Source organism: Orcinus orca, chromosome 12, assembly GCF_937001465.1.
Source record: "Orcinus orca chromosome 12, mOrcOrc1.1, whole genome shotgun sequence".
Classification (NCBI taxonomy): Eukaryota; Metazoa; Chordata; class Mammalia; order Artiodactyla; family Delphinidae; genus Orcinus; species Orcinus orca.
Genome location: NC_064570.1, coordinates 63,173,631 through 63,461,988, shown reverse-complemented (window position 1 = coordinate 63,461,988; position 288,358 = coordinate 63,173,631). Strand labels below are relative to the sequence as shown.

Sequence of the window (288,358 nt, the reverse complement as noted above, 5' to 3'; positions counted from 1 at the left end):
TAGCTAGACCCAAGCTCTGCCTCCGCCAGCCCCTATGCTCTTGAGTTGATGCACTGGGTACACATCATGTACTGCATCATGATCTTGTAACCCTGCCCAGAGACAGCCGTGGATGAACTTCTTCCCTTTTACTAGTGTTTAAGGCTCCCCGGTGCTTAAACACCTACATTTTGCCAGGACACAACAGTAGGTGGAGAAAAGTCACAGAGGAAGGAGAGGAGCAGAGCAGTCTTAATAAAACCAGCTTAAGCAGAAAAAGAAGTAATGAAAGCAGAAAGTGGCATGGATAGAATTGGCAGCTCCCTACATGTACATTTACATAACACTTTATAGTTAAAAGGTATTATCTCAAACACTATCTCATTCTCATTTTTAATTTTTTTGCAAATATAGACATTGAGGCTCCTGTTTAGAAATATTGAATGATCAGGTGGTTCTTTTTTTTTTTTTTTTTTTTTCGGTACGTGGGCCTCTCACTGTTGTGGCCTCTCCCGTTGCGGAGCACAGGCTCCGGACGCGCAGGCTCAGCGGCCATGGCTCACGAGCCCAGCCGCTCCGCGGCATGTGGGATCTTCCCGGACCGGGGCACGAACCCGTGTCCCCTGTATCGGCAGGCGGACTCTCAACCACTGCGCCACCAAGAAAGCCCGACCAGGTGGTTCTTAAGTTGTAGAAATCTGGTCAGTGATCTAAGTTCAAGTCCAAGGTGCTTCCCCTTCTCCACCAGAGCCCTCTGACAACTAGCACTGAGTGAGAAGGAAGAAACTAAAAAACAACGCCCCTTCAACCTAAAGGAATTCTCGACAAAGTGGAAACTTAACCTCAAATGCATCAAGGCATTGAACTGTTAGAGACATGAAGCTATTCTGATTGTCTCTCTTAGGCATATGTTTCCGGGGGGGAAAAAATAAGAAAATGAATTTAAAAAGTGCTCAAAAACTTAAATCTGTATTCAAAAATTATTGTTATAACTTACATAATCGCACTAAGGGAGTAGAAGCTGGGATGTATTTGGGAAGCAGTGGGTTCTATAATCTGGTCTAAGCCTTTATATTTAGCCATTTTTTCCCTCCAACCTTAGTCAATTTTCATTAGTTGTTTAATCAATTTCTCCTTCACTAGAATATTATCTCTATAACTTTACCTCAAGATCTTTGCAGTCCACCTTGTTCACAATATTTGCTGAAGACAAATTTATTTATTGATGAATTAATTAGAGAAATCACTATGAGAAATCTCCTCTTCAGACAAATTATTTTCTCAGCTCCCAATGCCAATATACACTCTTTTTGCAATTCTTTTTAATTGCATGTGTTGACTCCAACTGAAATATACTCTCAATCCTTTTCCTGTCCACATCCTTCCCATCCTTCATAATCTAGCTGATTCCATCGGCTTTTTGAAACCCTCACTGATATTTTTAATGTACACTATTCACTCCTATTTCTAAACTTTCATGTCACTTATTGCATTTAGCATTTAATCATATACCATCTCCTTTTTTTTCCTTATCTTTTCAAGATTAATGATTCCTTGAAATCAGAACATCTGATTCATTCACTTCCATCTATCTCAAATTTCTTTTATCAAAGTACTTTGATTTATTGATGAGGTAACTGGAAATAATAGAAGCGAAAATCTACTAAATGAATGAGGAAGGACGGGACCAGTGAAGAGTACAGGAATTCAGAGAACAGTAATGAAGAATACTGACCCTATTGGATCAGTGTCAATCCTTGAATGTAATAGCAAGACAGAAAATAGTCCAGTGACTCTCTCTTGCGAGAACACCAAAATCATAGCTAACTGCTGAACAATCATCAACGGGAAGACACTGGAGCTCACCAAAAAAGATACCACCCACATCCAAAGACAAAGAAGAAGCCACAATGAGATGGTAAGAAGGGCGCAATCACAATAAAATCAAATCCCATAACTGCTAGGGGTGGGGACTCACAAACTTGAGAACAACTATACCTCAGAAGTCCACCCACTGGAGTGAAGGTTCTGAGCCCCACATCAGGCTTCCCAACCTGGGGGTCTGGAAACAGGAGGAAGAATTCCCAGAGAATCAGACTTTGAGGGCTAGCGGGATTTGATTACAGGACATCGACAGGACTTGGGGAAACAGAGACTCCACTCTTGGAGGGTGCACACTAAGTAGTGTGTGCATCAAGACCCAGAGGAAGGAGCAGTGACGCCATAGGAGACTGAACCAGACCTACCTGCTAGTGTTGGAGGGTCTCCTGCAGAGGCGGGGGGTGGCTATGGCTCACCATGGGGACAAGGACACTGGCAGCAGAAATTCTGAGAAGTACTCCTTGGCTTGAGCCCTCCTGGAATCTGCCATTAGCCCCACCAAAGAGCAAGGTAGGCTCCAGTGCTGGGTCGCCTCGGGCCAAGCAACCAACAGGGAGGGAACACAGCCCCACCCATCAGCAGACAAACGATTAAAGTATAGCTGATTCACTTTGTTATACAGCAGAAACTAACACAACATTGTAAAGCAATTATACTACAATAAAGATGTTAAAAAAAAAAAGACACATGCACCCCAATGTTCATTGCAGCACTGTTTACAATAGCCAGGTCATGGAAGCAACCTAAATGTCCAACAGATGAATGGATAAAGATGTGGTACATATATACAATGGAATGTTACTCAGCCATAAAGAGGAATGAAATTGGGTCGTTTGTAGAGACGTAGATGGACCTAGAGACTGTCATACAGAAAGTAAGTCAGAAAGAGAAAAACAAGTATAATATATTAACGCATATATGTGGAATCTAGAAAAATGGTACAGATGAACTGGTTTGCAAGACAGAAATAGAGACACAGGTGTAAAGAACAAACGTATGGACACCAAGAGGGGAAAGTGGGGTGGTGGGGGGGGTTGGTGGGATGAACTGGGAGATTGGGATTGACATATATATACTAATATGTATAAAATAGATAACTAGGGCTTCCCTGGTGGCGCAGTGGTTGAGAGTCTGCCTGCCAATGCAGGGGACGCGGGTTCGTGCCCTGGCCGGGAGGATCCCACGTGCCGTGGAGCGGCTGGGCCCGTGAGCCATGGCCGCTGAGCCTGCGTGTCTGGATCCTGTGCTCCGCAGCGGGAGGGGCCACAGCAGTGAGAGGCCCGTGTACCGCAGAAAAAAAAAAAGATAACTAGTAAGAACCTGCTGTATAAAAAAATAAAATAAAATTCAAAAAAACATAGCCCAGTGCTGTGCATATAGGAAGTATTCAGTAAATATTTGTGGGATGCATGTATTAATAAATTAAGCTCACACTTAATTAAGCCCATGGTCACTAACTCCAACAGCATTAATCTTACAGCCCTTGAGAAAATGAAATCACTAATTTTATTTTCCAGTGTCTTGTTTTGGCTGTATAAACAAGCTTCCTCTAGAGGACTTGAAAAATACATATGATCCCTGTTAGGTTTGGTATCATCACATCAAAAGCCATTAGTAGCAATAAAATTTTTTTAAGAAAAATTGCTGTTATATATTGGCAAAAGCTGAACTTGTGTGAAAATACGTAGCAGTAATAATTAAATGAAAATATTATGAGATGAGAACCAGAACACAGAATTAGTTGCACTTTAGAACAGCAACCATAACTTTGTATTATTTAATGAACACCAGGTCACCATGATCAATTATCACTATGTGCCAGAGATATAGTTTCAGATGTAAATAAAGATAATAAGAGATATGGGACTGAGAGGGAAATCTAGCAGTAACCACAGACATTTCATTAAGTCATTCATATTTGTTGGACTTTCGGTCATTTGCTTTTTTTTTTTTTTTTTCCCAGAAAGGTAGGGTAAAATGTTTTGCAGCTGCATTGTTTCCAGCAAACTAATATGGCTTTTTCAGAACTGGGGATACACAAGCTGAAATAATCTTCCAAATGGATCCCTCAATATCTGGAAAATCCTCCTAATCACATCGCTGTGTCCCTGAACTATTACATCACTATTCCAAGACTGACCCATCTTAATCTCCTTGACGGGTCTGCTTACTTATCTTTTTAAGTTATTTGCACAAATAATACACACAGAGTTATTCTTCATTTTCTACAATTTCATGCCAGCAGCTTTGATGAGAACTTATTCCACATCCTGAACATCTAGTGTCCACCACTAGAATGTGACATACCTGCTATTATAACACAGGTCACAATGTTCTCCAAGTTCTCTCTTTGGCTTTTTGAGTATTTCCCACCAGGCAATATTAAAAAAAGGAGTTTTAATGTTATAGCAAAATGTGAAGTATTAAAAAGTCTTTGTTTCCCCCGTATTTCATATTCCAGATAACAATCTAATTCCAGATAAGCTGGGTGTAGGAAATTGGAATATAAATATTTAAATAATATACAATTTTTACTTCTCTGATTGGCAGAGGTCAAAATGTTTGTTAACAAATTGTGTAGGTAGAGCTGTAGGAAAAGAGGCTCTCTTATTTATTTGGGAATGGAAGTGAAAATTGTTACTAACATAGAGGGCAATTTGTCACTAACTACCAAAACCCCATGCAAAAGACTCCTTATTTCAGCAGTTCTACTTTTAGGAATTTATGCCAGTAGTCATTACACACTAGTAAAATTATATTGGTTCAAGACTATTAATGGAAGCACTGTGTTGAACTAGCAAAAATATGGAAAAGATTTTGTATGTCCAACAACAGGGGACTGATAAAGTACATTTTGATAGATACTTAACAATGGAATAATATACATGGAGATTATTAAGTGACAAAAGTAGTAAGGTGTTGAACAGTTTTCATGCTGCAGTCTGTATGTCTGCATGTAGGATGCTACCACCTGTATACAAGAATGTTTGTATACATGAATGCATTTGTTTGTTATGAATAGAATATCTCTAGAAATAGGCACTATTTGCTTCTTGGGAGGGGTCCGGATGAATAGGAGACAAGAGTGTATCTTTTCTACTTTTTCAATTTTGTAAAATATTTTAAATTTAAGATGTACGTTAAGTCAAAATACGAATTCGAATCTGATTTTCCTTAGTACTGTATAATCATATTTTTGCAAATATTTTGCTGTTCCTCTCAAGTTTAGATAACAAGGGTCTTTATATCTGTAGCTTAGTTAACATAAGAAATCTGAATATAAAGATAAAATATAATTTAAAATCATCTCTTCAGTTAATTTCAGCTAGTTTCTAGTAAAGGGTCCCTGAGACTATTACCTTTGGAACTTAGGAACTTCCAGGCAAATGCGATTTTGTGAGGAGACTTTGTTTCTCTTTCCCAGATCTTCCTGTTAATAATTAAAACCTATGGGCATCAGATATAAAGATGATTAATGCAAACTTCTTATATTACTATTGTTGTATTTAGATACAAATGTTATATTTGTAATAATAGTGTAAGGTAAGTATTTTGCTATGATATCTTTTTGTTTAAGGTTGATACATAACTATATTTGCTTGAGGACCAGGCGTAAGAAAATACCTGGTCTCCCTACATGGGCTTAGGCAGCTGGAATACAAGGCACCTGGTCGTCATAGGTCCAGCCCATCCTTGTGTGGATGCTCTAATTAGGAGTCAGACTAAACTCAACTTGCCCTAAAAAGAACTGGGCTACCACAGGCAGGGGCAGTTTTGTGGATTCCCTGTGGATCAGAGTAGCACGCCTGGCTAAATACTCCTGCACACATGTTAGGGACCACTGATGGAATTTCTCTCTTTCCTGTGGCCTGAGAAGAAAGGGTTCCACTTCCTGAAGACCACCCACCACCCATTCCCAACTGTCTGAGTGAAGCCTAGCCTCCTTGAAGGGAGGAAAATCACTGACTTCTAATTCCTCTCTTCAGCCAGAAGTCTCCATTTTTTCCTTTCTACTGGTCTTGGGAGCAGCAGGAAGTGACCTGAAAGTTAATTTTGTTTTAATTCATGTACTGGATCTGTGACACTCTGTGAAAAGTGGCTTCATCTAATAAAAAGGAACCTATTTCGTTTTATGTCTAATTCTGAAAAATCAGTTTCTCATCAGACTAAAAGATGTTCACATCTTTCTTTTTATTTCGTCAACAGTGGAGGTACATTAACTATGCTGTGAGATAATAGAAAATATCTACTGGTCTCTGCCCCCTGTTCCTAGCATAGAACTCCTAAACCCATGTAATTTCTTAAGTGATAAGAACACTAGGAACATCTCTCGTTCTAATAGTAGTCTTAGACCTCGATTCCTGACACAGGACTCCCGGAACCCTTGTGATTTCCTGGGTGGTAGGAGTGTCCTTTATTCTAATGAGGTGACTCTGAATGGGCTGTCGGATGGCTCCTGGATGAGGGTGAATCACTGGAAAGACCAAGCCATGTTAGAAACGTGGAACTTTTAGCCCCACTCTCCACACTCTTGAGCAGGGAGAGGGGCTGAAAATGGTGTTCATGATTGAACTTGCCTACGTGATGAAACCTCTAGAGTATCCCAATAGTATGGGGTTCAGAGAGCTTCCATGTTGGTGAACAGCTGGAGGTGTGGAGAGAGTGGTCCACCCAGAGAGAACATGCAAGTTCTGTGCCTCTCCCCACATACCTTGTCATACGCATCTCTTCCATCTGGTTGTTCATCTATCCTTTATCACACCCTTTAATAAACTGGTACATATAAGTGTTTCCCTATGTTCTGTGAGCTGCTCTAGCAAATTAATCAAACCTGAGGAGGGGGGTCATGGGAACCTCTGATTTTACAGCTGATAGGTCAGGAGCACAGGTGATAGATAACCTGGGCTTGTGGTTAACACCTGAAGTGGGGTCAGGGCTGTCTTGCAGGCCTGAGCCCTTAACCTGTGGAATCTGATGCTATCTCTGGGTAGACAGTGTCAGAATCGGGTTGAATTGTGGTGTCGGTGTCACAGAAGATTGCTTGGTGGGAAGAAAAACCTCCACACATTTGGTGACCAGAAGGGTCAGAAATGAAGTGTCTTCTGTGAGTAGTGAAGGAGACACATGGGATAAAGAACCACAGTAGGAGAGAACTGGGTTTTTCCCTACGTAGGAAGGAAAAACTGAGTCTTTCCTTCACAGTCACCAGGCTATGGAGCAGCAGCTGTGCTGCAATCAGTTACTAAATATAAAAGTTACTGATGGAATTTAGAGATGGATCCAACTTCAGGGGAGTTGGTTCACTTGATGCATAAGAAGATGCAAACTAATAATAAAAAGGCAAAATAATCCATCCCTTGGCTATTGTTGTCTATAATAGCTAACCTGAAAGTAAAAGCAAATGCTGAGTTGTATCTTGACGCTAGACTAAACTCAGACTTCAATGAGTCTGAGCTTCAACCGATAGCCTCAAAGCACCCCCCTCCCCCCAACCCAGGTAAAAACTGCAGGGAGAACAGAAAGTATTTCTGAGACCTCTGGTTACCAGGAAGATAATCAAAGTTAGGGGAGAACAAACCAAGAAACTATTGAAACCAGAGGATATAATATGAAGGAGTTATTTCATTTTGTAGATCAGTAAATCAGCTTCCTGAAGAACCTTTATGGAAATGGGCTGTGAGCATGACTAATTGGGGGCCGGGGTCTGCAGAGTGGAAGAGCATGTTTGGGTTGATACAAGTCCCACAGCTCAGTAATGAACAGATGGCTATTAAGTGACCCAGACACAGAGGAGATTGTTCCTGAGGGAATAACCAACCTGGTGGACTGGATAAAAGCTACTGTAAGGTGTATTCATTCCGAGAAGAGGGACTGTCCACCTCCCCCTATGAATACCAAGTGGATTACTCCAGAGGAAGCAGCTGGCTTTATGATGACCAGTTTATTTACCCACTGAATATGCCCAATACGCAGGTCATGGTAAATGCTGTGCTTAACGGAGCCCCTTTTACATGGGCATCCTCTATAACTTTATTATTGCAAAACTGAAGGACAGTTGGGGAAGTCTTATAGAATTTGCTGTCTCAGCTTCCCCTCATGGATCTTACAGATATTAATAAAGACATTAGGTTCATTAGTAAGATAATGGGGAAAGGCAGAGAAAAGAATCAAGAGACTGGTCTTAGCAGGGTGGATGTTTTTTAATGGTTATTAAGGAAAAAGGTGGATAAAGCAAATATTTATAGCAATGAAACAAGAGGAAGAAGAAAGAGTCGTGAGACTCATCCCAGCAGGGTGGAAATTTTTAAATGGCTATTAAGAAACGGGATAAATAAAAAAAAACATGGATGGGGTTAAAACACAAGCTTAAGCATAGCCCTACCAAAGGTTGAGTGGGTTGAAGAGACCCCCCAACTGGTCCCCCTACATTAAAGTGCCCCAGACAGGTCCAGTTCCTGGAGGCAGAGATTACAATTAAGAAATCTGACCAACAATCATTTGTGCTTGTGGCAATGGTTGAGTAGATGAATCAAGTTAAAGATTGACAAAAGGCCAAGGGTCCCCTGGCTTGACCCCTCACTGGGAACCCAAAGCCTTTTGCACACGAGTGGGTAAAATGGTCAGGAAGTACAAAAGAGAAGTGTCCAAGACTCCTTGACATAGGAGCCCCACACGTTACAGCACCAAAGCTCATTGGTGAAGGCCTGGCACAGGCTACAATTAGATTGAGAGAAGAGAAAAATGTGAGAGCCCATAAGACTATCCCAATAAATTAGAATGTGTGAACAGACTTTATGTGAAGTGGTTGTGTCTCCCTTACCTGAATGTTTTATGGGAATCGATATTATGTCTGGCTGGGAAACACTTCCTCTACCTAGTATTGTAAAACCAAACCCTGTTGATGAAATCCTAATAGAGGCGACAGTTAGGAATATGAGTTGATGGAATTATGGTCAAAGTTTACAGGAGAACTGATATGTTTGAACAGGCTTGAAGTAAAGTGGTGTGTCTTTCTTTTTACGTGATTGTATTCACGGATGAACCTTGTATATGACTGGGGAATGTTTCCCCTACTTATACTGAAAAGCAGAAGACATGTAAATCTGCCTTCCAAGCGATATTAATTGGATATTCTAGAACATGCTAAACAGAAATCAGTAAGATTGCCTGAGCTCACACAGTGTGGAATAGAAGCTGGATAGCTAGTGGGGACAAATTCTCATAAGTCACAGCCCTATCTCGAGCCTAGACTGGGGCTTATGGCAAAAGCCTGTGGGCACCTCCCAGCAACAACTACTGGGACTTTGGATTAGAGAATTTTTATTTGAGGGCTATTTACTACCTCACTATCAGATATTAATTGAAGCTACCCCGATGACTGAAAGACATAAAATGATCTTAAAACCTGAAGTACTCATAATGTCTAGGGTGATATCAGAAAAACACTCTAATAGGGATGGAAATGCCCCAAAGAGTTCCATAATAAAATGGAAATGACTTATACAGGGTCATGTTGCCTGGGGAATGCAAGGCAGAGATACTCATGAGCAGGGAGCCTCTTCCCCTAGGACTGACTCTGGGACTGTATGAAGAGCTGTGAAATTCTATTGTCACTTGAACAGTGCTCTTCAAACAGCTCTCTACTAACCAACAATGAGCCGCTTGGTTTGTGGATGGCAGTTCCACAGTGAATGGACATCTTGTTTGAAAGGCCACCACTCTGATGGAGGAAGGTGAAACAAATCTGCTCAGCTCGGTGGGCTGAATTGCATGCTGTTTTCCTAGCACTGATGGAAAAATTGAACAGTGGAAAGAGCCCCTATGTTTGGGTTTTCACTGACTCATGGGCGGTGATCAACAGCATGGCCATATGGTTCAGCAGGAGGGCAATGGAAATCCAGGCTTCCCTGGTGGCGCAGTGGTTGAGAGCCCGCCTGCCGATGCAGGAGACGCGGGTTTGTGCCCCGGTCTCGGAGGATCCCACATGCCGCGGAGCGGCTGGGCCCGTGAGCCATGGCCACTGAGCCTGCGCGTCCAGAGCCTGTGCTCCGCAACGGGAGAGGCCACAACAGTAAGAGGCCCGCGTACCGCGGAAAAAAAAAAAAAGGATTCCCATGTGGGGCACAGCCCTATGGAAACCACTGTGGGAATTTGAGGGGTAGGTTAAAGGAGGAAATGTCAATGCTCATCTAGATTTAGAAGATTGGAATTGATGGGGTTCAGGGCAGATCACCCCCAAATATGCCACTTAGGTAACTTTTTGAATGAAAGTTACCTAAGAAGCAACCAGTACAAAGACACTCTGACCCACCTTTGACCCCTGAAAGCAGGAAATAAATCTCTCATATGAAATGTACCCTCCCTTTACCAGAAGGTAGGAGGCATCCTTGTCACCACTGCTTTTGTCACTGCTTTGAGCCTTATATGTCTATGAGATCTCATACTTAGAAAATAAAAATTTGCTTTTTTCTCTTGTTACTCTGCCTTGTGCAGTTTAGTTATTAAGCCAGCCAAAGAACTGAGAGAAGAAGGGAAAAGGTTTTTTTTTTTTCCCCTGTACAGAATCAACAAGCAGATATCCCTGTGTGCTCATTTAAGGTAGCTACCTGGGTCCATGATTTGAGGGGAGCTGGGGATACTGCAGCCGGGCAGAGATGAGCTGAATCTAAACACAGTGCTTCTGCCCCCTCTTAGGCACAAGATTCTAATAAGAACTGTTCTGTCTTCCAGCCAAAGAGACAGAGCCTGCAGCTAGCTCTGTGGCAGATTCCCAAGGGGGAAGGCCCTGGTCATGGCTGGCAAATGAGACAGATGCTGGCGGTCCCGGGGGACTACAAATGGGTCCTGGCAGAAATACACTAACTCTGGGCCAGGCTTTGCTGACCCAGTGGTAGAAGCACATGCTCAGAATACTATAAAAGAATCTGAACAGAAAATGTTGCACCAATCTGGATGGCTGACCATCATTTCTTTAGACCAAGGAACATACTTACAAACCATAATGTCCAACAATGGGCAGTGAGATATCGTCCCCTGAGTACTAGTTCTATGGAGAATTAGAATGAGCAATGAAAACACTGGTTATCTAAAATGGGAGGAGATAAAGCAGGAAGGTCTGGCTTGCACACACCTTCATGAGCGTGTGCTCACACTCAATATGAACATGAGCAGGACTCAGGAATGTCCATACTGGAGAGATTTCTCTGTTTTTCCAGTGAATCTGGGGAAGAGGAGGTGGGGAAGGTGCTGGTATACTTTCTCTCCTATATCACCTCAACTTTTTTTTCCTTACCTGATCAGTGGTCTTAGGACTAGGGCAGCAACTACAAGGGCTGGAAACAAAGATGATTCCTAAGCAAGATACTGCAACTATATTTTAATCCTTCTGTCAGAATTCCTAAGGGCCTGATGGGGCAAGATGGGCCTTTACCCATTCTGGCAGAATTGGTGCAAGAGTGAAAGTAGCCAGATCTCCTGGTGGTAAAGACAGCCCACCAGTTCTGCCCCTGTGTAACCTTACCCTATGTGAACAGGAGTGGACCGAGGAGGAAACACTTACTGGACTAGTATTGCTACCAGCAAGCTACACCAGCACAGTGGTCGAGCCTAATGTCTCTTCCAAATGTGGAAGAGTTTGGGTATAAATGGTGAGAAGGAAGCATAGGAGCTATGGGTAAAGTAATGAATAAATAAGTTCTATGAAAAGGGAAATCCAAGGGCTTCCCTGGTGGCGCAGTGGTTGCGAGTCCGCCTGCCGATGCAGGGGACGCGGGTTCGTGTCCTGGTCCGGGAAGATCCCACATGCCGCGGAGCGGCTGGGCCCGTGAGCCATGGCCGCTGAGCCTGTGCAACCGGAGCCTGTGCTCCGCAATGGGAGAGGCCACAACAGACAGGCCTGCGTATCGCCAAAAAAAAAAAAAAAAAAAGGGAAATCCAATATTTAACCTCAAAAGAAGCTCAGAGCAAGAGATGATATTATCTCTTAGCTCAATTATATGGGTGCCTTGAAAGGGCAAAGCCATGGGGTTGCCAAGACCACTCCCGCTTTTGGAACTTTACAAGATGGAATGGAAGCCTACAAACCTGAGGGACCTCCCCAGGGAGACATTTTCCATATGCTACGAGGGAGAACTAGAACTAATGATCATTAATGACTGCATGGGATTCTAGAAATGTGCTGATATCTTTTGAGTTACGCATTGTTTTGTTATAAAGTACCCTTGGCCAGAGACCGGGGGCTGGGCTGTGAGATAATCAGAAATATATATTGGTCTCTGCTCCCAGTTCCTGGCACAGAGCTTGTAAAACTCCCGTAATTTCCTAAGTGATAAGAACACTAGAAGCATCTCTTGTTCTACTATTGGTCTTTGACCTCTGTTCCTGACACAGAGCTTCTGAAACGCTCGATAGTGTCAGAAATTGAGTTGAATTGTAGGACTTCCAGCTGGGGTCACAGAAAAGTGCTTGGTGTGGGGAAACCTCCACGTATTTGGTGACCAGAAGTGTTTTGTGTGAGTAGTAAAGGAGATTCACAGGGAAGAAGCACACAGTGAGGAAGAACTGGATTTTCCTTACATAGGGGAAAGCGGAGTTTTCATTTTTAGATTCCCTTGTCCAGAACAGGAATTAAATAAATATTTGTCGAACTGAACAGGATGTACTTGGGGCCAGGGAGGCGATGCTTGCATCATGACCGTCCTACTCAAACAGAAGACTGGCGGTACAAAACGTGAAACACCCTCTCTTCATTTTCAATCATTCTCCTTCATAAGGACAAAATAATCTCTAATTAAAGTGAAGTTTAATTATATTCATGTAGAAATAATACGCAATCCCCTCCTCCCCCAAAAAGACTAAGTTCTGTATGATTGCAATAGCATCTAATCAGTTACAGTTTGTGTGGTTTTTTGCTTTTTTTCGGGAAAGCTAACTGCATTTTCATGATCAGCATGGTACATATAAAAATGTGTTAATGTGAATTCAGTCTGAATGATACCAAGTGTTACAAGTTTTATGGAGCAGATTCACCAGGTGGGAGAGCTTGATATTTTTTTAGTTTTAAAAACCGTTTTGGAATCTACTAATAAGCTTAATTAAAGTAAAACAGAAAAGGAGTTATTTTAAGATTCCTAAATTTCAGTAAGTCATTATAACAAATAATTATGGGTGCTGAAGTAATTTTCAAACTTCTAATGTTCACTTGGTATCTCCACTCTTTTTTTTCCTTTGTCTGATTCCAGGATTTAAGTTCCTTTTGAAACCTGAAAGTAAACTATTGGATTTACTTTCTCTCCCACTTTGAGTTTTTTGAGCTGACACTTCTACGAGATTCTACCTCATGGAATAATATGTGAGTCAGACATTACTAACTGTCCCCGATATCTATACTCCTCTTTTTCCTTTTGGCAGTAGGATGTCCTGGACACATGTCTGTGCAGATTGAAACTCCATTTCTCATCACCTTTACCATGAGAGGTGGCCATGTGACTAAGTCCTGGACAATGAGATGTGGAAGCAATGGGTGCGGTGAAATACTTGGACTTCACCTTTTTCTCTTATGTGTCTGCATGGTGTTGGCCATGCAAAAGAAGGAAACACCTTAGGAAAAGCTGGATCAGCAAAACAGAAGAAATCTGGGTCCTTAAATGATCACAGGGAACATGGGACTCTGCTGAGCTGGATCAATCATCTTTAGATTGATGTATGAGAGAAGTAAGGTTTAATCATATTTAAGACACTGCATTTTTAAATCTCTTTGTTTAAGCAGCTGAGCCTTTGATCTATCTGATACAATTTATCACAGTTCATCATCTTAACATTAGGAATATGAATAGATGGCTTTTGCTTTTCTATGTCAGTTGACTCTTCTGGCCTAGGTCTTGAGCCCAAGATTCTGTTCTCACTATGCAAGCCCCAGTCATCTAATCCTGGCTTTCAAGGCAACTCTTGATTATGTATAACTCTTGATTATATATATATATGTCTTTTCTACATTTTAAATTCCTTTTATTATCATTTGTTTCTTATTTCAACAATATCCTAAATTAATTAATTGAAATCTCATGGGTACTATGTTTTTATATACTTAGAACTTCAGGATAAAGATTCTGAAATCCTTTCCTTCTTAAGAGATTTTGACTTTATTTGTCATATTAACACCAATTTTTAAAAATATTGTTGCAAGATAATTGTTCACAGGACTCACAAATAAGGCACATTGCATTAGGTGCCTCAGGTTTAGTACTCTCGTCTTTTTAGTAGTCTTCAAATGGAGCAGTTTTACAGATGTCTGGTAAGAGCTCCTTTTTCATAAGAATCTTGAGACTCATTTTGCTTAAGTATTGAGGTAAAGGGGATTCTTGAGTTTCTCCTGTGCTTAAATACCTGTTACAATTTACAACAGATCAATAATATTTGTTGAATGCATGAACAAATAGATAAAAAGTTTACATGGTTACCTTTATAGAATAAAGTTTTACTAAGTGGTTAGGAAAAAATAGTAAGAATGTTCCACTGTGACATGAGATGACAGGCACCTTCCAACTTCCCATTTGGCACCTAACAGCAAAATATTCCTTGTGCCATGGGATTTTACTCTCTGAGCATAGTTTTGTGAAGTTTAAGTTAAATCTTAACAAGAAAATCTCAGTTAACATAACAGGAAGGCACTGCACGAAAAAGCAGAGAAAAGCTATTAACATAGGTATTATTAACATAGGTATTATTGGCCCTGTTGAAAGAGGTGACTATATCACCTACATTAAACTCAAGCTTTACAGGAATTGAACATTGGTATAACTTTTAGCATCATATATATATTTTTTCTGAGCTTTATTTATTTTTTAATTTTATTTTGTTTATTTTTTTATACAGCAGATTCTTCTTAGCCATCCATTTTATACACATCAATGTATACATGTCAGTCCCAATCTCCCAATTCATCACACCGCCACCACCACCCGCCACTTTTCCCCCTTGGTGTCCACACGTTTGTTCTCTACATCTGTGCAAACTGCTTCATCTGTACCATTTTTCTAGGTTTCACATATATGAATTAATATACGATATTTGTTTTTCTCTTTCTGACATACTTCACTCTGTATGACAGTCTCTAGATTCATCCACGTCTCTACAAATGACCCAATTTCATTCCTTTTCATGGCTAAATAATATTCCATTGTATATATGTACTACATCTTCTTTATCCATTCATCTGTCAATGGGCATTTAGGTTGCTTCCATGACCTGGCTATTGTAAATAGTGCAGCAATATACATTGTGGTACATGTCTCTTTTAGAATTATGGTTTTCTCAGGGTATATGCACAGTAGTGGGATTGCTGGGTCGTATGGTAGTTCTATTTTTAGCTTTTTAAGGAAGCTCCATACTGTTCTCAATAGTGGCTGTATCAATTTACATTCCCACCAACAGTGCAAGAGGGCTCTCTTTTCTCCACACCCTCTCCAGCATTTGTTGTTTGTAGATTTTCTGATGATGCCCATTCTAACTGGTGTGAGGTGATACCTCATTGTAGTTTTGATTTGCATTCTTCTAATAATTAGTGATGTTGAGCAGCTTTTCATGTGCTTCTCAGCCAGCTGTACATCTTCTTTGGAGAGATGTCTATTTAGGTCTTCTGCCCGTTTTTTGATTGGGTTGTTTGTTTTTTTAACATTGAGCTGCATGAGCTGTTTATATATTTTAGAGATTAAACCTTTGTCCGTTGATTCGTTTGCAAATATTTTTTCCCATTCTGAGGGTTATCTTTTTGTCTTCTTTGTAGCTTCCTTTGCTTTGCAAAAGCTTTTAAGTTTCATTAGGCCCCATTTGTTTATTTTTGTTTTTATTTCCATTACTCTAAGAGGTGGACCAAAAAAGATCTTGCTGTGATTTATGTCAAAGAGTGTTCTTCCTATGTTTTCCTCTAAGAGTTTTATGGTGTCCGGTCTTACATTTAGGTCTCTAATCCATTTTGAGTTTATTTTTGTGTATGGTATTAGGGAGTGTTCTAATTTCATTCTTTTACATGTAGCTGTCCAGTTTTCTCAGCACCGCTATTGAAGGGACTGTCTTTTCTCCATTGTATATCCTTGCCTCCTTTGTCATAGATTACTTGATCATAGGTGCATGGGTTTATCTCTGGGCTTTTTATCCTGTTCCATTGATCTATATTTCTGTTTTTGTGCCAGTATCATATTGTCTTGATTACTGTAGCTTTGTAGTATAGTCTGAAGTCAGGAAGTCTGATTCCTCCACTTCTATCTTTTTCCCTCAAGACTGCTTTGGCTATTAGGGGTCTTTGTGTCTCCATACAAAATTTAAGATGTTTTGTTCTAGCTCTGTAGAAAATACCACTGGTAATTTGATACGGATTGCATTGAATCTGTAGATTGCTTTGGGTAATATAGTCATTTTCACAATATTGATTCTTCTAATCCAAGAACATGGTATATGTCTCCATCTGTTTATATCATCTTTGATTTCTTTCATCAGTGTCTTATATTCTGAGTACAGGTCTTTTATCTCCTTAGGTAGGTTTATTTCTAGATATTTTATTCTTTTTGTTGCAATGGTGAATGGGATTGTTTCCTTAATTTCTCTTTCTGATCTTTCATTGTTAGTGTATAGGAATGCAAGAGATTTCTGTGCATTAATTTTGTATCCTGAAACTTTACCAAATTCATTGGTTAGCTCTAATAGTTTTCTGGTGGCATCTTTAGAATTCTCTATGTGTAATATCATGTCATCTGCAAACAGTGACAGTTATAATTCTTCTTTTCCAGTTTGTATTCCTTTTATCTCTTTTCCTTCTCTGATTGCCATGGTTATGACTTCCAAAACTGTGTTGAATAATAGTGGCCAGAGTGGACATCCTTGTCTTTTTCCTGATCTTAGAGGAAATGCTTTCAGTTTTTCACCATTGAGAATGTTTGCTGTGGGTTTGTCGAATATGGCCTTTAATATGTTGAGGTGGGTTCCCTCTATGTCCACTTTCTGGAGAGTTTTTATCATAAATGGGTGTTAAATTTTGTCAAAAACTTTTTCTGCATCTATTGAGATGATCTATGATTTTTATTCTGTAATTTGTTAATATGGTGTATCACATTGATTGATTTGCACATATTGAAGAATCCTTGCATCCCTGGGATAAATCCCACTTGATCATGGAGTATGATCCTTTTAATGTGTTGTTGGAATCTGTTTGCTAGTATTTTGTTTTGAGGATTTTTGCATCTATATCCATCAGTGATATTGGTCTGTAATTTTCTTTTTTTGTAGTATTTTTGTCTGGTTTTGGTATCAGGGTGATGGTGGCCTCATAGAATGAGTTTGGGAGTGTTCCTTCCTCTGCAATTTTTTGGTAGAGTTTGAGAAGGATGGGTGTTAGCTCTTCTCTAAATGTTTGATAGAATTTGCCTGTGAAGCCATCTTGTCCTGGATTTTTGTTTGTTAGAAGTTTTTTTTTTTTTTTTTTTTTTTTGCGGTACACGGGCCTCTCACTGTTTTGGTCTCTCCCGATGTGGAGCACAGGCTCCGGACGTGCAGGCTCAGCGGCCATGGCTCACGGGCCCAGCCGCACCGCAGCATGTGGGATCCTCCCGGACTGGGACACGAACCCGTGTCCCCTGCATTGGCAGGCGGACTCTCAACCACTGTGCCACCAGGGAAGCCCTTGTTAGAAGGTTTTTAATCACAGTTTCAATTTCAGTGCTTGTGATTGGTCTGTTCATATTTTCTATATTTTCCTGGTTCAGTGGGTCTTGTTTTTGTATCCGTTCAGCAAGCCTGTGTCTTTTGGTTGGAGCATTTAATCCATTCATGTTTAAGGTAATTATCGATATGTATGTTCCTATTACCATTTTCTTAATTGTTCTGAGTTTCTTTTTGTAGGTCCTTTTCTTCTCTTGTGATTCCCACTTAGAGAAGTTCCTTTAGCATTTGTTGTAGAGCTGGTTTGGTGGTGCTGAATTCTCTTAGCTTTTGCTTGTCTGTAAAGTTTTTAATTTCTCCATCAAATCTGAATGAGATCCTTGCTGACTAGAGTAATCTTGGTTGAGAGTTCTGCCCTTTCATCCCTTTAAATATATCATGCCACTCTCTTCTGGCTTGTAGAGTTTCTGCTGAGAAATCAGCTGTTAACCTTATGGGAGTTCCCTTGTATGTTATTTTACCCTTGATGCTTTCAACAATTTTTCTTTGTCTTTAATTTTTGCCAATTTGATTACTATGTGTCTTGGTGTGTTTCTGGGTTTATCCTGTATGGGACTCTCTACACTTCCTGGACTTGGGTGACTGTTTCCTTTCCCATGTTAGGGAATTTTTCGACTATAATCTCTTCAAATATTTTCTTGGGTCATTTCTCTCTCTCTTCGCCTTCTGGGACCCCTATAATGCTAATGTTGTTGTGTTTAATGTTGGACCAGAGGTCTCTTAGGCTGTCTTCATTTCTTTTTATTCTTTTTTCTTTATTCTGTTCTGCAGCAGTGAATCCACCATTCTGTCTTCCAGGTCACTTATCCATTCTTCTGCCTCAGTTGTTCTGCTATTGACTCCTTCTAGTGTATTTTTCATTTCGGTTATTGTGTTGTTTATCTCTGTTTGTTTGTTCTTTAATTCTTCTAGGTCTTTGTTAAACATTTCTTGCATCTTCTCCATCTTTACCTCCATTCTTTTTCCGAGGCCCTGGATCATCTTCACTATCATTATTCTTAATTATTTTTCTGGAAGGTTGCCTATCTCCACTTCATTTAGTTGTTTTTCTGGGGTGTTATCATTCCTTCATCTGGTACATAGCTCTCTGCCTTTTCATCTTGTCTATCTTTTCTATATATTTTTATAAGTTATTTATTATTCAGTTTGAGTGATATTTCAAAGAAGGACACATATTTTGCTCAACCTCTTAGAAAATGTCTTCTGCTTGCTTTTTCTTTAATTCATATGAGGATATTAATTCTAACTTAAATGCTTAATTGCAGCCCAATGTTTAGGATCTTATTCTTTTGAGATAGGTTTAATGACATTAACATTCTTCACACTCTTTGATGTTTGAAAGATCACATGATGCCCCTTGAACCATAACGACTTCCATGTACATTTCATAAAGACAAAGATACTTTCCTAACTCTAAAACTACTCTAATGTTAACTTCCAATCAGAAAGCAGTACTGTTATGTAATGTAGGGATGTTATTCAAATTTTTCCAATCGTCACAATAATTGTTTTTTATAAAATTAAAAAAAAAATCTGGTCCAGAATCCAGTCCAATATCACACATTAGATTTAATTGTTCAGTCTTTAGTCTCCTTTAAAATGGAGCAGTTCCACAAATTTTCTTTGACAGTCATGACCTAGATATATTTGAACAACACAGAGCAATTATTTTGTAAATGTTCCTCAGTTTGAGCTTGTCTGATATTTCCTCATTCTTAGAGACAGATATGCCTATTTAATGGTAATACAGAAGTGGTGTGGCTTTCTTTCCACATTCTAGAAGGAGGTACATATGAATTTGGCTTCTTACTGAAGATGTTGATTTTGATCACTTGCTAAGGTGGTGTCTGCCACATTTCTTTTTTTTATATATATAAATTTATTTATTTTTGGCTACATTAGGTCTTTGCTGCTGTGCACGGGCTTTCTCTAAGTTGCAGCAAATGGGGGCTACTTTTTGTTGTGGTGCTCAGGCTTCTCATTGTGGTGGCTTCTCTTGTTGCAGAGCATGGGCTCTAGGCACGTGGGCTTCAGTAGTTGTAGCATGCGGGCTTCAGTAGTTGTGGCTTGCGGGCTCTAGAGCGCAGGCTCAGTAGTTGTGGCGCACAGGCTTAGTTGCTCTGTGGCATGTGGGATGTTCCTGGACCAGAGCTTGAACCTGTGTCCCCTGCATTGGCAGGTGGATTCTTAACCACTGCATCACCAGAGAAGTCCCTGCAACATTTCTTTACTATAAAGTTGCTACTTTTCCTTTTTCAAATAATAAGTATTTTGTGTGGAGATACTTTGAGGTATGTAAATATTCTATTCCTCATCAGGCTTTTACTAACTAGTTTGCACGGATGATTATTAGTATTAATGTAGGCTAAATGATGATTTTTTTCTAATCATTATTTCTCCTAAATTTTTTACTTGGTATTCTGCCATAAGGGAGAGCTTTTCTTTTTCCCCATTTATTCATTCGTTTATATCGGTATGAAGCTATGAATTTTTATCTTCTTTAATGGGTTATAATCCATTATTATCATTATTATTATTTTGAGATTCAAATTGTCCCAGATTTGGCTAGTAGAATTTCTTCAAGCAGGCCCTTGGGTCTTTTTGACATGCTCTTATCATTTTTTTAGTACATCTTTATATTCTAGGGTATTACAGGCCCTTCTTGTCCTTTTCCCATGCCAGTCTGGAATCAGCATTTCTCCAAATAGTCTTGGTTTCTTATAGTGAGAATGGTTTGGAAACCAAGATGTGAGCTGTAGGTATGCTTATTGCTACTGGAGAGACATTGATTACAGGCTCTCTCAGCAGACAGAGCTAATAATTCTATGCTGGTTTCTCCCTTTGTCTCTCTAACACATGTATATCTGTTATTTCTACTTGATCTATCTATCTATTTATCTATCTATCTATCTATCTATCTATGCCATGAGTACCTGCTGATACCTCCAATTCCAGCCTGACATTGAAGAGTTTATTCTAGCCTTCTCTGTCTTCATATTTATTTCTTCCATCTCTGACAGTGAAAACTGGCTCTCATTATCCTCGATATAATTACTTGTTTGCTCAATCCTAGAATACACTATAAGTAGTTTCAAAGCTGGCAAAATCAAACCTACTGACTAGAGTTGAATATTTGCTTATAATTCTTTCCATCCTTAGCCTACGTGTGTATAGTTAAAATACTTTTTCAACATTACTTGGCTTAGTTTCGGTTCTTTTCCCACTTCTTTAATGTGGTTATATTATTCTTTTGAAATGGAGTTAGATTTATTCTTTTCTGTTAGTATTTAATATTAGAGTTTCCCTCACCTTTATTGATGTATTACTGTTGGTGGTGGTGGTGGTTAGTATGTAAAACATTAAAATGGTTCCAGGAGCCATTACACTAAAAGGTGGACTTGGAGAAGTCCATCAACCCTTACTTCTACCCATTCTTACTCCCAGTTCCCTTCCACTCTGTTTTCACCCCCATTGCTTCTACCACATTTTAAACCACTAATATAATATAATGTAATGTAATATATAATATAAATTATATATATTTTATATTATATCACATTTTAAACCACACTATATATATGTGAAGATATATATATGTGTGTATAATGTAATATATAATATAAATTATATATATTTTATATTATATCACATTTTAAACCACATTATATATATGTGAAGAGATATATATGTGTGTGTGTGTGTATATATATATATATATATATATATACGTGATCACACATATATATACGTGATCTCCATTCTTACACAAAATTTGTTTACTATAGGTATTTTTTTTTTCACTTTGCTCTCTTCTACTTAATACCTCCTGGGAACTATTCTATATGTGTTCATAGATATTTTTCTCATTCTGTTAGACAGTGAAGTAGCCCTGCATTCTGTTATAACTTATTCCATCACTCTTCTATATATGGATATTTAGGTGGTTTTCCAAATTTTGCGATTCTAAATAAGGCTACAATAAACAACTGACTATATATATATTTAAATTGTTTGTTGAATGTTATTCTTCAGGACAAATTCCTAGAAGTTGAATTGCTGGCTTAAGGAAGCAAATGTACATACCATGTGTTACATATTGCTAAATTCCCCTCCATAAAGCTTGTACCAATTTTCTTTCCACCAGTAGACAATGAGAGTGCCTATTTTCTCATAGTTCGGCCAGCAGACTGTGTTGTCAAGTTCTTAATATTTTGTCATTCTGATAGGAGAAAAATTGTCACAAGGTAGTTGTATTTTCATAAACTTAAAGACATTTTTTATCATTTTTTGTGATTTGTAAATATTTTTGCCTATTTTATTATCAAGTTTTTATTTTGTTTCATTTTGCTCAAGTTTTAAGTGTTTTTTAAGTATAATATGGATATTATCCCAATGTTTGCATACATGATGCAAATATATTCTTTATCGTTTGTCTTTTGGTTTGTCTTTGTTTAGATTTGTTTTGTTTTGTTTTACAATGCAAAGGTTGGGTTTTGCATAGTTGAATATATCAATCTTTTATTGAATTTGAATTTTTAGTCATAGTTAGAAAGGCTTTCCTCGTACCCAGATTTTAGAGAAATTCACTCCTTTCTAATATGTGGACGGTTTAATTTTTTATGTTTATTAAATATCTGAACTATCTGCAATTTATTTTTTGTACGTTATAAAATTTGGGTCTAATTTAATATTTTTTCCAGAAGTTATTCGTTTGTCCTATTACCCTTTATTAAACAGCCCATCTTTTCCTCAGTGATTTTAGATGCCACCTTAATCACTGCAAAATTTCAATCACCTCAAAATTTCTCCAGGTACTTGGATCTATTTCTGCACTTAAAAAAAAGAATCCACTAAACTGTCTCCACTTATGCATCATTGTGACACTGTTACAATCATAGAGACTTCACAGTATGTTTAATACCAACCCAAACCAGTCCACCCTCACAGCTCTTCCTTCTCACTGTTTTCCTAGCTATCCTTGAATATTTATTTTCTATATGAACCTTAGTATCAACTATGGCTCCACAAGAAGCTAGGGGTTTTGTTGTTGTTGTTGTTTTTAACTGGAATTGTCAAATTTATAAATTAACTTAGGGAGATGTGACGTCTTTATGATGCTGAGTCATGGGGTCCAAAACAAGGGATATCTTTCAAGTTAACTTTTGTATCTTTCAAGAGCATACTATTATTTTTTTCTCATATTCTTAAACGGTCTCCAAAATTGCCTGTTCCTTTTATTTTACCTTCTTCATCAGAAGCATTATATTATCAAGACTAACTTATTGAATCCCAAGGAACTTTTAAGTCCCTTGCATATGGTCAGAGAGCTAATTTACCAGGACTCTTTTTCAGTATTTTCATACTTGAGACTGATTTCTTTTGTTTTTTTTAAAATAATTTTTAACTTTATTTTTTAATTAATTTTTATTAGAGTATAGTTGATTTACAATGTTGTGTTAGTTTCAGGTGCACAGCAAAGTGAATCAGTTATACATATACATATATCCACTCTTTTTTAGACTCTTTTCCCATATAGGTCATTACAGAGTACTGAGTAGAGTTCCCTGTGCTACACAGTAGGTTCTTATTGTTATCTATTTATATATAGCAGTGTGTATATGTCAGTCCAATCTCCCAATGTCTCCCTCCCCCACCCCTTCCCCCTTGGTCACCATAAGTTTGTTTTCTATACCTGTGACTTTGGAGGTGATTTTATTCAATGTCTTCTTTCTGCCACACAGCTTCTCCCTCCCACCTTAACAATCTGTAAAGTTTGCAGCAGCAGCTCCAGAGTTAGCCTTGCTGGAAAAAATTTTTAACTTAAGTAATTTGAAGTCTTTAGTTTTTTTGTATGTTGATTATGCCGAAGGCATTTCTGTTATTTTGTTTGTTCTTCTGTTGTTCTTTATAGTTTATTTATAAGATGCAAGGAGAGATTTGGATTTTGGCTACTGACATACCCTATCTACTCACACACAAAAATCACTTTTAATTGTCAAGTTAGACACGACTTACATACAGTCCTTACAAAGGATATATGTTACAAAATCCTCCCATGATTAAATAATTCAATCCAGCTCAAGCTTGTTCCTTCAGACAAACTTAGAGTCTCTTTTCATCAGTCAATGATTTGTAACATATTGTGTTCCCTCTCTTTCTGAGGGGACAGGTATGCCGGTAACCAACATTTGTTGTTTAATTTAGATTTAAATAATTTAACTCCAAGTTCTTCCCAGTGTAAATATTTATTTCTATCCTCCAAATCTGTGGTTTTAATTTGTGTTCTGTGGCGTCTTAGTGGTTCTGTGTAGAGGGAGGAGTGGCCCTGTGGGTAGGCTCCAGTATCACTTCATCAAAACAGGTCAACTTTTAATGTGTCTTTCTTTTGAGTTTAAGTTATCATAAGTATATATGGTTCAAAGCCTTTAAAAATACAAATAAAAAGAGAAAAAAAAACCTGCCTCTAAATGAATTTTATGTCTTTTTAAAAATCCTTCTGAAGACGCATTGCTTTTTGTTTGCATGCATTTTTTTAGTAAACCAACTCCGTTCCCACTTGAAAGCAGTTCAGCCGAAATAGAATATGTGGGAAAAAATTATATCTAATTAGCATGTCACTATTCTGACTCTGTTTCTTACAACGAAATGCTATTCTTTTAGTTATATTACCAAAAAAGGTACAACTCTAAAACTTAATATCTTAAAACAACAACATTGTTAACTTGTACAGTTCTGTGGGTTGCCTGGGTCCACCTAGGCAGTTTTCTGCTGTTCTACTTGGGGCCATATGGGTAGAATTCAGATGTCAGCTGAGGATGAAGTCCTCTGGCCATTTGCCTGGGCTGCTTAATGGACAAGCCTCTGTCCATCTCAACATTGTCTCAGGGACTCTCTCCATGTGGTCTTTTCACATAATCTCTCAACCAGGGTAGCCAGACTCCTTACGTGGTGGCTCAGAGCTCCCCAAAGTACAAAAGTGAAACTGACACGTTACTTTTTCCATATTCTATTGGTTAAAGCAAGTCACAGGCCCAGCCTAGATTAAAAGGGTGGGAACAATAAAATGCATAAATACCAGGAGGTATGGCTTCATGGGGTCTATCTTTGCAGTGCTCACCACCCTGTGTCACACTCAGAAGTATAAAACCAGGAGCACGTGTTTTCTCTTCAGTTCTGCTATTTTCACGGAACAGACCAAGCTCTGAATGATTTCCTCCTTTTTTACACGTGTCCTGGTTTACTCTGTGCTTCCACTCGCTGACTTCTTACTCTCTAGTTTACGTTTATTCAGATTCCCAGGACCGGTGGCCGAACCACGAACATTTACTAGGCAAGTTTTGTTTTCTGCCAAATGTCTTTTAATATAGATGCATTCCCCTAAATATGCTTTATTTCTGGCTTCCTTTCCTTTAATAAGAATCAAAATTATATGAGTCACAAGCCTTGGCAGCTGAGAATCTGTTTGTTTGTTATTATATCACTTGCCACGTACATAGTAAGGGATAAAACATACCTGTTGTATTGAAATGAATTCTACTGTGAAACCCTCATGTCCCATGCTTCTACTAAGTCCAGTGAGAAACTTGCTTGGCCTGGATAAGATACTCCTTTCTCAGTAATTTCATTCCCCCTACCCAGTGGCACAAAAGCTGTGTTTCTGTTATGAGCTCCCCAGTCCTAGGCACGTTGCAGTGAAAGCCCTGGAATGAGATCCTCCCTTCAGCTTGGAAGTCTATAGCTGAAAACTCACCCTTTGGTCCTTAGCAATCTTTATCAGGACTATTCCATTACTAAGCACACCAGGACTTCCACCAAAACATTCTGTACCTGAGCAAACTTTGTTAAATTTAATTTCCTGATGATTAATTAATTAATGTACCCAAAATCTCCAAAGAATAATCAGTTTAGATTTTATTTGACAGCGTTGCCAAACCTTCTTCTTTTAATCAACTAGGATATTAAAAAGAGACTTCTTGAACAGTTAATTTTACATCTCATTTTCAGTCTCACATTTCTGCCTGCCCACAGACTAAGAAGGTAGGTGTATATTCTGGTTACATTTCATCTGATAGCTAAATTTTCAGTATATTTCCTTCTAAATCTTGATCTGTGCTCTGTGGTTTCTATAACTCTATCCATGGGGTGCCTGCAGGAACCAAACTAGGAAATTCTCTGCTGAATTTATCTCAGTAAGATTTTTTGCTATTGAACATTTCACAGCAGCCTATCATTCGATGTGTGGGCATGTGTCTATTTCAGCAATTAGGAACCGGTGGTATTTAATAATATAAAAGATAATTTTGAAGTAATGCTAACTCAGACCCTAAGTTATATGTGAGTTTTCTTTCTAAGAACACTTTTCTATGAGTATAAGTAAGAGAAGGTAGCTGTCTTTTAACTAGGAGAAAGAATGCAGCTACATGGTTGATTTCTCTCCCACACCAGCTGTGCAAGGCCATAATCAATGCCACAGACCTGCATAAGCCTTCTCAATCCTCCTCTTTAACAAAGGCAACATAAACAGGGTAGGAGAAAGAGTTAAAATTTCACATTGGTGAGAGGATATGTACAGCATTTTTCACCATTTAGAATATAGTCATCTATAACTTTAAGGACTCATTTATGTAGCTGTGTATACTAAGCAGCAAGAATTACTTTAGGCAATTTAACTAGGTACCAACTATACAATGCAGAACCTGTATGTAATATGTACCAGTATCTGATACTTAGGAGGAAAGCTCCACAAGTCTGAAGAGAGTAGTTACATTGATCTATCTCTCTATCTATCTATATCTATCTACACACACATATGTATTTTCTCTCTCATTTTAATTTTATACATCTTGAACCTTATTCCTGTTAACTTTGCTGAGAGTTTGTTGCTCTTCATTTCTAAACTAATATGATCTTCAAAGCTTCCCCGAGAGCTTTATTTTGTGCTCTGACTCTGACTAGGCTCCCTGAAATTTTCCTTTTGTGTCAGCAAGATCCTGCTTCTCTCCAACATTTCTTTAGTTAACTTTCCCCCTGTTGGCTCAACTCTATTTCTTTGTCTTAATAAGTGAAAAAAGAAGAAAAGAAAGAAAACATGGAAAGATGGAATGAAACCTATTCCTAATCAATAACATCTATGCTGTTTGAATGCTTCAGATTCACTCATCAAACTAATTTATTCTGTATTAGTTTTATTGCATCACTACAGGCTAAGAATGTTGAAAAAATACTTGCATAAGTAACTGCAGTTAAAAGAGAAAATAGGTAAGTACGATACTGCAATGAGAATATAGGCACTTCTTATATAGTACTTTATATATGCTGAGCACAACCCATGGTTATACTTTCATTACATCATTTAATTCTCAGAACACTTCTCTAAGGCAGGTTCATTTACTATCCACATTTACAGGTGAGGAAACTGAGATGCAGAAAGGTTAAGTAACTTGGCCAGGATCGTACAAGAAGGGCTGAAACTTGAATCTGTGTCTGGGGAGAGATCACTACTAGAGTCAAGAGGGACCTAGCATATGTTCCATGACATCATGTGACCTGATGGGTACTTTACATGTATTATACCATTTACTACTCACAACAACTGTGTTAGGAAAACATTAATTTCCTCATTTTGAGATGAGGAAACAGATTCATAAACTTTAAGAAAACTTGACTAAATTCAAAAACTATTAAAATGTAGAACCGTATTTAAAACTTGGGTCTATGTCTCTCAGGAGTCTCTTTCTACTGGACTTTGTGATACTGGTGGTTTTTGAGCTGGGCATTAAAAATGAGCTGTACTCAGTGCACAAAACTGAATGTGTTTGGTAGAGGAAGCTTAAAGACACAGAGAATATTGTGCTGTGGTACAGAGGTGCAGATCAGCAAATGATACATCATCAGTAGTATCCTTTGTGTGCTTTTTCTGGTAGGTGGTGTGGTTACTGTGGGTTTTGAGCAGGGAGTAGCCTGAAGAAATAGGAACTTTTCAGGAAGACCAGTTTGGCATCAGTGTAGAGGACCAATGGGAAAGATGTGGTACTGGGTATGCTAATGATGTCATATCTTCAAGACCTGAAGGCTCATTAGATGTAGAGAGTAAACAAAAATAAATCATGTAGTCTGAGGCTCACTTTTCGAGTGGGTTACTGTAAAAAGTGGGGCTGTTGGCCAAGGTAGAGAATCCAGGCAGAGGAGCAGGTCTGGGACAAATGATGATGAGCTCAGTCTTATAAATGTATTAATGTGAGGCGCATGTGGAGCATAAAGACATCCACAACTAGTTGGATGTATAGGTCGGTCTCTGGAGATTAAAATGTTGGAATTATCAGTGTAAAGGGGATAGTTGAAATGGTGGGACTAGGTAAGTCTGCTCAGAAAAAGCATGCAAAATAAAAGGATCCTCTGGGTTATATGCAGCAAAGTAGTCTTAGGGAAGTCTAAGAGAAAGAAGCCAAAGTTTAACAGGTTTGAGGTTGCCCAGACAATGAGAATATGGATATAGGGAGATTAGACCATGGAGAGGTCAGAATAAGGGTCGGGATAAGGGTCAGGATAATGGTCAGAATTTTGTGGTCATCATTGTTCTTTTCAGTGGTGATGGTGAGGGTTCTTGCTTTCTTTGCTTAATGTTGTCATTTGAAGTTAAAAAAAAAAACCTTGAGATTATTAATAATGTTAGAGCAAGTAGCAAATGCAGAGTGAAATATTGAAAACTGGAAAGGAATAAATCATGAAAGAGAAAACATTTGGGAGACTGAGTCAAAATGCAGGTAGAGGTATTAGCCTTTAATGGGAAATTAACAATTTCTTCATCTGAAACTGGAAGAGAAAGAGGAACAAAATAGATTTTGAAGAATAGATAGCTATGGAAGTAAGAAATTGCTTTAGTTCAAATTACATATCCTTAATTTTCTTGGAAGAATTAGAGGTAAATTTATCTTTTGAAAGGGGCTAGAGTATGACTTATGATATAATAGAACATTAACTATAGTATTCAATATAAGCAGCAAGAGTAAGGAAGCCAGAGCCCCATGGCATAGGTACTTTGTGATTTCAAAGGAAATCGCAGCTTCCTACCTTCCAATGAAAGGATTAGAAGACCTCTTGAACTCAGAGGTACTCCAAATTCCCCACCACCTGAAAACTAGTTTTATTTATGTAGTGCATGGAATTTGGGACATTTGAGGACAGAACGTGAAAATGATTTTTTTTAATGTTAAAAAGCACTATATAAATGACTCAGGGCACCATCTCTTTATGGGGGGTACTTCACATTGGAAATTACACATGAACCTACCATAAGAAATTACACATGTACCTACCCTAAGAAATGACACATGAACCTACCGTATCTAATCTAAATCACATTTCACTCCAAATTTTTACTCTTTTTTACATACATCCTAGGTCTAAGACAGTTTTTTTTTCCCCTGTAAAATATATTCCAGAATGAGATTCACTTGAACACTGAGATAGAAATTTGAAATGGCTCTGAGTTATGAACAAATAATGACCAGCACCTACAATTCATTATATGGAATTTTCCACCAAAGAAAATTCTGACTTTTGTGTAAGTCTTTCTTTGACTTTCAGTAACTGTGTCACCTTTGGTGCTTAAAAATCCCTGAATGGCACTCCATAATACCTATCCCTGGACCCTTGAGAGATGGGTACATAACACAGCTATTCCTGGGCAGAGCTGATCCAGTCTGTGTGGGAGCAGGTTTGATAAATTATTTCTTCAAGGACTAGATTGAAAGCAAATTTCTAGGGCCTTTCTGATTTTCATCATAGCAACAAATTTATATGCTTGTGTTAATTTGTGAGAGTTTTGATCTGTACATCATCAATATGTAATTGAATTCTATTTGGTTGTGTTTTTATTTAATTTGCTACAAAATTTGAGGTAAACATCAAATTTGACTGGCATTTTCAGTAAATTAACAGTTGTTTTATTTACATGACTGGTTGTTTTGGCATTTGTTATAAGCAAAATCTCCCTAGTGAGTCCAAGATAATTTATGATAGCATTGTACTCCATGTGTCAAGCCAAATCTTATTTAACTAGCTATTTCACATCTAGTGACAACAGTAGACATTACTAAGTCATTAAAATTCAGCGTTGGGCCACACACAAAATCTCTTCATCCCTTAACTTTAAAATAACCATAACTATTGTATACAAATGAATATATGTATACTATTACAAGTGCTTTTGCAATGACTTTTCCAATTAACTAAACCACAGAGAGGCCAAAAAGAGCTTTTTTCTGGGATGATTTGGGGAATGTGCACAAAAGATGACATTCTTTACAAGCATGGAAACAAATTGGTTTTATGCTCTTTCAGCGTATACTGTGGAATAAAAAAATAACTGAATCAAACTTGGTCACTGATGGTACATATTATTTTTATTTTTACCATCTAATTATTTTAATCATGGCTAGTGATAGAAGTATGTGTTTTTACAGTTTAACTCTGGAATATATATACATTCTTTGTTCCCATCCTCTACAGATTTCATTACACCATTCTTACAAATAAAGAATTCTGTAAGCATCCAATTACTTTAGGCATAGCGTCTCAATCTCTTCAAAACAGACTGAGAATGAAAGACAACAGAACAATGGGCATCTTATATTCTTTATTTAGGGTCACTTTAAAGCAAATCATTTCCTTGTCAACCCTTCTCCCTAGCGCCTAAGTCATATCTGCAAATAGCTTCCACGATAACCATTTGCTTACGTGTCCACTTGAAGAAAGTGGAACATTTTCCAGTTGCTTATATGGAAACCCCAAAGTAGAAAGCAGAAGTTTTTCTGTTATCAGACTGTCTGGCTCCTATCTTGCCCCTTATAAAAGACCTTTTAAGTAAGCTTATTTTTGTCTATAATCAAATACTCAAGAAGAGGCCCTTCAATGATGTAAATGTACTTCCTTCCCCTTTTAGAATTATTTCCCTAAAGCCAAGAGTCCTTCGTTGACCTTTAGTTCAACAACCTTATGAAAACTGCAACTCCCATTCTGCTATTTTGGAATGATAGTAATCTCTGAGCATGTATGCTAATATACAGCGATATGGTCACCAGTGTTTCAGATGCCAGCGGAAATGCAATCCACTGCTATAAGGAAGCACTTATGAACTTGCAAAGAATAAATGGCTGCTGTCAGGCTGCTGCTTGTGGTATCGAAACTCCGGCAGACATATATGCTTAGAAAGCTTAGTCTAATGAATTTCATCCACACCTACCTATGTGATATCTAGAAATTTGCCAAGTGTTTGTGCAAATATATATTGCCCAGGAAATCGTAGGAAGAAATAGATTTAACTTCAAAATTTATTAAAACTTAATTTTGGTAAATAGGACTGTTTTAGAAAAATCTGAAAACATATTTATCCATGCTCACCATTGTATGTTTTTGCCAAGTCATTGAGATTTTAACCAAGAACACAATTCATTTGTAAGATATTTTATATTGGAAGTTTCCAGTATGTCTACAGCATAACAGTATTAAATACAAAATGAAGAAAGAGACAGATGAATGATTATACCCAGAAGCTGTCTGCTAACAAGCATTTTTTATTTTTATTTTTATCCTAGTAGTTTTAACTTTTTGACTGTTCTTTGAACTTTCATTTTTATGAAAGGTCAGGAGCTGCTTAAACGAGTATGCTCTTCCTCAATTTAAATGCTAAATAGGTTTCTTGGATGCAGCCTAACAATATATCTGATAATTAGAACAGGAAAGGGAAAGTAGACAATCTTTTTTAGGTGTTAACACCAGAGAAGTTTCATCATCCAACAAGGAACAAAATCTGTCTAGAAAAGACTTAGGTTGAATTACCTGTTGCCAACAGTTCAAAGAAATCAAAGCAGGATTAGTATTAATGACAAAACAAACATGTTGCATTGTCTTAAGCATAAATGAGGTACAGAATATCTGTACTCATTGAAGATCAAAGGATAATTTTCAATGAAAGTGCGGCATACTTTCCAAAAAGCATGAGAAATCTAAAAGGCGAAGGATTTCAAATTTCGTTTTTTTTCCTCATGTGATTCTTTAATAAAGACGGATTGAAATTCTTTTTGGAAGGTGTCATGTTTAGGTGTTGAAATATGTAATCTTATTATTATAGACTTTGCAGCAATGAAGTATCCTTTTTAGTGTATGCTCTGACTTGTTAGTATTGGAATAGAGACATTGTTGGAAAACAATATTTAAACTATCAAAATAGAGTTATAGGAAAACAAAAAAGGCCTGCAGACACTGTTGTAACTGGAATTTTATCCTCTCCAAAGTGAGTAGCTGTAAACAAGGGCATTTTCATACCACCCGTGTTGTAAGAAAGCCAAGACAGGAGTATCATTAAGAGGATGCCTTTGGTCTGCACCCAAAGGAGACTGTTCGAATCTGGAGTAGGTTGCTTGATCTTGAGACCTTATCTTGTGGAACCTTTTTTCCACCTTCTGTTATCGCCACATTCTCACCCATCAGTGAAAATTCACTTTTCCAAACATGTCCTGTTCTCCCAGGGACCATCTATTAGTTTGGTTTTCACTGGAATGCCTGCTCTTCCTTCTCTACTTCTCCTTTTCCTTTCCTTCATACTTTTATTTATTACTATTATCTCATTACAGAGACTTTCTTGACCTCAAGTTACCCTCCCCAGACTGGGTTAGATTCTCCTCTATCTTATATTCTACTTACTAAACCATATTACCATTGTACCTTTGCCAACCCCATTCCCTATTAGACTGGGAATTCTTCAAGGGCACTAGCTATGTCTTTAATCATTATAATTCTCAAATACTTTTGGTATTGTAGGTATGGGAAAAATTTGCCAAATGTCATAAGGTAAAACTTTCCTGGAAGTGTTCAATCCTAGTCTACAAATGGATTCACTTCCACCAAATCACTCCGTTTTGCTAATGGGTCTTTTAGAATCCCTTTGAGAGGTAGAGACTGGACATATTCAATGTTCAATATATCTTTTCCTTTCAAGACCACCAGTGACATGAAAAGACCACAAACTACAGTTACCATTCAATAAGGTGACACCAGATATGGTGAGGAATAGACAACCAAGCCTGTGGCTTTCATTTCACAGGGTCTTGTTGCCTTATGTTTCCTTCCAGTGTCTCAGAGTATTTGGTAATAGAGATGGAGGTAAAGACCGAAGGTCAGAAGTAGTTCCTCTCCCCCGGGAAAAACTAAAGTTATCCCAGTTTTACTTCAAAAATTCCCCTTTCAGTGTTCTTTTGTATCTAAGAACTCAAATGGAAAGGAAGGGAATTTTACAAATCAAATTTAAAATTACATCCCTAAATATGATACTATGTTATTAAATTTATGGCCAATCTGAAAATATTTGGAACAATCTTTGGCTTATTTCTTTATTATAAGACTTAACTGCTATATCAGAAAAATGTATTTCACCTTAGAGGTATTGATTATTTGTGTCCCCAAATCATTGAACTGTAAAAATAATTATTATAGAATATTTTATTTATAAACCAATCTACTGCCATTTGAGCTATTCTCAAGTTCAGAAATGAAAACTCTAGCTATGGCAAATGTTTTATATGGTTTAAGGAGATTATCAGACATTCATGAGGTTAAAGAGAAAAGAATATTATTTATTTCTATACTACCCTGTATTTGAATAATATACCACAAATTAAAGTCTTAGACATAAAATAAGTGCATTACTTCCACAAAATAGAACACGTATTACCTCAGAAAGAGCTAGAGTTTGAATTAATAAGTACTTGCTTTTCATGTATTCCTTCAACCCCTGCCTGGTGTAGTATACTTACAATATGGTATTCACTTTAATCTGACTAGTGATGCAGTAGTGAACGAGAGATGCTTCTTCTTACCATTAAGTCTTTTAAATGGTTAAATATGTGGCCAAATATTTGTGAAAACATCTTTCCTCCTAGATTTTACCTGCTGTAAATCATTACTATTGCTATAGAGTTACTATTTGTGTAAAAGTTGTTAAAAGAGCACTGTGGAAGGTGGAGCATGAGTGAGCTAATGGAGATGCACAAGAGATAGAACAGGAGACCAGATTGTGTGGAATCTTGTGAAACATGGCAAGTGGTTTTCATTGTATGGAAATACAGTGGGAAACTCTTGAAGGGTTTTAACTACAGAAAGATCTACTTTTAAGATTTGCATCTTAAAATGAATACTTGAGCTGCTACAAACAGCATGAACAGAAGTTGAGGGAAGAGTTAGAAGGTCAGTGCACTACAGGAGAAACCTGTGGCTTGGATAATAAAATGGCAGTAAAGATGGACAGAGGGATAGATTTGAGATCTCTATTCTGGACAGGAGTGACAGGACTTCTGATTAATTAGTCGTGAGGGATTAGGGAAGAAAAATAATCAAGGTTTCTAGCCTGAACAACTAAATGAATAGTGATGTCATTTTCTGAGAAAGGGGAGATGGAAGAGAAAAAATTGGGGAAAGAAAATCATTTACTAGGTTATTTATTGGACATGGATATTTGAAATACCTATGAGCAATGCAAATGAAGATGTCAAATAAGACCTGACATGTCTGGCTTGCAATGGACATCTACATGGGAACTGCCAGCTCTTAAATATCATCTCAGACCATGAGACTGGGGTAATATCATGTAGACATAGAGAAGAAAAGAAGTCTTGGAACCAAATACCAAGGTTTTTCAAAATATATGCCAAATACAACCACTTCTCTTCGCCTAAGCTTTGCTACCACAGTCATCACTCACCTGGCTTATTTCAAACCACCATCATCTCCCACCAAGTTTTACTCTTGCCTCCAGCAACCTATTACTTTTTTTAACACAGGTGAAAGATGCTCCTGAGGAAAATTAAGTCAGATGTGCTCTAAACTCTCCTCAAATGAAAAAATGACCAGGGAGCCCCTACTGGATCTGGCCCACAGTTAGATCTTGGGCTTCATCTCCCTCCAACCTCCCCTCCATCCGTTCTGCTCCAGCCGGCCATGCTGCTCACCTCTCTACTGCCTGAAGCCACCAGATGTGCTCCTGCTTCAGGGCCTTTCCTCTTAGTGTTCCTTCTGTCTGGAACACTCTTTTCCTGGAGTTGTATGTGCCTTCTTCAAGTTTTTACTCAAATATTAACTCAATGATTTCTGTAACCACTCAGGATCGTCTTTATGGGGGTGTGACCTCTGTAGTTACACAAGATCTCAATATTAAAAGGGCTTATCGTTTGGATTAATGTTCTGCTGCTATCTTGAAATACTTAACAATATTTGAACAAAGGCCCTGCATTTTTATTTTGCTCTTGGCCCAAGAAGTTCTGTGGCCAGTTCTGTAACCAACAGCTCTAATCCTCTCCATCTTCTTTACCCTGATTTCTTTTTCTCCACGGTACATGTCAACTTCTTCCATTATTTTTGAATTACTTCTGAGGGAGGAGATGAAAAAGTATAAACATTTTCTCAGTACTCAGGAGCTTTCAACATAATTATGAAAATAAGACAAACATCAAGTAAAAAAAAAAAAAAACCCTGAGTTTAAATAATATTCCAAGGCAAACATAGAAGAAATAACATGAGGTTACAGATAATGAGTGATTTGTAACCAGCAGTAATTGCATTTAAGATTTCAGAGGACAAAAAGATTATTCAGACTGTGGTGATTAAGCAAAGCTTTAAAATAAAGGTAGACTTTAAAAGTCACGTGAAAGAATGAATAACATATATGCAGATAGAAAAAGATTCAAAGGAATAAGGATTAGGAAAACTCAGGAGATCAGAAAGTATAAAATTGATTGAGGGCGGCAGATTTTGAACTAAGTTGGTCTGGAATGGAGGGCGTAGGAAGATAAGAAATTGGATAAAGTAGATTGGGAACATATATGTGACTGTAGGAGCAACGTGGTACAGTAAAAATACTATTTGCTTTGGAGTCATAGAGATGTATATTTTTATCCTGTTGCTTCTCCCAATTAACTAACTTCAGACTTGTAGGAACTCAGCATCTTCCACCTGAAATATGGCATAATGCTATTTAACTTGCAGGTTTGATGTAAGGGTTACATTCACTAAAGTAACCAATTTAGTGTAGCTTATATATAATTGGTTCCCAGTACATATTAGTTACTTCCCACACACATCCAGCATCGTGTTATACGTATTTTAAATGTTTAAGATTTGCAGTTTATTATCTAGGTGGAGGGAATTATTAAAGATTTCTAAATAGGCAAGCAATATATTCAAAAGTGAGCATTTTTAAAAGATTAATCTGCTTTTATTGTGTAGGAAAATTAGGAGATGCAAGACTGGTTAGCAAACTTATAGAAAGGTAGACAGATGAATAGAGATTATGCTGAACTAGTAGCTTGGTCCTAATACATATATCAATGATATTCTAATCTTTATATATGCCTGAGCTATTAGGTCCAGCAAGTATTTTCTTTATTAATAGTGATTGAAAGGGCAGATCTTGTATGTACAGCTTGATGCATTTTACCAAGTGTACATACCTGTGCACAGATCCAGATATAGGACACTTTCAGCCCCTCAGATATCGTCTTGGTGCCTCCTCCCAGCATTAACCTTCCCTTCTCCAAAAGATTTCCTTCTCCACTATTCAGTTATCAGTCACCATATTGCTTTCCTTGGTTTTTTGAATTTTATATAAATAAAATCACACAGCATTTATTCTTCTGTAACACGGCTTCAAAACCTTATATCTGTAAGATTATTCCTTCTCCTTGTTGTACACCATTCCCTTGCATGGATATATCACAGCCCATTTTATAACTGGTGAATAGGATTTCCAGTTTTTGGCTATTATGAATTATGTTGCTGTAAACATTCTTGTACATATTATTTGGTGCACAAGTGTATGCACTGCTACTGTGCATATCCCTTGAAATTGAATTACTGAATCAGAGTTTGTCTCAAGGAGCTTCAACTAGGAGTATCAGTCAAGATGGTTTATAGGTAAAGCTTCTAGAAGATAGCACATAGAAGATGCTTCTTTCTCAAAGGTCTTGTGAAGAAGGAGTATATTTTTATAACTTTAAGGGAAGCAAAAGTGTCTGTAAAATTTTAATAAACCACTAACTACAAAGGAAAAGTTTGAAAAGTTGACCTTCACTAAAAATTAAGAATTTCAGTTTATCAAAAGTCACCTTTAAGAGAGTGAAAAGAAAAGACACACAGAGAGAACATGCTTTGAATTCATTTATCCAACAAAAGACTCATATCCAGAATATCTAAAAACTCATTAACACATCAATAAGAAAAAACAGACAATCCAGCTTAAAAAAAGTCCCCCAAATCAAAAAGGTACCTCACCAAAGGAGCTATCCAAATGGCTGAGAATGAAAAATACTTCATTTTCTTAGTCACTAGGAAAATGCAGATTAAATCCATAATGAAATATAACTACAAACACCAAAATATCTAAAATGAGAAAGTCTGGCAGTATCATGTATTGGTAAGAATATAGAGCAACAGTTACTCATGTGCACTGCTGATGGGAGTGTAAGTTGATATAACCAATTTCATTCATTTTTTTTTAATACCATGCAGGTCAAGCAAAACATATCTGAGGGCTGAATGTAGCTAGAACTGCCGATTTGCAACCTCTGACAACTCCTTCATGTAACAGATATGGACCCTGAGGCACAGAAAAGTTAATTGAAGTTTAATTCAAGGTCAAATAGCTAGAACCCACGTCTCCTGACTCTTCAATCCGTGTTTTTCCTGCCACACCGTGTGGCTTTCTCTAAATGACTAGACAGGAAATGAAGAGTAAAGTGTAAGACGGCTTTGAAATTTAACATATTGCACATTGTGTAAGTAAAATCCATTTCATGCGATCTTAAATGAATAAAAGGAATTTAAATCAAATTGATTGCAATTCTACCAAGGAAGTTTCAGGCTTAAAATAATAATAATATTAAGCCTAGATCCACCTATTAGAGATCAGAAGTTAGAAAGTTCAAACACAAAAGACTTTCATAAAAAGATATCTGGGTATTAGTCATCATTGTTTTCATACATTTGAAAGAACTTAATAACCCACTTGATTATTTTTTTTTTCTGGAGTACAAATGAACTGTTCCAAAAAGATCAATTAAATAATAAGAATGAGACGCATCTTTTTATCATAGGGGTTTCTTGTGAATTTACTGCATTAAAGTTAATTTCCTTGCTATCATTGAGGAAATAGTATGGTCATGTTGGAGTTTTAAAATTCCTATTGATGCAGGAACAGAATTTCTTGGCAGATTAAACAATAGACTCTTGGGAAACACCAAAGTAGTCTTAAAAAAAAGATCATCTTTAAATTGGTACATCTTTAACCAGAAAGAGAAGTTTTGTCTCATTGCAGAAAAGCTTTTAATTTCACATCTAGTGAGATAAATTATTTTCTCTTACATAAGAATTATATATATATATAACCCTGAATAATAGTCATAATTTTAAATGCATAGATATAAAATTAAGTATAGTTAAAAACGACTATTTCTTCAGACTTTTTCTAGCTAAATGTCTCTCCCATCCATTGTGTTGAAGTTTCATCTGCCTTAAATTAAAATAAATTATCTGAAACTAGTAAATCAGGGAGACCATATAAAAGGCTTTAAAATGTCCAGTGAGCATCTCTAAATTTCTCAGAAAATGATACTGAAAATTTTCTGCTCACTGATGAAATTCTACCAATCACATAAACAATAAATGCAAATCATGTACAATTATCTGGATCCAAGATTTTGCAAAAAACAAACGACAATTAGACGACTCTTATTGTGGAACAACAAAAGAGCATGCACTTTTCCACAAATACTAGTTCACATATAAAATGATCTACTGTGCTTTCCCCAATGTGACAATACTAAATGTGTTAGCTGTATAAAGGGCAAGGAGCCAACACATCTGAGGCAGCAAAAAGAAGGAAATGAATTTTCACGGCACATTGTAGAAAACTTTGTAGAAGATTTTTATTCACTGCTATTAATCCTTCACTTTGATGAGAAATGTATTCAATTATTATTCCTTTTTTAAGAAAATGCTCTCAGCTTTTTTATACAGTAATTGAAAGACTTTTTTTAGACATTAAATATCTGCTTTAAAGTATTTAGAACAACTAGTTACATTCATTTGAATCCCTCTATTGCCAGAGAGTTGGAGGGGAAAAAAAAGTGGCCTGATAAAGTTAGGTTAAATAATTTATTTCCTCCTAATATGTAACAAAAAAAACAAGCATAAACAGGTACAGGCACAGACTAGATCTTTAATGCCTTGCCAGTATTTTCAGCATATTAATGTTTCTATAATATCATACACATCGTTTCAGATGTCCATAATTGGTCAACATACCAAAAGGAGCATTGCAATTTCATTGTGACCTAAGGCTCTGATCCTTTTATTTTTCTCCTTTTCTATTCTTCCTTTCACCCTCAAGAATTGCACAAATATACAGCCAAATACAGATAAAGTCACATACTAAAGAAGGAGTCAGCATGTTATCAATTCATTTCATTAAGATACCATATCATTTTACAGTATTTTCCACCCTAAGTGTTCTTTCATCAGTGGTTTCTTATGAGCTCATCCAGGCTTATAAACTGGTTTTCAGACAAAGCCTGGTGAGCAAAACTAAGACTGAAAATTATGTTGTCATTCTCTTCACTTGTTTGGTTTTTAAACCACAAGGATGTTTTAAATCATGAATCATATCTATAACAATAGAAATAAGCAGTCTCAATTGGGAATGACTTATTTAGGAGAGCCATAACTAAGAATGAAGAGGGAGAAGATAAAGTTTACTTACACAGAAAACCTGCCCTAATATTTTGAATTAACCCTTAGAGTTGGGGTTAAGGTCAAGTCAATTTATCATAGATTTTACCTGAAAACTTTTAGTCAAATTTATAGACTATAATAGTCAAACAATCCCAAAACATATTGTTTAGGTCTTAAATTAGTAACCTGGGATCTTATATTATTATTTTTTTTAATGTCAAGGGAATGTTCTCACTCAACCCCTTGGAAGTTCTGTAAGAAGCTTGATTGGATTCCCAGAAGAAACTTGGATTACCTCTGGCCTCCTGAAGACCTGCTAGGTTTCTAAAAGCAGGGAGATTCCTTGTAACCCAGCCTTCCCAATGACTCACTCCCCCTTCTGGGCTCTCTTTTATTTCAATTATTGATAAGCCTGTCTGATCCCCTCTAGAAGATAGAGAGCAGTCTGTGTTTTATCTATCCTCATGTACTCCACAGAGCTTCGGGCATCTGGGGAGTGACAGACACACAAGTTCTCATAGGCTTTTGGGTACTGTCATTGGCTGATATATTTTTCATTTAAGTTATATTCAACTCTTCCTACTTCTGCTGAAAATATTTTTGTTAAACTCGTTACATTCTTGATATTTCCATTGAGCAGCACATATAATAATGCTAGATGAGTGTTACATTAAAAAATACTTTAGTTACTCTCACCTTATACTAATAACAGTAGTAAATCTACCCTCCTAGCATTTTCTCGCTGCTTTTCAAGCTGTGAGTGTGGAAGGAAACATGATGTAGTAAAAACAGCTGGGGTTATTCTAGACCCTGCTCTGCCATGATTCAGGTCTGGGGCCTTAAGCCCATCGACTAAGATCGCAAAAAGTGTTTGCTCATAAAGGACAGAAACTATTTCACAGGGATTGCTATGGATTCCACTAAAGAATGTAATTGAAAATGAATAGTAAGGCATAAAACTCTACAACGATGTTAGGTATTAAAATTCCAGCTTGGTGGCTTTGGACAAACCCTCTGTTTTCCCATTTTCTTATCCATAAAATATGAACTCGTTGGTCTCTAAGTTACTTTTTAAATACCAACTCTAAATCTGTACTTGTTTAGGCTTAATAATTTGACTGACAACTAAATTGAGGGGCAGAGAATATAGCGTATGGTTAGTCATCATCATGGTTGACATGACTCAGGACCCTTGAACGGAAGTGGAGATTTAGGCATACTAGAAAAATAAGAGATGCCTGAGAGTCTGTCCAGACACCAGTCTGGGCTGACACTAACCAAGGATTAAGGGATGTCTCACCTTTGGATCTAGCCATCTACTCTTATTACCCACTCATCTCTTCCCGTTCTTTTAATATACAATGCATTTGCCCTGATCCCTTTGACAAAACATTTGTCCTCAACGGCTCAAGAATATTGCTTTCCACACCAGCTGGAAAATCATGGTTCTTTACATCAAATCCAAATTGTTTTTCAAGATCTGTTCTTCTACCTCTCCAAGCCCACAGCCTCTCATATTTTCCTTCTCTAGTCATTTTCCCATGTCTTCAGACAATTTTTTCCATAAACACTCAAAACTTATATTCATTTATCTCATATCCTTTCTCATATTTCCCCAGTACAACAACATATGTTATTATAGAAGAACCAGCAATTCCACATTTAATGTTGTATTAGTGAAAAAGTCAATGTGTCATCCATTGATAGATGAAAGTTGATAGAAGAGGCTACAAAAAAAGACACAGAGAAAATGCCGTTAACCTTCATTCTGTAAACAGAAAGTCAGGCCTGATCAGATAAACGAAGTATAAATCACCTGATGTAAGAAAGAGGTCAGTGCTTCCCTGGTGGCGCAGTGGTTGAGAGTCCGCCTGCCGATGAAGGGGACGCGGGTTCGTGCCCCGGTCCGGGAGGATCCCACATGCCGCGGAGCGGCTGGGCCCATGAGCCACGGCCTCTGAGCCTGCGCGTCTGGCTTATTCTACATGGAACGTTGCAGGGGTTTTTATTTGAAATTGTCTAGCATTGTGTCTATTAAGTGAGTCATAGCTTTTTATTATTCATTAGGTACCATAAATATACAAAACTAGGCATCTATTTTTAATGAAAGGCAATAGTTTGAAAGGTAATAATGGACCATACGTTTTAAATGCTTTTTAAAAAATAATAAATTAATTAATTAATTTATGGCTGTCTTGGGTCTTCGTTTCTGTGCGAGGGCTTTCTCTAGTTGTGGCAAGCAGGGCCACTCTTCATCGCGGTGCGCGGGCCTCTCACTATCACGGCCTCTGTTGTTGCGGAGCAGAGGCTCCAAATGCGCAGGCTCAGTAATTGTGGCTCACGGGCCCAGTTGCTCCGCGGCATGTGGGATCTTCCCAGACCAGGGCTCGAACCCGTGTTCCCTGCATTGGCAGGCAGATTCTCAACCACTGCGCCACCAGGGAAGCCCTAAATGCTTTTTTGAAAATCAAATTTTACATTTTTCTCCATTTGAAATATCTCCACCTTTCTCCAAGAGTTAGCATGTCAGTTAGGTGGGATGAAAGAAGGTAGAGGTGATGACAGAAAGAAATACATTTCCAGGCAGAAACCACTTAAAACCGAATTTATCAGGGGTTGGAGAATTCTCAACAATGTCACCCCTGCATTCATATTTACTTTATACAGAAGCAACATGTAAAGGAAGCGTCCATATTCATTATCCACCTACTTCATCAGAATAGTATCATTAACCTTAAAGCTAAATGTGCATTATATAATCTTTAAGTCATTAGATATATCCTTTAAAGTTAAATCAGAGTTGCCTTGCACATGGGACTAAGAATCAAGATTTGTGCTGTAGTCCTAAAGGATTTTTCTGGTTGCAACTTCAATGCTTTAGTTCCTTGCTGAAGAAAATTACAGAACTACATTTAAAATTAAGAGTTAAGGGCTTCCCTGGTGGCGCAGTGATTGAGAGTCTGCCTGCCAATGCAGGGGACACGGGTTCATGACCCGGTCTGGGAAGATCCCACATGCCGCGGAGCGGCTGGGCCCGTGAGCCATGGCCGCTGAGCCTGAGCGTCTGGAGCCTGTGCTCCGCAACGGGAGAGGCCACAACAGTGAGAGGCCCGCGTACTGCAAAAAAAAAAAAAAAAAAAAAAGAGTTAATATAAAAAAGTATTCCTTTTTGTTAGGACTCATTCCCTTCATAAATTTCTCTATGGTAATAACTGCATCCTATATAACTTTCTCGTTCCCACGGTATAAATACAGTCCTACAAGTTATGCAACAAATAGTAGATAATCAGTAACTGCTTTTATGAATGAAAGACTAAATGTAGTTCTTTTTTTAAGATGGACAACATGTTGATTTGATACATTTATACATTACACTATAATTACCACCTAAATATACTTCTTTTATCTTACAATCGTGATGTTTTAAGAGTAGGCAAACAAAATTAAGCCCATGAAAGGGAAAAAGAGCAAAGTAGATAAAGAGCATATTAATAGGTTTAAAATATTCTAATTTGTTAGTGGGTGATCGCATCTATATTTACATGCAAAATGCAAGGATTTAAATCACAACACTATGTTAGCACAGATCTTCGATCAATTTTTTCAACTGTTAGATAAAAATATTTTTAATTATATATATATTTGAGATTTGAAGTCACAAAGATTCTGCATCTCAATTGATTAGTCTTTTTTTTTTAGGTTAGAATTTTCTATTTAAAAGTCTGTGTGCTCTAAAATCTAAGAAGTATGCACAGGGAGAGATGCTGTGCTGGATAACAGAAATCCATTGCTGTGGTCTGCTTTCAGAAGTGTAATGATTCCTGACTGGCCCCATCCCTACGCTAGATGGTGGTGTGAGTCAGACACAGGAAAACCAGACAGACTTCCTTTCAACTCTTGGCTTCTTTCTCCTAATTAAATGTTAGGGGGTAATATAGGGAGAAATTCTCCCAAAAGTGTATTGGTAACATTTAATGGATGCTATTATTGAAATTAAATATAAACTCTCCTTCCTATTTTTAGGGAAGTATGGTTTTAGTAAAAGCTAACAGTATTTCCTAACAATGGAGACTGTAATCTCCAAACTTTACTACCTACCATAATTATAGGGTTTTAACTTTAAAGTTCTTTACAATTGTCAAAGGACTCCCATTAGATTACAAGAAAACTCTATTATAGAGTCACATGTTTACACAGAAATTAGATATAAATCTGAGTATAGGGACTACATAGTTACAAAAAAGAGATTTTACGTTTTTGTCTATGTCTATGTAAATGAGACTCTTTTAGTGTAAAAACAATACTTTAAGAATAATTAATTCATTTCTCCATAAAGAAAACCGTTGGTGTTCAAGTGTGACACTGAGCAAGTATCTCATTTCTTAAAAAAAAACATGAAAAATATTTCACAACTTTATTTATACCATTCAAGCATATCCCAAATTTTACATGAATCTCCTTACTGCCAAAATATGCATTCCAATATTTCAGTTAAGAGACTGAATGAAAACAGACAACAAATAAACAGCCATTCAATCCAATTGATGTTCTAAAGTGGATCTCTGGGAATCATATTGTCTAAAATATTTACACTAGTCAGCTGTTAATAGAGTCTCTTTTTTTTAACATCTTTATTGGAGTATAATCACTTTACAATGGTGTGTTAGTTTCTGCTGCATAACAAAGTGAATCAGCTATACATATACATACATCCCCATAACCCTTCCCTCTTGCATCTCCCTCCCACCCTCCCTATCTCACCCCTCTAGGTGGTCATAAAGCACCGAGCTGATCTCCCTGTGCGATGCAGCTGCTTCCCACTAGCTATCTATTTTACATTTGGTAGTGTATATATGTCCATGCCACTCTCTCACTTCGTCCCGGCTTACCTTCCCCCTCCCCGTGTCCTCAAGTCCATTCCCTACGTCTGCGTCTTTAGTCCTGTATTGCCCCTAGGTTCTTCAGAACCATTTTTTGTTTTAGATTCCATATATATGTGTTAGCATATGGTATTTGTTTCTCTCTTTCTGACTTACTGCACTCTGTATGACAGACTCTAAGTCCATCCACCTCATTACAAATAATTTCGTTTCTTTTTATGGCTGAGTAATATTCCATTGTATATATGTGTCACATCTTCTTTATCCATTCATCTGTCAATGGACACTTAGGTTGCTTCCATGTCCTGGCTATTGTAAATAGAGATGCAATGAACATTGTGGTACATGTCTCTTTTTGAATTATGGTTTTCTAGGGTATATGCCCAGTAGTGGGATTGCTGGGTCGTATGGTAGTTCTATTTTTAATTTTTTAAGGAACCTCTATACTGTTCTCCATAGTGGCTGTATCAATTTACATTCCAACCAAGAGTGCAAGAGGGTTCCCTTTTCTCCACACCCTCTCCAGCATTTATTATTTGTAGACTTTTTGATGATGGCCATTCTGACCAGTGTGAGGTGATACCTCATTGTAGTTTTGATTTGCATTTCTCTAATGATTAGTGATGTTGAGCATCCTTTCATGCGTTTGTTGGCAATCTGTATATCTTCTTTGGAGAAATGTCTATTTAGGTCTTCTGCCCATTTTTGGTTTGGGTTGTTTGATATTGAGCTGCACGAGCTGCTTGTATATTTTGGAGATTAATCCTTTGTCAGTTGTTTCGTTTGCAAATATTTCCTCCCATTCTGAGGGTTGCCTTTTTGTCCTGTTCAAGGTTTCCTTTGCTGTGCAAAAACTTTTAAGTTTCATTAGGTTCCATTTGTTTATTTCTGGTTTTATTTCCATTACTCTAGTAGGTGGGTCAAAAAGGATCTTGCTGTGATTTATGTCATAGAGTGTTCTGCCTATGTTTTCCTCTAAGAGTTTTATAGTGTCTGGCCTTACATTTAGGTCTTTAATCCATTTTGAGTTTATTTTTGTGTATGGTGTTAGGGAGTGTTCTAATTTCATTCTTTTACATGTAGCTGTCCAGTTTTCCAGCAACACCTATTGAAGAGTCTGTTTTTTCTCCATTGTATAGTCTTGCCTCCTTTATCAAAGATAAGGTGACCATATGTGCATGGGTTTATCTCTGGGCTTTCTATCCTGTTCCATTGATCTATATTTCTGTTTTTGTGCCAGCACCATACTGTCTTGACTGCTGTAGCTTTGTAGTATAGTCTGAAGTCAGGGAGCCTAATTCCTCCAGCTCCATTTTTCTTTCTCAAGATTGCTTTGGCTATTCGGGGTCTTTTGTGTCTCCATACAAATGGTGAAATTTTTTGTTCTAGTTCTGTGAAAAATGCCATTGGTAGTTTGACAGGGATTGCATTGAATCAGTAGATTGCTTTGGGTAGTATAGTCATTTTCACAATGTTGATTCTTCCAATCCAAGAACATGGTATATCTCTCCATCTGTTTGTATCATCTTTAATCTCTTTCATCAGTGTCTTATAGTTTTCTGCATACAGGTCTTTTGTCTCCTTAGGTAGGTTTATTCCTAGGTATTTCATTGTATTTGTTGCAATGGTAAATGAGAGTGTTTCCTTAATTTCTCTTCCAGGTTTTTCATCATTAGTGTATAAGAATGCAAGAGATTTCTGTGCATTTATTTTTTATCCCACTACTTTACCAAATTCATTGATTAGCTCTAGTAGTTTTCTGGTAGCATCTTTAGGATTCTCTATGTCATGTCATCTGCAAACAGTGACAGTTTTACTTCTTCTTTTCTGATTTGGATTCCTTTTATTTCTTTTTCTTCTCTGATTTCTGTGGCTAAAACTTCCAAAACTATGTTGAATAATAGTGGTGAGAGTGGACATCCTTGTCTTGTTCCTGATCTTAGTGGAAATGGTTTCAGTTTTTCACCATTGAGAATGATGTAGGCAGTGGGTTTGTCATATATGGCCTGTATTATGTTGAGGTAAGTTCCCTCTATGCCCACTTTCTGGAGGGATATTATCATAAATAGGTGTTGAATTTTTTGGAAAGGTTTTTCTGCATCTATTGAGATGATCATATGTTTTTTCTCCCTCAATTTGTTAATATGGTTTATCACATTGATTGATTTTCATATATTGAAGAATCCCTGCATTCCTGGGATAAACCCCACTTGATCATGGTATATGATCCTTTTAATGTGCTGTTGGATTCTGTTTGCTAGTATTTTGTTGAGGATTTTTACATCTTTGTTCATCAGTGATATTGGTCTGTAATTTTCTTTTTTTGACATCTTTGTTCTGTTTTGGTATCAGGGTGATGGTGGCCTCGTACAATGACTTTGGGAGTGTTCCTCCCTCTGCTATATTTTGGAAGAGCTTGAGAAGGATAAGTTTTAGCTCTTCTCTAAATGTTTGTTAGAATTCGTCTATGAAGCCATCTGGTCCTGGACTTTTGTTTGTTGGAAGATTTTTAATCACAGTTTCAATTTCAGTGCTTGTGATTGCTCTGTTTATATTTTCTATTTCTTCCTGGTTTATATTTTCTATTTCTTCCTTCCCTGCCGCATCCTCATCCGCACCCCATGCAGGGCTTGCCAGGTCCCTCCCAGTCACAGGGCAGTGTCCGCAAAGACAGCCCCAGTGCCGGACAGACCCACAGACCCGGTGAGGAGGGGGTGGGGCGGAGCAGGCCTGTTGATAGAATCCTAATTGCAATTTCCTTTAAAATTTTTATTTTATTTTATAATTCTATGGTTTGCTGAAAGAATTTTAACTAAAACAAACTGAGAACGCTCTTTCTATTTTCTCTTAGCAGTGATAATTTAGCATTTACTGTCTTCTCTGCAGGCTCAAAGTGAGAATGTTGCTGCTCTTGCCTTTGTGATCATTTCTACTTGTAGACAGTTCAGGGCTCAGACTTCTTTAACTTCATAACTTCATGACCAGGAGATGCTAAACATGGAGAAAGATAAGAAACAGAATTTGTAGATCAAAAGGGAGTTGAAACATTTGCAAATATTATACTTTTTAAAAAAAAGAAGTTATAAAGGATAAGGAACTAGGCTTGCCTGAAAAGTCTCAATATCATAAAGTAAAATTTGATGAATCTGGATGCTGAAGAAATGCTCTTCCATATATATTTAGTGGATCAAATATCTCCCAGGTTATTGGAAATCTATTGTTCTGCATATATAATTACCCGTTAGAAAATATATATGCACCCCTATGTTCACTGCGGCATTATTTACAATAGCCAAGATATGGAAACAACCTAAGTGCCCAACGGTAGTTGAATGGATAAAGAAGATGTGGTATACATACACAATGGAATATTACTTAGTCATACAAAAGAATGAAATCTTGTCATTTGCATCAACATGGATGGACCTAGAGGGCATTATGCTAAGTGAAATAAGTCAGACAGAGAAAGACAAATACTGCCTGATTTCCTTATATGGGAATCTAAAAAACAAAACAAATGAACAAACATAACACAAAATGGGTTATAGATACGGAGAACAAACAGGTGGTTGCCAAAGGGGAAGAGGGTTGGGATAGGAAATAAATAGGTGAAGGTGACTAACTCCCCCAGCCATGAGAAGTCCAAGGTGCCGTCCAAGGGCTTTGTGATGTATGACTCTCCGTGGAACACCAGCAGCAGTGAGAAGGCTCCCGATATGAGCATCTCTGAGGAGTTTCCCAGCTTTGGGACTCAGGCGGCCCCCAAGGTCCTCCCATGGGGCCCCAAACGATAATGATCAAAGAGCAGAACCCTCTCCAGCCTGCTGACCTGAACCCCGCCACACGATGGTTTGTCTCAATCTGACCCAGAGGCTGGACCCTCTGTAAATTGTTGATGATCCCCTTCCCTGAGGTCTCACAGCGAAGCCAGCGCCCCGCGCTGTGTGCGGCCGGGTCCCGGGCCTGGTGGCACCCAGCACAGCGTGGGACCTGCTCCCAGCCTTTGCTCTGGGCGGCTCTCTACTGTTGTGAACACTAAGGAGGTAAACTTTTGTTTACCTTTGTAAGAGTCAAGGGAATGAAATACACAGTGTGGGGAATATAGTCAATAACTATGCAATATTTTTGTATAGTGACATATCCTGACTAAACTTATCACAGTGATCATTTTGAAATGTATAGAAATATTGAATCACTATGTTGTGTAATAGGAACTGAAAGAGCATTATAGGTCAATTACACTTCAGAAACAAATAAACTCATAGAAAAAGAGATCTGATTTGTGATTACAAGAGGAGGGTGGTGGGAAGAAGAGGAAGTTGTTAAAATGTCCACTCAAAAGGTGTAAACTTCCAGTTATATGATAAATAATTACTAGGGATGTCTTAAGGACATGGGGAGGGGGAAGGGTAAGCTGGGACGAAGTGAGAGAGTGGCATGGACATATATACACTACCAGATGCAAAATAGCTAGTGGGAAGCAGCTGCATCACACAGGGAGATCAGCTCGGTGCTTTGTGTCCACCTAGAGGGGTGGGATAGGGAGTGTGGGAAGGAGATGCAAGAGGAAGGGGATCTGGGGATATATGTATATGTATAGCTGATTCACTTTGTTATACAGCAGAAACTAACACACCATTGTAAAGCAATTATACTCCATTGTTTAAAAAACAATGAAAAATATAATGAACACTGCTGTAGGTTATATATGAAAGTTGTTAAGAGAGGAAATTCTGCGTTCTCATTAGAAGGAAAAATTTGTTTCTTCTTCAATTTTATATCTATATGACAGTTGTTCACTAAACTTAGTGTGATCATCAGTCCATGATGTAAGTCAAATCATTATGCTTTAATCCTTAATTTTGTACAGTGCCATATGTCAGTATATCTCGATAAAACTGGAAAATTAATAAATAAATAAATAAATGCCTAAGTTAAAGTCCCAAACAACTATGTTCTATTTATACAGCAGTGAATTTCACAAGAGTGCTTTTGTGCAATTATAGAGGGCAAAAGATTTCTACTGGATAAGATATCATAATGACTATGTATCAACGTGGTAGAGAGACAAAACAAAGTCAATTAATTACTAAGGGAAAGGATAGAATGTAACATAAAATTGTACTAATTTCCTAGCTAACATCCTCCTGATCTGTAACCTTCACCTTCATTAACCAGACTCAGTAAACTTGTCTCTACATTTCTACAAAAGAAACACATGTGAAAACCTTTTAGTTATTACTTCCTTTTATTTTGAGGGTGGAGGGTGTGGAGAAAGAGAGTAGGTGTAATGGTATAATGCCAGCTAGCTCTAAACACCAGTAGGCACCTTACACAAGTAGGATTATCATTATTAACATATATTGTTGATTATTTGTCTTTACATGTATACTGTCTATATTAAATATAAACAATAAAGATTAAATAAAGCTTTGTAATAAAGCTTATTACAGATACTTTTCATCTATTATTGAGATTTTAGATATTTTCACACCTTAGTTTCTTAGCAGATAATCAAGATTTTCTGAGTCTAAGGTAGAGTGTAATAGCTATTAAATGATTGGGTTTCCCGTTCAATGTCCAACCTTCATTAACTTTTATCAAGTCATAGGTGTGTCTATCTGCTCACTCAAACTTCTCTTTATGCAGAGGCCCTTTTCCTACTAAGTAGCCAAAAAGCCGAAACAGAACATGTATATTTGGGGGATAAACAACTTATCTCTCAGCTTGGAATTTTTGCCACTGAGATCACCAGTGAGATGTGTCCACACAAATTAATCTCCCTGACCTCTTCTTTTAGGATTATATTCCACTAATCATGAATCTCAGTGGGGACTTTGTTAGCAGAAAGATTAAAACCACATAAAAGAAATGGTTACAGGAGGAATTAGCTTCATATCTAAAGCATCAAATAAATTTTTAAAAAGTCAAATTATCTTCTAATTATTGCCAATCATTTGTGCCACCACAGTTTCATGTACTGTATCAGGTTGTTGAAGGGCCAAAAATCAAAGTTGAAAATAAGTTCTACTCTGTAGATGATTTACTCATAATTCAAACACACAAGCAGCTTTTAGCTATATTAAGGCAAGAAAATAGTGAGTATCATTATTAAAATTGTTTCCAAGTTAGAATATTTAACATTGCCCATAACCACACTGCTGATTTTATTTCTATTATAAATGAACATGCAACATGTTTTCTGTAAGTTCGAATTTGGAGTTTTCTGAGCAGATAACATTGTACTTACCATACTACCTCCGTAGCCAACCTCCTATCTGAAATATTAGTCTCTTATAAGAGTGGCTTATTCCTGCTGTTGAGGTCTTCATGTTTTTATTTATTCTTTTTAATAACCTCATGAATAGTTCTACTTGGCCTTGGCTTAATATCGTTGTAACCTGGTTTTGGACTTTATTCTCTTATGCACTAAGAGAATAAGCATCTTTTTTCCCCCATTCCCTGTGTCCAAATGATGAAAACCATAAGAGAACTTGAAAGTTAAAAAAAATTAAGAGGAGAGAAATCATACATTAGCAAACATGCAAATTATACATTTAGGAATAATGTTCTAGTCAGTACATATATGATCTAGTCAGCACACATATATTTGAACTACTTGTATCCAGATGAAAATTTTGCTTTAGGACTTCATGCCCTGGTACTGCTGAAGTCTTAACACAGGATGCTATGCTGTGTTCTCGTTGCCTCCTTTGATCTCTATTGAAGTTACATATGGATCCCATCCAAAATTAATAACTGTACATCTGTTCATTAAATAGTGCAGTGAGTTTTTGATCAATGGACCTACACATGTATTTGAAATGACCAGTAAGTCTGAATGAAGCTAACCATGTAATTACAGAAAATGTCTTCTTTACAAGTCATCAATGTCTCTGTTTCAATGATGTTGACAGCTATTGTATTGAGATGGTTTGGAAATAAATGCAATGGGAAAATAAAAACTTCAATTCACATGATCTTCTTTAACCTCTAATTAAACTATAAAAATGGGAACACATTCTTGTTAATCAAACTGTGTTGTAAATAGAATATTTTACTAAGGGAGTCTTTTTTTAGGAAACTGTTCAAATTTCCTTCAGCCTCCAGGTAGGACCTTCAGATATTCCTAAAAATAAGGTAAAACTTACAAAACATCATAAGGGATTTATAAATAAAATATCAACTGTATCATCTGAAGAAATTTGGTCACAACTGATCCCCCCCCCCAAAAAAAAAAAGCTGTCAATCATCTCTCCCTAGCTTAGTTTAAATTCCCAGTAAAAAGCACAGGGAGTTTTTTTTGTTGTTGTTAGCTTTGTTTTTGTTTTGTTTGTTTTAATTGGTACTTATTATAATAGGAGCTTCAGTAAACTCATCTATAGAGAGTTCTCCCTGTTGAGCACAGTCTCATTGCATAAACATGTTAATTTTACTAATTTTCAGCCAAAGATTTCCTTAGCCATAGCTTCTACTTTTACCACATTTTTTGCAAACAGACAGTATAAAATAATTTTTAGTTAGTTCATAAAGAACGGATAAGAAACTACATGTGTATGTTTTGAAATACAGGTGTGTTTTGGTCAAAATAAACACAGTTCAATGCTAAGTTCCTTCTGTATTACTGAGTGTTTTTATACACACTAATGATTTTTATTGCTATCTTTAAACCAATGTCAGCAAAGTTTATTTCCACTTTTGCCCATATCTCTGGACTAAGAACTCATATATATATATACAATTACCTCCTGGCTATCCTAATTTCCCCAACACCTGGAGGCATCATCTTCCCACACCTAAGCTAGCTCCTGACCCATTAGATCTAGAATTCACAAATTAGATTCTTGTAATTTAATTATAACCGCTTGCTTTTTTTCTTTCTTTCTCTCTCTTTTTTTTTTACAATCAAGCAATCTATATATTAGGCTGGGTTATCTCTTTATTATGCTTTACAATTTGTGTTTATAACAACTGTTATCATTGTTATTCTGTGTAATTTCCCTTACACAGAAAGTCATTCCATGTCTCCGTGCAATTTTTGGAGTTACTTCCCCCAACTGAAACACTATTCCCAACTTTCTTCAACTAATTGTTAAAGAACCTAGGTTTGAAGTCAAAGCTAATTCCAACTCTGCCATTGATTTATATTATATACCTCTTGAAATTTTGTTCATTCTGTTTTAGCCTAGTAGCCACATCTGTTAAGTGGGTATTTAAAAAGAGGAAATAGAAGTTTTCATGGAATTTTTATGAGGATCAAATTATATAGTACATAGAACATTTAGCAAAATAATCAACATACAGAAAGCAGTCAGAAAGTTTATTTAATTAATATTATTGGCACAACTTGCTCTCATCTCCATCATAGATTGTTCAATAAATCCTCAATATCTGTTACACTGCTCCTATTATGGGCTCCCATACAACCTTATGCCCATTTCTTATATCACTTACTACAATATATTGAAATTTTCTCTTCACATGCCACTGTATCATAAATTACTCTGGAGCAGAGATTTCTGCTTAATCAACTATGCACACACTTAGCACAGCTCCTGGTACAAAGTGAGCATTTAATAAATATTTGTTAAACGTAATTGTAAAACCAGAAAATAATCAAGAGATTCTAAGCAATCTTATTAATTATCAAAAATGAATAAGTAAATGAACGAATGAGTAAATGAACAATTCATTAAATATTTTTGTGACAGGTGTTATGCTAGACACATACCTAAAGGAAATGCAGTAATCTTATAATTATTATCATCTCCAATTTACAAGTGAGATAATTGAGATCCAAAGGGTTTATATGCCTAGATTATATTGCCAGTAAGAGTTATAAATCAAATTGCAATTTTCAGCTCCAAATTGAAGTATCATTTTGTGAAAAATATAGTTATATATTAAAATCAAATTATTGGTAAAATTAGTAATTTCTGCTTTACTCTGGATCAGGATTTTTTAACCTACAGTCTGAAGATAGCCTTTGCAGGGTCTGTAAATCTTCTACGAGTCCATGTACAATTGCATGAATGTACAATTTGCTGGGAATAGCATCCATGGCTCTTATCATAGTCTCAAAATGATTTACGACCTGAAAAAGGTTATGAAACAATGTTCTAGATGATCATTTTTCATTTCTCAAAATATTTGATTAAACCAGTACACTTTATTTTTTACTACTATTTATTTGCCATCAGACCTGGAAGCAGAAGGAAGCCTGGGGAGCTTCTATAGCTCAAAAGAGGATTGAATCTTCTGGCGAGTACGGTGATGGAGTCATTTGGTTCTTCTTGGGGTTGCTGCGGTGGAGTGCTTTGGTCTCCACTTTGCAGGAGCATAGGTGTCATGCAGCTAATGGTAAAGGCAGTGATGCACCCATAAAACAGTGTTGCTTAATGTTCCCATCTCAGACAACAAGAGCTTACACCCAAATGTAAATTGACATGTTACTTCTCTATTGAGGAAATCTTACTATAAAAAAAATTATCAACTAAACTAAATAGTATGCCTAGTGACATGGTCCATTTGCAATCTGGTGCAAGCACTTTTCCTCACCCCATACTAGTAACAGTTATGTGGATCAGAGGCTGGTCCACAGGCCACACCTTGAGGAGCACTACCCTGGGTTATTGGGCATTTTCTCTACTTGTGTTTTTTCTGTGTAACTTCGAGTGTCTAAACTTGATTCTTTGAGTCTTCTGAAGATTCTGTGAACTACACAGCCCTTTTTTCTTATAGTAGCTACAATGAAGTCTGTGAATACAGTTCTTACATTACATGAAAATGTGTTCCTGATAATATTATCCAGTGGTCAGGGATTCATCAGACTTTCAGTCACACTATTATTTTAAATGCAAACTTCAGCGTGCATTTTGCTTGCACTCTTAGCTCTCAGTTTGCTTTTGAATGAATCCTACACTTCCTCCTATGGTTACCTCAGCTTAATATTCCTTTTGTTCATGCAAATAATCCTTTGAAGAATACTGAGTTCTCAAATTTCCCCCATGATTTTTTACCTTCAGCTGTCCTATCTGCCTGACTTTATACACATTTTTTAAAGCTTGGGAGTAGCAATTGTTTAATAATTATATTATACCTAATATAGCTGTGGTTATGTAGCACTTGTTAAGAATTACATTCATATGACACTATTCACATCTAAAGAAAATGTTTAAAAGAATAACAAATTATATACCTTCAAAGTGAGCTAGGGAAACATAAAAGCCCAGATAAGGTCACACACTCCTAAATTAGCTAAGCAAAGACAAACTGGGATTTCCCTGAAGCCCGTTTTCTAAGCAAATTCACCAAATAGCTTTCTCTTTCCTACTGTGAGCACTGAAAGCCTGGGGTAAAAGGCTTCCCAGGACTTTACCCAACTTATACAATTTTAGATTCTGAGTTTTTAAATCACACTAAATCTAAAATGTATCTGAAGTTTTTATCATTGGAAACATACCCCCATGGTTACAGGTCACTCTTTATCTGATGGAACTGCGCTGGAATCCATGGAGGCCTCACTAGATGAGTCGGTCCACCTTCTGATTATATTAAGGACTTAGGAGCAAATTGGATATTGAAAATCGTTGACCTACGATAACAAAGTTCAGAACATTTTAGTTATAGAAAGAGAATTGACAACATTACAAAAATGTTAAGTAGGAAAGAAAACTAAAAGGAGAATGATGAGTGAAGAGAGGTCTAAATGTCATACCAGATGCTGAACTAGTCACAGCCTTTCTACAAAAATTAAGCCAGAGGATTCCCCTGCTTCCTCAGTAGTGACTGTAAGAATTCATGAATTAAAATTTATTTTAATCAAACAAAACATAGTATTGTTGAAAAAACAAGGTATTTAGATTTGAAAAAATAAAAAGTAACCATCCTTTGCTACTTCTCTTCCACTCCCTAAACTTATCTATTCTCAACAATTAGGCTTGTCTCCTTTTAACCCTCTCCCATTGTGGAAATATGGGGTACCGAGCGTCTCATGGACTCCCCTACCTTTCTCAGCCTCCTTGTACTTAGACAAGTCTTTTTGACTAATTATGTCTATAAAATTCGAGTAGAAATAATGTATCCCTTTCAAGCAAAGACAGTGAATTGGAAGAATTGAAAGCCCTTTCAATTCTCTAGTACTTGTTTTTCTCCTGCTTAGATCAACCAATCAAGCCTATCGTTCCGATAGCAGAGAAGATTAAATGGTCAGGATCACCAAGTCACTGGGGAGGACAGCTACCCTGTAGATTTGGCCACAACCATAATAAACTCACAACAGTAAACCCTACATTCTTGTTGCTTTAAATCACTGAGATTTAAAGATTGCATATTACCACAGAAAAATCTTTCCTGTCTTGACTAATATACCTATGTCTATTACATACATATAAAGACAAAGACTATATAAAAATACTTTTATTTTTGTTTCTTCAAAATTGGGATGATAGTATGAATACTAATTTACAACTTGCTTTCACAAGCAACAATATCTATGGTTATCCCAAGAAGGATTTTACATCTTTCATGTTAACAAGGCATGTAATGAGCAGCTGACACTCAGAACAAATGTTTACTTTAGTAATGGATAGATATTTATAACTATCCTATAAAACCTGTTCAATCAAATGATGATCTGTCATAATATTGATAATCAAGGCTTATTTTATAAATTCTATAATAAATTATATTAAAATAAACACTGTAACTCACAATAAATTTCAAGTTTATTTCAAAGATTCGTTTTCCTCATTTAAGATTACCATTAAAATATCATTCTTCCTCACATACTTGTTTTATGCAGAAAAAGTAGAAGTTTCCAAAAATTATTTTTTCTGTTTATGCCAGGTGCTAGTCAGTGTGAGTTTTGTTCCCAGATCATCTAATAGATACGAGCATCCAAGAGTTAACAGGAGGAAGAAATAAGATGTCAGGACTTAGAGGCCCAAACAAAAGAAAACCCTGCCAGTTCCCAAATTTAAAAATATAATCACATATATTGAGATTAAGTCCTCATTGGTTTCTATTTTAGTTGATATGATCACAAGAAGAACACCAGTGACTATTTTTATTTCTAAATCTTGGGCTGTCAATATGGTAAGAATCTAGAGATTGTGTTCAATTAAATGTGAATGGATTTTGTTTAATTCTGTGAGAATGCTTGATGGGTTTATCTGCAGGTAACTGTTAGCTTTACGGTTAATTGGGCTATGCCGATAACTTGTTTTCCTTTCCACACAAGTGATTCTTTTAAAGCAAAAGTGAGGAGCGAAACTCACAAACAAAGTCACCCGATCAACCAGTTTGGTTAAATGGCAGCCTTTATACCTGCCATTCAAGTGACTTCAACAAACATTACTGTAATTGCTAGTGTGGACTTGACCTTGAAGAACAGGCAGCTTGAGGATTATCTGGTGTATTGTTCAATAAACTCTGCATCATCAAGCCACCCAGACTTGAAAAGCAGCAGGATGTTATGGTGTTGTTTTCAAATCCTGTTTTTAGGGTGATCAAACATTTCACAGAGCCTGCTCAGAGATTCCTCTTCTGCATATTACATCCCGAGAATGATTACTTCATTCCAGATGACCATATTTTATAGCTCTTGTCTGTTCCATAAGTTTGGAATAGGTTGCAGTTCTGCCAACACAAAACATTTACTTTCTCTACACGCATACAAAAGAAATTTGGCCAGCTCTGCCAACTGTCTATACTCTCTAAAAACTTCCTACGGGCTTCCCTGGTGGCACAGTGGTTGGGGGTCCGCCTGCCGATGCAGGGGACATGGGTTCGTGCCCCGGTCTGGGAGGATCCCACATGCCGCGGAGCGGCTGGGCTCGTGAGCCATGGCCGCTGAGCCTGCGCGTCTGGAGCCTGTGCTCCGCAACAGGAGAGGCCACAGCAGTGAGAGGCCCGTGTACCGCAAAAACAAAACAAAACAAAGAAAACTTCCTAAAGAGGCAAGCCTTATTCAAAGGGATAATGGAAATAAGGCACATGAAACACAAACTTTTTAATTTGTGGGAAGAAAAAGTGAGAACCAAAAATGTAAACCAACTATATTTATTAAAAGAGTGATTTTTCCACAGAGCTCATGGAGGAAATTTGCAGTTTCCAGTAGGAACCATCAATTAACTCAATTGACAGCTGCTCCAATCTGTTTCCCAGTTAGGACTTAGACTCCTTTGTTGGAAGAAAGCGTACACTTTCTCCATGACTTTCTAATCTTCAAGACTACCAGTTCAACCAAGCAAATTTGCAAAGAGAACTATAGACGGTCACACGGTATTGTACTTGATTTTCTTTGATATCCCCAGCATAGAATTTATTTGCCATTTTTAATAATGAGAGCTGCTTTGGAAGAATAGGGTGAGGATCAGTTTCAAGCAAAAGTGGCTAAACCTTCACAATTTAAATTACAGCCCAAGTTCAGGAACACTGGCATCACCTAAGAACTTGTTAGAAATGCAGAATCTCAGGCCTGGCCCCAGACCTACTAAGTCAGAATCTGCATTATAACAAGACCACCCAGTTATTTATAAATCATGACTAAACAACCCCGTGCTGATTTCTCCATAATGGGCCTGCCTTTGTGTTCATGGGTTCTGGGGCTTAGATTCTCGTTGGTGACTACTTCTAAGTGCATTTATTAACTCAATCAAGACATGAGTACTTACTATATGCCAGACACTCTTCAAGGCTCCTCTCAATACAGACAAAAATCTTTGCTTAAGTGGAGCTGTTGGGCTTAACCCCTAGTGTCTATAAACAAATAAAGCATATTATTTCTACAGGAAATTTTGATACATTATCTTTGTTAATTCTTTGGTGAAGCAGCATAATTTAAACAAATAGAGTAGCCTTGCAGCCAATAATTGCTTGATGATCTACATATTACATTAACTTTTTGCTCTTTGCCTGTTCAGAATGGGTGAAATGGCAGTATTACATAAGTAGCCATGAATAAGTCAGTATTTTAGTTAGAGTAATCTTTTTCTCTGGATATCTATTTCCAGGGTAATCCCTGGAGAAAACACATAAAAACATTTAATCAGCCGCAGAGCACTAAATAAGAAAATAATTGCAAAATTACACTTCATAGAGAAAATGATTAGCTCTACAGCAAAACATGTAGTTACAGAAATTATGAGTTAACATATTTGTCACCTTTAAACATTGGTCTTACATTTCTAAAAGTAAATCCCAGTACACAGTTAAACCCATAAGAAAAGCTAGAACAAATCAGTGCTGCCATTTATTGACCTTAACTACATGGTACACAGAATTTCTATGGCATTGTTGATATATCAGTTAGTATTTAAGTATTCAGTAATGAGCTAGTTCATTCATAAGTCTCAGTGTCTAACTTCAAGAAGAATAAAAATAACATAGGCTAAAAAAGATAAATTGTTCTCCATCATTTTATATATATATAAAATATATACACATATACACACGTATAAATATACATATGTTTATATACATACAGACACAGCATCTTCTGTTAAGTACATTGGTGATTATGTTGGTAATGCACAGAAGAATAAAAGTGTTTAAAATTATGCATTCCAGATATGGAATTATGAAATATATAAGTAAAAGCTTCCGGAAGAGCCTTCCTCTTCTCACATCTACTAAATATGGCCATGGGTGTTTCTTTCATTCCTGCCATTTGATTCTCAGGAATCCTACTTTGCTTCAGAAATTCTATCACATTTACGATTTCAAAAAGCATGCACTGAGCGTCTCCTAAGAATCCATGAGGAACTCTCTAAAAACAGACGGATAAATACTTTGTCATACAATTGGCTGTGCTCCCCTAGACTTGGTTATCAACTACATTTGCAAAACCCGGATACAGTGGCATGAAGAAGATCATGGTTGAATTTGGTAACAGTATATTTTTGACACACAAATATAGGTTTGGTGGTGAAAATAAAAAAGTTGCCACAGATTTGGGAAAAGACTGATTATTCTGTAGCCATGGTTACAAGTAACCACTAACTAAGCATCTAAGATGACGTCAGCCCACTTGCATTTGTGAATGTTTGTCAATGCCTGTACTCCATGCTTCTCCAAAAGTCATAGGAGATCAGTCTTCTGCTCTGCTCAGAGAGACTGTGCCTGACCAGCAAAGCTCTCCTGCAATATATTGTTTTGTGCTTTTTATTCGAGGTATTGTGTGATGGTCTCATTGCCCTTGACAATGGATAGCGTACCTGGTAAGAAGAGAAAGGCATCCCTGGCTGCTCAGTTTCTTTCTAGCAGAATATCCTGTAATGCTCTCTGACTGAACGATGGAATTCTTCCCAGTGTGTGATCATCAAGCATCTCCTGAGAGCTTGCTAGAAATGCAAATTCTTGAGCCTTCCCAGACTTTCTGGACTAAGGATCTCTTTAACAATGTCTGCTAAAATATAGAAACACTGTTAGGAGGTACAGAGCCTACATATTATTGAGCTAAAATTCAAATCCCTGGAATACCACCTCTTAGATATGGTAACCTTGGGTAATTTACTTAACTGTTCTGTGCTTTGGCTTCCTAAATAATTAGAGGATCATATAGTACTTAACTTCTAAGGTTATTGTGACAGTTAAAGAACATAATGATTTTAAGTGTTTAACCTGGCATGTCGTAAGTGCTGTATAATTGCTAGCTATTTTGTTATATTTATTATTCTTATTAGTCATTAAAACCATCCATGTGTAACTTCATAAATTCACTGATAACTACATTCAAGTATACACCAATTATTTACAAGGAAAATAGGCAGCATTTTGTATACCTACTTACTCATTGATAGCTGCAGTTTAGTTTAGAAAATCACTTAAACAAATGCTAATAACAAAAAATAAAAAGTAAACTGTCTCGACCTCAGATTACCATATACCTTATGGGATGAGCACCAGTGCTTCTCAAATTATTCATGGTAAAGAATCAGTTTTTATTTTATTTTTTTCCCCAGTCTGTCTTGGACTGAGCTAACCTGGGACTCTCACAGAGGTTAAACATAACAGAAACTAATTTATTCCTTGTTCAGTGAAACGAGTCCACTGATCTTGTGTTTGTATGTCATGAGCAATGCCAAACATGAAAGTTTCTAAACACTCTCAATTTTTGTAAATATGTTACCAGCAATTAGGCACAACAGTTCATAGACCACAATTTGAGTAGCACTGAAATGGACAATAAAGATAGCTGACCTCAGGACTTCCCTGGTGGCACAGTGGTTGAGCGTCCCCCTGCCGATGCAGGGGATACGGGTTCGTGCCCTGGTCCGGGAAAATCCCGCGTGCCGCGGAGCGGCTGGGCCCGTGAGCCATGGCCGCTGAGTCTGCGCGTCCCGAGCCTGTGATTCGCAACGGGAGGGGCCACAGCAGTGAGAGGCCCGTGTACCGCAAAAAAAAAAAAAAAAAAAAAAAAAAAAAAATGGGTTTGCCCAGGTGTCTTACCACTGACCTTGCCCCCAGGCTCCATCATCTTACGATGGTGACATTTAAACACGTTTCCACAATTGCCACGGCAGAGAAGAAAGAAAGAGAAATTCACACACACTAGCGATAAATGCTTCCTCCACGGTGACGCGTGTTACCAGTTGTCACATTTCACTGGCCTAAAAGAGCCAGTTGCCATGCCTAACTTCAAACTGCAATCTTTCCCAGTGGCCTGAACCAAATATCAGTAAATAATGGATATTTCAGTCATTACAAGAAAATGGCTGACTGAGTAGAGGATTCTTGGCACGCTGGGTTTTATTTCTCTTGAAATAGAAACCCTACTGCTTATTATCTTCCAATGTCAAATAATAAGGCCTATGCCAATGTGGTTATTTTTCCTTTTTGGTAACTTGTTCTCTTAAGTTGAAAACATACATTTTTTTTTTTCCCTTTATCCCTGGAGTTCACACGTTTTGCAAGGATTTACTTGGTTTTGTATGTCTTATTAAATCAGCCTGTAACTTTCTCAGCCCTTTTAATTTCTAGACTAGAATTTATTCTCAGTTCAGGAAAATTTATTTCTAGAAGTTGTTTCATAATTACCTCACTCCCATCCACTCCTTTTTCCTCCTCTAAATCATTTCTGGCTGTTCTTGTTCTTAAAGCTATTCTCACGCATTTTTTTTTTCTTTATCTTTCTTTTCCATGTTTTGAGATATTTCTTGTACTTAAATCATCCAGTCTCAATAGTAGCTATTCTCTTCTTTAATACACTTGATTTATTAGTTCCAAAATCAGGAATTTAGTTTCTGTGTGTGTGTGTGTGTGTGTGTGTGTGTGTGTTGCATCTGTATGTCTTTCAATGCATTTTCCCCTACCTTCTTCTCTCCCTCCCTCCTTCCCTCCCTCCCTTCCTTCCTTCCTTTCCCTTTTAAAAGAAATTCAGTTGCTCATTTGCTCATATGTCACTGGGCGTGTATTCTGAATTTCAACCTGACACTCTTCTCTCTGGCTGCTCTGGCCCTTTAAATGGGTAGTTATTTTCTCAAGCAGCTCATCGGAGCTCAGTTCTGGTGGCTGGAACTTATTTACGACAGGGATTCTCAAACGACAAAAGGCCAAAGGGTTATCGTTTTTATTTTTATCGTGTCATACCTTTAATGTCAGGCTATCAGCCTCTTCCTGAAATGCACAAAGTGGTCCCTCTGTTTTCTGTTTTCCCTGCATTCTCACAGGGGCTGGATCAGGAAAGAATCAGCCAAAACTCTACTTCTGGCCTTTAGGGGTCAAGGTGACCAGGGTCACTTAAAAGGAGTAATCACGTCACTTCCTTTGGTGACAGAGTCCACACATTCCCACACACCAAGGTCTTCTTAGGGCCCCCCACTCACCTGCCCATCCTCTGGGCTTTGCTGCCATTCTTCAGTCAATGCAGTAGCGCACAGGAGACGGACCCACACAGAGCCAGGGGTCCATTCAGCCCTGGTCGCCTACAAACCTCAGGAGTTACCAGGCTCAAAATGATAAACGGCTCACAACTGAGAGCATGAGGAAAGGGGGGATCTTTAGGCTGCTTCCTTGCTGTTATTATTGTTTAACTTAGGGACATATGAGCTAGTAAAAACTACCATGTAAAAGAAACCAAAAATATATGAAATATATAATAAACTAGAGTATCAGATTTCACATGAGCATGACACATACATGGCAGAATAAAACAGAACAGTGGGTACAGTTGGTGGCTTGCTTAACGGGCATTTCTTTTTCCTTCTCGGTGCCAAAGCCCCAATTTTTCTCAGATGGCCACCCTGGCATATGCTCGGTGTAGAGAACCCCTTCTCCTCCCAGGGTGACCATGACCTGTATGGGCTAGTCGAGGTTTGCCAGTGTCTGGTTGAGGCTTGCAAATGTGACTCCGGTCCTGGGAGACAAAGTTTGTTGAATGGCTTCTGGAAAAGTCTTCCTCATTGATAAAAGTAGATACAGGATGAGAAATGTCCCATCTTATTCGTTAGATATCATTATGCCTCCTGCAACTACTTCCTGAATTTACCAGTTTTGGTTCCCTTCTTCTTTTGTGAACTATCTCTTTATTATCTGAACATGTGTATGGCTCTTCCAACCCTTGCAGCTAAAAACAATCTCTCTAACACATGTTGTAAAAAAGAATATGGACGCTGGATCAGATCTAAATTTAAATGGAATCTCTTCAACTTATTTGATCACATTGTCTGCTCTTTCATCTACTTCGTTGGTTTGTGATAAAGGTTCCATTTGATAGTTTATATAAAACCCCATGGAGGCCTGCATGCATTAAATGTTACCTTTGTTGTTGCCCCATGGGGTGAGCGGCTCAACCTCTCACCCCAAATTTTGTTCAGTTATTGAAACAGATGACACCATGCATGCACCGAGAGGGGTCTGCCAAAGTTTATCGGTCACGTAAGGAGGGCTTCCAGGGAGGACTGGTGCTCCCAAGCGAGTCTGAAAAGGACTTAGGGAGCAAAGAGAGGCAACTGACTTGGTGGGTGGGTCTTGGTTGACGGGTCCCGGGCACAGGCAGGTAGTTTGCTAGTTTGAGATTCCCACTGGTACAAGACAGCAGCTCTAGAGCCTTCTTATTGATTTTCCCAGAAGTGAGGCAAGAAAGAAAAAGACAGGATTTTGAAAGCTATCAGCGGCCAATCAGAAATGGAGTCAAAATCCATTACAGATGCTCACTGAATATCTTTTCCTCCTCCCCAGCCCCCAGTGTCATTTTCAGTGACCCATGATGAAACAATGATTAGGGGTTCTTTTAAGAGAGAGAGAAGACATGTGCTTTTGAGAGGAAACATAACCTATGTCCCCATTATTTGACATTTGTGTTTGTTGCAAGGAACGGAAAACACAGGAACTCATTTTACATATTTATTAATACTGATGTGAGACACCTATCAGATCTCATTTTCGAATGAGATCTAACGTGTGGCTCATCAAATAGATAGTAACACAGATGAATAAATGAATGAGTGACTGAGGAAATACTTTCCTGTTGGTCCCATGTAGCTTCTATGTTTAATTTCCATCAGTCTGAAAATTTTTTTAGGCAGACACTAAAAGGGAACTTCCTTTTTTACATGCTGTTCTTTTGTTTGGGGTATGTTTAGGTTTCCTTCGTGTTGACAGTTAACCGAATTCTTTTGCAAACTTAAAACCAAAGTAAAACCACTATTTTAGCACTGTTTTATTTTTATTTAAAAATACAATATATGCAGATGTGTATACAGATATGTCAGTATCAGTATGATCAAAATCTGGAAGAATATTCTCCCAACTGTAATAGTATTTACTATCACAGCATAAGTGTGGGTGATCAGATGAGTGGAGAGCAGACTTTCACGTGATGTTTACCTGTTTTTTTTAACTTTTTTTTTTTAAAGAGTGGTGAAATTATGAGTAACTTTTTTCTTTTGGTTCTCAGTAGTATTTCAACCAATAAAAAGAGAAAAGAATAAAAAACAGTAAAGCAAATTGGTATGTATGGATCTAGAAAGATATCCATAATATTGCAAGGGAAAACATGTTACAAACAAAAGTTTATGTCTCACTTTTTGCTAACTATATAATAGTTAAAAGGCTAAATGTGTATATATCAAACAGTGATGTTTGGGGCAGGATTAGAAAAAGCGTTCATGATTTGTTATGTACATTTCACAATGTTTGAAATAAAAACTATAAAAAATAGTAAAACAAATAACCATGAACAACAATAACACAGCCACCAAAGTAAAGCAGCACGTTAAGAGCACTGGCGTTTCTTTCTCCTGTGGGTGGTTTGATCTGGTTACATCCCAGCGGCACTTGCAGGCACACAGCTAACATCAGGTGCAGCAGGACCCAGGGGCTCACTCCGGAGTGCTCACGAGGCTAGGAAAGGCAGAACATTCCTCTTCACTTGCTTTAAAGACCAAAAAGACGCATGCAGCATATCACGCATTAATGGCACAAAGATAAGTGATTATGAGCTTTGGGCTTTCTATTGCTTTTGAGACCACGCACCCAAGATAGTAAATGTTTAAAATATTAGTGACTCGGTCAGCTATCCCTCACTCAGTTCACAAGGGGATGAACACTCATTATAGCATCCCACCTCTTCAGAAATTGACTAGCCACGCTGTGCAAAGATTTGACTCTATGTCTCTTTCCAAGCTATCACACAACCTTGTCGGTGCAATGTTTTACACGTTCTCCTCACTGTTTATCTCAAAAACTTTCATCTTTCCTGTTCACTGCCATTTTTCGGAATACAAAAGCATGAGGAACTAGCTCATTCAACTCCCTGTGCCTTGATGTCAGTCAGGCTTGGCCGCAAGCACCACCCTCCCCTCCCGACACTGCCTTCTCTCAGCTGCCTCAAAACAGATCTAAACACCTGCTCACAGGTCCTGAACTGTTTACACAACACATCACAGTCTGTTTCCTATTTCACATGGGATGAGCAAACATAAGTTTACTTTCCAAACCCATCCGTAGTCGCTCCATCGGTTACAAATATTCCTTATTTAGCCTGTGGTCCAAACTTTCTTCAGGTTAGAGTCAATTATGGAGCTTGACCATCGGGCTGGAGGTTTGTTCTCAGCAGTGACAAGAAGAGGCAAAGCTCCGGTTTCTGAGAACAAACAGTTTAAAAACCTAGAAGATGCTCTAAACTGTGTAACATCAGTTACAACCAGAAAGATAATCTGATTTAGGGGGAAAAGCTTAGAAGTACGAGCTAGGAAAAGGAGATCCAGTTTCATATTGGCCACTAAATGACTGTGTGTGTGAGCATGTTTAAGTTACTTACAGACTCTGGACCTCAGATTCTTTCATTGTAGAGCCATGGTATCAGATTGCTAAAGTCTCTTCCAACTCCAGCCTTCCATCACGCTGGCTGCCTCTTCCTGTCCCCATTTCTCTCTGCTTGCCTTTTGAGCTTTGGTGTCTATTTTTTTTTTGTCCTTTCCTCCACTCAAGGTTGTTCTTTAAATTGATATCTCCCGGAAATAAACGTGGGAGAGATTGGAAAAGGGAAACACAGTCTCCAGAGAAACAGCCCTGTCTCCATACCAATGTACCAAACACTAACGTGAGAGGCACAGAAATGTCTTTGCCTTTGAGATTTCCCTGTTGAAAAACAGGGGAAAAAAAGAAACGCAAGTACTTTCACCTTTGCTCTAGAGTATTCTAATATTTTTCACAGATTTAGAGAGGCTGGTAGGATTTATAAAAGGTTTGGACTTCTTTCCTCTGAAAAAATAATCTCATAAAATCCTAAAGCCAATATTTTTTTCTCAGCAGTCTTTCATAAAACAGAGTCAACACCTCACATGAATGCACGTACATAAAACAGAGAACAAACTGCAAGCGGACACAGATATCTGGTGATTTCCATGTTTTCCTTACTTGTTTGCTTAACTCAAACCACAACATGTGGTCATTTGGTTTTGTTTGACTTTATGATCTTTGCAACTCTATAGACCTGGGAACAAACATGTATGACAAAAATCCTCACCCCCTGTGGCCAGTGCCAAAATTTGTGTTCCCATTACTCTTGGTTTAAATATAGTTTTCAAGGTCTCTACTCTCATAGTTTTGTATTTTTGCATAACACAGAACAGCTCTATTTTGAATGGCCAAAAATATCTAGGGGGAAATACTAAGGAAGTGTCCAAGTAGAATTCTTTGTATTATCTCAGGTACCTGCGGCTGTGAGTTTAAATTGTGCAGGCTGCAAAGGGAATTATGTATCCTAAACAATCCTCCAGTGGCTTTCCAACTCTCTGCTGTCTAGTCACTTGGTCTATCAGAAACGTCAAAATGTATGCTTTTTATTGCCATCTCCTTTAAACTCCTCTTGCAAAGACATGCATCATTCTTGAGCCCAAGACCTCAGAATACCCTGAGAACATCACCTTTGAGCAGCTGTCCACTGATCTTTAGCTCTGATCTCGCCATCTCGATCCATCCCCGTATATATATTGATAGCCTATGTCTATGGGCCAAGCGCTATTCTAAGTGCTAGGAAGGTATAGAAGAATAAGAAGGGCTTCCCTGGTGGCGCAATGGTTGAGAGTCCGCCTGCCGATGCAGGGGACACGGGTTCGTACCCCGGTCCGGGAAGATCCCACATGCGCAGAGCGGCTGGGCCCGTGAGCCATGGCCGCTGAGCCTGCGCGTCCGGAGCCTGTGCTCCGCAACGGGAGAGGCCACAACAGTGAGAGGCCCGTGTACCGGAAAAAAAAAAAAAAATCAAGAATAAGAAGATGCATTCCTACTCTCAAGGATAGCAGAAGCTTTGGGGGAAGAAAAAATTCACATATATGGAACAACTAAGGACTGCTACGAGACAGCATATAACCAATACTAAATCAGGTAGTTCAGACAATAAATATGCTAAAAATTTGAAATTGTGAGAGATCAATAAAGAGCCTTTAATAATCTTTTCCTTGATCCCAAGGGAGCCAAGCCTGAGGTAGAGAAAAGTTGCAATGTTGGTAGTTGTATGTATTATTTAAGGGTACATCCCTGTCTGACTTACTATCTAGGTCATGTGAAATAGAATATTCAAATTCCATGCTTTCCTCTTCACATCAATCTCACCTCTCTTTTCCTCCCAGCCCTTCTCCTCTCTCTCCCTGTCTCTCTCTTTCTCTCTGTCACTCTCAGCTTACAGAGATTTGCCTAGGGATATTTAAATGATGTGTGCTAGGTTGGGTCATAAGGATAGTACATCTTTTCAGAAACATAATTTTAAAAACTTGAATGCTTAACTCTTTTCATATTAAGGTCAGAATTTTTCTTTCATTTGCTTAAGGCTTTACTATCACATAGAGGACAACTTTCATAGTAAAACCACTTGAGGCATCACTACTGTGAGGTCCACATGTGACATGTGAGCCAAGCAGGGCTATTTGAAAAGCTAAATGGCTGGGAATAGAAAGGCAGGGAAAAGGTATCAGAGAGAGAGAAAAAAAATGTTTGAGATAAGAAGAAAATGTGTATCTTAAAAGATGAGCTCCTCCTGTAGAAGAGTTAAGAAAGTTTATGCCAAAAAAAGCTGAGCTTTTCTTAGAGAAAAGAGACAGAGGAGAGAAAAGGTGGTGATTGGGAGTAGAGGTGATATAGGCAAGCGATCCTTTAAAAACAAACAGACCAGTAAAAAACTCAGAACGGTCTCCTACGTTGTGCAAAATGGGACTTTATAGCTCCTTCATGCTTATTTTATTATATCACATTTGTTCTCCATTTTTGTAAAAATAATTATTATCACCAGCTAGAAAGCAAATTATTCTGTTTTCACGTGTTTTGTATTTTGTTTGTGTTGTGTTTTTATAGTCAGTGAGAAATCCTATCTTTCAGGACCCTGTGACACGTGAGCTTGCTAACTTTGTGTTGTAATGTTAGAGAAGAGTTGAATGGAGTGAGATGAATAAACACACACATACATTCCTTCATGCTACCTAATTTCTATTTTTTGCATCACAGCCAAATAAGGCAAAAGATATTGTTATTTCTAAAATCAAAGTAATACCAACTTTCCACTCACAGCATCATTACTTGTGCCACAAAATGGAGAGGGCTTTTGCTCTTGTCCTTGAACTTAATTTCAAGTATAGAGAAGCAAACGGTGTGGCAGCTCTGTTTAACTATTGTTATGTGTTTCCATAACGAGCAATGAGTTACAGGACCATAGATTCCAGTAAAATGTGTATGAAAGTTCATAGTGGAGTATGTTGGTACCTGAGGAATTTGAACTTGATATCCAAAAACATGGTTAAATAGGAGAGAAATAAACAAAATAAAACCCAAAAAATGACTATTTCAAAAGGAATGTGACAGCTGATAAATATAAAAAAGCAATGAAGTGTATTGTTTGGCTGGTGACTTTATCTTCAAGGTATATGCTAATAAATTAAATCTCACCTAAAATTTGATTTATTAAAGTCAAAACTACTAAGTTTCTGGAATGGCATGGATCTACTAGCCCAGATTTTTTTTTTTTAATTCTGATAATTTAGAAGAAAAAGGTAAGAAAGTTTCTAAATTAACATTTAGAATACCTTTCAGAAACAAGTCCTTTAAGAGAAGTAACTTTCATATATGAGAGAATATGAACATTTCATTTTTAACTTAAAATACAGACACCCACCTCACGTTTCTATAGAAGAATTGAGGAGCCATTTGAGAAGCCACCTACATACATGCTCTACACTGAAATCTACCCAGAGGAAAAAGAATTACAGAAGTTATAAAGTCAGATATTTTTCTTTTCTGTCATTTCTGCCGTCGGCAATAGCTTAGGGAGAAAGCCTTTAACTAGGATTAAAAATATCAAATGTTCTATTAGGCGACATTAAGTGTAATGGAATCTCAAGGTTGAATTAATTTTGTAGCTTCCCTTATCACTCCAAAGATTACTATCTCAATAACTGGTATCAATAGTCAACACAAGAAGACTTGAATAATTGGTGATCAATCAGGACAACTGGGTGACCTCGTCCTTCCCAAATCTTAAAACCTTAGAGAGCTTGTTTAGAAAAGAGTAAATAGAAAAACATAGCTATGTTAGGTATGAATTTAATTCGCCTGTTTGAAAGTACAGGCCTAACCTTGCATTTCACATTTTCATTATACTATGCTAATAAGCACATGATAATTTTATGGGCTTGGTAGTTACTCATTTAGGAATGTTTCATATCACTGAAAGTAATACATTTAACTACTAGTCAAACAACCTCATAAAATTCTCAGAGATAAGATTTCATAAAACTTGGACAGCAGTAAGGGATGAAAAAATTTCATCTTACTGCAATTCCAAGACAGGCATCAGATTTCTATATGAAATAGTTTCACATAGAAGACACTTTACATGGAAGAATCTAAATTAGGGTGAGTGCATCTTGGACCGGAAGCCCACCATCGAGAGGGGCTTCAAAAAATTCTCTTCTCAAGACCAGCCCTCTATGAAAATAAAAATATTTACACATCTCTTTAGTCAGTGACAAACAGAGAGGAAACCATCTGGCCATTTGAATCAGTGTAAATTGCCCAACCACTCTTGTGAAAAGAGGAAGCTAGACAAATTAAACGCTTGTTTTGGAGCTAAACAATTGTCCTAAACTGTAATCATAAAATCCACATTTGCAGTATCAAATAAACAAAAGCAAATCAGCAAAGAAAACTTGTTTTTGTGTAGCAGTTGGCAGGAGGATTAGTATTTTACTGGATCCGATTTCCTAAACCTCCTCATTCCTGATAACAGCTTCAGCAGTGAGGTGACACACCAAAAAACATAAATTATCTAAAGCTGCAGATAAGCAGAGGCCATGTGGGGGATCTGAGTACAATATAAATAGATGCAAAACAGTAGGAGAACCGGTCCATCCAAGCCCTCGAACGATTAGCTGTGTGAGCTCTGACTCCTTCACCGTTGTGAGCTGTGATTTATCATCAGACAGTAACAGAGACTCAGCCTTATCTGTGATAATTCAATGGCTTAATGGCAGTACCTTTATCTGGAGGTCATAATTAAGCTTGTTTGATCAGGCTGAGAACAAGCACCTATGCTGCGCTTTAGCCCTTACTTTTGGTGTCAGGGGTATAACATAATAAGAACATCACTGGGTATGGCATCAGTAATTTTGTTCAAGTGCTGTGACAAGTTATTACTTATCTATAAAACAGAATCCCCCAAATGGGAGGGAGAACAACACCTTCTAAATTTAGAAACTTCTGTATAATTTGGAGTTCAAGAATACTAGGTAACTTTGGTCTCAGGTGTTTGGACTTAAAACCAATTTGAATATAAAATGGAAAATGAAGAAATACTGTAACATTATCTTTAACTAATAAAAGCAAATGCTTATTAAAAGGAAAATGAACATTTACTGTATCCTACAATTGAAACATCCTAACAACTCCAGTATCTCTTCAAAAGTAATAGGCAGTCATTCAAATAGACAATAAAACCTCATTAATCTGAAATTACTGAATGGAACTTTCGTTTGATTTTGAAAAATGTCTGAACTATTAAATATTTTTGAATGAGTTATATATTTTTTTACTTTAAAGTACGTAGCCTAATTTGAACTAGTTGTTATATATTTCTAAAAGAAGATCATATCAGGCTTAAATTTAATAAGATGCGTTAAATTTAGCAGTGCCATTTAGTGGCAAATGAATATGTTAAAACACACAGGAAGAATTTATTCTTTAACTTGGTTTAAAATACCACTTATGGTTATTTTACATACAGTGCTCTTTTCTTAAAAATGTGCACAGGTAAATTTTTTCTAGCTTAGGTATAATTAATTACAAATTCTGAATTAAGGTATTAAAAATCTGTGATATCTTTCAGCATTTGAGTTCAGGTTTATGTCATTGCGGAGTATTTTATAAAATTCAATAAAAGTTCCTTTATAAAATATTTTCACATAAAACTGAATTGATTTGAAAAATACCTGGTTCTATCTCTTTTTATATGTAATATGGAGTTTTTTGGAAGTTCTCTCCTACCAGTGTTTAACAAGTTCCTACAGACTAATAGATTCACAGCAAAGTCAGATCTTTTGGATTCAAGCCACAGTTCTGTCACACCCCATGTGATCTTGGGCAAATTATTTAATCTCTCTAAACTTCATTTTCCTCATGTAAAAGGAAGATAATAGTAACACTTGACGGAGGAGTTGTGAGGCTCCAATAAAATATTGGTGGGAAGTTTTTTGCAAATGCCCACCACGCCATAATTCACACTGAATGCTAACTCTCCAATTAGTCCTTCTCTTCTTCTGCCTGCTTCACTTCTTCACCTAGCCAAGAACTTGAGGTTAATTTCTTTAAAAACAAGGACACTGGGAAATTTAGTAAAACTAGGTATTAAAAATGATCAAATAGATGAAGAAGTCAAGATGATAGTCAAAAGTCACAAATCAACTCAACTTCACTGTGTACCGATTCATAACCTATTTCAGAAGCTTGAGTACTTTTCTTTTGGTAGTCACAGATATCTTATTTTCTTTCTGCTGCCTGTAATTATATTTATAACCACCTGGAGTAAATTATCAGAAGGAAAGGTATGTGTACAGAGTATTATACATATGTTAATATACATGCACATATGTGGACCAAATGTAGTCTTTTTTTTCACTAAATATTATAAGGAATTTTCCATGTCCTTAGCAAGAAAATCATTATTTATATATTCATTGAAATATATATATACATATAATATATTATATATATAATACAAGGGGTTGTTTGAATGGTGGTATATGCTTATTTACCTTGAAACCTCTGTTCTTGCCAGACCCTAAGTAAAAGTTTCAGCATATAGCATCAGAGGATTTAGTCACCTTTGTTCTTAGTAAACAATTGAAGCATCAGAAATGCGGGGCTTTTTTAGCTTCATATTGCCAAACCTCATGTCTTGTATGAGGACGTGCCTCAGTGTTCCAAAGCATCTGAACAGCAGAGGAATCACTAAATGCCTGAGTTCTAAAGCAGAAGCTCTAAAGCATAATCTACAAAGTGGAGGAAAATCTTCACTCACTTCCAAGATGGGAAGTATTTTGTTAAATGTACCCTGAACGGTGTGATATTCCTATTCTCCATCTAACTCCATACTTGGAGAGACCAATAAAACCATGGAGGAACAAGAATTGAAATCACAGCCACGTTCTGGGTTATGCTTTTTTTTTTTTTTTCCCCAGGAGAAAACCTTGAGTCAGGAATTCTTGGAGGTAAAAAGGAAAAAAAAAAAAAAAGGTAAAAAGGAAGATTCAGGTTGGACTCTTACCAGCTTTTCTACTATCACATTTTATAGGTCATTTTAAGGTCACCTATTCCATCTACCAATCTAATAACCTGAATTTTTCTCTACAAACCCTACCAAGTTATTGTCCAACATGTGCTTTAATACTTCCACTGACATATAGCTTTCTATTTCATGAGGCAGATCCTTCATTCTTTGGACACTATTGCTAAAAGTTTTTCCTAATGTATTTCTGCAAACACCATTTATGAATAATTGTTCTTCCTATTAGACTCACATTAGGCAATCCAATCTTTTAACATCCCTTTGAATATTTGAAATTTTATAGCACATCCCACATGATATTTTTCTAAAATCATAGGCACGATTTTGAAAGTCTATTCAAATTAAATCAGAATACTGGGGTGGGAGCCAGGCATTAGAATGTTTCAAAGATCCACAGGTGATTACAATGTACAGCAATGTTTGAGAATTAGTGCCCTATAGCTTTGCCAACACATTAATAATGTCAGAATTTACAATTTTTAGTGATCTGATAGGTGAAAAAATCATAGGTGTTTTTAAAATTAGTATCTCTAATTATTAGTGAGGTTTACCATAGTTTCATGTTTATTGGCATTATAATGACTTCTGCAGTTGCCTCTTTGTATCACATGACCAGATTTCTAATGGGTTGCTTTCTTTTACTTATTTATTTATTAGAATTTTTATAGTTTATTGATATTGACTCTTTGTGTCATCTATGTTACAGATATTTTCTAGCTGTCACTTATCTTTAGATTTTTTTCTTTAAGTGGGGCATTTTGTTTGGTATTGTAGAATAAATGTAGATTTTTCATTGCTTGTACTCTTGGGACTTGTTTTAAAAAACTTCCCTACTTCCAAAAAAATTCACTTCTTCATGATGTTAAATTGGCCAGTTTACGAACATAATGTAATTCTCCATTTATTCAGGCCTTAATATGGTGTGTTTTAATAGAATTTTGTTTGATTAATCGCCACATGTTTATTGTACCTTTTCTATTATATTATCTTTGATTATTGCTGGTGTAGGGGGATACTGCTGACTTTGGGCTACTTTTTTGAATCCAACAATCTTGCTGACGTATTTTATTGGTTTTAATAGCTTTTCTGTTTATCCCCTTTGGTTTCTCGGTAAACTACCAAATTTTCTGGAAATAATGACAATACAATCTTTTCTATTCCATACTGGTTTTCATACTACCTTTGCCAGACCTTCCATAATACATTGTACAATAGTGGCAATACCAAGAATCCATGCCTTCTTCCAAACCTTAGATAATATTTCTAAAATTCCTTGTCATTTGCTTTGGGTTTTGTGGAGACAACATTTATTAAGTTAAAGAATTTCTTGTCTATTCCTGCTTTCTATAAGCCTAATTTCTATAAGCATAAACAAGTGCAGAAATGTTTCAAATGACTTTTCTGCATGTATGAAAAAGTATGTGATTTTTTTCCCATTAATGTGGTGAAAAATATTGGGAAATACTCAGCTATTTAAGTACCCTTGCATTTCCAAGAAAAAATATACTCAATTATAATGTAGATCAGCTAATGTTAATTTAGAACTTTTGATTCTATATTTTGAAATTTGTCTATAATTTTGTTTTCATAGATAGTTTAGTATCAAGGTTATACATACATAATTAAATGAATTGGACACTTTGCACAACTTAATATATGTATTTAATTTACAGGAGCATGTTGAGATAGAATCTGCTCATTGACATTTTTTAAATATTTATTTTTTTGGCTGCACTAGGTCTTAGTTGCAGCATGCGAGATCTAGTTCCCTGACCAGGGATCCAACCTGGGTCCCCTGCATTGGAAACGTGGAGTCTTAACCACTGGACCACCAGGGAAGTCCCTGCTCATTGATATTTTGACAATACTTACCTGTAATACTCTCTAGGCCTAGAACTATTTGAGGAGGATGCCTTTTTATTACATTCAAATTTCTTTATCAGTTATCAATCTATTCACGTTTATTATTTTTCCTTGCACCAACTTGAACATTTTATTATTTCTCCCAAATTTACCCATATTTTCAATTTTATTGACATGTAATTCTACATAATATTTTTGTGTTTTACCTAAGGTTATTTCTCCTTTTTATTCAATATTTGGTGAATTAGGTCTGTTTAATGAGGTGCTTAGCATATTAACTCTGCTTCATGGGGCATTCCATGGAATTGTTAATGTCTTTTTCATGATATTGATCTTCTTTGTGAGGTTGGTGATTCTTGGTTATGGGCTAATGTTCAGTCTAATCTTATCCTGGCCTTTGGCCAACACATACATGGCACATGAAGGAGCACACCCACTGCCTAGGATACTGGAATTCCTTTGCTATGGCAGCCAGTTCTCAGGAACCCTGCAAAAAAGTTCTATCTGGTTTCTCTAAAGCTTTGAAAAGTGCTTGCAACAGAGGAGACACTCAATAAATATTTGCTGAGCGCATAAAGCATCAGTCTATCTTCTCTAACTTCACTAAATTCTGATTTCAAATGAGATGGCTGAAAATTTAGCCTCCATCATGCTTAGCACTTCACTGCATTTGTGTCAAGGGGCTGGAATTCAGACAAATTCAAGGCATAAAGATCTATGCTGAGCCAAGGTATGGGTTTTTGGCTGAACTAACATAAGAACAATTTTTAGACATGCACGTGTTTACCGTGGAACTCAACTAAAGATGAATACATGTCAAGTTCAAATCTAGAATCTCTCTCCCTCCTCTCTACTTTTGGATTCATGGGAAAAGTGTTGCAAACAGATTAAGAACCTTGGTGGAGTCTTCACGGATGACATGTTGAAAATGGAGAAGCCTTGTTCCCACCCGTATTGAATGGGGCGGGGTGGCCTTCTCCATGTGGGCTGGCATGGATGGCTACACAATTACTGTACTATGCGCTTATCACACAGATGTTTACATATGATTTTACAAATATTTGTCTATTTCTTTATAATAGGCAGGACAAAGAAATCTATGTAGCAGTAACTGTTTCTTGAAGTTGAAGGACACAGTTCTTGCCCAGTGAAAGTCAAAGAAGGTGATTTATGACAGCTCTTTTTCTTCATGGCAAAATTTAGAAAGGAATAAGAACAAAGTTCTCTGACACCTCTGAGAGAATCAAACACTCACAATTTACAAAATAAGTGCTTTAAGTGACCTATGACCAAACTGACAGCCTCTTTAAAAGCAGATATAACTTGCCAAGATAGACAGAAAAGTTACGACCTGTTCAGAAGCATACAGGTCTCTAGCAGGAGGGGATGACGTTTTTGACACAAACAACATCAAAGAAAGGCATTGCCCTAAAAAAAGACCAATTAGTTTTAGTTCTCTGGAACATACCTAAGTACAAGCACAATGACTGATTGGCACCAGACCTCTTATTTTACATCTTATTTTACATCTCTGAAATTGTATGGGTCAAAAATGGAAAAAGTAAATGTTGGAATATGTGGTTGCGGTATTGCTGGGGACACTGGGCTTGAGGAAGGTCTCTCCAAAGCTTTCTTTGAAAGAATGTTTAGAAATGTTTTCATTGATGCTGACTCATTTAATACAGGTAACAGGCAAATCCATTCTACACGTTCTGATTTGGTAGCTAAATGAACGAAAGAAGTGCCACTTGAAAAGGAGGAAGGGGAAGAAAGAGAAGCAGGAGGAAGTGGAGGGGGAGGAAGAAAAGGTGGAGGACAAAGGGAAAAAGCAGAAGAGGGACTGGAGGTGGAGGAGGAGAGCATCTTGATCACAATCAATGTTAGAGCATCTGAATCCCTCTTGTGAATATCAAAAGTAGGAGATGAGCTCTTATGTTTTGGGGGTCAATCTAGACAAATTGATTAAAATGATAATATAGAATAAAATCAAGCTAATGAATCTCCCTCTTTTATATTGTAGGTTTAGATCTTTTATGTGAATAGTTGCAAAAAAAGAAAGTATGGTAATTATACTTGCTCTTAGTGTGTAAGGAAGACTAATTGCAAATGGTAAAATTGCTTTTCTGTACAGGCAAATTAGACTTTTAAAGAAAATTTTAATCATCAGAATATTATTTCATTATTCTCTTTAAACAAACAAATTGCAAATTGGATTTGAGTCCTTAATTTTTCTTCTGGTTATTATTGTGCTCTTTGAGACCTGGCTTAAAGAAAAATCCTTCTCTTGACCAATGACTGAGTGTTTGTCAATCTTTTACTTTAAATTCCCATAAATAATATCAGTGTTATTTTTTCATTATTTATTATTTTTATACTAGAAACATATTCATGCATTTTTGTTTAAAAGTCTTGATCAATACAGGAATAACGAGAATAAAATATAAATGTCCCATTCATTTCATTTGTACTGATTCCCTATTCCCTCATCAGAGATCGCTGCTATCAAAAGATTAAGTACTGAATGAACTAATTTACAAAACAGAAACAGACTCACAGACATAGAAGATAAATTTATGGTTACCAAAGGGGAAAGTGGGGAGACGGATAAATTAAGAGTTTGTGATTAGCAGATACAAACTACTGTATATAAAATAAACAACAGGGTACTTCTGTATAGCACAGGGAACTATATTCAATATCCTGTAATAAACCATAATGGAAAAGAATATATATATAATGTAATCACTTTGCTGTACACCAGAAGCTAACACAACATTGTAAATCAACTATACTTCAGTAAAAATTTTAAAAAGTAAAATAAAATTTTACAAAGATTAAGTACCATCTTCTAACCCTTATTCCTATGCACTCACACTCACACACACACTCACACACATCCATTGTCCTTTTGCTTACATTGTTGGAAGTATACTGTACTAAGGCTTTATTTATTTTCTTAGTTGTCTTGAGATCTCTCCAAGTCAATTTTTATAGGTCCACCTCCTTATTGTTTATCATTGCATATAATTAACGCGATGGTATAGATGTGTTATAACTTATATAACCACTCCCCTAAAAGGACAATTTTATTTTATTTTTCCAATTTCAAATAGTGCTGTAAAAAGCATTCTTGTACATTTAGCGTTATGGGGCCATCATTCTGCTGTTAACATTAACAGGAAAAGAAACCAAGGACATAGATTTTGATGAGAACATGGTCAAGTATGCTTTCTATTTTCATTTTATGAGAAAATGTAGGTACTTAAAAGAGTGAGTAGTTTATGTATTTTAACTCATCAAAAAGCCTAAATATTAATTATTAAAAGTTATTAAGTTATTTGTGTTTCAAAATAAGTTTATATCCAACATTCAAAATGTAAATAATATTATATAGTATAATATATGGAGAGTGGTTTTAGGTCATTTTTAAGGTAACAGAACACCAGATATTAACAAAGTTCGAATCATAGTATGCATATATTTTGTTTTAGAAATGGTGATATCTAAGCATATCTTCAGGAACAGGATGAAAAGTAAACACTACGTTTTGAGCCAGGGAGTGAGGGATCAGAGTGATATTTATGGAGTTCCTATTATGTGGCAAGACCATGAATTCTTAATCTTCATATAAACTTTTGAAGTAGATGTTTTTATTTCACTTCATACCTGTGCCCATGGTTCACAATTAAATATTCTAATATTCTTTTTATTTTTTTAATGTCAATAGTCCCTGTTGTATTACAGGAAAGTAAGTATATTTATATCAGCTGAAATTTTAAATCTCCTTCCAACTTTATATCAATCCATTAAATCTAGATTCTTAGAGAGTGTTTACTCAGCCAGTCCATACCCTTCTAACCAATCTGCAAAGTGATATGAAACAGCTAAGAAATGTCTTATGGAAATCAAGGTATACTTTGCACATAGAATTCTCCTGACTTACCCGTCTAAAAACTCAATGACAAAGTGAAGCAAGGCTCTTTCACATGACTTTGTATAACTGGGCACGTGGTAGTTCCTTTTTCTTGTCTTAGGGACTCAAATTTATTTTCTAATTTTACCTAAGGTTATCAGTGGCACAGTTTCTGAATTCTGCTTCTGCCGTTTCTTTGAAAATTAAGAAGGAATTTGGCATCTCCTCTCAACTGGCAGTTTCTTGTTCCCTATGACATTTCAAAGAGTGGAGGTAAGGTTTTTGCAATCACAGTTACAAATAAAAGCACTTAGAGGGCAGAATCTTTATCTCTTTTTCTCCCAGCTGCATGAACATATGCACAGAACAGGGCTGGTACTTGGTAGGCACTCAATAACTGTTTCCTGAATCAATGAATGAATTGTTACAACTAAACTGGAATTTAATTTGTTTCTGCCTAAAGACATGAATTTAAAATATTTAAGTGCTGTCTTACTATCATGCATAATAGTTTTCTTTCCCGTTCTGAATTTAAATTTACTCTTAACACTGTCTGTTTTACTCTTTCACGTTTGAAGATTCTCTTTTGTAGAAAAGACGTGACACAGACATTAAGACAAAAATGAAATCATGTGAGAGCTTTCAGGATGACAACCCTGTTTGCCTTCTTAGGTGTTCCTCCCAGGAAAGGTTTCTTGACTTCATAGCTGCATGTGACTGTTTATTCCAAGTAGGTTTTTCTCCCTGCTGAGTTCAGTGTCAGAGAACAGGCCAGGGCCATTTATTTCACAGACTGTCAGGAAAGTGCAAAGTTACACTTCCCCTGCTGACTCTTGCCTTACCTTTAAACTAGAGAGCTCTTGCGGCCATGAACACAGGTGCACCTCTCCCAGGTAAGGTGATTCTAGGGGAAAATATGCAGTGGTCTTTCAGGACTCCTGCCTTCCTGTCATGCCCCACAGAAATACTTCCTGTCACTCCAGATTTCCAGTCCTTGAAAAATGCCTTCAGAACCACACAGAAGGATTGGAAGACATCCAATGGGGGGAAAAAAAAGTTTAAATCTGGGAGAATCTTAGCAGTCAGGAAACTAGGACCAGACAGACCTTTTATTTGTTTAATTACAAGAGTGATTAATTAAGCCTATTACTCTTCCAAGCTTAAGTTATGTGATATATTAAAAAAAATTAGAGAAGATATATTAATAACATTTCTCTCACAAACTCATGAACATACAGACATAGACACACAGCACTTTATCAGGAGATTTCTGTTTTTACCTCTTCTGGAGGCAGGTCTTTTTAATCTATATCAATGAGGTGGTAGAGAGAATTTTGAAAGAAGACTGGAAAGTCTTCATTGATTTTACATTAGAAAGACAGATATATCAAACAGCTAGGTGGGGAGAGAAAGAGAAGATCCTGCTCAGGCTGGGTCTGCAGATGGTTCCAGGGCAGAACCAGTGCTGGGGGTGGTTGGGGTCCAGCCGAAGGGAGACTTCAAGGAGATAAGTCGGTCATGAATGGAATTCTTGTCTGGTACCTCCTACATCTCTCTGCAAAATGCTCAGAATGTTTCCAAACTCCTTTAAACATGGGATAATATTAAGGTTTATATAAATTTGTTTTCTTAATCTAAAACAATACATGACAATCTGCCTGGGCTGGATAGAGGTGGGGGTTGTTGTCTAACTTATAAAAGAAAAAGCGAAGACTTCCACTCCAGCCGAAATAGAACAGCAGGGAACAGATTTATATTTCTACTGAAGCAAACCCCCAAAATGGAAAATATATGAAACAATGGATCTCGAGACACTGGACATCAGGCTACAAAGGAACAGTGATCTCTGAGAGCTGGAAATAAGTGAGGTGAACCCTACAATTACCCCAGTTTTCTGCTTTAGAAAGTTCCAGGTTGCCGTTCAGGGAGGGGAATGCAGGCAGACCCTGGCAGACTCCCTGAGTTGAAGAGACCAAGCTGAGAGCCTGGAGACCATGGAGCCAGACAGAGTTGGTGGATAAGAGAGTGCTGCACAGAAGAGAATTCTGGAGATCTAAACAGGGGCATTCTTGATTACTCAACACAGTATTAATACACCTGAGTAAGGAAACTCCCCAATACCAGAGAAAGAAACACACAAAAAGATTAGAGAGCACAGTACCCGATGCTCATACAAACTTGGTTTTGTCTTTTAATCTTCCTACTAGCTTTATAAGCGGTTGATCTACTACCTTTACTGTATATTTGCCTTTACCTAGGAGATTTTTCCTTTTGCAATTTTCATATTTCTAGTTGTAGAGTTTTCTTTTCCACTTAGAGAAGTCCCTTTAACATTTCTTGTAAAGCTGGTTTAGCGGTGCTGAACTCTTTGAGCTTTTGCTTGTCTGTAGAACTTTTGATCTCTCCTTCAAATCTGAATGAGAGCCTTGCCAGGTAGAGTATTCTTGGTTGTAGGTTTTTCCCGTTCATCACTTTAAAATAATCACGCCACTCACTTCTGGCCTGCAAAGTTTCCGCTGAAAAGTCACCTGACAATCTTATGGGAGTTTCCTTGTGTGCAGTTTGTTGCTTTTCCTTTGCTGCTCTTTATTTTTAATGTTTGCCATTTTAATTACAGTGTGTTTTGGGGTGGTACTCTTTCGATTGATCCTTTCCTGAACTCTCTGTGCTGCCCGGACCTGGATGTCTGTTTCCTTTCCCAAGTTAGGGAAGTTTTCAGCTGTTATGTATTTAAATTTGTTCTCTGACCCTTTCTCTCTTCTCTTTCTGGGAGCCTATAATGTCAATATTTGTACACTTGACGGCTGAGTCTGATGACCGGCTGCAAGACTCCAGAGGTCTTGGGGCTAGTATTTGCACACTGGGTGCTGGGGCCAGGTCCTGGACCCTCTGGTGGGTGGGGCTGCGTCTCAGGGTGGCTGGGGGTCAGGGGATTCTGTGACCTCCAACCCACTGGTGGATGGGCCTGTGTGCCTGCCCAGGTGGCCACTTGACCTGGGATGTCCCAGGACTGGTGTAGACTGGCTGGCGAACAGGGCAGGGTCCAGGCATTAATAACCTAGAGGGAGGATTCCAAAATGGCACTTGCTAGCACCAGTGTCCCCATGGTAGGATGAACTCCCTGAAATGGCTGCTTCCAGTGTCTATGTCCTCAGGGTGAGCCCTAATTGCCTCCCGCTTCTCAGGGAAACATTCCAAGATCAGCAAGTGTGTCTGACCCAGGCTTTGCTCAGATTACTGCTTCTGCCCTGGGTCCTGGAAGGTGTGAGATTTTGTGTGAGCCCTTTAGGAGTGGAGCCTCTATTTCCCACAGCTCTCTGTCTCCCCCAAAGTAAGCACCACTGGCCTTCAGAACCAAGCATTCTAGGCTTTCACCTTCCTGGTGCAGGACTCCTGGGCTGGGGAGCCCAATGTGGGGCTCAGACCCTTCACTCCTTGCGGAGAACATCCACGATTGTAATTATCCTCCTCTTTGGGGGCCATCTACCTAACAGTATGGATTTTGACTATACCACGTCTCCCCCCCCCCATACCCATCCCATTGTGGTTCCTTCTTTATATCTTTAGTTATAGAAGATCTTTTCTGCTAGTCTTCATATTGTTCTCATTGATAGTTGCTCTGTAAGTAGTTACAATTTTGGTGTGCCCTGGGATGAGGTGAGCTCAGGGTCTTCCTACTGTAACATCTTGGCCACCTTTATGTGTTTCCATTTTAATGAAATTCTAGAAAATACAAATTAATCATAGCAACATCAGATCAGTAGTTGCCTGGGATAGGAGGATAGGTGGGGTTTTGGAGGGATTACGAAGGTACATGGGGAAAAGTTTGGAGTAATGCAATGTTTATTATTTCTATAGGTACAAATTATTTTATGCAAATTATGCACTAATTCAACTGCTTTTAAACAAAATTTTTTAAATTTTAAAAGAAGAAGGAGGAAGAGGAGAGGAGGAGAAAAGATCTTAAAAAATACTCCTAACTCAGTAAGATAAAGGGTAGAATGTCTGGCATTATGTTTTCCAAATCCCAGATGGTCTTCACTTTTGCTACACACAGAGCTATCTGATCCCTCACTCCCATACTGTTAGTGGGTCCTGCAATCTACTAAATCCTCTATGAAGTTTTACTCCCTAAAATTATAATAGCCTGGTCTTCTAATTATAACAGCCTGGTCTAGATGGTGCACATTATTCTAGCATTTTTGTATATAAATTATTCTTACAAATGGGGGCTATGTTAAAGAAACAAATTCCAATCAACATACCTTACACATTCTGATTTTCTTTAGATAACATCAAAAATGCAGTTCTCAGAAGAAAGTGGCCCAGAAGAATATTGAGTTATGGGAATAGCAAATATAAAATAAGGAAAACCATATATACTATTTAGACATTGGTGCAAGTGTAAATGAATCCTGATCAATGGACAAAAGACAAAAGCTTAAACACATTTTCTTTCATTCTTTGGTTGCTGTGAGATGTTATCAAAATATTATAGTTTAAACAGAGGGAAGTTAGTTTATTTGTGTCCACTTCATAGTAACATCCTCTTCAAACCCAAAATTGTATTTTGTTTCTATGGCAAGTTTGTATCATTGTTTAAAGAAATTATTCTTAAGATCACAAGTTGAGAAAAATTAAAAACCATGATGTGAAGTTACAATAAAATATGTAGATATATGCTGAATACTGTGCATTTCACAGATTCCTTGGCAATCTTCTGCTGTTAAAATTTCTTCAGAAATAAATGTAGATGACCAAATTTTATCAAAGAATTTGTGCATTTCTCTTTCATACAAAAGTCTGTAAATACTGTTTTACATCTCACAATAACACTGCATACATCGAAGGTCAAGGAAGAACCTGATCTCATCTCATTTAACCTGAAAATCCTTGTGCTTTCTTGATGCTTCATCACATTTGGGAAGAATTACAGATGAGCAAGTATTTGATGGAGCACAGAACCTACTTTTAACATCTAAATTTTATTCTTAAAAATACGATTTTAAGTACAATAAAGTGTCAATTTGACATTAAAGGCTAGCTTTCATGCAAATAGGGGTAAGATAACATCAGTTTTTCTGTATGGCATCGAGAGGGGTAGACAGTGGAAGAATATGGCCATGAGGTGCTATGGAGTGAAGTTTTGGCAGGAACACCAAAGAAAGTGGCAGACTGTACTTTCAGGTATGCTCACAGCTCTATTTCCCAACCCGCATGCTCTCAGGCAATGCCACCTTGACACTGCCCATCAAAGAGTAGAGTCTATTTCTCCACTTCATAGAACATGGTGGGTCCTGTGACTTCTTTGACAGATAGAAATAATTGTAGAAATAATGACGTGCCAGTTCCAGGCTTTGACCTTATCTGGCCTGGGAGCTTCTGTTTCCTTTCTCTTGGAAGCCATGTGCCATGTGACAAGTGGCACTACCAAAGAGCACCATGCTATAAAAAGCCCAAGTCAGACAACCCACAGAATGGGAGAAAATACTTGCAGATGATTAGACCAAAAAGGGATTAGTCTCCAAAATTTATAAACAGTTCATGCGGCTCAATATCAAAAAACCAAAAACTCAATCAAAAAATGGGCAGAAGACCTAAATAGACATTTCTCCAAAGAAGACATACAGATGGCCAAGAGGCACATGAAAAGATGTTCAATAGCGCTAATTATTAGAGAAATGCAAATCAAAACTACAATGAGGTATCACCTCACACCAGTCAGAATGGCCATCACCAAAAAATCTACAAACAGTAAATGCTGTTTGGTGAGGGTGTGGAAAGAAGGGAACCCTCCTACACTGTTGATGGGAATGTAAATTGGTACAGCCACTATGGAGAACAGTAGGGAGGTTCCTTAAAAAACTAAAAATAGAGCTACCATATGATCCAGCAATCCCACTACTGGGCACACATCCAGAGAAAAACATGGTTCCCAAGGATTCACGCACCCCAGTGTCCATTGCAGCACTATTTACAATAGCCAAGACATAGAAGCAACCTAAATGTCCATCAACAGATGAATGGAGAAAGAAGTTGTGGTACATATATATGATGGAATATTACTCAGCCGTTAAAAAGAATGAAATAATGTCATTTGCAGCAACATGGATGGACCTAGAGATTATTATACTAAGCGAAGTAAGTCAGACAGAGAAAGATGAATATCATGGTATCACTTACATGCGAAATCTTAAAAAAAATGATACAAATGAACTTATTTACGAAACAGAAACAGAGTCACAGACTTAAGAGAACAAACATAGTTACCGGGGGGAAGCGTTGAGGGGAGAGACAGATTGGGAGTTTGGGATTGACATGTACTCCTACTATATTTAAAATAGATACCAACAAGGACCTACTGTATAGCACTGGGAACTCTGCTCAATATTCTGTAATAACCTAAATGGGAGAAGAATTTGAAAAAGAATAGATACAGGTATATGTATGACTGAATCAGTTTGCTGTACACCTGAAACTAACACAACATTGTAGATCAACTATACTTCAATTAAAAAAACAAAAATAAAATCAAAAATAAAATGTTTAGGCCTTGAAAAAAAGGTACCACAGTAAGCCTTTGTTGAGAATTCAGGAAGATTTAAGAGTCTCCTCAAAGATTCTCTAGGAAATAAGCAATGAGGCTTCTAAGAATCTTGAGGATGAGGCTTTTAGATACTCAGCTAGCTGAAAGGATTGTTATGGATCCTAAGTGTGTTGTCCAACGGCACCCTGACTCTCAAGATAAAGGAACCTGCATCTAAGAGATGGACAGATCTGGCTTTTGTCTAACAGAGTAAACGCTGATGTAGTTTATAGGCAACTCATAGTTTGTAAGAGAATTTTACTTGTTAGCTTGGATTGAAAAGGACAGTTCAGTATAAAAAAAGACCTCTGGGTCCCCAGTCTTCCAGGGCTGGAAGCAGGCTGAGAAAACAACACAACTGCCAACGTAGAGCAAAAGCCCAGAGAGCAGAGTCTAGATACACAGAGAATGTCTCCCAGGGAGCGGAATCAGAGCCTGTGTCAGGGAAAAGCCAACATGTGCCTGGCTAGATCTCAGAAATGCTTTAGGACAATGATGCTACACACATGTCATCTCACACTCCCCCACTTCGGGCGCTGGACCATTCATTACTTTATCCTACTCTTACATCGGCATTGTATGTTGGGTGTGAGGAAGGCAGATAACTTGCTCCTCGGTTCTCACAGGTCTCAAATGGAGAGTAACTACACTTGAGAAATCTCTACCACACCTGGACCTGATTTAGATGGGGAGCTCCTGGACTCTGAGCTACTGTCATGCTAGAATGAGAACATATGGGCCTTGAGATGGGCAGGGGTGTAGTTTGCATGTGGCAGAAGCATGAAGTGTAATGGCCAGGGGCAGACTGGTAGGTAGTCTCTCTCCCTAAATGCAGGCTGCTTCTCATATCAAGAGGTGGAGTCTAACGCCCCACTCTTTGAATATGATAGCCTAATCCCAGTGGCTGAATTGACTAGTAGAGGATAGTGGAAATGACATTCTGGGGCTCCTGAGGCTAGAACAGAAGAAGCTTTTCAGTGCTACTGGAGCCTCTTGGAATCAGCCCCACATGGCATCACATGGATCAGAGACAAACCTCCCGCCCAAGCTCTTCCTAAGTTCCTGATGTACAAAGTTGGGAGCAAAGGACAATGGTGGTTACAATATACTATATAATATAATACATATAATATATATCATATATATATAACAATCATATATGTAATGGTTATAATCCCTCCCAGAACCTAGGAGCCATGCTATTGGGAGCCCCAAAGCCACATCCAAAATCCACGTGTATGTGTTCCCGTCAAGACCCTGGAGGAGCCCTCTGCCAACAGCCAGCCTAAACCGCCAGTCCTGGGAGATGTGAGGGAGCCATCTTGGATATGCAACCCAGTTGGGACTTCAGATGACTGTAGCTTCAGTCCCCATCTGCCTGCGACATGAGAGACTCTGAGTGAGAGATAAGAATACTTTGTTTTAAGTCACTGAGGTTTGGGATAGTTTCTCACACAACAGTAGGTAGCCTATACAAAAAGGTTTTTGTTTTGTCAGAAGAAAGGAACTGTTACTTCAGAGATGTGGCAGAGATGTCCACCTCTCAAATTATAATAGACCCTGGAGATCACCCCATGTTCCTCCATTCCCTTTGCATAACATCATTGACTAAGGAGCCAAATCCTTTGCTACTTAGAGTGTGGAAGACAACACTCTCTCGGGATGCAAAAAAAAAAAAGAAGAAGAAGAAAAATTGTGAATAATTCACAGGACTTGTGGTCTGGGTTGGGCAAATATTTGCATATTCAATATTCCTAAAAATAACAATAATATATTTGAAGGTCACTTTCCTCAGTTTTTATTTTAAAGTGAGATATGTATGGAAAACACATGGAGAAAATATTTTCGGGATAAGTTGTTGGAAAGGCAAATATTTGAATGCACACATTTTATTTTTTATTTACTTAAAAAATTTTATCTATTTTTTTGACTTAACCAATTTTTATTCATTCTTTTTTGAACTGGGTACATCACTGCCTGAATAAAATTGGAGTTCTGTTAGCAAGGAAGATGGGAGGGTATGGTTGGTGGGTGGTTAATAAATAATGTCAAGCATAGCACCCCAAAATCAATGTCTTCAACCCAGATCTTCTACATGAAGTTTAGCCCCATTTATGCAAATGCCTACAAAACATCTCAGACTTCTCAGATTCCATAAACTTATCATTTTCCCTGACAGTCTTCTGCCTAAACCCTGAGGTCCCGTCCTATTGCATGCACACACCTCCTCCTGCTTTAATGAAATGAATGGCATTGCCAGTTCATTCAGTTGTCTAAAACAGAAACTTAGGTGTAATCTATAACATCTCTTATCCCTTAACCTTCACATTTTAGTCAATCACAGATTCCTATCCAATGTATCTTCTAAATATGGCTCAGGTCTTGTATTTCTCTTTATCTTCCTTTCCACGGAAGCAAGCAAAATCACCAAATGATTCATCTGCCAGCAAACCAGCTCATTATACAATAGTTACAAAATTTACAAATTGTATTTTTAACATTTTAACAGACCTGTTTACCAGTTTTAATAAAAATTTTGAATTTTAGTTACTGATGGATAACACTTTGTGGTTTTTTTAGCATCTTTATTGGAGTATAATTGCTTTACAATGGTGTGTTAGCCTCTGCTCTACAACAAAGTGAATTAGCTATACATATACATATATCCCATATCTCTTCCCTCTTGCGTCTCCCTCCCTCCCACCCTCCCTATCCCACCCCTCCAGGTGGTCACAAAGCACCAAGCTGATCTCCCTGTGCTATGCAGCGATGCACACATTTTAAAAGAAACGCTTTCCATTATCTCCTTTTGAAATACGATAGATAAAAGGTTTTAGGATTTGTCCCACTGGAGGTTTCCAGCTTATGAAAACTCTCCCAGGATGATTGCAGTTCTTTAGGAGTGAAACCAGACCAGCCCGTGGTAAAGCATTTATCTGTGGTCTTTGGGATTCTTAGCAATCCTCTTGCTCCTAAAACTCCTGCTACACTGGTAGTGCTCACATGCACGCCACATCCTGTTATTTTTCCCAGCATTAGTCATGTATGCCCAACTACACAGCTCTTCCTGCAAGCCACTGAACGACGAGGAACCTGCTTCTTTGTATTCCTCCCAGAACTTGGCCTAGTGATGCACTCAAAATAGCTGTTCAGATGTCAGCTGAACAAGAGCATATCTTCAAAGTACAGAGAATGGAGAGTCACGCTGCATTTTATTTCTACCTTGGGCAAGGGTTCTTTACTTGTGCTTACCTGTTAGTGTCTGTTCCTGGAGAAGCATGGCACTTTAGCAAGCGCCACTGCTTTCAAAGAAAATCTCCGGTGTCCATGACATCATTCCACCTAAAGGACACGAATGAAGGTTAGGGAAGGAGAAGTGACAGGAAGGTCGTTGTTCAAGGGAAAGATGGGTTTGGTCACTCAGCTTTAAGGTCACAAGATGTCATGAAAAGGCCTGGGAGGCCCTAGAAAGCGAAGATCATGGAAGCAGAGGTCAGATTGTTGAGAAACGTGCAGGACTGACAGTTTAGAGGAAGCAGGAAGACAGAGCCTGGAGGGTCAGGCAGAGCCAGAGGAGACTTAAATAGTGACAGAGAACCAGTAATATGTGGACAGGAAACAAGCCAGGAGGGTGGTGGAAGCCAAGCTAGCGGTGGAGAACCTCGGATGGATCTGCAGGAGTTCCTGGGCAGGTCTGGAAGTAGTCTGTCATGTGGGTAATGCCAGTTCATCAGCCAACACAGATAGAAAGCTCTTCCCTCAGTCCATCTATTCATAAAAAGAAGTATCTATCACCTGCCTATGATGAACTCAGTGCCAGGGTGTTGGGGATATAGACATACCTAGACTGACCCAGTTATTCACTTCACAGAACTTACATTCTAGGGCAGAAGTACTGAGTTGTGTGCCTATCACCAGCCATGCAGGGTTACACAGATGCTCGAGGGTGGGCAAAGAGAGTTCTTCTGGGGCTGTGACAGTTGCCCCCAATTCAGGGGGCCATTCCACCTGCCTTTGTCTCATCTCGAGATGGCCACTCAATAGTTTCTAAATGGATGGCAAAGGAATCCTCGCCCACTATAGGAGCACACCAAGGAGCCGGTGGAAGCCAACACAAGATCCCTGCTCCGGGAGAGTGCTCACTGCACAGCGTTGGGAAATCACACACCTCAACACACGAGGATCCCCACCAGCCAGTGGAGAGCTACTGCTGCTCTGGGTCCTGCCCCCTCAGTGAATGCTGAGCTGGTTAGAGATGCCTGCTCTTATTAGGGTGTCAAAGCAGAACTTTCTCCACAAATTTTTGACATGAACCTGGCATGCTGAGTAATTTTGCCAAGAACAAAGAGACCAGAACTTGTTGCCCTCCATGGAAGGTCAACTGTACCCCCACCTGATTCAGAGGCTGGCTCTGTGGACCTGGCACGCTCCCTGAATCTCTTTTAAGCTCTCTACTCTGGTTTCAACCCACCCAGATACTACCACTGCTCACGGCATGTTGCCATGTGGGCAGAGGCTGCTTCCAAACGATGCCCTTGTTTAAAAAAAAGAAAGAAAGAATGAAAAACCTACAAGCAACCAGCACTGACTGCCATTTCTCATAAGCTCAGTTTATAATGAGAGCTTTGCCTCCATCATGTGCATTGTTTGGTAGCTTCCTCTCATTGTCACCTGAATACTAATGAGAAACCTGTTCTCAGTATCACAGCAATTGAGAGGTTTTGAAATATAAATAGGACCTAGAGAGGGGAGCTGCCCATAGCAAGCAAGAACTGAAGTAATGAGGTAGAAAAAAACTCCAAGCAAAGAAAAATACATGCATATTTCCTCATATGCTGTCTATGCACAAAAAGTAATACTCTTCCTTCCATTTTTTTTAACATAATAGTTTAGTAAGCCATGTAATTTCTCATCTGAGAAATAATTAGTGGGTAGAATTTGAAATTTGGAATCCACCCTTGATTTGTGTCTCACCTCTGTCACGTGCTAGCTGCGTGAATTTGCAGGAGACATTTAATCACTTTTTCTATCTCAATTTTACCATCTACAAAATGGAAGAAATGTTATTACTATACTTCAGGCCAAAAAAATAATACATAAGAAGCTTCCGACTTACACCGAGCTCTGAAAAACTGGTAGTTAAGTTGCCATATAAAGAGTTACCTGAGCCAGTGGTAAGGGTAGCTTCTGAACTGTGTGGATTCCCCTTGATATCAGCAGTCGGTGGGTGCAGGAAACAAAACCCCTCACAGAATCCTGTCTTTGGAAGACCTGTTCCCTCTCTTCTGTATCTCCTGCATCTCCTCATTACATGTCATAGATAGTTCCCACTCTCCAAATGGGCACCGAGAGGAAATAAAATTTCCAGTTGCATGTGTGTACATCTTAATGAATAAGACAAAGACAAAGGAAGCAGGATCTCTACAAGAAGATGGTGGCATGGGAAGACATGGAGTTCGCGTCTCCCCACAACTAGGGTGCCTGCTGGATGCTGGTGGGGGACCTCAATGCCCAAGGAGATAGGAGGAACTCCCAAGCGAACTGGTAGGATATGGGGGTATTAAGAGGGGAGGAGAAGTGGAGGCCAGACAGGACCAGTGCCCCTGAGGGGTGCCTGGGAGGGGGAATAAAGATGTGGCACATATACACAATGGAATAGTACTCAGCCATAAAAACAAACAAAACTGAGTTATTTGTAGTGAGGTGGAAGTACCTAGAGTCTATCATACAGAGTGAAGTAAGTCAGAAAGAGAAAAACAAATACTGTATGCTAACACATATATATGGAATCTAAAAAAAAATGGTACTGATGTACTTAGTGGCAGGGCAGGAATAAAGACGCAGACATAGAGAATGATCTTGAGGACATGGGGTGGGGGGAGGGGAAGCTGGGGCAACGTGAGAGAGTGGCATGGACATATATACACTACCAAACGTAAAATAGATAGCTAGTGGGAAGCAGCCGCATAGCACAGGGAGATCAGCTTGGTGCTTTGTGTCCACCTAGAGGGGTGGGACAGGGAGGGTGGGAGGGAGGCTGAAGAGGGAGGGGATATGGGGATACATGTATGTATACGGCTGATTCATTTTGTTGTACAACAAACTAACACAGCATTGTGAAGCAATTATCCTCCAATAAAGATGTATACAAAAAAAGAAAGAAAAGAAAAAACAAAAGAAAGTAGGCTCTGCTAATATCCATACAGTCTTGAACTGGCCCCCTCACTAATTTGAAAGTGTAACCTAGCAGGACCCTATGGGGCCTTCCTGAGACGACCCCGCATCCCACGTCCTCCTCCTGCCTCTTTTCTATAGTAAAACTTTAGCCTCCTAGGCCTTCTCTGATTTCCACAGAGTATATTTAATTAGAGAAGCAAGAAAATGCAGAAAGAAAGGAAAACAGTCAAGCAAGACAAAATAATAATAGTTTAGCCATTAAACAAAGTCATGGACTTTTAATTCGTCCTCAAGGGCTATAGATAATATTCTGAGACATATCCTTTGAGCTGATTTGCAGATACCAAAACCTTACCAAGTGGAAGAAATCAACGGTATGCTGCCCACAAGCTTGTAGACCCCAGACCAGTTGGAACCAGAAGTTTGGTGATGTTGACTCCTGATTACCTCACCACCAACCAATCAGAAGAATGTCACAAGCTGATCACACACCCCACAACCCTCCCCTTCACCCTGTCTTTAAAAACCTTTCCCTGAAATCCTTTGGGGAATTTGGGCCTTTTAAGCACTAGTTCCCTGGACTCCTTGCTTGGCGCCCAGCAGTAAGTGCTGCACTTTCTTTCACCACAACCTGGTGTCAGTAGATTGGTTTTACTGCACGTGGGCAAGTGGACCCAAGTTTGTTTCAGTAATAGGAGGAGCACACGTAATGGAGATTCTATGAGGAATTTGAGAAAAGGGTAAGGTGGGATGTGACACCGTCACTAGCCACTAGTCCTCTTGCTTTTAGCCGCTTGTAGTATTTGCAGCTTACCTGTGAACAACTGCATGAATTTTTGAATTTAACAAAATAACACTCACAAAACAGAGAGCTTAAAAAGATGTCTGACAAAAAAAAAAAAAAAAAGATGTCTGACAAAGAAGTCTAACTTTTAATAAAATTAATAAGGCCAGAGCAAGAGAACAACAAAAATGATGGGGATGAGACCCCTAATGTGAGTCCCCTGGAAGGCCACCCAATGTGCCAGTGTGGCTGCTGCTACTTCTGTCAGAGTGGCAGGCATGGGGCATGTCTCTGATCTCCCCTCAAGGAAGAGCTTGCAGTGGGGCTGCAACGAGCTGTCTGCCTCTGCTCTCCCCTGGGGCCCCCAGCAGTGACCGAGCACAGCCGGAGGAGAGGGCCTGGCCATTTCTGCCCAATATAGGACCCCTCCGAGGGTGATCTTTGCTCTGGAGCACCCTGTGGGGTGGTGGAGACACCTCCAGATGTGCAACTCAGCCAGAGGCACTCCTGCACAATCTTGCTTCTCCCCACCTCTGCCTTCCCTGTCCTAGAAGTCAGCCTGGCACTGAGGCACTGAGGTCTGAAGGCTTTCCTCGCTGTCTTGCTTCATTCTTCTTTACCTTTCGCAGGACTTACCTCCCAATAAAGCTTGTGAACCCCTAACTCCAGCTCGGCTTCTGCTTCCTGGAGAACTCAAATGACATAGAGGGTATCTCCGGAAAATGATTAAAAACTGCAACCTGGGACGTGGAAATTAGGTTTCCATAGAAACTGAATGAATAGGGTATCTGTTCCCCCCCCCTTTTTTTTTTTTGCTTATTTAGTTGCCTACTTTTTGTTTCCTTGTACCTTTAATCATCAACATTCCACATACCATTTTCTGCATATTTCTCGTGGCTTATATTGGACTTGTTTTCACATCATTGCTCACATAGAATCTTGGCAGGTTTATTATTGAAACACATTTGTCCACTGCATTTTTACAATTCTTCCCTAACTTACTATCAAACTAAACTATTTTTCAAAAGATAAATAAAGTGGAGTTATTTAATCAACTATGTATTGAACTTTTACTCTGTACCAGGCACTGCTAAGGTACTGAGGTATCTGCATTGAGCCTGACAGCCAAGATGTCCTGCATTTGTGATGCTTACATTTTCCTGAGGGAGACAGACAACAAGCAAACCAACTGCCATCCTGGAGCACTGCTCGAACCTTCCCCAAGCTTTGTCCTTCACTTTTTATACTCTGGTCTAACGTCATCTTATAGAGGCCCTCCAAGCATATCCCAAGGCAAACAGCTCTTTCGCTTGATCTCGCTGAGTCTTTCTTCGTTATACGTATTGCTTAAAAAATTACAATTGATCCTTGAACAACACAGGTTTGAACTGCATGGGTCTACTTATACACGGATTTATTTCAATAGTAAATACTACAGTACCACACACCCTGGGGTTGGTTAAATCCGCAGATGCGGAACCGCGGATACTGAGAAATCGCGAATGCATGCGTCCCACTGACTACAAGTTATACTCGGATTTTCGACTCTGCTGAGGGTCAGCGCCCCTAACCCTCACACTGTTCAAGGGTCGACTGTATATGGATTTGTTTATTGTTTTGTCTGTATTCCTGCTAGAAGGTAGGATTCATGAAGCCAGAGATTTTGTCTGAATTGCCAGTTACTAGTGCAGTGAATTTCCCCTAGAGCTGGGATCGTCTCCAGCCACATTATGATGGGAAAACAATGACAATTTGTTTCTCTCCCCTAGAATTAAAGAAACAAGGTTATTTGAAATATAAAATTATATTCATTATTGACATGATAGACCTCCTCCTAAATGCATATTACTCTTTGAGAAATTAGATAATGATAGTATGAAGCTATGAAAAAGAGAAAACATTTAATAAATTGCAACGTCAGATACTTTTTAAAACTGTCCATATTTGTTATGTTTGGATGTCTCAATTTATAAATAAATAAACATATTATATAATATGTATAAAATACATAATATGTATATAAATATATAACACTGGGCCTCCCTGGTGGCGCAGTGGTTGGGAGTCCGCCTGCCGATGCAGGGGACACGGGTTCGTCCCCCGGTCCGGGAAGATCCCACATGCCGTGGAGCGGCTGGGCCCGTGAGCCATGGCCTCTGAGCCTGCGCGTCCGGAGCCTGTGCTCCGCAACAGGAGAAGCCACAACAGTGAGAGGCCCGTGTACCGCAAAAAAACAAACAAACAAAAAAAATGTATATATATATAAAACGTGTATGTGTGTGTGTGTGTGTGTGTGTGTGTGTGTACACATATACGCAGGGGGTATGTGTTGAGAACCCCTGTTGGTGACCACTGCTCTAGAAATAAATTTTAAATTGTTTAATATGATAGAAAGTGTTAAGTGCTAAATTGAATCTCCCCCCTACCCTATTGATATGTTGAATTATTAACCTCCAGTACCTCAGAATATGACTGTATTCAGCAATATGGTTTTTAAAGAGGTAATTAAGTTAAAATAATTAAGTATGACTGGTGTTCTTAAAGAAGAGAAAACTAAAACATAGAGGGAAGACTGTGTGAAGACATAGGGAGAAGATGATTATCTACAAGCTGAGGAGAAAGACCACAGAAGAAACCAACCCTGCCAACACCTTAATCTCAGACTTCTGGCCTCCAGGAGTGTGAGGAAATAAATTTCTGTTGTTTAAGCCACTTAGTCTGTGGCATTTGTTATGGCAACCCTAGCAAACTAATATAGAAGATTATACAGATTTCTGTACAATTCTACATAAATGTGTCCTTAATTTTTAATAGTCATTGATTTCCTTTTTTTATAACTATACTTATAAGTTATAAATACCTAAAATCTGATATTTTAAAAATTATATACCATATGAATGTTACTTCTATTTAAATTATCTATGCCTGCATCTAGAAATCCCTAGAAATAAATAATGGAGTTATCATATAGTTTGACATCACCAGATACACATATTTAAAATAGCTGTGTTAAAATTCTTACAACCTATGTAATTATAAATTTGTCTATCCTTACTAATCATTTTAAGTGGAAAAAATGAATGCTCAACCAGAACAGTTTAGGGAAAAAAGTAAATATTCATCCCCAAGTTGTAGGTTTGTTTTGTGTATGTTATTGAAATCTATCTGTTTGTATGGACGTTGAAACAAAGTAGATTGCTAGGGACATATTACTCAGAAAAGCTGACCTTTTCTGGTTTGTCTGGTGATACACTGGGTTCAGGCTCATGAATGTGTGTTATCACAATGCCTCAGCCTCGGCCATGACCCAACATCAGGCATCTTGTAGGTGCTAGTGAAATACTAGCATTGCCAAGAGAAACGGATACCCAGAAACAAAGAAAAAGATTGGATTTTGTTCTACTCTCTGTGACAAAACAGTCACGAAATCTATAAAACAATACAGCTCCAGAGCTGATGGATTCAAACCAGAATTTAATAAGAAATATATATATACATCTGGTTAGAAATGCTCCGGCTAAATTATTTTCAAATTCCTCGGTAAACAGCAATTTACTACAGACGTTGAAATGAGTCAAGCTAGCACTAATACTAAAGAAAAATAAACCAGATAAGAAGTGTTCTTCTTTACCCACTAATATCCTTAGGACCCAGTCCAAGGTATTGGTTGACATTTTGGCTCAAAGATTAGAAAGTTATTTAATGGTGTGAATCAAGGATTAGATTCTCACTTGAAAGGATAACATTATTAATAATTTTATTGCATGCCATACATCTCAGTCATCACAGTGGACAAAAAGGCACAGATGTTTTATTAGATGTTAAGAAGGAATTTATTAAATTAATTGCTATGTAAGTTTTACATTTAGTAAAATGTCTCACAGCAAGTAAATCTTTGCAAAAGATTAAGATGTACATTTCAAGGGGGAAACCTAACATCAATACTCGCTATCATCAATTTCTCTTCTCTCATTCTCCCTTGAATCTACGCCAGTAAATATTTCACCCCATCACCCATGAACCCCAACTCTCAAAGATCTAAGTATGAAACAATGTACAATGTTGGTCATTATTACTTATGTTGATTTTGTCAAACAGCTACTGTCAAGGTCACCCTTGGTCGATTCCCAGTTCTCATGTTATTTGACTCATCAGTGACATTGGACAGTTGTTCGCTCCTTCCTGCATGAAACCCCTTCTTCCCCTGTCCCCTAGGACAACACCCTCTTCTTCCTACTCTGGTCTCCTTCAGTGGCTCCTCTTTCTCTCTCTGGACTCAGGAGTGCCCCACGTTTGTCCTTGGTCCACTTCTCTAACTCCATTCATTCCTGATGACCTCATCCAGCTTCATGGCTCAGCCTGCCATCTACATGCTGACACCTCTGAACTTATATCCCAGCCTCTGTGTGCTCTAAACCACAGACCCATTGATCAACTACTTGCCACTTCTATTTGGATATCTAATAGCCCCCAAAGTTAACATCTCCAAAAACCAACCGATTTCCACCTACCCCAAACAGGCTCCTCTTCCAGTATTATTATCTCCATCTGTTAATAGGGCATTCCTCTTTTTTAATTGCTCAGTGCTTCGAATCACCCTTTACCTTTCTGCCTCTTTAGCTCACTTCCTTCCTCCAGTCAGTGTAAACTGTGTTGTCTCTACCTTCAACATATATCCATAATCTAATTCTACTTACCAGATCCACCACTGCAACCTGCTCCAAGCCACCATCATCCCGCTCCCGGATACATGTTTCAGTAGGTGGTCGGAGTGGAGCCAAAGTCAAAAGGTGGATAAGTGACAACAAGGGAAAATATCAGTGCATGGTTTGAGGTCACTGAGAACCAAGGTGGGGTCTTCGGACTGGCAGACCACAGAATCACAGGAAGCAGACAGGGGTCAGTTCCCCAAAGGAGGGCTGTGGGCAGTAGGAAAACATAAGCCATTTTGTCCACTGTCACCTATTTTACCAGGTGGTCATGGTGTAATACCTATATTTATTTAACCTTTGGCAAAATCAATATAAGTGATAACGACCAACATTATAACAGATTCGTAATTAGACTTTTGAGATTTGGGGTTCATGGGTTCTTATTACAGTATTAGGCTATTTAACTAACTAAATATATAAATGTGGACCATGCTTAGACTGATGAAACTAGTGCATCAAAAGTCAAGGGCCATTAAGCCAAACCTGTGTACCTAAAGTTCAAATAGTAAAATAAAATTGAAAAGTTTAAGAAAATAGGGCTTTCCTCTTGGAAACTGAGTGCCAGGAGGATGAAGCAATTGGCAAATACTCAACATGGCAGGATATTCTCCTCACAAGGGAAATTGGAGCATTTAAGGACAAAATTTGAAGTGTGTTAATGTTGGACCATTGCCTCCTTTGTCCCAAGCCTACATGTACTCTGTCATCATGCTTTCTCCCTCAGCCATCTCTCTGTGAAAAGCTGCTCAGGGAAAGGCTCTAACGATGGACCACAGGTACGTATGTGCTTGTTAGCTCAGTGTTACCTCCCCAAAGTGCTTGGAATTGTAAACCTTATTTGAAGTTGTAGACTGTTGTAACTGTTAGAATATTCGTGAAAATGTAGGTGGGAGAACTTTTCAGATATGAATTTTTCCCTAGTACAATAAAAATCATAAAAACATATGTATGTACACATACACATGCACATGTGACTAGATTTACCTTTGATATACTGACTACAATGATAATTCTCTAACTAGTCCAGTCCAGACATGAAGGAGAATCTGCAAAGGGTTTTAAATTAGGAGATTCACTCAACCAATTCTGTACTCTATTTAGTATTAACATTCTCTATGATAACCTTTATAATCAAGCCTTACTGTGTTTTTCTTAATAATAAAAGACATCTATTTATTGTGCTATCTGCCTTTATAAACCTTAATTCCTCTCAACCACTTTGTGAGGCAGGTATTACTATCCCATTTTTTAGATAAGAAAACTTCGACTCAGAAGTGCTAAATGAATTTCTCAAAGTCACGTAGCTAGTTTGTGGTAGAGTTGAGATTTGAACTAGTCAGCTCCAAAAAACCCTATTTAAATGCCTGTAAGAGAAGAACAAAATGTCGTGGGGATATGACAGGAGGAAGAGAGCTGTCCAGTTAAGAAGTAGGAAGCATTTTTGCAGGACCAGAGTGTGCAGGATGCATATGAGAACCACGAAGGGAAAGGGAGCATTCTAGTCTAGGGGCTCTTTGCAGGAAACACGATTGGCTGAAGCATGGGCTGTGCCCTGAGGTGATATTTAGCCTGATTATAGAGGACTTTCATCACAAATAAGTTTATATACCTAATTGGAGAGCATGGTACTTGGCCTCACTTATTAAACATTTGCTCCATGCCAGACAATTAGTGTGTTTTTACTCATGTGATGATAATCTAATAGGAGTATATCCTGACACTGAGCAACATGAGTGGAACTGTCATTACCCTTGGCTCTTTGCAATTTGTGCCACCGTTCTGAGGTCAGAACCTATTTATTGGTTACTGAGAGACATTTAGAGACCTACATGTCCCCCCTCCTAAACTCTATTCTAGTGTGTCTGAAATTGCCAGCAATCAGACACTTCTTACTTTTCAGTTTTCATTATTCATTAGAACATTATTTATAGTAAGGAATTCTACCAAATTGCCCAGAAGCAGATAATTATGGCAAAGCCCAGATGGAAAACCATGGACACCAAACTGTAAGAATAAAGGTGCAAGCCAGTACTCAGGAGTACTCAGCAATGTCAAATCAAGTACAAGGGCAACATGAAGACTGGTTGAGAGAACAAGGCTTTCTTACTTTCTGACTTCCTGGGAGGGTGTCACCCCTCACCTCTCAGCCCTGTCGGCAGGGCCAACTCAGAATGTGAGGCCAGCCCAGGATGTAGGGCCGGACAAGCTAAGTCTCACAGCTGCTTCAGGAAACTAGGAGATAAGAAAGACTCTTGCCCTGATGAGAAGGTGTCTTAAATTACATCTGTGTTCCCCATGTAGAAAAGACATGGTCTAAATTTAGACATCAATAATTTGTGTGGATTGATTATAAAAGGGGCAAAATGCATTGCAATCTTTTCATACTGACCTATGTGGAAAAACTAATTTGGATCCGCTGTGACCAGAGCATCCTGAGCTCTGTAGCTGTGGTGAGAGAATAACACTCCTGGTATATAGGTCTGCCCTTGGATTCCCCCTCTGGCTCCTTGCTGAAAATTATTTGCTAAGTATTGCAGCAAGGGCCGGGTGACAGGAGAGCGGCTGAAATATCAGGCAACTATATAACCTTGTCCCAGCCTCATGACTGCTAAAGAGCTCTTGTTGAACTTGTCTTTCTGAAACAAAAAAACAAAAGCATTATGGAACTGATATGTATACCCAGAACTCATATCAAAGCTGACATATCAGATACACATTCAAACTACTATGCTGGGCTGTGATAATAATTATTCTAACTGTTGGTATCATTGTGTTCACACTATTACCCAGAAACATTGCACCTTGCGATTGTTGTGTCGATTCAGATTTTAATCTATTCATATCTAGAGCATAGAGAGATACCAAAATAATTTCAATATCCTTCCTCAGTAGAAGATATAATATCAGGCACATCTCTAAGGCAAGATTGAACTAAAGCATAATTTAGTGACCCAGGAGAAAAGAACTTGAGTTAAACTTGAGGTTTTCCTCACTAGCGATCTTTTGAGAAAGTTAACTTTTCTGTCTTCGTATCTGTTAAAATGTCAATAATAAGAACGATAGACAAAAGACAATAGGTTAGGTACAGTGTAGGTTTCATTCTTCTTAAAAAAAATCTTAGAAAATGCTGAAGCCTAGCTATGAGTGTCCAGTGTAAGGATATGTTTATTCTATTATTTGTGTATAGAAATGTGAAGAGGTCAGTATTACAATATTGTTGCAGGAAATTTGGGGAAAATATTTTGAAATCTTCACATAGAAAAATCAAAATGTTAGACATAATAGGGACCTTAGAGGTCATCCAATTCAGTAGTTCCCACAGTGTGGGTCCTAGACCAGCAGCATCAGGCTCCTTTGGGAACTTGGGAGACATGTAAATGTCCCCACCTGACCTCAAACTCAGAGAATCAGAAGCACAGGGTGGAGTCTAGCCGTGTGTGATTGACAAGCCTGCCTGGTGATTGTGCCACCCACTAGAGTTTGAGACCCACTGATCTCATTCAAGGTCTTGACTTGGCCAATGAGGAAACTAAGGCTCAGAGAGTTACCAGAGTCATTAATGGTCACAAGGTGGGATTAGAAACCAAGTTTCTTTTGCTAGTGCTATCTATCCCTTTCATCTCTAAGCATTTACTTAAAATCTGAACCTAAATTATGAATTAAGCAATCATTTTCTTTAAGGAAAAGCAGTGAAAACGTAAAGAGGTGTGACAAGGGGCTTCCCTGGGGGCGCAGTGGTTAAGAATCCACCTGCCAATACAGGGGACACAGGTTCGATCCCTGGCCCAGGAAGATCCCACATGCCGCGGAGCAACTAAGCCCGTGCGCCACAACTACTGAGCCTGCACTCTAGAGCCCATGAGCCACAACTACTGAGCCCATACGCCACAACTACTGAGCCTGTGCTCTAGAGCCTGTGCTCTGCAACAAGAGAAGCCACCACAATGAGAAGCCCTCACACAGAAACGAAGAGTAGACCCCGCTCGCCACAACTAGAGAAAGCCTGCGTGCAGCAACGAAGACCCAACACAGCCAAAAATAAAAATAAATAAAATAAATATATTTTTTTTAAAAAAAGGGGCATGACAAGCCTTCAGGGCGGAAGCAGAGAGGCAGAACCACAGTCTCAGGATCATGTTTTTCTTTAGGGTTTCAGCCTGGAATCATTATGAGGATCTTACAGACCCAGCATTCTGTTACAGCATTAGGGCAACAATAAAATTAACGTTTGCTGTTTGTAATTCATGATTATAAAATTGTTATCGTCTTTTCTACTCTCTAAACTTTTAAGTTGCTTATAATTTTTCTCATATTTTATGCCACTTATGCTTTTTTTCCCCAAATGTAATAAAGCATCTTGCCTCCCAGCACCTGAAAGACTGTCTCGAAGGTTTTTGCAACATATACTGAGAAGATAGAGTCATTTTTACTGATTATTCACTTTTCAAAATATTTTTATGCCTCTTATTGAATTTTATTGAAGTTTTCTTTCAGTATTTTAAAGCTATACTTCTAATTTGAGAACTGCAATCTACTTACCTCTATTTATAATTGGAAGTTATTGAAAAAAAATATACCCATCACTAAACAAACCTGAAATAAAGGTCATTTTGAATAAGATAATTTCTTAACTTACCATTTTTTTAACCATATAACAGCGAATGTAAGATAGTCATTTTCTATGGTTCTGGAAAGCTTTTATGACAAGAGTCTAGAGATATATACCTGTATTTCTCCACTGTTCAGGCAGGAGAACATTTAAAACCAGGAAAGAAAAAAAAAGAAGGCAACTAATTTTAGTTAATGTGGTATGTAGGGAAGCATCTGGTGTTTCAGAGTCAACATAGCCATCAAGGCTGTAAAACATTGGATATATTGCTCAACTGCCCTTGAACTTGGCTTTCCCATTTGTGGATGGAGGATGATAATAATATCCACTTCACAGAATTATCATGATGAATAAAAAGATACCACATATTGATTCTAACAATGTCATTCATATCAATGGCTATAATGCACTGACAGCAGTAAACACGCATCAAAGTTTAGGTATCAGACGTATATGCTTTTTTATTCTCTCATCAAAAGATATATGAAATCTCTGGAAATATCTCTTGCCTCATTTTAGCCCATGCAAAATGGCCCCGAACATATTTATTTATGTCACAGGTGTCCAATAAAAATCAATCAAACTTCATAAGCATTTTCTAAGTTTTTCTTGTGAAGATGTTACAAAGCACTATTATTACGTGTTTGAAAATTACCATTTATTTCAAAGTCTTGCTGAAGAGATACAGCCAAAAACATTTTCCAGGAGGAGGCAGAAAACCATGATGATTATTATAGAGTTAAATTGGTGCACACATACTGAAACACTGAGAACTCTGAAATAATAGCATTTGGAAAAATAAATAACAAAGTCATAGCCTTTGGTATTCTAGATGGTATAGAGTGACCCACAGGGAAATATAGTGCTATTTCATGAATCTTTTACAAACCCGAAGGATGTATTCAAATTACCCCCAAACAATTTTGAGGCAATGATAAACATATCTCTGTTGATCCAGAGGGATGATCTCAACTTCCCATTTCTTGGCTAAGGAGGATTAACATAATTAAGATGAATATCCTTCCCTGTACATTTCCCTATTGTAGACATGTCTGAAGCTTTATGAAAAATCATGAGACAGAGGCAACTGTTTCATTTTTCCTGAGGTTATGAGGGCTGGGGGTGGAAAGCAGACTTGCAAGGAATCCTCTTTTATAAAATTTCTTTAAGTGAGGAAAGAGCTAGAAGAGTGTTATTTGGGTCGATCCCAAAGCCTGTAAATCCATGGGCCAAGTTAGTGGTTCCCCAAAGTTGCTGCTCAATTAAATCACCTGGATTTAAGAAAAGTCCTGATGTACAGATTGCACCCCAGACGATGTACAGATTGCACCCCAGACTAAATATATCAAAATGCTGCAGGTGGGAGCAAAGCATCAGTATTTCTAAAAGACTCCCAATGCATTCCTCTGTGTGTCCGAGTTTAAACCAATCAGTGATTTAAGTGTGAGCTTGGAGACCTCTGCCGTAGACTCTGCTCTCTTTTCTTACGTAGAACATCATTTTGCTAACTAAAGAGTTTTACACTAAAGCAAATACTGAGGCAAAACGATTTGGGGTTGGCTCAGGTCCATGAATTTTGGCTTTTTTATGAAGTAATACTTAAGTAAAGTGGGAAATTAAAAAAAAAAAAGATACCAGTATATCTGGCAAGATTTCAAACTGCGAGTAAGACAAGCAGTGCTGCTACAGAGGGGTTGGGATGTCAGCGGTTATGGGACTAAAAAGAGAATTAGAGACTTCCCTGGCGGTCCAGTGGTTAAGACTCTGTGCTCCCAATGCAGGGGGCATGGGTTTGATCCCTGGTCAGGGAACTAAGATCCCATATGCCACAGGGCGCAGCCTAAACAAATAAATAAATAATAACAAATAAAAAGAGAATTAGAATGAGTGGGTTCAGATTGTGCCTGGGAAAAGTAGGCCTTACATTGCTAGTCATATAAAATATTTCTAACTTACAGCTTATTAAGCAATGGGAACTCTGTTTCCAAATATACCCAAAAAGCTATTCTACTTAGATTTCTTTTGAAGTAAAATTGTTTCGTGTTTTACATTCCACGGTGCCTCAAGGCTTTTGACAAATGATTCCTAATCTGATGATGGTGGGAGAAAGTGCTACTTATCAGAGGAGTTTGGACCAATCATGTTTCTGTTTATTTCTAAAGACTGATAAGCAATTTGTAAATGCTTCTTGAGAGTGCCATGAAAATTTTGTACTTCTCTCAAGATAATCTTAGGTTATCTAATACTATGTAATTTCTTTGTTTTGTGTGACTATTTTTGTTTATTAAAAACACAAGACTGGCTTTTCGTTATTTTTCATCTTTAAGATCCCTACAGCTAAATTAGCATGGAAATGGATATTCCCTGAGAATTATTTAAGACACTAACAGCTTTATAAAAACGTTTCAAGCCAACCTCAACCCCTACCCTACAAATGAAAGAAAGGTGTTAGATAACACGCAGTAATGAAAGTTTGATAAATAGGTGGAAATGCTTCCAGATAAATAGGAATTCTACAATATAGAAGTCATGACAACACTTTGTATCATATTACTTAATACAGCTGAGAAGGTCACCTATTGGAAGTTGAAAGACAACTTTTAAGCTTTTTCCCAATATTTCAAATGTGCATTTTGCCCAGCACAACATGAGCCTGGCTAGGACTGTAACTTTAATGATGGCCTGCGATCAAACTAGAAGTCTACATGTTCCCATTTTAAAACATTCGTAAAAGGATGGGGTGTAAGATAACTTTCTTGACTTGCATTTTGTTGCTTAGCTGAAGCTCTTTGCATAGTTATTCAAATAGATTGCCTTTTATATGCTGAACTGTGCATGAAGGTGAGATATTATTTCTCCCACTGGTGACACAGTATAAAATGCATATCAAGATAAAGTAGAAGAAGACTGTGTTTTTCTGTAATTTTTATGATTCTGCCTACAGCTATTTAGAAAATAGGAAAGAAATGGGTTTTGTAAACCTATGCAGTTTTAGAAAGGTAGGCTGCTGGTATACTTTCTTAAAAAAATTAACTTTCAGTAGGTTGTGGTAGTGGAAGGAAAGGGAATTTGGGCAAAAGAGGAAATTAAGTTATAAAAATACTAATTAGGTATTTCTCTTTCTTTGGCTTGCATTTCTTCACTATTAAGTACCATCAAGTTTTGAGAGTTAAACTATCTTATCTACCCTACCTGTGATAGCAGATTGGCTTATGATTATAAGCATCGGGCTATCATATGTACTCATAAATGCTCCATTCAATGAGGGTATTTCTTGTGAGTGTGTGTGTGTGTGTGTGTGTGTGTGTGTATACCTCTGCTTCAACAACCAATTAGCTCTTTAATCTCTCTCACCTTGACTTTTTTTCTCTTTTTCTACATAGATTCCATACATTTGTGGTTTGTGGTGTCAGCTGAGTTTTAAAATATACTAAGTGTTAATTCTGGCTAATTCAAATATTTTTGCTACAGCTTTAAAATTTTGGTAGCCTGATTATACCTTGGGTTTGGGGGCTATTGGTGGAGACTGGATGTTTTGTTTCCACTTCTCTCCGTAAAGATTTCTGTTAACCAGAGCGAACGTTAGACATGGTAATGATGGTAAGCGATTTTGCCTGTGTCACACCTTGTCTGCTCCTTACTAGGAAGGCTAATTTGGGTGGAGACAGATTGAAAAAATTTGATCCCTCAATTTTCTTGGGAAAAAGAGAGTAGCCAGGGTTTCTATATACACTGTGGAGATAAGTCACTACTACGCTTGCCTGGGCTGCTAGCGTTTCTGTCCTTGGGGACAGATCCTGGAAGACCAAGGGAAAGGCACACTATCTCAGTGTGTCCTGGTGCGCCCTTGGCGTGGTCAAGGGGAGGGAAGTAAACATTGTCTTATATGAGCAGATAGCGTCCTGTGTTCTCTCTCTCTCTCTCTTTTTTCTCAAAACAGCACTTTGAAGCAAGTATTCTATTTTATTTTATTTTTTCTTGAAGTATAGGTGATTTACAATATTATATTAGTTTCAGGTGTACAACATAGTGATTCAATATTTTTATAGATTATACTCCACTTAAGGTGTTACAAAGTAATGGCTATGTTTTCCTGTGCTGTACAATATATCCTGTTGCTTACTTATTTTATACATAGTAGTTTTTGTCTCTTAATCCCATACCCCCATCTTGCCCCTCCTCCCTGCATTCTCCCCACTGGTAACCATTAGACCTAGAGGGCGTTATGCTAAGTGAAATAAGTCAGAGAAGGACAAATACTGCATGATCTCACTTATGAGTGGAATCTGAAAAAGACAACAAATGAATAAACATAACAAAACAGAAGCAGACTCACAGATATGAAGCAATTATTTTAGCCTCATTTGACTGGTGATGAAACAGGTTAAAAAAGTTGAGTGTTTTCCTCAATGTCATAATTAGTGAGGGGCCCAATCCGTACTATAAGCAAAGTCTGTCTTTCTTCCATAGCTGTGCAATTGTCTCATCTGCGGCTGATTAGAAAGAGATTTAAGAAATCCACAGTTCACATTTGTGCCCTAAGGCAGAGCCTAAGCAGGTTTTCTTCCATTCTTTCTGGATTCCTTGCTTTGCTCTGAATCTGCATGTTCAGGTATAGATCTTTCTTTCAAAACTTCTCTAAAGCTATTTTCTGAGTTCTCTACATTTTTATCATTTACTCTTGAATAATCATAGGGCCCAGAGGTCTAGCAAAATGCTTGACGTTTAAGTTGCTTTCAGCAAATCTTTTTGGATGTTTAAAATGAGGCATACCATCCTCTAATGGGTTACTGCCACTTAACTTACACTGAGGGGTTCTTCGTCACAGAGCTTAATGATTGAAATAATAATAGCCAGGGGCTCTTCTAAGATCTTTATATATATTTATTTATTTAATTCTAAGAGCAACCTTATAAAACAGGTAGTATTTATCATTCCCATTTAACAAAGGAGAAAATGAGGCAAAATGCATTTATGTAACTTGCCCAAGGTCAAGCCACCTGTAATTGGTAGAACTGGGATTTGCAGAAAGAAACAAACATCACTCACCTTTTCCTCCAGCCAAGTTCAAGTATTTGTAGATGCCTACCTTGCTCACACTTGTAGTTTTCCTGAGGACAGAAGAGTCTTAATTGTCATACCTCGGAATCCCACGAAGGTAACAATTTTACACAATTGTAAATTGTGTAAATTTACAATTTTACACATCTACTTCTGAAATGGAAACAGGGACTACTCTCACCTTTCGCCATCAGATTTTGAAAATTAAATTGAGAAAAGATGCTGCAAACTTGATAACAAAAAGAGTGAGTTTGGAGAACCAGAATTGCGGGAGTTTTGGGAAACAGTAAAATGCAAATCAAGATACAATGTGCCATATATTATCAAAAATTATATGCATTTACACATGATAATAGCTATCATTTTATAGTCAAAGGTGGAGAAACTACCAAGCAAGTCAGAGTTTATTTCAGTAACTCTTTGAAATGTATTTCTTTAGTCTCAATAACATTTATGTATTAATTTATTCAGTCATAATAGTTTTGAAGTGGTTAGCTTTAAAGCATTGCTATTTCTACATCTGCATACATATTTCTACCTGTCTGAAATATATTAAAATCAAAAAATACTAATGCAATCTATTTTATTTTAAAGGGGGTGAGTCATTTAAAAATCCAAAGAATTTTTGCACAGCCGAAATTAACCCAACATTGTAAATCAATTATACTTCACTAAAATTTAAAAAATCCTAAGAATAAAAAAAAAAGTCTTCAGAAATGCCAGACATCTTCTTATCTGATTTTCAAATCATCTGAAACCTGGTGAGAAAATGTCTGTCCTTCTTGAGTCCGATGTGAATATTTACATCCAACGTATAAATCTCTAAAATTATACAGACCCTAACAGCAATGCTGACCCAACCTTAGTCATGTTGTTTCAATTCTAGTCCTCTGGCTGGCATTTCGAGATGGATAGTAATATTACGCAACACTCTCAACCCAGCGCTAAACCAACAAGCATAATTAGATATGCGTACAAACAAGATTTAAATAAAGAAATCAAAATTTACTATACCCTGGAGCACTACAGAGAGAGCAAACAGCATTTATTCATGCAGAAGTTTCAGGTCTTTAATTCAGGCAGCTTACTCATGTGCTGAGCAACACCCACCACTTGTAACCTAGGGGCCAACACAGAGAATTCACAAGGGCCACGAAACTCCAGGTGGGGCTCTTTCCAGGTGGGGCTGTAAGAGCAGATAAATCGTATGTAGTTTGAAGAACACGGGATGTGATTTAGAGTTTATGGGATTAAGAGACCTTGCAGGTTACATGCTGCAAGATTGTAGGAAGCTTTAGCAGCTACAAAGAAAAACCTTGAATTTGAGACTGTGCTTGACTGGAGACCACCAAAGTGAAAGAAAGGAAAGCAGGGAAATTCTTGGACTAGGGGCCGTCCAAGCCATGAAGCTTGAAAGGCCACAAGGAAGTTGGGAAATACCAACCCAGATCAGAAGCACATATGCCATAATCACTGAAAATAAGAAAGCATCAAATCCTTCCCTACAATATATTTGAATTTTACCAGGTTCAACTGAAACTATGGAAAAGCAATTGGCAAGAAGATAACATCTGAAATTCCATTTCAAAGAAAAATAGTCATCAATTTGCTCTATATTTTTGAAAGTTCATTTGTCTGTTTAATTTCATGTGTTCTTCATAAAGTTACTGTTTAAAAAAAGCAAGGCAGATATCTCCAATATGATAGACCAGAAAACTGAGTTTTATAGAGTTAAATTGTTCTCCCAATGTCAAGGAATTAGTAAATGGTGGAACCAGGACTAATACTTCTATAGCTGGGAACTTCTAATACTGAGAGCTTCTAACTTTTTCCTCTACCTTAGTTATTTGTATTCTCTCTAAGTGTAAAGATTTTTCTATGATAGTAAATGTATATGGAGATACCCATGATGGTTGTTAAAACTTAGCACTCAAAATTGAGAGTCTACCTTGTAAGCGAAAGATTGTATTTTAGTTATATGTGAAATGTATTTATTTAGCTTCAGTTGTGGTAACACAGTTGTTCAGTCAAAATGATAGATTATGAACCTGCCATGTGCAAGACAGCCCAAATGCAGTGCTAGGTGAATATATGGAAAGAAAAATTCCTTGCAATAACTCCACGGCCACAGCTCATGCATAGAGGACATTTGTACTACTATAAGGGAAAATGAAATCTTTATTTATAAAAGGAAAGGAAGTAAAAGCCATGATGATATATTTACTCCTGAAAGATGGCAAAATGCATATCTCTAACAGCAGATGTTGGCTCTTATCATTAACACATTGAATGTGTGATGGCAGTGTAACTGAAAGTGGGGTCTGGCTGCTCACTGCTCAAAAGCCAATAAAGAGGCCAGGTTGGTGGAAAGGAAAGTTTGCTTTATTTCAGTGCTGGCAACTAGGCAGGGAGGAGGGGAGGGTGGACTTCCGTCCAAAGTCTCACTCCCCCCGACCCCAACCCAGCTGACAACCAGTGGGCAAGAGCTTTTATAGGTGAAGGGAGGGGCTCCATGCAGAAAGAGCACAGTCAGCTCTGACCGTCATCTTGAAATTGGTCATGTGGTGGTCTGACCAGCGTCATCTTGATTGTATTGAGTCCAGTTAATCTTCAGTTCCAGGGCTGGTTTTGTCCCATTTCCTTGAGGCCAGTTCTCGGAATTGTGGCAGCTTTTGTCATGGCTACAGTTGGGTCATCATGTAGTTAACTTCTTCCACATGCTGGGGTTTCAGAATCTATAAGACAGCTCACAGGATATGGCTCAGAATATTATCTATAGCCCTTGAGAAGGAACTAAAGGTCCTGGACTATGCTTAATACTAAACTATTATTATTTGGTCTCCTTTGACTGTTTTCCTTTGTTTCTGCATTTTCTCAGTTCTCTGATTAAACTTATTCTTTGGCTAAAGTTTTTCCACAGACACGAGGCAGGTGGAAGACGTGGTGGTGGGGGACAAGGACCACAGGGTGCTGCTCTGTTGCAGCAGTAGATGGGAAACCTCTTCAGCCCTCTTCCCAAACATGTTACACAGGCAGGGAGCAGGGTCTGCTGCTGCTTTGGGAGCAGAGAATAGAGGTAGAGTGAGAATTACAGAAGCAGGTGTTTTGCTTATTTAACCCGGCATACCCACATGATAAAGCATGAAGGTATGCATCTTAAGAATGTTAAAGTCAAGATAACAGGCTAAATACTAAATGTGACATCACCTGTGCTAAGGCCATATAGACCTCTTACTAAAGGAGAGGAGTAGCTATAAGGTTAGGAAAATACGTAAAGCTGTTAGCTTGATTATTTGGAAAAAGATGGGGAGAAGAATATATGTCATGGCAGTGGTGATATTTTAACTAGTCAGAATGGTATTTTGGAAGGATGAAGTTATAATTCCATGTTTGCTTTTCATTCAAAAGAGTTTGTGAGCAGCTAATTGAATATAAATATGATGATTTTATCCAATCAGAAATTAAGATGTGATCATAAGTTGCTGATGTCATTTGGAGTATATGTTTGGACAAGATGTGTAGATCTTGGGCTTCCCTGGTGGCGCAGTGGTTGAGAGTCCGCCTGCTGATGCAGGGAACACGGGTTCGTGCCCCGGTCCGGGAAGATCCCACATGCCGCGGAGCGGCAGGGCTCGTGAGCCATGGCCGCTGAGCCTACGCGTCCGGAGCCTGTGCTCTGCAGCGGGAGAGGCCACAACAGTGAGAGGCCCGCGTACCGCAAAAAAAAAAAAAAAAAAAAAAAAAGATGTGTAGATCTTTGTGATGCTGTGGTCTGGAGGCTTCAGATGGGTTTATGCATATCTCTCAGGTCAATGAAGATGAGGACCATGTGAAGCATGGCATAGTGCAGCATCTGGGAAACTTCTGTGACATTGAAAAGAGACACTTCAATAGAAGAAGAGTGGTTAAGAGGCTCAGTTTTGGAGAATGGTCTTCATGCATTAGGTTAGGACCTACTGCTGCTGTATCAGAGTCTTTGAGGCAGTGAAGAGCTTGGGGGTCACATGACTCTCAATCACTCAACACACACCAATTAGGAATCTGCAGGGTGCTAGGAACTGTGCCATGCTTTGGAATAGAAATGTGAGTTGCATAAAAATTCTGCTTCCTATCTGTGAGGTGAAGTAATTGACTGATAAAGAAATAATATAAAATATTATATAACATTACTGGGTAATGGAAAATTAGAGATTTTCTGATTCCTTGATTGGATGGCAGAATAAAGTCATGCAGAATTCTCTCCACCACTTCTCCAATAAGTAGCAATGAAAGATAAAATTTAAAACATATATTTAGATGAGAGAAAATGTAAATTTGCACATAAGCACATAGATATAATTTTCTATTATAACTCAGAATGCTATGCTTATTAACAAATGATCTGTTTTGTTGTATAGCTCCTAGAGGTGTGTCCAAGTCAGTAAAGAAGATGCTTAGAAAGTGAAAAAATGACATTGTGATACCAGTTATGAATTGAGGGGGATTGTGTATTTTTCCTCAAATTTAAATTTTTATCCAGTATTTGTTTTAAAGGTAATTCCATATTCTTGCTTCATGGTATAGGCATAGAAGCTACCACTAGCCTTTAAATCTGTGCTGGGCTCCATAGATACTAGGAGGAATAAAATAGACTCACTTGCTTCTCTCAGAAAACTCATAACGACAGGGAGCATGAAAGAACTTTGTATTCCAAAATCACAAGTGGTTTAGTCCAGCAGGTGGGGATAATGGTGAATATCAGAAAGGCAGGATCCCAACTGTTGTTGCTATGTTGAGTGCAGTTCTCTGATCAGTGAGAGGCCATTAAAGTCCTTTAAACTGGGGGAAACTCAGATCAGATACGTGTTAGAGAAATGACTCTGAAGGTCATAATTAAAAAGGATTAGAGAAAGACAAACACACTGGAGGATGTAACATTAGTCTAGGTGAGAGATGATGAAAACGTAGTTTAGGGCAGTGGCTGTGAAAAAGGTGCTAGGTTCCAGTGATAACGAAAAGCTAAAATCAGTTGGACATAGTGAACCATCGTTTTTGAGAGATAGGATCAGTAGTGATTTTTTAAAAACTGAGAAAAAGATAAGGTTGAAATTTAGGAGGAAAATGTATAATTAATATTCTAAAATGTATTTGTAAGTGAGTTATTTCAGAATTCACAAAGGTGTGTTTATAAGTGTGTGTCAAATAGATAGTTAGAAAGAAATGTAGACAAAAATATTTCCCAGGGAAATAATAAGAGCTAACTTGTACTGGGCACTTACTACTGTTTTGAGTACTTTCCAAGCACCAATTAACAAATTTAACAACTCTTGAAGCAGGTACTATTTAGTCCCATTTTACAGGTAAGATAGGAGAAAGGATACAGGGAAATTAAGTTGTCTCCTCTGTATTACCCATGTGGTGACAGGAATTAGTCCCACATGGTCTGTATTCAAATCCTCTGCCATCACCCACCACACTCTGCTGCCTCTTCAAGATGTAAATGGTAACTAGACTCACAAGCCCACAAAATTCTACTTTATTCTATTCTTACTTAACTATAGAATTACTGATAGAATCCTGAGATTGAGAGCTGGAGTGAGAGACTTTTTCATTCCAGAAGAAGAAAAATATTCTTTTCCCTTGCCTAGGTTTAATTTTAAAACATTCACAATCACAGCTCACATCTTTCTGCAGATTACTGTTCCTTAAAAAACATTCTCGGGCTTCCCTGGTGGCGTGGTGGTTGAGGGTCCGCCTGCCGATGCAGGGCACACGGGTTTGTGCCCCGGTCCGGGAGGATCCCACATGCTGCGGAGCAGCTGGGCCCATGAGCCATGGCCGCTGAGCCTAGCGCGTCCGGAGCCTGTGCTCCGCAACGGGAGAGGCCACAACAGTGAGAGGCCCGTGTACCGCAAAAAAACCCAAAACATTCTCCCCATGTCTTTGCCTTGTCAGACAAGATATTGGTAAATAGCTCTTCGTTGTCTCTCTCATCAAGTCCAATTTCTTCTATTTGATTTCAAGTTCTTCTTTAATCTTGCTCTGTTATTTACAACCGGTGATACCTCCTACTTTCTTCAACATCAGGAAGATGCTGCTATTTGGTCTTGTTTGTGAATTATCTCCTCCCCACATCCCTTTTACCCCGGGGGCCCCATCACTGTGTTCATTGGCTCAGTCTCCCGGGCTTTCCAGCTGCCCCAGCCTATCACAGAAGCATCCATCCTTTCTCTGCAATTAGTTTCTCCTTCAACACCCGTTTTACTACCACCTTCACTGTACCCCATTTATCCTTCAGAGCACCTGATCTACACTGTCCTTTAAGAAAAAAAAAAAAACCAATTTGAATTAATTTGCACTTCAAGCATTCTAAAATATTTATAGAGTGTCTACCGAATGCCAGAAACAGCTAAATCCCAAAGGACATAAAGCAAAGATTTCCATTTGGCTTCTGCCCTCCAAGAGCCCTTGATCTAGTGGGAGAGACACACACACACACACACATAATCTGACAGAACACAATAGGGGAATCACAGCACCAGCAGCAGAAGCAAAGCACAGAAGAGAGAAGTCTACCTCCTGAGTGTCAGTGAAGGCTTGGAGGAAACAACTGTGAGTTGTGTATTGAAGACGGGGATTTCCCTCGTGTAGAAAAGTGAGAGAGAATGTGAGAACAGAGAGCAATGCTGTGGAAGCACAGAAGGTGATTCTATTGCTCTGATCCAGAAATGGAGAGTAATTAATTCATTCTTCAAGCATCAGGGCCAGACCTTGGTTCTGTAAACTCTATTCCCACCACATCCTTTTTTTTTCTGGTCAGAATTGCCAGTAGCTCTTTATGGCCTCTTCCATTACACTCAGCTTCTCCTAGCGGACTCTCCAGATTTCCTGCAATTCATCCCTGCCTTTTATATACACTTTAATATATAATATTACTTGCTCCTTTTATATACGCTTTTGTATACACTTTAATAAACAGTATTACTTGCTCCTTTGCAAATCTGAAGGATGGCATTCTTTGGTGTTTGCTGGTTTTGTTTTTCAGGTAGATCAGAAGAGGTTTAATTGCTCCGTGTCTGCTGGCCCTGCACCACAACTAAGCTAACAGGTATTCCTTTATGAGAAGCAGAGCCATCGAAATAGCAGCAGGAGCCCATGCGTTAACTCCCGTCTATTTCTCAGGTCAAGCTAAGCACGTATGTTTGTAAAGTCAGATTCGTGTGGTTTCTGTTAAGTTGGGTTCCGGTGAATACACTTGGAGCTCAGCGTGCAAGGGGTGACGATCTAAGTGGAAACATGGAATTACAATAACATATGACCAGCAGACCCCCTGCCCAGTAGATCCCTAAAACTCTCGTGCACATGTCAGAGCTGAAGAAAGCTGTGGGTCTCTTTCATTTAGAAAGAGAACATTTTAGCCACATGTTCTGTCTGGTTTTCAATCTTAACAGTGCTTATCTCTAGCTAACTGACAGAGGGACACCAGGTTAAATTTAGAACTTTCTCTCGTATTTTACTATAGGTCTAACGATCTGTTTAATAAGTGTCTGCAAATTCACGTCCCTTTAAAAAAGTATGTGTGAGTTGTTTGCCTCCTTTCTGTGAATTGTGAAATATTTTAGAAATGTGATTTATATGAACACAGTTCTTCATATGTAGCTTAATTTTCTCTATTTGTTTTTCTCGAGTTAGCTGTCCAGTCATTCATTTTATTTAATTTTGGTTCCATAATGAAATGGTGAGACTTGAACAGTATGTGTCTGTCTTCTGCTAAACTAGAACCAACATTACCCAAAACAAATGTGCCTGTTGTTTCTTCCTCTGAGCATCTTTAAGATCTATGATTAATCATTCATCAAAAATATACTGTGCATTCTTTCTTTCTTTTTTTTTTTGCGATACGCGGGCCTCTCACTGCTGTGGCCTCTTCCATTGCGGAGCACAGGCTCCGGACGCGCAGGCTCAGCGACCATGGCTCACGGGCCCAGCCGCTCCGCGGCATGTGGGATCCTCCCGGACCGGGGCATGAACCTGTGTCCCCTGCATCGGCAGGCGGACTCTCAACCACTGCGCCACCAGGGAAGCCCCTGTGCATTCTTAAGTTATATATAAAACTACAAATATACTTAATTAAAGTCTATGAATTTCAAAAGGGAAACAAAGATAACCTTCAGTAGTGGAAACCTGGGATATCTGAAATAATGAAATACATGTTGCAGGTTATTTCTTATGGAGCCTTGCTTGTTATTCATGGAGGTTTAGAATAGACAACACCTCACTTGTTACTGTGCCCAAATCATCAAACGCCAGCAATTTGAGAATCCCTGCTACTGTTACATACCTAAGGGATTTCTAGTGCTGTCACAGACCCATGGAACACTAGACTAGATCTACTTATTGCTACTTACCAAACTTTGGGAGAGAGGTCCAATTAAATTAAATCAATTAATTACATTTATTTTAACCTCAAGGTCAATCAGAAGAGGTCTTTTATTGTTTAATAATAGATTTAATTACATTCAATCACTGAACTTGAAAAAAATACCCCCCTACAGCACTTAACTCTAATGAGGTTCACAGAAGCATCCTATTGAAATATTTTATTCTCTTGTTCGTATTCTTCAAGCTACGCTGAGATGCATTAGACAGAACAGTAGAGCAGCTGGGTAGGGGCTATTGAAGGGCACTGCCACAAAGCCAAGAGCGTGCTTTTCCCTTCAGACCAGGTTGCAGGTTTGCCAGTCACCATGCACTATCTTTTATCATTTGTTAATATCAGTAGTTACAATCTTTTGAATTGAATTTAGGAATTTGATCACCTCTTTGATCCTCTCAGAAGCTTCTCTCAAAATTGATAGTTTTTACTGTAGCTAACAACATAAAACAAAGGGTAACAGTAGAAGGTAAAAATACTTCAGCAAAAACTTGTTACTGATGATCACTGAAAGTATTAAAATCTAATTTTTACTTAGTGATAGAACTTGTATATCCTTCATAACAGCTTTATACTTTTGGAGGAAAACGAGTGCTGGTAGAATAGTGTATTTTTGTACCACTTATAAATCCAGTACTTTAAGAGACCATTTGACTGTGCGTCAGTGTTTCAGGCTATGTAATAATCACTGTGTGAACTTCGGAAGGGCATTGCTTGTGGAAGAGTCAGGGACAGCCAAGACTTCAAGATTATCTTTCAACTTCAGTTCAGCCTACCCCGAGCCTCAGCATCAGGAGTGTGATAACTAGTGATAGCATGTCACCTGGTATCTGCCTAGTCTCATTTTTTGAAACATGTTTGGATACTTGTTCAGAGTTTGTAGAGCTTACAATGGTGATGCTGGAGAAAAGGGAGTGTTTAGTTTATTTCAGGTGCAAGTTGGTCTGATCTAAGTCAGTGTCATTGATAAACAATCAGATAACCAGATTTATCACTTTTCCCATTTTCTCTGGACTCTGTTTGCATCCTGCAGCATCTTAAACACAGAGACTCTCCAAGTTGCTGTATTATACTAAATGTAAGAAATATTTGTCAGGGTCTCATGACAAAGTATTACCTTTCCCATGCAAATATTCTTGTTAGTACCATGTAGTTGTAGATTCAGAAGAGAACAAAAGAGGTTTTAATTAAAATATTTGACAGTTCAGCTCTTTGAAGACATAGTCTTAACTTGTTATTCTGTAATAATTAGAGTGGAATTAAGTCTGTGTGCAGAAGGAGGGGATGAAAAGGATAATAATTTTCTTCATATTCTGATTGGCTCCCTGAAATATTTAAATAAAACCTTTACTCTAAACATCTCCTTTCATGATATTGTGTAAGAACATAAAGAACGAGTAAGGGACATAAAGGAATCCGCCAATGATTGGAGACAGGATTTTCTTTACATTGTCTAATAGACTCGTTTATTATTGTAAGCTGGTAAAAAGAGACTTATGCTTCGTGTTGAAGAAAGAGTTATTTGTGCTTGATACATTGAAGACACTGTTCAAAAGCATTTTGTCCTTATAAAAGGATGACCCCTGTAGTAATTCTTAGGCAAGGAGGGACAAATTCAACCAACAAAAAGCACATCTCGCCCCGAGTTCCCCATGATTTCTCCACATATAGCAAAAAAATACACATCAGTAATTTATTTGAACATGCACATCAGTGAGTAGCACAGTTCCAGGCTACTCAGGAAACAAAAGGGAGAATATCAGCATTACCTAAATAAAAAAGAGAGGTGACTTACACCATTTTAATTGTCTTAAAAACACGGATAAGAGGAGCAATTAAAATAGCATCCTAAATAGTACTAGCTAATGTAGATTACATAAGTATACAATATGATTCAACTCAGAGTGCTCTGACAAGCATAAACCACCAGTCCTAGTAAACAAGGCCCAGATCAACTGCCGAGAAAATGTTAGACTCAGATGTAACAAAAGTTACTTTTATTTCAGTCCTGAATGCAAAACACAAGTCATGTGTGAAGACAGCATTCTAAAAAAGGTGGCTCTGTTTAAGCAAGGAGGCCGATTCCTTTTGCATTTTTATTACGTTTGAATTCTCTTTCTGACATTTGCTTTCTCTATCCTTCCTCCCCTGAGCACTAATTTATCAAAAAAACAAAACAAAACAAAACAAAAAAGGATTTCAAGGTGCAAGTTGTACATTCTTATCGTTATACCGTTTCATCTCTTTCTGGAAGACAGTATTACAATCAGCATTACAAGGTTAATTACTTTTCTCTGAATATCTGTTTCACATACATGTAATTCAAAATCATAATGTTGATTGGGAAAAGAAACCTACCGACGAGAGAGTGATGCGTCATACCCTTCCTATTGTGCTGTGTCTTTCCCATCCCTTCTCCCTTTCCCTGTAAAGAGCTGTAAAAAATTTAAGGCAGATGAGGTATATTGCTGAAGGAAAAAGTTATTTTTGAAAAAAAACTCAAAAAACCTTTTATTCTGCCCTTCTACTCAAGAAAGACTACTCAACTATAAATCTAGTGCTAGAAAAAAGCAGGAAAGACACCGTTTGCATGTACCCTACTATGTCTTCTATTTCTAGAATGGCTTTTTGTTAATTTAATTTTAATAGAAAAAATAAGCACCTTAAGCTATGAACAAGAAAAGAACTTCATTCTTAGTGAGTCTAGAATCCAAACGGAATTAAGAACACTCACTCAAACTCTTTCACTCATTCTCACAAAGGCCAATGCTACTGATTAGAATTGTAAAGTGCTGTACTTAGTATAAACACTTGTATACACTGCAGACACTGAAAAATAACCCTCAAGCACATTGTGTTATAGTTCCAAAAATATATTTACAGTCTATTACAAAGATTACAAATGGAAGTGTCTAGGTGACTATATTATGCTAACTAAAATTATTTTACAGATTATTTCTCCTTAGGGACAAAAAACATTTTAGTGAAATTAAAATGATTTTTCTAGTCAATCAAAAAATAAATTAAAATATCAAACAACACTGTACAGTGACTTAAAAGAAAAAAAAGGGGTGGGGAGGGGTTGGGACGCAATCCTTTTGAGTTTTTCTATAGCCATCTTTGGTCCTAAATGTGGGAAAACACATTATGTAGCACTGAAAATACCTGTTCTTTTGTGATGCTCTGCAAGTGAAATAGAAAAATATAGTGCATTTTCAATGTATTCAGAGCCCACTACAGAGAAATGTGTGTACAAAACAAGACAGTATAAATAAAATTTACAAGTTTTACAAAGGAACATTTACAGGTTTTGTTTCTGTTATTTGATCGTTTGTTTGTGGGTGCCCACATTATCAAACAAGACCAATTAGGACCGATCCCTGGGATCTTTCTCTATTAAAATCATTATAAACAGCCCAATTCTCTTTGGAAATACAACAGTTCAATTCTGGGGTAGTTCATGATTTTCGTTACTTTTGAAAGCATTACTCACAATATGTATACATTCCTGAAATAGCTATAAAGACACATTTAATTATTGCTTATGAAATTCTAACACAGTAATCAAATAATCTTGTTTAATAAAGCTTAAAGAAAAAGCCAGACCCTTCACCTCTTCCTTACATGGTAAAAAGCGTTCTTTCATTTAAAAAGCTTCTCACATCAGCGTTCACATATAAAAAGACTTTTTTTTTTAAAAACTGCAGTGGTGATATTCTGTGCAGCAAATTTGTTTTTGAAAGGTGAAAATTGTGAACTGCCCCTTTTATCATGCTTCAGAGTTCTAATATAAAACTTAATTCTTTCCTTTCGTGTTTGGACTGCATTAAACAGAATAGGATATAAAATATATGTCAACTATTTCTCCTATATTTCCTAATGCCTCGATATTGAAAAAATCGTGATGTGCTCAGATTAAATTTTAGATAACACTGGATAGTCTTGCTTTCAGAGACTTGCCTCCACCAACATTCTTTAGATGAAGTGACTCATCTTTCTTTTTATAATCATAAACCTACAATTTGAGTTTTTATTAAGTTCTGTCTAGTAAAATCACTCTATAAACAATCTGTTAAAAGTGCCTTATAGTATTTATGGATCATTATTGCTTTTTTCATTGAAAAGATAGTGTGTTGTCAGATCTTTACAAAAAAACTTTCTTTTTAAAAAATATCAGAGCGCTTGGCAACGTGCATTTTCTTGACTACCTGCCAATTAGCAAACAATATCAAAACAGCACTGATTAAACAAAATTAAATAGCACAAAAGGGATACCAATGTTCTGACAGAGATATATCTTCAATCATGCTATGCTTTTTTTTTTAATTGGAGATTCTTTCAAAGGTACCCAGTGTAGTAATGTGTCATCGATTAACACTACAAAGGTCCAAAGCTATAAACAACTTTCTAAAACAAAGTCCTTATGAAGAATAAACACAAATGATTTTAAAAAGGAATAGTCTGAAATCACGTATTTAAGGAAAATATTTCATTGATTTTAACAATAAGATCATGATTTTATTTGACAAATATATTCTTTCTTAAATTCTTTATGTACATTTTAAAAAGTCTATCAGATAAAAAGGAGGTTAGAGAGCTCAAGGTGTTTGGATGTTTTTTCAGGTAGTACTTTGTTTATTGTCACTGCTGTTTTCCTGGCCACCAGTGGTGGATCCTAAATTCCCTTTTTATAGATTCTGGTGGCACTTAGGAGTTCAAGTCTATAGGTGCTTCTTAAATCTTCTCTTCACTGTAGGAAGGACCCAGGATATCAACTGTCTGCTAGCAGCATTCTACGCATATACTGAAGGCCAGTACTGTTTTCTCGTGGTCCATAGTCTCCCTCATAAGGGAGAAACGCTTTCACACTTGAATGCCGGTTCCATGTAAATGGAGCATTTGTGCTCTCATAGTCTGAATGCTGCTCATGATTTTCTTTTGATGGCCCACCAGTGTGATCCCTAAACTCATCACATCCCTGAAAAAGACAAATGCAGTTTTTATTAGTTACCTTGCAACAATTTTATTTGGTACTAAACTGTCATCAACTCTTTAATTAATCTGTTTCTCTTAGGCACACAGATCTTATCTTGGTGTTCTTGGACATTAAGATCCTATTCCCACAGTGGGTCGGATTGGCAACCTGCATCAACATTACCCTTTGTAAAACCCTGCTACTCAGGATCTCAATTTGTCGTGATCAGTTATTTTTAAACTATTTGACCTTTTTTTTTTAACAGGGTGATGTGACTTTATTTTTAGCCGCTATGCGCGACTTGTGGGGTTGCTCCCCGAGACCAGGGATCAAACCCGGGCCCTAGGCAGTGAAGGCACTGAGTCCTAACCACTGGACCGCCAGGGAATTCTTTGATTTGACATTTTATTTAAGAAATTATCAAAGCCTTAAAATTATTATTAACTTAAGGTACAGCTAGGAAACGTTACTTGAAATGTAGTATTCTTGAATCTAAGGAAAGTTAAAAATATTTCATTGTTTAAATAGGATGTAGTATGAATGGAAACATTGCATGGCTCTAGTAGATCAAGAATCATCAAGGATCATACAAAGTATTATACTGAGTTTAATCAACATGTGGTAATCCTGAGCATATTATTGGTTGTATACTTCAGTTTAGTACAATCATTTGACCACATTTTGGAAAAAAAAAATTCCTTAAAGTGTGCAATACCTATGTTTAATAGCCTAAATTTGCCATACGCCAGCTGTATCTATTAGCCAAAAAGACTGAGCTTAGGTATTTACAAGTAGCTATAATATAGCCACAGTAGAGTACTGTGATATTTCATAGCCGTGGTCTAATAAGACCTTGCGAAGCACGGTTTTTCAGGGGAGTAGATTACTTTGCAGAGACAGGTGTAATTACATCAGCTCTACCCACGTGGTGTCTAGCAGAAAACCAAACGAGAGAGCATGCACATGCCGAAATTCGTGTATATGCCATTTCCTGACATGCCAGGAAAGAGTACGTGATTGCTGGCTTTCTTCTCATCTGAAAAATGTGAAACACTTCTCCCAACAGTACATAAATAGCATCCCACTAATAGAACCTTGATAATTGTTTCCCATTTTCAAACACACTGACTGAGAGGAACTGCATTGCCTGTAAGAGTTATGCTGCAGCCAAGGAAGCTGAGGTCCAGAGATACTAAATGTATTTCCTAAGACCACATCATCAGTTATAGAGCCGGAAAGAAATATTTACTTCTTTTTACCTCCAGTTCAGAGCAATTTCAAAAACTGTTTTATCAGGTCATTCTTCAATTAAAAAAAAAAAATCAATCAATCACAAACCTTCCAAAACTTAAGTTAAATTCTTATTACGTTTAATTGAATTAGGCGTCCTTTGACCTCTTCAGAAAGTGCTCATACTGGATTTCATAATGCATTTTGGTATTAAAATTTCGAGATTTTTAATGTCTGATACAAACATGGTGAAAGAAATCCTCTTTTGCAATGGAGAAAGTTTCCCCAGTGACTAGGAATCTAAACAATACAGCAGGAGTTTGGGATTGATATGAATATACTGCTATATTTAAAATAGATAACCAACAAGGACCTACTGTATAGCACAGGGAACTCTGCTCAATACTCTGTAATAACCTAAATGTGAAAAGAATTTGAAAAAGAATAGTTATACATGTATAACTGAATTACTTTGCTGTACACCTGAAACTAACACAACATTGTTAATCAATTCTACTCCAGTATAAAATAAAAATTTTAAAAGATAGATAATACAGCGGTTAATGAAAGAGGAAGTCTCACTGGGTGGTGTTTTGAACACTGGCTATGGAGACAAATTAGCTACCACTTACGATTGAGTCAGTTTAGGGCAAATATTTAAATTCTCTGAGCCTTAGCCTTGTCATACATAAAACTACTGACTTAATAAAATTGTTGCCATGAAGGTTAAAAAAGATACTGTATGTTCAGAAGTCTGTTTAGCAAAATGCCTGGGACATGGTAGGCACTTATTAAAGAGACAATTTTCTCCCTGATTTTAGGGCTCATACCTCTTTAATATATGGAAGATGACCTAAAGTCTAACGTTTGGATTGCACCTGATACATTCTTCAATATAATTTTGCAGGTTTAAGCTTACTCGATAGTCATCCTGGCGACTGATTCAAGGGAGTTGTAGCCGGCTGCTGTGAAGTTATCTTTATATCTTTCCATCTTAATAGCTTGTAGCCATTCTCCAACTGAACAAAAGGCAGTGAAGTCAGGAGTGTTTTGATCCAAAAGAGGGCTTATTGGCCTGGGTGAGAATAATACAGAAAAGCAAATTTTTTCATGAATTACGAAAGAAAGCATGCCTTAGCCGCACAAAAATAAGGATATAAAAAATAAAATTACATATTTAATTGATATTGTAATAACAAACAGATATGCTAATAAAAATCTAATGTGTAAAGTTTGCCCAATAATTCCAAATTCCAAATGCATAAACAACAAGGTCCTACTGTAGAGCACAGAGAACTATATTCAATATCCTGTGATAAACCATAATGGAAAAGAATATGAAAAAGAATGTATATATACGGATAACTGAATCACTTTGTTGTACAGCAGAAATTAACACATTGTAAATCACCCATACCTCAATAAAAGAAGTTTAAAAAAAACACCTAGGGTTTCCCTGGTGGCGCAGTGGTTGAGAGTCCGCCTGCCGATGCAGGGGACGCGGGTTCGTGCCTCGGTCCGGGAAGATCCCACATGCCGCGGAGCGGCTGGGCCCGTGAGCCATGGCCGCTGAGCCTGCGCGTCCGGAGGCTGTGCCCCGCAACGGGAGAGGCCACAACAGTGAGAGCCCGCATACCGCAAAAACAAACAAACAAACAAAAAACACCCCAAAACCCTACTAACTACAAAATTTCTATTTTATTTAGATATGATAACCAGCAGATTGCATCTTCCATGTACTTTTCAGAGTATGGCCAACAATATTTGTAATCAGTAAATATCTGTTCATTTGCTTCTCTGAAAGTAACTGGGAGTACAGAAAGCACATCTGGCTGTGGACTAACTTGTTCAGAGGGTGCTTTTGAGAACATAATGCACCCACTGTACTAATGGCACCCCTTGTGCACCTTTTGAGTTCATACACCTCCGCAAGGGCCTGACTACAGTACAGACGACAGAGCAACAGGTCTACCTGGCAGATGAAGCCGAATAACTACTAATCTACATTACCATTACCATGAAGCATGCATGGGGCGGTTCGGTTAGGTTCTTTTTAATGGGTATACCTCTTAAATCATATATTGAATTACCTTAATAATCTTTAACTTCATGGAATCATTTTACTATGAAACTCAAAGCAAAACAATCCAATAGATAAAATGGATATAATAAAAAACTAGGGCAACAGCAATAAAAATCCATGTAATATTGATAATGTGAAATGCCACCTAATCACACAAATCCACTTGAGAAATTTTTCTAAAATGACAGCCAGTGATATTGATCATAAATTTTATTTAAGGCAATAACAATGAATAGATCTCTTTAAACACTGATTTAACTAAGGCAAGCCATCTGAAAAGAAAAAAAAAACTTCTATAAAGATAAGAAATTTAATATGGACTTTAATAACAACACAAATGTCGATTTGCCATTGGGGTGGGGCTGAGGAGATACATGGTTCATATGAAGTTTGAATTTCTCCCAGATTTCATTTCTTTAGCTATTTCTTACCTACTACACGTTCCCAGGGGTGTCTTCAGACTATTTGGGTTTCGAATCATTTTGTCTAGAATTCCAACTATCTGTTCAAACTTTGGCCTTTCCGCACGTTCCTTCTGCCAACAATCCAGCATCAGCTGGTGAAGCCCAGCTGGGCAGTCCATGGGCGCTGGTAAGCGATAACCTTCTTCTATTGCTTTTATAACCTAATAGCCAAAAGGACATTAAAATATTACTGACTGAGATTCAATTATAATCAAACGGATTGCCCAGGAGGCAAAGTGATTTATCCAGGTAAGAGTAAAGTACACTGCTATGCAAAAGACTTACTTATTTTTTCCAAAACATCCATGGATGTTAAGCATGCTGTTAAGGGGTGCGTGAAGCGCAGGGTATGATGACATTTCCTAGTTAATTCGGCGATAGGGAGCAGCAATTAAGCTCACCCAGGGCGCAACAGATGGAAACTTTTTTAATGTCATCCCAGAGGTTTTCAAAAGGGAAGATGTTAACAGAACCATTTTATTGTATATAGCTGTGCATGTACATATCTTCCCATACATTTATGTATGAATTCCTCAAGTTGTAAAAAGAAGGTCTGAGTTACCCAGAATTAGCCCCTACCACAAAGTTTCACTTTTTGAAGAGTTCAAATGATACTTTTCAGCAAGATATCCAAATATGTGAATGTACTATGACAGAAAATGTTACCAAGCACACTATTATTTTAAACAATATGAAGCTTATATACTGATGAAGTGTATAGTGTTACAAGATACAGTATTGTGTTAGAACCAATTTGTACTGTTCATAAAGGTGATTGGATCACTTCCCAACTCCAAATCCCGTGACCTCACACAGGCAGACTGAAACCAGCCTTGGGGGATGGAGGGAGGAAAGTGTTATACCAGGAAATTGGGAAAGGTTACAAATCAGTTTCCCACTCAGAGTGCTGGCTGTTAAATTTTTATCAGCACATCACTACCCATTTATATCTATTAACAGCCTAAGAGGCTATTTGTATCAATCTTTGAATGTTAATGCACACTAGGCCTCCATAAACATTTGTACACGGCAATCAGAAAGTCCAAAAATTACTTATTTAGACTTGGGTTTTTTATTTATATGGAAAGCAAAAAAAGATTTTAAAATCAGACATTGTTACAAATCTGAGCAGCACAGGGAAAATAACAGGAAAGCAAAAAAACACAAATAAGAAGGACTTGTAAAACATCAAAATATTATTCAAGAGGGATTAACAAATCCTTTGATACTAACATAATAGTAATAGAAATGTAGGAAAAAATGGCTCTCTGGAAAAAAAAAGAGGTAACCTTGAGTTTTTGAAGAAAACAGGACTAAAGTAGGCAGACAAAAGCTGGCTCTAAGAAATGTCGATGAACTTAATATTTGTAGGGAAACATATCCTTAAGATGCTTGCTGACGTTCAAGAATAGCACATTAAAATGTGAAAGGTTGTAGGATGGAATAAATAAAGTAGCTAGCATCAACAATTTTTAGACAAAATCCTCTGTATAAGAAAAACCGTGTCCACTTTTCTTTAAGGAAAATTTATATATGCAAATTGATAAAGTTTAAAAGGTAAAGAGATAAACTTAAATAGAATAATTTTTGAAAAATTTCATAAGTATAAAATCTTCAGCCCCAAATCTCCCCTGATCACTAGGCTGTAAGTCCATTCGTTTACTAGATATCTTCCCCTGGATTTTCCATAGGAACTTCATACTTTATTTAAAATTGAATTTTTTTACCTTTCCCCAAAGCTCTTACTCTTTCATTTAATGACACTTCCAGTCATCCCATCCAGAGAGCTGAAATGAGAACAATCTAGACTCTCTTACATGCACAATTAGTCACCACTTTCTGATGATACTGCTTCCTAAATACAATATACTCAAATGGTAGAAATATATTTTCGTATATGGATATCTCTCTATCTCTGTGTGTGTGTGTGTGTGTGTGTGTGTGTGTGTGTATATACACATACACAGTGCTGTAATTGGGAATGGCTTTACTCTGAAAATTAGGTTAGTGGATTGGTGAAAATTATTTATTTTTGCTTATGTACTTTTGTTTTAAAGCTTATTTACCCTAAAGTTTATTATTAATTTTGAATACAACAATTTTTAAAATGTTACCTTTATATTTGTTTTATTAAATTGGTGTGGGGTGGGGGGAAGTGTGGTAGAAAATACCATGAACATAATAGATTAAAGTACAACACATAAATATATATTTATTTTTGCAGTAATGGAGCCATTATCCCACAGTTATGTAGTTATGTCTTTACAAAGTCTCACACTATGGGATCTTTCCTTCAGTACTTTATTTTGAATAACAGCTAGGGAGAAAACACTTTAGCGTTAAGTGACTTTAATCAGTGTTGGTATTGAATGCTAGTGAAAGTCGTATGAGAGTTTTAAAATTTTCCTGTTTATGACTCTGTAACTACAAATGTTGGATATCATTGTAAACATTCCTCTATAATAATATCCCTTTAAAAAGCACACAAGAAAACATACACAAATGGGACCTCTGTAGAGATCATCAACATATAACTACAGGAGGAATTAAATTAAAAAAAAAACTTTTAAATGCAAAGAATTTCACGTGGCTTTGTATAACACTCCGGGGACAGCGCTATTTTAGGATTCAGAAGTGCTCTATGTTAAACAAGTTAGATAAAACTAGAAATAATGTGCTTTGGAAAGCTGTATTAAGTTCTTTAAACAGTGGCTCAAGTTGTGAATAAGTAAATTAATAACTGGTAAAACTTTATATATTCAAAATGACCAAATAGTAAACATTTCTTTTTTACGGGGAAAAGAGTGGCTTTCCTCTATCTTGAGGTTGCTTGTATCTGAACATATGCAGTACTTTTCTGAATTGATGGGACTCCACCCCCATGCTCATAAGATTGGGGCAATGCTTACTATTTTCTACTACCTCCTATTTCCCCACTTGTAGCTTTTTCTCAGAAGTTCTGAAAGGAACAATGCAGGTAGAGAAATCTTTCCTTTTTTAGTTCTCTCTAAATAATCTTTGAAACGTCCATCTAAACCTTATCATGATCCTCTTGACAAAATACCCTTCAACAGCTCTCCAATTAGAATTCTTTGGCTTTGAGCACAATATATTCTTAAATCTTTGTGCCAATGAATAAAGTAACATGAAATAACTCTTACAGGAATGAAAGAGTAAACTTCTGTAGTTATCCTATTGCACTACAGAAATTTGACGATTCCTAGTATTAGAACAGAGAACATTTATCAACACAAAATGAAACTTCTAGCTCTCAAAAACACAGTGGTTGGGCTTCCCTGGTGGCGCAGTGGTTGAGAGTCCGCCTGCTGATGCAGGGGACACGGGTTCGTGCCCCGGTCCGGGAAGATCCCACATGCCGCGGAGCGGCTGGGCCCGTGAGCCATGGCCGCTGAGCCTGCGCGTCCGGAGCCTGTGCTCCGCAACGGGAGAGGCCACAACAGTGAGAGGCCCGCGTACCGCAAAAAAACCAAAAAACAAAAAACGCAGAGGTTTACAAATTTTTAAAGGAGCAGCAGCAAAGTATAATTAAAATAAGAGACGCTCTGGACTGGGAATGGACTTTGGGACTCCAAAGCTGCCATTAACAATCACGCTCCTACCTACAGGGGCACCAGAGATACGTGCTGGGAACCTTGGTCTCTATAGGGCATAGTTTGGCATAATTCAAGGCAAGCCTGTTGAGGATAAACCCGCCTTCAAGGGATGATTCAACCAGGAACTGAGACTTGAGGTTCCGCAGGTTTTATCTGGTTAGCCTGCCAGAGAAACAAGTTATCTTTTAAGGATACAATAATCATAGTAAATATTTATTGAATACTTACTATACGATTAGCATTGTTTTAATTATCTCATTTAATCTTTACAAAAACCTTATTAGGCAGGTATTTTTATATTGATTCTAGAGACAAAGAATCGGAGGTGCTGAGAAGTTAAGCACCGGGAAAACATCACACAGCTGTCAGTAGAAGAGACAGAATTTGATGGAGGCTGTCTGACCAGAGCCCATGCTGTTGAGAGCTGCATTATATTTCCAACTGGGAAAACAAAAAGTGTGCTGTGCAAATAGTTACACGTTCTCAGAAACAACAAAACACACAGTAAGATGACTGATCCTACACTTCTAAAAGCATTATGTAATTATCCATGGAATTCATTTAAAACATCTTTTTTGTGAAATTACTAGAAACCCCTTGGATTTGCCTGTTGAGGTCTAGCCTTAGCATTATAATAAGTCAAAGAAAAAAAGGAAAATATTCATAGCAATTTCTAATTCTATATCATTCCCAGAGGGATAGGAAGTGACTAGGGTAAATGACGTTTTAAAAGAACACTGGGATCCAACAGGGGACACTTCTTAGACTGCAGAGAAATACTTGGAAAACACACATTTGCCTGATGAGATGTATTTCAGTATTACTACAGTATGACAGTAGTTAAGAGAAAAAGGAGCACAGACAGACCCCATGATAATGGCCTATAATACCTCAAAATGGGAGATAACATGATTGGCTTCTGTTCTCCACTTATGCCCATTTTCATCTCATTAACCTCACAATAACATGACCCACATTTTTGGACCCCACCTGCAGGATTACAGCAAAGTTTTACCAAAAAATCCACAATTTTTTATATCTTAATATAAAAAAAGTAATAAATCAGTGGTGACTTTTAAAAGGAAAAGTTGAGGGCTCACAGTTTAGCTGAGGATAAACTTAGTTACAAGCATATTATATTTTCAAAGCTCTTAAATGTCTTTTCATGGACCACTTTAAAGAATTATCTTTATGTCTCCTATCTTTATGGGTGCTTAATTTTTTACCATCCTTGTGACTACCTACCAGTAAATTGGATGATTTATTGGCCTACCTTAAGGTAAGAAGAAATGACTTTGTTGAGTACTATAAACAGGAAAAAAAGTAATCCATATAATGAAGAATTTTAAAATTTCATAATTTGACTATGAAAATTATATTCGGACTAATTAAGACATAAATTCAATTAAAAGACAGCTGCTGTGAATGCCAAATATAAGTATTTCCAATTTGTGTATTATGTATTATATTTGACTGCATTTATACATATAAGTTCTGTCTTTGAAAGGTCATTAATGGAAAGGGCTAAACACCTACAGATTTTACAGAAGAATGAAAGTTGGAAATTTATTGGGAAAGCCTACCCTTTTGGTTTTAACTGCAAATACCTAGATTCTAACTGATTCCGTTGCAGTTAAAACTCAGGAAATTTATGGGCACATGAAAAACAGTGAGGAGTAATCCTGTGATAAACCTATTTGGGTGTGGGGAACTTCATACATATGCATATTATCTTTTCCCAAGATTTTCTTGCTTATTCCCTGCTTCAGAGTGCAACTAAAGCCTCCTGGCACTATCTACCTCATTGATTTTACAATACAGTCAGCCCTCCATATCCTGGGAGGATTCTACATCTTCAGATTCAGCAGCCATGGATGAAAACATTTCAAAAGAAAAAGGAAAACCAGAAAATTCCAAAAAGCAAAACTTGAATTTGCCACACACCAGTAATTACTTGCACTGCATTTACATTGTATTCATATCTATTTACATAGTATTTATATTGTATTGGGTATCATAAGTAGTCTAGAGATAATTTAAAGTATACAGGAGGATGGGCACAAGTTTAGTGCAAATACAATGTCATTTTGTATAAGGGACTTGAGCATCCTCAGATTTTGGTATCTGCCAAAGTCCTGGAACCAATGTCCCATGGATACTAAGGGACTAGTGTACCTCTTTTTTATTTCTTCAGAGTGATCACAGAAACCTCACTTTATTTAGCTTTCAGCCTAGAATTCTGTGGAGTTCCTGACAAATATTAACTATCAACTTAGATCTTGTTCTCATGGTGACTTAAGAAAAGTCTCTTGTAATCCGAGTATTGAAATTTGAGGGCTTTCTAAAATCCCTAACAAATTTCTAGCAACTAAATTTAAACAATATAAAGTGAGTTGATTCAATCAAGGGTGATTCTCTCGATCAATCTAGACTGATTCTTAAAACATTAGTGTCTCTGAATATCTGATGAAAGCAACATTCCCAGAAAAATAACATATATTCACATATACAGAGGATTTCCATATGCATCAGGGAGTTGGCAGGTCACTTAAGTCTCTCCATGGTCTCCTACCCAGAGACTCCAAGAAAAAAGCTTTTCTCTAGAGAATTTTTTTGCTAGAATGGAATTCATTATTTTAAATTATCCAGTTTTTTCCACCATTTGTATATTGAAGATTAAACATATAATTGCTCAAATACCAGTTTAACATAAGTATGAAATAATGAATATTATGCTTTAAGAAGAATATTAATATCAATTTCACTATAAAAACTGAACAGCATAGGTAATTTCTTGTGTTTGAATTTAATAATTTAATAATTCCCACCTTTGTGATTAAAAAAAGAAGAAAGGTGGTGCTAAAATATTCTAGGTCAGAAGTAAACTTCATTGTGCCTATAAAAATTTCATTTGATCAGTAAAAATATTTATTAATGCTTGATAGACTAAATATACATTTATGATATTTAATTTTCAAGAAAAACAATAGGGAATACTAAAAACTAAATTGAAGATTTTTTTTTCTTCTTAACCATTTCTATTATTTATTTTTAGAAGTTAAGGGAACTTTGAATTTAGGTCATCTTATATTCCTGTCATTCCCTTTATGTTTGAATCTAGTACAGAAGGAAGGTGTCAAAAGAAATGAAACTCTACCGAGTGTCTAGGGAAATGTAAATATTTCTCTTTCTCTGCCCCAAGGATTTGTTTGCCCACATTTTGACAGTCCATGAAATCTTTGACACTGAGACCTGTCAAATATTAACAACTTTGCCTCTGCCAAACGGACTCATCATTCAGACTTTTATCTTTGAAAAACCAAAACCAAAACCAAAAAAAAAAAACCCCAAATAAAAAAATTTTATGTCATTATTCAATTCGAAATAGCAAAAGATTTCACTGATTTCAAAGCTCCCCCTCTTTAGGCTGTGAATTTTTCAGCCAATTCAAAAATTTTTTTAAAATGTATTGAAAATTACCTTACCAACAAGCAGTCTCATTTTAGTTGTCTAAAAATAGCTATTTATAAATTTTAAGAACCATAGGAACTTGATGTGGAAAATTCTAAAATAAAAAAGGATACTAATTTTATATAACAATGATCATGATCTGTTTTTGAAAAATAACTCAACTTTAATGTTAGTCAGCGTCTATTGCTGTCCATGTTTATAGTACCTCGAGAATTGACTACTCCAAACCGGTTTGCTTGTCACATCCTTCTTTTCAATGGTAATATAGAATTTCTTCAAGCAGCACTTAGTTTTTTACTCTATTCTTCAAGAGCACGCATTTTTACCATTTCCAAATTCCTTCAAAAAAAAGCTTTCATCAATTTGCCTCAACCTAACCTTCATTTCAAATCACTAACGATGTATGCATCTCCCTTATAGGAGATGCACAGGAGTCTATTTGGTTGGTCCCCAAACACTTCACTAAGCCTTTATTTCTGGACTTTCCAAAGGGCTCCCTTGGCAAATTCTCTAATCAACTATGAGCCAAGGTCTTCTCCATATTTCTAATCCAGGGTCACCTTCAAAGTCCTGGAAGTCACCTTCAAAGTCCTGGAAGTCACCTTCAAATCCAGGGTACCTTCCTAGACTTTACATTTGCTCTACTTTTATCTAAATTTCACTCATATTTTCAATAAATTAAGCCACTTGAATCTGCCAGTACTTGAAAGCTTCTGGCTTACAGAAATGTTAATTTCGTAAAATTCAACTTAGAGAAGCAAATATTTACTTGCACTTATGCTATATTGTTTTATAAATGGTTTCTTTGTGTGAGATGTATACGCTCAAGAACTATCATCAGCTTCTTAAAGGATAACGACGTATCTTATGCCTTAGTAACAAGATACATATTTAATAAGTTGTATTTTTAGAAGAAATTTCCAAAGATAGTCCCATTGTGATTACATTCTAAAATATCACTATGAAACACCAATATTGATCATAAAATCTAGGTTATCTCATGAAATTAAAATTTAAGTAAATCAATCAACAATAGATAATTTAAACAGATTTTATCAGGAAATTAAAAAAAAGAAAGACAAGCTGTAACAACAAAATCAAACACAACCTTCCTCACCCTCCCCTCTGCAAATAACTCTTTTATTCATGTGACTCTCCCACTACAGGTGTGCAAGCTCAGCATGATTACCTTTAATAAGGAGAAATATCCTTTGCAGGCTTCTATTATGTCCAGAGAATTTAAATAAAAAAAGAAAAAGCAATTCTTCAAAATGAAATTAATTGAACCATTAATTTATGGTAATTATTGTGGTAATTTGTGGTAATAATTGTGAAAACTCAGCAATCATCTTTTTATGATTCTATAAAAGTTTCTTCATATGAGCCATTACCTACACGTCCCATAATATGAATATTAATGTATTAAATAAATCCTTTTTGTTTAAGTAGTGTAATACCTACATCTTGATTTGACATGTCCCAGTAAGGTCTTTCTCCATAAGACATAACTTCCCACATGACTATTCCATAGCTCCATACGTCACTGGCTGATGTGAATTTCCGGTATTGGATGGCTTCAGGTGCTGTCCACCTCACTGGAATTTTTCCACCCTGTATAAGTATTTTAAGTATGTATTTTTAAGTATGACATTTTAAGTATGTATAATACTTTTTAAGTATGTATAATAATGTATAAAACATTTATAGCAGAACCATAAAGCTACAGTTAAACACTTGTGTATTTGGTTGGCAATTCAGCAGTATCAGGTCTATTCATCTTGAATTTCTCTAAGTGCATTTAAAGTTACTAATCTGTTTTTTAAAATGTCACAGTTAAAGTTTCATTTTTAAGGCAAATCAATAATGGACCTATGTGGCTGTAGGGCAAGAGTCTAGTCGAAAGGAAGATGACAAATTAGACAAAACAGCTACTAAAATGGAATGAAATATTGGAATAATATTAATAGTATATAAGTAAATCCTCATATTTTCCCTTTTTCTAATCTTACAAAAGTTATAGGAATTAGCATAGTTAATCTTTTATTAAAACCTTTATTAAAATGGGATTATATTTTTCTGCTACAATTATGACTGCTAGTAACCAAATGTTGTATGTGTATATTATTTATATGAACATCCCAATATAAAATGAGCTGTTCTCATTTTTATCATTACTTCTCATCTTAGCCTATATGTAGATTGTAAAAGCAACAAAGATTCTTCCAAAAGGAAAAAAATAGCAACAACTAAAAGCTGAGATCAATTTGCCTCTTTTCTCCCATTTAGCTTTGTATTATTAGGCCCTGCTTTCTTGGTAGGAAAATCGCAGGAATATGAAAAGGTGCAGTAATAGACTTTTTCTTACAGTCGTTGTATAGACAGCTTCTGGATCGTCCTCTATAACCCGGGACAGGCCGAAATCTGACACTTTACAAACAAGATTGCTGTTGACAAGAATATTACGAGCTGCAAGGTCCCTGTGAACGTATCCCATATCGGCCAAATATCTCATTCCAGCAGCAATTCCTCTCAGCATTCCTACTAACTGAATGACTGTAAATTGCCCATCGTGTTTCTACAGGAAGACAAAAATGAAAGTCCAGTTAGCTATACTTTGAAAGGGAAAAAAAATCACCATGAAAAATGTCTGCACCCTAGTCATTTTCTATTGTATACTAGGAATCACCAGTTAATTTTCTACGTAGTGTAGACACTTGTGAAAAACATAACAGGTGCTGATTTAACTTGATAGTCAGGTAATATAAAATAGAGTTCTGATAATCATTTAGTTATTTATATGGATGTGTTGTTAACATTAACTAATAATAATTTCAGATTGTGCAAATCCAAAAGTATATGCTAATTTTTAAATCAAAGTTAGGGAATGGAATATAAAAAAAAAATGATCCCTGACAGCTAACTGTTTTCCTCACTTGCCAAAAATTACACAAATAATCTAAAAATATAAAAGGGATAAAGATACATATATTAGCTTTCTGTCTCCAAATGGTAAAAAATGTAAAGGTGAAAAAACTTTTGAGTAAAGATGAAGAGAAACTAAGAGGTAGAAAAGGATTATACTGGCTGACTTGGTTTTCACTTTATACTTTTCATTGCTATCCATAGGTACATTACTTATAACCAAGATTCTCTAAAATACATGTACTAGCAAGTAGAATTGAGCACTCTTTGCAACCAACTGGCCACCATATATTTTTAACCCACAGATTTCTCCAACTGAATTGCAGATATGGTGCAGGAGGACCGTGGATTGAGCAGATGAGCTTGCTAGGTGACGCTTTCTTCCAGAGAGTTGACAGTTATGCATATCATCTTGCACGTCATATGCAAGATGACATTTGCATCTTGCATATCATCAAGATGCAGCAATAAAGACCTCTCGAAATCCTCTGAATTCTTATTAAAATGGGTTGAACTTATCGTTCTAGATCATGTATGTTCTCATTATTTTCTCTTTGCTGTTTGAAAAAATGTTAACATGTGTTCACGTTCTTAGGTGGAAAGTCTATGAATGTAAAAATACGTATGTTTTTACATTTAGAATTTATTATTTATAAAAATAACATACTTGTAACTCTAAAAAGGTTCATAATTCTTTATTTTAGGCTTGGTGTTCACATAACAATATAACAGAAATGGTTCCACAGAGCAGAGCTGGGATCATCCTACCAACATTGAATGGCTATCTCACTTCTCAGTCTTCTCTGTATTATGTCTGTATTTCATTTATAATTGTACTGAAAAAGTAAAATGCTACACTACAACAGGTATTCAAATTACAGGGCTTCAGGTATCCTCCATACTTGTGGTAATATGTCAATGGAAACTATTTTTTAACTACATTGTATCACTTAAATGCTCAAAAATATTCTCGTTCAATCCAGTCTAAGACTCTTTTAATCTGTTTTTCAAAGACAATTTTGTGACCTGTTAAAGTTTACACTGTTCACATTTTACACTGCAAAGAAAAGTTCAGAAAATTACATTGGTAGCATGTATATTTAGAATGGGAGAATAACTTTGTTACTTACCCTGAGAAATGCATCTAGGGCTCCATTTTCCATGAATTCTATTACAATCATGACCGGTTTCCCTAAAATTACAAAAATATATACATAAGAAAAAACAGTGTTGCTTCCAAAACTGTAATCTAAACTTCGTATTTATCCTCTTTCTCACTCCGGATAAAACACATGGTGCTCTTTTGAAAGACTGACTGGGTGAGTGGTGAGTATTTCTAACGCTTTTAGTGCTGCTAAATGCAAAGTCATTAACTGTCTGTTTGGAATGTGGTCATGATTCACAAAATTAAACAGTAAAAGTCAGTGTGTTCTTCTGACTCCTGCCTTGTGAACAAAACTCAGAGAAAATGACACTTTACAGAAAATGTGAAGACTAAACTGTATTACTTTTGTGGCTTTGAAGCTAAATGAAAATATCTGTCACTCCATCTATCTATCAGATATATTCTTTAGCTCTAAACCTGCATTCATTTATCCTGATTTTTTTTCTGAGATGGTGACACAAAAGAAAATTTAGTCAGTTACATATCAAGAAAAAAAATTCATTAAGAATATGCAATGTATTTACAATTTGATTTTTTAGTATTTATGAAATAACACTATTTTCTGACAGTTCGCTGGATAAATGAAATATAGAATCAATATCTACCTCTTGTAACAACCCCTTCCAAATGGACAACATTTGGGTGGTCAAACTGCCCCATGATGCTGGCTTCACATAAAAAGTCTCTCCTTTGTTTTTCTGTGTAACCAACTTTCAGGGTTTTTATGGCTACCGCAACATCTCTTTTCCCTGGAAGTTTCAAACGACCACTGCAGACTTCTCCAAATTCTCCTGAAGTAACAGAACAGGCAGGTGTATTTTAATTTCAGAAATATTTCCTCTCTCAAAGTAAATGCATTAAATTCTTTAAAAGCACTTTTAAACTTTCCTAAACTATCTGTTACACAAACTATTATTTTTTTTAACTGGGTTAACAAAAACTCTTTCAGAAACAACATTCAGGTTTGAAATACGCTGCATAACGTACACTGCTTACTAGAGTATAAGGGCACATTAGCAAATTCTAAACATTGCTGTTGTTTTCACAGCTTGAGAAGCAAATACTTCTCAAAGATTTAAAAATCTGGAATTCATATCTACTTATGTCTGCTAGATTGAATGGACTTGATCCAAAAATGTATAATTATTCTGAAGATACATTGTATCCATAGAAAATAATGCTCCTTTTAAATAATTCATACATATTACTTTTCTACATGGAATTACACAGCACAACGGCTAATACCTAAAGCTTAGCAGGAAGATGGTAAATCAAGTCAGAGGAGATGTATATTCCAGCAAAATTCGGGACATTCTAATTATTTTAAATACGAAGTCATTTCTTGGACAGGCCAGAACTATTACGAAATAGATTATAATAGAACGATATCTTAAAAATCCAACAGAAGACAAAAGATACACGATTCTCTGCACCACGTGCTTCTTTTTCACTTTTTTCTTAAGATTTCATAAACAAGTACAGGCTCATTGCTTCTAACAGTTCAGGTAAATGCAAAGGTTCTATACTTGAGTTATAATTATTTGCCTGTCATTATGATGTATGACTTTCGATCTTGGCTAAGTGGAACAGCTGAACAAGGAAGCTACAACAGCCTTACCTGCTCCAATCACACGCTCAATTTTAATACAGGAGGCATCTAGCTCCTTGGCGAATTGATGGACAGCTCTATTTGGGTCCTCATAGGTTTCAGGGTCAATGTAGGTTTTGGTGCCTGGAAATTTAACTGTAATGATGTAAGAAAGCATGACTGTGATGTAGCAAAGCACTTATTGTGCAGTCAGCCCAGGAATTTCATTATGCAGAGTGCTCCTTGGAACAGTGAACTTGCTTCCACATCACCTGATTCACAGCAGTTTTAACAGACTACTTCAGTCTGCGGGCGTATAGGTATTATCTGCAAGCTTCTATAGGTAACATAGGATCCAGTTCATAGTTTACTAACTGAATTGCTTTTCCAGTAAATCAACAAAAGACATCACCGAAATTCTCTGACATGACTCTTATCAGACTGGAGGTTTAATTAAATTCACTGCTATCATGGCATAGTTCAAGCCATACTGAGGTTTGTAATGGACTTGGAAACACATTTGTAAATCTATCATTCAGTCAATCAATCAAATTAATACACTGGGAAAAGAAGACATTTCATTTACAGGTAGCCTACTACACTGACAGCAATATTAAAAACAGTTAGACATGTTACTTATTCTTTTGATTTATTTTTTTAAAGACCAACCACCATTGACATAGACATATAAATTAATACAAGATGTGAGGGACTGCTATCACAGAACCAGAGAGAAATCTACTATGACACAGTTTCTTCTTCACCTTGAAGGGCAATAGAGGCCAGATGTACAAAGTGCAGAGTAAAGTTAGAAAATTTACAATATTCCTGGGATCTGCTAACCATGTATGACAGTAATTTGAAAGAGGAATGGTTTATATGAACTTTCAATTATAAGGCTCTGGAAGATCTTAACTGCTATGAGGAGGTAGCCAATATGCCTCAGAAAAGGTAGTCAAAATTCAAACAACATAGAATCATCTTAAAAGTTAAAAACTTCTTAAAATGCACCCAGAAGCATGCAGGTAACAGATAATGCTATGTCAACTTTAAATCAATTACAATAATGTATTCCAAATCTAATCATTTGGTTAAAGACAAAGATAAGATAGATAGGCATATATTTGGTTATATTAATGCAATGAAAAGATACACTATATCCTCAAAAAAACTTTATTGTTTTTAACAAAGCCACTGAACAATCTTTTCATTAAATCTTACTATTTGGAGAACAATATATTTCTTTATGTATTACACTGCAGCCTAACTGTGCTTATGTCATCACATCAAATTGAAATTATATTTTTAAAATAAGCATATAACAAACAAAAAAAAGCAGAATGTATAAAGGAAAAATGGGATTTAAAAATCTTGAATTATTCTGCTGTAGTTGATTGTTTATCCAAAATTGATTGTCTTAAACAATTACTGTTGCAGTCTATAAAACTGACAGATGCTCATTTGTTACTAAAGCTGAACATGAAAAAAAAAACACAAGAAGAAAAGAGAGAGGGGATAGAAAGAGAAAAGAGAGAAAAAGGAGTACAGGGAAAGGGGGGGAAGAGAAAAAGAGAGAAGGGAAGAAAACAATAGGTTAACCTCCTAGATTGGTAGGCAGATGGAGAATGAGCCATCTTCTCCCTTTTTATTCTCTTCCTTTCTTTCATTGTTTTTTTTTTTTCTTTCTTTCTTTTTGGTTTGGTTCTGTGATAAGGGAGCTGGATTGGAGGTAGCCTTCTGCATCTCAAACGGGTCTCTGATGGTTCTTTATTCAAGCTGTCATAAAACATTTTGACAGGCCAGAGCAATTTTGGCATAAAAACATGAAATACTGCCCGGCTTGGATTCAAAGACATTGTTAGAAGAAATGGTAGGAGGAAACAAAATGTAAATTGGAATTGCTTCACTAAACTCCTCCATTGTGTTTATATCTTTAAATGTAACACTTGGGGCCATGGAGAGTGGAGGGCACCTGATACAAATGACTGGACATTCTATTAAATTCAGTGCTCTAAAAGCTAGTAAAATGGTTGCTTTCATGTTTCTGTAAAAATTCAATCTGGTGTCTTAGCACCTAAGGAAATTGTTTGTATACTAAAGGAATAAAAGGACACCAACTTGTAAATAGCTGGTGACCACAGTTTTGTACTTTACGTATTGTAAATACAGTCATAAAATCAAATAAAATGCCTGGTTCTCAACAAATGACAAGAAAAGCTATCCTTGTAAAAAGGGTAATTCAAAAATATCAAGGATTTACCAAGATAGGATATCTTAAGTGTACTTTATTTTTTTTTTCATTATTCGTTTCAAAATGGATGTTTTAAAATAAGAAAAATTTTGATGTAATTTCTGAATATTTTGGTCTATTGTTTTTCCTGATTTAAGAGTAGGAGCTTTTCTGTGTTTTAATATCTCATTTACATTTCTCATGAATGTTAAACATCTTAAAACCACCACTGATATTTTGCTCTAGAGATGAAAACTGTTTATATATACCTCAAGTTTATCTTTTCTATGTTAGCAGGTAACACATGCAGCTTTATTTTTTTCTAATTACAAACTGGATGTCAAATGTAAAAAAAGGGAATGGCATCAAAATATCAAAACTGAGTGATGACAATTAAGCATTAGGCTATACATCATGTTTTAGGTAAGCCATGTTTTAATTTACCTTCAGCATTAACCTTCACGCTAAAAGTAAAGAAACTAAGAGGCAGCATTTGATCATTTGGGGATGTCTCAGATACCCTCAATAAAGAAAAGAAAAGTGACATACTGATTAAGGTATTATTAAATGATTTTGCCATCCAATTTTTCACATATAGATAGAGTCAAGGATTCCAGCAACAATAGTCTTATGTCACTCTTCTATATACATTTTAAACTAGATACAAAAATTAATGCATTCAAGTTTTGATTCTCTCCTTTCTGTCTGGGGAAGTGTTAAAAGTATTCTCTCATGTCATGAAAGAGAAAAAAAATGTAACTTCCACTCTTTCTGTATATCCTCTAGGTGTAAACGGCCTATGGTACTCTCATTACTGGGACTTGTCACAAAATCACCTCCAGATTAGCAAGAGGACGCACTGACACTGGGAGCATATCAAATCATCCCGGGGGGAAGGGGCAGAATCACATGTATTCAGTCATAATTAGGGGCAGATTTAAGTTTTCTGGGGCTTGAACCTTCTACAATTTAGGATACTTTCTTTAAGAAAAAATATTCTACACACTAACTTGCTAGGACTCTTCCAGGGCCTTGAAAGGAGTCTGTGAAAGTGAGGGGCCTTGAAACTTAAACTTCATGATAAAGCGCCCTTTGGTCATACCTTTCACTATAATTTCTAGTGTCCCAATACCCTTCCTGCCATCAGTGGTTGAAATTTTACAGAGTTTCATCATCAATTTGGATATGTAATATGTAAAGCCACTTTTCTTTTGGAAACTAAAGTTAAGGGAACTATTGGTTCAACAATTAATAACACACTGAAGAAACTTAGGAATGATAATAATGGTGTTCACAATTTGTGTTTTTTCAACCACACATTTCCCTGATTGATGCTTCCATATTCCTGTGACTTTAGAAGGGGTATATGACAATATCTTCTTAGAAACTGACATAAGAGTTTGATAAATAACACAAAAATAGATGTAATTCTTATGTCATTTACAGGAAATTTATCTCCCCATGAGAAATTTTCATAAAGATTATGGTTACTAAGAAAAATAATAAATAAAATTATTTTTCAATAGTTTCAAGGATTAAAAATAGGAATAATGGGTTTGGATAAAAGCATCATCAATTATCAGAGCTAAAATCATTTCCCTGTTAGGATTTTACTTTGATTGCAAGAAGTCAACATTTACTTGCACGGCTCTCAGTTTTTCACTTGCCATCCACATGCAACAATGATAAGATTAATGCAGTCGGGCATCTATTTTCTTTGGTTCCCTGAGCTTTCTTCTGATATTATTTCTAAAATGAACTTTTAAGAATCAGGTAGCCCAGATCCACAGGAAAACATCAGAGGATTGAATCCTATTATTATACTATTTACGTCCCTTGAAATATCATCTGTGATGGACATTTTACAGTAGATGGGGAGAAAGAGGCTCCTTAGCTTAGTCTTTCATTATATCATCTCTCATTGGGTAGAAAAAAAAGGGCCTATCCTTCTAACTTGAAACGAATTCCTGAGCTACAACATGGGTACATGCAACATTTAATGAATCATTATTAGAATGATGTGAAACACTTGGGCAAAGTTTGCAAAAGGAACAATTGTGACATAAAAGCTACTGAATATCCTTGCAGTTACATTAAAATTTCTTATGAGAGATTACATGTCTGAATATATTTTTTAAAAATTCACATCATATGATCTTCATTCTGCATATCTTGTTCAAATGTTTTAAAGTAACATTTTGAGCTCATGATATATTTTCAAGCCTGATGCATTAGGAATTTATTCATGCCAATATTAACAACCAGGTTTCTGTGTTAATTGGGGTAAATAATAATAAAGAAAAGCCAAACACTTACAATGAAAGTAAAGCTCTTCATCCCCTTCTTGGTCAGCTTTGCTATAACCACAGTGCCTGGAAAAAATTAGATATTTGATGATTATTCTCAGCCAATATTTAAAATTCAGTATCATATACCTTAATTACTTAACAACATGCTAGTTAGAGCTATAAACAAAATACATAAACTTTCTGTCCATAGTTCTGAACTCAATAATAATATAGCAATTCACATGATTTAAAAAAAGCAGAGAATATAAAGTCTTTGTGTGAGACATTGTGGAAGGGACATATTTCATAGATTAGATTTATCAATGAGTGAATATATGCTTATATTTTTTCCTGAAAAAACAACAACAACAACAGATTTTAAATGGTTTCCACAAACCATTAACTAAAAGAGTAAATCTTTCCCCAGGTGTTTTCTCTATTTATTACAAAAATCTAACTCTGAAAATAGCTAATAAAAAGTCACCCAATAGAAACTACAATACTCATTCCTCTTAAACTAAAGGCAATGATCAAGCTCACACTACATTCTGACATTGGGAGAATGGAAATTTATTGACCTTCAATGTTTCATATGAGACAACAAATGTCTGCATTTACTATTTAACATTCTAAACTAAACAATAAGTAATAGGCTGACATAATTCTGAAAAATCAACACATTTTATGTTAGAGATTAGAACAAATTTTGTCTTCTACCTTCTTCCAATGATGAATCCAAAGACCATGAACACCAAAATGATGGTCCCGGCCACTGCAACCACAGCAATTATAATAACAGGGTTCTGTTCACTGGAGACTGCCGTAGCTATAAACAGGAAAAAAAAAAAAAAGGCTCAATAAAACACTCAATATCTTGCAAGCACTTGAGGTTAAACAAAATCTTATAAACAAGACAGCTATGCTATTACATTCACCTTTAATTTAAATGCATTCTATTGCAACATAAATTTAAATAACCATTTATTTTTGCATTTTAAATCAGTGGTAAGGACAATACTTTCATCTATTTTACTTTCATCTATTTTATATTTACTTTCATCTATTTACTTTATATTTACTTTCATCTATTTTATATTTACTTTCATCTATTTTATATTTACTTTCATCTATTTTATATTCTTTTATTCTTCTATTCATCTATTCATTCTATTCATCTATTTTATATTTTATATTCTTTTATATTTTATATATATATATTTATATTTTATATTTTATATTATTTTATATTTTATATTTTATATTCTTTTATATCCTTCAGCTAGAAAATGCCTTATTTCAGCTAGAAAATGCCTTATTGAATGGCTATCCCCTGCTTAATTGTTGGAAACTTAGTTATAAAATCAAGAGATAAAGATCTTTCATCTACAATTGCTATTAAATCCCTATTTTTCCCTCAGTGAGGTATTTGATCTCTCTGTGTCTGTTTTCCTGGTGTGTAAAAAAGGAACCCAAATACATACTCTCAGCATTTTTCAAAGCACCTTAAATGATTTATCTCTCATATCATCAATATAGAATAAAAATCATCATGTAATCATAGTAAATCATTATGAATTTATAATCCACCTTAATTAAGGAAAACGAACAGAATTACTGGTATTAATTTGACAAAGTAGGCAATATACACATTTGAGAGTTTAAGAGCTAGGCTATTTATGAAAGAGCCAACTTTCTGCAAGCACTGTAAAAAACATTTTTGTATTATCTAATTGTAGTCGCTTCCTGTACAATGCTAAGTGATTCTTCTACACTCATTAAGGCAAGCCCAGCTGAACCTTCCCGAGAGTCTCTTTGGGAACAGTATATGTTTACATGTCCTTTAAAGCAACCTCTGATTCTGATTCTTCATCGAGTCACACGGCCTTCTCACTTGGATTTTTCCAAATTAGTGAAGTTTTACTTATCTGGCAATTCACAAGTGTCACATTTTCCCCAGAGCATTATATTTTCAATACCAGTATAGACTTCATAAAATAATCAAAAGAATGCAACACAATGAAAATATATATTCCGATCGCTGATCCAGTTGCAAATTGATAATTATATAATATCAAACTAATATAGTTTGCTTATTTCTGAAAAAATCAACAGCTGTAATCTTTAAGGTAGGATGGAAAATACTACTCCTTCTTGGTGTGGCAAGGGACTCAGTCTCCAGAGCAGTAAATTTTATGTAGGCAGAGTGTGTCTTGCCCCAACAGGAAGCATAAATTTTTCTGATTGGCCTTTCTCTACTTTATCTACGTCTCCCTCCTTTGACAACTCATCTCTTAATTTTGTATACCTACGCTAACTATAGATAGTTCTTACGTTGAAAAACAGTAAAAATAGCTCTGGTGTATTGGTTTCTGAAAAGAGGTATTATACACACTCCGTAACTCAGCACCTGCTGATTTGCTCCCTGAGGGAATGAAACAAGGGAAAAAGAAAAAGAAGAAAAAGAAAGCAACTTTACAGCTTTAATTTCTGAATTACAGCCTATTATGATCAAACAGAGAAAAGATGCCTTCAAGTATTTTTCTTGGTTTGGTTGTTTTCGTTTTTATCTGTCTTTTAATATATATTAAGAGAGGAAAAAGAATGGAGTAGTTTTGTTCATGAGAAAGAAAAAAATTAAACACGTTATGTGTAGAAATTGTTTTCATTCAATCTGTCCCATGGGTCTAATTTTTTGCTTGTCTTCGGCTCTGTTCTGCCCATAGCTTCAGAAACAGATCTCCAATGAGAAAACTGAACTCAGGTGAATGATGAATTAGAGTTTGTGAATATTTACTTACATGTTTTTATATATATTCAGGGTCACACTTTTATCTTAACATAGTCAAAATTTATGGTTCATATTTTCATCTAATTCATGGATAATACATTTTAAAAGTAATTTATATGTGTCATAATCACTACACCATGATTTAAAAATTGTGAAAGCAGTAGCGTTGGCTCTGCGCAGAAGTGGATTTTTGGATGTATGTGCAATGGAATAATCTGAGTTCTCTTTCCAAACAGTGCTCAGGTAACTTCTCTTTGGTGGCATCTTCCTTCTTGTCCTCCTTCCTAGCACAGAGGATCACTGTTTCCTGACACTCTGATAGCACTGGGCCATGCACTCTACCAGTGCTCAATTGTACGGTCAGAACTTGTGTACAAGTTTCTCTCTTTCACTAACTGAGAGCATCAAATGTGTCATGTGTTTCTGTACATCCCAGATTCTTAGCACAGTAACGTGTGCTAAATCAGTAGTTCTTAAAAGGTGTCTGGGAAACCCTAAGGGTTCCTCAGGAACATTCCAGGGAATCTGCAAGATCAACACTATTTTCATTTAATGTTATTTGCCTTTTTCTCTCTCACATGCTTACAAGTGCACAGTTGAGTTTCCCAAGAACTTACATGACATGTGGTAATATCACTCTGATGGCTAATGAAATGTGTGTTGTGTATACTTGTGTTTTTAAAATTTCTCAGTTTTAATTTCTAAAGTGGTGAACATAAAGAAATATAACCCAAATAGTCAAAATCTATTTGGGGATCTTCAATAGTTTTTAATAGCTTGTAAGGGTTCCTGTGACCTAAAGGCTTGAGAATGGCTGTCCTAAATAAGAAAAGCTGACATTCAAGAATGTCTGTGTGCTAGGCACTGTACTTGGCACTTTGTGTACATCAACTTATTTAATCCTCAAACTACTCTGAGAGTTGGGTACTGGTATCCTAGCAACTTTTGCACAGAGAAGTAGCTCATCCAAAGTCACACAAATGGACATGGCAGAGCTGAAATGTGAAACCAGGAATACGTCTACTAGCTCCAACTGATCCTGATAATCTGTTTTTTTGATGACTGTGAGGTATTCATTTCTTGCTTACTTACTGAATGCCTTCTATGCATCAAGCACTATATTAGGCACTGGCAAGACTAAAGTAAGAAAAAGAGATACGGATTGTTCTTTCATCAACTTTACCTTCCAGTGGAGAGAATATTCTGATGATAAAAAAATCACCAAATCCTTTCTAATGCAAAATTCATTTTTAACATGAATTTCATGTGCTCATTCATGTTCTACTACTTCATCTCAATTTCTCTGAGGGTTAGTTACTTCATTTTTAAATAATGAAAATAACATCTATGAACCTCAGCACTAATAAATAATAGTTTGACCCAATATTCTTAATTTACGAAGTCAGGAAAATGTACAAACTCATTTTGGAAAGTTTTCAAACCTAAACTTTTAACTGATAATGAATGTTTGGGTAAGTATAGCTGATTGATGGTTCTTTAAGTTTGAACTATTCATTAGAATATGAAAAAAAACATATTTTGAATTGTTTTATTATATTAGAAATTACAAAGTAAAATATCAAGAGATCAGTCTAAATGAAAAACTACTGCAACACATTTAACAGAAGACCACTCAAATGTTTAAATGTTGAAATATTAGTGTAAAACACTGTAATTTTTGGGGGCCATTGAACTTAGATATTCTCAGTTTTAATCTTACACACTCCATTTAAAAAAGATGACAAAGAATAATGATAATAAGTTTATCACATCATATTATGTGAAATCTTTTTCAATTGATGACTTTTATGTCTATAATTCTATATAAACAATTTCTATTTCAAATTTATTTCAACATATGTTTTATTATTTGAGGCTCTGAGAGTTACTGCTTAATTTAAAAATATAACAAAATATTTTGAAAAAAGACTACTGCTAGCAGACTTAATAAGCATTAGCTAATGCAAAAGAATTTACCAATTTATTCTACCTTTTAAAAGAGCTAGAAAAATATTCTCCCAAAGTCAAAATAACTCTTTGATCAAAATTGTATTGATTTAATTTATTAAAAAAATTTTCTATTAAAAATTGAGAAAAGAAAATCATATAATAGTTTTTAGCTAATATTTGTGTAGAATTCCACAGGAACACTAGATTGGTAAGGAGAGGAGGAGGTAACAGCTGGGTGAACCTTGAGTCTGAGTAATATCAAAAGAAATCAAAAACTTCCAAAACACAGAAACACACCCTGAGGCTTCAACCTAGCTGAATAACAACCAGCAGTGGTACTCAAGCTGTTCTAAACTTGCACTCTGACAATAGACTGGGACGTGCAGCCTAAGATACATCTGCTTATTTGTGATACACTATAGACACATGTATTTTTGTTATGTTCCTATGCTGCCTTATAAAACACAAAGTGATAAAGGGGATTCGAGATATTGCTAATGTTCTATTTTTAAGCTGAGTGGTAGATACAGAGATATTCAATTAATTATTCTTCTTAATATTTCACATATACTTTAAATATGGCATTTAGTATGTTGGAAATATTTCATAAAAATGAAAAAAGATGACAAAAATAAAAAGAATGACAAGGTCTAAGATCTTCTTCTTGAATGGCAAGTTTTGAAATCATTGCTAAAAGGTAAGTAGCTTGAATTAACCATGATTATTATAAACCACCTTTCTCTGGCCCACCCTGGTGTACATCCTGGCTTCATTTGGGGGTTTTCCTGGCTTCATTTGGCTTCATTTTGGGGGCAGCTTTGACTGACAACTAGAGTAAGATCATTTTGGGGTGTATCAAAACAGTCTGTATCAATACACATTTGAACAAGTCCTGCTTCTGTTTCTGACTTTATCTTTTCAAAATAAACCCAGTCTGTATTAAAGAAACTAATTTAAGTCACAAGGGTATAACATCACAAAACAAAACTGCAAATTTTAACTTATTATTCTGAATAACCTTTACAAAGAATATATATATATACATATGCATATACATTCACCTTTAAAAGTAAAAATCATCTTGAACTAAATCATCGCCCCCAGTACTGAAAAAAAATATGCCAGAGTTATAGAGAGTAAGAATCCAAACCAAAGATGGTAATTACCTTCAAACATTTTACCTGTAGCTTCCTCTAGTGTAGCAACGTCAAGTCTGGGACTGTAATTTCCATAACCAGCAGCAGTAAAAGCCCGAATCTGGAAAACATACACTGTTCCTGGCTTCAGGTTGTTAATGGAGGCTGAAGTGGACTTGGTTTTTAATGTCGAGTAGGTCCGTTCCCTTTGATCCTAGAAACAATACAGGGAATATTTAATTGTGATTGCAACCAGGCAATTTGACAGCCAATTCTTGCAATTTACTTTAATTTGCTGCATTGTTTTTATAAAGGCTACATTGTACCCTGTGGAATATTGGAACACTGAGTTGTTTCTCAGATAATATAAAATAATGTGAGCACATGCCTTTGTTCTATAAATTTCAAAGAGAAATAATTTTTTTAAAACATTTATGATGTTTTGAGCCTTTGCTTTCTTGGTAGAGGGCACAGTGGCAAGAACTATTTAGCCATAAATATAATCAAATGTTCTTTTGACCAAAACATAAGTACACTTGTAAAATCTACAGTTTAGTAGAGGTCTTCACTTCATAATGTGGTTCTCTTAATACTGTTCCTGAATGTTATTCAACAAGCAAAAAGCCACAGGCTAAAAATGAAGGAATCTATAAAATCAAGAAACTTAGCTAATACCACCAGCATAGTGACATATCAATTGTTTTCATTAAAAATTGCATTTTTCAGGAGACTTCCCTGGCGGTCCAGTGGTTAAGACTCTGTGCTTTCACTGCAGGGGGCACGGGTTGGATCCCTGGTTGTGTATGCCGCACGGTGCAGCTAAAAAAAAAATGTATTTCTCGCAGAATAAAACCACTTTTACAAAATAGCATTTGATGGAATATTTGAAGTTAAAACTATTAATATAAAAGTTAATGTCTTAAATATAAAACTTAAAGTGTCATATAATTTATGATTTGGCAATATTTTAAACATCTCAGTTCAATTTCCCCATTTTTCAGATATGAAAACTGAGGCTTGTAGAGTTTAAAAAGGTGTTTATCATATTACATATGATAAGCTTAAGAATGGAATAATTAAAAAACAAGAATATAAAACACGCCATCAAAACAATAGTTAAATGAATAAAAATTTAAAGCTTAGTTGATATGATTCTAATGTGTTGTTTATGAAAAAAGTTATAAAAACTACTCATCAAAATATACAATTCTAGATGGGTTCTTACTTGTTCAATAATAAATACCTGTGATCAACTGTGTCTAGAAATAAAACTATTCAGTGAAATCTGAAAATGTTGGTTTGGTTGTTTGATTTACCTTCACGATGATATTTGCAAAAGCGTAAATAAATGTATACTTAAACTGGATTTAGTGAAGCTGACTTGTAATTGTCTTCATTATAATCATTTATAAAAATGAGAGTTGATATTATAAATGTATATTTATCCCAAATAAAAGAACTAGGCATAACTGATATTAGAAGACATAATGACATATACATTAGATCACAGGCTTACATACATTATTAAGCAATAGTATTCTTTTTAAGATTATTTTGTAATTTGTAAAATTCAGTGAATGTAGATACACTGTTTCTGTCATGTAAAATAGAAAAGTAACTATCTGAACAAATTTATTCCAGAGCAAGGATTGGCAAAATATTGTGTTGCATCGTAAGAAACTTTACTCTCACTTACCACCTAACTTATATTTTTAAAATGTATTTTTCATTGCTTTTGAAATCTGATGAAATTTCAGAAGGGACTTATAACTGTCAGAGTTCACTGGAAAACAGACATAACAAACCCAACACTAAAAACAAGGATCTCCTTAGAAATACATTTGATGAGACAAGAAATGTATTCTCTGGTACAAAAATGAGGTATTTACAATGTAACTTTGGCTATGGAAGTTACGCATTCATAAAGGAAATAATAAGTAAAAATATTGTAAACTCAATCTGAACGTTGAAACTAATCTTAAACTATCTGTTTTTCCATCAAAGTGAAAAAAAAGTGTCTATTGCCAAGGCACTGTATGCATTTAAGTGATTCAATCAAGTCAATTCAGTCCCCAAATATTTCCAAAGCTTTAGGTTTCCATTTTGAAATTCTGTCTAAATGGTTAAAATGGTTATGTATATTAGAGTACTTCAGCTAATTAAGTCAATAATAGTAACACATTATTATTATTACTATTAGTAATAATAATAGTTTCCATGTTTCAAACCTTGAATCAGGTCTTTCTGAGAGGTAGAGTCTAGAAAATAATTTGTGAACAGGGTTGTGTCTGTCTGTCTATCTTTCTCTAGACGGGTCAGAAATAAATGCACTCATACACTGAGATATGTCATTATTTACTAAAATTTAGCCCTTATAGGGGATTAAAGGGGCAGTACTTGAGTTTTAGCCATGCTATTTTTTTCATGGAGAGAAGGGTATAAAGAAGTAGTAGACATAATTAGTATAAGATATATGAAATAAATTTCAGGAGGAATTTAAAGGAGTGAAATATTATCACCTGACTCTGAAGTTTGGAGAACACTACACATTTATTACAGAAAATATTCTTATTTTTTTCAAATTACAAAATTATTTGAGGCCACGTCATTATCACTGAAACCACATACATAAAATAAATCATCAAGGGCTCAAACAGACACCCTAAAAGAAACATTTTCAAAAACACAGAGGGAAAAAAAATACCACATTGGGTTCTGTGGTTTCTGTGGTACTAAACATCCTACAACTAATCATTAGGACATCAAAACTTGAATACCTAAACATACTACTAGTGGAATATTTTCATCTGTGTAACACAAAAACTTAATACACAGAAACTATCATTATAATAATGAACCAGAGATTCAGGGAGAAGGTTATTAAAAGTGGCTAAAATTAACTATCTATCTTGAAGTAGCTCCAAATAGCTGTTATAATGGCCAGTTTTAGTCGACAGTGCAGTAGGATGACACAAGACACACCGAGTGTCGCACATGGTTGTACATTTCAGCTGTTCTTAGCACTTACTTTCTCGTAATACTTGATTTCATATTCGGTGATGACTCCATTGGGATGCTCCGGTTCCTGCCAGGAAAGCTCCACACTCCGCTGCAGCACTCTCTCCTTCATTACTCCGCTCACTTGCGAGGGAGCTGTTTGGACAAGATGTGTCAATAAACAATGAGAAAATTCACTGGATGCCTCAAATCAAATGTCACAACTGATCAGTCCCATGCTGTGCCGGTTTCATTAAGGTAAAAGAAAGCACCTTTTCATAGCTCACAATTCAGAAGCTAATGAATATTCAAACAGGACCTTATTACTGTTCATAAACCTTAATAGAAATTTAAATTAAAGTGCAAACAGCAGAAGATAGCATTGTTCAAGTTAGTGAAAAATGGAAATGATGGGGCTGAGAATGACAATTAAGCAAAGGAATGCTAATTAAGGCTACAAAATATGATTTCTAAGTCCAAATATTTATTTCACATGCAACAGCAATACACTTTTTACAAGAAACAAATAACTTAATACTGTGCCAGATAAAGTATATGAAATGGCTACTTTCATTTTCAATTAAAGGAATCAAACTTTAAAAAAATGTTTTTATGTTTCATGTGTGTGTCTGTGCATGTGTGTGCGTGTGGGTGTTTCATACTTCATTAGGTTAAGGTGCAAGAAAATGCTAAGGCTTCTGTTACTTAAATATGTGCGTGATCACACATACACACACAGACTCTTCCACATGTAATTTATACCTACGTAACCTAGGCTTCAAGGTTTGATAGAAGCAATTCAAGCTACAGTTTTGCTTTCTCTCTATATACAGATAATAACATGCTAGAGTTCTTTCATCCTAATTAGTGGCATATACTCTTTTTGGTAGCTAAGACTGTGGAATGTAGCAAACTAATCTGCTCTGTCTAATTTGTTCAGTGACGATTAACTAGTTGTCTTCTCTGTCTAAATGAGTAGCTGCACTGGCTTGGCTGCATTTCAGTGGGGTCATTATGTTTCATGTATCATGCTCTATCTCATTCTGTAAAATGTTTTCAGGCTGTTAATTTAATTTTCAGATGTCCAAAATTGTTAATAATCCTGCTGACAGAAAAGCAATTATATGGGTCTAAAGCTGTTGAAGCAAGCTTCTGATGTTTATCCCTTTGGCTTTATTTTGTTTCTTCTACTTCTTGATATTTTCTTATATCAATATCTAGAAAAAACATTTGTCACTGCTGTCTGGCTTGACGATTTTGAGGGAATGACCTGGAAGATGCAGGACTCCCATTTCCTCTCAGATTACTAACAAAAGCATAACTAGGGCGGATTAAGTGGAACAACTTTCCCTTTAGGGGCATGCAGCTGAAGTACTCAACAGACTGTGTTTACAGACTAAATGCGTTTCTGATATGTTTCCAATGAAGCCAATTTCTAATAAGGAATCTTATTTTTGCCATGACTTTTAAAACCTGGGTATGTGCAGTGAAGAAGAACTTGTTTCTAAAGTAATTTATCTCTCCACCCATAACATTTTTAGCATCTCAGCCAACTGTGTGGTTTAAGAAGCTGCAGCCCCAAGCCATAGCCTTGGGAAACACATTCCCCAGCTAATGGTGAGATGAGATTCTACTTAGCCAGGAATCTCTAATAGTCTAATTTACTTAACGCCATTCATAAAATCTGTATTTTAATTTTAATTAGTAAAAAACAGAATGCAGCACAGGTGAGAATACTACAATAGTCAATACATAAATTACTCAGTAAGGCTGCTGGGTCTCCGATCAGGGTTTACGGCATGAGGTGTGCCATTTGGAAACAGGTTAAATGGAAATAGGTGGGAGCACTATTAGGTGCCAACCTCTAGGTCTTCTTTAAACAACACACATAGCTTAATGTGATTTTCAGTGTAAGTCAAACTATAAAACACTTTGCTTAGTTCCTATCCCTAAACAGCAAGATGAGAGAGACGAGACACTGAATCCTCCAAAATATGGCAGAGACTTGGGGTATAAATGTACCTCATTTAGTTCTAATATGTTGCAGCAAGATCTAAGTGTAAAATGAGACATGATTTCTGCAAGTTACACATTAACATTAAACTCATTATCTCATCCTGGAAAAAGAAGTTTTACCAATAAAATGATGGTAATTGGGAAATGGGGGGAAAGATGCCAAAAAACACATTTGAAATGTACAGTATTTTGAAGCCCGTAACACAGCACTAGCAGTGCAGTACTCTACAATGTATTTTCCCTCTTTTGTACAAAGAGCCATATCTGTCAGTGACTATACTCCTGATTTCCTGTGTATTTCTTATTTTTAAAAATGTATCCCTTGCTAATACTGTATCAAGCCACACGTTTAGAAGAGTCAGAAACAGAAGTACTAGCACATGGCCCTTGAGAATAGATAAATTGCATGATAGGAAAAATCTTTCCCTACCTATGTCCTTCAAATACAACACTTTGGTACATAAAAATTGATAATATTTTCCCTTGAGTTTCAATATCTCAGGCATAGAGAATATATAACTCATAAGATATACAGTTTATAAACAAAAATATCTCTAAAGCTAATCAGATTCTAACAGTCATGATTTGCAGATAAAGTTATACATAAAAGTAAAATTGAAAGAAATATTAAAAAACATTGATTTCTATGGTTAATATATTTGATCTGCTAAATTAATCCCACTGTAACAATTTCACTAAGAATATGCTCTTACACCAAAATATTCAATTAGCTACAATCTGAATTCATTTTGAAAAGAATATGCATACAACTAATTAAATCATATACATACTTAACAACCCATAAGGTATTATGACACTTATAATTTTCATAATTATCAAAGTTAAATAAAATCTTTTGTAATTGGAATTAATGTGAAGCTAATAAATAGTAACCGACAATAGTAAATTCCCTGCACTGGAAAATGTAAGAAAACAAATTCAGAGAGGCAAGCTTTTAAACATGAATTTGTAATAGGGTTTCTAAAAAGTGATTAACAGATTAATTTCTCACCTAAGTTTCTAGAAATATTCCGATATAAAAATTAATTTCAACTGAAGAAACAGATGGAACGTTTTGCCCTTAAATATTTTCAAGAATTATTGGGGACATATCTGGAGTCTATACAAATGACAGTGAAAGACGATCTTAGGAAATACAGAAATGGTTTCTGTGGTTTAAAGTGGTAAATCTCAACAGTATAAAAACAAAGTTGATGCAACAGAAAAGCAAAAGTCAAATAACAGGCTAAAATGTAAATTTGGGGCTAGGATCATTTAGTATGAGGCTCTGAACTAAAAAATAATCAGTAAGAATGGTGGGTTTATGTACAGACCTGAGCCAGTCAACATTTTCGAGATTTTGAGCTTCAAGCACTCATGCATGAGTTTTGATCTTAATCAATTTTTAATTAAAATCCAAGTACAAAAATTATATTTAAGTTACAAGATGAAATGTACTCATAAGGGCTCCATCCCCCTCACCCTATGCCCTCCAAAATGTTAAGCTTACCTATATGTATGGAAACATTTCCTAGCACAAAGTGAGGAAAAGACAATTTTAAAACATAATATAGTAAGCGAATGGCCCTCCAAACTCCATACTCTAATCTCTGGAATGTATGAATATGCAACATTACAAGGCAAAAGGGACACTGCAGATGTAATTAAGGTGATAGACCTTACAATAAAGATATTATCTTGGACTTTTTCAAGCGGGCCCAATCTAATCACATCAGTCCTTATGAGCAGAGAGATTTCTCCAGCCAGGGCTAGACAGATTTTGCGAAAGGTGAAGCCAGAGAGATCTGAAGCATGAGAAGGAATCAACCCGCCACTGCTGGAAGAGTCACTTGGGGAACATAAGGTAGGGGGGCAGCTTTTAAGGATCAAAGACATGCCCTAGGTGACAGAGGCAGAGAAATGGAGACCTCAATGCTACCAGCACAAAGGCCTGGAATTCTGACATCAGTGAGGTTGGAAGTGGATCTTCCCCAGAGGCTCCAGATAAGAGCCCAGCCCATCTGACAACTTGACTTCAGCCCAAGAGGCTGGCAATTGAGGCTCCAGCTGAGCCCCGCCATGCCCAGACCTCTGACCCACAGAACTGGGAGATAAGAAATTAGTGTTGTTTTGAAGTTTTTGTGGTAACTATGGTAGCAATAGAAAACTAATACATACAGTAAAGAAAGAATAGACTTACTGGAATTTTAACAAAGTCTATGAAAAAAGGTTAGTGATAGGATAGTTTAATAATGCGATATGTTGAAATTTATGTTGAAATAACATGGAATCAAGGAATTTTGATCTTGATTAAGACTCAAAACACAATGCCTTATAAAAAAGAACTCTCCATCATACATCTGGAAGAATTTTTTTTTTTTTTTTTTTTGGTGGTAATACTTCAATGAAGTTCATGAATTTGATTTTGGCTTTTAAAAGTAATTTATTTATACTAGTCATTATTTTCACTACACAAATTCTCCCACTAAATTTCAACAAAGAATGGTAAGTGGAAAAATAATATTTGTATTTCTAAATAATACAATCAGGAAAGATAGGTCATGAAGTATGAAATGACCTTTTACCACACCTCAAATTGTTACATCTATTGACACTTGTTAGGTTTCCATTAGGTAAATACAAAAAGTGAAAATGAAGAAATCTTTAGAACACAATCAAATGCAAATCTGACAATTATAGAATAATAGACTTTTATTGAACACTTTTGCTGCTTTATAGTATGGAGTTCATTTTTGTCATCCTTTGAAATAACAAATGTGTGTATTATTAGGAGTTTAGGATTTTATAATACACAACTTTTAGCTTTCTTACTCTTCCCCATAGGTGTTTCATTTTTGCACTACAGGACAAACGTATAAAAACACATGTAAATTTATTCCAATAACAAAAGAGTAGACCAAAACTATACATGATCCAGTGGAGTATCATGTAACATATCAATTCAATTTTTAGGGTATTTAGGAATAAGTAAAAAATTCTAACGTGATTTCACTAAACTTCAATTTACTGGCTGTGAACAAAAAAGGGTCAGTAATAATATCATGAGCAATAAATATAAAATTTTATCTAAAAATTAAAGCACAGGGATTAAGGGCAATTGAGTCTGCAGGAATTATGAGCAATCCATTTGCAATACGTACCCATCAAATTGTTTTTGGTTGGAGAGAAAGATGATTTGTGGCTAAAACAAACATAAATCTCATTCTATAATAAGCAGTTGAAAAAATCAGTGGGAAATGAATTGATCTTTCTCAAAATTAAATTATGCTCTTTGCATTGCCAGCTATGACCTACCAATTAGAATGATGATGTTTTATTCAAAAATGTAAAATACACAATATAATACATGACATATCACAGAATGGATTTCTAAATATATTTAAGAACAATTACTGAAAAGACAACTTGAATAAGAGCTAAAAAATAAGATCTGAAAGTTCTGTAACAAAAAATGAATGATATTGAACTGACAGAGCAGGAAAAAGAAAGCATCGTGATTGGGGTGCCAAGTCAAGTATATATTGTGAGTAAAGTCAATATCGTTTCAGTAGGGTAACAACACTCCTCATAGAACAACAAACGTCACTACTCTGCTACTTGATCAACTAAGGATAGCGCTGTTCTTTAAAGCAACAGTCACAACATCTTTGCAAAAATGATCTGCTAATACATCTTTCTGAAAATAAAGTTTCCTCTGTCATCATCAGATGATTAGTAACCAATTGTTTGGATGTTTAATTAATTACAATAGGAGTTCGCACTTCCTGGAAAGTCTATGTAAAGAGCTTTAAAGAGCAAAGAGCTGAAGGTTGTGGAGAAAGCCACTGTGGCAATTGGTTCTAAAAACATATCTGGACTTCTGCTCATCTCTGCTTAAGTACTGACTAAAACGTGAATTGATGAGGCCGTTAATTTGTAACTCCAGGTGCATTTACATTTTCATAGAATTACAATGTAATTGTAACTATCGATGTAAATAGAATAGAATGTTGTAAAAACAGTAGGTATAAATTAGGCAGCTGCCCAGAACTAGCTGTACTATTCACACCAGTCCTACCCACAGAGGGATAACTAAATGATAATCGAACATGACAATCCAGCAGGGTTAAGAAGCCCTTGATATTGAGTCATACATGTCACCTATCTTTTCAATCAAGTTAATACTTTTTTACTAGCTCAGTTCTACTCAACAAATGTTTGTTTGGCATTTACTCGATGCAGGGCATGGTGGCATTTCTATAGAAACTTACAGTTTGCTATAAATAAATTAATTAATTAAAAAAATATATATATATATACCTCCTTTCTTCCCTACTGCAACCGTGCACGTAGGTAGTGTTGTTCTATTCATTGGTGGAAAAGCTAAGGGTTACAGAAATTAAGTAGCATCCACTCAGAAAGGGGCAGATTTTGGATTCAATCACGTTTTTCAAATTCTAATCCCTATCTTTTGTCAACTACGCTGCAATAATTCTAGGTGCTGGCAATTCTTGAGAGCAGGCACTAGAAGCAGGAAAGCTAAGTCACACACTTAGCATTTGTTGAGAATCCATGATGGGCCATAATGATGAAAAGACCCTGAGGGATCCATTCAATAGGTAGGAGTCCTAGAACCTGCAGATACCAGAAGAGGTCAATCTGAGCAGCGATTTTTAAAATTACTTTTTAAAAAATGGCAAATGCATATTATATGCAACAAAATTCAAACGGTACAAAAGAGAATATACTGAAAAGGGAGACTTCCTCTGAACCTGGTTCCCATGTCACAAAGTTACCCTTCCCTAAAGCAACTACTTTTAGTAGTTTCTTTGGTATCCTCACAAAAATAGTCTAGATATATATGAAAGTATGTATATTTTAAAAACAGGGATGATATTATTCTAATAGCTCAAAACCCTGATTTTTTCATTTGTCTTGTATTTTATAACTTGTATCATTCAACATATACATATCCGTATCACTCTTTAATCAGCTGTTGTATTCCATTCTGTGGATGTACTACTGATATATTTGACCAGATGCTTATAAATAACTATAGTCCTCTCCCATTATCTTAAATAATAACAGAGCCAGGTTCAAGATTGGATCCATTATTTTCTCTCTAGTGGCCTCCACAAAAAAGTTACAACTCACTGAATCATTCTTCCTCTGCTTCGGCTAATACAGAATTATTTTATTATTTTCTCCCCCAAATCCTATTTCCCTTGCTGACAGTACTACACAATGTAATGTTTAATTATTTCATAGTTGTTCATCTCCTCAGCTATTCTGATGCTCCTTGAAGGAAGGACATTTGGAGAAGCAATAGAGCCAAGGACTGAAGAGCATGGGCTCATGAGCTAGTCTACTGGGTGTGCACCTAGGTTCCAGCGTTTATTTGCAAATTGTGCAATCTTGAACAAGGAAACAAACTTCTTGAGCATCAGTTTTCTCAGCTTTAAAATAGCTTTAATCAGAGTGCATACTTCATAAATAGAATTGTTCTGGAAATCAGTATTTAAATACTTAAAACCACTCCTGAGACATGGTAAGAAATACATATATATATGTATATTTATTATTATCCTATACTTAGTTTGTCTGTATTAGACTTACTGATGCCTGGGACTCATTCCAGAATACTCTGATCCTGAGATCAGATTCAGGCATCATTATTTTTCAAATGGGCCTGAGATGAAGCTGCTGTACAGCTAGCCTGAGATCAATTCCTCTGAAGCTTTGGCAGGAACATAAATTGTCATTTCAATGTGGAATTCCAGGGCTGTCTATAATAAATGCTGGCAAACGTTAGGCTTTTAAATATTGACAGGTTTTATTCAATTTCTATCATTTAGAAATGACCAATTTCCATAATTTATACTCTCTATTTTATATACACCAGCTAAACAGAAAGACATTAAGGTTAAGTAATTTAGAAGGAACGTATCATTGTAAAAAAATGAAATAACTACCAAAATGGGAAGAGGTCCAACAACACACATTCTTTTAAAAATATTACATATTAAGTTGAGAGAAAAATACAGATGAAGCAATCTCTTCTATTTTGGGTGGTGGGGAAATTAATATTTTGATTGCTTTAGAAAAAAAACACATACTTTCACATGTGGTCTATCAAGTAATCTGACTCCATCTCTAATTTTCCATGAATCTAGAGCTAAAGGCTACCTATTTATAAGGTCAACTATGTGACTATAGTCTCACTTTAATGATGAACTATTTATAGAAATGATTTATAAGGAAGTATGGGATAGCTATAGCCCACAATCAGAACTTTTCAATAATGAAAATAAACCTTTATTAAGAATAAGATATACATGTGTGTGTATACACATTTGTTAATGACCAAAACCTCCTTTACATGTCATCAGAATAAGCTTTTCAGTTGTGAACATTTTCTTTGACCTTGGAACATGTTTTATTATAAATAGAGAATCATGTTGTATTTCAATCACAAAAATATTGTAATACCAGTCGAAAATTTTTGAAATGTTGATTTAGTCCAAATCCTTGTGTTATGGCTATATTTAATTATAATTTTCATAGTTATCTATTTACATTCTTTACAACACGAATATTCTTTCCATTAATTTATATTAAACACAGACTGTCTAAATTTTTAATTCAATATACTGTAACTATACTTCCTTACAATATGAGATGAATGTAGTCCCTCATTTAGATAAATAATTTTAATTTATATACTATTATATGTATCATGAACACATATGAATGATTCTTAAATTATGTAATAACATATACTAATATTTACATATATAACTATGTGGCTAAGTAAGCTCATTAGCTCCTCTTGCTAAATATCTACACAATGTTTAAAATATTATTCTGTATAGTATAACATTCTGGAATTCCAAAGATTCCATTTACTTTTCAGAGGCAGTATAGCGTTTATTTAAATAACATGTAGGTTGTTTATTAAGAGGAACATTGTTAATAGAAAGAATATTAAAGAAAGAGGAGACATGAGATTTGCCTTGAAGCAGGACATTAATAATGTATATTCAGAATTCCCATTAGAATAAACTTACATTACTGAATGCCAGCTGTGTGCTTACTATGTGACTACACTGCATTTTTAACTCCCAAGTCCTTTTCCAGTACACCACCATTTCTCATCATCATAAAATGAGTATAATGTGTTACAACCAAAGTTTTTAAAAAATGAATGAAACCATAAAAATTGAGTTTACTGCATATAGTGATATGGTTTCATAAAATGTTGGTATCACATGTGTGTTTGTGTATAAATATACCAAAGTACAGATATACAACGTGCATCTATGAATTACTTTTTTTTTTTTTTTTTTGCGGTACGCGGGCCTCTCACTGTTGTGGCCTCTCCCTTTGCGGAGCACAGGCTCCGGACGCGCAGGCTCAGCGGCCATGGCTCACGGGCCCAGCTGCTCCACAGCATGTGGGATCTTCCTGGACCGGGGTACGAACCCGTGTCCCCTGCATCAGCAGGCGGACTCTCAACAACTGCGCTACCAGGGAAGCCCTATGAATTACTTTTAATAAACACATTAAAATTTTTTTGAAAGCTACTTTATTACATGATATATAATTGAGGGTATATCTGTTTACAAAGAAATATGAATGTGTTTAAAGTGATACAATACAAAACATAATACAGCAAAAGTAAGTGTGACAGTTCCCTGTTACACCATTCTTTTAGTCTATCCCAAGTTCTTGATAACGGTTGAAGAGAACAGCCAATTTCATTATATTCTGGCTGCTATCAATCTCATCCTTTTCCACTTTACAGTTTCTTTTTATTTTACTTTTCCTGCTTGTGTCTTCTACTCTGCTATGAATTATTTTCGACTGTATTTTTTCTAGGCCTACGTAAAACTTGTATGTATCCAAATCAATCTATTTTCTTAAATATTATCTAACAGTATTGTTTTCCAGCTATTGTTCTTCATTAGTGGTTTTATCTTATTTTTTTACATTTTTTGCAGAAATCATCACTCTAGTGCTCCTCGCAACTAATTTGATTTTAATTCTCTGTTCTATTATAAGTTTGATTATTCAAGAAGGAAAAGAAGGAGGAAGAAGAATGTAACGAGGAGGAAGAGGAGAAGAAGGAGAAGGTGGAGGAGCAGAAAAAGAAGGAAACCTAAAGTATCTCAAAGCTCACTAAAACAGGGCTTCCCTGGTGGCGCAGTGCTTGAGAGTCCGCCTGCCGATGCAAGGGACACGGGTTCGTGCCCCGGTCTGGGAAAATCCCTACATGCCGCGGAGCGGCTGGGCCCGTGAGCCATGGCTGCTGAGCCTGTGCGTCCGGACCCTATGCGTCCGGAGCCTGTGCTCCACAACAGGAGAGGACACAACAGTGAGAGGCTTGAGTACCGCAAAAAAAACAACAAAAAAAGCCTCACTAAAATTATCTCACTTAAAATGTGCAATTAAAAAATGTTATCATCCCAATTGCTCCAGGTACTCTGAATACATTTCATCTCTGAAGTGCATAAACTTAAGAGATTCACATTGCTTAATAATAAGTTCTCAACACCAGTCAAGATTTATTACTTTATTTCAAGAACCTACTACAAACTAAGTACGTAGTTTAATAGAGTCTCCTAAATACATTTCAACTAGCTTTGCAGCTTGTATTTGAAAGTTGTTGCTATTGCCTAGGAAGTCAGGCATAAATGAAAACTGCCTTAAATTTCCTAAACCTGTATAATGCCGATGGTGCCACGTGGCAGTAATTTACTAAATAATATTTTAGTACCAAGAGAAAATTAATGCAGTTTCCTAAAGTAGCCAATTAATACCCAAAGAGTCACTTTTATACATTGGGAAAATCTGGCTTATAATTAAATAGTTATATATAGGGAGAGTTACCAATTTATGAATAAGTTTGGTTTCAAAAGTTAATTTGTAGTTTAGTTGTTTGTAACTTGGACTTCATTTTCCATAGAATCAGTATCAAAAAAAAGCATTTAGATTGCCAGGTTAGCCAACAAACACATTTTGACCCAGAATGTTGTTAAAATATTGTACATTTGTTCAGAAAATGAGTTAAAAACAATTCTGCTTCCATACTAGTAACTACGGAAAACAGAAAAACCAATAGGATGAAAAAAATGTTTTTGCTATTACTATTTAATACAGGTGCTTCAATACAAGAATTCAAATCTTCCAGAATCCTGACAAAATTCTGATGTCTCTTAGCCAGAGACAGAAACTGATCAGTATTTGCTAGGCTTCTGCCACTGCCCTCATCTTCCTTTTAGGGAGTTTTGACTTTATTCCTAAATAGTCTCCAGCCACCAGGAAATAACCATCTCAATAACTAACTAGAACATAAATACAAGGACAATACGTCCCTAGTTTCACCTTTTATCAGTTAAAGCAGGGGTCTACGGCCTTGGGCCAAATCTGGCTAGTTACCTGTTTTTGTAAATAAAATTTCACTAGAACACAGCTGCATCCATCTGTTTACATATGGCTTATGGGTGCTATTTGTGCTAAAATATCAGAGGTGAGGAATTATAACAGAGAAAATATGGCCTATAGAGCAGGAAATTTTTATTATCTTGTCCTTTTCAGAAAAAGTTTGCTCACTTCTAAGTTAGAGTTTGTTTTGTTGCAAGTAAGTAAACCCCAATAAACAAGGGTTTCATTGTTTTTTACTTTTCTCATGCAAAAAGGAATATACTTCACAGGTGAGCAGTTGCTCTATTTTGTCCAGTGGCTCAAGGGTGTAAAGATGATTCTCCTGGCCTTTCCCTCATGGTTGCAATGCGTTGCGATTGCCGCTGCTACAGCAATCATATCCTTGTTGCAGGCTTGCAATGAAAAGGCAGTGTGGAATGCTCCGGGTCTAAATAAGGAAAGCCAACTATTCCAGCAAGCTCTAGCAGTCTTTTGCTTTTGTCTCATTCATCTTATTCTCTAGGTTGGACATGGATTTCTAAAATTTAAGCTGGGTGTACTGCTGCCCTAAAAAAACAATAGTAAATAAGAAGATAGAACTTGATATTAGGGAGGAAACCGGCAGTGTCTGCCACCCTCATCTTCCCAATAGCAAGAGAAAGGGAGATCATTGACTTAACTTGATTCCTACACTTCCAACCTCCTCAATTAATTTCTCTTCTGAATATAGAACAGAAAGGATGAAGGAAAGTGATTCTGATTCCTAAGTGAAGGCACCCCGATCATGGATAAAAAGTAAGGTTATGTAAACTGGGACTTGAGAGATATTTATGATATCACTAAATCTTTATCTGGCAAGTTTAAGAGTGAAGTGAGAAAAATTTTTTTCTTTGTTTGGTCACATCGGGGAGGTATTTCAGGTAAGGCTTTTTTTTTTTTTTTTTTTTTTTTGGTACGCGGGCCTCTCACTGCTGTGTCCTCTCCCGTTGTGGAGCACAGGCTCTGGACGCGCAGGCTCAGCAGCCATGGCTCACGGGCCCAGCCACTCCACGGCATGTGGGATCCTCCCGGACCAGGGCACGAACCTGTGTCCCTTGCATCGGCAGGTAGACTCTCAACCACTGCGCCATCAGGGAAGCCCAGGTAAGGCTTTTTCTTATAGGACCAGATAGTTGTAGAAAACCTGAACAGTACAATGGTCAGGTCTGAAAAGGTCATATCAGGTGATTTAAACAGATTTTCCTGGAGAAAAGCCATTTACTAGACAGCATGAATAACATGTTAACTAAAGAGAATTTTTTTATAACAACACCTTTTAATGACATTATTTCATTTAGCCATTTGACACGAGGAATTCCTAGGTGAAATAGAGAGTCTCAAATTGATTGACAGTACTAGCAAGGAACACACCACCTGCATATTTTAGCCACTTAGTACATGCTAAGTAAATGGATACATTTATTACATACAAATTACCCTTTCTCTTTTACGTAACCAATCTCTTCCTCTCCATTGGATTCTGCCTAATAGACTTTACAGATTTCTCCTGTGCAAATAAAATTATTTCTCAAGCCTATATCCCCTTTCATCTGCCAGGGAATCACTCTTCTTCCCTTTACAGCCAAATATGTCAAAAAACTTGTCTAGATTCTTTTTCTCCCTTTCTTCAAAACCCATTCATGCTCCAACCTTCTCTAGTCTGGCTTCAGTCCACCTCATTCCATCCAGTTGGTTGGATAAGCCACTGATGCCCTCATCTAACCACAGTGAAGTACTTTTCTCAATCCTCATCTTTCTTGTATTCTCAACAGCATTAATATTGTTAACTTTTCCTCATTTTATCCTTGGCTCACATGACACATTCTTCTAGTTTTTCTCTATCTGTCTGGCTAATTCTTTTATTTCCTTTTGCAAGCCACTTCTCCTCATTCAAAAGTCAAATTTCCTGAAGGTTGTATAAAAAGATGCTTATTTTCATTAGTCATTAAGGAAATGCAAATTAAAAACACATTAAGATACTATATACTTGATATCAACTAGAATGGCTACAGTCAACAAGACAGATAATAACAAGTGTTGGAAAGGATGTGGGAAAATCTAGAACTCTCATACACTGTTGGTGGAAATGTAAAATAGAACAGCCACTTTCGATAAGCAGTTCGACAATTCTTTTAATAGTCAGATATAAAGTTACCATATGACCCTGTAATTCCACTCTTAGTTGTCTACGCTGGAGAAATGAAAACATAGTCCACACGAAGACATTAACATGAAAGTTTATAGCAATGTTATTCATATAGCCAAAAAGTGGAAACAACCTAAAGATCCATCAACTGGTAAACAAATAAAATGGAATATATACAAGGGAACAGTATATATTCAGTATATATTCAATTCATAAAAATGAATGGACTTGTTATATGGTACAACATAAATGAACCTCAAAAAACATTGTGCTAACTGAAAGACGTCAGATGCATAAGACCCACATTGTATGACTCTATTTATATAAAATGTTTAGAAAGACAGAGCAGTGGTCCCCAACCTCCGGGCCGAGGACCAGTACCGGTCAGAGGCCTGTTAGGAACTGGGACGCACAGCAGGAGGTGAGCAGCAGGCTAGTGAATGGAAGCTTCATTTGCTGCTCCCCATTGCTCACATTACTGCCAGAACCATCCCCGTCCCCTACTGTCGGTGGAAAAATTGTCTTCCATGAAACTGGTCCCTGGTGCCAAAAAGGTTGGGAACCGCTGCTATAGAGATGAAAATTAGATTCGTAGGTGGCTAGGTCTGGGGGTAGGAATGGGGAGTGACTGAAAATGGGCAGGAGGGTTCTTACTACGGTAATGGTAATATTTTAATACTAAAATTTTAATATTTTATTGTGGTGATGATTACACAACTCTTTAAATTTACCAAAAATCATTGAATTATACACTTGAAATGGGTAAATTTTATAGTATGCAAATTATATCTAATGACAGCTGTTAAAAATTGGCTTTCCATGACTTTAGAATAAGGACCGAAACCTTAACATAACTTACTGTTTGACCTCCATCTATCTTTCCGGCCTCACCATGTATAAATATCCCCCCATTCTGTGCAACCTATATTCCTTTTGTTCCTCAGCTGTGACAAACTCCTGTTCACACTGAGGTGAAACATCATTCTGACTTTTCCTCTTAGAGTATCTTTTCCAACTTCTCTGACTGAATACAACCCAATCTATTTGTGTTCTCATGGAATTAGAAAATTTCCATTTACAGCAGTTTAGAGGTGGAAATTGACATGCGTTAGTATAATAATAATAATAATAATTATTATTATTTTTTTTTTGCGGTACGCGGGCCTCTCACCGTTGTGACCTCTCCCGTTGCGGAGCACAGGCTCCGGACGCGCAGGCTCAGCGGCCACGGCTCACGGGCCCAGCCGCCCCGCGGCACGTGGGATCTTCCCGGACTGGGGTACGAACCCGCGTCCCCTGCATCGGCAGGCGGACTCTTAACCACTGCGCCACCAGGGAAGCCCTAGTATAATCATTTGATGAATGTCTGTCTCCCCCACTGTATGCTCCATAAGGTTGGAGGGATATGCTTGGTTTTGACAACAAAATGTCCTATTTATCACAGTTCCCAGCCTTTAGGTACATATTAAATTCTGGTTTAACGGATAAAGTACAACTCTCAATTATCTAAAAATTTCCTCTAGGATGCAGATTTTTTTGTTGTTGTTTCAGGATAATTATTCTCTCAAATTAAAGTGTGAAAGTGTCTTTCAGAACTTTGTGAAGTTGAATACATACCTTAAGATCAGACTGGGTTTTTTTTGACTACTGCTTGCAATACCTATTGCAATTCTCTAAGGGAGAACCATCACAAAATGCCAAATGATAAAAAAAAAAAAAGACAAACAAACTAGTGAAACCATCCTATATTAGAGTAACTTAAAAGTCAGTTATTAATTTTTGGTAATTTTCAATATATCAATATCAGTAAGATAAATTCTGATACCAATGAATTCAAACAATTCTTTCAAATAAGCATAATTTTGCTTATGGTATTCTGAGGTGTTATTTTATTTTATTAAAATAATTTCCAAATGCAACCAAGTTCTCTCATTACATCTTGTTCTGTGTGTCTGCACAGGATTTTGGAGATATATAAAATCACCAGACATAAAAACATTGGTTATATATAATATACTTGTTAATAAAACAAAGCCCATCAAAATATTAGTTTCAATTCCCTGAATTTTTTTTTAAATGGTCATCATTAAGTTAGTTAGTTAATACCTAGTCTTTTGGCCTTAAAACTGCTTGGGATAAAAAAGCAAAATATTTGAAAATTATAAAAGAACAAATTACTTTTATAAAAATTGATACACACTTTATATTTATATACATATATAAAATATATCCTCTTAATATTTATTTGAAGTAATTTTTCATGTAAGAAAATACTATAGTTCTTCATCTACAGTACCTAAATATAAATACATATGTATCCTATATATGAACATGTGCATACATATACACATATATATCATGATACTCATAGACAAACTTTTCATATCTGTAAGTAAAAGCACTTTATGACCAACATATTTTGGTAATTTTATCACTACTGATTTCTAAATGTGGTAACTACAGAAAAGTAATGTGAAATAAATGACTTGTACATTAAAGATATTTCTCAATGATATAAGGCAGTCTCAGAAATTTTATTGGTGCATATTCTCTAAAAATAAACTCTATATTTAATAAAGGTATGAAATTGATAACTCTTCAGCTTTCTATTCAAACAATCGCCAGTACATGAGAAAGAGCATTAGGCGTTTCCTCAACTCTGTGGGTCTAACTTCAAGGGACTATTGTCATCATGGTCCATTTTGCTTTCAAAATTCTGATAAGAAAATTCTGATCTGGGCTTCCCTGGTGGCGCAGTGGTTGAGAGTCCGCCTGCCGATGCAGGGGACACGGGTTCGTGCCTCGGTCCGGGAGGATCCCACATGCCGCGGAGCGGCTGGGCCCGTGAGCCATGGCCCCTGAGCCTGCGCGTCCGGAGCCTGTGCTCCGCAACGGGAGAGGCCACAACAGTGAGAGGCCCGCGTACCACAAAAGAAAAGAAAAGAAAAGAAAATTCTGATCTAAAATTTTCCTCTGACACAGAATTTCTTTCTTCTCTTCTCTCTCCCTACTCTCTCTCTCTCTTAGTTTTAGGTTAGTTATGCAGTTGTAGGTCTCTTTTGTCTTAAATCAACAGACTACCTACAAACCAGCACCAAGGCTCAACAGCAACTTCTGTTTTCTGAGAAGTGAAGCAATGCCGGGTTCTGAGCACCTTCCATTACATGTTCACATAACAATCTTTCCTCACTCAATGCTAGAGCCAGGCTCTTCAGTATGCCCAGTGACCTGGTATCTTATGACTAGGAGCCTGGCAGAAAGTCGCATGAATAATCCATTTAAGGTAATTCTACTTCCTGGTTAATACAAATCTGACTTTTCACCATCATAAAACAAAAGAAAACAAAAAGTACAACTGCAGGCAGAGAATGTAACATTGAAATGTATTCTGTCTATGTTGCAAGTATTAACCTGCTGATGCTCACTTAAAAGTGCAAGTCACTGACCAATAAATGCTTAAATGCTCTTTAAGATGAGTGCCTTTTCTCTTTTGTCCAGTAATAAAATTTGTCCAGTGGCACACTTCACTTCTCCATCATATTTCTGAACACATCCCTATTTCTGCTGTAAATTGTCTTGGATGACAAACAAAAGCAATTGTCTAACATATATTGTGTTACATATCAATGAAGAGTGAGAGACAGATTCTGTGTGGTTTGTGCTTATGAAGAATTTATTTTGAATGGAAGGTTCCTTCTACAGTATTTTAAAATAAGAACATTGGAGTTTAACAGAGTTCTAGTGTTCTATGGTTTGGGTTTTTTTGTTTGTTTGTTTTTTTAGTCAAAGACAAAAAAGAATTATCATTAAGCATCTAACCACATACCCAAATAAAGTATTTGATAAAAGTTTCAGAATACATTAATATTTTACCACTAAATAACAGACAAGGAATAATTTTCTGGTGCCAGAGTACCAGGTTATATGTGCAATGAACAAGAATCATTTGTTAGCTGCCCATTGGTCCATTTAAAAAGAACTGTAGATTATCCCTTCGCTACAGTGCAAAAGGACACTGGGCCACTGAGGACACACACACACACACACATACACGCGTGTGCATACATACACACATGCATGGCATGTAACTTCATTATGCCCCAGATTTAGAAGGAAAAGTATTTTCAAATCAGTCTAAATTTGATTTCTCATGCTTGAAATTAACCTCCACCCTCAACACAACATACGACTGGGCACCGTTTTATATGTATATATGAGTAATTCGAGTAAATGGAAAGAAAATGTATTGATAAAAATGCTCCACCTCCGAACTTCACAAGCTTTGAAGTCACACAGAAAATATTTGGTCCCAGCTCTGCCACTTATTAGTTATGTCATCTTGCTCAAGTTGCTAAACTGCTCTGAACTACATAATTTTTCATCTGCAAAATTGAAATGATACGGGTGCTGCAGAGATTTTAAAGGATAATAAATGTGAATCACATACATCACGTTTAGCAATTAGCAATCTTTCAATAACTGTTAGTATTACTATGAAAGAAAGAAATTAAAGAGGAAATAAGCATGCCAAATCAACTTTCCAAAACAGCACAACAAAAAACATTTCTATTCGGTTCACTGACATTATTTTCTTCTAGTGCAAACTGTCATTTTATAATTTAATGTAAATATTCTAAATACAATATATTTGAAACCTTGAGTATTTTATTTTAGATCCATGGGGATATACTCTATTCAGGCATCAGGTGCAGAGATGCACAGCTCAGGTGCAGAGAAGCACAATCTTATTCGATTATTATATCTTCATTTTTTTAATTTTGTGTGTTAATAAAGGATATGACTTGGTAAATGCTCTACAAAATGTGACATCATCCATGCAAACAAATTCTAATGTAAGGATGATATTTACTAAATAATTATATGTTAAATTCTGAATATTAATTAAAACTAATATTTTCTGATAAGAGGGAATTGTCTTTGCTAATACACTGATTTGTTATTATTTTAAATTATGTGAATGGATGGCCTTAACACTTTTTGATAACACCTATTATAACCATTGAAAAACATTCTGTTTTTATTATTCTGATGCTTCTAAGTGCTTTTAATCTCTCCCAATTAAGAATCATAGTGCTGGGTACTTAAGCTCTGTGACTTTGGGCATATTATTTCATTTCATTGTGCCTCAATTTTCTCATCTCTCCAAAGTAATAATATCAAGTTTTAAGGAGATAACTAAAGTATTAAATGAGAAAAGATAGGAAGTGCTTAGCAAACTAATTATAGAATAAATGATAGCTGTCATAAAATGAGCACAGCATACAAGGCCTGTCCTGGTTGGTCTCTGTTTACTTCTCCAGCATCACTTACCTGTCATTTCCTTCTCACACCTATCTGCCAGGATTGCAAAATGCCTTCAAATTTGTTTAACAGGGAAATCTCTCTCTTGTTTAACAGTTTGTGCTATTTTATGACTCCATAGTTATGGCTACTTAATTTCTTCTACATGGAAACCCATGTCCTAGCCTGCTGGTAAGCTCCGGCCCACAACTTCAAGACAACTGAAGGCTCAGCTTCTCTGTACTTGGTGTATAGTTCAACTAGGGGAATTACCTGTTTATATGCCTTCTTCCCTTACAGTACATGAGCTCCACTGGGGTGGGGACTGTATGTGTTCCTGGTTACATCCCCAGATACTGCACAGAACCAAACACAAAGCAGGTACTTCATAAGTGTTTGTGGAACAAATTTAAAGGTTTTTTTGACATTTGGACAAGCAATGCATCTACTTAAAGATGCTTTAAAATAAATTTACAACAATACCCACATCTCTGTTTTCCATGTTGCCTAATATTGTTGATATTACCTTAGTATTTTAAATATCTATGGCCAGATTGATACACTCATTGGATAAACAATAGCACATATACTTGTTACTGGAAAACTGATGATTTAAGAAAAGGCAGGTAAAAGGCAGCACTCTTAACTTGTGTTAAAAGGTTTTTCTTTGTTCTTATGTTAAGTTGCCAAGTGACAAAGTTGACCGTGATAAAGAGTTGTGGAGTACCACTGTATTACGCTATAAACACCTATCGCTTTAGATCAATATCCAAGAAATTCCCCACTGTGTTTACAAGCCCAGCATACTAAAGTCGGCATAAGTAAATCATTTATTTTATACTAACAATAACCTACAGAGAAGCAACTTAACTTCCTCACTCAAACTTTCATTTTGTAGTACAAAAATAACAGAATGCTGACAACTTCTTTAAATGCTAGGTAGATAGGCAAACAACCCTTTGAACCACAGATGATAGGAGCAGATATTGGAGAGGTATTCAAGTTAAGTCTATGCTTCTGCCATTGCTCCACTTCTAATCTTCTGCTCTTATTTTAGAGGAAATAACTCTTTATATTCGTGCTGATCTGTGGGAGCAAAGAGAATGATGACGTTCTTATCCTTTTAAGTTAGAATATATTTTTAAAACATAAAGTGAAAGAAATAATTCTGGATCTTGCAAACATTCAAAAGAAATGATAATTTCTGTTTTCCTAATAATAAGTTGTAGATTTCTAAAATTATTGATAAAAATTTTATACACTAAAGAATTATTAAAAAATCAGGTAATATGTAGAAAAGACTATGCAAGCCATACATGATTCATAAATAATGATTTTTGTAATTCACAATTTAGTTTGTAAAATATTTGATTTGTTATTTAAATTTATTTGCACTTGTGGTTTTATATATATATATATATATATATATATTTTTTTTTTTTTTTTTTGAGGTACACGGGCCTCTCACTATTGTGGCCTCTCTCGTTGCGGAGCACAGGCTCCGGACGCGCAGGCTCAGCGGCCATGGCTCACGGGCCCAGCCAATCCGCGGCATGTGGGATCTTCCCGGGCCGGGGCACGAACCCGTGTCCCCTGCATCGGCAGGCGGACTCTCAACCACTGCGCCACCAGGGAAGCCCGTGTGGTTATATTTTATTAATCAAAATTTTGGTGACAACTTAAGAATGTTTTTTTAGAATACTCAGCTATTTTAGTATCAAGAGATTATTAATAATTTCTGAAATGCTTTTTCGTTTGTTTTAATATATGAGTGTTTCACAATATGAGATAAGCTTCAGAAAGAAACACAAAATTAAATAAGTCATTTAGGAAAATTAGATATGAAGGTGTGTCTGTCATATGTTTACGGTTAGTGCTTGCTCCCAAGATCATCTTTATGAAATCCTTTCTTTCTTTGACATTTGAAAGAAAACATCATCATTCTTGTCTTTTTTAAACCAATCTGTCGACACTGGTATCAAACAACTTTGAACTGATGTTGAGTTGTGTAACAAGTGACAATATCAACTCCCAAGACAGATGAAATGCTTGCTTCATGAATGCATTTTGACAGGTCGACACCAACCTGATGCTTACAAATGTGCAGCAGCAATAAGCGAGCATCACAAATAGTAAAGAAAAGCTTCTATTTCCTTGGAAGACATGTTTATATGTTCAGGAAAAATGTTATATATTAATTATCGTTCCTTTGTTCTTGTCTGCATTGTGATTCAGCTCAGGCATTGTATTTTTCAGTTGCAAAATGTTTGCCACCTGCTTGTGGATAAAAACTCTGGCCCGTATGTACTGCTGTTTGTAAATGACTCCCAAAGGCAACAAGACATTGTTTTCCCAGGTGGGCTACTCATTTACTTTCTGTTTCCTTTCTCCCACTATTCATCTATGGTGACAAGTGTCAATTATGGACAGGAGATTTATGGGATGGGAAAGATAAAGCCCAATTTACAAATCATTTCCTGCGCAAGCAGACAGGTGCAATGACAGAGCCGACTTGCTGTAATTGAATTTCTTACTGCTATCTACTCAGTCACAAGAAGGTGTCAACCTCAAGGATGTTAGCTGTGGAAAAAGTCTTAATACACTACGATTTTGAATGTGGAGATGACAATATACCCTGGGTTTTAACTTTGGACTCTGAATAGAATATACTAAATTTTTTTCCATGTAGTAATAAGATTTTCCTTACCCTCTTAAATGGGCAATGCATCAGGGGCAACATGCTAAATTAAGCTAACTTTAAATCAAATGACAATTATAGGTAAGAAAACAAACTCCATTCTGATGTATTAAAAAGTTCCCACATTATATGGGAAATTTGATTATAATCATATTGAATATAAAAATTCATTTATGAAGTCTTGATATATTTATGGTATGAAGACTTCCAAGCAATAAATATTGTCAGCCTTTCTCTACCTTGGGGTCGTTTTTATGTCATTTGAAAATGTTTTGTAGTTTTTTCTATAAAATCTTGCATAACACATGGCCCCTTACAGATTTTTGTGTTTACAACTGCCAATTGCATTTTTAAAATTAGGCTTTTTCATTGGCCACTATTCATTAATTTTCCAACTACTGTGTGCTGTTCACTGAAAAAGGTGTGCTATATAATTACCTAATTTAATCATCAAAAGTCCTTGGATAAAGGCATTTTCACCATTTTACAAATAGGAAGTAGATAAGAGAATTTAAGTCACTTTCCCAAGGTCACTAAACCTACAACACCAAGAGCTGACAACTACAATGTAGAGTCCACATGATGTAGGTTTAACTTACTTTTTCTTTCTGAGGAAAGTGAGCCTAATTACTTGCAGGTTACTGCATACGGATCTTGAGAAAAGCATTTTGTTCAACGTGGCCATAAAGACTCCAAGCCACATTTTATAAGAATTAGTTTTGGTGCTCTGTTTCTACTCAAAAATCTCCTTTTCTTTGATGTCCCATTTATTCTCGTGTTAATACTTGGTTTAGGTTCACCATTCTAGAGGTGACTGCAATTCTGTTTAACTATCCTGAACCAAAGGATTTTGAGAAATGGAAGGTTCTTTATAAGTGTAAAGTTGTCACTGGTTATTAAAATAAAAGCTTTCTCATATATAACCTTGTCAGCAATAGCACTTAGTGACCTACAGGACAGCTATTTACTAAAAACAGAAACTCAGTAATTGAGGCCCCTATATACTATATCTCCAAGTCTGCACCAAAACATACTACAAAGGTTTGAGCTAAATGCTTTTTAAGCCACTAAAATTTCTACTTCAGCACGTCTCTGCCAAAAATACCCTGGCTGACCCTTATTTCCATGATGATATTTTATATCTAATTCCTCATTTATTAGAGTTGGAATTATCCTTAGTTTGGGTGGGAACAAAATTAGCTTTAGCTTTTAGATCTGTGTCATTTCAGAAATTCTCTTTCCAGGAGGCATTTGGTAGATCAGCATGTTGTTAAACAGAAAAGCTGCTTCTGTGACTTATACATCCTCTGTTTTTGACCTACTGTGATCTTTACATTGACCTCAACCTAATATAATTCACAGGTGAAGAAAAGTTCCAATTTCAGAGTATGTTGAACAGGGACGAAAATTAAGATTTATTAAGCAGAGGTTTTCTAAGGCTTTATACTAAAATGTTCACATATGTTATTTCATTCACTCCTCAAAATAAACCATTGAGGTGGCTATTATTGTAGCCTTTGTACAAATAAGCATTTTGAAGTTTAGAAAGGTAAAGGTAAGGAAGCTTATCCACAGACACATGCAGGAGCTGGTTGAACTAAATTTATATAAAAATATGCAGGTTATAAAGCCTAGTATATTACCTGATGCTATTTCCTGAGCTTCTTGGTTTTAGTGATAGTCACTAGAGAATTTACTGTACAGTCATTTCTTGGTATCCACGAGGGACTGGTTCCAGGATCCCCAATGATACCAATATCTTCAATGCTATTTATATAAAATGGGGTAGTATTTACATATAACCTACATACATCGTATACTTTTCTTCTTATACAGACCCAAAATGTTAAGATTTTATTTACAAAACTTCTTTGTTGTGCAGAAAGTAAAAATGCTGTTTCAATCTCAGTGCAACTGGTAGCCACAGACAGTTGATTCACCAATCACAGCATTCACACTACAGCAAGAGTCTTACACGAAAACCTAACAATGCTTACAATTTTGTTGGGGTGAAGTCCCCAAGCTTGATGAAGGATTTCCAAGAGGGACTAAATGGAGGGAGGCGGAATGTCACAGGAACTATTCTTTGGCCCTTTGGGTGGGTGGGTGTGCATACTTTTAATCATCTTTACCTATAAAACCTAATACAATGTAAATGCTATGTAAATAGTTGTAAATACAATGTAAATGCCATGTAAATAGTTGCCTGCATGTGGCAAATTCAAGTTTTGCCAGTTGAATTGGTGGATGTGGAATCTGCAGATACAGAGGGCCAACTGTACTGGAATTCCAGTGGCTATATCTTTCTTGATTTTAACTTAAGGCTTAGCTCTCCCCCAGACTCCATCACAATTTGTAATACAGACACAGAGAACATTAGACTGAGAACGGTTCTAGGTGCACTAGAATCTAATTTCCATGGGGACGCAGACTTTGCCTTATTCACTGACACAGAGCCAGCAAACAGAACAGTAGTAGGGTCACAGTGGGAACAGAGTCAATAAATTAAAATATCTTTTCTAATTCAATATCTTGAATTTTATAGCTGAGGACACTGAGACTCCAAGAAGTGAAGTGACTTGTCAAGGGTAAATGGTAACTTAATAGATCAGTAGATTAGAATTCAGTTTTTCTTGTATTATGGTCAGCAGGTTTTCCAGTATGTCAAATTGTTACTAACTGGGCAGCCACAAGACAGTACTTCTCTGATCCATGTATTAGAACCACAAAGAAGACAAACAAAAAACTCCCACTTTTAGGTACCTTTTGCTACAGAGTTTAAAGAGGTGGACCAATGGGCATGGTGTGAAGCACCTTCCAGAAATGCTCTGTTGAGTAAATTGACTAAGAAAGAGTGCACGGTCTATCATTCATAGTGTACTATTTCATAACCTTTAAAATGCAGCACATATCTGTAAATTTTATGAATTGAAAAGTTGGCTTTCTTATGGTAGATTTAATCTTACAGCTCTGAAAGTCAACAGTGATTTTATTTTCCTTCAGGCATAAAAATTCATTAAGAATAATCACCTAGGAATAAACCTAAGAAATCAACAGGACTTATATGAAGAAAATAATAATCCTTTACTCAGCTACACAGACACATAATGCAATTAAACAAAGGAATAGAATATGTTGTGAGATGGGAAGACACAATGTTGGACAGATCTCTATTTTATTCAAATTAATCCAAAAATTCAATAAAACGACAACTCAATGAAAATTCCAAGAGGCTTTTTAAAAACCTCAGCACAAAGAAACTAATATTTGGTTGGACAAGTAAATACTTTAGAATGAATAAAATTAAGGTAATTATAATTAGGTGGCACAAATTACAAAATATAAAAATCTAAATCTGTATTAAGTAAAATAATGTCATATTAGCCAACAGAATAAACAATGAAGAATTAAATAAGATTAAAAAGTCCAGAAACAGGCTCTAGTCTCTACATGGCCTTGGTATAAAATATTAGTGTTTTAAAATACTAATTTTAAAGGAGAGGGATGAGATGAGAAGGATGAATTTTACAGTAAATAATATCAAAGAAACTGAAAAGATTAGTGAAAGGAGAAAGTTAAAAACATCACATTGCATATGAGATATATTCTTGATAATTTAAAATCTTAATATAAAACCTAGGCCATTTAATAAAAGAAGAATAGTTGAATAAGTATTTTTGTAAATTTGTTATGGGTAAGGTTTTTCAAAGCATAATTAATACTGATATAAACCATTAAGCAAAAGATAGACTTATAAAAATGTAAACTTCTCTGTGTCAAAGAGTGGCATATATAACATTGAAACACAAAAAACTGGAATCATTTGGTGTGTGTATATACAGACATATATATAAAAATACATACCAAATTATAAACTTGTAATAATAATTATTTCATTCACTCAATCAACAAATATTTTAGTGTTTAATATGTTTTAGGCACTCTCTTAAGTGTATTAAGCAATGAATAAAATAGATTATATATGTATATATGTATATTTCCAAGGAGCTTACATCCTAATGGGGGTGGGAAGCAGATATATAGGAAATAACATGAATAAGTAAAATATATACTATGATAACAGTGAGAGGTGCTAAGAAGAAAAAATAAGGCAGGGTAGAAAGATGGCAAATATTGTTGATGGCTGCAATTTTAGATCTAGCATACAGATCACCTCCTTGAGTAGTAAAACCTTACCATTCATTCCTTTTTAAGAAACAAAATGGAAATAAATGGAGACAAAATCGTACACATAATCATATGAATCAGCATAGTATACACTCTGCATTTTAAAATGAAATTAAATAAGCTTGAACTGGAGATTTTTAATTTTGTAATTTTATCAGCAGATAGGTGATTTCTGATTCTGTAAAAATGGGAGGTGAAGTTGTATTTTTGGAGTATGAAAAAGCAAGGCAAAGGACCACTCTATTCTGTGAATGTCCCCAGGAACCCCACCTATCTTCTATGTCACCTTTCTCCATGAATTGTTCCTCCTGATTTTCTTTGATTGAATTGTCAGGTATTATTTGTGGAAACCTTTCTACTTTCACCTAACAGCCACTTAATATTCTTCTCACATGCTGCAAGATATAAATGTCTGAGAAATGAATAGGAGGAAGATGGTTGTGCATTTACTGTTTAAGACAGCCTTCATTGCCCGCAAATGAAAAGAACACAGGAGAAATTTCTGATTAAATCACAGGATCCAGTAAAGAAAAGTGTAAAGACCTAACAGGCATTCTAGGATGGAGGGGTTGTAACACGTTAAGTCCTAAATTTTGGATACTTGCTCAAACTACGTCTTTTGAAAGGCAATATGGAGGCAACCTAAGGGTTTGTGATTTGCTCTTGGTTCTAGATTGAAGATAGAAAGACAGTTTCTATCGGGCTGCTTTATTTAAAGGTAAACTAACAAATCTGTGTAGAAAAGATTTCCAGGGCTGCCAATGCTGGTTGTAATGCTTATTTTATCCATTCTACTCCAGCCTTCCAAACCAAATCAACGATTATTTACTTAATGCTACTATACCATATACCTCACCCCCAATGCTCCAGGGGGTATAAAATGATTGATTATACCTTATGTCCTTGATTTAAAGGGGAATATAATCAGGTTAGGAAAGTAAGATGCAAGTGTAAAAAATAAGATACATGCCTTAAAAAATGCTGTGGATTTAGAAAAAGGATTCTTTTTTTTTTTTTTTTGCCGTACGCGGGCCTCTCACTGTTGTGGCTTCTCCCGCTGCGAAGCACAGGTTCCCGACGCGCAGGCTCAGCGGCCATGACTCACGGGCCCACCCGCTCCGCGGAACGTGGGGTCTTCCCGCACCGGGGCACGAACCCGCATGCCCTGCATCGGTAGGTGGACTCTCAACCACTGCGCCACCAGGGAAGCCCTTAGAGGAGGATTCTTTAAAACCCTAAGTCAGATTATGTCACTCCTCTGCTGAAACTCTCCAATGGCTTTCCAACTACATCAGTGAAAAAGCCCAAGTCCTCAGAGTAGCTACGTAACTTCACTGCCCACTACTTTCTCCCTTGCTTTTTAGTAATAGTCTTGCTGTGACCAGAACTCACGGCATGCTCTAGCCTCATGGCTTCACATATGGTGTTCCATCTGTTTGGAACATTCTTCCCTTAGATATGCACATGGTTTGCTCCCTTTCCTCCTCCATGTTATTAATGTTACCCTGTTATTTAAACTTGTTCAATCAGCCTCTGCCTTACTACACATTCCTACTCCCTATTCCTATTTATGACCTTCTAAATCACCATATAGCTTATTAATTTTGTTGATTATCCCCCTCATTTCTCTAGAATTTGAAAATAAATCCTACGATTTTATTTTAGAAAGTTATTTAGAACATAAATTGAAGCTCCAAAGAGGGCTTCAGTTTTTGTGTTTTTTTCACAACTATTTCTATAGTTTCTATTTCTGTACTATTTCTGTTGCTTCCTGATATAAAATACTTATGTATGGAATCATTGAACAATTGAAAGAGTTCGTGAAAGAAAAGCATAAACTGGACCTTAAAAGATGGGAAAAGATTTGATTAAGCAGAGAAAAAGGAAAGAAAAAGGTGATGATAGTGAAAAGAGAAATTATGCCAGTAAATATCCAAGGAATCATATGAGAGGTTGAAGCAGTTCTGCTCTACAGAATTTAGTGGATTGAAATCTCCTAATAATGCCCTGATACGCTCTATGTTGTTTACAAATCAATTTTTGTAAGGAATATTTTCTCCTGCAATTTTTCTATAACCACCAAAAACCACATGGGCAATTCCAACCTAAAATGCCCATGTAAGAGAGAAGTACTTCTCTGGTCACAAACAAAACACAATACATAATACTAAGCAATTAAGTGACCAATAACTACTGATTCTGAAAGTGGCTTTCCTTCTAATTCTTCATAAATTTTAATGCTAATTTAGACTTATTAGACATATTTAGGTTATGGTGAAAAATACAGACTATAAACTGCCAAGCAGATGAAAATCAAAGTCATTAATTTATTCTATTACTTATGGGAATAAATACTGGGAACTAAGTAAATCCTTTCCCCCCCATTGTCAACACCTCCATTAGTGCCATCTTTGCAAACTCGTTGAAAGATTTAAAAAAATGTATTGACCCCATATATCCTGAATGTTCTCACAGAGATAATGATATTTAAAATAGTCACCATTATGCTCATTAACAGATATCCAAAAGAAAAACTAGTGTGGTCATCACTATTTATGCTAGAATCATACTTATCTCAACCAAGTCCAAACATGTCTCTTACTTTAAAAGAACTTTTAAAAATATGATTTGACTGGAGAATTGTGGAAGCAGCCTACAATTCTTCTCTACTCTCATAAATCCTTCCAGGAATCCCAGTTGGAAGACTCTGTTTTGCTGACATGCCAGAGATTGAAAACTTTATATTTTATCTCATTTAATGGGATAAGGAAATCGTAAATGTTTGCTTCTGTGGGAATGAAAATATAAAAAATGCCCTCAGGGAGTCTGCCAAGTATTAGGTTCCTACAAAGTACCAAGAAGTTTTAGGGATATATTTTTCAACTACTCAACTGGATTTAATTAAATAGTAATTCCTGATGATATACCCAACCCAGTAATGTGTGCATGGCACAGATCTACGGACTTAAAAATTATAAAACCAGAGGCATTAGATCAAAACAGACACCTAAAGCTAGATAGTATTTCATGTAACCTATGTTATACTGAACTGAATATAGTCATTTTTTATGTGAAATTAATTCCAATGTTTAACAAAACTCAGTGTAAATAAGTTGCTTTTTCTTTCCTTGACTTCTAAGCTAAATTCATGTGCAGCTCAAATCATTTCATATATTCATGAAATACGTAAATAATACAGACCCTCTAAAAATCTAACTACATTCTCTAAAGCATGAGAATGTCAGCCCTCAGTTTATTTCCAGCTAGGATAAGATTTGAACTGAATTCTATGACCTACAGTGGGAATGCTAGGTTCTCACTGATGTTTTGGTTCATCAGGTGAGAGAAATAAATTCCCTCTTAAACGAGTGAAAAATCTCTCTATAAAAATAAAACAAATAACCTAATTCTTTTAATAGCAATTATTATTTAATTTAACAGAAAATATCAGAGTAGATTGATACACTTAGAATTGTTCATACCTCAATTTAATTGTAACAGAAAAATCTAATATAAAAAAGTATAATTACAAATAATACTATATTTGAACGTAGGATTTTAATGTAACTGCTAGAAAAATGAAATCAGACTATAAATTATCAAGCCTACCTAAATTGTATCTCCTTACAAAGAAAATACTTAATGATGCTATCATTGTATCAACCAAATGTTATATTTCTCTGTATTTTCTATGTTAGAAAACCAACCAGTGTGACAATACGTGGTATAGGAAAAAAATTCACCATGATGACAAATATAAACATAAAATTCTAGTTAAGGCACTCTCTATCCCATGTAGCAGAATTAAAGCGAAGATAATAAACCTTTAATGAACTCAGCTAGTGAACTGAGTTGTTCTGACTCTGCTAACAAATTTTAAATAACCGTTTTTTTTGCTACCATTTTCAGCTTTTTCTGGACTAAATTATTCCCACACTACCTTAGCAAATAGATATTACGGAAAGAAGAGTTTTTAACCTCACCCATTTTTTTCTTCCTATAATAAAAAGTTTCTTTAAGGAGCTGAATCTGTTCAATGAAAGCTAAAAAACTTTTTAAATTTTATGCTGTATACAATTTTTGAGTCAAGCTTATTTGTACTCCCATTAGGCTGATTAGTACAAATAGAATTTCATGGCATTCAGATCAAGCAGTTAGCAGACCCTGGAAAAATAAGGACAATTATGGTAAAATGTGTGTGCACTTATACTACATATTAATACAGACCAATCTTTATAACTTATCCCCTGATGACTATTTGATCACATCTTGTCCTCCTCCTTCTGGGGAAAGCTCTCATCCAGGCTTTGAGTCCAGATGAAACCAGAAGATTTACTAACAAAAATACCTTCTATGGTTACTATAAAATAGTGAAAGTAGTAAACAATATCTACCTGGTTCTCAAATATCAATATTTCTTTACGATGAATATGGATGTGAGCATTTTTGTTCAGATGTCAGCACTCTCAGAATAAAGTGAGAACATTATCCTGAGCTCTCCCACTGGCAATCTTCCCTGGTGAAGAGTGTAGGGTGGGAGAGATGTGTTTGAGCAGAATAAGCTAACAGTATCAGACAAACAGTATCAGAGTCACAGAAACCTGACACTGTCCAAATAGGAAGCATATTCTTTGTATGCTGCCCGTTTTTAATCTTTTGAGGTTTAATCACTAATGAGTGATACGCTACATGAGAACTCTGTCCCAGGCTCTGACCATTCCTCTTGCTTAGGATACTAGAATCTTTTCTCTGGGGCTCACTGAGCTGAGCACACAGGCCCTTCAACACCTGCTCTGGCTACCATGTAACAGATTTCAGTACACAAGAGGAAAAATACTCTTATTCTTTTTTTTTTTGCTGTTATAAGTAGTACAATCAATGCACTATTAATTCTGGTAATAGTTAAAAATTCATAGTTGAATACTTACATGTGGATTTTTAAAACCCAATTAATATGACAATTTTTATAAATAATTCAACTATCTTTTAATTTCAGAGATAGTTCCTTGAAGGGTACAAATGGAATAACCTTAACTTATGAAATTCCTCTTGAAATGTTGGCCACTTTAAAAATATTCTGTATTAAATACTTTATAATATGAAATACTGATAATAAGAAATCATTGTAGTCATCAAAGTTATAAAATTTTTCTGGTCAAAACTTTTTTCCAGCATTCACCACATTACTACATCAATTGAAAAGCTAGTATTTATTTAAAAAGTAATGGCTTATAAAGAAATTATCACTTTTATTGAAACAATGCCAAAAATTCCTGGTGCCCAATAAGGTTCATCAGAGATGTCTTTATTATATATGCTATTCAAATAAAATACATTTTTCAAATTTCATAAATTACGGTCTTATATAATTTGTTTAATTAAACATAAGTATATGAGAAAATGAATACATACCTACCCAAGTATCATGATACTATTAAAATATTTTATACTAAGATGTTTTATTCTTGAGTTACATGTAAGTAAAGAACAAAATAAATGTTCATGTAGAGACTAGCAACTAAAATTTGCATTAACATAACTTCTGATATATATATATATTTTTTTATAACTTCTGATATTAATGAACATGAGTAGTTGCACAACTAAATAAACAATGTAGATAGATGTTCTGTTAATCTCACTTACATCAGAAAATAACATTCTTCAGTTTTTACTTTTTAAAAGGTAAACAAAGAAAGTGAGGTCAGGGTTATGGAAAGCAAGCTTAGAGGTGAATTTTAACCATTTTAGTCACTTTATACTTGGCTCGGAGTCCTTGACAGTTTTATTACTTTATCAGGCATCTAACAAGTACATTTTAAAAGACTAAAAAGGGCTATGTTTTTGAATACTCTCAATAAAGATGAATTATTATAGTTAATTTGCGTTTTCATGGTGCTGAGTTTTGGAATAAATTACTTGGCATATGACATGAGTCAAGTTCATATAAATTTTGGTTATGGCCTCAATGGAGAAAGTTATACTCTCCAACCCCCAAGTAACTTTTCAGTTTCATTGTGGAAGACATTGAAAATTGAATGAAAATCAGCAATGGAAAGCCCCCCGGTAGATGACATCAATTTTTTTACATAATGTTTCACTTTGTAGTCTCATAAAAGTTCAAAACAAAACTCAAAACTCAAGGCAAGTTCTCTCCTATATTGTTAGATACTGTGTACGCTGAAATAAACCCTGTGAAAAGCAATTTAACAATAAGCACAAAATCTTTGACTGGGCAATCTTATTTCTGTAAACGTATCCTAAATAGATGCTAAAAGGTATATCTTGAGAGAAATAGGAAGGGATTATCAATTGTGGTGAAGATTGGAAAACAAGCTAAATATCCTGCATATGTTAATATTATAAAACCACTGAAAGTAATGTTTTCAAGAAATATTTCATTTCAAGAGAAAATGATCCTATGTGGTATTGAGGAAAAAGTAGCATATAGAATCAAATAAACACTACTAATGAAAATCTGGGAAAATTTTAACTGTTGGTGATCATTTTCTTTCCTGTTTGAACACTGTACATATCTGGACTTCCTATTTTCTATAACAAACACATGTTGCTTTTATAGCCAGAGACAATAAATGTTATTATTAGAGAACCTCATATAGCAAACCATTCTTATTTGGTATAATCAGAGGTACAAACAAAATTTAATATACATACCTAAGCAGAATAAGACATATTTTCTTTTTTAAATAATTACCAAATATGAAAATTTTAAGATTGCAAAATTAAACCCAAGGTATTTCTCATATGATTTCTGGTTTTAAAGAGACAAAATTTTTAAAAATATGTATTAATCATCAGAGTTAAGTGTTCCTTAAAGAGATGGTACAGGCAGTATAAAGACTCAAGCAGAGATTTCCTCACCCTGTAATAAGGAAGAGGGCCAGACTAAGGAAGACGGTTTCAGGCTGGGAGAGAGGGAAATTTGAGGCAACAGTTCCATACCTAGCACTAATTGGCAGCCAGACACAGAGGGTAGCAAATACATTACAGAAAATGAAGAGTTTAGGGATGGCCTTTCTCTTCATCTTTTCTATTGGTCCTGTGTTCTATGTTATATTCCCAGTCCTTTTCTCTCTCTTCTCTTTTCAATTCTTTTGCTTCTGTATTGTAGTCTATACTTTTTTCTCCATTATTTTTCTGTTCCATCAACCACTTCATCCCTGTCTTCATCTGTTTATTCCATTGTCTGGTTTCTGTAAGATGTTAGTTTCATTTGACAACAGCTGTCTCAACATGCACGACAGAGGCTATTTAGAGTGTTCTGAGAAATAGTCATACTGAGACAATCTTACTGGGTTCACATTTTTCCCCTTGAGGCTAAACAAGCATATCCCATAGGAAATATTTCTTTTCATTGAGGGAAATATCTAACTTTTAAAAAACTATATATAAAAATAAATTACGTGAAAAAATAAATGTTGAGGGGACTTCCCTGGCAGTCCAGGGGTTAAGATTTCACCTTCCAATGCAGGGGGTGCAGGTTTGATCCCTGGTGGGGGAGCCGAGATCCCACATGCCTTGTGGCCAAAAAACCAAAACAGAAAACAGAAGCAATATTGTAACAAATTCAATAAAGACTTTAAAAATAGTCCACATCAAAAAAACTTAAAAAAAAAAAGTTGAGAAGTTTCAGTTAAATGAGTACGTTGCTTTATTTTTAAGAGGTGTTACATGGGAAAAAATCCTATATAATACACCCAATTACCACTACTCCTATTATGTTGTCTCATATTAATTATCTATTATTTAATTGGCACGGTAACCATCCTAATAACTACTATGGTGATTCAGTTTCGAAGATGAAGAATTTTAGGCCTGGAGGAAGATTTAACAAGGTAGCATAAAGACAGCTGACTGCTAAGGGCAGAGACACTTCCCCAGACCCGCCCAGCTCCATCATATCTCCTAACCTACTTCACAATCATCAGTTATAACATGCATCTACTGAGCATTTAGAGATCTTCATTCAACCAACAGAGTAGCAAGTCCACCTTACGGACATGACCCACAACCATGACCAAGCATTAATTAGAACCACAACCTGAAAACCACGTTAGTGAACATTACTCAGGAGAATACATGAGCCAATCTTTTAAAAGGCAACACCTTGAGTATCTGCTGATCTTCCCTTGTTCAACTTTTTACTACAGTGCACCATGCTTTTGTCTTACCAATTTCATGGCCTATGAAGCTATTTAGGTTTCTCCCAATGTGTTATTTTACTTATGATAAACCAAGTGCTGATAATTCACTCAGTTTTATCCTCCCTAAGAAGCAGGTTATGTTTTCTTATAAGAGCCCTACTGGAAGACTAGGCCTCCTGGAATGGGTACCATAAAATATACCTGTAATACTTTATGAAAAAGTTGATTTCATTGGACCTAAACTTCCTCTGAGTCAAAGAAGAAATGGCTAAGCTCCTACTTTTCTTTTTTTAGGCTTCATTCAAATTTTATTTGTTTTTCAACTAATGTCCTTTTCTGTTCCAGGATCCCATATTGCATTTATTTAAAAACAAAATTTTGGAGTATATTGATTTACAATGTTGTGTTAGTTTCAGGTATACAGCAAAGTGAATTAGTTATACATATATAACTCTTTTTTAAATTCTTTTCCCATGTAGGCCATTACAGAGTACTGAGTAGAGTCCCCTGTGCTATACAGTAGGTTCTATTTTATATATAGTAGTGTATACATGTCAATCCCAATCTCCCAATTTATCCCTCCCCTCCTATGCCCCCAATAATCATGTTTATTTTCTACATCTGTGATTCTATTCCTGTTTTGTAAATAAGTTCATTTGTACCATTTTTTTAGATTCCACATATAAGTGATATTATATATTTGTCTTTCTAGCTCCTACCTTTTTTGAACGTGTTGAGAGGCTACAGTGAGAAGACACGATGTAAAAGGAAGCATATGACTGAGTTATCCTATCACAGGAAGGTTCTGAACTGTCGTAGTTATGATAATAATAGAGGGAAGGCAACAGATAATTAGATGAGTCTACTCTCTCAAACCGCAATTGGTATGGCAGGTGCAGGAGTGGATTTCTAAAAATCTTTTCTATTTAATAATGAATATGTAGCAGATTTTCTGTGTTTAAGTCTGAGAGTGTAACGTCCCCTTTCTAGCTTCCTAAATAATGTGAAAACTAAATCCTTGTAAGTTTTTCATTTCTTGAACATGTCAAGTAGCTTATAACATTAGGATTTACTCTTACAGAATCGGCCTGAAAATATTTAGGGTTTTTCCCTGTGAAGCTAGAGATATTTTTAGAGACCTTGAAAGCTATAGTTTGTATCTGATTATGTATTACATTTACAGAATTTTTAGGTTGTGTGTAATACAAGTTCATTGCAAACATCTACACTTTTAAAGCAATACCTACTCTTTTAAATGACTACCTATCAGGTCCCAAGTTGCTTTTTTTTTGATATGCAATTTATAATTTACACATAAACTACTAATTGAGATAAATAATTACTTTCTATATCAGTTGGTAAAAATGACTATGTAAACCTAAGGCACAGATTTTCACTTCACTTCTAAAATAGAAGAATTATATATTTTCAGGAACTTCCTGTTGATTACTGAGTTTCTACATTATGTAGACAGATGGTGCTCATTTCAAGGTTCTCAGATATATTTCCTTATATGTATGGCTTCTAAATGTGTAGGTGATGGAGCTATAAGAACAAATATTGAAAAGGTTTAGAAGTCAGAAGGAAACTAGTAATTAGCCTTGACAATAGAATACTAAACCACACTCTTAAGATGGAATGTCGTAATTTCATATTGCACATTTAGTAACACTACCTCCTGCATTTACTAGGGTCATTCCTCCCTAGCTGCTCTTTGCCAAACATGCTGGACACTTTGAATTTCCTCTCTTCCCTTCTTTTTCTTTCTGCTAGGATGAAAGCAAGCTTAAGGGCAGAAGCCCTTGAGGGCTTTATTCTCTACTGTGTAAGTTGTATGTTCGCCTGGGTAGCCTATAAAACAGTCTCACAGAAAACACATAACTTTCTGGCTTTGGAATTTATTATAGGGATTTTAAAGACGATTTACTTTCTTAATTATATTTTAAATAAGCTAATGTGAAAATGAATTGACATTTCTCCATGCATGATACTTGGAGGCATGTCCTAGGAATGTATGGTATAAACAGCAATAGGAACCAGCCTAGAAACAAAGGTGTTCAAAAAGGAAAGGTGCTAACCTGGGGGGCATGTTTATATAAGACCCAGTTTTGTGCTGGTTTTGATACTTTTTATGTATGAATTATGGACCATAGTGGATTCCCTGACACATTTTTCAGGATATTCTGTTTTAACACTAGCAAAGTGATTAATCCAACTATGAACTTTCTTTAATAAGGTCTTGTCATATGAAGGTTTAATTTTAAGCAGCATTTGTACTCTGTCACAGAATTATACAGAATGACAAGTATAAATATTGACTGCTTGGGCAGAACCAACTTTGCAAGAATAAAACAGAGCTAAGTTATGTCCTTCCTTCACATCACCTCCCACCCAATCCCTTCAGCTGTTATAAAAGCAGAAATCCTTGACCCTGTCTAGCACCTCAATATGTGAAGCTGGCTCCTGCTGCCATCACAGCTGGCTTAAGAGCCCCTTGGAGAGTCATTAGCTACAGAAAGAGATGAAATAGTTTATCTAACGAGGTTACAATATGAGTTGGAACTCTTCATCCTCCTTCAAGTCAGCCATCCAATAACCACAGCTCTTGTTCTCACCTCTATACCTTCTCCATAATCATGTTCTGTATCTGGAATGCTCTACCATTTCTTTCGGATCAAAATATTACACTGCCTGAAGAGCTAATCCAATTATGGCACTACTCTTCTCAGAAGAAAAATGTTGTTCTTATAAGACATACTGTTTTCCTATGTGTTAATATCTCTCTCTCGCTAATTCATGGATTTCTTAAATGAAATTTTATATATATATATATATAATATATATATGCAAAAACACTAACATAGTGCTTGGTATATAATATGGCTCTCAAAAATGTTAGTTTCTTTCTCTTGCTTTTATTTTGCCTACACATTCTAGCACAAATTCTAGTTTTCACTGCATGGCAGAATAAATTGGCCTGCATGTCTCTGTAGCTTGCCACTATGCTACCATCTGCTTGGTGAGAAAGAGAAAGATACATGTATCGGTAGAAAGAAACTACTTGGAATCAGGCATTTTGAAGGCAATGAGTTCATTGGTTCACAGTATCTAAGTGCAGGTTTGTGGACTAGTGCTATCCCTTATGCAGTTTTCACTAGAAATGAGAAAAAGACAGATAATACTAAAAATCAGTGCATTTTAAATAAAGACAAATGTATTTAATTTAAAAGATGCCATTAATCATGCAATTTTATGTTTTGCTCATACAGTATTTAAACACAATTGCTTTTAAGAAATAGTGGAGATAAAGCTATACAGTCTTTTTTTTTTTGTCTTTTTGCTTTGTAGTCTATGTCATTATCTTATGGTGATGACATCATAATGAGATTAGTTGCTAAAGCTTCCTGAATTCTTCCTTGTCTGTCAGCCTTTCATTTTTGTTTTCTTAATTTTAAAGTTTCCTGAAATTCTAGAATCAGGAAAATATTATTTGCGGCTGACAGAAAAAAATGGTGGTCTTTTGTGACCAATATAACTAATTTTTCTGGTGTTTCTACTTAATCTTTGCAGGCATTTAAATTTAGATTTCAATTCTTAACACAAATAACTCGTAACACATATAACACATAATATGTGTTTAATAGTTCACCTTCTTACTAATGTCACAATTCAACTCAATTTAACAAATATTTACTAAGGGTTTACTATGTTCACACAACTCTTCTGTTAGGGAAATAAAATCAAAGAAAATAAAGTTCTCTACCCCACTGCAGCTTATATTCTGCAGAAGAAAGACAGACAATAAACTTAACAACTAAAAAAATTATATAGTCTGGGGCTTTGCTGGTGGCGCAGTGGTTGAGGGTCCGCCTGCCGATGCAGGGGACACGGGTTCGTGCCCCGGTCCGGGAAGATCCCACATGCCGCGGAGCGGCTGGGCCCGTGAGCCATGGCCGCTGAGCCTGCGCGTCCAGAGCCTGTGCTCCGCAACGGAAGAGGCCACAACAGTGAGAGGCCCGCGTACCGCAAAAAAAAAGAAATTATATAGTGTGGAAGGTGAAAAGTGCTCTGACATAAAGACACAATACAGCAGGGTCAGAGTGTCAGGGTACTGAGAATTTAAAAGTTGTCACATTAAGTAGGTTGTCAGGATAGACCGCATTGAGAAGGTAGGCTCTGAACAAGGATGTGTGGGAGATGAGTTAGCCAAACTGATATCCAGGTGAAGACAACACTAAGATAGTGAGAATACCAAGAACAAAGGCTCAAAGGTGGGAGCATTTCTGGTGTGTTTTAGGAACAGCAAAGAGACCGATATGGCTGGAGTAAGTGAGTGAGGGGGGTAATGGTAGGGGATGAGACCAGAAAGGTTAAGGAGGTGAGGTAGGAAGCACAGAAAGCCTAGTGTCATTTTACTCGTGCTCTGAGTGAGACAGGGTGTTATAACAGCTTTCCGGGCAGAGGAATAAAATCGTATATGCTTTAAGAAGACTCTAGTTGCTGCGTTGAGAACTGACAATAAGGGGCCCAAGGTAGAACAAGAGACCTGTTAGGAAGTTTTGCAGTCATCCAGGTAAGAAATTACTGGTGGCCTGAAACAGCCAAATAGCCATGGAAGTGAAAAAAGTGGTCAGATTCTACATAGATATTTTGTAAATATATAAATATGTTGAGGATAAAGTCAACAGGATTTCCTGAGAGACTGCCTATATTAACAGTCAAGTATTATAATAATCTTTATTTAGTAACCAATAACTGATCATTTTAAATTCACATAGAAAATAATATCTATAAGGCAATGAAATCCTTCATTTTATAAATTTTTTCAATTTATGTGGTAAGCTGAAAAATAAATTTTCCATACGGAGGATCCCTCTTTACTGGTACATATTTACTAGATATTTGAACAATGGACTGTGTGTTAAATTGGGTAATATGTTACAATAAGTATGTTAGATAATTAAAGATGTGACCTAGTGGTAAAATCCATGGCATGTCTTGTGTGCTAGTATTAATGGGTTACTCATTTAAGGAAGAGAAATCACTGATCCATTTCATTGATTAATTAACCTCCTTGTGAAACTGTAGAAATTTTATCTGATATTATATTTTCATGCCTGGTTTTATTTTACTCAGAAGTGCTTTAATAAATGTTGTATTTTAATACTAAGAAGATTCAGCATGTTGGAATATTCTGCAGATTTAACAAAAGCTTAGCAAAGTATTTTGATACATAAGGAAAATTCGAATAAAGATTCGGTATACTAGTTCTTTCATTTCAAAAGAGAATTCTTTAAAATTAACATTATATTGCCATGATAGGTAAAGTGATTAGAGACTGAATATTCTTCGCCATTTTAAAAGACTACAATCATTAGCACAAAATGATTTGTAGCGCAATTTTGCTTCACTTGGGAGAAAAACAATTCCCTTTCATAGTTAGTAAATATATTTAAGAATGTAGCTAGAAAAACCAGGTTCTGTAGAAGTATAATGCTTACTTTTCTCTTCCATGGTTTTAAAAAGATGCTATTAGACACAGGTCAGATGTGCAATTACAACTTAGGGAAGTGCATACATTTTACAATAAAAAATGTGTTGCATTTTTGATAATAAATGAAATTTCATAAGCACTAGTCAGAAAATATAATTTGGCAAATTATATTTAAAGCTTACACAGCTTTACTAGTATTTAATGCTTTAGAGACAAGATGGCCCAACACAATTAGCCAAGTTCTGAGGCAGCATTAAAATCCTGAAATATGGGAATGTAGGGAGCTTACCAAGTCAGAAGTTTTCCAGAATAATTTTGATTAGTTAAAATATAATTTCACTCACAATATGTCTCATGTTTACAAAAGAATTTGTATATTTTATGTATTTTGTTCTCATCTAATAACAGATAAATAAAATAGCAGTAACTTTTACTTACTTACCGTAAGTGCTATGAGGAAGGCTTACAAAAACACAACCCACGCCCTGAAGAAGATATATGAACTTCTATTTTTATGTATCTTTTAAATCAGTATATCTCAAACTGCTATATAAACATCTGGCATATGCATTTAAATTAAGGATCACCTGCATACACATAAACATGCACATAACTGGGCTCCAACCCAATCACTTACAGAATCAGGACTTCCTGAGCTTAGGTACCACTGTCTGCATTTGTAACAAGTACCTGACATGAAGTTTGGGAACATAAAATTTTGAGAATCAAAGAATGGGCAACATCAATATACTATTTCTTGATTACATACATCTATATATCTATCTCACAGTGGCACAGATATATATATATATGATATGATCTATAAAGAGTCATAGAAAAAGGGAGGTTTGAGAAGTTCTTTAAGGATGGATAGAATTTGAACGTGTAGAGGTGGAAGGTAGGTGTTTCTGGTGAGATGGCTAGATTATTAGGGAATAGTTAGAAAACAGTTACTAGATGACTTAGGCGGTAAAAGTGGCCGGGGCTAGACTGTGGATAACAGGCTGCCATACTGGCTGTGGTGTACCACCCAGACTCCCTAGCTCCTCCTCTTTAGTACTAACTGTGTTGATACTGGCTGAGTGGCCCTCTGAAAACTTTTCTAGACTAATAAGAGCCACATGGCCCAAGTTCATACTCCCAAGTGGGTGCATATCCAATGACTACTTAATGGTAAAAGGGAGGACAGACAGCATAAAGGCCTGGCTCCTTGCCCCAATCAGGACAACTCTGTAATACCTGCCCAGTGCCAAAGTGCTCTGTGGGATTGACTGAGGCCACTGTTGCAGTTGCATCTTAGCTCAGGGAGTCTCTCTGCTCAGTCCTGCTACTTTTGCACCCTAGAGGTGTTGATCTCAAGAGCAGTCCCCAAGAAACTTCCTGTGTGCACATCTCTGTCTCAGACTCTGTTTACTCCTAGAATTCAACCTGCCTCTCCTGCTGAGCTCACAAATTAATGCACTTCTTTCCTTCCTATTTTTCTGTTTTGTTGACCCAGTGTGGGTATTGTTTGTTTTAAAATTGAATTATTCCACAAGAACTGTAAAATCTTGAGATTTCACTGACAAAATCTGTTTCTGGCTTGCCTCCTGGAATTGCCAGACCTGGCCTCCCTGGGAATGTCTCCATCTTCAGTGAGAGGTGGGAGGCACTGCCACCTGAAAGGAGTCATCCCCTCTCCAGGTCACCAAGGTCCACGTGGCTCCATGGGGACCTCAACATTAATTGCCTCAACATTGATAGGTTAATTGCTTAGGAATTTGTTTAAAGGAATTGGTCAGTTACTCAGGTTAATATCTAAACTATGCCCTTTAAGACTTAATTTTGGATCTTAAAAGGACTAGAAAATTAGGACAGGGCATTAAGGCATAGTGATAAAGAGCATGAACTGGGGTTTGATTCCTGCCTCTGTACAACTTCAGGTTATCAAACTTTCTACACCTGTATTTTGTCATCTGTAAAATGGAGAAATTAACATTGCCTTATAGGATACTATGAGGATTCACTGAAATAATGTATGCACAGAACCTAACACAGGACTCAGTATAAAGTAAATTAAGCAATCAGGTTTTTACACCACACAGATGCACACACTCACACATTTTATTTATATATATAATAGATACATACATATATATACACACACATATACACATGCATAATTTATACTCTAAGTTATATATTATATACATATATATAATTTATACTATAGGGAAGTGATTTAAATAAGTAAAGTTTAAGAGGAATATTTGAAGAGAGGAAATATAGTATTCATTACCATTCTTTTTAAAATTTAGGAAGATATACTGCAATAAAGAACTACATGGAAATAAAAAGCAAATATCTTTTATTGTCTACTCATAGCAATTCTTTTTTTTGTTTGTTTTGGTCTTGTTTTATAAAATATGAAGCTCCCTGGAGAGGCCAAATAATTTTTTATTTCACAGAGGTGTGCTTTCTGATAAATACACTAGAGTTTTGCAGATACACATGCTTCCTTAAACAATTTCTAAATCTGAACTAACTAAATCATGGTAGGAAACATGCTTTTCCCTGCCCAAGTGTTTGGTAAGGAGATATTTTAAAGTAGTATAGTTAGCTCTTGATATATCAGAGGCAGAATCAGGAGGCATATTAGTGACTATCTTATTCTGATTTTATGCTTATAAAACAGGGATCCCAAATTCATGAGTTCATTAAATCAAATTAGGATAAAAAATTCTCTTTGGAGTCAGTGATTCATTTAAATCTCTACGGTAAACCTTCCAAAAGTCACCTGCAGATACTTGTACTCACTGTGGTAAGCAGTTCCGAGTATTCAGGGGACATTCCATCCCCCACTCTGTGTATGTGCACGCTTGTGTGTGTGTTAACGGTTCTATGAATAAATATATTAATTGATGCTATGGAGGTCTCATATAAAACATCAATCAAATTGGTCATTTTCAGTGAACTTAAAGTTTGAATTTCTATTTTACTAATACAGTATCCTAAGGGGAACCAAACAAAAAACACAACGTAAAATTTTTCATTAACTACAATTATGACTTTTGTTTATTGCTCTCAATTCAAACAATTTCAAATGTGCACTATAGGACTTCTTGATGTACATGTACATTTTGACAAAATAATTTATTTCTAATAATTCATCTTTTTGGGAAAGAAATGAATAAGTTGACTATATTAAGCAACCAAATATACATGTTATAAAACTTAGGAGTAAACATACTATTCTTCCTTACTAGGCTGGCCTTTTATCCACTTTAGTGTGGGTTTACATACTGGCATCCCACAGGGTAAAATGTTTTCAAATATATTTGGGGCTCCTGTCATTCTTCCCCAAATGCTTTCCATCTTTCTTGCACTATTCTACTCATTATCCTCTGCCACTTCTTACAGTTTAGCTCATGAAACCAAAATAATGACTTTAAGTGTATAGAATATAAAGTTCCGGGAAATATGTATGATTTTGTATGCTTACAGATACATACTATTCACTAGGTACCAACTTTCAACACACGAAGCAGCATGTGTTTCCTGGCTTACTATAATCATGATTTTGGAAAGGCAGCTGTTTGACAATTTTATTTCTATTTTCTCAGGTTTTATTTTTGAAGTGGAAAATTCCATCTGGATTACAATATCTTCCTACAAGGTTAGAAAATCAAAACTGAGGGAATGCTACCCCTAACTGATCGTACTGGCTTTCATACAGTGCTGCTTGTTGGCATCTTTCAGTTTGATATCATTTTTGGATGTAGCTAAATGCCAGATACCCTGACAAACATATACTCCACCAGCTGGATCTCCATCTGCTCGACTAAACATTTTCACACCAAATCTGTATAAAAAGCTATGTTTTCAAAGAGAGTTATCTATCACTGAAATATTAACATCTTAACTCCAGGAGTCCTTCCACTTATACATTTCACATGCATTTAATCACAAATACAAAACTACCTCCAAGTATTATCAGTGGTCTGCTCTTCGTTGCCAAAAGTTATCTTAAACCATCCATGAAGGGGGAGATGGACTTTTTGAGCACAGGAAATATTTTGGAGATTTTTCACAGGAGTATTGCTACTATCTTTTGATCTGTTGGCTTAGAAAAAAAGCCACAACATTAATGTTAATGGATAGTACCAATATGATTTTTTCCAAATCTGCATTAAGTTTGTCCTGGGATAACTTTCTTTACCTGCATATGAATTTATTAACTAACAAGAAATATTCTTATGATTGAATCCTTATAATATTTATGAGAATGTTTTTTCTTGGGCCTCAGTTATGTAGAGTGGTCAATTAAATCTCAAGTAACTTTTTTTTTTTTTTTTTCGGTACGCGGGCCTCTCACTGCCGTGGCCTCTCGCGCTGCGGAGTACAGGGTCCGGACGCGCAGACTCAGCGGCCATGGCTCACGGGCCCAGCCGCTCCGCAGCATGTGGGATCCTCCCGGACCGGGGCAGGAACCCGTGTCCCCTGCATCGGCAGGCGGACTCTCAACCACTGCGCCACTAGGGAAGCCCGAACTACCACCTTTTTAATATTGAAAATAGGTATACAGTGAACCAATTCTGCTTGCAGTAGAAAAATTGTTTTGAACATACCGGTGTACCTTTAATATTTTATATATACTCAGATACACTTTGAAGACTCTCAATATATTTAATTGGCTGAAAAAAGGACTTTGAATCATAGAAATACCAATGAAGAAAACTTGCTTAATTCAAACATTTGCCAAGAAAAATGGTTATCATCAAACACATGAGATTAAATAATTATCTGTTTTCTTTGCTGACTCAAGATAGATGTAATGCTGATGCCTACGCTTACTGAAAAAAATGACATAACACCCTGTCTTTGCCATCAGTGAGCTCCATCAACTATTCAAGAACAATAATTCTAGACTTATAAACTGCCTGATGTCTTCACCAAACAGCCACACAGCAGATAATCCTATTAATAGGCTAGAGCTTATTAATGAAAATCTCATAAGAACACTCAAGAATAATGTTACGCGGAAAGTAGAAGCCAAAAGGAAAAGAGATTGATACCTATCTCCCCCAATAGTCTAGGTTCCATGGGACACTACGCCCATTTTACCACAGAATTCCCAGCCCTCAGCAAACTACCTGACATACAGTAAGCTCTCACTAAATATTTGTTTGACAAACGAGTAAAAACGCAAGCCAAATCAGAATACAACACTGACAAAACACTGAGTCATTTAAACATGTGTAAGAAGTGATTTTAAATGAATTTAATATGAGTATTAAATGTTTAATGAATAGTACAACTAGAACTTCCTTAGAAGAAAGGCTGACTAGCATGTGATCTAAATCCACCATATGTGATGATTTTCAGTAATTCACTGGAAATTATAAGCAGAAACAAGCAAAAAAAAAAAGCAATTTTTAAAACAGAAATATTTTGTTCCTTGAATTTTTAAGGTGAGATTATACTTTCTCTTCCCTTTTCACTTTCAGTGAGTGAGTTTCCTGCTAATGCAGAATACCCACAGAGCTGGAATCTCAACAAGGCATATCACAGTTTTGGACTAAAATTCTTCAGACAATCTACTCCACGAACATAGGGATCTTGCCTTCCTTGCACACTACTTGGTCTCCAGTGGCCAGCAGAGTGTTTGACATATCATAGGCACTTAATATTTAATGAATAAATGAATGAATGGGCTGAAACCACAAAGAGACAAATTATAACCAAATATAAGAGAAACGTTTTCTTAGATATAAAGCTTCATAGTTTTTTGAAGATTATTATGTCCTCTGTTTTCTCCAAGTGAGCCAAACCCATTCTTTTGACTGGTATTCATGTGGCAGGATTGTGAGTTGCGTCATAACTGGACACAATACTCCCAGTTGGAGGTGACAAGTGTAGAGCAGAGCTTAATGTCAGACATCCTCAGACGATAGATTAGTGCAATCAAAGGCATATGAGATGTTCCGATGGCCAGCAGACTCATGCTGAGTTGACTGCATCCAAAGTTCAGTTCTCACTGCTCACCTTGCAGGGCTTTTAACATTTGACACAGATCACTGCCTTCTCCTTGAAACACTTTCTTTGTTTTCAGAGCATTAAACTCTGAATTTTCCTCCTATCTCACTGGCCATTCATGCTCTGTCATTTTTTTCTGAATGTTCCTCATCTCCCATTGCCCTGGCACTTCGATCTGAACCTCTTTGTGATTTTAGCTATACTCACTCCATGTATGATCACATTTAGTTTCATTACTTTAAATTCCATATTTTGCTGATAATTCCAGATTTATATCACTATCACAGACCTCACACATGAATTCCAGATTTGTATATCCAGCTATAGGCATCTTAAACTTAGCATATCCAAAACTGAGTTCCTAATTTTCTCCTTCATACCTTTCCCTCTCATAATCTCCTGCATCTGAGTTACTAGCAATTTCATCTTTTCAGTTGCTCAGGTTAAAATGCTCGGAATTACCCTTGATATTGCTCTTTCTCTCACAGCCCTCATTCCAACAGTCAACTCATCTTGTGGACTCCATATTCAAAATGTATCCAGACTCTGACCACCACTCCTTACCATTCCATTGCCAGTAGTCGAACACAGTCCAACTTCATCTCCCTTCTAGATTATTGCAATAATCTCCGGAACTAATTTCCCACTTCCACCCTTGAGCCCTTCTTATCCATTTTTAACACAGCAGCCAAATTATATTGTTAAAATGGAAGTAGACTGATGTCACTCCTCTGTTGGAACTTTCCATCTCCATCTAAAGCCAGTGGTTACAATGACCTACAAGGACCAACACAATATCCTCCAATCCCATTGAATCTCTGGCACCCACTCTACTCTCTTCCATCTCCCCACACCAGCTACCCCCTCCTCCCAGCCCAACACGCCCACCATGCTCCTTCCTCAGGACCTCGCACAGAGGGTTCTCTCTGACTGGAACATTCTTCCTACCCTTGGTTTTGCTTTCATATCTTACTCAGGCTTTTATTCAAATGTCATCTTCTCAAGAAACATTTTCTGACAACGTTTTAAAAACTGCAACCCCTCTGACACTCTGTTCATGCCTTTCCTACACTATTTGGACAACATCATCTAGTCTTTAAATACGTCACACATTTAATCGACTTTTGTCTGTTCCACCCTGCATCTCACTCCTACTAGCAGTTTTTTAAGAGCGGACTTTTTTTGGTCTAGTTCTTTCTTCCAGCACCTAGAAATATGTATAGAATTTATGATATACTGAATAAAGATTTTTGCATAATAAAAGAATGAATAAAAGGGTTTTTTTTGGCCATGCTGCACGGCTTGTGGGATCTTAGTTCCTCGACCAGGGATTGAACCCGGGCCCTGGCAGTGAAAGCGCAGAGTCCTAAATACTGGACCGCCAGGGAATTCCATGAATGAAAGTTTTAAGGGAAAGCATGTCACCAGTGAATTATCAACAATCAGCCAGCTGGGAAGAGGTCTGGTGTGATGGAATCCTCACCTTCCTAGAAGTGCACCATACATCACGCTTTATTGATTTCTTTCCTAACTCAAGATAGAGGTAAGCTGGTCTTACCCAACTTTATTATTTTTGGATACCAAGATTTCTCCTAGGACATTGGTTCCTGAGTTATAGCAACTGAAAAGGATTATAGGGTCACTATTCACTCTGGGTAATAATACATTCTCATTAGAGAACACCCATGAAAGCTCTATGTAATCAATGAGCCCCTCAAAGCACAAAACTTAAATAATAGGAGAAAGATTCACTGGGGGATACAGGGGGGAAAGACGGCGTGGTCTCCTTAAGCAAACTACATACACACCATGGACAAAATAATACTCTGAGTTAACAATAAAGTAAACAAAATAGGCAAAGTTCTAAGTTCTTAAAGATCACAAAATTAAGAAAGGAAAAGAAGAAAGGAAATATTTTGTAGACAAAGAACACCAAAACTGCATTATAAAATCCATGTTCGAAACCACCTTTCATGATCAAAATCAGCTTGTAATGATGACATCATAACAGTGAAAGTCTCATCATTTAAATACATGCAGATAACGAACTCCTCATGAAACTGAGATTAATGAAGTTATTTAGTTTTTTAAATTACCATTAACTTTCAACTTTTGTCTCCTTTAGAAATTTCATATTTTAGTGTCAGACTGAACAAATATCATCTTTCTCCAGATCTGTATTGTAATGATATAAGTAATATATGCCTAAGAGAAACAACTACAGAGCTTGTCCCTCAAGTTCTAAAGGAGACATTGGCCACTAAACAATTACCATTTACCTTCTAAGCAGAAATAACTGAAATTTTTAATAGCCAATTATCAGCAGTTTTTATTTCAGACAAAAAGTTTGAAAGGTTTTATCAATTAACGTCCAAGCCAGACCATAAGCAATATTAACACATATATGAAATTAAATTGTCATTTTTAGACACACTAACACAGCAACAGCATTTGGTCCAAGAGCTCTTCCAAGAATTTTACTCCACACCTGATAAAGAATGTGAGTGCTGTACCATGAACTATGAATCCTGATATATTTGATTTTTCAAGTACTTTTCCAATATAGTTGTTCTCTGTAGAATTGAAAATAAGGGGACATTTCCCAAAGTATACATTCCATACCTTAGAAAGCATGACTGAGGTTAAGTAAATTTAGGACTTCTTGGATTTACTCAAATATTTTTTGTCATTTTCTCAAGAACTTTTGATAATGTCATATATAAAATAATCTTGCTTTATATATTGTTTACTTCACACAATGTGGCAGAACTAGAAAGTAAAACCATGTCTCTCTTGCTTGAGGGCTCCATCTTTTTTCTACTATGCTCAACAGCTGAAGGGAAATCAAAAACAAAGACCTAGTCTTGGAGTAGAAGATACTGAGCAATGATATTGTTGAATTAAATCATTAGCAATGTAAACTCTCACCCAAAGTATAACCAGATCCATCATTTTACACCGGTCAAAATAAAAACTACATTTTTGGTGGAGTGGAGAAAAATGTCACAATCAGTGGGATAAGGGGAGGAGATGGCTAAGGGAAGCTTGGAATAGTCCTTGTATACAATGGTAAACACAGTAATTAAATTTTTCCAAATAATGCCAAAAGTGGTAATCATGGATAAACTGTTTATCCAAGGCAATCAACAGCATTTTCTTCAAAGCCCCCCCGCCAAAATATTATTCCCTCTCTTCCTTGTTAGCTTGGGCATTAGGTGTCAAGCATTTATTGACTTACCCTGGAACTGATCTTAGGACTTTTCTTTATGGAGAACACACACACTTAACTACAATATTGAGGATTTCTTAAATGGCTTTACAGTAGAAGATTTGTCTGATCATATTCACATTTAAGAGTGATCAAACATTTCAATAAGCCATGGCTATTTGAAGAGAAGTTTGCAATGTTGAAATATAAACTAGCAACATGGTAATGTGGTAAAACTATAAGATTTTAGGTATAACTTTTGGCAAAGAATGTATAAATCAGAATACTATAAATAAGGAATATCACTGTACTTTAGGAGAAGCAGTAAACAGAGATGGCCTAAAAACAGAGTTTCTCCTCCAGTTTCATTTCTCATATAGTAACACCACTATAATAAAACCATGTTTTCTAAGGTTTCCATTGATATCCTTCTAGCTAAATCCAAATGTCTTTCTCAGTTTTCTCCACCCATAAACCCTTTCCAAATTCTGCAACTCTTGAATACATGCCTTCCTGAAATATGAGTTACATCTTTATCCAAAAAAAAATATATAAAGGGCATGCTCTGGAGCTCCCTCAAATCAAATACAGACATAGGTCTCTTTTTTTTCTTTTAGAACTTACTTCAAGAAAGAGATTCCTTCTAGAATGCACACTAGATTTGTTTATGTACGCACATAAACTTTTTCAAAGAAACGATCACAAAGTTAAAGAAATAATTTATATAACTGAGGACAAATAATTTTTTCATTTGAAATATACAAACAATTGAGGCAACAGTGCTTTTTCACCTAATAAATTTCTCAATGTTATTTGTGTATATGTGACAAATATCAACAACTCTTTATACATTGTTTAGTTTATCAATTATTTCTTCAGTGGTATGTATTTTTCACTTTTCAGCTGCTAGTGTAAACCACTATGTATTTCTGTCTGTCCCAAAGTATCCACAAGCCACTACTGAATGAAAAGGAGTCCATTATATCAACTCTGCCTTAAGGGGAACACAGACAACTCTAAGTCACATTTACTCACATAGTTCAATTCAATAGAAATAATGTATTAAAATCTAATTAATTAGCAGTATCTATTTTAACATATAAATAAAATAGAAAAATATATTTTATTAGTGAAATAGCAAGGGAAATTAAGAGGTACAAACTTCCAGTTACAAAATAAATGAGTCACAGGAATGAAATGTACAGTGTGGGGAAAACAGTTAATAATGATGTGGTATCTTTGTATGGTGATGAAGGTTGTCCAATGGTACAAACTTCTGGTTACAAGGTAAATAAGTACTAGGGAGGTAATGTACAACATGATAAATATAATTAACACAGCTGTATGTTATATATGACAGTTGTAAAGAGAGGAAATCTTAAGAGCTCTTCACACGGAAAAACTGTTTTCTTTTTCTTTTTCTTTTGAATATATATGAGGTGATGAATGTTCACTAAACTGACTGGCAATCATTTCATGATGTTTATAAGTCAAATCATTAAGCTGCTGTACACCTTAAACTTATACAGTGCTGTATGTCAATTATATCTCAATAAAACTGGAAGAAAGTAAATCTACTTTCTCAAGAAGTATGTATTTTGCACTTAACTATGCACCTTACATTTTTAGGTGTGTGACCACAGAAAACATGTTGAATAAGAGCACCTGTTTAAGAATATTCTCACAGAACTGTATTCACAGAATGTTTACAGTGAAGCTCCATGGACCTGGGGGGGGGCGCTGAGGAGTGGAACTGAATCAAGCAAAAAATTAAAATAAACGAATAAAAAGCCTTTTTGGAAGATTAATAAATGAATAACGGTGTTCATAAAATATATACAACAACAGATATTTTAACTCTTTTTACTTTCATTGGCAAGTTTCTCTTCTGCTAACTGGCTCTGACTATGAAGAGAACATACTATAAACAACGAACAGTTATTTATAGAGTGTGAGCTTTGTATATTTGTAATCTTTAATCTGATATGAACTTTTATAAACATTGCAAATTCCATTTCTTTCTTTGCTAAGTGGCTTATATTTTTATTATATGCAGTGTTTACACAGGAACTCAATTATAACTTTAATGAAGTTAAATTTCTGTGCTACATTATAATATTCTTGTTCATGGCAGAAGTAAGCAAGTTCATATAAACATTAATATTGGTTATGTGCACATCCTATTAATACACCTGAAGGCAAAAGCCACAGATGTTTTAGAAATATGCCTTAAATTTTCAATACAGTTAAGTAGAAAATATTATTCACGATATTTTTGAATTTCAAATTTTCAAAGAAACTGATGTGATGAACAATGTGGTCTAGCAAAGAGTTAAAGCAATCAAATTGTGTAAAGTTTTAATTTAAACATGAAAAATGCTGGTTCAAAATTATCAAAATAATAGAAACTAATTTTATATTTCTACTTACATTAATTTGGTATTTCTAGAGATAATTCTCTAACCTGCATATACAACACGTACAATTTGAAATACTTTCCATTACTAGAGAGCAAACTTAACATATAACGTTGGAAAAATGTCCAAAGAAGTACGTTAAATGTTACCATGGCTGATACACTGGGTAGAAATCTACATTCTTGTGGGTTTTCCATACATGATAACTGGGGTATTCTGAATCAAATCCACAAATATTAAGGTTAAAAATGTGATGCAAATCCGTTTTATCCCCTGAATTCCATGAATATAATTGCATGTTATACTTTTACACTTAATCCAAAAGTGGTATAGATTTGTGATGTGTAGACTGTATTTAGAAATATTCCAGTTTGCGTATGCATCACATGTTTATTAGGATGGACTTTTTCTCCAGAAATAAGACAACACAACTACAAAAATCAAGAACAGGAAGAAGTAATATAACCTAGGAGATAAGCAGATGGGCCACAGTCTGACCTCACTGGTCAGCTCACCCAGACACTTATCACCCGGGGCAATTTGCTTAACTTTCCCCAGCATTCTTAATAATAACATATTCCTCACAAAACTAGGGAGTCAGTAAAATGTTAGTAGGCAGGACTGAATCACTAACTACTTTTTAGTCTTACTTTTTCCGTTTCTTAAAATATAAGGGGGTACTCAAGTAATATAAAAATTCTCTCTACTTCTGTTTTTAGTATTAGAACGAAATGAGACTTTTCATCCAATGTAAAGCGTAATCATCTACATGTGTGATATATTATCTGTCTAGGATTGTAATATAAGCTTTTTGGCCTGACCAAACCTGGGACATGAATTCTATTTAAAATTTTACAATTTCATTGGTATTTACATTATAATTCCAAAGGATTAGTTAAAGCTCTGGCTGTCATTAGGGACATAAGGAATTACTTAAACAAAAAGCAGTGAAATAATTGTAATTAAAAAAAGCACCTGTGCTTTGTGAAGGAGACCACCAGAAAAGATACAGAGTACGAAGATAAAGAAAGGGGCAAAAGGCAAAAAACCTATTGGACCCATAAGTTAACCCATAATTTAGTGACATTATGATAATCATCCACAGTTTTTGTTTTTTAATTTTAAATCCCATGTTATCTATAAGAAGTAAAATGGAGACCTGGAACTTAGTTATAGTTTCTGAATTCTTATAACAATAATTTCTTACTGAAATACGAATCACTGTAAATTATATCATTTTCCTTTGTATTTGGTGAAAACTTAAACAGAGAGAAAGAAGTTATTTAGCTACTTAATAAAGAACTCCCTTATTCATCTCTTGATAGTCTACAGAGTTGGTAGGATAGAGATCCAAACATTCATACAGGATATGAGAGATGTATGATGCAGCTTTATCTCTAGAAAAGAGGCACAGGTATTATCCTTGTTACACAATATAAATTGGATAAGGTCTACTTGTAATTTATACATTTTTAAAAGCACACTTAAAATAGTATCATAAAAGGGAAAAAACTTAAAAAGTTTACGTAGAGTACTGAGTACCAAAACTTTCAAGCCTTTCAACTACTATAAGGCTTTTTAACATAAGAGAGAAAACTAACGTATAACCATTGTGTAACTTCATTTACAACATTGCTCTTGTCTTAAGATGGCTCAGAGGAATATTCCTTGTACTCTCTTCAATGACTTTAGCATCAGTAAACCGCGCAAGTGCAAAACATACATAAAGTTTCAGATTCTACTCACATGCTGTTTATTACAAACTGTTTTGATATAGTGAGCCCACCACTTTGAAAGCCTAATGGGGAGTCAAATGTACTGGTGTACAACGCCTTTTACACCTTCTAAGAACAGGAGAAGCAGTTTTCCCCATAACCAGCTCCAACAGCAGCTACCCCTCAAGCAGCCAAGAGTAATCTCTCTTGCTTTGTTTGCATGGCATCCTTCTTCCAATTTAACAATTTTACCGTAAATTTGGATGGTGCTTAGAGTGATATAAATTGGATCTCCTTTATTAAACACTATAGAAAAGGAAGAAAAAAACCAAAGAAGCTTATATCAGCTAACTTGTTCCTTTTGTTCGGCATCCTTAGGGATGGGGGCTAGAAGTGGTTAAGAAAAAGGCATGAGTGAAGTTTAAAGGAGTAATTAAAAGTGACTGATGGTGTGGTTTTGCTGTATTTGGCTGAAGGCACATTAACTACAGTGAGAATCTTCACAGAAAAGTACCTTAAACAATAGAAGAGTGTACTTCTGCTTTGTTTTCAACTCTACAAAAACCTCACTTTTCTCCCATGGGAGACTGACCCAGAACACTAGAGAAAGATCCTCAAGGATAAGATTGCTCAATAATGTCAAAGACTACCTGTGATCAAAAGCAAGCTTCCAGTGACCACACACCATTTCTAAAAGGTCAGAATCACAAGATCTTGTAGTAAGTGAATGTATTTACACACTGGTTTGAATAAGGCTGTAATAAAAGACTCTATTTTTATTCTTTGGAATACAGATTAGAAATGAGACCTACTTTTCTGTGGGTAGTTCTCTGACCAAGTCTACCCTTAGAAAAAGCTACTTTTACAAATATAAAATCAGTCTAGACATAGTGCTGCTTTTTATTGAAGAGAATTTTGAAGCACCCAAAGGAAAGAAAATCCTGTTTTCAAAAGGTCTCAAACACCTAATTTTAAAAACCACTCATGCAGATTTGTATAAATGCATTCAGTCAATAATTGAGAAATTTCTCTCATAGAAAGCTAGCAGGAAAAGAAAATATTCCAAAATTTTTCCATATCAAACAGGACAGTATCAGAGACAAGTCTGTTGTTATTCTCACCACTGATCTCATACCTGCAGCTCTCAGGTCAGATGTACCTAAGAAAGAGAAGTAAATATCACAGGATGGAAAAGCAGCAGCATACTGGAGGCAAAGAAATGAATTCTCAGGGAACAACCTGTTCTTTGTTTACCATTTATACGACTCTTGTGACACTGGAATAGTGGTTTCATATTGTAGCATGTTTATTTTCTGTACCTAGTTGCTGCTCGCCACCAAATCAAACAGGAAGGTAGGAAAGGCAGAAAGGAGAGAGAAAAGGTGGGGGGGGGGGGGAGGAGGGAGGGAGGAAGGAAAGAAAAGAAAAGAAAAGAAAAGAGAAAGAGATGACATGTCAAACAGTATAAAACTCCAGGACAGGGCTTCCCTGGTGGCGCAGTGGTTGAGAGTCTGCCTGCCAATGCAGGGGATACGGGTTGGTGCCCCGGTCCGGGAAGTTCCCACATGCCGCGGAGCGGCTGGGCCCGTGAGCCATGGCTGCTGAGACTGCACGTCCGGAGCCTGTGCTCCGCAACGGGAGAGGTCACAACAGTGAGAGGCCCGCGTACCGCAAAACAAAAACAAACCAAAAAAAACCTCCAGGACAGGAGGCCCAAGAATATTGTCATATTGCCAAAAGTCCCCATCAACAGCCCCTGGGGGTAGAAATGTAAAAGGCAGATGAGGACTTTCTGAGGTAAAGGTCAGTCTGGAACAGCTGTCATATATTATTCCATCCAAAACTAGAATGCATGTGCAAAGTCATGCTCTCCTCCCTCTTTCTTTTTTTACATCTTTTGGCTTCCTAATTCCTGCATTTTTTCCCCCAATCGTTTGAAGTAATCTAAGCAGGGTGTGTGTGCAAGAATGTGTATTCAGTGGCTCATGTTTTAGCCAACAGAAAAAAAAACCACTGGAAAAGTAGAAACCAATCAAATATACCAAACAAGAGAACAGTTTCCAGGTACTAAGTAAGCTTGTACGGAGTTATAAAATGGAATACTCTGCTTGTGATCCTATATCATATCTGAACCACTGAAATTCAACTTTCTCTCTAAACCGTTATTTCAATAAACCATATTTCTCCTACTCCCAGTTTGCCATAAATGGGCTTAACTTACAAATATAGATGTTCCCAGGTATTTAAAATGTCTTCAAAGCTTTCAGCTATATCTGGATATTAAATAATAATCAAAACAAAAATAGGTCATTTTAATTCTCTTATTATTTAATGAGATGGATACTAGGATATCTTTTAAAAGCATAACTAAAGATTATTGATCTTTAGAATACTTCCAATTGGTTTCTATAAAATCATTTTCTTCTAGATTTATATTATTGTACCCTCAAAATACAATATAGATTGAGCCTAAAAGTGGAAGATCCCTATATTCTGATGGAGTAGTAAAGAAAATTGTATATAGCTATAATATCTCCATATATCTAGAAAATTAAACTTTATGTTAAATTAAATCCTAAAAAATATTAAATTTTAACATTGATACTGAGCATCATTTTCTAAAAGTAAAATAATATGAAAACTGGCAATAAAAATAGGTTTTTAATTTATTGTGGGATAGGGTCTTAAGAATTCAAAGTTCATTTTATGAAATCGATTATATCTAATACACCTGTTATTAATTCCTGGAATTCTCTGAATTATGATGGTTTTACCCAGAAATAGGTTTTTAGAAATGCCTTTACTTTCATAGGCCTGGTTATTGAGAAGACTACATATTGGGAGAATGAGGTCAATATTAATTTTTGCTATAATCAGTATTATTTTGTTAATTTTTCCAGGACAGTGCTTTTGCTACAGTCAAATTTATAGCACAGCTGTTCAAATTTCCATTCTAGTATATCAATACCACCAAATGACAACTGCAAAGTGTTTTTATTTTATAAAACTTTTTCATGTATTGCTTTATGTCATACCTACTTAACTAGTAAGATATAGAGATTGCATTAATTGCCCAAGGTCAAAAAACAACTCGTATAGCATGGATTCAAACACTGATTCCAAATCCAGCATTCTAAGTCAAACTTATCTAATGTGTCTTTTAAGTCTATCTATCTCTCCATGCACTATTATGTAGAAACTGATTTTATTTTGATATATTTATGGGCTCTGTAAACAGCCTAAGAATAAATATTTTTGGCAAGTCAATACACTGAAAAGGATCAACATCAAAGAATATATGGAAGAAAAGCAAAATAACTCTGATAGAATGTTTCTAGTTAACAAACCATTCCTAAATTCTAAATTAGATTCTACTGATTTACTATATGATGCTATATAAGCAGTCTTTCTCATTTAAGTCTCAATTCCTTTATCTGTGAACATTAATTATATTTGTTATATTCCAATTCAAAATGATGTTACAGGGAACAATAACAATTACTGAAAAATACAAACCGTCATGAATCAGAAATGTCAAAAAGAAGCTAAATGTAGGGACAGATGTTGAAAAGTCATAAGCTCCTTGTTTGGCTATTAACATTTAAGAGGAAGTATAACTAAGAGATACTATATATCTAATTATCAGGGGCATATATGTTAATAGTGTATTCATAAAGGAAATAATTCCTTTCAAAATGTCTAATATGAATTCATACATATTCATACAACATGGTATGTACATATCTGGATGTGCATGTGTGTATATATACAGATGTGTGTGCACACACACTTTACTGAGGAATTCACAATAGTGAACCATTCAGTAGCAAATATCCCTGGCCAAATTAAATTCTGAGTTAAGCTATCTTGTAGCTTGTAAGCAATAATTATGAACATATCTAGTCAAAATAGATAAAATTGAATTATTGCATCTCCATTCTAGAAATATTATGAATGGTAAAACATTTCTACATATTCTTGCAATTAAACCACTGTGAAAAAAATAGAAGACTCATTTCTAAATGACAAGGGAAACTAATACTTGGACAAAAAAATACTATGTGATTCTTACAAACTTGTGTTAAATGCTTTTGGAATCCATAATATGTATCCCATTAAAATGTGTTAAACTATTTGTCTAAAAAACAAAGGGTCAAAAATTAAAGTTACATATTAAGAGATTTTTAAAAAACTAGTTAGACTTTTTTCTGTGTAGCATTTGGTTTGATGGCGGAATACTAATAAATTCAATCATAACCTATGGCCTTGTGGAGATACACGGCATGAATTTGTGAGAGGGGTCAGAGTAAGCGGCGGAGATGTACACGATTAACCATGCAAGGGTGATAGTAGAAGGTGGAGAAGTACTCATCCTTTTTTTTCAGTATCACCAGTCCATATTTTCCAAAATATCTTATTATGTAAACATTATAGCCTATTTAGTCTACAAAAGATTGGACAGCCTTCTCTTCTACTAATCAGGCAATCTAAGGCTTAAAAAATTGACAGATATTAAGAGCACTTTCACAGGCAACTGATCTATTTACACTATATTTTAATTTGATTTTCAAGAAGATCCCAGTGTTTTTTGAAATGTCTTCAGAGTAGAGAAGTAAAAACTATATTCCTTATAAGCATAATTTCCAAATTAGAAAATCACAAAGCACACTGAAATTTTTCCACTAGATTTGAAACAACACTATAACAGAAAGGCAAGTTATATATTTCAGAATTATGGTACGTATGGGTGTAAACTAACTTGGTAAGATCATTGAACTTTGGCATTAATTGGTATCAGTAATTCCTTAATGAAAAGCATCAAAAGATAGGGAAAACATAAAAGGTAAGTTATTTGTTAATTCAGAACAAAGAAAACTTTTGAAAAGTATATGACTAGATATAAAGCAGGATAATTGTGATTCTAATTTTGATCTAATCGTCTTTTAACTCTCAAATATTCACCTAAATTCATATAAATCTTAAATCCTGAACTAAAGGAACACGCTTAAGTGTAGGTGGTGAACTGTGGCAAATTTATATCAGCAGGTTGATACAGATGTTAGCTACAGTTAACAACTGAGCACAGCTCCCCACATACAAAATTACGTACAGATTGGCTGTACCTAAAAGTGAAGGCTTTCATGATTACAGTAATCTATAGGCCTCATTAAAGATGGAAGTGTACTTTTGATGTCAAATATAATTTAATCACAATATCTAAGAAAAAAAACCAAAAACTTTCTGAGTCACGGTTCCAGGATTTGGAAGGCCCCAGATCTCTTTCAGGGTCTGCCTGGTTAAAATGACCCAAGACCCATTCAAGCACACATAATTCAAGAGGCCTGCCTGCCAGCAATAAAGGCCGAAATTGGATACTTGGTGAGATTAACTACCTAGATAGGGCTTGATAATGCAAGTCAAATGGGAATGTAATTAAAGTGCACCTTCCATGAAAATTATTCATTGCTGATGGATCAGGTGACAGATAAATCAAAAGGCATTTTAAAAAAGACTACAGGTTAACTTGAAGCAGGTCTTTCCTCTTTATAAAACTCTGTAATTGCAGGTGTGGAATTCACTCTTGCTGGCCTATCCTCATCATGATACCATAAGACAAAAAGGTAGATTGTAATGCAACCTATTAGAAACAGAAGCCAACAGAAAAACTATTAGGATCATAGTTACAAACAAAAGGTCAGCTAGACTGGAACCAGTTGGCTGGCAGCTTTCAGAAGAGAATATCATCCTATGTTCATACTGTAATAGGGATGCAACCATAAAAGAACAAGTGATGAATTAATAAACTGACTAGCCCTCAGGGTGCAATTCTATAGATGAAAGGCTTGCTGGGGTAATCAAACAGAGTTATAAATTAGATAAACTGAATGGCATAAGACGTATTTTACATCATCATTATATAAAGTCTTCCTGGATGTGTTGTTAATTCTTTACTGTCAATACATTTATTTACAATCTAAGAACAATTTAAAAACTGTTTTATAACAACATCAGGGTAATTTCAGTTACCTAGAGGGATATTACATCTAATTTCTATGTTGAGTTCTTTCAGGTATGTTTATTACACACCTAACAGAAGACAGATGAAGCAAAATGTCCAGTTAAATGATAGTTATTGGAAAATATGGTTTTACATGTTACTCATTTGTTTAACTAATGAACACATCTTGCTTTTACTGACCTGTATAAAGAAAACGCATAATAGTTTTCTTGTCTACAAAAACAAACTTAATGCTGAACAAGAAAACCATGTCATCTAGTAGACTGCATATGAAATTCACAAAAACAACCAATCACTGTCTCAGAAAAAATAAAAAACAGCATAAAAGTTGAAAGATTTTTGGTGTATGAAAATCTTTAAATAATAATGTAAATATTGATTTACTATTAAAACCCCGCAAATAATTATGTAGCTTTCATAGGCAAAGACACAATAAGATTTTAGATATGTAAATTTGATACACAGGGCCTGTTTTTGTTTGAAGTGCTATAGATGAACATATAAAAACACATCTGTCAGAGAATTATCTGTTTATAGCTCTCCATTCCTAAAGGTTACTGATTAAAATTGAAGACAGGCATGGTAAACATCCAATGCATTTTATCAGGAGACACTGTTCTTTATGTTCCCTGCAGGTTCCAGTTAGTAACTTAATCCCAGCCAAACTATAAAGTAAACTGCTCATGATTTGTCAGATTAGCTGATGCTTGTCCAGAAAAATTGTCTGAAAAAAGAGTCACCAGGACACTATAATTAAGATCCATTCATCCATTTCATCCCTGGATTGAAGAAAATAATGAAACATCAAAGTAGTCAGACAGCAGTCTAAAGGAGGTCAGTTAGTATCTTTTCAAACATAACACCAGTATTTAATGCAGCAGGTGCATGAGAAGTGACTTACAAATCATAATAATTCCCAAGGTTTGGTGAAATAGCATCATGGCTTTCTGTTTGTTGTTTATGCAATTTTTAAAGATAAAGGAAATGTGACTCAAAATAAAAGGTGAAGGCTTAGTATTATCATACAGAAAAATAGCAAGAATAAAGCTTCCAAACTTTTAGGTAGTTCTACATTTTTATAGATGAACACGTGATATGGAGCATAATTTAAAATGTCTGAGGAAAGCAAAGAAACTACGGAGAAAAAGAACTAAGAAAACGAAAAGCATAACATAAAATGTAACTATATCTATACCTATATATACTTTATTTTTTATGAAGAAAATATATATTAGTATAATAATTAAGCAACATTTTATATTAAGAATGATAAATGCATAGTTTATCTTAACAGAATTAACATCTTTTCTCTTATGACCTCTATTTCTGAGATTATCGAGTTCTTAACAATGAAATTTATGTGAGGCCAAATCTGGGTTCTTAGTGATGTCAGGGATGTGTGAAAACAGGATGAGATGTCAAAACAAGGAGAAAACAAGGTTACAATAATGTATTAGAAAAGAACAAAGGCAGTCTTTTTTTCAAACAAAATTCAGACTCATCATCTATCTTAGAGTCTTTTTTTTTTTTTTTTGCGGTACGTGAGCCTCTCACTGCTGTGGCCTCTCCCGTTGCGGAGCACAGGCTCCGCGGCATGTGGGATCTTCCCGAACCAGGGCACGAACCCGTGTCCCCTGCATCGGCAGGCGGACTCTCAACCACTGCGCCACTAGGGAAACCCCTATCTTAGAGTCTTTACCAGTCTGATAAATGTTGTATGAAATCAGCATAAAAAGTAATTACATTTCAATTCAGCCAACACCGAGCACTTACGCCCCATATGTCATATTGTGAGGCTTTGTTTTGAACCATGACAAATATGATCATGACATTCTCTACCCCAAGTTGTCTATCAAAATTGTCTCATGGCTTGAAACTGTTAAATCCAATGGACTTTCTTCTGTCTCCATTCTATTGACCTCCTGTGACATTTGATTCTATGTTCAACTGACTCAGGAAATTTTCCTTCTTTGGTTACTGTGACAGCCCTCCTATCCAAATGGTCCGGGTACTCCTTTTTGATTTTTGTCATGTGCTTTGGATATTCTGCCAGTTCTCTCTCAAACTTTTAAATTCTAGCTCCACCTCCTCTTTCCCCCAAAAGGCTATTCATTAACTCGCCATCTATGGTTATGATTCCCAAACCTATAACTTTTAAGTCTCACCAACATCCTAAAATCCATTCATTTAGGAATGTATATATGCTCATAAAATGTATGAAGTTAAAACATACATATAGTTATAATTGTCCATATACATGTCTGTAGATACATCAGATCACATGTAACAGCCTAATGTAACCGGAGCTAAGGGTGTTGTGTTTAAGAGTATTAGCAACATTTGAATAAACTATACAATAGGGATATGGCTTAACCAGTATCCTCACATTTGTTATCCTATAATACATGACTGCCATTATGAATGCTATGCTCAGTGTTCTTCATTTTTCTATATGCTGAGGTTATGATCAAATATTATTAAAATTTGGGACAATAATTATCTGATGTCAGCATGCTGTGGATAATTAAGAACTGTGTGCGTTAAAGTTACGCTAATTGTTTTTCACGGATCTTCTCTAGTCCTTGTGTCTTAAAATAAGGCAAGCAACCACATGCACATCTCTGCATGCACATCTCTGCCCCGTGCTTTGTCACAGAACATATATCATCCATTCTGCCTTCTCCCTGATTATTTTGTTAAGTTGCAGCAATTATCTCTCCCTTTGTGACTGACTCCTTTGTAAATGGAGTGCAGGAAATTTGGATAATTTTTCCTGGGTTTTTACTTCTTAATCCTTGTTTCTTGCTTACAATAGCATAAAGGGAACCAGAGTCATAAAACAGTTTGAATTGAAACAAGTAGCAATCAGGTTTTTGCAGTAGTAATTGACAGATGTGAAAAGCAAGATCTTGATAGTGTTCTCTCCTTTACCCTATAACTTAGACCGGTTGGTTAAAACTGTTAATGATTCTCTTGGATCAATGTCTTTTCCTTGTAGCTCTAATTTACTGCATTGGTTGATTAGTACAGATGTTTTTGTGGATGGTTCTGCATCATTCCACCAGGTTGCCTGTCTGAATCAAATTTGCTTCAATTCATCACCAGCGAAGCAAGGAATAAAATAATCAACATTTACTCTCTCTTAACACTGGTACTGAAAACAGAGCTAAATGCTTGTCAATTTAAAAACTATCTCCTACCTGTCTCAAAGCTATGCCCCTCAGCTCATCCATGGCTTAAAATGATGTGTATAGTTGGGTGTAGCACAGTGTAGGAGATGGGACTGGGTGGAACCTATTTATGTACTTCAAATCCGTTTTTTTTTTAAATTGAGGTATAATTGACATACAACATTATATTAGTTTCACTGAATGTTTATCATCAATATCATCATCATCATCACCACTACCAATTCACATTATATATACTCGTCTATACATGAATAATGTATGAAATTACCATCCACTGACTTTTCATTCTCCGAAATGCAGCTTATTGATTTCTTGCTCTTAAATGAAGTTTTTCTGAAACTGTGCCTGTCTTCATAATGCTATTCCTTTGGGACAATGGTTATGACAGTTTTCTCTATAAGAACTAAGCAAACAACTCACAGATCAAAACCTTCTTGTATTGTGGAACACCACCAAGTAAACCAGGTAACCAGTTTTGGTCAACTAAGGATCAACCAAAAATCACTTCTTGATTCAATTCATATTGAAAATCTTTCACAAACGTGTTAGTTTGTATTCTTAGCAGAGTAATCTTACTATACTACATATATTTTGCTGTTTTATTATTTATGATTATGTAATACCTCCAGAAAAAGAGAATGGATTCAATATATATTGACCCAGGACTGTAACCTGAAAAAATTTTGCATATTTTACATCAGTCCATACTGTTAACTTGTTTTTTGTATCTTTTGCTCCCTAAAAGTAAAGAGCAGGTGGTCTGGTTAGTCACATTTCAGTTAAAACAGATTTTCTATATCTCACTTGAACAAACTTCTTGACTTTAAAAGTAAAGTAGCTATTTCTTTATAAATAATATTCTAGTGGCTATATTTTCAATTATCTATAATCTCTACAAACTGACAGTAGCAAAATGAAGGATCTCCTATTAAGGACAATGCATATATAATAAGAATTACTTTACATAATTCCATCACTATGGACTATTCCAGGATAATGATCCTAATGGGTAGTCATATTTTTTGAAGAGTCTCTTTAGAGGAAGCTTAAATTTAACAAGTTACAAATTTAAATATCCAAAACATAGAGTTATAAAATTTTTTTCACTAGAAAATCCTGAAACTGCAGTCACTTCTTAATCATGTAGAAATTGCTAGTTTAAAATTGCCAAGAATACGACAAACTTGCTCAAGCTTGAATATTCAGGGACAAAACTCATAACTTATTTTGTATTGAATGTTCTGCTACCATCAGTGTAGCACCTTCTACAATTTATGAGATAATGAATTGGCTCTGGTTTAAAAAACAGAATTTTTTAATGTCAAAAGCAAACTATTACTATTGGTCTTTCTGGCACTTACTAATGCATTGCACTAAATAAGTTTAGTACTTTTTGATGGAGCAAAATCACAGAAATGCATAAAATGCCTACAACTCCCACTCCTTGACCTATTCACAAAAACGTGTTCATGCCTTAGCTGTCTTCATGCATATGGAAAATAAATACTTTCCTTCAAAATAATAGGATGGAACTAAACTATCTCAGGGATGAGTATTTGTATTATTCTACTCAGGTTTCTATAATAAGATACCATAGGTTTGGTATTTAAAAAAAAACAAATTAGTTTTCTCACAGTTCTGGAAGCTGAAAGTCCCAGATCAAGGTCCAGTAGGGTTCAGGTTCTAATGAGGCCTCTCTTTGTGGCTTGTAGATAGCCACCTTCTGGCTATGTACTCACTGACCTCTCCTCACTGCATGTGCATGGAGAGAGAGCCAGTTCTCTGGTGTCTTTTACTGTAAGGACACTAATCCTGTAGGATCAGGGCCCCAAACTTATGACCTCATTTAACCTTAACTACCTCATTTTAGTCCCTATCTTCAAATATAGTCACACTGAGGTTAAAGCTTCAACATAAAAATTTGGGGAAAGACACAGTTCAGTCCACAGCAGTATTATAACTGAGTTATTGCACAAATCAACTCTTTCTTCCCACTTAAATATCATTACCCACAAAACAGCAATTTTGAGATCAAAGAGTTTGAGAAAAGATTAAGATATATTGAAATGAAAACACAAGAGACTCTTAAAACATACTAGATTTCTTTCAAACGTTAACAGAGTCTTCCCATTCAATAGTATGCAGATCAACTTGTCACCCTGATAACATAAGCATAGATAGTTCACTACAAATATTTATAAAATCAGAAAAGGGTGGATATGACAACTTACAAAGATACTGAGACTGGAGAACAAGAAGGAGGGATGAAGATGAAGGTGTGGGGTGAGAACACGGGTGCTTACAGGCATTTCCTTACATATATTTTAATCAAGAAAAATCATAGAACAGCGATGTGCTATAGTCTGAAGCAGTTACAAAACTACACAAAGGAAAAAAACTATTAAAATAAGCTATAAAAAGCTGGTGTCATGTGCTTAAAATAGTAGTCCAAAAAGAAAAAAATTAATTTGACCGTCTGCAGGTTTTCAAAACATGAAGAATTATAAAACTTTTCAAAATTAAATGTGACTTGTATCTTAATATTTCATAATAAGATTATTTTAAGCTTTTTTTCTAAATCTCTACTTAAATACCAAGTTATGGATAAAAACTCAGTTTAAGATTTTAAGTATATCTATAGCTTTAAGAACAAATCACAAAATTTTTATACTTCAAATCATTCTTATATATTCATTGCATAATTTAAATAAAATTATAATGCATTTGAATTTCACTAATCCTTTATGTATTAATCTTGATAATCTTAGAAAGTCTCTTTACATGACAATAAGCAATGAATTTATGAATTTAATTCAACAAGTTTACTAAGCATGTACCCTGGGCCCAATATGTTACAGAGGCTAGAGAATAAGACCAAAGATGCCACTGTTTCTTTACACTGTGAATTCTAACAGGGAAGACAAACATTTCACACATAATATGTGAAAAATATTATAAGGAAATGTATGAGTTACTTACTGTAAGATCAGATCACAAAAAGACATAATTTTCTCCCAAATTTTCATTTTGAATTTGGGATGTGAAGATACTGTGTAGGCATATGGGTCTTTACACGTAAAGTGATCAGCACATACTAAATAGTCAACAAGTAGTCACTAATACTTGTTATCAGTACTTATATCACATGGTTGCATTTCCTATAATGAAAATTTTATTAAAATAGTATCCAAAAAAATCTTTTATATATATTTTTTAATTACTGATCACTGAAGAAAACCTGTAAATGGATCTACATGTATATTTTTAAATTAGTGGTGTCACAAAAATATTTTATAAAGAATTAAATTTCAGTAACATAGTCTAAAGCTCCTACTTGCAAAGCAAAGCATAAAATTTCTAAAATGTCATGCCCTCTGGTATAAATTAGCATGACTGAATTCTGCTATGCCATTCAGATACATCAGATTTATAAAATAACTAGAAACAGAAATGCATTTTTGAATGGTTTACTGTTAAAGGAATCACATTCATTTGATTTTTCTGCTGCAGACTGTGTAAGTGTATGTATGTATGTATGCATGTTTTAATAACATTGACACTATTTCCACACATTTTTTGTCATTGTTGGTTTTTTTTGCATTTGTATCTTGTTTCACCTTATGGCAATAGCTGCTTTTAATATTACTCAGTAAATGCTCTCAAACAAGAAAATATTATTTTCTTAACATTATGTTCCCTTAAAAAATTAAGAAATCTCAAAATATATAAACTTAAATGGAATTAATTGGTTTTTCTTAAAGGACACATAATTTGATGGCCTACTATTTAAAATCATTGAAAAGAGATGATCTGAGTTAACTTATGAGAAAAATCATCATAGTTGAGTCACATTAATAAATGTGGGTGAAGATATTTCAGACAAATACAGGAAATGACTTGTGGTATTGTCTCTTTTTTTGTAGAATTTTGCTTATGTATAATGTTATATCATATAACTCTATGATTATATTTCATTTGGAACATTATGTAAACATCATAAATCTAAGTAAAGGGAATACTGAAAGCCAATCTTAATTTTGACAGAGAAATAAGATTTGAAATATGATTTCAAATATGATTTGAAAACATAAGGGAAATTAGTCCATTAAGATATGAAGGGATGTTTCTGAAGTTTCTTAAAGAAGGGTAATAAAATCATAGCCAGGAGGCAAATACTATAGTTACCAATGCTCCCTCTCAGAGATTATATGTGTTATTAATATCCTCGGGAAACAAAACTTCTTAGGAGGTCCCCTTTTCATTGAAGAGTAATTTATGACCAGACCATTAAATCAATCTGCAAATTCCCATGTAAAGGACTGTAGAGCTAAATTCTTTAAGATAGCAGTCCATGAGAAGATTACAGAGCATAATAATTCTGAGGTAAGGGGTATACTTGATTACAATAATTTGGGTCGCCACTTTATAACTTACCATGTGACACTGGTAAGTTTAAGCTTCAACTTTTTACCTGTAAATGGTATTAATACTTGTTTTACCAACTTTATAAATTTACTTCAAATTTTAATGATATAATATGTATATAAGTGCTGTATAAACCATTCACCCATATACAACAAAATTGATGATGAGAAAAAGAAAATAGTTCTTTTTGAGAGAGATTCTATATGATATCTTTGTAGAGACATTAAGAAATTTTGCCTCAAAATGGCAACTTTGCTGATACTTTCTCATATTTTCAGAAAATGTTTTCTATATATCTGTTTTCCAGAGGAATCAAGGCTAAGCAGGAGAATTTTTTTTTTTAAAACAAACTGCTATATGGAATACATCAAATGTTCTGTGGAAGATACACAAAAGTTTAAGATGTAAACCAGGGTCAGTTACGTAACTTTTCTGTTCAAAAACATCCAGTTCCCACTATCTCCTCCCTCCATTAGAAAGTTCTTCTTTCCTAAAAGTAAACTTTCCCATTAGTTCTTCCCACAAATCTTTATTTATCCAGTTGCTACCACTTATTCTTTAAACACACTCTGAACTTTGCCCCTTGTATCCTTTGGCATGATTTAACTCTATGTAATGGATGTTATGATGGACGGTCCCCATTACCCTTGGTGAAGGAATGAAGAACATATTTGCTAGCTGCTGAGATAGCTGCGCAAAAGCAAACCTCAGTTCCCCGCTGCCCTTTAGAATTTCCTTGTCTGAAAAATGACACCTTCCTAGAGGAGCCTGCTAGAGGAGTCTGCAGCCAGTGTCTGTACGACAAAGAGGTAAAAAAGCCTGCCACTATCTCTTCAACTTGGGACAATCTGAAGGTCCCTTATGGGTGGAGAGCTTGTCATGGAGCTGGCCGAGAATCCCAATGAGACTGCATTATGGCTCAATTTCCCATCTGCTCAGTCCTGCTCCTTTCCTTTCTCTTCAGATGGTGCTGATGCCAAGTACATGCCCTAACACAACTCCTGCAAGGAATCTGCATCAGTGTCTGCTTTCTAGGGAGCCCAATTTGGAAAATCATATCCTCTTTCAAGAGGTTCCAGTTTTCATCCTTAATTCCTTCCCAGTGCTTTCTACAGCATTGTAAGTCATGGATCCCATCAAAAATGATAGTATCTGTACACATATTACTCAGCTATCAATAATTTGCAGTCAACCCTGCACTGTGCAATGTATAGTTTGTACTGTATTATGATTGTCCATTTAATTATGGACATAAGATGGGCTCTTAGAGGTCTTCTGTCCCAGACCTCTCTGTTATTTAGGAGGACTACATGAGTCCACAGACATTAAGTGACTCAACTTGACACACTTTCCGTGTACCTGGTACATTTAAAAAGTACCAAAACTGTATTGTGTTCAATCACTTGTAACCCTTATCATTACTTCTATTATTATCATTGTTGTAGTACAATAACACACTTACAAAAACACTTTGTTTTTATTCTAACAAGTATAACAGGTATTAAGCTAAAAGCTCAGTTTTTTTTTTTTTTTTTCACAATATGAGGAGTCAAGTAACATGATCCTATTTCAGGAGAAAATTCAAGTTAAAGAGGTGAAATAATTTGTCTAACACGAAGCTATCATGTCATCAAATATCAAATCCTATGCCTTTTCCATTCACGTCTGAGTGTTTTCACTCCCGTAAAATCATTTAACTTTTCTTGTGTGTGACTAGTTTCCTTACTGGAATTAATTACACGACATTAGGAACAGAGAAAGAACTGTGTTAGATGGTAAAGACAAAAACATAACATGATTACTGACCTGAAGAATAATGACTAAGTCTTTTAAGTCTGTTTGTGGGAAAGATCACATATTATAATTTTATATTATGTTTTCTAAAAAAGTTAAAAATTATCTAGTTGTCTAAATGATCCCACAGTGAATGAAGGTATTACAGACAGAGACAGTAATTTTAGGATGACTCGTTTTTACTAACTTTTCTGCAGCCCATTTTGGTGTGTTAATGCACTTGATCTGTGGAAGGAATGCAGTGGCAATGATTATGTTTTCATGGGACAGGTCCGCCTGAGGGCCTAGAATATGACTTACTTGTCCTCCTTCTGGCAAAACCATATCCATTCTAAAGCTCTAGATTGATTGGCATCTTTTCTGTGAGGACTCCCCTTTTTTCCACAGATGGAATGAATCATTCCTTCTTTGGGGTTCTGTATTTTGTTCCTAATTTTGTTCTATAGCATGCATCACATTATAGTCAAGTGTCCTATCATTAGTTGTATAAATTAATATATATCTGCTATAGTAACAGCTCCTCATAAGGATAGGACCATTCTTTGCCTTCCTATCTTCAGCATCCTGCACAGTGCTTAACATATACTACTCAGTACAGTTGGCTGGGTTAATGTTTTGAAAAGTAGAATTTAGTTACCTCTTCAGAACACTTGTGTAATTACCCGGAGCCTTCCACTGTAAGGAAGAATGAGGATCATAATGCCATAAATCAAATGCATGTGCTTTCCATCTTATATATATATATATATATATATATTTAATATCTCCAATGTACCTAAGTTTGATCTGTGTGACTTCACCTTTAATAGGTCAATATCATTCCTAACAAAACAAAAACAAAAAGAATACATTCCAGCCAGCTTGTGTAGGTAATATGTTCCCGATAAGTAAATACGAAAACTATATAAATATGAATATCACGTATTAGGCTTCTCTATAAACATCTCATCTTAAAGCTAATTATTGGTTTAAATAAGAACCTCAGTCTTAAGATAACTTGTGATTAGATTAAAAAAATGAATTTCTCCCTCCTGCAATGTTATAACACATAATTGCCTCGATTATACACCCCACCCTGGACACATGGCAATAGGTAAAGATTTTAGTGTGTTTTGCCTTGACAGGTTCATAGTTACATAAAAAGAGGATTAATCAGCATTCATTACGCTACTCACTGCAATAACATTTTTATGACAATAAAAAGTTTTTAAGTTTTCTCCAATATCTCATTTAACAGGATAATGCAGGAAGATAGATACCATCTTATTTCCATCTTACTCATGTAGAACTTTTGCGGTCCACCCAACAGCACATACCTCATAAGTGGCAACAGGGGTTGGGGTACAGGTCCTTAAACACCAATAACCCTACTGCTACCCTGAGGAAAGGACAAGGGGGTCTTCAATGTACTTCCATTTCCACAAACACTGGTACGGGGTGGGGGGGGTCCTGAGCTCCAGACTCCAAACTTAATAGAAAAGGAACTACAAAGTACACACTACCTTTCAAACACTGCCTGACGATTTTCCATCCTTACTCTCTCTTCTTGCCCAGACACCTGCAGATTCTTTTTGTACTAGGCATCAGTGGATTGCTGATGAGCGATAACTGATAACTGACCAGAGATCCTTAAATTCATTATTGAAGTGACTGCAGCATAAACTAGGTGGGAGGTGATGCTGTTTGATTAACACAGAATGAGAATTTTAAGGACCATGGCAGGTTTCCACGGATAGTCATAAACATGGACAAAGTTTCAAATCATTCCCCCCTTAGAAAAAGCAAAAATATTGACGATGGGGTGGGGAGAATGGGTACAAATTTAACTGAACAATAGTCACTAACATATCCTAAATTTCCTCTGTTAAAAAATAAATTAAAACTTTAAAAATTACCACAGTTTGCTGCCTTATTAATGCTTTTCTTTTTGAAAGCAGAAAAAGCTGAGTGTAAATTCATGGGTTTTTAGTATTTGAGATGTAGTTGGGACCAGGCAATTGTGAATTAATATTTTAATATAAAAGTACAAACCTAGTTTGCTTTTTAACTGTATTATATTTATTCTTTTAAAAATGTTAATAGCTTTACTGAGGTATCATTTTCATACCATAAAATTTACTCATTTTAAGCACACAATTCAATAATTTTTGGTATATTTACATAGTTGTGTAATCATAGCAATCTAATTTTTGTACATTTAAATTACCTCCCCCCCAAAACCAAACAAACCTGGTTTGCTCTTAACCGGAAGAGAATCAAGGGGACAAAGCCATTTTACGTAACTACTATAAGATAGTTGATTCAGGAACTTATGGAATATCTATGACCTATTTAGGCTGTGCAGTATTAACCTGAACAATTAAACAATGGACATTTAAAGATGATGGAAACAGATCCCCAAAGTGGCCTACCTGGCAAACTCTATTCATGGTATCAGTTCAGTATCTTTAGGTTGTATTAAAAAATAAATTAAAATATCCCTTCTTTTACTTCTTATCAGCAAGAATAAAGCAGTTATTCTAGCTCAGCAGACCTAAGAGTTTTTATTAATGGCTCCAAAGATAGCTCTAGTGTCATAATCATGAACCTAAAATGTTTCAAACCCACTCACTGTAACGTTACGATGACAAATTTCAATATAAAGCAAAACAAGTAAAAACACCTACTAACAACAGCATTATAAAAGAATGGCAAATGGTGTAAGGCTAAATAAAATGAATCAATCCAAAGATCAGTCATGAGTTGCTTCCTTTTGTCCAGTGTTTGAAGATCTAAAAGTTTCTATGTGGTTTTACCTCCAGACTTCAGCTTTTATGTAAGAAATCTGATTTGCCTTTTAAATAAACATCAAAATAAAACCTTTGGAATAGGAACCCACTAATCTATTCAGAATGGTAAGCATGAGACTATATGCATAGGCTTCATTGTGCAGATATAATTTAAATAGGTAACATTTTATTAAAATTGGCATAGATATGAAGAATAGATTAGTCTATGTCCAGGAATTTGGGATAATATTGACTGTTGACAGCTAGCCAAAGATCAAGAAGACCTTGTTGTAAGCTTATTACAATGCTTACACAACTCAGTACTCCAGTGCAGGTCCAATTTTATTAATGACGATGACATAGCACTTGGCTACTCTGACTACATAGCATCACCCTTCAGCAGCAAGAACTTTCAAAAGTTTGAAAAAGTCCTCAATTTCTGGAACTTCCCCCAATAATAATATTTCTCTAAAGGTTTAGAAAGTCTCCAATTTTTGAAGCTTCCTTCCCAATTTATATTTTCCAAAACCTACTTACCACAGCAAAGAATGACCAAGCAGGGCATCTTAAATGCCAATAAGAAAATAAGCGAAAACTGCTTTTAGGCTAAGCTACCAGTTCATAATCATCATGATTATTATATTTCTTACTTCATTTATTTTGAAAGCCTCATGAGATCTCTCAAGTACTTATTCCAATACTATAGACATCAGTATGATCACAAATCTAGTGAGGAATGTAAAATTCCCTCATGCAAGTTTTAAGGCAGACTTGCCATCTATTACAAATATAACATTTTATGTGGTAAAAAACTGGTTAACGCCATGTGAGACACTGAAGCCAACTCCTTCATTCCTGATTATCCTGTAGATTTTAATCATAAGCACGTAGCACACAAAAAGGTAAATAAAAAATGCAAGAAATATCCTACATCTTATTTTGTCCAATATTTTCCCTCTCCTCCCCTAGATCTTAATAGAGTTGGTCCTCTTAGAGCAGTCTTAATTGGTTTACAATTTATCCCCTTTTCTTTCTCCTGCCAGATCTCTGGAGGAGATGTTAATGAGTCTAGTAATGGTTTAACAGGCAACAGAAGAAATAGCAAAGAAAAGCTAAAGGTGTGAATAATCAACAAGCTGGAATAATCAAGTTCTGTAGAGCCAAGTTAACGAGATATTCAAGCGAGAGACCTCACTTATGTAGTCACATTTTTCACTTAGTCAAGACAAACACAAAAACATACCTGCTTGACCTGTGGTGACACTGACAGCCGCGAAGAGCCTCTGGGATCGACTTAAGTCAGAAACTCCATTTACAGCTTCAACTTCAAAAGTATAATTAGCGTGGGCCAGCAGGTCCATGACAGTGACGTAGTTATCCTCTAATCCAGTCTGCTGGGGCATGTAGCCAATGCTACTCCCACAGGGAACGCATTCGCCCTGCTCCCAGCTGCACCGCTTACACAGTATTCTGTAGGTCACATCGTTTCTTCCCCCATTGTCTGCAGGTGGACTCCATTCCAAGCTCACTGTGGTTTGGTTGATATTGAAAATGAGGTTCTGTGGGGCAGATGGAGGCCCTTTGGAAACCAAAAATAAGCAAATAAACAAAAATAGACAAAAAACAAACAAAAATGAACTAAAGGATCCACGTGGGGCATTAAGCTAGTGGCTCAATCACCATACAGAAAACTACTTGAAATGCTCTCTTGCACATAAACATTTCATTACCTTTCCTAGAGAAACTGAATAAAAGCCTTCTTGAATTCACTTGGCAAGAGGCCTTATTTATTTTCTATTTAATATGTCAGAATGAAAACAGGATAACAACTGTCTTTGTCATTTTGCCACGGTCTTTAGCTATTTTTCTTCCAAGCTATTAAAAAAGAACAGTTAATGCACTTAAAAAAACAGTTGTGCAGTTGTTTAAAAATACTTTGCCTTTTAACCGTATAACAGAGAATACATCCATTCATTCTTAATCTGCTCAAGAATGATTTATAGTAATGTCTGGAATTGGCTTTGGATTTGAGTCTCTCAAACATTCATTAATTGAAGCACCAAGATATAAGATTTGCCCTATTTAGTGATGGAAAATTTTAATTCAGAAACCATTACTTTTTAATAACATTTCACAGCCATGCAAGACTCAAATAACTTTTACATTTTATTTATTACTCCTATTGAATACATGTGTAAAATATGATTAAAATGCATTTTGATCTGACAGACATGAACATTACACTGATGATGATGTAAGATGTATCTCTTTTATATTACTGTTTAGCCTCATCGGTTTGTGGAATGTACTCATAAATTTCAGGCCTACCTCAATGATGTCACAATACTACAAACAAATGGAAGGGATTTGAAAGTCCTTATTTTACAATTATGAACTTACTTGTGCATGCCACATACGGTGGGTCAGACGGAGCCCTGTAATACCCATCATCACAGTCACACCTTGAGGAGCCTTCTTTATCAGAAAAACTGTGGGTTGGACAACGAGAGCATTGAAGATCTTGAGAGGAGGATTTGTAGAACCCACGGCCACAGGCTGGGAATGCAGAACAAAGTGAAAATAGAAACATGAGAACAAACAGACCTTCTTTAAATTTTAGTCATATTTAGGAAAGAATAAAATGTGAACTTTGGTTTCCAAATTTGCTATCACCAGACTCAATAGAAACCTAGATTCCAATAAGAAATTTCTAACATATTCTTTTTATATCTGTTGTCATGTTTCCTGGGAACTAATTATAAACCATAAGTCTCTAATTATATGAAAAAAGAAGGGAAAAACTTGCCCTTTATGGTAAAATTCTGTTTAGTGTATATCAATAACCCAACTGTATAATACTGTATTTTAAAACAAAATAATAAAAACCAAATGATACAGCAAACTTGCACCTGTAGTTGGCATCAGTCCAAAGTCTAGCGCCCAAAACTAAACACAAGCATAATTTATTTAGATAAAATCTCAGGAGAGTTAATTCAGGGGAACTTTGATTTCAGTAATAATTAACTTGCTTGTTGATTTGCATTAACACACTTCAAAGTTATGTTTTCTTAATGTAGTATAGCTATAAATTAAGTTTTTATGTGTGAATTTGGTTCATAGTGAAAAATATTAAACTAATTTTATTACCTGACTAGAAATAATAGTGATGTAAAAACTGTCATCTGAAAATGATAGAAATGTATTCCCCCTCACACCCTGCAATTTTCAGAAAACTTCAAGATATTTCAACCAATTTAAGCTCCAAGGCAGGCTGCTTTCCACTAAGCGAACTTCCTTGTTACTAAAAATAATGAAATCCTATGAATAGAAGAAACCTATTCTGCCAGAAATAAGGAGAAAGCCATCAACTACAAACAGGTGATAACTGTTTCTCCTCTGCTGGGAGAGGTTGAGATAGTCACACTAACACAGCAACTGCTCTCAGCAATGAACAGACATCTCTATCACCTTCCAGTGAAGTTGCCCTAACTCACTTAGAGACTACTTGTTATTAAATCAAGTAACCTGGAACTGTTTACTATCCCCAGATATTTTACATATTTATCTTCAGCTAAAATTTAGCAAGTTCAATTTTCATTATCTCAACAATTTTTAAATTAATTGATGGTACTATACATTGAATATATTAAATAGATTCAATTTACCCTCCATCTTTATTAAATGAATATCTATTTAAGTTTTAGTGACCTTCAAATTTAATAGAAATTAATAAGTCATATCTATAAAGAAAAATAAGTGAATATTTAACATAAATTCAATTATAACTTTTAATGTATTAGATTCAAGTTTGTTTAATGTTCTCAACTTGAGCATTATTCAGGAGTGTAAGCACATTTTCACTCTTGGGTGGGAAAAACAATCCTATCTTATTAAGATAGTATATTCTCCAGAAAAGAGTCAAGTCATTCTGTGCTTTTGTTCACATGCTGAATATTTAACACATAATCTGGTACAACTGAGAACTCCAAATTATCTTTTAAGCTTCGAGAATATAAGCGTGTTTTATATGAACAAGACAGGTATTTTAGATAAGTCAGAAACTTAAAGATAGGTCATATTGTGATAGATAAGTTATAGATTTGTGAACAGAACTACTACCATCTCTTTGTAAATTATGATCCACTGCTGCCCTCAGAAGCCAGTCTGCCTTTAGTTGGCCTCCTCAATTCATACAAGAGGGAAGCACTCACAAACATATTAGGCAACGAAGCTTAAAGCATCTTCACATGTTCTTGTAGCAATTACTACAAATCTAAGACACAGAGAGAAAAACGACCTCGATTTTGAAATAATATGAAACAAAATAACACTTTAAAATGTTTCTGAAGTTACAATCTTGCCACATAAAAGAATGGTTAACTAGTAGGATAAAGGATTTAGCATGGATTTCTCAGGCTGGAAATTCCTTTCTTTAAGTATGCACTGTATCTTGCCCCATGTATCATCTGTAATTCAGTGATCAGATAGAACATCCGTAACACAGAGAAGGCAATGCTTTACTCACAACCTGCAGCTTGATAACATTAAGGCCCAGAGAATTAACAAAGAAAAAGAGAGAGAGAGAGACAGAGAGAAGAGGTGTATGCTGAGAGTCTTTGATGATATTATGTGTATTTACTCACTTTTTACAGGGAGAGGAGTTGGAGAGCAAGGAAATGGGGGAGGAATGGCAACACGATTTAACATCCACTAGGTAAGGCTTCCAGAACCGTAGGCAGCAAACTACCTAGCGGAATCTCTCGCAATTCTCACCCTCCTGTTGCAAATAAAGGCTTCTAACCAAAGGCTTACTTCCACTTTTCCCACAAATAAGTAGGTCCATTTCTTGCTCCACTTACATGATTTGTAGAATGTATAACAGTACCTAATGTAAAGAAATTTAAAACCCTTATCATTCAACTTTCAAATTTCATTAAATTCTGTTACCATTTTAGCAGATGGGAAAGCAGATTTGAAGCAAAATTAACCTGAGTTCTTCAAATAATTCTGTTTGTCTAGGCTAAAACTGGATTTAGAACACAGGACGGCTGAGACTCAACCATATGCTATTGCACCAGCCTTGACTGCTGAATGAGCCAAAGTCTGGCATCTGTTCAATGGGTCTCGAAGCTTTAGCAACCCCCAAAATGAATTTTCAATGGGCCCCTATTGCCTTTTATTATACCCTTTGACTAATTTAAAGCTATTACTTTAACTTAGAAAATGGTGAAATGATATCCTAGTACACCTTACAGAAGAGATATGAAATAGATCTCCTCAATTTCACCATGAATTTTGGCATTGTAGATGCCTGCAAAATGATGGAGTACATGTATGGCCATCATTAAATGATGAGAGAAGCAATCTCGAAAAAATGTGGTCATAAAAGTCTTAACATTTTTTCTTTGAAGTACTATTCTGTTTCAGTTCAGTTAATATTGAAAATAATAAGTTGTAACAAGAGAGTTTTCATTTAACATCTAGGGAAGCTATTAATTTAGATTTACTAAAAATAAGTGCAAAATCTTGGGAGCTATGGTGTGAAGAGTAAAGCCAAGAACACGAGAAGACATAACCTGTATCTCTCAGGACAGCAGTGAGCAATTGCGTAGTAAAATGTTTAGGAAGGAAGTAACAGATGCTCATAAAATTAAAATTTTAGATGAGATATCTAGATGAAATAGCTTGAGTAAAATACTCAGTGAGAGAAACTGATTTAACCACTTAAGGAAGACTTCGATGAGCCCTCCAGCTGCTCCCAAAAGCCTACATGGAAATAAGGGCGATTTCTTCTCTCTATAAATGCAGTTGGTTTTCCAAAAAGGTACTAGTAAAAAATTTTTTCATGGTAAATGCCTTCTGAAACCTCAATCAAAGATAAATTCCCTTTATACATAATGATGAAGTATATAAGAATAACTTTCTAGGAATCGTGCAATAATAGCAGTTTTAAAACTTTTTTCTTCCTTTGCTTTATTTCTCAATTTGTTCAACAGCATTTGAACTTAAAGCAAACTTTAATGAATATACTGTATGCACTTATGGTAAAATTAGTTACAATAAGAAACATACCATTTTAATCTCCTGCCTTTCGATGACTTTGTTTTTTTAACTGAACATTGTTTTAAGGTAATATTTCACTGGACTGATGAAGACTGGGAATATGTATAAAATTTGTTTTCAATATTTACTTTTGTAAAAATAATATTTCACCAATGAGTTTAGTAACAGTATTTTTCAGTGTTACCACAAAGGCCTGGGACTGATTCTTTGGACTCTTTTTTTCTAGCCCTCAGGGCCTTAATGAATAAAATAACATAAGTTCATTATCCTAGAGCTAAGAGCTATAATCTTGTCAGATTTCATACACTGAGCAAGTTTTCACTTAGCCAGTTGTTTAAATGGAAAAGCACCAAAGAAAAAGAAAATCTAGGAAGCACATGAAACTTCTTTTTACTGGACAGTAACAAGATTATCTACTGTAATATACCTACTAAATTATATTACAAAATATACTATATTCCAAGATCTGCTATATTGTTTACTGCAATGAAGTAACTGTAATATTATATTTAATTTCAACTATTTTTAAATAAGAAGATTGTCTTATGTAACAAAATTGGTTCAAATAATATGTGGGATTTAAATTCTTAAAACACACACACACACACATACACACAAAGTGCAACAGGGTTTCCCATTTATAAGTAAATTACTTAAGAGCAACAAAATTCTGAACACAAAGATATTTAAATACATAAGAGAGTTGATACAAAAGCCTTGTATCCTGATTCTCAAACTCTCCTAACATTAGCATATTCCATAGCTGTCTTCAATGGATTTCAAGTGTTTAAGCAATGGGGTGCCAGGCCTTTGAGTATATACTTGCATGAGGCAGTCTGTGGAACAATCAGGGTACTGGTGTAACAACTCTGTGTTCTCAGTGAACAATCCTAAAGGCCACTGTAAAATCCGCAGACAAATTTCCACTCTTTAGGCTAAGCAGTTGGATGAAGTGGAATACCTCTTTTTTTTCTGATCAAGGGTGTAGATACTCACACTTACCCTGGTGCTTTAGGTTTATGACCTACAAGGGTAAGCTTGGGGGATATCCTATCTGATTATACTTCTAAGGACCTTCTCCCACAAACTGGTTATCCCAGAAAATCCACATACTTCTAGAATTTCTCTACAGCCAAGAAAGATTCCCTCAACCATAATGGGCACATTTTTTTAGAAATCTTAAACTCCATCTTTACTTTCAGACATAACTGACCCATCCTGAACATTAAGGCAATGAAACTCCATATCTTAGTGGGCTGTCCCCCATGACTGCACATGAAGGATGCTTTGAAAAGAGACTACTGTCTTGGCCCTATTAAAGATAACTGAGTCATTATTAAGGTTCAGATATATCTATATTTTAAAAGCTTTCCAGGTGTCTAGAATCATCATCCTGGAGGTTCTAGGTCTTTTCTTGGACTGTCAAAGTCTGTAAAGAATGCATGATAAAAGATATGTCCACCATAAAATTGATGAGGGAGATAAGATTAGATATTATTGAAATTATAATAAGTTAGAATTTTAAAATAATCAACAAATTAAAATTTCTTAATAAGCCAATCAAAAAACAGGCAAAGAATCTGAATAGATATTTCTATATGGAACATATACAAATGGCCAATAAACACACAAAACGTTGCTCAAGATCATTAGTCATCAGGGAAATGAAACTCAAACCTACAATGATAAACCACTTATACCAGTAGGAAGACTATTAAAAAAGACAGATAAAAGAAGTCTGATAAGAATATGGAGGAATTAGAACTCTCATACACTGCTGTTGGGAATGTAAAATGGTGCAGCCACTTTGAAAAAAACTGGCAAGTCCTCAAAAGTTTAAACATAGTTATCATGTTACCCAACAATTCCACTCCTCAGTATGTACCCAGGAGAAATGAAAACATTTACTGACACAAAAACTTGAACATAACTAAATGTTTATAACAGAATTATTCATAATAGCCCAAAGTGTAGAAACAATCAAAATGTCCATCAACTAATAAATGAATACACACGATGGAATACTATTCAGCAATCAAAAGAAGTTAAATTCTGATACATTCTGAAAACATTGTGCCATGTGAAAGAATCCAGTCACAAAAGATCACATACTGTATACTTCTGTTTATATGAAATATCCGGAATAGGCAAATCTATAGAGACAGAAAGTAGATTAGTGCTTGCTAAGAGCTGGGGCAGTGAGAGGAATAGCAAGTGACTGTTAATGGGTGCAGGGTTTTTTTCTGGGGCGATGAAAATGTTCAAAAATTGATTGGTAGTAATGGTTGTACAACTCTATAACTATACTAACAAAACACTAGATTGTTAACTGTCATGGGTGAATTGTATGGTATGTGAATTTCACCTCAGTAAAGTTGTCATGTATAATAAAATCCATTGATGATGCAACTTCAAACTGAACATTTAAGTTAGCCAACATTAAGAAAAAGTACCAAATTTTATCTGTCGAAAATATGTTAGTTTGCCTTTCTAACACATATGCTCTATATTCATCTATTTTTATAAAGCTACATTTAGGTGTAAAAAATTAACTACAAATTCCAAAACAAAGGAAAATATGTAATCAATATATTCTTTTTACCCATTTCTAATTTTAGAGTTTTATAAATAATAATTTATCTTTTATCCAAGGACTAGCATTTTACTGAGTAATTTTATAACTTAAATAGATGCTTATCAATACCAAGTTATATGTAGGGGAGATAATATACAAAGTTAGTTTTCAGTGAATATATGAATAGACCTTAAACATTCTTATTTTTTACCTACATCACCTGTGCCAGACAAGGGCCGGTTTCCTTTCCTCCCGCAACTCCTCCTCCAAGGAGCTAACTGAATACAACTAGACTCAGCTTCCTCAGGTCTTACTCTGTTTCCAGACCTGTGATTTTAAGCACAATTAAACTTTTTCTGAAGGAATTATGTGTATGTGTCTGTGTGTAAAATATGAGGCTTTGCAGATGTTTCCGGCCACAGTTACACAGCTGCAAAGAGTTTATTAATTATGAACTATAAGTGGATTGTTCTGTAATTGAAACTTTCTGGGCTTTAATATTATTGTAGAATCTACACACATACATAGCTACGGATTCTAATGAATGCTGTTATTTTATTTATTGCAGATGGACAACTGACTTAATTTAGGCAAAGCTAGCCTGTTTCCATAGGAGCTTTCAAATATTTGTGTCATATTAATGTCTATGCTTCTGCATGCAAAGGGGAAAACACAGATTGCAGAAATAGTATTCCCATTGCTCAGAGTGCTGACCTCATCTGGAATGGACAGATCCAGAATCTGTATTTTAATCCTATTGACAGTTCCTCAGTGGGAATAATTAAAAAAGTCGGCCTGAAAGCCAGACCTCCTGTCATTGACATGTTATGATTGTTCACATTGAGAATGAACAGCGGGCAGGGAGGATAAAAACAACATGATGTAACAAGTATATTACAGTTTGTGAAGCACCATCCGTGTTATCCCATAACTAGCTTGTAAGAGTTTAGAAAAGAAATGATGCAGAAATATAAAGTTTGATAACAGGTGCTCAAGTGCTGAAAATAATTTTGGGATTTTTAAAACTAAAAAGAAAAACTAATTTGGGGGCATTATAAATATATGTTATTTATTTGTGTTATTTAATTGAGTACCTCATGTTTCATGATACTATACAGTGGGAAAGAAACAGATGTAAAATAACAAGGATTTAAAAGTTTTATTTTCAGGATTTAGACTGTAAAAGGAAATAAAACAAAGCACTGTGTCAACAGTTTTTTCTTCTTTGTTAAATTATCAGTTTTAAATACGCTAGGAATTTTGCTGAAGTCTGGCATTTAAACACTCTCTACTGTACCAGAACCTCACCATAAGCCTGACCTCATTACCAAAATGATTAAAAGAGGAGAAAAATGTCAAGTTAGAATATTCAAAATCTTTTTTCCTCTTATTCTCTTATTCTCAAAAGAGAACTGGATTTTAACTCAAAGAACTCTGTTCAAATCCACACCACCACTTACTGGCATGCAATTTGGACAAAGCCTTTTCACATTCTCGGCTTCGATGTCCTTGTTTCCTTGTTATTAATTACTAAGAGCTAGAGACACTAGTTTTTTTTTATTTCAATTTTCAAAAGGTTGTTTTAACAACACAGTAACTGGTTATCTAGCTGTTAAACTCTAGCACGATTGTTTTCGTTGAAATGCTATCTGTAAAAACACGTATATTTCGATCACCATCACCACCCCAAAACGGTCCATGCTAACTCACACCCACTTAGTCTTTCAGTGGTGCCTCAGCAACCTGTGAAAGACAGGTTCTGGAAGGGCCATCCTGTCTCTGCGTGCATCCCTGACTGGCAGTGGCAGGCACTGTGTCAAGGATTCCTCTGCTCAGCCATTCACCTCGATCTCTCCCTGTGCCATTGTTGCCAAACCCTGTGTGTGTTCTCAGAGATGTGCATATCCATTTTGGTTCATGCAGGTAAGGATCCAGAAATGGAATTTTTAATTATGTAAATTACTTAATAGTCAACTCCCATAAAAGGAAAGATTCAAAATGAAATCAGACCTTTCTGGATCTCATTCAATATTGTCCTCAAAGGTCTACTTTGAGATCAACCTACAGATAAAAAACAAATTAACTATGAAGTCTCAGAATTTAGTAACCCCACTGGAAATGAACTAAAGTAACCTTAACCTTAATTCATGTCTATAGCAAAATAACATAATTATGGGGTTCCCATGGGTGAAAAACATTTAAATTAGGGGAAGCCAGCTAACCAAACTCAAATATTATATTATTTATTTGTAGTAACTAAAAAAATGTGACATTTATGACAGAGTATTATTTTATTTTACTAAAAGATTTCCTTGAGGGCATGTCATTATGAACAAGAGGATGCAGTAAGTTCTTAAACAGTAACCGGTGTTAGGAAGATTTCAGACGGGGGATACGATTTACTCTAGCATTTAGGCCACTGTCAAGTGTATTTTCAAATATTTCCCTTATAGTTATTATAATAACATACTTTCTGTAATTTGTTTTTATTATTCATTCTTCTTATGCTAAATTATCCTCACAGTTTTGAAAACAGCAAGAAAGGTCAGATAATATAAGCTCTATATTCAAAACATAATGTAAAATATACTAGTGAGAATTCCTGTTTTGAAAGATTAAGATTCTTGTTTTAACATAATCATATCAAAAACAATAGTTCTTAAAAGATAAAGTTCATATTCTGAATTACAGACATTGGTAATTTCATCATCTAAGGTCTCACTCCAACAATCTCAAAAAGACAATACAACTTGTCCTTTATATAAATTATGAATCTGACTTCCCTCCAGCATGTACCAGCTGTGTGACCTTTGTAAAATTGCTTAAGTTCTCTGAGCCTAGTTTTTCCATACCTAAAATAGAAAAACCTAATAAGACTACTTCCAAAGATTATTGTGAATTAAAGTGTATGATTCATGTGAAGAACTTAGCACAATATCTGGTAGAGAATAAGCACTCAATAAATAGTAAACTATTATGATTATTTCACAATGTCAATTTCCATGCAAAATGTTGATCCCACTCTGGTTTCTACCCCTGATAAACACTGAGCTACTTCCCCATTACCAGAGGTGTATGCAAATAAGACACACAAATTAATTATTAGGCAAATATGGCCATATTATGCATTCATTCTCTGACTAAGTAATTATTGTTTGCCTACTCTTTGCATTGTGCCAGGCAATAGACCAAAGCTATAACTGCTGAAAGACAAATACGATGATCTCTCAATACTATATTACCTTTCGACCTAGCATCAAATCGTATGGATAATTATGTGCGTAAGCTAATTAAATTTCTGATTTTTCATAAGAAATTACTTACATAAATTATAAATATTGTACCTTAATCTGTATCTTTTACAATGCACTTAATTATCTCCTATTTCGGTGTTGAACATAGACTCAGAAGTCACCTTTCCTGCCAAAGCTGTAGCATTTCATCAATGTGAAGTGAAAAAACTACTCAGTGTAGGTAGACATGCAGGAAATGTGTGTAGGTACATATTATTGACCAATTATATTTAAACTGGAGAGCTATTTGTGGCAGTTATTGGCTTGTTTTTCAATGAGGCTAATAGTGGATCTGGCAATATCAGAATACTCTGTAAGGGCAGGTTATTTCAAGTTCAAAAGACTTCAGCTGGACAAGAAATATGTATATAAATAAAAATGTTAGAGATTTTGTTATATTTAATAAAGTGAACATTTTTAGTTAAATTCAAAGAATTAAAAATCAGATTACTTTGTGGCTCATCAATAATTGGTTTTCTCCTACAATCTATTTAAAACTACATATATGTAGAAAAAGTCTGCAAGATCCACAGCCCAAAAGAAAAGAATTAATTTCATCTTAATTTCTTAAAATAAAGGGCAGACCTTTCATTTTAAGCGGTCTAAGATATGGGCTTTTCACCACCAGTTTTCTGCAATCATTTCAAAAATGATTAAAACGAAATCATCAGTTAAGGCAATCTTTCTAGCTATTTTGTGGAGACTCTTTTTTTCTTATTTAGTCAGTTATAAAATATGGATCAATACTAAGTCTTGTGAAGCAAATTACCCTAAAGCAGTTGAAGGCAGTTTGAACATGTGGGGAAATAAATAATCATTTCTGTTATGTTAGAGGAAAATTTTCTGAAGATCATAAAGAAATCAGTTTACCCGGAAGGAGGACATCTTAAAAAGATGCATCAGGACAATGAGGAGATTCACTCAATCCTTAATTCTCATAAATAAAAGAAAATAACAGGCAGAATAAGTCCTTACAACAAATGATGTTGTTGAGCTCAATCTTTTTTTCAAAACAGACATACACACACACACAAAGTGAATAGATACATACATATACATATATGTGAGATAAACAGAATTGTTAGATAAACAGAATGGTTAGAGAGAAACAAAATAGTAAGAATTCTCTAACTGGATTCCCATACTTTCCACTTCTTAATAATAGAAAACCAGTTAGTTGTTAATTTTTATCTCCACACCAAGCCAATAATCTGATATAGTTCTATCATATCCTATCTACTTTGCAGCCACAGTATTTTGCAAAAAGACAATCTTGGTACTAACAGAATATTATTTAATATGTTTCTTAATAAAGTCTTTAGCTTTAGAAAAAGCTGTGTTACACATGTAAAAAGACATCTTAACTAGTTTAGTTCCTTTTTTTTAAGAATAACTGACTCATCCTTTGTGAATCAATCAATCAGAAGCTTAAATCCTACGTAGAAGGCAGTACAAACTGGTCACGATTGTGGCATTAACACTGCCATAATTATTTCTTCATGTGTGTCTCCTCCAGCCCACTGTGAGCACCTCAAGGACAGGGATTATGATATTATCCATGGATCCCAAAACCACAGCACAATGTCTAGCATACAGCAGGAGGTTAACCTACATTTATTGAATGAAAGAACATTTATTCATTCTACAGCAGTATGCACCTGGTAATAGCCATCCCACTTACCAAAGGTTAATTCACTGACACCACTTAGTAAATTTTTCATAGTAATCAGATCAATGGAAATGACGTGGTACGTTCTTAGTAGAATGTGGTACAGTACTGACAGTTAAAGGAGAGACAGTTCAGGAGCTCAGACTCCTAAGGAGCTCCCTGTTATGCTGTACAGGGAAATAACTGCATAGCCATGTTTAGATTAATGCTCTAGATGATTTCTAAAATGATTCTATGAGAATCCTTAACATAGTAATATGAATAAGTGTATGAATGAGATGTAAAATATTTTATGAGTATAATTGAGAACATTTTCTTTGAACATGGGAGAAGGAAGGTCCAAGAAAGAGAAACTACTAAGTAGTGAATTATAAATCATAACAAAACTTTCAGTGTAGGGCTCTTTTCCAAGACAAAAATCTAAAGAATAATAGTCCTCCTCATATTCCTAAACAAGACCATTTTTCTTTAAATATATGATCTATCCAAACTCAAAACCAAGAATATTCTAGTTTTAGGTAATCTAGAATTGCCATATTCTAGAGAGTACAGAAATGCTTTCATTTCTGTTAGTAATTTGGAACTAGACAGGCCACCTTTTAAATAAATTCTTGTAATTAACATTTCTATTGGAAAACACAGAAATATTACTGATATTTCTTACATTATGAAAAATGATTTCAATTTATTTCTAACTGGCTCTCTTTTAAATTTTAAAAACAATGACTGTAGAGTAAACAAAAGAACTACTTTAAATACAATGGGCTATTACATCTTTTGTTTTCTTTTATTATGATCACAAACACACACATATATCCACACACCCTTCTGTACATTTGTATTATTCCATTCAGTTTCATATGTCTCAAATTAATTTGTTTTGCCTATGACCTATGGGAGGAGGGGCATGACAAAACTAAGGGTTAAAGCCTGTTTATATGCACATATAATATCCCTGTTTTCAAGTCAAAACTTAAATTTAACAGAAAAACTGGATAAAAACATAAAGTACCTTAACATTAATGGTGATCTCAGGAAATGTAATGTCAACACTACAAAGTATCAAACTCAACACATATACGCCCACATATGTCAATTTGAAATAACTGAGAAACTCAGAAGTGAAATACTGCTTTCTCACAGAAAAGGATAAAAATGTAAATGAAAAATCTGTTGAAAGTTCTTACAAAGAAAAGAATAAGAAAGAATATAACGCTTGATTCTATTGCTATACTAATGCCATTATAATATAATATTTTATACAGAGAGCTTATAATCCATTAAATCTTCCTAATTAATTAGAATCAAATCATCTCAAAACCTACATAAAGGTTTGGACGTTTCAATTTACGCTAATCAGAATACAGAAAATAAGGAAGAAAAAACATCAGTTCAAAGATTACATCCAAGACAAATGGTAAAGAACATACAAAAGAAAAGCACATGACATTGTGAAGACACGCTGTCACAGATGGAAACCAGGTGGAATAGATCAGACAATATTTTTAGAATAGACTTTTTTTTCAATATTTAAGTTGAATTACCTTTTGGGTAAATGTTCAACAAAAGACTGATAAGAATAGTAGTTGTATGTATGTTTAAATAAACAGAATATCTAAAAGCTAAGGTGTTATTGACTCAGTCCTATGTAATTTAGGGATAATCAAGTACTGTATAAGAATTTATGACATAAAAATCTTTGTGAGTAGATGTATGCCAATGGAAAAATGAGGTAGCTGATGGTTGAAAATTTTCATGTGCTTCTATTTCATGTCACCATAATGAACATAAAACCTATGGCATGATTAGACCAAGGGTGATCCTTGCCAAATGCCAAAAATTATAAGAGGAAGTCCAAACCTTGTAAGAATAGGACTATTCCTTTTGCAATTTTTGAAGATGGTTATTTTGTAGTTTAAATTAGTAATCCTTTAAGTAAGGGGCTAAAAGGTTAAGCTTTTCAAGCTGCAGATGTTAAAGGATAACGTCTGGCCACAGTGCCAATAAAGTTCTAGGATTTTCCCAAAATGAAATTCTTCTCTTACCATACAAATAGACAGTATTGAGTGCTATAAAATAGCTTGCAAAATTAGAATTTGGAGGAAACAGTTTTTTATTAAGAGAAGGTACATTGCTCTTTACCTGTTATCTTTATTGTATCTCTGCTTTACAAATTTTCCATTTAAGTTATATCCCCAAATGGAATGCAGTTTGTCCAAACTTCTAAATAGTTTTCTGTTGTTCATGAAAAGTGTTGAATACCTAATTGCAAAGTACTATGCTTGTAGTTCTAACAACTTGAGTGCTATTGAATATGGTTATTTATACATTCTATTTTTTACATGTAATTATGATAGTTGAGTAAGTTCATATGTTGGCATTGTCTTAATATCTGTATCACAAATTTATTAATTTTTATTAAATTAATTCTTTGATTACTCTGAAATAAAGTTATATTTCCAAAGGGAATAGAGAATTCTCAAAATATACTACTCTCTTCTAAATTTTAGTATACAGACTTATAATTTAGAGTGTGCTGTTTCTTAAAAGAATTGTCAAAATAGCTGTCTAGATTAGGGTTTATATATTTGTTTCCATTCAAATATTTAGTTGTGATACATAATAATAAAATGAACAATATCTATGTATTTTGACATAGTCAATAAGTACTTATAATAATTTATATTCAAAATGAAATAACAGACATATTTTCTCTATATATCATATTTAATTTTATTAATATAATCCAAAAATTCTACTTTGTTGCTTAAATATCAAAAATCAAAAACAACAAATTTAACAGAAAATTCTGAAAGCAATAATCCTTAGCTTTTCTTAAAATCCAGATGCTCCATATTAGATTTTTAAGAATTTGGTGAAGTGGAAAACAGATTTGTATCAAGTAGAAAACAGAAGCCCTAACTTTTTGGAAATACTGAATCCTACAGTTAAATTTCTTCAATCAATACTTTAGTAGGACAGGAAACCTTGTATGCAGTAAAGTACTTTAAAATCATATTTCTTTTATTCAATATAATTTGTGGAAATACTATGGAATAGTTTTTCAATCATGCCAACAATTAATCAAGGATACTTGATTCTTGATTCTCTGGAATCTGATATAACACTGATTTGTCAGCTGTTTACCACCACATAGCATTATCCCACAGTGTTACGGAGATAATTTAATTAGTGAGCGTGAATGACAGTATCAAAATTAGAGGTATTTTTAGCTCTCAGTATTCACCAACGTCTCCAAAGTCATTTCTCTAGAATGACAAAGGGTTATGCTATATCTGTTATTCTCCCTTTTCTTCTGGTGCAGTCCCTTCTGAAGAATCATGAGCTTAACATAAGCACATCATTTACTATGGATTAATATACTGTTGTGTGTGGTTTTACAAAAGATAAAAAAAGTTACTACAAATCTCATTTTACATATTAGACTAACATATGAAGGAATAAATCCTTTTACAGCACACCTCGGTGTTTCATAAGTACTCTTATTATTAACTTTCAGAGAGAAACAGCATAACAATAAATAAAGATTTTATCAAATATCAGAAGAAATAATAAACAGTAGACTACTGCATTCCCAACCAACAGAAAGCACTAAAATAACATGGAGTCTCCCAAAAGGTATTAAAATAGAGCACTATTTTTTTCTTAGATTCACGCTCATATTTAGAGATATTTATACTACGGAGTAAGCTCTGTGGTGCTGAACTCCTAAAGGAGATTCATTACAAATATATTTGCTAAAATTTCAACCCACACCTCGTTAGTGAAGCCATATTTGACCTCTGGTTTAGACAACTGAGCCCCTCCTCTCTCTTACCCTTCCTAAAATTAAGCACTGTAGATTCAATCTCTATCTTTTATCTATCTATCTATCTATCTATCTATCTATCTATCTATCTATCTATCTACCTATCTCATGCTGGGTATTATTATACCATCACCACAATCTTACAAGATAGTTATCATATTCTTCCAAATAAATGTAACAGTGTTAACTTTATTTCCTTTACATTTCACAGCAGTTTGGTCCTTTGAAATTTTCCTTCTGAGTGTCATGCCTCACTAAACAAGTCTCTAATACCACCCAGGATGTTGCTGTTTTATGTATATTTATGTAGATTGTAATTTTCTTTGCCAAAATAGAAAATATTTGTATATGTGAATGTGTATTGATGGATAAGGAAAAGTTTATAGAACAGTAGAAGGCAGTCTTTAAAAATGCAGGCTATGAAGACAAACACCTTGAGTTCAAACCCGAGGTTCAAACGCTAGACCTACCACTAGACCACTGAATAGAAAACTGCCTAGGAATAGTAATCGATTTTTCCTAATATGAATGCTGTATGGGCTAAATTAAAGAACTTATAACAATATCTAGTACATACTCAGTACTCTATACATGTCAGTTAATATAATTATCATCATTATGTTAACATAGTAAAGACAACTGTCTTTTTTTAATTAAGATAATTTTGCTTCCACTAAAACATATAAAAACTTTTGGAATATTCTCCAACATTTTTGCAAACTATCTGTTTAACTGCATCACTATATAAATCCAGTAGCTTAATTTGTGAAAGTTTCAACTTAGCAAGTCCTTTAATAGTTTCAACAACTAAAGAAATCAGGTATATTAGATTCTTTAAAATGACATTATTCTAAAAAATTCTTCATCTGAAAATTAACCTATTTCCCCTTCTGTTGTTTTGGTCTAGATAAACTTACTTTGTTTAGTATGTTATTTAGGTGGAGATACAACTCTACACTATACAATGAAAGGAAATATACCAAACACACAGTTCAATCTGTGTCACTTGCCATGCAATACCAAAAGAAAACAACATAAGACAGACTGATAAAAACTGAGATTTGAAAGGTTCTGCTATCTCATAGGCAGCTATCATAGAAGCAACATTCATTGTAAAAAAAGAGAAAGAGAAGGAAAGGGGAACGTAATGAAAAAACAGATTGCTATAATCATACAACTTATTTTTCAGGTCAGTTCAAGGGGTTTCTTTGCTACCGTTAACAGTGATGTAAGTTATCGATATACAACTTGATATCAGTCTGCTTTCCACCCACATCTGCCAATGTTTTTCTAAAACTGAGAAAAATGAAAGCTACCATTCTCTTCCTTCATGACTACAAAACGAAAAGAAACCACAGTGTTTTAGAACTTCTGTTGTTCATTCTCTTAGCCCATATGCCCAATAGAACCTTCATTATAAGGGATTTGTGATCTATGGATATAGGGCAAGTTGGGGAGAAGGAGGTGGGGTCGCCTCATAATTAACAACAAGTCTGATGATAACAAGGCAAAGAGAGAGAGGACACACTCCAGAAAGCAGGCCGTACCACCAGGAGCAGTAATCAAGTAACAAACTGTGGTTTCATTTTCACATAATAACACAACACTGGTAGTCTGCAGCCAAACAACTGACATGAGATCTTTGAGAAAACACAACCTATCATGATGTATGAGAACAGAAGGCCTAAGATGTTTTTCTCACCTGTAGGAACATATGTGGCTGATTTTCTGGAAAATCGTGTCCTTCCATTATAAGATAAAGTGAAAGGTTCAGGCTGACTCATACATTCTCTCCCATCTTTAAGGCAGATCCTCAAAACACAAATTAATTATCCTTCCCTTTCTTATGTTCCCATCCTTTATTCCTTAGACGTCTTTGCTTTCTGAGAAAAGTAGCCCAGAGTCCTCACCACTTCTACATTCCTAGCAATACCTGAGAGTAGTGACATCAGTCCTTTGCATTTTGCTAATAATCACCCAATAAATATCTGGAAATAATTTACTTGGGAATTACAAGGCTCCAGTATATTACCAAGTTTTCCTATCTATGGCATAGGGATGTAATTTTTAATTCTCCAGTGCAATACTTCTCAAGTGGGGGGAATTTGCCCCTGGGGAACATTTCACAACGTCTGCAGATATTTTTTTATTATAACTATAAGGGGGTGGTGATGTTACTGGCATCTAGTAGGCAGGCAACAGAGATGCTGCTAAATCTCCTACAGGGCTCTCCAAAACAGAGGATTATCTGGCACAAAACATCAATAGTGTTGCTGTTGAGAAACCTTGCTTTACTACAAACAGGTATCTGTCAGTTTCACTCTGAGTCCCAGGCATCTCCGTGTTTATGAAGCTCTGTCCTAACTAGGCAAAATAAAGAAAGGATCATGGCTAGATTTTTTTTTCATATTCATACAAAAACAGAACATAATTTTGTTACAAACGTTAGTTTTATCTTTCATAAACTTAATTTTTCTTCAAAGTTCTCCAGCTACAGCTCTAGATGATTTGCTTAGAAATTAACCTCATTTGAAACTTCTGTTAAAAAGAGTTTTTAAAAAACTAAAAAAAGTGCTGTATAGATTGCAGTTGACAGAACTATTGTTATTACCACTATTTATCTCTTCAATCATATCAGTGCCCCCTATTTCAAATTTCCAGCTACATATAAGTGTCTCCACTTATAAAGCCTACCCAAACCTAAAATTCAAAAGGGAAAAACAAAATAAAACAAAACAAACCCTGAACTTGTCATTCCTTCAGTAGCAGGAAACTTGGAGTTTCTACTTTCTGCTACTTCTCTTATCAAGTTAACTCCTGTCTGCTATTCTTTCGACACTCTGATCACAGCAACACTGTGTCAAATGTTTATCACGGTACATCTTGTTTACTGCACTATCTTGCTGTGTAGCCATTCACTTATTCATTCACTCAACAAATATTTTCAATACTTCTTATGTACTGTTTATGCGAAGAACAGTAGACATTGTGGGAAGAAAGACAGACAAATCCCTGCCCTCACAGAGCTCTCAGTCCAGCAGAAGACCAATAATTAAAGAAGCAATTCTCCCAACTCATGATGTGTTCAGAAAGGGGATCACTGTAGGAACACAGATAAGTGACAGTTCTTCTGGTATAACTGAAACCTGCAGACTCAGGAAGAAATATTCAAAGGAGCGTGGAAAGAGATTATTCACAAGGAAAGAAAGAGCAGAGAGGGAAAAGATGATGGCGCATTTGAGGCAATGACAGAATGTCAATGGGCTGAAACGTAGAATACAAGCGGAAGAGAAGCAAGAGATGAAGCTGGAAAAAAGAAGCAGGGGTAAAAGTTAAGAATTATTATTTTATTCTAAGAGGAAGAGAAAGCCATTGAAGAATTTTAAGAAGAGAGTGCTCTGTCAAGGCTCGCACTTAGAAAGATCACTCTAACTACAATGGATTAGCAGGAGGCGTAAAAACAGAACAGAGAGAAGGCTGCTGCAGTAAAACAGGTGAAAGGTAATGGTGGCCTGTAAGAGGATGCACGAGTTTGTTTATAGAGAGCTGGACATTCAGTAGATCTTTGGGAGGTAGAATCAAGAGATTTTTACTAGATAGCCCCCGTTCTCTACACTTACACTTTCCAACTGTCTAGCACATGCCAGCAGATTCAATATTAAAATGTTGGTAATTAAAATGCAATTTGATTTATAAGAGGTAAAAGGGTCCTCACGACATCGTATGAAATAAGTAAGTAAGCAAATCTCCCTCATTGGACAGGAGATGAAAGTGAAGGCTCACAGACATTAAGTAACATGCAAATTTATAATGTTACTAAAGAGTAAAAGTGGGCTTAGAATACAGCCATCAGTTTCTGAATCCAGTTCTGTTTCTAGTAGAGTGTTTTTCCTGGATCTAGACCTCTGCCAAAGTCGTGTGCTGCTTGGTGTATACTACTCATTCTGGCATATGATTACTGTCAAGTATAATTTTCTAATCATTTCATTAGTGTATATGTATATTCACTAACCATTACAAACAGAAATGAAAATAAGAGCATAAACTCTTATTATATTGAACACAACTGGATGAATAAAATCATAAATAGACATCTATATTAATATAAGTAATATGGGAAGACGATAACTATTAGCATTGTCCAGGCTAAAATTATGTTTCACATGGATTGGCTGGCATGATTAGAACATAAATATTTAATGAATTATAAAAATCAAATTTTCCTTCATGCAAGTTCACTCTATAAACGCACATTAACTCCGGAGAAGCAAAAAACGTTGAATTGCCTCTTTCTCCAAAACATGATTTTTCTTTCCATTTAGTTGCATTTGACAAGTAATGCTATAAGATGCTCTACATTTTCAGCCCTAAATTTAACTCCAAAAACTATAATTAGTCAATTTCTATCATGAAATATGAAGACTTGAGTCATAGTTTAATAACTTAATGTTAGGGCATAATAATTACTTTTCTTAGTGGATATAACCACCAGTTACACATATATAAATTTTACTTTGGATATGGTAGGCAATAATAGCCTTATATTTTAAAAAATCTAAAAGATAAAAGAATACATTTTAAAAAGTGATTATTTTAGAAACATATAAAATGTGTGAAAAGGAGGAAGTCAAACACTTTATATGGAAGGCGACTATATTATTTATCATCCAATCCAGGACCTTTTCAAGAGTGAAAAGGGAGCTATTAATAACAACAGAATGAGTGTCACCTTAATCACTAGAATGAGATGACAACAAAGGGAAATGGCCTTTCTAAGAGTTCCTGAAATCACAATGATGAGACGCTCAGTAAAATTCACTTTTGTATTCAACTAAAATAACTAAATAACCTAGACTTACTTCAAGGTTCTGAAACCTGGAGATTCTGGAAATTATAACCGTCAGCTCCTCTACCAATATTTTTTATTTTATATTTTTTTAAAGAAATTCTATGTTTTATTTTTTAAAATTTTATTTTATATTTACCAATATTTTTAGAAGTGAGTTAGAATCAATATATTTCACAATAACAACCTGCTCAAAACTGAGTTTAAAACTGTAAGAAGTTTTTGTTGCTGTTCATGTTTAACCTTCCTGCACACTAACTACAGCACCCTTGTTTAGTGCTAAGAACCTGAATATATTGCCACAGTTGCCAAACAGATTTCAATCTTCAATAACATTTTTAAAACCTATTATCATTTCCACTTAAGTCTTTTCAATCTATAAGAACAGTACCCAATTAACTTTGAAAGGCGAAGCTTGGTTGCCAAACTAATCAAACCCTATTATACCTTCTCATAATTCTTGCACTTCAGTTCCAAACTGTCACAGGACAAAGCAAATATTTTGGTAGGAGCAAAGAAAAATACTTTAACTCGAACTTTTAAGGTGTGAGCTATGAACAATAACCACTTACAATATATAATACAAAAGCAATATGCTACCACAAAAGCATTCCTCCACAGATACTAGACATTTTAATCCATCTCTGCAAAGAACAGGAGGTATTAAAGAGTTGAAACAGAAACTGAATTTTTAAAGATGGCTGGAGAAAGAAATATCCATTAGTAAGCAGCATTCTCACTGGGATTGCATTTCTTGAATATTCTCCGTCAAGGAGATTAGAATATCAGTTTTTACACTTTAGTCCGGGAAAGTGATAGTCTGAAATTAGAGCTGCTAAAAACAGGTAGGTACTGTGAAATTCAAGGAAATGTTACATCAAGAAGCTAAAGGAATGAAAAAAGGATAAAATTCTCTTTATCCTTACAAAATTGGCACATTATTCCAAGTGAGGTAACAGGCAGAACCTCACAGCAGATTAAAAGGAATTTGAGGACAAATGTTTCATTCAGTAGGCCTTTCTATATAGCAGATAACTTTCCACCCAGTAAAGAAAAGCCTTGACTTTTATTAACTCCATTTGAAGGTTTGTGTTACTATATAAAACCCCTCTTTTTTCACTTATTCCTGAATGTATTGGCAAGTACTGCTACATCATTCATACTTATAAAATTCAACGTGGCAGGTGGTCCTTAATTTTTCACTGTAACTATTAAAAGCTCTGCGGAAGGTGACTGCCTTGTTTCCATTTGCTTTTCATGTGTTTTGGTTAACATTAAAGCATTGCCTCCTGAACATTTTCAGAGCACCCTCTTAAATATAATGAAATCCTCTTTAGCAAAAACAGATAGCCGATTTTTCTGAAAATTTTTACTGTTCTAGTCACAGGTATATTCATTTCAAAGGATCATATTTATTACTTACAAATTCATCTACTTTCAGTGTTTCATGCATAACTGTCCTTGACAACATAACTACAAATTGAGAAAATTCTAAGGTGATAACTTTTAAGTTAAAAGTAAAATAAGCAATAAAACAAGTTACTATTTTAAGTTATTAGATAGTTAAATGATACATATCTCATTTTCACAAGTTGAGAACTGAACGTAAATGGTGGGGAACACAGGTAAGACCTAATATAATATGCCTTTAAAAGATCATATTGTGTTTTACTACCTAAGATTTTTATTTTAGAAAATCCTTTTTGTTTCAAAATATGTCCTTAAAAAGTAGGACCTTTCAGTCTGATTTATTTTGTAGGGCAAATAAAGCTGCTTCTTTGGGTACTGTGATTATTAACACATGTATTTAGTAATTCTAACAACTGGTTAATTAATAAATATTAGCAAATTAATTACAAACTAAATTGAATTAATCACAAATTAAATCACAAATTAAAAACTTAGAAACTTTATATCAAAGGTTGTTGGAACTAATGAGCTAATAAGTCAGGAGAAAAGATAATTACATTCTGGAATTCTGAGACAGGGTACTCTGTACCCCTTCCCCCTCCCCTCTCCCCATCCCTGTCCTTTTTCCTTATACCCTGTGACCCTCTCATCCCAATTCTTCTGCTCCATCTTTTGGAGAGATAAACTGATAGCATCTCTCCATCTGTCAACAAGCACAGCCATACTTAAGCCATCATCATCAATCAGAATTTTTCATTTCCCAGTCACTAACTCTGATATTTCCCACTTTGATCTCAGCCTTGAATCTTCTTCCTTTCCTACATTAATCCTGCTTTCTATGTCCTTCTCCTTCAAGGACCCTAGACAATCATTTCCCACTGCATTTGGAAACATTGTTCCAAACATTACTAAGAATTACACAATAAGGATTTATCTTAAAGTCAGCTTTGCACATTCGATCAATCAAATAAGTTTAGGAAACTTTGGATAGAAAAAGTCTTTAATGCCAACCTCTCAAAGCTTTTTGTCTCATATCATTAACTCTCCAGCAGAGAATAAGAACCCTTTTAACGTGGACCATCCAAGTAACTAAACAGATAAACTTTTATCCATTCTGCTAACAAGCTTACTTTGTCTTGGTTTTCTTTTCTGCACAACAGCCATTTTCTCACTTGACCATTCATTCCTTGGCTCACCTGAATTTGGTTTCTGCCCTCACAACTGTCTAGATGATGGAATGAGACGTTACTTACCCCCATACGGTTCTTCCTGAAAAACTCTCCCACTTGGATTTAATCTAGCTTGTCTTCCCAGCTTTTGGTACTACTACTACTATTTTCACAAATATCTCTGACAAGGTCCTAGCTTATCCAAGTCATTTGCAAGAGGCTTCTAACACTGCACGCAGCCACCATCCACAGCCACATTCATTTGAAGGCAGAGGCCCAGACTACCTGGTTTTCTGACCTGACCAAGGATGAGACTTTAGCAAAACTGGGTATTGGAAAACTATTCTTTCCTGCTTTGTCCATTATACCCAAAGTCTTTATCCAATTTTAAGAGCGTGGCATTAAGAGTACTCAATCTGACTGGCCCATCATTTGATGGGAGAGCCTCATTCCCTACTGCCTTAAAGCTTTTAGGTAATTCCCATCAATTCACATACTATCTTTAGCTAAACTAAATTTACTAAGCACTTATTTTGTTCCTGGGATGTTACTCAGTAATACATATGCATTACACGATTTAGTATTAATAGTAATATCAGCTATCATTCAGATTCCATGGATTCTACCATGAATCCGTAATTTAAGACGAGGAAACAGATTATGTGAGATTAAGTAACATGTGCAAGTTCACAACTAGTAAGTAGTAGAGTAAGAATTTGACTCCAAAGCTCTTGCTCTTTACCAGTGAAATGTAGCATCTTAGGCAATAATATATTTTTCATAAAGAATACACAAATAAGATATTCTGGGACTTCAGGAGAGAAGAGATTCATTTTGACCATGAAAATCAGAGAGGGCTACCTGGAGGAGTTAACACTTGAGTTTTGAAGGATACACAATATATACATATTTTACGTGGATGTGGAGGAATGGAGTATCAGGAAAGTGAAACAAGCACAATAGAAAACACTGAAACCAAAAATTAAGGGCTGCATTTAGAAACTATTGACAAACGAAGTTAGTTTGACTGAAGTGAAGTGGGCTTAAACAAGACAGTAGTAAAAGATAAGCTCAAAACTCTAATGTCATGTGTCACCCTTAACATCTTGTTCCTTTTCTAAGCATTAGTTTTATTTCCTAATGTGTCCCTAACACACCCCTTCCTTCGCATTCTCAGTAACAGGGTCTTCGTTCAGAGATTTTTTTCTAGTCACTCCAAAAGCTGTTGCTTTTGGTTTCTCTCATCTCTAATCCAGTCTTCAACTTCCCTTCAAGTTATCACCACAGCACAACTTTGATTATATACCCTACTTAAAAATTTGTGATGATTTCTCCATAACTACAAACGTAGTACAAATTCCTTAGTACAACATAGAAAGCCCTCACCAAGACTCAATCCAACTTATCTTCTGTTTTCCTAGCTTTATCACTATAATCCTTTACACACACACCCCAGCTATCTGATCAACAAATATGACCTGCAATTTCATACATGCCCAACCTTTGTTCATCATGTTCACGGCGCCTGGAAGTGCCTTTATATGATTTCACATCTGTCTATTAAAACTCAATCCAAACGTAAAATAGATAGCTAGTGGGAAGCAGCCGCATGGCACAGGGAGATCAGCTCGGTGCTTTGTGACCACCTAGAGGGGTGGGATAGGGAGGGTGGGAGGGAGGGAGACGCAAGAGGGAAGAGATATGGGAACATATGTATATGTATAACTGATTCACTTTGTTATAAAGCAGAAACTAACACACCATTGTAAAGCAATTATACTCCAATAAAGATGTAAATAAATAAATAAAGTTTCTGTGCATATTCATGATGAAAAAAAAATCTCAATGTACATACCATCTCCTAAAAGCTTTTATTTTAATAAAGTTGAAATTTATTTTCTCACTTAATTAGAATTTATATATTATTTACCATTTTCTGACTTATATTGTAACTAGTTATTTAAACCTTCATACTTTGATGAAAATAGAAAGTTTACCTATGGTACACAGAATAGATACTCAGTACAGAGTTTTGTTTGTTTGTTTTTCTGGCTTGTTTTTTCAACTAATGGATGGGGAGATAATTTGGGAGGAAACTGTCAGCAGGGACGAAAATTTTCCTGATGTAAGTCTTAGGCTGGGCAACAGCTGCTGTGATGGGAAAACACAAGCTGTGGGCAGCCTTTTCCACCTACTCCACAAATCAAGTTTCCTGGTGCTGCAGAAGCTTCTAAGATTGGGATCCTGACATGATATCTACCTCCTAAGCATCTGAGTGGAGAAGGCTGATCTACCAAAAAATATATAGGACTATGCAGAGCTAGAGGCCACAAGTTTATATATCTTTAAAAAAACTCTTATAAATTATACTCTATCATATGAGTCCCAGATAATTTATCTCCCTAAAATATTTTCTGTAGTCTAATATGAAAATTAGTGAGGCGTCCTTAAAATAGACCTACTGAATGGCATGAAAATTAAAAACTGTATTTTTCGTTTGAACTAAGAAACCCAGAAATTTTGGATATGATATCAGACAACCAAAAATTAGTTGCAGGCTTCCCTGGTGCACAGTGGTTGAGAGTTGGCCTGCCGATGCAGGGGACACGGTTTCGTGCCCCGCCGGGAAGATCCCACATGCCGCGGAGCGGCTGGGCCCGTGAGCCATGGCCACTGAGCCTGCACGTCCGGAGCCTGTGCTCCGCGATGAGAGAGGCCACAACAGTGAGAGGCAAAAAAATTAGTTGCAGTACAAATACAAATGTATGTGTAATATGCAGAATATGGCAAGATTCAACTTGCTATTGAAAATGATTGTAACAGTGTATTTACTTCCTTTTAGTAGTTAAGTTTATAATTAATTTGGTTTCCTTTTTGGAATTAATATGCAGTTATATATCAATTTCTTCCTTACACAAAAAGACACATTTACTTTTGGGGAATTAATACATAAAACCTACTAGAACTCATGTTACCCATTTGCACCTTATTCTATAAGTGATAGTTAATGCCACAAAACAATGCAATTGACTGTAAATGTATAATAGCTTATTAGTAACAGCTACAGCTCAAGGACTAGTAATCTATAAGAGTAAAATATACGTGTGTATTGTGTATATATATATATATGTGTGTGTATGTGTATATATATACACAGATATATACATGTGAGAGAGAGAGAGAGGGAGGCAGAGATAGTTTTATGTATTTTATATATACAGTGTGCTTAAATAATCTACTCTGTGTCATCCAGTAATCAGAAAGGAATCATAAAACTTAAACACTTCATAACTTTTTAAACCCCCAAAAGTCTGTTTTCCTTCTACATTTAATGGCGGTGCATTTACTAAATTGGTCTAGATTGTATTTTTTAATACTAAAATATTTCTGAAAATAAGGGACCCCATATTTATTAACTAGAATGGTGTCCCATATTTTTAAACAACAATCAAAAAACGTATTTGCACCGCACATGTTAATGACAGTGAAAAACAAGGCAAGGATGGGTTAATTTTGTCATGTTTTACTTCCTTGCTCCTTTTTTCTTTGTAAAATTACAGATGGACAGATTACATAGATAGATTGATACATTCATACATATATAAGTATATGTACACATATATTCATATACACACACACATACATATATACATACATAGTAACACATGATCAGTGCAGGAAACGTAAAGAACATAGAATAATCCAAAGAAAACCAAATATAACCTATATCTCCACAGGCCGCAGACGATCCATGTTAGCAACTTCGTGTATATTTTTCCAGTCTCTCCTAACAATGATGTCACACTACTCTGCTCACTGCTCTTTTACTTAACTTAATATTGTGAACACTTTCCCATATAAGCATTATAATTCAATGACATGATTTGAGACTCTGTATGATATCTCAACTTGGGGATATTTCATAATAGCCTGGGTCTCCTATTCTTGGACATTTAGGTTGGTATTTCCTTTTCAAGAGTCAAAGGTCTTTTTCTTGCTTTGGAGGAGAATCCCTATTATCAACATAATTCTTGTCACCAAAATTACTTGTTGGCACAACTGAATATTGCATATGATATGTAATCTTTGTGTCCTGCAGTACAGAAATTAACTAAATAACTTCCTTTATATGTTTAAGCCTTCAGGTAGGGTGCTAGTTGTGAAGAATATAAGGAAATGCCATTATTCTGTCGTAACCTATAATCTAATGGGGAGCATACAATAAAGGTGATGCACATTGAAAGCCTGCCTGACCAGTATGGCTATGGATTTGTGAGGAAGGGGGCAGGGAGGAGAGTGGAGAATGATGAGATTAGAAAAGACTTCCAAAAAGAGACGGCAATCTAGGCAGAAAATTACAATATATGAAAATCAGAAGGAGAAATTCAATATTTAGGATACCTCAAATTATTCAGTATAGATGAGCAATGGGCAAAAAGATATGCAGAGGCAAGTTAAAAGGATTTTGAATAGGATGTTAAAGAATAACTTGGAAACTACGTGAGGCAATTATACCTTTTGAAGGAAGTTGTGGCATGACTGAATTTGTATTTTAAAAAAATGACTCCGGAGGATAAGTAGAAAAATACTGACGGGGAGTAAAACCAAATGCGAATAAATAAATAAAGAGGCTACTGATATTCTCTAAGGTAGCTATGGAAAGGACTTAAACTAAGATAGTGGCATTAAGATAGGGAAAAATCGATTGGATAGATCAGAGAGATTTTATGGCGGTAGAATCAATAAGACTTCTGGATCATTCCCAGGCCCATTTACCAAAATAGAAACACAGACAGAAATTCTTAGAATAATAACAATTGTGGCTAAACATGTATGGATTGCTTACCATGTGTTAGTGTGCTAAATGTTTACAAGCGTCACCTCATTTTTATGCACATTTATTGTCCACTTTCCTTGTGTAAGCCTTTTATGTATATTAGATCATTTGGTCCACACACAATCTCTTGAAATAACATAGTGTTAGTATTTCCCTCTCTGAATGTAGGAGACCAAGGTCTTAAGAGATTAACTAGCCTGCCCATTCATACAGCTAGCTGGTGTTGGTTTCTGGATTGGCACCTCTATGTATCTTTAGTCTAGAAGAGATATTTTGAAGCCATTATTTAATTACTTTAATAGGGTTATGCTGCCATTCTGAAAGATGTCTCAAAAAGTCTCTGAAAATGAAATACTTATTCACTCAGTTACAAAGGATGCACAACAATAAACATGCATTAAACTCCTCTTCAGAGGGAAAACATGTAAAAAAATAATAGAACAAAGGCTGGAAGATGTGGGTTAGGATATCAGTCTGAAAAATTATGAACTGACATTAAAGTGAATACTGTTAATATTCAATTTCTTTCTTCATTAAATAGAAATCATTCTTCTTTAAGTAAAAACTCACTTTAAACAAGTATTATTTTATTAGATTCTATGGGTCCATAGCACTATTCAAAAAATAAAATTGGGGCCAGAGAAGGAACAACTCTTTCTTATGGAATAAAACAAACGACCAAATGTAAAAGAAATAAGAAAATTAGAAAACTGACATTTTGCAACTACCAATGTAATAAATGGTTCCACTTGCCATTATCAATGGATGATAAAACACTGGGTGAAAGATTGTCAAGGAATTAGAAAATTATAGTGTCTCCAAGTATTACTGCATAGATGGCTGATTAATTACGAAAGGAAAACAGGCTACTACAATAGAAGGATATGGTATACATAACCTGAACCAAGTCATCAAACAGCATCACAAATAAGGGGACAATGTGACATGATGTGATGCAATGGAAAATAAACCAAAACAACTATATTGTATCCTTATCAAAAAATTTAACTTGAATCTAATAATGAGGAGATAGCCAGGCAAATATAGAATGTGGCATTATTCTAAAGGTAACGGGTCTGGAGTCTTAAAAAAAACTGTCAGTAAAATGAAAAAAAAAAAAAAGTGTTGAGGGAAAGTTCCAGATTAAAGAGAAAAAAAAAGAAATATGACAACCAAACATATATGGGACCCTTAATTGAATCACGGATTTAAAAAAATTAAGGTATAAAGAACAGTTTGAGGCAACTGGGAAATTGGCACATGTACTATTTACCAGATAAACTTTTAAATAAATGTGAAATTTGGGGGGTTTGAAATGTAGCATTATGTAGCAGAATGTCTTTGTTTTGGAGAAATATGTTAAAGTATGTTAACTTCTTATACTTAGAAGTTAAGTATAATGATGACAGCAACTTATTTTCAAATGGTTCAGACCCCAAAAAAACTTACACACACACACACACACACACACACACACACACTCAGATAGGGGTGGGGAGGGGAAAACAAATACAAATGTGGCAGTATTTTAAAAATTGGAGAGATTGAAAACCATTAGGGTGTACATCATAATATTCTTTCTTTTACCATTGGTTAGGCATTTTCAAAAGAAAAATAAAGTAGAAATTAAAGAGATAAATATTCACTGCTGGATTGTTAACATTATTAATTTTGAGTGTTTTTGGCAATCTATAAACTCATGTAAGATTATCTCTGCCTAACAAATTTATCAGTTATCTATAAACAGAAAGCACTCAAGAAATTGAGTTATTTGTAGTGAGGTGGATGGACCTAGAACCTGTCATACAGAGTGAAGTAAGGCAGAAAGAGAAAAACAAATACCATATGCTAACACATATATATATGGAATCTAAAAAATAAATGGTTCTGAAGCACCTAGGGGCAGGACAGGAATAAAGACGCACATGTAGAGAATGGACTTGAGGACACGGGGAAGAGGAAGGGTAAGCTGGGACGAAGTGAGAGAGTGGCATGGACATATATACACTACCAAATGTAAAATAGATAGCTAGTGGGAAGCAGCTGCATAGCACAGGGAGATCAGCTCGGTGCTTTGTGACCAGCTAGAGGGGTGGGATAGGGAGGGTGGGAGGGAGAAGCAAGAAGGAGGGGATATGGGGATATATATATATATATATATATATATACAGCTGATTCACTCTGTTATAAAGCAGAAACTAACAAAACATTGTAAAGCAATTATACTCCAATAAAGATGTAAAAAAAATTAAAAATGAAGAAAAATAAATAAAAAATGAAAACAAAAGAAATACTTGTTGAACTAAACTGAATTGGTTTTATATGCCAAACATCTTTCCCCAGCCGTCCTTTTAGTACTGAATTCCTGTTAATGCCAATATTTTTCTTTTGTTTGATCTTCTACTCTCCAGGCAGCACTGAAGAATCTCTAATCCTCCTTATATTCCTGTCAGTTTCATTCTCCCCAATAAAATTAAATTTTGGCAATAATTTAAATTGTCAACACATTTAAATCTAGTCTACTAGTACTTGTAGCCTTACTATGAGTATATTCTAATGAAAGCAATCCCTCTGGAATTTTATGCTACATACTAGCCCTCCAGAGGTTCAGACAGATGCCAAAACATGCACCTCTACCTTGAGAGCAAGAAAGGTCATTATAGGTGTAAACATGTGAATGGAAACTTCAGCATCATCTTCACTTGATAAGCTACAAACATACCACTGTCCAAGAGATAAACAAAAACAGACAACTGATAATAGAGAAAAAAAAACAACTAGAAAACATTTCAGAATATTCAAATGGTGCAAAATAATTATATGGTGTTACCAAGAAGAAAATATAGCACCTTGACCGCCTCATGTCAATGTTTATGTCTTGGTTGAACAAGTCAGAGGAGGGCCTAAGGGAATTAGCATGAATAGGGAAAAACTCAAGGAATAATTTCTCAGTCACAAAGGAAAAGATGTAGATGAGAAGGGATTTACTGCAAACCCTGTTGACCTGGGAAACCTATCTATATATTTATGAATATATTTATGTCATTATAAACTACCCATATTATATTTATGATTATAAATAAATAACAGAAGGAAAGGAAGAAGGATGGGTGGAAGAAATGAAGGAAGACAATGGTTAGTTATTTAGTTAACTAGCTAAAAGATAAGGACAATGGAATAAAATAATCTACTTTTCTAACCTATTACTTCCTCATTAAACTTCCAGCTACTTAAAAACAGAATTAAAAATTAAACCCTTCATGGTTTAGGAGACAGAAAATCTAAGACAAAAAAATCTAAGAACTGAATTGTAGTTGGATTTCACTCATTATAATGTTTATACTTGGGAGCATTATCAGTCAGCATTAGACACAATTTTCTTAAATATAAAATGGCACAATCTAAAATTAAAAAAAAATGTACATGTTACAATCTAAATTTCTATAAATTATATAGGAGTCTCCCACTCTACAGAAGAAAGCAATTTTTACACCCAATTCCTTCCATCTCAGGATTCTCTTACAACTGTCAAAAAAAAAAAAAAAAAAAAAGCCACAGCAATGCTGACAAAGCAGTGCAAAGTCCAATCTACACATAACTTCAGAGATCTGCAGGTATAGAGAGTGAAAATCACCCACTTTTCCTGACAGCAAACATAGGTCAAGCTTCTCCAGAAATCCTTGACCCCTATAGCACAATAAGAATCAGAAGAAAAATCAACCATGCCCTCAAAGGGATAGTTACCTCTTCCGCTGCTGTGTGTGCTTTTGCCCGGCTGCCTCAATAAGAAAAGATGGGAAATATGAGACCCGGTATTGGAACTCCCTGTTTATTTTTCCCTCCAGTTTGACACAAAGGAAAAAACAACTTCCATAGCTCTCAGAGATGTCACTATTCACGTGATGAGTCTCCAACTGATTATACTACAAATAACCCGTCCCATTTCTTTCCTTCACTTTTTAAACAGGAAGAATAAACAAACAGCATTTAAAACTGAATACTATCCATTTACCTGATTTCTCCATAAATTGTTCCTTGAAGATAAAAAAAGAAACATTTAATATATATTAACACATCATATAAAATTAATATCATGGAAAAGACTGACTTTGGGGGAGGGGGGATTTTGAATCCAGAGTAATTTCTTTCTTATTGAAAAACATAAGCATGTCAAGCCTGTCCTTTACACAGTAAAGCACCATTTATTATTTTAAAACAATAGACATAATGCCTATTTATTTTTATATATATATATGTGTATATATATATATACATATATATATATATATATATATATATTTCCCAGGTGAGGTCCTAAAGCATAAAATGTAAAATTAAGAACTAATTTACTTGAAATATATTTCAATTTTTCCTTGAAAATAAATAGAAACAAAAATTTTATTGGGAATTATTGTTTAACATTTAAGCAAACATACTTATTTAACTAAATTACAGCAACCCTTACTTTAGAGAAAATCATGAAATTAGTACTAGTTGGATAAAATATCTCATTTCATTTAATAATCATATATGGCAATAAATATAATCAACTCTGGAAAAGGTTGCCTTGATTCTACAGTTTGAGTGAATGTAAAGATCTTTGAAACTCATTTTAAGACCTGCTCTAGCAAATTATACATCACACTGAAGTAGTGTGATTTTTTTTAGGCATCTTTAATAACCCTCTATGGCATCTTTTCTCAAACCACAGCGCTCAACTATTACAGCTTTCTGACAGGAAACCAGGGATCCCAATTATTTCAGGCATTGTTTGGATCCTAAAAATCTGAAATACAAATCAGTATTGTATGTTAATATGCTACCTAGTATAATGCTGAGTGATGCAGCTCCATCAATGACTGTTAAATCAGTACAGGAAAGATGTTTAGTACCTTCTTTGTCTCAGTTTCCAATTCAAACAATGCCTCTTAGAAGCAGCCATGCAGTTCTGTGAGATGACACTGCGAGTTCAAATGCTTCAACAAGGAAGCATTTTGGAAAGTTACCAGAAGTCTTTATGATACCATAATACACTGATACGCGTATAAAAAACCCTCTACTGGGCTAGCAGGATGGAACTGAATTGGACTTTGTAAACTCTCAGGGCAAAGGGGCTGAGACTTACTTTGCAGCACGAAATGACACTTTGGTTTCTAAACTTCAGTGTTACTAATCCAATCTGACTTCTACAGATCATAAAGTACAATTGGCCTTTTCAACGTAGATTCGAACACCTGGCTAAATCCATTAAACAGCGATTCCGTGAAGCAAAATGTACTGGCTTTTAACAAGTTCGCCCTTGCTTTCTTCTATTATGAAAATTCTTTGAAGGACATTTCTGAAGAAATCAAAAAATCTATAACAAACTAATGTAGAAAGTTTATGCAAAATTATATTTGTACTCCAGAGAGCTTTTCACAAATTTTTATAGATTGCTTCCGACAAACATATCCAGAATAGGAGGCTCCTGTCATTTCTGGAGTGTGTATGTATTTACAGCCCCTGGATTTATCTTAAAGACCCTTTGTACAAACACATGCAATTCAAAATATATGAAAATCAGCTCAGTTTAGCCCACTCCCTAACCCTAACTCTAACCCCTAACCCACCCCCAACTCCCCAACACAGCTAACAACAAAACTTATGAAGCTACTCTTTGTCAGAGCACTGCTTTGAAAATAATTGTCACTGACCAAATTTACCATCTATATGTGCAGCTATCACATATCATTCATAAACAAGCTACAACTCTAATACTTGTGTTTTATATGTACATCATTGTTGAATCCTGCAGAAGATAAACAACTGATTGCAGAGAAAGAGTTGTCCTAACTCAGTGAAGTTACTCTCAACACGGGTATTTTCTCTTTGGTCTTTCATTTTACTTACAAGGGTGCTTAGATTCAGATAAATATGGGGAAAAAGAAGTAAGAATTGACTAAACACATGTTTAGTGTCTTTGCGTGATTTGATTCAGGAACACTGCCAGGAGAAAACTTTGTGTATGATGTCATCTGATTTTAGTTACTTGTCAAAAAAGAAGAAAAAAATACCTTACTGATCAGATGCTATCTTTTTAAGCTTGGTAGACCAAAAAACATGTTCACTCCTTTAGTAAGTACAAATAAACAAGACTGATGAGGTGAACAAAAATCAATACACAGATCCCAGATATTTTACAACTGTTTATTTTCAGTTCGAACATGATTGAAGTCAATTAGATGCAGATCTGTCCTGGTGATTCTCATGAAATCCATGTCAGATAAATCACCTTCCATGGAACTCTGAAAATTCAACACCATGCTTTAACTCATCTTTCCCTTAAATCTTTGAATTCCACACATTCTTTAAAACTGTTTTATGTTTATCACAGCTATTTTTTCAGTTTTTTAGTGGTATTGTTTTATTTACAAAGCACACTGCCTACATAATATTGTTGATGTAATGGATATTTATGAGCACTGGTACATTTTAGCCCTCACTTTTGTGAGAATTTTTTTTAAGTACCATGAAAAATCTTTCAGAATGAGAAGTGCACAAAATGCAATTTAAATATAATCCTCAGTAAGCATAATATAAGAACATCTTGATTTATAGACTAAGAAAGACTATTAGGTTGTAACAAATATTGCTAACTCGAAAGAAAAGAGGTTTTAGACAATGCTTTAGAAATGATAAACAAAGTATACCCATTTTGTCTTGCTGTACTATAATGAGACCAGTCCATTTTTTACAATCATGAAGACATATATTCTACTTCATCATGTTTTGAATGTGAACGAGTAACTCAGAATTCTCTTTGAAATTTTACCTTTTATTAGTGAAAACTGAGTCTTCTCTTTCTGTGACTAGGTACTGTATCAGAAACTAAAGTAAGCCAAATAAGAGTTTGTTCTGCAGCACAGTGAATATCTGCATGTAAAATTTCATGACATGTAAGTGAAAATAATACAAAGGTAAATCAGTGTCAAAATGGCAAATCTGTGGCTACTGTGAAAATCAACTAAAAATACGGAGTGGTTATGGGATATACATTTGTTTACTTGACCAACAAGCACACACACACACACACACACACACACACACACACACACACACACACTCTGTCCATCATTCACTTTTTGAAGTGTCAGATAACATTATTTCTTAAGTGACACACAGGGCTTCATTTGCTATGCATAGGGTCAGTGAATATTAGCTTCATTTACACTTGGCTGAGAATTGGTTGATGTCAACAGTAGAGGCTTAGTTCCTGCACTGAACAGGGTTAGAATCTGACAGAAAGCTGCCACTGAAGAAGATGGATGATCTTCCTTGCTGACCTTGCTCCCCTAAAGTGTCATAGTTTGGGTCTCTTTCTAGCTCTACAACAAAAGGCCCTCTCTGAGCTTCCCAGTAGCCTTCAGTTTTATTGGTGATAACAGGTCCAGACATTCTCATTGATTAGATTCTCTACCTTTTAAGCACAAGAGCTTGCCCTTTTTGGCTAGCTAAACCTTGGCACAGATGTCTTTTTTTGTAATTGCATCTCTGCTGTCTATTGGAAAGGATGCAGTCAGACAGGCAAACTTCATGTCAGCACAGAAAGTGCTGAACTATTTATCTCTGTTTCCCAAAGTCATTTTAATGTAAGTGATATGGCGTTTGTCTGAAGAAATTAACCCTTAGATAATCTCATAGTATACTTCTAAATGGAAAATCAAAATCTTCTGTCATTTTGATGACTAACTAGTATGTAATATATGTTACACAGAACTATTCAGTGGGTAGGAAAAAAGGGCTTCCCAGTCATTTTATATAAGCAGTTATTGACAACCATATTTTAGAACAAATGTACCTGAAAATATTCTACATAATTTTCAGAACTCTATTTTGCCTTCTACCATGGTTGACACTGTGAAATATGTCCTTCCCTGACTAAAAAACACATTAAAATATTTGATACCTAACAAAGATGCTATACGATGTAATAAATTACATGTTTCTTTGAGATCCTGCCTGTGAGCTATTTTAATAAGTTGGAGATTTGTTATTGATATTTGAATAATTTGAAAGAAATTACCTTACCTCAAATTCAAATGTTCAAAATATATATGATAAATGATGAAAAGTTCTTACAAGCAGATTTACATGCAACACATTTTATGAAAAATAATTGTTTTGAGTATGTATGGTTTTATGACTCAGAGGCTCTAAAATATTATTATACATAACTGTCAACATTATTCCATGCAAAATATAATTTAACATATTTGCATATCTGGAATTGTACAGTTAGCTAATAAATATATGTATATATAAACTATACCAATCTCAGTACTAAAAGAGAAAACTTAGAATAAAAGAAAATTTCACAACAATGAAGATAAGGATGTACCAATTCAAACTCAAGTTAACCCTTCTGTGAAATTGCAGACAAAATATAATATAATCATTTTCCCATACTTTGAAATAAAAACTATTAATTCTGCATATTATTTTTTAGTGTTAGTGCTTTCACTCAAGTTGAGAAAATATACTTAAAAATAACCATCAATTAAAATCTCTGCAGCCAAACATTTTGTTCTAAATATTGTTAACAACTATCACTATAGGAAGTATACCTATTAGGGTGAGGAATCGCTTTTAAAATGTATAAGCTGACAGGTATTCAAGGGGAAATTCAAGAACACAATTCCCTTTTATTTTTAATATCATATACATGGTACATCGATGACTCTAAACTTTTATTGTCTTAAGTAAATAGTATCTCCTCCCCCAAATTCCAGTAATTTCAGGTATGCATATGCAAAGCAACTATCAATTTTTATTTATTGATTTCTCTTTCTATAAGACAGACTGAACAAAATCAAAATTATTCCTCCAAGATGTGAGCCAGAAGCACCAGGAACCTGAATTATTTTTAAAATCAAATCAGTTATTACGCTTATTTTATAATGATGGTGCTAAAGATCTAAAATTAATTTTAAAAATCAAATGAGCTCTGGATACTAGGCAATGTCTTTTTAAAAAATAAATAAAAATACTAACAGGATTCCTCATGCCCAGTCTGGGTTTTATGTTGAACTGACTTAAACAGTCTGTCTATGCAGATTCTCAGGACCATGTCCATCAATCAATGTCAGCATTCTATCAGACTCCACTCTGACAGCAAGTGATAGTCAGTTATCTGTTGACATTAATGAATAATAAATAACCATGCCCTTTCGATTTATGTGAATAAAATGTATACTGTTTTCAGTGTAGATTAGCCCATATGCAAAAGCAGACTTGGTTTTTGCATCTCATATATTAGGAATTGGTTAAAAAAAAAAAAGTGGCTGCAATAAAAGATGTGCTAAATGTGATCTCTGGTATACATTACTGTTTTGCTTTTCGACAAATCAACCCTGTCTCAGCTTGTATCATATGAGCTTAAATGAGCTGTATTCACAGGCTTCTGAATATTTATGCTGTCTTTTACAGACCTAACACGTAGTTTGTTGTCTCCACAATAGAGTATTATAGGACAGAAAATCCTTAAAAAACCAAAGATCAGAAGAAGTTGTGTCAGTATCCTAACCTTGCTCCTCTTTTGTTATTCACCCTTAATCTGCCTTCCTGGCAGGAAAAACTATTTAAATTATTACTACACACTCTGTTGTTAAGTCTCCATCTCTCTCTCTCAGATTTAAACATACCATAACAGAAACTGTTACAGTTTTTTGAAAAAAAAAAGGATTGAGAACTTTTAAGTGATTAGGCATTCATATACACATCTTGACTGAGTTCCTTTTTGGTACTGTCAGTGGTAATTCTAGAATTAGATACTCACAGTCTAAATATTACAAGAGGGGCTATAACCTTCAACATTGATCAAAGTGTGGTTTATGTTCTTAACTCAACAAGTTAGGATACAAATTGCGAACGTTTTGCCATATATTATGATTTGTGGTTTTAATTTTTAATTTACCACTTTACCTTTCCATTATGAAACTCCTTCTCTGGTCAATAGTACAAGCTTAATTTTATACTTTTTGTAAATAATTAACATCATCAATGACAGAAGAGGTAAAAACTAGATTTCCTGTTACACCTAATTAAGAATTCTACCAGCGGGACTTCCCTGGTGGTCCAGTGGTTAAGAAGCCACCTTCCAATGCAGGGGACACGGGTTTGATCCCTGGTCTGGGAAGATCTCACATGCCACAGGGCAACTAAGCCCTCACGCCGCAACTACAGAGCCCATGCGCCGCAACTAGAGAGAAGCCCACACACCACAGTGAAAGATCCTGCATGCCACAACGAAGATCCCGTGTGCTGCAACTAAGACCTGACACAGCCAAAAAATAAAATAAAATAAATAACTATATTAAAAAAAGAAGAATTCTACCGGCAATGTGAAAGGATGGATAATAGTTCAAAACAGAAAGATATACCATCATTAGACCAAAACTTGGCAATGAAAACAAGTAAAGTGTTATTAATAAGGTTCAAACTTTTTATTAACTGCCTATTAATATGCATAATACTGAGTTATATAGAATTACTGTCATGTCAGAAAGGCAAAAGGGCAAAACGTTGCCAGCTATATTATATTTCATCAATAAAGACAGAGTAGGGAAGGAAAATGTACTTTCACTATTTTAGTCCACTTAATAGATGGGAAAGTATGTTCTAAAGAGTTTTAAACTTGGGAATACTGTAGAATTTTCTGAAAGGTAAATGAAAAGCTATTGCCAAGTCTATACCACTATAGGAAATGATGCAGGGGGGAAAAAAAAGGAGAAACCAGAGGGAGCTGGGATGGGAAAGAACATCCACTTTACCATGTTGAAGGATGAATGAAGTATATTAGAAAGAAGGATGACTACACGTACAGTGATGGCCTGGTGAATAATCTTGAAAATCAATGAGACGGCTGTCTGAATTTGAAGTGAGTAGCAATGTCATCATATTGGAAAGATTTACAAAGGGGTAAAATGATCAAACCATTACGTTCAACCTTGAAGAACACAGTGCTCAAGTACATAATGTTTGTGCAGAATAAACATTAGACACAGCAAGAAGCATGGCCCAAAGAGCAATTTTTTTAAAAGTTCCGATCAGGTTTTTCTTGCAAACTAAAATACTGAGCCACACGTTCTCCCAGTTTCAGATCACAGCTGAATGTCTAAGCTTAGCATGTGTTAATTTAAGAGGTCAGTTTGAGAAACAGATTTTACTGAAGTCTGACTGTCCCTCTGTCCTTGAAAAGACTGAAAAGCTGAAGTCTGTAGGTTTCTCAGAGGGAGATCTAGACTGAAACTGCAAAGTTAAACAGTGGAGTTTCTGCTCCCTCCCAAATCCTAGGTTTCTGATAATGTAAGAGGTGTTCGCTGTTCTCATTTTAAAACACATTTACCTACAATAGTCACAATATCCAAAACATGCTAATTGCAAAAATTTACCTTCTTAGGATTTGGTAAAATACTACAAGAATTTAAAGTAAGTAAAAAAAAAAGTGCAATTTATCTTCCCTTATAGTAGAGGAAATATAAACAATCTACTTGAAAATAAGGAAGCAAAAATCTATTTATAAATTGTTTGCTTTGTGAAGCAAAATTTAAAGACATTACTGAGCTTTATTTTGTCTTGTTTTTTCTTTTTAAAATATGCAATAATCCAAGAATATCCTGTATGAGTATTCAGCCTCTTTATAATTGTCACCTGAGATTTCCACAGAGAAAAAAAAACCTTAACTATTCTGCACTTATATATTAAGAGATTAGTGCACAGCAATTTAGCAATCTAAAAATGGATCAAGGAGAACAATAAACTTAATTTTTTGTTCCATTGTGTTCACTTGCATGTTTTCTTTTTGGTGGGAGTAGAGGTGGGCAGTGTGTCTGTACTTATATCTGTATGTGTGCATATGTGTATATACATACATGTGTGTATATGTATATGTATTGTGTGTGTGTGATGTTGAAGTGGAAAGAAAACAGGAAACAGTTAAGTTCTGATTTTACTTTGGAATCTGTCATAAATAAACTGTTAGAACTATAAATGAGGTCCTTAGTTGTCCCATTTATTACAAGCCCCCCAAGACCTTCTAATTTATCTTCAACAAAATTTAAGGTACACTCAACCTTCAAGAATTTATGATTCTAATTGTCTAGGAAGAGATTATACCCTCAAGGAGTATAAGAATGTCGACAGAACATTTATGTTATAATGAATTTATACATTTGAGTGGGTAAGATACATATCTCACATCTCTTTTCAAGGATAAAACTACTTTACTGGAAAATGTCAACTAACATAGGAACACTATGTGGTATAATTATTTCAAGTTTTAAAAATAGAAGATATAAAGAAACACTTTTTGAAATCATCAAGTTTACTTATTTATCCTATCTACTAGTTTAAATTAATGTCATTAATTAATGTCATAGGTAAGTTAATGCCATTAAGTGTCATTGCCTATATGGGAGCTGGTTTAGCTAAAATAATAAACTACTATTAAAATAAACACAGAACATATGTATCATTGCAAAACATAGATTAGTATAGTGAACTTACTAATAATCAATTTATTTTTCTCAGAATAAACTTTTATTATATCTAGTGATTCTTTAGATATATTCTACATCTTTCTGCTCCCACCCTTGATCTCTCTCTTTTAGAAAGAATGATCTTCTTAAAAAGTACAATAGGTAATATTAACATAACAGATTGTTAATCAACTTTACTAAATGACAAATACAAGATATCTAGCTAATAATTATATGTGATCAATATTATATTTTATTAATAAAAGCATCACAGTACTCCCTTCCCTTCCCCGGATCTAGGTTTCTGTATTCAGTGTTAATAGCTTCAGTGCAGGTCTGAGGCTGATACCACCGTAGGTGAGGGGCTAAACTAGATGCTAACCGGGTGACACATGAAACAAAAAATAAACCACAGTATGTGGCCTTTCAAAGCCTCCTAATTTTCTAATATATTGGAAGCAAGAGATAACATAATTGTCAACAGTAAATAATTTAAATGAAAGAACCAAACTAAAAAATTCAAAATCCACAATACCTAAACTGTTAAATTTTTTTCAAACTACTATGCCCCAGAATGTATTTTCCCCTCTTTTCTATGTCATTCATTGACCCCAGACTAAACAAAATACACTAAATAATAAACCTTCCATACTTCTTTATAAGACCACAAAATTCGAGAAAAATAATGTACATTTATTTCAACTGATGTATGTATTATTCTGGGTTCCTGTGAAATGCTATTATTAGGGATTAATATTTGATGTGTATACACAGATTATAACTTTTTAATGAAGTTGATATTATAGGTAGAAAACAAAAAAGAATGTCTTTAGCTCATTAATTTGACCTAAACTCAATGTTGAGTTGTTTTTGTTTTATGTGTGTATGTGCCCTTCTACTTCCCATGTATTAATACTATAGGAATGAACACAAATTAATACTATGTGGATAACCTAATGAAGACATGCTTCCATAAAAGTAAATTTTTGTGATAATTTGCATAGGATGAGATAACCTGAATTAACTTAAATGTGAGGAAAATTAGAATAAAAGGATTGTTAGAAATTTTCCTCTCTGATTCTTGCATCAGATTTTTATGCCCATAGAGAAAAATATCAAATACACAGCTGGATTAAATTTCTCCTATTAAAATAATAACATTATTTGCACAAAATAACCACATTATACATACTATTATCATAAATAAAAGCTTTTGTAGATTAGTGATAATTACCTTAGAGAAAATGGCTTGAACCTCAATAAAGACAAAAATCAAATGAATTGCAACATTTTAAGGTATCACTGATTTATATTTTAACATTATCTTCTAGAAACTGATGCCAATTTAAACTTCCACTAGAAATATAAAAGGGTGACCATATACTTGCCAAAGTTAGGATAATTAGAAATGTTCTGAAGTCATGTACTGAGTTTCTAAATCATAGGAAGTTAAATCGCACATATTAATTTCATATTGCCTTCCTTCTTTCCTCATTTTTCCTAACTTTCATCAGGTCTTCCTTCTTTCTGTCCTTTATTTTTTGAACAGTTATCATGTTCAATGTACTATGGGTACATACAATGTTGATTGAAGATGAGTAAAAAGCAGTATATTTTTAAATGAAGTCTACAATGTTCTAGAAGGAAATTTTGCTATGATTCTTATTATCACAATTATCCTTCTCCATTTTTTTTTTTTTTTTTTTTTTTTTTTGCGGTACGCGGGCCTCTCACTGTTGTGGCCTCTCCCGCTGCGGAGCACAGGCTCCGGATGCGCAGGCTCAGCGGCCATGGCTCACGGGCCCCGCAGCTCCGGGGCATGTGGGATCTTCCCGGACCGGGGCACGAACCCATGTCCCCTGCATCGGCAGGCGGACTCTCAATCACTGCGCCACCAGGGAAGCCCTCCATATTTTTTAAGGAATTATGAGCAAATATCTCGCAAAGGACAGAAGAAACTGATTAACAGTAGCTGTTCCTGGAAAAAGGTATTTGAGACTGCAGCACACAGCGATGGCATTTGTTCCAGATCTATGCACATTACCTATTCACAAAGTCTTAAAAAAACAAGTATTATAAGCTTCTGAAGTGAATAATTTAAAGAAGAGTATAAAAATTGCAATGTAATGTAGTTATAACTGAAATAGCAGAAATATATTTGAATGTGATACTGAATTTACATAATTTCCAATTTATAGAGTAGAGTGTAATGTTAGTTTAGGGACTGATTTCTCAGTTTTGTTTCTTTCTCTTATTTTTCATTTTTTTTTTTGCAAACCAAGATAATATTTACAATATATAATTTGGAAGAAGACCAATATACTCTTAAAACAAAAGCTACTTTCCCATATAAGATAAATAAGCTTTAATACCTTATTTTAGAAAATGTATCAGGCTCTTGCAACTCTCTTTCTCAAGACATAAATATTACATTAGTAAAGGGGGAAATAGCTTTCTGTTCATTAAAAGAGGCAGATGGAGTAGTTAAAAGGAAAGACACATAAAGACAATGGACAAATAGAAAATGGGAATATGATAATGAATAAATATAAATATTTACATTATTCTCATAGAAATAAATTCCTCATATCTGGAGCAGACTCCTGTTCATGTTTTCTAACTCTTAGCATATCAACTTGCTATATGCTATGAGCAAAATGAAATACAATATAGGGTTCTCTTACAAAGTTTAAGACTAATCACAGAGACTGGACTTACACAACAAGGAATTAACTAGTGATATGAATTTGAAATGAGAAAATATTTGCCTTGGGAGTGGGTAGTGTATAACCAAATTTCTCAAAGTCTTTAAGAAATTTGATAAACATTTATTTGGAAGACTTGGGTGGTGCAAGGAACTGTGCTAGGTACCATGGTAGGTAGGTAGAATACTATAAGTAAGTTTTGGTTGTTAAGAAACTTTAGAAGCTGTAAAAGGAAATTACAAACATTGATAAAAATCAGATCGCATATGAAGATCCCCAGAGAGAAAGGGCAAAGTAATTTTAAGAACCCACAGAGATCTTTTAACAAGGTATAAGTGCCATTTAATTTGAAATGTAAGGAAAGGCAAAATTTCAACAGACTGAGATAGGGTAGGTGGCATTGCTGGTAGAAGAAGGTAAGGCAAGGGAAAAACTAGGAGAACGGTACAGCCAGTATCTACCATCAGAATTTGGAAGAGAGGTCACTGAAGAAATTGGGGATGTGAGAGATTAAAATACAATAGGTAATTGTGATGGTTTATGATGGTTTATTTGGCATGATGGTTTATTTGTTTTTCTGTTTATTTGGGACCAAAGGTTAAGTGATAGGGCATCATAAAAACATCTATGGATGTGCTTCAGGTAGAACAAGAGACCAGTCAGTACCAAGCAGAGGGAACAGGGCTCTCAAGGATGATAAATAACGTAACTCAAAGTTAGAAAAGAATACTAGGGTCAAGTAGGAGGTATTTAAATGCCACCCTAAGAAACAGAGAATTTTTATTGGTCATCAGGAACCTGAAGCTTTCTGAATAATACAGTAACAGGGTCTATGTTGTGTTTTACAAAGTGCATTCTGACCGCCCCATGAAAGAAGAACCGGAAGAGAAAAGAAAATGGCAAAGCAGATGAAATATTTAGAATGTTGGGAAAGACAGAGATATAAGTATTTTGAAATTATTATAAATGAAAGAAAGTGCTCAGATTTGTATCACCGTGAAGACATCCTGAAAGAAACTTTATTTTTTAAAAATTCCTTGTGATAGATATATGCTCATCTATAAAGATGTGGTCCACTGTATTGGTTACGGGCAGGGATTCTGGAGCCAGACTGCCTTGATTAAACAGCAGTCGGCCACTCTATGCTCTTGGTGATTGTGGGTACTTAAGCCATCCCTTTCTGTGCTTTAGTTTTCTTACAGAAAAATGTGTATACATATCATTTATGTAAATATGATTTAATATATAAAATGTAACACTTTTATGTTTTACATACTTTTAAGTATGTTTTTCTCCTTTAAACTGGGTAATAACAGTGCTTACCTCTCTGTAAGACTAAATGAATTAACACATGTGAAACACTTAAAACAGCTCTTGCCATGTATTAATAATTTGAAAACAAACAAAATCTATGACCTGTTTTTGTTGAATGCCTTGACTCTCCCCACTTTTAAATCATTTAAACTATACCTGCCATTTACTACTGTTCGATTGCCTGAGCCCTGTATTTTATACAGATGCTAACTTAATTTAAAAACCCATATTTTGGAGATACAGTTCAAGTTGTCTTTGTATGAGCTACCAGGTTACATAAAACTTATAATTATATTGCTAAAAAAGGTTAATGCTCAAGAAAGTTTAAAAACACAGAGAAAGAAGATCACCCACTATTTCACCATTCTGATGCATTCATTGTGACGATATTTATGTTCCCATCTATTCTTTTCCCTATGCATACTTTGCTTAATTCTAAATATCAGTGTATACATTTTATTCTTTATTTTTCATTCAAAATTATTAATAAGATGTTTTAAAATTCCTATATCACATTGTTGATACTTTAAGGACTAAGTTCAATCAAGATGACACACTTAACTTTGGATATTTAGGTTATTTTCAATATTTCAAATTATATACATTGCTGGAGGGGAAAAAAGGTTATATAGAAAGTTCTTCTCTTTCACTGAAATATCTTCCCTGGTAAATTACCAGGGATGAAATTACTGACTTAAAGGATATTTAACTATCTGTGGCCTTTGAGATCTATGTTCATTCACTCACTGCCATGAAATTTCTTTACTTAGCCAAGTCCTTGTTGCATTATTAATACTAAGATAATAGCAAGCATTCATTGATTATTTGCTACGTCCCAGATACTATTCTTAGGGTTTCTACATGCATTATTTCATTCACTTCTGACAAGAACTCTATATGAGGGAGGTACTATTTTTATTAGCCCCATTTTATACTTAAGGAAACTAAGGCTTAGCGAGATTGTCCTAGTTTATGCACCTGGTATGTTGTTGAGCCAGAATTTAAAAACTCTGTGACTCCAGCATCTGAGCTATTAACCCTATAGTGTACCTTACATTTCTGTATATATTTGATTATAAATACTATATATCACAAAAACTCATTTGTTATCATGAAAAGTAATGGTACAAATTACATGCTTCTTTTCTGTGAAAAAAACACATGGTTTTCAAAAATCTAATCAACACACACAGATTTCAATATTATTAATGCTATTAAGTTGAATGTTTTAATTATTGAAGTAACATATAACATGTTATATGTCTAAGTTTTACACTATTAATGATATATCTGCTAACTTGATAACAGAAAATATTAAGAAGAAACTATTAGGGAAATTCCTTATAATAAAAACTAGAAATCTATGATTATTTGAGTCCCCCTTTACATGAAATCATCAAAAAAATTACTAAATCTTTAACCCAGAAAATTAAAATTAAGCAATATAAATAATGTAAGCAGCTCATATCTCTATGTTCTGATGTATGTGCATGTAAACTGCATTACATCCTTGGACTTTTTACAATTAGGTTGACCATATATTCTATCATCCAAATCAGAACACTTTTGAAAGCAAAAAGACACAGTGTAATAAGTAAAACAATTATCCCCAGCAAACTAGACTTATGGTCACACTACTTAGAATAAAGTTTCATCAGTTCTTCAGTAACTAAAATCCACTGGTTGAAGTTCAGGACAAATTTTAGGGAGCAGTGTGGTGCAGTGGGGAAAAAGACTTCAACTGATAAACAGGATCCTGGATTCTCATCCAATTTTGTTACTTATTAATATCCCTGAGCTTCAGTTCCTTCCTAAATTGAAAGAAAGAAAAAATAATACTTTCTACCTCATAGCGGTGTGGTAAGGATTAAATGAGAAAAAATGAACATAATTTTTCAGTGTAAACTACAAACCACTTGTACAAATCCAAGTTATAATACCGAGTCCCACATTTTGAGAAATACTATTCTACTTTTAAAATGGAATAAAATTGTACAAAAGTTCCAAAAATTTCAAATTATATTCCAGAATACGATTTATTAGTCTAAAAATATTTATATATGTAAACTAAAATCTGCTCTCATTTTTTTAAAATGACTACACTTTTTATCTAAATATATTGGTTACTGTGCATAGAAGTTGTGATGTAACTGATATGCTAAATACTTTCAAAAGGACTGTTTGACAATCGAAGCATGCTATCTGGAATTATATTTTTAAATGACTGTAAAGAGATGTTTTCTTTTCTTTTTTTTTTTTTGCGGTACGCGGGCCTCTCACTGTTGCGGCCTCTCCCGTTGCGGAACACAGGCTCCGGATGCGCAGGCCCAGCGGCCATGGCTCACGGGCTTAGTTGCTCCGCGGCGTGTGGGATCTTCCCGGACCAGGGCACGAACCCGTGTCCCCTGCATCGGCAGGCGGACTCTCAACCATTGTGCCACCAGGGAAGCCCAAGAGATGTTTTCTTAAAATCACTATATTAAAAAATTAGACAGAAGTTCTCTATATATTAGATTTGACAAACATGTGGTTTTCAAAATTGAGTTATTTTTTCCAAATTTTATTGATTCCAAAATCACAAAGAAGTAAAAGCTTTTCCATCAACTGATCAAAACTGTGTTCAGTTTTCACAGTTGTTCATATTTCAAACTATACTTTAACACATCACAATGGGCTGCCATTCTAGAAAGTGCCCAGATAAACTTGCCATTAAGTGGCTAACCACCATCATTTGGCTAGGGGCTCACTAACATCCTCTCCCAAACACTTTAGTTTTCCTCTATATGGGACTGGAGTTTATTTTCAAACTCTTAACAGGATCACTGAAAGGAAACAGGAGAAATACTTATAAAGGCAGGCCTGAACTCATTCCAGAGGCAAGTACTCTCACAGCAATGCATTGGAATTATGCCCAGGAGGGAAGTGTTTTTGCAAATGAACATAGTGCCACAGTTAAGCATAAGGTATTTAATTCCTTTGTCAACATCACTAAGGTTAAAAATTAAGAACTTTACACGATAGACAATTTACCTGAATTAGTGCACACATCCTTTTTCGGCTGAACCATAAGGAGGCATCTTGAGTCCTTTAATCACATATTTTTAATGAACTCTCACTGTTAATACCTAATTCTACCTATTCCAATGCAGATTAAAGTAGATGACAATGAACTAATTTTACTTCATTTTTAAGTACGTTGGTGCAGTTTGCAGGCGACAATAATTTTGGTACTCAAATGTGGTTCCAATTCTCGAAACCAAAATAAATGAATGTGAATAATCTTAATAGTACCACATTTAATGAGATGATTTTGTTCATTTGGAAGAAATTGGAGTCGTCATGGTAAATATATCTCTTTACTGCAGTTAAAGACTGCTTTTCTTACTAAATTCTATACTTAGGAAGTGTAGAACTCAAACAGTTCCTGTTTGTTTTTCTTAACAAGTAAATGTAGAAATCAATTGAGTTAAATCCACAAAATGAAAGAAAAGAGACTATAACTTGCTTTAAACTTTTTTAAACCTTAAAAGAACAGGACTTTTAATATTATTTCCTAGTTTCTTTTTAGACAAATGTAATTGTCTAAAGGCCTTGTGGATAAGGCCTTTTATATGCAATTTTATGTGTCCCATTTTTAATTGTACAAACATCTAAAATTCCACTTTCACATCAATCAAAATCTCCAAACTACTGAAACCGGCTGCTTTCACAGCTGAAGTGTAATAGTGTGTTGTTAAAATGTTCTTATAATAGTTACTGTTGAATCCACTGTCATTTTCAAGTACTTGTCAATAAAAACATTTCCAGTCAATAAAAACATTCCTTTTCATTGACTTAATTAGTTCATTAAGAATATTTCTATACTTACCAAGTGGAATAGCATTCTGCCTATTAGTAGTGATAAATCTCCATCAGTTTTTGATTTCCACACATGTGGAACCTGCAGGATGTTCTACTTGTTAAGAAATACTACTAGTGAAGGAAAGGAGAAGAGGACAGTGGGTAGACAGGTCTGATTCCTTCAGGGAGTGTCAAAGGAGGCTGCTAAACTGGTCAATGGGACCAGAACCTATAGCATCTCTATTTGTTTAGCTCAGAGTTCACTTTACAATGTCAGCTATGGCAGGAATGATAATTGAGTGCTGGGTCATAGGCATTTATATGCTAGCAACCATCCACATGAAGTATTTAACTCTTCAACCAGGACAGAAAAAATATACTTGCTCAGTTACTCTACCTAAATAATGTGTGCAGTAGACATATCATGTGAGCCACATATGTAATTCTTAAATTTCTAGTAGCCACATCAAAAAAGAGTAAAAAGAAACAGTTGAAATAATTTTAATATTTTATTTAACCAAATATATCTAATGTATGATTCTTTCAATATCTAAGTAACATAGAAAATTACTAATGATGTTTGTCACATTTTTTTGTACTAAGCCTTTGAAATTCAGTATGTAATTCATACGTGCAGCACATATCAATTTAGAATCGCCACTTTTTAGAACCTCAGAGCCACATGTGGCCACCGGCTACCTTATTAGACAACACAGATCTAAATATTTGTTAAATTATTTCTTGAAATGTTCTACTAGAATGAGAATTTTATGGGGAAGTAATGTGATTTACATAACAAACTACTAGGACCAAGGCATTTAAGTTCAGCAATGAAACAATAATATTTGCCAGGATTCTCCTTGCTTTGTGATGGAAACCAGGGCAATACTGTTGCGAAAGTCCCGGCTCTGGAATCAGAACAACCTGAGCTTGAATCTAAGCTAGGACAAATACTACTGACTAAAGTAGCTGCAATCAGCAACTTACCCTTGACAGCCCCATTTTTTTTTCTGTAAAATAGAGATGGTAATGTTATCTATCTATTAAATGAACTCGTATGTGTAAAGCACTCAGAAGAGTATCTGCACATAGTAAATTAGCAAAAACGTTTAGTTATCATTGTTAGCTACAATTCCCTCTAAATTAACTAGGATGTACAAATATTAAAATTATGCAGCTGGCTTAGGGGTACAAAGAATACATGAAAGTTATTTTGGGGAACGTATTATGTTTTCTAAGTTATAAGAGACATAAGTAATATAACCTTATTATATTATATTATAAGTAATATAACCTTATTATATTTTCAGGATATCCACAAACAGAAAAATATCTATTAATTTTGAAGGTCCCTGTGACATACTTTTAAATAGAAAAATACTGGCCAATTATTATGACCACATAAAGCTATGTAAGAGAAAATTCAGTTTTACTATACAAAGGAAAAGGTTCACTAATTCATATGTTATTATTGTTTCAAAACAAACAGAAAACGTCCAGCTGATGTATTCCGATAACTAAAACTTACTTTGGCCCACTTCCACAAAAATGTGGTCTACCTATAATATGACTTATCAGAGAAATACTCCTTTAATTATTTAGTCCAGGAAAGAAATATGGCTTTGGCAGAAGCAACCTCAGAAAGTTAGCAAGGGAAATTTGATGATTTTTTAATCAAAATTTTAGTACTTATAAAAAATAATTCTATAAGTCTGTAAATCTATTTGCATGTGTCTTGCCTATTAGTAGAACTCTTGTTAGCAGACCCCTTAACATCCTTTTCCTGTTATCCACAAGGCCAGACGATATGGGTTTCAAGACAGGAGGAATCACACATCATTAAATCCTGATTAATCTCACCTCACTCTGCCCAATCTCCTCTCTTAAAGCTCGTAGCCCAATGTGCAACTGTTGTCTTCTATGTCAAGCATAGGGCCAATTAAATTTTAGTAACAAATATTATTATCGCCGATATTTATTGCAATATTTACTGAATCCTTAGTGCAGATATCACTATGGGGAATCATTGATAAGTTCAATAGTGACTTTACTTAAGATCTACTCAATTGGGCTGCTGGTACACAGCAGACTCACTTGTTCAAATAGTCATTATTACTTAATAGTCATTATTACTTAAAATCTCTGATATAGAAGAAAGTGCAAAGTGAAATTTTAATAGCACACTTTACTTACGTTCACAAGTGTCCCCTTTTTGCTGGTAGCCTGCTTTGCAGATACATTTTCCAATGGGCACTAACCATTCTCCTTCTGCACTGCAGTGCATCCTGGGGGAGTTTTCCGCCTCTTCCTCTGCACTGCTGACACATGTCCCTCGGACCTCGACTAAAGAGGAAAATTCTGAACCAGTCACTGTATCTGGAAAGACAGCTAAGTTCTCAATAATGGACCAGCACTTCTTGTAGTACACTTTGACCGAAACCAAAGCTATGCAAGCCCCTACATCCTGAAAGGCAAGATAGAATCCCTTTTTGGACAAAGGTCCAATCTCTCTCACCTCAGTGTTAAGCTTCATCTTTCTTTCACCAAGGTCACCTTGGGTAAAACTTTCATCTGCAGCAATGGTGTCTATTTTTACATAGAGGTTTTCTCTTATATTCCTGCCAGTGTCGTAGTCTGTTTCATAATAGTACAAATTAAAGGTTTCCTTGCAAGTTCCCAGGACTCCAGGAAGACTGTTACAATCCCTCAGGGTGAATTTCAATTCTACAAAAATCCTTTGTGCATTGCCTTTCGAAATCCAGTTAGTCCGCAGCCAGTTGTTTTGGTTGGGCTCCATGACCTGGCACACCTGGTATGTTCGGATCGGAGTATAGTTCTCATCCAAACCACTAATTTCTTCCCACTGTAAAATTTAGAAAAGGTCATCAGTCATTCAGCAAAAAATAACATTTGGCTTTTGCAAGTGCATGAGGAATCTTTAGTGTAGCACAAATGCATATCTTTCAAAGAGCTAGGTGAATTCCTACCCTGACGAACACTGCAACCTTTAGAACAGAGTCTCAGTTCAGCTTCATCCCGGTGTCAGAACATCATTTTTGTTGCTTGTATTGTTTATGCATACAATAAATCTTTCATTTTGCTTAGTATCTGTTTGCAAGTGTATTAATGTTGCTTTTTAAATGTTTGCTTATGCCAATGTCTCCACTGAGCTTGGGATTTTTATAGACTAAAGCACATAACAAAATTACTTAAATTACCATTTAATGCATATACATACAGATACATGGCAGAATTCTTGATAACTCCGTTGACATTTTAAGTGTTGATGTTAAACTTAGAGAGTACCTAAAAACACAGGGAAGAAAATGCCAAGAGTACTCTGAAATGTAAAAGCATTCCACAACATGTTGATATTCATAATGAGAAATCTTTTACGATCTTTGCAAAATGAGATATAAGGGAGGAACATTTTACAGAGCTGTTTATTTATTGCAGTGTTATATACAATACTATCCATAATGCCATATAACTATAAATAAGTAGTTATAAAAGTGTGATACATCTTTATAAATAAGTTGCTTTCAACAGACAATCAAATGTACATGGCAAATCAGCATGCTGGATCATATTTCAGTAATAAGCTTTCTGACAGGAAAAATATCAGATGGTTAAAAATGTCCATTCATATGCTGATATAATATACACTACAGCAAACTCATATATTTTCACAAAAAAGGAAAACAATAAGCTTAGCCAAATTTGCAACAATTTAAAGATTAAGTCCTGTATAATCTATCTATATTGCTCATTAGTTAATAAATTCATTTCACCTAAAAGCCTAAGAGAACAGTTGTTTATGTCCTTTCTTACCATTATGACAAAATTTCCAAGTTTGTATTTATGATACCTAAATAGTGAAATTGTCACCTACTTATATTCATTTCCCAAACAGGAAATGCCAAATATAAAATTATATTAGTATTCTAATCCAAAGTCACATAGCATGAAATATTTAAACTATCGTTTCAAGAAAAGCAGATGGGAAAATAAACTAATAAGCATGTGGTAATGAGTTTTATTTGTAAAACTCGATCAGAAAAATCAATTTACTTAAATGCTCTGTGAAATATTAATTTCTAACTTTAAAAGCAGTTCTTAGAAAACTAACAAGACAGACAAATTAGTAGTATACTGTAATTCAGAAATTTCTTATGATGACATATTATATATTTGCTACAATTTTATTATACATATCATCAAAGGTCCTCAAATGCAGCAAACAACCAATTATCATGTTCAGCTTTTACTCAACACAACTGGAGTTTGTGACTAGTTGATGGAGTACATAGTTTCCTGTTTCAGTTAGCTGCTTATAATTTGCTTGAATGGCCCTTAGCCAAATATAACCAAATTCATCCATTTGGACAAGCAGATTTTAGTCTCTTAATTAGGTTGAAATTATTAAAATAAGTAAAACTAGTAGTAGCATCTACCAAAAAATGAAAAGCTCCATGGATAAATGAGCTCTTTTGAACAATTCCCTAGTTACAAGAAACGAAGGCTAATTATGAGAAAGGAATATATCTCAAGAATTCCTTTTTCTAGTTCCAAGAACAATTATATTATTTTGTTCAATGTATGAAAAATCAACTTTACTACCAATGAAACTCAGTTAATTTTAATGTTTAATTAAAAATTTACTCCTGCGGGGAAAATTTCAAGATAACTGTTGCATAAATAACAAAGAGTGAAACGAAATAAATGCATTTAATGTAACTTTTGTTTTATTATCTCACTTTCTAAGAGACCGCAGTGATTTCTACAAACAACACCATTGGGAAAGAAGTCTTAATTCGTCTAGCATGCTTTTATAGTATGCTTATAAAGTTATTTCTAGACACTTATATCTTAATAACATTTTATTTCCAGTTAGATATTTAACCACATGTAAGCCAATCCATTTCATATATGGAATATATTATCAGTCGTCATTTTCTAATATTATCTGTTGATTCCTAAAGATATGTAGGGTTAACGGTTAACTCAAGATACTTTGGACTGATAAAATGTCCATTTCAGTCCAAGATAACATAGACAGTCATAATTTATCATTTTATGGATTACATGGATGAAATATTACAATAATATATCAGTTTACTTCCCGTTAGAGATTAAAAACCATGCTGTATCTCTATTTGTTTTAATTGATGGATGGTGCAAAATGGGCCACATCTGTCATTGGCAAGAAAGGTGCTTCATTTTTTATTGCGAATGTCTTCCTATAGTGTATATTATTTTACTCATGGAAACTACTCCACTTTCAAGAAAAGTATGACATTCATACTTCAAACTTAGCATACTTTTTATATTTAATCTGTAAATATTTGTCATTTTTTATAGCTTTGTATGACCAATACAGATAGCTGCAATATGATCTTAAGCGTTTCTCAAATATTAATTTAATAAAAAACCTAAATACTTTAAACAGATTTGCATTGTTCACATTTTGCATTCTTTAACTTCTAGCTTATGACATATTGATTTTATGATGTTCTTATACTCAAAAATCCCTTTCAGACTTTCATTCTTGTCTTTGCAAAGTTTCTTACACTTTTTATATCCTCACTTATACTTCATGCTCTTTGACTCCAGACTTTTTATTGTACCAAAGATTAACTTAAGTAACAATGGGGTACATTTACCTTTCTTGGAGCCCCCTTCCTTAGTCAAGGATGAAGTATGTGTCCTGTCTCACAATTAAAATAAGACCTGAAGACATAGACACTGAACTAAACTTAAGTAATATATCTTATATATATTAGTAATATAAGTAATATATCTTATATATATTAGTAATATATCTTAAGTAAGTAATATATCAGATATATGAAACATAACAGTCAGAATTTTTTTAGAATCTACTTATATTTTCATAGAATTTTATTGGACAGCTTTCACTCATTTATGATAACAGATTTTTACTCTGATATGTGCGTACTGTGCCATCACTTCTGATTAATAACAACAGATAGCACAACATATAAATTTCAGAAAATCCAAATCATATTTTAGAGCAAATTTTATGTTAAAATATTGAGCATATTACATTTTTAGTTATCTTTCAAGTATATTTTGAATGATGCTAAAACGTTTTTCAAAAGAGGAAAACAGTTTTAAAGAACTACTGTTTTAAAGAACTACATACAACCTACTTGGTGATGATACTAAGGAAGTATAAAGCAACTAAAGAGGTTTAAGTGAGTTCGTGAAAAGCATGTTCTCTGTAATTAGTTAACAGTTATAGCCTGGAACCTGAGGTATGGTCCCACTCACAGTAAGAACTTATTTTTTATCCATTTTCCAATGTTCTAAATATACCTTGTCTACTCAAAGAACTCAATGCCTCATTATAAGCACAACAAAATATTGAACAAGATATTGGAGATCAAAAGAGTTTAAATATGAAGAATGTGAATAATTCCACTGGGGGAGGAGGAAAAGGTTTTATTTCTTACTTAAAAAAAATAAAGGTTGATATTTTATGAGGAGAAGCCCTTACCCCATTGGGTGGAGAGGAAATCCATTCCAGCTCTGTTTGTTGTGCTTTAGAATCCAGCAGTAGTACTGAAAAAGAAAGTTGCATTTCTAAATGTCAGATGAAAAATGAAAACATGTTTGTAAAAGTTATTAAAGTCGATCTAATTTTTAAAATAATTACCATTTTATGATTTAAAATAAAAAGTTATTTACATTAATGAATGACAAAATGTATACCTACCTCTTACAAATATATTCCACTTTCTTAGGGGAAAAAAGATATTAAAACACTAGCATTATAGTTTTTAATTAAAATATTAAAATTAACTAAAAAACTCAAAAGTAGCATGAAAGCAAGGGTAAAAAATTGATATGTGAAGTATACTGATTCTATAGTAATAATATATTGTAAAGAATTTTGTAAACCACTGACTGCTCTAAACTTTGTCAACTATAATAACATTAACATAATAAAGCATACTTCCCTATTACTCCTCAGCCAGTCATTAATTTGTACTATTCTTCCAAAAGTACTTCCTAGTGCCTTTTGAGAATTGGAGCTTTTTTTTTTTTAAACTTTCCACACATAGTGTCTTCTCTTAAGCCAAAATGAATACAATTAACAACTATATTAAGCAATGTTATCATGAGAAAAATAAATTTCCTATCATTTACAAGATATATTATTGGGTTAGTCAAACATTTGTTTTCAATATTTCTATTTTTTTAATTTCTTAATATTTCAAAGCAGTACGTAATTCTCAAAATGGAATATTTAAACTTTGACTTGACTTTTAAAAAACAGTTGTATTCTGCTTTTATGCTACCATAAAGCATAATACACTTAACTTAATATTTATATAAATGTAATTAATGCTCCTGATGGTATTAATATAAGATAATGCATGCAAATATCATACATTAATATATACCATACTTCCAATTTAACATATTTTATTGCTTTTTAGGATGATTCCCCTCCTAAAGCATTCACTCTTTGCTCAAACCGGTTGCAGAGTTACATGAGTTTGTATTCTTTAAAAATATTTCTATGATTCTATAGCATTTTAGCAAATGTATCAATTTGTCCAGAAATAATGGTGAATACATTTTCAAGTATGTAAATACGCTTACCATCATCCTCAGCAAAATGTTAAAATTTGAACTTAAATTAAATACATGCTTAAATAAACTTTTCAGTGACCAACAGAGGGGAAAAAATGTGTTTTTAAAGGTAACGAAAATTTGTTACGCTAAGAAAAGAAACAGTTTATTATGTGTTCAACTCCTTCAAGCTAGTCAAGGTTATTCCCTATAACTGAAAATGGAGATAGAAACACATTTTTCCCAAAATGTTTTATACTTAAGACTCTCAGGGAGACCATGACAGCACAAACCTTGGTTACAAACACTTGACTCCCTTTCAAATAATAATTTCAAAGCCACACTTTTAAAATACCAAGTTGTACTTCGAACTAGGAACAGTCATAAATGTTTAGATTACTGAACTTACATTAAGTAACTTTTAAAGTTTATTTTGTTTTTGTCCTCAACGTGGACAAACAACATGGATTCCAGGTACTTTCCTTTTGAGATTACTTATTATTATTTTTTTTTTTTCGGTCTTCCGCAGTGACAAGAGACAAGTGAATTTTAAACCCAGGAAACTTTCTTGGGTCGTTTTTGAGGGTGAATTAAAACACTGTGATGATTGTTTACTCCTTTTCCGTTACCCCTCAGCACAGCTTGGGGTGGGAACCAGGGACCCCGGCGGTGCGGTGATGATGGCAAACAAGAGAGAACAAATGAACAAATAAAACAAAAGGGAAACCGGCCCCTGAGCGTTTAACCAGCTCGAACGATTCACCGTTTGTCTCCCTTCCGCCGTCCGCTCTCTGTGCCAGCCCGCAAGTGCGCGCTTTTGCCTTCCCGCTCAGAGCACCGAGCGCCAGCGGCCCTTCGCGCCCGCAGAGGCGTAGCCTGACGGCCAACCAGGACCCAGGGCACGCGGGCCGGAGTTCGGGGACTCTGCGCTCTGCCTCGCGGGCCGGGGTGGGGGATGCAGGGGGTGGGGGCGAGGGTGAGGAGCAAGATGCGGGTCGCCCCCGGCGGAGCCAGCCCGGAGCCGGGCGGGCAGCGGCTGGAGCCGGGGCGGGGCCGCCGGTGGGGCGGGGCGGGGCGGGGAGGGGGATGCCAGACTGGCGCGCCCGCAGGCCGAAACATCCATTACGCCTCCGCCAGACTTGGGCACTCCAGGGAACCGGTGGCGCCCTAGCTCCAGAAGGAACCGGGAGGAGGAGAAGGGCTATCGGGAAGCGTCTCCTCAGAGGGAGCGCGGCGACGGTATTAACGAAAGGAAAAACGGCGGCTGCACTTCGCCTCCAAACGTCAGACTGACTTACACGCGCGCTCCCAGTAGCCGAACTGACCTCCCCGATAGAACGTGTGCGGGAAAAGGGGAGAAAGGGGGGGTGCCCCTTCTTCCTGTAACTACCCCCCATCCGCTCCGGAGAGCCAGGCACCTGTTCCAGGCGCTTCCCGGCGCTTGCCCCTGGGTGCCGCGGCGCCGTCTCGGGGCTTGCTAGTTCCCAGAACGGCAGCCCTGGGCCACCGTGGCGCGCCGGGTGCGTTGCCGCCGAGAAGCGGAGCGCATTCCTCACCCCCGCCCACCTTTTAAACAGCTCACTTCTGCGTGTAAAGAATTCGGCCTCCTAGAATCAGAATCCTCTCCACGTATTTCGCACCCAGAAGAGGAACGCGGGCGAGCAAGCCATTCTGACTGCAGGAACCTCTCCCCCTAGTGATGCAGTTATTTATAGCTCAAACTCCAGCCCGGGTCTGTGCGAGCTCGCGCGCGGGGTTTCGCCCCGGCGGTGCAAACTTTTCCTCGGGTCCCGCTCTTCCAGGGGCATCAATACAAGTTTCCAGGATTCAATGTCCCTAATCGCTAATGTCACGCGAGTAGAAGTGTGGGCTTTGGTGTGTATGGCTGTGTGTTTGTAGCAGATGTGGGTTCATCTGCAAACGCGAAACCAACAGCTGGAAGTTAAGGTTTTCTCTGAATGGGTTCAGCATCAACACAGGTTGCAGATGCGGAAACTGGGGTCAGAAGGGCAGGCTGGATCAAGGAGCAGACTATGGCGTTTGGCTGTGGGAGAGGGTGTTTTGAGTGACCGAAGAAGGGTCCACGAAGAGAATTTTAAAAAGCAGCACTAAATAACTAAGTTTTCAGGGATAGATGGAGCGAGTACCGGTACGTATCCACTCCCGACCACCATGACCTAAATCTGATAACAGATTTCTCCATCCTCCACACTTTAGGAACAAGTAATTATTAGTAGTCTGCTTTTAAATATCAGGAAATCAACCTTAGACTTACAGCCTGCAAGATACGGAGGAGGGCGGGTAGATGGTGACACTGCTCAGAAGCAAGACCTTTCCATTGACAGGATTTATTTTTCCCCAGCTCCAACTACAGGCACCGAAAGGTATTTTACTTTCTGTTAATGGTTCAAAGGAGAAGGGGGTGGGGGGAATAGCCATATACAGGCGTATCTGGCTGCCCAAATGAATCCTGGCTCTAGTCAACCAGAGCTAGCCCTCGGGGTCCAGGTCTTTTTCAAGGTTAGACCACTAGCACTCCTTAACTGCCAGACTGTGGGGCAGAGGTTTGGGGGCCTCTGGTCGCCCGGGAGGCATCGTAATCAGTTGCATTGACCCAGCCCGTCCCCTGCCTCCCCGGCCCGGCCGAGCCCTCTGGGCTGCCGCTGTCCCTGCGGCCGCCGGGACCCGCGCGGCGCGCGCTGAATGGAGATGTCTCCCGACCGCGGGGCGCGGAGCGCGCGCCGCCCGCTGCTTCACCTCCGCGGCGTTATTGTTCCGTGCAGGCGGCCAAGCGCCAGCCGCAGGCCCGCGCCGGCTCCTCGGACGCAGTGAGCACTTCATTAGTAACCCGAGCGTTCGGAGCTCACCCAAGTCACGGCGCCTCTAGAAAGACTCCGGACTCCAGCCGCTCGCCGGCGGGCTGGTCAGGATACTAGAGGCTGCACTCCCCAGTCTCCGACCAACTCCGGCCGCAGCTTACCCCCAGGGAGACGAACGGCGAGAGGAGGAAGAGGAGAGGGCTAGAGGAAGAGATCTGACCCGCCCGGGGTCCCGGAGAATGAGCTTGCCGGCCGTTCCCACACCTCCGCCCCCTGCCCTCCGTTGCTGCTCACGCCCTCTGTACAGTCTGCGCCAGAAATCCCGCTCCCGTCGGGCGAACGGCCCCGGGAGCGGGGCTGCAAGCTTCTCGGAGCAGCCCGCTTGCCACCCGCCCGCCAGGAGCGGCCCGAACGTTGAGGGGGCGGGGAGCCGGCGGGGGAGGTTCGCCTGGCTCCGGAGGCGCGGCCGGCAACCCCGCGGACCAGCCGGCTCTTGCAGGTAGACAGCTAAATAAATGTCAGAACAAACTTTGCTTTCCCATCACCTTACCTTCCTTTGCAGCCTGCGCTTCCACGGTGTGTGCAAAGCGGAGCAGCCAGATGTAGCATAAAATAATCCATGAAGGGTGCCGAGTTTGAAAAACCATGGTGCATGAGCAGGTTTTATCTTAGGTTTCAGTTGAGTCGCAGCTTTTTAAATGCTGTTTGCTCCGGAGTATGTGGGGCTTTTTTAAAAAACAAAAATTATTGCGCTCCACGCATCGATTCCCTTTCTCGATCTACGGCCGGCTGCTCCACATTTAGCTTTTTAAAAAAATTTTTCCCTCCTTTGGTCCGCACAGTGTTTGCTGCCTGCAAGTCTCCGACTGCAGACCGGCCGCTTGCTCCACACTCCAATAATATCAATTAGGGGGGAGGGGGGCGGGGCTCCGAGCCGAGAGCCTCTGCCACTCGAGCTGAGTGGCAGGCGCAGCCGGCCTCCCAGGCGGCGATTCCCAGGGCTTGGGGGCGGGTCCCGGCGAAACGGCCGCCCCGGCCTTGGGGGCGGGGTTCGGGGCGTGGGCCAATCGGCGGCCAGCGGAGTCAGGTTGCGGGTCCAGGATTCCCTCCAGGTTTTGAGCTCCGGGCTGGCGCTGGATGCTCCGAGAAGGAGGACGTGGAGGGCAAGCGAGGTGCGTGCTGCTGTGGGAGCTTTGCTTCTAGCAACCGCAGCTTTCGTGGAGCAGAATCAATCCTAAAATAACGCTCCCAATTTACAGTCGTGTTTATAGCGGTGCTCCTCGCGATCTTTAGAAACCAGAGGGGATGCAAGCCATCTCTCAGCTACCAAGCACGGAGCCGGGACAGTGAAATGAGCTGTGCCTTTAAGTAAAGTGCCTTTTACTTTTTTGTTGTTGTCACAACCTCCGCGGGTTGGGTAACTTTGTTCTTTTTCTTTCTTGAAGGGTTACTACTTCTCTTTTTCTGTAACTCCAAAGGCAGTTAGCTCTAGGTACCACCCAACACAATCCCTGGAAGAATAAAAGTAACCAAATGTATTATGTTCAAACAATGTTTCCAAGAGTTTGAAACAAGCTTTGGCAAAAGAACCAGAGGAAAAGGGAGTGGAGAAAGGAAGTCTTTTGTTTTATGTGCCCTCTCACTCCCGCCCTATCATTTAACGATAGTTGGTTGGACGAAGTAGCACATTAAGAGAAACTTCTGAAGGTTCCGTATGGTTTTTCCTACATGTTTATCATTTTCTGAGATTTTCCTGGAATTGCCACACTTTGATCGTTTTCCATTTCGCTGCATAAATTACATTTAATTTTAAAGAATGCTACCATGCATTAAGTTAATTAAAATTAAATTAAAATCAAGACCTCTTTCGCAAATATTGAGTACTTTTCAATAAGTATTCAATAATTATCTTTCAAAGGCAAACTAAGAATAAAAAATGTTACCAATATCGACAGTTGATTTCGTCTAACTAAATATTGAGGACGACTGCCTAGAGGAATCCCTTTATCGTTAGGCAGTTTCTGACACTTTGCAATTCAAGATGTGGGTAGTACAATAAGAGGAAGAACTTAAAAACCTTAATTGCCAAATCGTCAAATTCAAAGGTCAAGCAGAGTAACTTGATCACATGTCAAAGACGAGCTTTATTTTCTTCCTGTCCTATATTTCTTCCGTTAAAAAAAAAAATCTGTCATTCACGATTTGCCTCTATTTATGAGAGGCAAAAAGTTTGACTTTGCCTAAGACTCCAAACTTTCCCTATCTTTTCTATTTGGAAAAGTAAATTGAGTTGTTTCTGGTATTTATAGCAAAGAGATGACAGATCCCCAAATTTTAAAATTTTTATCTTATGGAAAATTGTCTCTTGTAGTTTTTACTTGCCTAATGCAATTACGAAGAAGAGAGAAATGAGATTTCCTTCCCCTATAACCTCTCTTTGGGTCTGTAGTTTATTTCTTAAACGTTACTTGTTCCTAGCCATTACCCCTATTAAATATTTTAGAAATTATATCTAAAAGCATCTTAAGTGCCCTTTAGAGGATTCATAGAAAATGTAAACTGCTTAATAGATTAACCTTGAAAATAGACAAAAAGATGTAGAGTGCACTTGTTACAGAGATCAAGCAGTATTGACACAAACAGATGCTTTAAGGAGTAAAAATTGTAAGGTGAAACATTAGAATTAAAAATATAGATCCCCACTCATAGGCAATAAAACTGTTAATCTCACATACTCACAGATATTAAACCACTTCTAATAGTTAAAATAATTCTCCAGGATTTCAACACTTTCCCCAGGGTCTCATCCCCACTTCTTAGACTGACACCAAGGTAGCCTTTAAAGTTTAAAACATTCCTTTCATCTATTGAATGACTAATACTCAGTGATGTGAATACAAATACCTTTCCATGAAACGAGGAGACTAAAGAAGTAACATCCTTCACTCTGATGAGTGTAGGTGGTATAAGGAGTCCCCTTACTGTGTCCCCTCTCTCTATCAGACATAGGGACATGTTCAGCTTCACTTTTATTTTTAGAGACAAGAGGCTTCACATTAAATGCACATGTGCCAGACTGCTGACAGTTTTTCCTGCAGAGTTGCACAGTGATACTCATTTTTAGGTTTACCAACCTTTTCTTCTTTCTTTTGGATCTAGGTATAGTGATGAAGAAGTCATGGAATTTAAATAAAAAGTGAATGACCTAGTCAAGAAAAGAATGTTTATTATACTGTATTATATAGTATAATATATAAATATAATATATAAATTGGCATTAGACTGTATTTGACTAACAGCAAAGCATGTAAACCTCTTTGTACATGAAGCCACTGAAATGAAAAATAATCAGTTCACAAAACTTTCATATTTTAAAATAACTTTTAATAGGTAATTTCTTTATATCACTTTTAAAATGGTTTATTTTAGCTTCTTATCTATGATTTGTGCATATTATCTCTAAGGCAAATTTTAGAAAAGTAAATGTATGTGTGTATATAAAATGAATTAGAAATCATTTTCCTGAACAATACCAAATGGTGTATATATAACCAACATGTGTAAGCCAAAGCAGAAATTTTAAAAACTGTTTTTTCAGTTTTATGTATTCATTGTGAAATGCAGTTGATATAATACCCAACTTATATTTAGGTAGTTTTAAATAAATGGAAAAAAGAGACCAAAACTTTAATATTACCATTTATAGACCCTCTTTTGAAACATCTGTCATAATTGTATAGCAGAAAGATGAAAAATGCCTATTTTCAGATGCAAAGAAGACATGCCCAATATTTATGAACCATGTTATTTTTATCTATCTAATTACTAATAATCACACATAACTGTACATATATGAAAATAAATGTACAAATTCAAGACACACATTCCAAATGAGGGTATAGCTGTTATCTTCATTTAACTTGCTTCAACACTAATATTTACCTCACTGTATATCTCTGGGAGATATTTTCTGATTTTAAGAGAGAAATAGTCACTTAGGAGTAAATTCTAATGACTTCAGGGAATTACCTCCATACATTTTCAAATAAAAGCCTTTGTGTGTGTGTGTTAAACAGGCCTTTAGAGGGTAAAGGAAGAACCTGAGACTTCAATATGTTACAAATCCAAGGCTGCCAAACTAAGTAGTTAACAACGACAACAAACTCAAAGGGCTGTCTCTGAACCTACTACTTTTGAACTTACTATCTAAATACATTCACAAGTGGTAAATGTGAAAATTCAAGTTCATCACAGAAAAGGGGGTAATTTAAACTGAATTAGAAAAGGTACCATACAGAAGAAACTGATTATAAACAGAAAAGAAACATTATGTCTCAGTTAATAGATATTACAGAAAATTAGGTTTTCTATTTGTGATTTCAGTCAAAATGTAAATAGTCTTTCCGCTGTGCAGGAAAATCACTTACATATTTACATTAGCGTGATTTATGTAGTGTATATAAAATATGTACTTGCAGTCCAATGTAAAATGTACATAAACTAAGCTCATAAAAAACATAGTAATAATTTTACTTATTCTTCGAAATTTCAGATTTATCTAGCAGTATAGGAAGTCAGAGTTCAGAAATCAAATCATAAGTCAAGACTATATTTTGTGCCTCTGTAAGAGTTCATTCACTTTTGTATGGTCAGATAAATTGGTGAGGCTTAGAAAATTAAAATTATAATCCTTTAACTGCAATTGCTGAGTTAATTCAAAAGAACTTAACAAATAAAAATACAATTTATATCAAGATTATGTGTCCAATTGAATATTGCTAAGGTGTCACTCTGAAATTTTCTGATCGCTTAAAATATTCAAAGATGTTAAATCAAATAACTTTTATTATTTGACTATTATTAAGAGAACTACTAAACATAGCAGAGAAATGTGACACATTATACTCAAAATCACTTAACACATGTCCAATTGTGCTTAAGAATTTTTTTTTTTTTTCAAATTTGATTTTGCCCGGGGAGGCTCTTCTTTTCCACTACTTATACTTCATTTTTCTATAAATCACCAGCACTGATAGGAAGAACTAGTTTAAATCATGCAAATTACTTCTACATGCTTTCACGGTTTCCCATCTTGCAATTTTTTAGCTCTTCAAACCCAGTGGATTTTCAGGTGTCAAGGAGAGCTGTGATAATTCAGTGACCACCAGGGGGCATCAGGACCTCTGGGTGTCCAAGCCAACGAAGTCCACACTGAATAAAAATGAGGTAATTATGAAATTATCTACATATATAATTATATGTATATATATATTTGTATATAACTTTATATATAATAATTGGTACCCATTTGTTCCTTTGACACTTTTAAGTTTCTTATACTCTGTACCTATGCCAGCTTACTTAAAGGCCTTTGTAAAAATCTGTGAGATGTTCTATAACCTATTTCAATCTATTCAGGCCATATTTAACTGAAGAGGCTCTGAAGGCACCTTAGAAGGTGAATTATATTGCAGAAAAGCTCTCTTCAATTCTTTTAAACCAAACATCTGAGCAACTCTCCGTCTCCAGATAGACCTCAGATATTCTCTTCCTTCCTTTCCACCCACTTTACTCCCAAAGTCTTTTACCCTGGAAACAGGGCCAGGCTGGGATTGAGTATTCCCTTGAACTTGACAGTTCTGAGTTTTTAAGGATCCTGTGATGTTCCTAGGACTCTCTAGCTTGAGGAACATTTTATAGACCTCTTCTCCCCCGGTCTTCTGCCATGGTTAATACTAAAAATGAAATTCTGTCAAAATTTGCCTGGCTATTCTCAAGGAGGTCTAAGAAAAGTCTCAACAATAGTAATTTTATGCATCAAAGTAATTTAGAAATAGTGTTTCTATGTTATGGGGAAAAGAATTCATGAATAGTGTGTCCTAGCTGTAAAATATAAAGCTGTGGGTACTTTCTCCACTGACTAAGGGTGGAATTCTGCACACTGCCAAAGGCGGTGCCTTATACTACCCCTTAACTTGGCCCGCAGTGTGTGTTCTGTGGGGAAAGTTGGCACATTTATATGAGACAAGGACCTTCCTGGGAGGAAAGGTATCTTAAGTCCCTAACGCAATCCCATTTGAATTTCAACAATATTAGAAGCTCTAAAATATTAGAAGGGCTCTGAGAAGTAAATAAGCCTAAGTACCTCAGAGCAGTACTTATTGTGAGGGAATGAAAATTCTGGGCTTAAAATTTGCTGGGTGAACACATATGCCTGAGGCTCAGAAGCCCTCTGAACCCAGCAACGCAGGTATGGTGTTTGTACTAATTATCTAAGTGTGAACTAAAAGAGCTATACTGTTATAGCTCAAATGTTGAGTGACACTACAGAACAAGGTTTCACTGTAGCAATTCTGTGTAAAGGTAGGTTTCAAATGTTATACAGTATGACAGTAAGGAAAATGAAGTCACTAGTGGACTAAACATATGAATCATTGGGAAGAAATCTGATCCCTTTGGACTGATTGTACCACTAGGAATTCTTAGACAATTATGGAGAAAAGAAAACCTCAAGAAGGAGGTGCTAGATTTCCCCTTAAGTTAAACTAGTCAAATTGAAAGAGATAAGTGACTATGCTTCTCCTCGATGATGTGGATCAAATAGATTACAGGTTCACAATCTAAATACCATAATATTTCAGAAAAAGAATACTGATAGAAACCTTGATTAAAAATAGTATTTTCGAGTATTATTAAATATTTAGAAAGGCACTGGGGGCATATTCAGAGGAATAAAAGGCATAGCCCAATATTCAGAAGACCTAACACCATCAGGATTCCTTTGTAACTCATGTTTCCTTTTAGAAACAGAGAAATCATATGTTTAGAGAAATAGATAACTAGCCAGTTTTACTCAGTGTTGATTTCGGCCACTTCAACAATGATATCTTCATAGTCACACTTTTGGCCATAAATTGCAAGATGATTCAATGTACAATATGGATTTTATCATCTGGCTTGTCCAAGGGTGTTTTCTTTTCCCCTCTCTGCTCTTAGATCAGATAAAAAAAATTCATGAAAATTTATACTCCATCTCAGATTCTGTGAGGTTATTATTGTCATTGTTTGGTTTTACAGATGCATTGATTTAGCTAAAGCTACAAAGTTAACCTGGCACATTCTCTAGTTGATTTTAGATTGATGAAATGACTGAGGTCTATCTCAGTTTAATTAAGTATTTTAATATCTGATAGTCACTCTCTCGGCAGTCTTTTATCCAGCAAGCTCTGGTGGTAAAGTGTGTGAAACTAAAGAAGTGAAAAACATGACAGAAATTTGTGTCATTTAAGGATAGATGATAACCCTAAAAGGCAAAACCTACTTTACC

The 288,358-nt window shown here is 35.9% G+C and overlaps 1 protein-coding gene across 5 annotated transcripts; it reads right to left on the bottom strand.

Moving 5' to 3' along the window:
- Nucleotides 1-117,635: 117,635 nt before the first annotated feature.
- Nucleotides 117,636-281,912, bottom strand: EPHA7 (EPH receptor A7). Of its 5 annotated transcripts, none has more exons than XM_004264806.3 (17): nt 281,582-281,912; nt 277,131-277,195; nt 272,804-273,473; nt 222,946-223,101; nt 221,789-222,124; nt 149,555-149,679; nt 146,557-146,740; nt 141,370-141,478; nt 140,681-140,736; nt 136,165-136,290; nt 135,152-135,337; nt 134,512-134,573; nt 132,825-133,034; nt 131,921-132,070; nt 123,342-123,535; nt 121,747-121,902; nt 117,636-119,600 (listed from the first exon to the last, which is right to left on the bottom strand). In XM_004264806.3, the coding sequence occupies exons 1-17, from the start codon at nt 281,676-281,678 to the stop codon at nt 119,486-119,488; spliced, it is 2,997 nt and encodes a 998-aa protein (XP_004264854.1). In that variant the 5' UTR covers nt 281,679-281,912; the 3' UTR covers nt 117,636-119,485. The 5 variants fall into 5 exon arrangements, with proteins under 5 accessions (XP_004264854.1, XP_012394973.1, XP_004264855.1 ...); XM_012539519.3 differs by having other exon boundaries at nt 136,165-136,278; XM_004264807.4 differs by having other exon boundaries at nt 146,572-146,740.
- Nucleotides 281,913-288,358: the final 6,446 nt, after the last annotated feature.

Coding starts and splice junctions, on each gene's coding strand:
- EPHA7 (XM_004264806.3), bottom strand. CDS start 281,678: ATGGTTTTTCAAACTCGGCACCCTTCATGGATTATTTTATGCTACATC. Junction 134,574..135,151: donor GGAAGGGGTTGTTACAAGAG/GTAGATATTGAT, acceptor TTGTAATTTTAG/GGAAACCGGTCATGATTGTA. Junction 121,903..123,341: donor CCCCTGGGAACGTGTAGTAG/GTAAGAAATAGC, acceptor ATTCTCACCCAG/GCCAATAAGCCCTCTTTTGG.